This window comes from Thunnus maccoyii, chromosome 10 (genome assembly GCF_910596095.1).
Source record: "Thunnus maccoyii chromosome 10, fThuMac1.1, whole genome shotgun sequence".
NCBI lineage: Eukaryota > Metazoa > Chordata > Actinopteri > Scombriformes > Scombridae > Thunnus > Thunnus maccoyii.
Window position 1 is genome coordinate 16,416,792 of NC_056542.1, and position 285,783 is coordinate 16,702,574.

General features: G+C 39.2%; 22 protein-coding genes across 34 annotated transcripts in view; 11 read left to right on the forward strand and 11 right to left on the reverse strand.

Moving 5' to 3' along the window:
- Positions 1 to 1,163: 1,163 nt before the first annotated feature.
- On the reverse strand, positions 1,164 to 22,700 carry rorc (RAR-related orphan receptor C). The gene is made up of 13 exons (XM_042424246.1): positions 22,433 to 22,700; positions 22,180 to 22,280; positions 16,653 to 16,682; positions 8,054 to 8,139; positions 7,099 to 7,240; positions 6,632 to 6,994; positions 6,417 to 6,518; positions 6,212 to 6,333; positions 5,704 to 5,836; positions 5,484 to 5,591; positions 5,279 to 5,389; positions 3,039 to 3,148; positions 1,164 to 2,883 (listed from the first exon to the last, which is right to left on the reverse strand). The coding sequence occupies exons 2-13, from the start codon at positions 22,229 to 22,231 to the stop codon at positions 2,719 to 2,721; spliced, it is 1,524 nt and encodes a 507-aa protein (XP_042280180.1). The 5' UTR covers positions 22,232 to 22,280; positions 22,433 to 22,700; the 3' UTR covers positions 1,164 to 2,718.
- A 4,134-nt stretch (positions 22,701 to 26,834) lies between these two features.
- them4 (thioesterase superfamily member 4) lies at positions 26,835 to 31,634 on the reverse strand. Its single transcript, XM_042424331.1, has 6 exons — positions 31,210 to 31,634; positions 30,060 to 30,249; positions 28,577 to 28,739; positions 28,215 to 28,325; positions 27,458 to 27,582; positions 26,835 to 27,333 (listed from the first exon to the last, which is right to left on the reverse strand). The coding sequence occupies exons 1-6, from the start codon at positions 31,336 to 31,338 to the stop codon at positions 27,290 to 27,292; spliced, it is 762 nt and encodes a 253-aa protein (XP_042280265.1). The 5' UTR covers positions 31,339 to 31,634; the 3' UTR covers positions 26,835 to 27,289.
- Positions 31,635 to 33,034: 1,400 nt separating this feature from the next.
- On the reverse strand, positions 33,035 to 35,455 carry si:dkey-87o1.2 (uncharacterized protein LOC796684 homolog). The gene is made up of 4 exons (XM_042425187.1): positions 34,981 to 35,455; positions 34,591 to 34,645; positions 33,974 to 34,091; positions 33,035 to 33,784 (listed from the first exon to the last, which is right to left on the reverse strand). The coding sequence occupies exons 1-4, from the start codon at positions 35,275 to 35,277 to the stop codon at positions 33,751 to 33,753; spliced, it is 504 nt and encodes a 167-aa protein (XP_042281121.1). The 5' UTR covers positions 35,278 to 35,455; the 3' UTR covers positions 33,035 to 33,750.
- A 951-nt stretch (positions 35,456 to 36,406) lies between these two features.
- Positions 36,407 to 39,660, forward strand: zgc:174935 (uncharacterized protein LOC796019 homolog). Of its 3 annotated transcripts, none has more exons than XM_042425184.1 (5): positions 36,407 to 36,656; positions 36,743 to 37,102; positions 38,411 to 38,465; positions 38,670 to 38,784; positions 38,889 to 39,660. In XM_042425184.1, the coding sequence occupies exons 2-5, from the start codon at positions 36,809 to 36,811 to the stop codon at positions 39,262 to 39,264; spliced, it is 840 nt and encodes a 279-aa protein (XP_042281118.1). In that variant the 5' UTR covers positions 36,407 to 36,656; positions 36,743 to 36,808; the 3' UTR covers positions 39,265 to 39,660. The 3 variants fall into 3 exon arrangements, with proteins under 3 accessions (XP_042281118.1, XP_042281119.1, XP_042281117.1); XM_042425185.1 differs by having other exon boundaries at positions 36,407 to 36,588; XM_042425183.1 differs by having other exon boundaries at positions 36,407 to 37,102.
- Positions 39,661 to 48,195: 8,535 nt separating this feature from the next.
- msmp2 (microseminoprotein, prostate associated 2) lies at positions 48,196 to 49,102 on the forward strand. The gene is made up of 3 exons (XM_042422716.1): positions 48,196 to 48,304; positions 48,735 to 48,843; positions 48,928 to 49,102. The coding sequence occupies exons 1-3, from the start codon at positions 48,196 to 48,198 to the stop codon at positions 49,100 to 49,102; spliced, it is 393 nt and encodes a 130-aa protein (XP_042278650.1).
- A 1,402-nt stretch (positions 49,103 to 50,504) lies between these two features.
- Positions 50,505 to 64,515, forward strand: nbn (nibrin). The gene is made up of 17 exons (XM_042423846.1): positions 50,505 to 51,068; positions 53,439 to 53,560; positions 55,469 to 55,596; positions 55,789 to 55,948; positions 56,037 to 56,140; positions 56,255 to 56,372; positions 57,424 to 57,614; positions 57,736 to 57,836; positions 57,946 to 58,078; positions 58,184 to 58,392; positions 58,867 to 59,029; positions 59,453 to 60,104; positions 60,259 to 60,348; positions 61,910 to 62,050; positions 62,321 to 62,434; positions 62,512 to 62,561; positions 64,177 to 64,515. The coding sequence occupies exons 1-17, from the start codon at positions 51,038 to 51,040 to the stop codon at positions 64,208 to 64,210; spliced, it is 2,541 nt and encodes an 846-aa protein (XP_042279780.1). The 5' UTR covers positions 50,505 to 51,037; the 3' UTR covers positions 64,211 to 64,515.
- Positions 64,516 to 64,604: 89 nt separating this feature from the next.
- Positions 64,605 to 76,698, reverse strand: osgin2 (oxidative stress induced growth inhibitor family member 2). 6 transcript variants are annotated; one of them, XM_042423850.1, is made up of 7 exons: positions 76,624 to 76,650; positions 73,271 to 73,348; positions 69,907 to 69,999; positions 69,648 to 69,784; positions 69,365 to 69,556; positions 69,163 to 69,254; positions 64,605 to 69,064 (listed from the first exon to the last, which is right to left on the reverse strand). In XM_042423850.1, exons 3-7 carry the CDS (start codon positions 69,971 to 69,973, stop codon positions 67,906 to 67,908), a joined length of 1,647 nt encoding a protein of 548 aa, XP_042279784.1. In that variant the 5' UTR covers positions 69,974 to 69,999; positions 73,271 to 73,348; positions 76,624 to 76,650; the 3' UTR covers positions 64,605 to 67,905. The 6 variants fall into 6 exon arrangements, with proteins under 6 accessions (XP_042279784.1, XP_042279783.1, XP_042279786.1 ...); XM_042423849.1 differs by lacking the exon at positions 76,624 to 76,650 and adding an exon at positions 75,272 to 75,606; XM_042423852.1 differs by lacking the exon at positions 73,271 to 73,348 and having other exon boundaries at positions 76,624 to 76,698.
- gtpbp10 (GTP-binding protein 10 (putative)) lies at positions 75,795 to 80,105 on the forward strand. Its single transcript, XM_042423854.1, has 10 exons — positions 75,795 to 75,904; positions 76,698 to 76,891; positions 77,005 to 77,096; positions 77,453 to 77,597; positions 77,692 to 77,765; positions 77,882 to 77,934; positions 78,040 to 78,147; positions 78,279 to 78,356; positions 78,530 to 78,653; positions 79,273 to 80,105. The coding sequence occupies exons 1-10, from the start codon at positions 75,872 to 75,874 to the stop codon at positions 79,482 to 79,484; spliced, it is 1,113 nt and encodes a 370-aa protein (XP_042279788.1). The 5' UTR covers positions 75,795 to 75,871; the 3' UTR covers positions 79,485 to 80,105.
- Positions 80,106 to 80,278: 173 nt separating this feature from the next.
- adam22 (ADAM metallopeptidase domain 22) lies at positions 80,279 to 149,838 on the reverse strand. 2 transcript variants are annotated; one of them, XM_042423942.1, is made up of 31 exons: positions 149,527 to 149,838; positions 149,108 to 149,268; positions 145,029 to 145,105; positions 127,900 to 127,966; positions 122,346 to 122,428; positions 118,286 to 118,349; positions 105,152 to 105,218; positions 104,932 to 105,008; positions 104,247 to 104,321; positions 103,030 to 103,101; positions 101,051 to 101,217; positions 100,878 to 100,962; positions 100,049 to 100,139; positions 99,896 to 99,947; positions 96,658 to 96,757; positions 96,490 to 96,561; positions 95,435 to 95,527; positions 94,875 to 94,955; positions 94,706 to 94,756; positions 94,549 to 94,612; positions 94,291 to 94,396; positions 94,083 to 94,202; positions 93,367 to 93,535; positions 92,238 to 92,349; positions 91,365 to 91,455; positions 91,214 to 91,267; positions 89,921 to 90,028; positions 89,277 to 89,377; positions 89,098 to 89,164; positions 84,263 to 84,386; positions 80,279 to 83,215 (listed from the first exon to the last, which is right to left on the reverse strand). In XM_042423942.1, the coding sequence occupies exons 1-31, from the start codon at positions 149,621 to 149,623 to the stop codon at positions 83,195 to 83,197; spliced, it is 2,769 nt and encodes a 922-aa protein (XP_042279876.1). In that variant the 5' UTR covers positions 149,624 to 149,838; the 3' UTR covers positions 80,279 to 83,194. The 2 variants fall into 2 exon arrangements, with proteins under 2 accessions (XP_042279876.1, XP_042279875.1); XM_042423941.1 differs by having other exon boundaries at positions 89,828 to 90,028.
- Positions 106,509 to 111,965, forward strand: cldn12 (claudin 12). Its single transcript, XM_042423944.1, has 3 exons — positions 106,509 to 106,596; positions 109,465 to 109,725; positions 109,832 to 111,965. Exons 2-3 carry the CDS (start codon positions 109,507 to 109,509, stop codon positions 110,624 to 110,626), a joined length of 1,014 nt encoding a protein of 337 aa, XP_042279878.1. The 5' UTR covers positions 106,509 to 106,596; positions 109,465 to 109,506; the 3' UTR covers positions 110,627 to 111,965.
- Positions 149,839 to 151,211: 1,373 nt separating the features above from the next.
- On the reverse strand, positions 151,212 to 159,228 carry dbf4 (DBF4 zinc finger). Its single transcript, XM_042424018.1, has 13 exons — positions 158,767 to 159,228; positions 158,455 to 158,583; positions 157,778 to 157,947; positions 156,463 to 156,666; positions 156,220 to 156,270; positions 156,042 to 156,111; positions 155,839 to 155,915; positions 155,659 to 155,704; positions 155,305 to 155,350; positions 155,082 to 155,207; positions 154,362 to 154,476; positions 153,606 to 153,721; positions 151,212 to 153,414 (listed from the first exon to the last, which is right to left on the reverse strand). Exons 2-13 carry the CDS (start codon positions 158,513 to 158,515, stop codon positions 152,577 to 152,579), a joined length of 1,920 nt encoding a protein of 639 aa, XP_042279952.1. The 5' UTR covers positions 158,516 to 158,583; positions 158,767 to 159,228; the 3' UTR covers positions 151,212 to 152,576.
- A 220-nt stretch (positions 159,229 to 159,448) lies between these two features.
- slc25a40 (solute carrier family 25 member 40) lies at positions 159,449 to 166,458 on the forward strand. 2 transcript variants are annotated; one of them, XM_042424777.1, is made up of 10 exons: positions 159,449 to 159,655; positions 159,813 to 159,917; positions 162,490 to 162,549; positions 162,635 to 162,741; positions 162,903 to 162,970; positions 163,331 to 163,455; positions 164,058 to 164,341; positions 165,188 to 165,269; positions 165,389 to 165,469; positions 165,577 to 166,458. In XM_042424777.1, exons 2-10 carry the CDS (start codon positions 159,818 to 159,820, stop codon positions 165,708 to 165,710), a joined length of 1,041 nt encoding a protein of 346 aa, XP_042280711.1. In that variant the 5' UTR covers positions 159,449 to 159,655; positions 159,813 to 159,817; the 3' UTR covers positions 165,711 to 166,458. The 2 variants fall into 2 exon arrangements, with proteins under 2 accessions (XP_042280711.1, XP_042280710.1); XM_042424776.1 differs by having other exon boundaries at positions 159,450 to 159,651.
- On the reverse strand, positions 166,391 to 181,984 carry rundc3b (RUN domain containing 3b). The gene is made up of 11 exons (XM_042424778.1): positions 181,741 to 181,984; positions 173,728 to 173,843; positions 172,971 to 173,104; positions 172,166 to 172,251; positions 171,846 to 171,935; positions 170,661 to 170,741; positions 170,385 to 170,559; positions 169,853 to 170,010; positions 168,231 to 168,377; positions 167,756 to 167,877; positions 166,391 to 167,684 (listed from the first exon to the last, which is right to left on the reverse strand). Exons 1-11 carry the CDS (start codon positions 181,833 to 181,835, stop codon positions 167,539 to 167,541), a joined length of 1,350 nt encoding a protein of 449 aa, XP_042280712.1. The 5' UTR covers positions 181,836 to 181,984; the 3' UTR covers positions 166,391 to 167,538.
- An 8,611-nt stretch (positions 181,985 to 190,595) lies between these two features.
- abcb4 (ATP-binding cassette, sub-family B (MDR/TAP), member 4) lies at positions 190,596 to 208,827 on the forward strand. Its single transcript, XM_042423096.1, has 28 exons — positions 190,596 to 190,997; positions 191,140 to 191,213; positions 191,366 to 191,453; positions 192,755 to 192,926; positions 193,027 to 193,075; positions 193,600 to 193,791; positions 194,162 to 194,333; positions 194,438 to 194,562; positions 195,487 to 195,658; positions 195,755 to 195,868; positions 197,742 to 197,852; positions 197,944 to 198,069; positions 198,269 to 198,472; positions 198,563 to 198,733; positions 200,090 to 200,251; positions 200,369 to 200,563; positions 200,770 to 200,916; positions 201,082 to 201,186; positions 201,399 to 201,476; positions 203,245 to 203,328; positions 203,471 to 203,674; positions 203,819 to 203,919; positions 204,068 to 204,208; positions 205,349 to 205,505; positions 205,603 to 205,800; positions 206,206 to 206,412; positions 206,986 to 207,132; positions 207,711 to 208,827. The coding sequence occupies exons 2-28, from the start codon at positions 191,149 to 191,151 to the stop codon at positions 207,915 to 207,917; spliced, it is 3,894 nt and encodes a 1,297-aa protein (XP_042279030.1). The 5' UTR covers positions 190,596 to 190,997; positions 191,140 to 191,148; the 3' UTR covers positions 207,918 to 208,827.
- A 1,031-nt stretch (positions 208,828 to 209,858) lies between these two features.
- Positions 209,859 to 220,057, reverse strand: crot (carnitine O-octanoyltransferase). Its single transcript, XM_042423097.1, has 17 exons — positions 219,683 to 220,057; positions 217,934 to 218,057; positions 217,119 to 217,243; positions 216,856 to 217,037; positions 216,609 to 216,733; positions 216,387 to 216,495; positions 216,141 to 216,234; positions 215,871 to 215,996; positions 215,666 to 215,767; positions 215,377 to 215,460; positions 215,159 to 215,266; positions 214,920 to 215,050; positions 214,709 to 214,832; positions 214,517 to 214,595; positions 213,355 to 213,448; positions 211,052 to 211,171; positions 209,859 to 210,795 (listed from the first exon to the last, which is right to left on the reverse strand). The coding sequence occupies exons 2-17, from the start codon at positions 218,046 to 218,048 to the stop codon at positions 210,675 to 210,677; spliced, it is 1,839 nt and encodes a 612-aa protein (XP_042279031.1). The 5' UTR covers positions 218,049 to 218,057; positions 219,683 to 220,057; the 3' UTR covers positions 209,859 to 210,674.
- A 1,365-nt stretch (positions 220,058 to 221,422) lies between these two features.
- Positions 221,423 to 223,871, reverse strand: acbd7 (acyl-CoA binding domain containing 7). The gene is made up of 4 exons (XM_042423099.1): positions 223,757 to 223,871; positions 222,271 to 222,388; positions 222,110 to 222,172; positions 221,423 to 221,935 (listed from the first exon to the last, which is right to left on the reverse strand). The coding sequence occupies exons 1-4, from the start codon at positions 223,766 to 223,768 to the stop codon at positions 221,862 to 221,864; spliced, it is 267 nt and encodes an 88-aa protein (XP_042279033.1). The 5' UTR covers positions 223,769 to 223,871; the 3' UTR covers positions 221,423 to 221,861.
- Positions 223,872 to 224,349: 478 nt separating this feature from the next.
- Positions 224,350 to 227,086, forward strand: rpp38 (ribonuclease P/MRP 38 subunit). The gene is made up of 2 exons (XM_042423098.1): positions 224,350 to 224,472; positions 225,962 to 227,086. The coding sequence occupies exon 2, from the start codon at positions 225,969 to 225,971 to the stop codon at positions 226,788 to 226,790; it is 822 nt and encodes a 273-aa protein (XP_042279032.1). The 5' UTR covers positions 224,350 to 224,472; positions 225,962 to 225,968; the 3' UTR covers positions 226,791 to 227,086.
- A 998-nt stretch (positions 227,087 to 228,084) lies between these two features.
- nmt2 (N-myristoyltransferase 2) lies at positions 228,085 to 237,702 on the reverse strand. 2 transcript variants are annotated; one of them, XM_042424732.1, is made up of 12 exons: positions 237,429 to 237,702; positions 236,835 to 236,952; positions 235,513 to 235,654; positions 234,773 to 234,891; positions 234,590 to 234,681; positions 234,380 to 234,496; positions 234,096 to 234,266; positions 233,810 to 233,918; positions 233,537 to 233,707; positions 233,281 to 233,448; positions 232,529 to 232,666; positions 228,085 to 231,033 (listed from the first exon to the last, which is right to left on the reverse strand). In XM_042424732.1, the coding sequence occupies exons 1-12, from the start codon at positions 237,539 to 237,541 to the stop codon at positions 231,013 to 231,015; spliced, it is 1,479 nt and encodes a 492-aa protein (XP_042280666.1). In that variant the 5' UTR covers positions 237,542 to 237,702; the 3' UTR covers positions 228,085 to 231,012. The 2 variants fall into 2 exon arrangements, with proteins under 2 accessions (XP_042280666.1, XP_042280667.1); XM_042424733.1 differs by lacking the exon at positions 237,429 to 237,702 and adding an exon at positions 237,073 to 237,364.
- Positions 237,703 to 239,473: 1,771 nt separating this feature from the next.
- fam171a1 (family with sequence similarity 171 member A1) lies at positions 239,474 to 264,327 on the reverse strand. The gene is made up of 9 exons (XM_042423245.1): positions 263,896 to 264,327; positions 254,815 to 255,042; positions 254,081 to 254,173; positions 250,151 to 250,309; positions 249,326 to 249,502; positions 245,282 to 245,398; positions 244,947 to 245,061; positions 243,770 to 243,887; positions 239,474 to 243,438 (listed from the first exon to the last, which is right to left on the reverse strand). The coding sequence occupies exons 1-9, from the start codon at positions 264,002 to 264,004 to the stop codon at positions 241,882 to 241,884; spliced, it is 2,673 nt and encodes an 890-aa protein (XP_042279179.1). The 5' UTR covers positions 264,005 to 264,327; the 3' UTR covers positions 239,474 to 241,881.
- A 3,793-nt stretch (positions 264,328 to 268,120) lies between these two features.
- LOC121905434 (RLA class II histocompatibility antigen, DP alpha-1 chain-like) lies at positions 268,121 to 270,410 on the forward strand. Its single transcript, XM_042423657.1, has 4 exons — positions 268,121 to 269,223; positions 269,467 to 269,730; positions 269,840 to 270,013; positions 270,080 to 270,410. The coding sequence occupies exons 1-4, from the start codon at positions 269,145 to 269,147 to the stop codon at positions 270,160 to 270,162; spliced, it is 600 nt and encodes a 199-aa protein (XP_042279591.1). The 5' UTR covers positions 268,121 to 269,144; the 3' UTR covers positions 270,163 to 270,410.
- A 5,326-nt stretch (positions 270,411 to 275,736) lies between these two features.
- The window catches only part of LOC121905196 (H-2 class II histocompatibility antigen, A-U alpha chain-like), an 11,943-nt gene continuing 1,896 nt past the window's right edge, over positions 275,737 to 285,783 (forward strand). Inside the window, exons 1-4 of the mRNA XM_042423258.1 lie at positions 275,737 to 277,125; positions 277,355 to 277,618; positions 277,717 to 277,998; positions 278,109 to 278,256. Of these exons, the coding sequence (XP_042279192.1) occupies positions 277,062 to 277,125; positions 277,355 to 277,618; positions 277,717 to 277,998; positions 278,109 to 278,230 (732 nt within the window). The 5' untranslated portion in view covers positions 275,737 to 277,061 and the 3' untranslated portion in view covers positions 278,231 to 278,256. The remainder of the gene's footprint in view (positions 277,126 to 277,354; positions 277,619 to 277,716; positions 277,999 to 278,108; positions 278,257 to 285,783) is intronic.
- Positions 278,993 to 285,783, forward strand: part of LOC121905195 (H-2 class II histocompatibility antigen, E-S beta chain-like) — a 6,862-nt gene continuing 71 nt past the window's right edge. Inside the window, exons 1-6 of one of the 3 annotated variants that reach the window (XM_042423255.1) lie at positions 278,993 to 279,952; positions 280,160 to 280,426; positions 280,529 to 280,810; positions 281,091 to 281,204; positions 281,733 to 283,988; positions 284,531 to 284,676. In XM_042423255.1, the coding sequence (XP_042279189.1) occupies positions 279,844 to 279,952; positions 280,160 to 280,426; positions 280,529 to 280,810; positions 281,091 to 281,204; positions 281,733 to 281,758 (798 nt within the window). In that variant the 5' untranslated portion in view covers positions 278,993 to 279,843 and the 3' untranslated portion in view covers positions 281,759 to 283,988; positions 284,531 to 284,676. The other 2 variants (XM_042423256.1, XM_042423257.1) reach the window with 2 other exon arrangements.

Consider the following 285,783-nt stretch of genomic DNA (forward strand, 5'->3'; position numbering starts at 1 on the left):
CCTCACAGATTCCATTCCGGCAGACTGACTGTGACTATTACACATCCTCTCCCTCCATACTCTCATGAAATCAGACCAGAGAAGAACTCCCTGTGCAGCTGTATATGGTAGATCCCTATAGGCCATAGCGTAAACTGAAAGAATTATCCTACTTTCGCTATGACCTATCACTCTTTCCCATCATTTACAGCATATATCTGGATCAAACATTTCTGTGGTGGCGGTGAGTGATGGGGGTCCGGAAACTGTACAAAAGTGTTTGTCCCGAGTGGAAATTCCCTGGAGAGAAAGACCAAAGAAAAGCAAACAAACTCAAGCGGGGCTGCAATGCAATCCCTCTCATGCTCTGGATAAAGAGCTCTGCAGTTTGTCATGAAAGTACTGAGACAATCAACTGTAACAGGTTTTTTCTTGCTATAAGGCTATAAAACAGCTGAAAACTGATTTTATGGTCAAAATATGCGCATGATATTTGATTGTTGGGTTTACAACATTGTGGTTGCTTTTTTCAATTTCAGTGGAAGAATCAAGTCAAGTCAAGTTTATTTGTATTGCCCAATATCACATTCAATATCTCAATGGACTTTAGAGGTTTTGAACAGCAAAAGTAACCTAGACAAAAACCTAAGAAAAAAAGACGACACCACAGAAGAGGAAATTCGAAAAAAATATCACACCTCTCCGGTTGTAAAAGTTGCCACCCAAAATGGCAAGTAAAGGTGTCCTGTTTACGTATTTACGTATGACAGTTAAGAAAGTTACTTTCCCTTCCCTCTATTAGCCAACACCCACACATAACCAGTTGACTCAGAGCCTTTTATTTTGCTTGCTCAAGTTAGCAACAGGTTTTGTGTATGACAACCCAATAAAAATATTCCACAGGCCTGTGTATGATGCAGGATCACCCTCAATGACTAATATTTCCCTTTTGTTGAGTGACGCAGCTATGATTTTTCAGTGTATCTGGATGCTCTTCAATGTTCTTCTGAAAACATAAATCATGCCTATCATCTCAGAGTTATGAGTGTTATGTATACAAAGTGGTTTTGGTGAGTTTCTAAGCATTTTTCTCATCCATGAGAGGATCTTTTTTTTTCTCTTTCACAACTGTTTATATTAAGCTGCTTTTTCACAAACACAGAAAAAAAGTGAAAGAAGTCTGCTTGGTGTCACAGCCTCAGCAGTTTATTTGAAGATTTACATGGAATCATCTTCATTATAATCTCATCTGCTCCAGGAACAGAGAGGGCTACATCTGGACATACAGTACTTTAATGCTGAAACCTCTCAACGTTTCCTCTTTACTCGTGGCTTTATTCAAAAGTATGTAGAGAAAACAAAACATATGCATTGTTAATCTGAAAAAAAGGAACAATTTGCACACAGAGGAAGAGACGTCTAGTTCTTTTATATCTCCAAATATATCTTTTTTTTTCTACATTTAATGCAACACATCTTTTCAAAGCTCAAAAGATATAAAAGCCTGTAAGGATTTCTTTTTAAACACAAAGGATTACATTTTAGAGGTACTGCTGCTCTGTAGAATTCATTAGTCAATCTGTGACAACATCAACCTGAGGAGAAACATTTCTCTATAGACATACAGATACAAAAGAGGCAGGTTGTCTTTTGCTTTTTGGGAGTGTTTCAGCTCTACTTGGGCAATCGTTTTCTGAGATTGCCACACTGTGGGAAACAGAGGGGGGCGATCATAAAGTTAACTGGCATTTGACAAATTTATTTTTTATCCTTAGCAGGAAATTCTTGTTTCGCAGGATAATTACCTTGAAATACCCAACATTACTGGAACAATATCACATAACAATCATGCTGAGCTGCAAGATTAACTGCGTCAATGCATCACTTGTTGTGGGCGCACACTATTTTGAATGCTCCTTAAAGACTGGGGAAGTACCAAAAGATTGTTTGGGAACAACTGAGATCAAACTCCCCATGTGCTCTCTCAAGAGTTTCCACCTACAGCCAAAATCTATCTTTTGGGGATCAAACACAGGATGAGGTGTATAAGGACTTAACAAGCAGCCGTATTTACAAGAATATTGATGTCTGCAACATACTGGGCCTGCAACACCTCCATCCTCTGGTACACGAATGGACAGAGGAGAAAGTTATGCTGCTTGAGTGGTTTTAAAGTTTCTATGGATGATTTGATACTTTTTTTTTTCCACGGTGAAACTGAGTCATCACTGAAGTAACTATTGTGAATCCAAGCTGCTGGCAAATACCTTTTTAAAGCCACCTTCCAATTCAGTAGGCGGTGATACTCGCGGTTTAGTTTTTAGGTGGGCTTTAAAGTGGACTTCAAGTTTCAAAAGACAATGATTGGTGTCCTGCCTGTTTGAATCTATATGTCTGAACACACTGTAACACAGAATCACAACAGCACAACCTGAGAGAAAATGAAACCTGTACCCCACTGACAATGTACTCAGACATAGTATCATCAAGGAACAACAAAATACATGTTTCCCTGGAATAATCAAAAATAGTCTTAAACTATCAAAATACTGAAATTTATGTTTGACATAATCTACCTCAAAAAGCTCTGTAGACGTGATGTAATAGTGAACACCCTATGACTATTGTGCTTGTCTTATTCATTTCCCATTTTTAGAAAAATAGTTTCTGTCGAGAAGATGAGACTTAAAATTATGTGTATGTATGTACAAATGTGTCTTTCCATATTCTCATGAATTATCATTGAGTGGTCCCCGGCAGCAGCTCTGCCTCAGAGGCGAACAGCTCCTTGTAGAGTGGAGGGAACATAGAGTGAGCGGTGAGCGGGTAACGCTGACTGAACCAGCGCAGCTTCTCCATGTGCAGACTGCACAGCGAACGCAACACCTCCATCCTCTGGTGCAGCTGCAGAGAGGACACACACACACACACATTTAGACTTTCTAGTTATGTGTTTTAATGTGTGCACCTTCATGCAGATCAAAGAATGAATATGCTCACTTTTAAAACCCAATCAGAGGCCTAAACAGCATTTATCTGCTCTTTACTAAGACACATACCTTATGCATTAGACTTTGTTGGTGGTCTCGGTGTAGAATGTGTGTGAGGCCTAACTCCACACTTCTTTGCACTCGTTGAACCCTGCCTCTATCCTCCAGACATGGCCGATCTGCACAGAAAGACAGCCACAAAAGCAAATAAGATTTTTAACAAAGTTACATTAGCACAAAATACTCTTGTCAGTATGATTAGCCTGAGTTCACTGTGTGGCCTGTAAATAAATCCATGTCTACTGACAGCCACTAGGGGGCAGAGAAACTCACTGTGTATGAATGAATGGAAACTACAAGCAAAATGTCATTGAAACAATGACAAAAAAGAAAACTTATATCAGTCAAGAAAGCATTGAAGTTTTGGCAGAAACTCATTTAAAAAGCCATTTGTTCAATTTGTTAAAACACTGATTTTTTGAGGAATTATGAGACTGGATACTTTTACAAAAACTGTCCTGGTTTGACAGTTTCACTAAGTGCAAAAAAACTGGGCTAAAATATACTAGATTTGACTAAAACGGATAAACTAAACTTAAGCCAATAAAATATGATCAATTAACTGTTGGTGCTGTGTGCAAATTTATGAAATGAATGAACACACACACACACACACACACACACACACACACACACACACACACACACACACACACACACACACACACACACACACAGATCTGCAGCTGCTTTTTAGATGGCGCCTACATGCAGCATATCTCAGCCCTGCAGCTGTATGAAGTACTGTGTATCTATGAGGTGCTTAAAATCCAAAAATGTAGATCAGTTTACCACTTGAGAACTTAAGGGGAAGAATATGTTCCTCCAAATGCCAAAAGTAAACAAAATAATAGATTAGAAGCCACTTCAGTGCAGGACACTCCCTGATAGAGTGCAAAAATATAAATATGCTGCCTATCCTGTCACCTTGCCTTCCCACTTTTTTATTTTGTAAAACTGAAAAGTTAAATGCACCATGAGTGAAAGACAGGTGTGATGACAGTTAAAAAAACAGAGCTCGTGCTCTTTGTCCCTGCCCTCTGCTGACAAAGTGCTGCGGACGAAAAGGTCATGGAGGATTATAGGGCTGTTAGTGTAGGTGTTTTTGTGTCGCTTGAATGTACATATTTGTAGATAACAAATATGCTATGTTCTTCCATGGAACGCTGTGGGGTGGGCGGGCCGCGGTTCAGCCTATGCGGCACCCATTCACCCCTCCCACCTGTGGTGCTGGTTCAGTGGACCTGTCTTGACCCAGTTAGGACCTCAATACACTGATGTCGACTCCATTAGCTTTTTTCTTTTATGTATATAATTATATTTATTATTACAATTATTTATATTATCATTTATCTATTTAATTTTCTTTTGTTTGTTTGTTTTGGCCCATTCACCTACCTCTGTACATAATTACACATTTAATTCAACAAAATTTGTGTATGCACGTGTGTGTGTGTGTGTGTGTGTGTGTGTGTGTGTGTGTGTGTGTGTGTACATGAGTGTGTTTATTATTATGTATTACATTCAGTGTTGGGTAGTAGTTAACTACATGTAGTTCAATTACTAGTTTAACTACATTCAAATCTCAGTAGCTTTTTCACTAGTACTACTTTGGGTCACATAGTTTAGGTAATTAATTACAAACTACATATTCACAGTATTCTCATGATGTTTTTTGCCATACAGCTCATTGGCCACAGTTGTCATTTAATGATGGTCACCTGATGTTTTATTAAAGTCACCTGTGGTTTGTGACAAAGATGTCTGCGATTGAATACTATCACAGACAGTATTCAGGCCAGAAATGTGTACATTTTCCTGATTCCACCTCAACAATTGCTGCCTGCCCCAATCCCTAAATCAAACACACCTACACTTTACTCAGTGTCAGTTCAGTTGTACCTCCGTGTAAAATTACAAGATTCCAGATGTAGTTTAACTATTTTTCATTGAGAAGTTGCTGGTAGCTTGGTAAACTACAGTTTTAAAGTAGTTTCCCCAACACTGATGACATTATTGATGTGGATGTATGTGGGTGTGTGTATGTTTTGTATACATGTATGTGTTATGGTATTTCTCTGGGGGAATTAGATTGGTCCTATAGTCTCATGATGTGTTTAGACTGGCGGCCCGGAGGTGGTTTTGGCCATATTACATGTGACCCCCCAGATACATGTGTGTAAATGTACTGTATGTATGTATAATTTATGTTGTATATATTATTTGTCTCAATAAAAAAAAGATCTCACCTGCATTGATCAGCACCAGAGCACTGAAGAGAGCAATCTGCTGCTCAGTGAGCTTTAAAGCACACATGCCATGAGCAAAGTCAAACACTGCTGCGATTAAATCGCCACATGCTGCAAGAGAAGACACCACAGAGCGTTGATAAGTCACTATATTTATGTACACGGATGGTTTGAGTAGCGCTTCTGTGTAGAGCCACATCCTCACCCAAAGACTTGAAGACTTCAGTTCCAGCAAATTTCCCATCAAAGAAGACAGTGTTGTTCTCTGTGTTGAAGAACCGACTCATCCTCACCAGAACCACCTCCATAGAACCTGAGCGAAAAAGAAAAAGAAGAAAACATGTATCAGTAAAAAGAAGGAAAGAGAAATTCAAGGTTGTGAGTGAAGTTGATGTTCTCCTCTTGTCAGTGACAGATAAACTCACCAGTCTTAAGAAGAGCAATCTGGTCGTTCTGACTCAACATACGGAAACCTGGGATGTGTTTTGCAAACTCCACCACATACTGCACGGCATCAGTCAGTCGAATGGCACAGTGCTGCCACATCTCATCCACTGACTGGGAGGGAGAAAATAGAAAGGAGGAAGACACAAGAATGAGTTTGCAATATGACAATCAAATCATCCAAAAAGGGCTTAAATGTTATAGAAAATTATATATCATAACAGATGCCCTGCTGAAAAAGTTTTTGCAGGGTAAAAAAAAAGTAAAAATTTGAATCAAGCATAAGCTTCCTGTGTGATCTGAGGGAGAAGAGGAGGAGGGGAAAATGATGAAGTTTTCTCAGTTTTCTGTTTGATTCATCAAACATAAAAGTAGCCTCAGCTTCAAGCCCTCCAAACTGCAACTTGTTTTGAGACTGTCTGAATAAGTTCACACAAATGCAAGAAGAGACCTGAGAATAACCAGCATATGAGACAGAAATCAGGTTACTTTGCTCTGGTAGGCTTGGATCTCCTCCCTGCTGAACAGTTTCCATCTGAGAGCTTGCAGCTCCTCCACTCTGTACTGGCAGGTCTCTCTGTGGGAACGCACAATGCTGGCACACAGCTCATCTGAAAAAAGTAGAAGCACTCATAAATATTACAACACACTTATAGTTAAAAGTACATGTTGGCAAACTGTGCCATTTGCTCACCTATATTACGCAGAGAGTGAGGATAGAGGCTGTAAGGATCCTCCAGTGGGTTGTAAGGATGAATCGCCATCAGATCATGAGGTGGCTGTCTGGAGTCAAATACTGACATGAGGAATAGAAGTGAGAGACAAATAAGAAATAAGAAGATGAGGACAAAGGGAGTTGCACAAAATGAAGTGCATACACACACACACACACACACACTAATGCCTCACCTCTTACGTCAGAGTTTCCGCTGTTGTCCCCCCTCCCCTGGGATCTAGATGAGGGAGAGACACCGGAGCTTCGATAGATCATGTCTGACACCTGCGAGTCGTTCGGGGAGCACATCAGGTAAGGGTGAACTTCAGTAGTGTAGGACAGAAGTCCAGCCTCCCCAGTGAAGGTGTAGGCTGAAGCCATGGGCTGAAGGAGCTGCGGGGAGCGGTCTTGACGGGCCTTGTTGGGGTAGGACAAAACAGACTGAGCGTCTGCCTGAAGCTGCTGCTGTTGCTGCTGCTGCTGTTGCTGTCGGTGCCTCTCCACTTCAGCAATCAGAGAGTCCCGCTGGCGCTTAGACATCCGTCCAAACTTCACCGCTGAAGGGGGACAAATATAAAACCCATGAAAATAAGCAAATGAATGTGAATGAAGAATATGGTGGGTCTGTGTGTCTGTCAGCGTGGCTGTGCTCGTGCCTCACCATCTCTGCTCATGCCCTGCGCTAAGCACTTCTGCAGACGGCAGTGTTGGCAGCGGTTGCGGCTGGCCCGGTCGATCTGACAGTTACTCTGCCTGGAGCAGGAGTAGGATACGGTGGGCAGCTGGCTACGCCGGAAAAATCCCTGAGGCATGGGTACCACATGATTAACAGAGTTTGAAAAATACAGGATTTTTAAGGCAGATACCAATATTGATACTTGAGACTTGCAAAAATCTGATAACAGCATATTGGCTAGTAAATAAATGCATTTTTTAAAGATGTGACCAAGTTATGTAGTGAGCAAGACATTTTACAGTTGAAAAATAAATTGTCAGTGCTCTCTAGTGAACAAATTATGTGATAGAAAGAGTTTCTAGACTACATCAAAAAAATCTTTGACATTTCAATGCTGACATTTCTTGTAACTTAAAAAAATTATGGCGAAATATCTGCAATAAGTTAATATCAGCCAATAGATCGGTCTAGCGATCTAATGGTTAAATGAATAGTTTGACATTTGGGGAAATACCCTGCTTTCTTACAGAGCGTTAGATTGATAACACTCATATCTGTCTGTTCAATGGGAGCTAGCAGCCGTTTAACTTAATTTACTGTCTCAGGAGGAAACGGCTAGCCTGGCTCCAGCAACTATGTGGCGTTTTTTACACTTCGGTTTTTGTACAAGACATCAAACAAGATATTACAAGTTAATTTGTGAGTTTTAGAGGTGCTGGTAGTTGAATTTTGTTATGATAAATTAACCACCTGCTGACTTGTAGCTTCATATTGAACAGACAGACATGAAAGTGGTAGCAATCTTGTCATGTAAATCTCTGCAAGAAAGTGAATCTTATTTCCCAACATGTCAAAATGCTCCTTTAATATTGAGAAGTCATGATAAGTAATATGTCTGTACATGTACAAGATATGTGTGTGTCTGATGCTGTCATCTCACCTTGCAGCCCTCACAGGTGATAACTCCATAATGCACTCCAGAGGACTTGTCACCGCAGATCTTGCATGGGATAACTTCAATTTGGGCTGAACAAACACAGAAGTAAAAGCTGTTATGTTAACATTTTCAAATGCAGCCCTCTTCTGCATTTTCACTCAGACAATAGACCAAGAGGGACAAAACAAAACTGATCCAAGAATGAGCAGCGATGAGCTACACAAGCAAGCAAACAAGAAGTAAAATTCAAAGCTAATGAACCTTCAGTATCGTAACTATTCTTCATGCAGCAGCTGAACATGCTGTGAAAAGCTAAAATGTCAAAATGACACAATCCAGGGCAACTGACCAAATAATAATGTGTACTGAAAAAAAAACAGGTAAAAAAGCCTAATCGTTGTATGATATCATAATGTAGATTAATCTACATCAAGTTACTTTAATATGAACTCATGAACTCAAATTCTTATCTTCACACAAACACTGAACGCACACGGCAGCACGGAATAATTTCAATAAAATTATATGTTTGAATAATATTAAAGAATTTCTGTTTTCTCATTTGTAAATCATTTTAAGACCCAATAAAACATCAATCTTACACTCTATAGTTACATTTGCCAACTACCATCATTGTGACATGGCATATTTTCACCCAAAGAAGTAAACTGGAAAGTTATTCCCACCGTGAGAACTTGTCTTATGCTGTACTTTCCCTCAAACATCTATCAACTGTTGTGTGACCAGAGTAAACCAAAGGTTTTTTCCTCTCAAGCACCTCTTGCCTTAATAATAATGTACAAAATAACATCAAATACAACAAAAGTCTTCTGAGGACATGGAATATGGAGAAAGGCAGAGAATGTGAAGGTGTCAACCTCAGAGTCCTTTCAAGTGGTTGACTGGCTTCTCTTTCGCTGTGACTGTCCCTCTTTCATGTCATTTCTTTCTTTGTGAATCCTTCTCTGTCTCGCTCATAAAGGACACAGCTGCCAGTAATGCACTCACTCTCCTTCATCACTGCCAGTAATGGCCATCCCCTTCTCACCTCCCCCCATGCCCCTGATCTCTGTAAGCTCTCAAACCCATCAGTCTTTTGCTTAGTGGTGATTTTTTTTTCTTCCCAGAATCAGAGCTCATCTGATTTATTAAAGCACCATAAATACAGAACCTTGTTCACACGTGGGAACAGTTGTACATATCTTGAAACAAATCTCAGATAAAAAGATAAGGAACCGTGCATCATGTATTGACCGTGACACTGAATGATGATGAAGCACATTCAGAAAGCAGAGCAAGCAGTATTGTCTTTCCTTTTCAAACACTAAATAACCTCCCTTTTATCTATTCTCATTATCTTCTCTCTTCCTTCCACAAATGCAATGACGAGCTCTTACGTCTCTTTGTTGATGCTTTTTTAGTATTTGCGTTTCCGTGCATAACTGTGTCAGATTTTTTCTCAAGTGTGTGTTAGTGTGTCAGTGTGTGCCCTCTTTATCTGGTGCCACAGGGATCACCTGAAGGTTCCCGAGGAGGACAAATGCACTTTTTAACTACAGACATATGTGCAGTAGAAGCATGCATCTACAATAAGATAATGCAGAAACACACACTAAAAAACTGGTAAGAATGTAGCTGTAACTAATACAGGCGATTCATCTCGAGATTCACCATGATAAGGATCATTAGAGTAATTCATGGATTAGACAAGATGCTGGCACTGTAAACAACACGTGGATGATTTGGTGAAATAAACCACTCATCAGAATTATTTATTTGCGAGCTTTATATCGTCATTTATTTCATAAATTAATGTTCCTGAGCTGCGACTGCGATTGCATGTCTATCGGCAGTGCAGGATAGGCGAAGAGAACATCAGTGGTCTCGTCGCTATTTCAGTTCTGATTGTCAACCTCAAACAACAGGAAATCCACCGTGACCCACAACCTTTCACTGTTCATACACACACACACACACACACACAAATACTGCTCCTCCAACAACTTTCCATACAATCGCAGCTCTGACGACTGAATCTACAGTATAACACACTAGAGTGGCACCTGGTGAAATTAAATGCTAAACTAAAGTGCCTACCCGCCACCTGTCAAAGATCTGCCTTTGATAACCTGAGAGTATTAAGACAACAGTAGCTGTAAGAGGAAATTAACTTCACAGGATAAACATTGAGGAATCCTTTACAATCACCGGCTTATGTGAGCTTTTTTTGTCTCACCTTGTTATCTCCAGCCACAGGCCTAGACCAATCAAACCCAGCATCTCCTGCTGTGTGTGATGGAGAGATAAAAATACTGAACAAACCGCCTTTATTTTTTCCATTAGTATATTCTTCTGTGACAGAAGGGATTATTATACCTTGTGAACAGAGCTTGTTTTACAAGTAAATGTACAATGAATCTAAAATAGCACTTTTTACTGGCAAATACCTTAATATTAAAGCTTATTTTGCTTCATGTAGCAGGCCTACTCAACCGCTCAGAGCAACACAATTAATAAGGTTACTGAGTGGAAAGATATTTTTACTGCTTATGTGCATGATATTCAGTAATAATCAGTAAAAAGGGGATTAACTGTACATTTTATATTTTTTCTGTGTCCAAGTAAGTATGAAACCAGCATACACACACACACACAAATATTAACATATCTATAATGAAGTGAAATAAATTAACCAATCCAGCTCCTAAACAAATGTATTATGTGCAACATGATGTTAACAAGAGGTTTGAGTGTAGTAGATGTGCAGTGACGGAAATATTCTGGTTTGTCAGTCAAAATAAAAGAGTGCCACCTCCCACGCTTCCGCATACAAAGTATACAAAGACACTGCTACACAGAGATCTGATTTCCTTCTTTCAATCAGTATTCAGAGTTATCAATGAGTAACACGTTACCAGCAAAAAAGCACATTTGTCAGTGTCGTCCTACAAATGTCGGAAACAACACTCTACGACAGCAAAAAAGAATCATGAACCAATAGTTGCAAGTGTCTCACTGAGTCTTCTGACTTCCTATTGAACTGTCTAAGCTTTCTAATACAAACTTAACACACCTGAACGGGTGAAAACGAGTCATGAATTTGTATCACCTTAAATATAGGGGGTGTAAGGGAAACGTAAAATTGAAATATACTTAGAAACATCTGGAGGGAAAAAGGAAATATTGCAAAATGCCAAATATTGAAGAAATTTAAAAAAAAAAGGAAGGAATGAGTTGATCTTAGGATTTAAACCTAAAAAGAGTTTATTTCAGTGCTCTTGCAACTTCTGCGTGACACCCAGGGGAGTATGTGTGTGTGTTTGTGTGTGTGTATGTATGTGGGGCGTCTGTGGGGGGGTGGACGGTACAGATTACCACTCTCAGCTCATCAGTCTCTGCCCAAAGTCACCTTGTCAGCGGTCTGTTCTTTGCACTGTAAACGGACAGAAAACCTCAACTTTCCTCTGACGGGAAGCTTACCTTTGGTACATACGCAAGCAAGAGTGCTAACAAAGTTTGTATACACACCTCATACCCACACACACACAGACATACACATACACATACACACACACACACACACACACACATAAACGCAAACACACAGACATCGCTAACCAATCAGTCCCAAAACAGGAAGATTACACATAATTTTGATCATTTTATTTATGTACAACAGCACTGCAAATTAAATGTTCTCATCACTTAAGATTTTAAATGACACAAACTGTAATTATTATTACAGTGAATAATAAATAAAAGCTATTTTTGTTAATGTACAACGTGAACTTTGTCGAAATGTACTGTAGACTTATATCAGTTATATTGTAAAGATTTTAATTTAGTATCTTGCTGCGGCAAGAAGTTTAAAATATTTTTTTTATATTTTGAAAGATCATACTTCACTTGGGTAATGAAAAAAATTATGAAATGATAACCACCCAATATTTGCTATTGTATCAAAAGGTATGTGGGCAAAAATATGGTGAAGTATATTGCCATACCTTATACGATACCTTGTTAACATGAAATATTAAATGTAATAATAATATTACATGGAATACATGGTACTCTTGTGCATTTGCATTTAAAAATACAATAAATAAAATACATATTTACTATAAATATTATTCTATTATGTACTTTTACTATTTTATTAATATTTTACTATATATTATATCACATCCAACTTCAGATTCACTGGTTCTGCCGTGCGAACAGGATTTTAAAAAAACTTTTTAAAATTTGTCTGTCTGAATAAGAGGAGCGATGATTTAGGGCTACGTTCAAAACACAAATACAAATCTATATTTAAAGATCTTTAAAACCAAGAGCAGAAATAAAAAAGAAACAAGCAGAAAGAAAATAGTATTCATCATCCGATAATATAAAAATAATTGCCAGTAATGACAAACTGGTATATTTTAATAAGAAGTATTTCACACCACTTTTGTGTATGAAATATTTGGTTAATAAACATTTCTTGTTAAATATATTTCAAAGCTGAAGTCTACACGTGTTAATATCTTTATGTTTGAGAATCAAACTGTGGTGTTTATTAGATAACTGTGAGAACTCCTTCACTACTGAGTTTCTACTTCATTCATTATTTGACAACAACAAAGCAGGAAAAAATTACCTACAAAACCTTATCTGAGGAAAAGAGAAACGATCAAAGCTGATCTGAATGGCAATTAGCATCAGATTTACCATATTTTACTTTGATGTGAAGTCTGAATTTGGAGGTTTTTGAAGGAGGTAATGTTTTGACAGTCACAAAGGGTATGAATCAGCTCAACTGTTGTATTGCATTTACCATATTTTTGGGGGGAATGTGTCACCTGCGATTTTGTGTGCTTTGATCTAAAGCCAACCGCTTTGCTGCTTTGGAAGTGCTGCGCAGGCTTCTGCACACAGAGGAACAAGGAAATCCTTTCTGATAAAGAAACTGAGTAAGAATCTACACAGGAATCCCCCGAACACAACAAAACCATATGAAATATGTGTGTGTGTGTGTAAATTTTGACTGTGAGTGTGTATTATCAGAGCTCTAGTGAAGACACAATTATTAAGTAACCCTCTTCTCACAGTATCCACATACAGCTGCAGGGCTGAGATATGCTGCATCTAGGCGCCATCTAAAAAGCAGCTGCAGATGTCTGTGTGTGTGTGTGTGTGTGTGTGTGTGTGCGCACGCATCTCTCCTTGTGTGTGTGTGTGTGTGTGAGTGTGCATTTTGCAAAAGAGGGAGTGGGTAAGCAACTTTGCAACATTGATTATTTCTCATAAGTTGTGTTTTTGCTTCTTCTTCTCGCCATGTGTCTGAGGTACTTTTTGTATTTTGTGCAATTAATCACATATATGATCATTTTCATGATCACAATAGTATCAGCATTTCCTCTGCATCCTGTCTGTGTGTGGAGTCGGTCCATTCGAACTGATGCACTGCGGTTGTGAAGCATCCTGTTTTCCTGTCTCTTTCGTTTTTACGTTGGTTTGTATTTGGTTTTGTTTTATGGAAGTTTTTGCAAAAGGGTGTTGAACATCTCAAATGTTTCAGATTTCATATCTAATGATTGCTTTCATGATTGCTGACTAAGGAAACATGATGACTTTAAACAATATGTATTCTGCAGATGAACTAAACACATACACAACTTTTTAAAAAAAGAGTAGAAAAATTACACTTACAACTAACTGTACTCTAATTCTCGCCCCCTAAAACCAGCTCTGCTACTTTCCCGAGATGCACTGTATATGTGGGAGTGTGAGAGTGGGCAGAAATATTTGAGACATGATTCAAATCTCAAATTCATCAAAGGGATCTCATGATTGAGTCATATTACCAAACCATAAAACTGAAACACATACATCTATGTGAACGTACCCAACAGTCATCCAATCAAGCACACTGCAGACACCCAGTAACATTTCAAAACAAATAAGAATGTCTGCCTTCGTAGCGGGTACTTTAAACTAGCCGTAGCCACGTCTCACGTGTGACTGGTGGAAATACGTTTGTGTGAGATCTGTTACACAGCTGCCACAAATATATTCAGCTCATTAAAGCTCAAACTTTAAGTAAAATGTTAAAATCGCAAAATAAGCTAGACAGAAGTGTAATATTGTGAATGCAGAGTCTGTTTGAGCTAATGTTGCGTCAAATGTTAAAAGTGGTAATCTTTACAAAAACACAGCCAGATCAAGTTCAACAAAGTTGATGTGAGTTTACATGAATATTAAGTTATGTCAAGGATTTGATAAAAGCTCAAGAAATACAGCTAATTAAAAGCTAAACGCGATATTAGACTTCTTGACAACAATATCGTACACAATCAGAAGCATCAGGTCGCAGCCATGACATAACTTTTACAACCGTAGATCATAATGTCAGAGCGGCATGAAGAGTAACAATGACCAAAAAAGATTAAATTGATCTTATTGATAAAACATCTGATTGTACTGCCCACACACACTCACTTTCTCACACACACACACACATGCTCACACCTCAGCCACCAAAGAACTTCATCCCTACCTCGCATCATCCTCACTCCTCCACTCGTCTCAGACGTTTGTCCCACTTTCGCAAACTCACTTTTCGTCTCACTCTTGTCTATTTTCCTGACACACACTTTTCTTTCGCACCACCTATTCTTTCAACCTTCTGTTTTTTTGATCGTCCTTTAGCAAGCCGGGTCGGGTGCTCACTGCAGCTTCAGCACACATATTGAGACTTTTGAGTGTCAGTCACTGCCTCACCTTCCTTGTTAGTGTGTGTGTGTGTGTGTGTGTGTGTGTGTGTGTGTGTGTGTGTGTGTTTGTGTATAGGTGTGTGCGTGTGAGACAGGGAGAGAGAGTGAGAGTGAGAGAGAGAGAGAGAGACAAAGAAAGGGGGGGGCAGTCCCCTGGCCTGGCTTTTTTTTCTCAAGGTACTTTTTCCTTATACCTTTGTTGTTATCTGTCACCCCCTCACTCTGTACCACACGTCTAAAAAAAAAAGCTTTATAGTGTCTCGCACCTTTAAGACTCCCTGAGAATTTTACTAAAACCACTGTCAGCGGGAATAAATGGGGAGGCAGAAAAAACACATGTAAGTTTCAAAAGATTTTCAGTAGAGTAAGATTTGATTTCTTCACTGTCCTCAAACTCACACTTCAGGTTTGATTTTTAAAAGGTGTCCTATTGATGCTTTTGTTTCACACAGGTGTTTCTTTGCACTGACAGTAAAAAAAAAAAAAAAAAAAAAATACATATATCAATTAAAGAATCATTTTTTTCTTTTTCCAACATCTTTCCTTCTTTCTATGATTGAGTCTTTTTTTACGGTTTAGTTTGCAGATCTTCCGTCAAGTTCTGGCAAGAAGTATTGAGATCTTTTACTTGAGTAAAAGTAGCGATACCAAACTATTCAAATACTCTCTTAAGTCCTGTATTCATAATCTAGAGGCAGATATGTGAAAGTATATTAGGAGCAAAATGTACGTACGGCAAAAGTAAAAGAATGGCACCTGTTAGTGTTTAGTGTTTTAGTATATTACTGGATTATTATTACTGATGAATTTAGGTGTATTCAGCATTTTAATAATAAAGCTGGTTGATGTTGAGCTCTATATACTGCTGGGTAGTTTAGTCTGTAACAATCCATATTTTATGAACTGGTCTTAATTTATGTATTTAAAATCTTCCTCTCCAAAGTAACTAGTAACTGTATCTGTTAGATACATGTAACGGTGTAAAAAGTACAATATTTGCCTCTGAAATGCAGAAAATGTAAATACTTAAGTGCAGTAAAGGTACCCCAAAATTGTGCGGTACAGTACTGGAGTAAATTTACTTAGTTACAATCGACCCTTGTGTTCCTCAGTACTCTCATCTATCATCCCTCCATCTATAGCACCTGACTGATGCACAAAACGACACAAGACCCCCATTGCTCTGTATCCTGTCCCGCTTCCTTTCTGCTAAACTCCAAAGCAAAATTCTGAATGATTTCTCTGTTGTGCAGCTGTACAGGACGCCGAATTTACTGTACATACACGTGCGCTCACTCACAAGCAAAGACCAGTAAAACCCTTATTGCTAATGCTCAATTTGCTTATCATCACACCACCTAACATGGAGGTTACGCACAGCATCTTAACACTTGATAACACACCCAGGTGTTTTAAAGTTGTGGCAGAAAGTGTTAAACCAGAGAAGTTAAAAAAAGATGAGATGTTATCACTGTCATCTGCATTCAGATGCCAAAGTGCCAAAGCCATAGTAGTTGGTATTTTCATCACTGTGTGTATGTGGTATATATGTGTTTTTGTGTGTGTGTGTGTGTGTGTGTGTGTGAGGGGGGCAGCACAGGTGCAACACACAGCACACACTGTGTTGCTAATGGCCCAACTCCACACCACATCGTGTGTGTGTGTGTGTGTGTGTGTGTTGCTGTACAGGTGCAATGTTGTATGTTCACTAACTACGAAGTTCACCGCAATGCATGCACAAATATCTAGCACAAACACAAGCAATGTCATCACCACATACAAACACACATGCATACACACACACACACGCCAACACGAACAGATACAGTATTTCATGAAGCACTTACTCAAATGAGTCTTCTTGGACACGGCTCCGTCTGTGGGAGAAAAGATGAAGTTAGTGAATCAAAACTGAACAAACATTTACTGTACGTTCTCCTACAAGTTAAGATGAGCATCCAGGTGAACAAACACAGCCTGTAATGTACTCATGAGCTTAGCACATTAGACTTAAACTCAGGTTAAACCAAAACCACACACTGAACCCCTAAACACTGTATGGTTAGCGCTGCTTTTAACGTTTCAACCTGGTTTTTAAAACCTGCCAGTGTTGGAAAATAACTACAGTACATTTAATAATAAGTACATTTACTCAAGTACTGTATTTAAGTATAATTTGTACTTCTGAAACATGATTCAGATTCATCAAAGGGAGCTCAGAATTGAGTCATGTCACCAAACCATAAAACTGAAACACACATATATATGTATGTGAACATACTCAACAGTCATCCAATCAAGTAGAGACGTAATTAAATGTCAAAACAAATAAGAACATCAGCCTTTGTAGTGTGTACTTCAAACTGTACACACACCTCAGATGTGTCTGGTGGAAACACGCTTATGTGAGATCTGTTACAGAGCTACCAAAACTAGTTTCGGCTCATTGAAGCTCAAACATTGAATCAGTCTTTAATACTGTAAAATAAGCTTTGGCGTAAGTGTAAAATCGCAACTTCAGACTTTCAACTTTTTCTGATTGATCCAATTTTGCATCACATATTAAAAGTGGAAACCTGAACGAAAGGTTTTGTACATTACTTGAGTATTTCCATTTTCTACAACTTTGTACTTCTACTCTACTATATTAATCTGACAGCTGGAGTTACAGTATAAAGCAGAATAAAAAAAGTGGCTCCGTAAGTACTACTTACAGTACATGAAATGATCCAATAATTTAATAATATGACACTAACCGGGGGAAGTTCCGCTTTAGGAGTATGTTTACTTTGGAGACTTTGAAAAGTAAGTAAAGTTTTTTGCCAATACTTTTACTTTACTTTTACTTAAATACAATTTTGAATGCAGGACTTTTACTTGTAATGGTGTATTTGTTTCTTATTTAGCTTATTTAGCAGTGAAATCATGATGCTTAATGCGGTTCACTGTGAGAATCAAATGTATGATATAACTTCAGATGCAAATGAGGATGTTACACCGCAGTTATCTAACATATGTGAGATCCCGAAAATGAATTAGCATGAAGTGTGTCAGAAACAGGCTTAAAGTTAAACTGGAGCTAAAACACTCAACAGTGAAAAACTCCTCATGGTGGCAGTTTGGTACAGGGTTTTTTAAAACGCAGTACTTATTTTTTCCAATGTACAAAAGGACTGTGGACAGATAAGAAGCCTAGTGTTAATAGGATTCTTATTTACACCGCTGTGTGTATGTTATGTTGGTGTGACTCTTTGGTGCATGTACATACACACTCACACCACACACACACATACACACACACACACACAGAAGATAAAGGTAAAGGAAGGTGGGTGTCTGTGAAGCAACAGGTCTTCTTTTTTGTCTGCCTGTTCGACCACAATTGTGAGAAAGTCTGAATCGCAATGAGTGTGAGTAAATGTGTGGAGGGTCGGTTCTGAACCAAGGTGTTTATTTCTGGAGTTGTATCTGTGTGCGTGTGTGTGAGAGAGAGACAGAGAGGTCTGAAGGCAGGGGAGATAAGTATCAATGGAAGACGTAGCGCTAGCCGGTCTTTGTCTGGCGCCTGATCAGGCCCTCTGTGGTTTCCACTGTTTTCCTCCCCTCATCAAATCAGTTTTGCTTCATAAGCAGAAAGCATGGAATGAAAGCAGAGCAGTGCACACACACGCGGAAAATTTAGAAATTTCAACACTAACTGAACAAGAGTTTTAAGGTGATTTCTAAATAAAACAGAAAAGATTTATGATCAATTAAATTATATCATAGTTAAAAAGGAACTTTTCAGAACTAACTTTTGCCTTTTTAAATTCTTTGATGGGTTTTAAATGTTTCAGTGGGCTTGAGGATTATACAGCAATATTAATATGTTAAATAATTACATAAGCATTACATTACACGAGATTCAGCCAGGAGAGTTAAGACTGATTGTCCTTCTCTTAGTTTTAGAAATGTACAACAGTTTCTTTACAAAATATATTAAAATAATTTGTAATATATTCTTTATCTGTTGAATTCCTGGTTTGGTTGATTGGTAAATTACACACTTTTATCAACAGAAATAAGCCCGTTATTTAGAGTCACCTGAAACACACTTTGAATTTTAGGGCCGTCACTGCTATTTATGAAATACAATGAACAATTTAATTTTGAATTATTAAAAGTGATCCTTACACAGAATAATAAACAGATGTTGTTAGTGCATGTGACAGGAAAAAGGTATATAGCGCAATCAACAACAATATCGGCTTCTGTCCAAACAAGTGATACAGCAATGTAGATATTTAGCAACACACACCTGTCAGCAAATTCGTAAACTGACCACCATACAAACACACATTCACTGTACGTGACCATCAAGCACTACGGGTGATTGCAGAGACACAAACATCAACACAACTCATCAGTCCTACTTGCACTTTCATCTCTACACTCTGACATCTAAGCTGACTGCTGAAGTGACAGTTGCTGCATTACATAACAGCACCGAAGACCACTGAACACAAGAGAGTAGGCCAAGAACTTTGCCTGAATATAAAGCACAGCACCAGATACAAAATAACAGAAATATATTAAAGTCAGACAAGCTACTTCATTAACATCACCGTACTCTTCAACTCGTGTGCCAGTGTAAACACAGAGTATGTAAAATGAAGGCAGATGGTGTTTTTTTTAATACGTTTATGTTGGCTGGGATAAATAGTAAACATAAGTAAGTAAATTAAAAAGCAAATGTATGCAATGTATGTAATTTACAAAATAACTAAAAATACAATAATAAAATATGAAAACAAACACTGAATACTTGTGATACTGAATGTGATACTGAATACTGAATATAAAGTGTATAAATTCATTTAAAAGCAACACTGATGAAGAATATTTTACACGTTAGTTGGATTACAGTAAGTTGTTGACCAACATGTGCAATTACACTAAATATTTTGTGCTAAAAGAGCTTCCTGAGGATCTTGGGTTCATAAATCAGCAGCACTGACTCATAAAAAAACTAAACTAAACAACAACAACAAAAAAACACCATAAATTTGTGAGGTGAGGTGACGCTTAAATGCGGATAAAAAAGGACTCAGAATAGTCGAGGTGTGACAAAATCAAAGCCTGGTCAACAGTTTCACTATGGTTAAAAATGTATTTTTCTTGTTGTAGACATACATAACAATACAAACTATCTAGAAAATCCCTATCTAGCAGTTCCAGAAAGTGTGGGGTCAGATTATGGAGGCGCTTGATCTATAGCCCAGATGTAATCAGGGGAGGGGGGTTTCTATGTGGGACTTGTTAATGTTCTTACTAGTTAAGTTTCTCCGTTTGTTTGTATGTCTTTGTTTTTTTGTTTGTTTTTTTTGTTTGTGCATGCGCAGTGTTGCAGAAGATGTTTGTGTTGATTTATTCCCCCCCCCCCCCCTCAAAAAAACCCCAATACATAACTGTCTAAACATGTTGGCCTTTTACTGACAGCGTGAATGATTTGAAAATGACTTAAGAATTTCAAAATACATTAGTAGAAAAACCAAGGTGTTTTGGGTCTAATAATGATACATTTAAATTAAAAATCTTAGTTTACAGAAAGATATTGCTGAGTGTCAATACTGCAACAATAGAGGCCAATATTATGTTTGCAAATTATAGTTATATGACTGAAAATACAGTACAAATGGAAAAGAGGAACGGGCCAACAATAGATCCCTGAGGGACACCACAGACATTTTCTATCAAATGATGAACAGGAGCTAAATTTTTCCCCGCAGAAAGGAGAAAAAGCAATGCATAGCAGTACCAGAAAGTAAAACCCAGTACTCGAGAAAAATGACAAAACACCCACAACAGCCACTAAAACCAAGACACTCATCGCCTTAAGTGGAGCCTTCTCAGCAGTATGAAAAACTATACAACCACACTCAAACTTTAACCAGACTAAAAAAACATCATCACAGCAGTTCCATTACCTGATTAGTTAGCTGATGTTGCTTTTTACTTTTAAGATGAACTGTGGTACAAAACTGGTCTATATTTGTCTACAGTGTATATAATTGAGGATGTCTTGGCTTGTTAATAGCACAATATGATGCAGGAAACAGCTGTGATTGTGTTTGAGATTAACTCCACTGTACCTAAAAATTAAAATTTACTTTACTTTTAATCTTACAGCACCTTTCTTTCTGCATCAAAACTCTACCAATTAATACCACATTTGTGTACACATAACTAACAGATACACTTATGATAAGTACTTAACATTGTCTGCTTTTGTTCTTGTCCTTTCTGTTAATATCTCTTTATATACCGTATATATAATACCACTAAATTTACTTCTGCTGCTGGCAGTTTTCACCCTTTTATGTCATTGATGAAAATTAGTTCCCGATTGAAACTGTTGACAATTAGGTCTGTAGGTTATCTACAGTACCCAGGAAATCATTTCCGGAGAGAGACATGACTGTTGACTTTTGCTGAAGTCATTTTTCAGCGCTCAAAAGCGTCAAATAAAACCGAAACTATCTGCATGGTTTAGTGCAGTAGGATAAGTGGATGTTTTTTGTGAACATGAAATTTAAGTGCAGTTAAAATGCAGGACTTTCACTAGTAATGGGGGTATTATTCTACCATGAACCACATAATAAACTCTTCACTCTGCACATCACATCCGTTGAACAGAGCCATGAGTGATAATGTTGATTGAATAGTCAACACTGATTCAGCCAGACACTTAAAACTTTAGCAAACTGTGATGTCATGCTAGGACAATTGTAGACAAGGTGCACAGTGGGTTTCTGTGGCAGAGGGACAAGGTGTCTTATCTCAAATGACTGCCAACGGTTTGATTTTAGCTGGGGAGAGGCTTTGAATAGAAAAGCATTGACCAAAAACAGAAGCAAAATAAGAGCTAATCCCCAGGATTACTCCGGCTTACTGCCATTCTTACCCGCTCACACAACACCTTAACCACGTCGCAGTTAAAGGGGATGAGGTGGGTTAATGGAGTAAAGATGGATGAGAGTGGAGGGAAAGAAGATACTATTGAACACTGGCTGAGAGAAACACAGTGAAGGTCTGGTGCACAAAAGGTGAGCAGAATGAGATAAAGAGTGAGCTAGGAAAGGATAGATGTGGGTGGGAGTGGGCAGAGAATGGCATGCTGGGAGATAAGAGCATGGCTTACTTTATCTAAAAGGGAGAGGAAGATAAAGACACAAAATAACATTTTAAATAGAAACCTAAAAATAAATCAGCCAAAACTATTACATAGTCCTGCAAAAGCCCTCTGCTTGCAGAGACATTACAGTTCAAGTGGCCCACACATGCTACAGCAAAATGTAATGTGCAGAGTAAAACCTCACTGATGGATCCTCTTACCTCTTTTGATGGGGGTGTCAGCTGGGGGCACGTCGGGCTCCTCATATTCCATAACTCTCCTGTCCAAACACTGTGTGGCCCTACAAACACACTACCTCTCACTCAAACACAAACACACACACACACACACACACACACACACACGCACGCGCACACACACACACAAAACCACAGACGCCTGCTAAATTAGTCGGTTTTGAACTCTACCTGCCGCCATTTGACTCAGTAGGTAATTTGACAAAACCCATACTACCTGTTGTTCTAGCGCCCGGGCCGGCGCAGGCATTTGAAGACATGCACTGCCATCTCGCCTCCTTTCTGTCCTTACAGCGGGTCCCAAAAGTCGACCATCATCTTCTTACCCTCTCAATCAGGCTCCCTCGTTCAACAGTACACCTCCTCTTGCCGTGGTTGTTTTGAAATAATTCAGTCCCCCCCCCCGAGGCAGCTGAGAGGAGAGAGTGCAGCTGGACCGGCCGGCCGTTCACAAGCCGTGCGCTCCGGTCCCCCAACCCCCCTCCCCCTCCCGTCCCCGCGCTCTCTGTGCGCCCTGACCGTCCCAGGCTGGAGAGAGTTATGTCACCGGCTGTTACGTAATAGCAGCGGATCGGGTTTTGCTTTGTAGTGCTCAGTTGAGAAATATAATCCCATGTTGCTGCCACAAATTTCCGCCACACTAATCGAGAAAATACAATGCATAGAGGAGAGACTGAATTCCAGTTTTATCCCGTGACATTTAGGAAAGGAAGCATGTTTTAGAAAAATCTCTTTCTATTGACTGGAGTGATTTTATTGGTTTGTTAAAACCACCTGCAAAGTTCTGTGTACTCAATATAAGCAGAGGTATACCTCTGATAATAGTGGGCTATGCAAAGCCTCATTTTAATTGATGTAGGTTTAAAAACAGACACAAAGAAAACGATGAATAATCGATATGTCTTCTCGGTTTACATCAGTGTGGTAAAGGCGCTTTAAGACGCCGGGTCCAGCCACACATGATGATGTGTGCACTTATGCCGGTGGTGGACTGTAAATTAAGATTTAAGAGAATCAACTGGCAGAAATGGAATGTAATATTCACAAGTATGTTTTAATTAGTGTTTAATCACCTGAAAATAAGAATTGTTTTGTTTTTGTTACCTTAGAATGAGCCCTTTATATCTACATAGGGAGTGAGTTGCATATTTTTTCCCAGGATAGCGTAGTCATGGCCCGGCCTACTCTGCCTCTGATTGGCTTATCCTGATATTCTTACCCTAACCAATCTCACTCCTCATGCCTAAACCTAAACAACCCAACCAATGAAGGCAACGAGTACTAGCCAATCAGAGTCAGAGTAGGGTAAGTGACGTCGCCATTCTGAGGAAAAAAATTAGGTGAGCAGGTCCTCTTCCACGGAGGCTGCCATGTTGAACCGCCATGTTTTTACAGTAGCCCCAAACAGACAAAGCAAACACTGGCTCTAGAGAGGGCCTTTCTCATTTTTCGCAGTTGGAAGGGGACGGGAGGGGGAGGAGTATTCAGTTGGTTGCAATCTGCAACCTCACCACTAGATGCCACTAAATCCTGCACACTGGTCCTTTAAGTACATTTTGCTAATGTTCTTTTTTGAGGCACTTGTACTTTACTTGAGTATTTCCCTGTCACTTTATACTTCCATTCCACCACATTTCAGAAGCAAAATATTGTGCTTTTTACATTTTCTGACTGCTGGAGTTACTGGTGACTTTTTCAGATTATAATATAATAATGTTATGATCTACAATAATATTATCTGTAATAACATAGCTTTGACAGAAGGTTCTGCTATAAAATGGGTACTTTTACCTCTGATACTTTAAGTACATTTGCTGATAATATAGTACTTTTACTTAAAGAACATTTTGAATACATGAATTTCAACAGTAATTGAGTATTTTCACCATGTGGTGTTGCTACTTCTACATGAGAGTTTGAATACCCCTAACACTACTGCAATATGTCAGGCTATATTTAAAGTGAAAATATAGGTTACACAATTGTCCCAACGCAGGGTCAGCATCTGTGTTATTGTGAAAAGTGTTGATGATCATAGGGGCCCACAGGTGTCTGGTGGAGGGTCCAGTACAATAGGCAGTGCAATTGTAATAATTTTGGCCCCAATTTTTGTTTTCAATTAATATTACAATTTACAAAAGGTAAAAAAGAATGACAACATGTGCACTTTTGGTTTCCAGAGCCAAAAGACATGTCTCTAAACTGCTCATTTTGTATGACCAACAGCCAAAAAACAGATATGATGTTGAAGGTCAAAGCTGAAAAAGAAATGTCTACTATTTTTACTTGATGGATTTTCATATTTGTCTTTAAATTACTAATCAATAACCATTTCAGTGCTGAATTATTTTGTGACAGAAAGCAACTTACAGTAATATTCTTTCAGGATCTCCATTCCTATCCTCCTATCAAGGATTATTTATGTTTAAAGATGATAGATAGTAAATGTGAAATATGCTATTTAGATTTCAAAGAGAGAATTGCAGTTTTCTATACTAACATAATAACATATAACATCCTACTATACTAAAATTTTAAGTTTGGAAATCTGTTCTGGTAGTGCATCATTGCATAGCTTGTTGCAGGTGGCTTTAACTGAAAGTTAAAAAAACTGCCCACACCTCTACTCCCCAACCCCCCTTCCTCAAACCCAACTTGACCACATGACTCTTCTGGGGAAAAGAAAAAATTAACTGCTGGTGTTCATTTGTCCTGCATCCCCCACCCAACACACAAACACACGCACACACACCAAAAAAGGTTTTTCGACACTGAGGTAGCATTTCCATCTGCACTTTACTGAGGTTAAAGATGTGAGGGGCCCTCAGAAGACCACCAGGCATATGCTATGATGAGCCCATACACTCAGAAACCACACATCAGACCAAACTGTGTGAGAGTTGAAGTTAAATGCAGCTATATGTAGGCAGGGTGTGTATACTTGTAACCAATAATTTACTGCAAAACCCAAAACTCACTCAGCAGCACCTGCTAATAAGTAAAACGTTGTATTTAAAAAGGATGCAACAAGAATTTACTTTGTAACTGTCACATTCATTTCAACGATTATTCAGACGTCACAGGCCGTTTACGTGATGATAAGAAAAGCTATGGTATTGCTAAAGAGTATTATAAGCAATAATTCACCAATATAACAAGCACTCACTGAAAAAAAGTAAATATTAATGGAATAACAGGTGAATTTTAAGCTCCTTTTAGGCTTGAATCCAGCGAAAATGAATTACCATGTCTGATGAATGTCAGCATTAGATGCCACTTTGTTAGCAGTTGCTCAAATGTTTGCTTTCAAAATAAATATCTTGGCTCAGTTATCTGACAGTTAAGGTAGAAATAAGAGCAGGAAGGCTTCCCTCTGAGTTTTTAGTAACACATGAATGTCTTAACTTGGCTTCAGCTGACTGGGTGGGTAACATTTTGACAAAGCGACCATGCCCTCTTTAAAAAAAAAAACATTTTTAAAAATGCCACAAATTTCTGCTTTTATGTTTTCACAGTTGTCATGTGACAGTCTAAAATAGTGAGGTGTCTTTATTTCCTACACCCACCATGTTAACACAATGTAACGGCAACAGCAGGAGGTGTTTGCGGGGACATTAACGTTACATTAAGATGTGATCAAAGAATGCAACAGTGTCCTCAACCTATAGTCAGTACAGTAGGTGTATAATCAAAAATACTGCTCTATATGCTTTCAGGTTTCGGTCATAAGCACACATTTTTGACACCGTGGTCGGCAGTAGCTGCTAGAGCAGAACAGATCTCTGTGATGTGGACAGTGTTACTTATTATGGCTTATTGCGGCAGGCCTCAGCCATTTCTGACTGTTGAAACATGCTCAAAGAGTCAGAGTGAGTGAGAAAAACCAGCATTTTAAAAAGATAACATTCACCAAAATGATGGTTTAGGAGCCTCTTGTGTCTATATTTTAAGTCACTATGTATGGCAAATCTTCACTTCATATTAAAATATAACCACATCCACCACAAGGAGGGGCAACAGTTTACAGCCTACGCCTGTCCAAATTAAAGTGTAAACTAAAATGTTTAAGCACGAAGCATGAAACTCAGTCTTGTTAGCTGAAATGTTATAAAAACAAGATCTCCTGATTGCACCTGTTATTAAAGTGACAGCTAAAACTGAGGTATATATAAAATCCATACATCTTCCAAGTGCTTAAATTCAAAAAGCATCACAGGGCATTCTGCAGTGCTCTTTGGTAAATTACTTAAACACACAATTTTTGTACCAAATTCTGACTTTTATTAAATATTGCAATATGAGTATCTGTCAGTTAAACTTTATGTAATTTACCAAATATACTGTTTGTAGCATTAGCAGTTAAACTATCAAGTTTGATAAGTGGATTAATTAAAACGTGGTTTAGATATAGTTAAGGGTGCTATGGTGGTCTACGTACAATATTTTAAAAACTTACATTTTTATCATACTAAGAGAAAATCTTTTGAATGTAGGTGCATTTCCAGTATGATCCAGTCTTTTTAGGAAAGTCCAGAGGCAAAAATCTCAGTGTGTAAACAAAAAAAAGAAAGGAAAACAATACCATTTTATTCTCTGTTGACAAACAAATAAAGACATGGTTTGTTTAATTTAGAATACCCTTAGGTAAGGCTTTATTGTAGGAAACCAAATATTCATGTACAGTACATTTTGAGCAATAATCTCCATAAATATTGGCAAAGTTACAATAAATAACCCATAGTTTGATAAATAATGTTTAGATATGTACTGTTGATGAGTTACTAAGCAGAGGTAGTTAAGTAAAAGGTACTTCATGAAACTGTACAGTTTGTTAGTAATAACATTTTGGCCAGCTGATGCATAAATATTAAGGTTTAATAAAAAAAAACAAAAAAACCCCCCCAAAAAAACAGCTATGTTATATTTAGAGAAGTTAATCTCTTATGTACCCACACTAACAAAAAACTACTCCAAACCAATGACACACTCACACATACTCACACACACACATTGGTTATGGCCTCATTTTGCTGACACCCAGTGTCTGGGTAGGTGGTGTGCTGGTGTGTTATTGTTACACTCCCAGTAGGTGGCTGACATTGACTGACAGGAACAGTGCTGCAGGAGGAGCATGAAAGAAAACAGAATAATGACAATACAGAAGCCCGAAGAGCAGAAACTAACTATACGTTTTCACGCCGACATGTCCAATGAACACATTATGTGTATGAATGTACGTTACCTGTTGCTTCTGTGTGCAGTTTGGAGCCGTCGGTGCTGGTCACTTTACATGAAATAAATGTTTTTCTGCCTTCCTTCTTATCCAGGGAGGATTCGAGCAACACTGTACTTCCCAGTGGGATGGGGCTTGGGACAAGACAACTGTTTGTTAGGGCAAATTGACCATGAATTATAGTAGTCATCCAGGATGAAGATGTTTTGCGCTAATGTACTGCTTCCTGGCATTATTATTATCATTATTTTGATATCTGGGTTAAGGAGAGCACAGTCTTTGAAATTCAACCCAAAGCAAATGTCTAACGACTCTTGATTGAACACAATGAACAAACCAGAGTATTTGGACTGACTTTGTGAGGGTAACACTGTTATTGCAACTACTGGTGCAATTGTATGCAGGGACTCCGCACCACCTAAACAGCACACATCATATTCCCTTAAACCCCACATAAATGAGGCAACACAGACACACAGACCCTGACGGCTCATCCCATGCACCCATTACTGAGATGAGATGATAGCAGTAACATCAGGGTATTATTATTATATTGAATAGAGAGTGTTCAAAATTTACAGAAAACTACTGTCATTATACTAACCAATTAAAAACTTATTTAGCATTTCTACTAAGGCATTTCACATTTTGATGCATATTTAAACAGAGCTACAAACATGAATTCTGCTGAATTACATATGACAATAAACAAAATCTATTTATGCAACAAATTTACTGATGCATGTCAATATACATATATTCTTACCTGCGGTAATTGATGTTGAGGTTGGCAGTCATAACAGGTCCAGAGAGGTAAGTAGCATGAGTCCCAGTGACAGAGTCAAGCATAGTGGCTATCGCCCCCCCGTGGACATGTCTGGAAATACATACACTTCCTATTAGACATCAAATCTAAATGACTTTAAAGGTGTTGTTTGATGAAATTTGAAAAAATAAAACTAGCACATTTTATGAAGTCATTTTTTCAAATGGTAAAAAAGTGTATTCAAAGTAAGATTACTGCGTTGTTTTCAGTATGGATTACAGTTAAGTGGAAGCAGAATGTGAAAACACAACAAGCGCAGACATCTATACACAAATTTGTACAACATCCAAAAGTTATCTCACCCTGGTGGCCCTTCCAGTAGGTGTCCAGCCTGGAAAATGCACACAGACCTCTGCTCCACTTTGTTAACAAACATAACATACTCAAATGCTGCCCCTGCAGTTTTGATGTTCCGGGTAAAAAGACGGGCCTTTGACTGGATGATCTTACTGAGATATACTCCACCTGAGGGGAAAACACATGAGTGAAGAGTCAGCAGCTAACAGAGCAGCCCAGAGGGGAAAAAACAAATAGATGGAGGTGCAAGCAGAGGATGAAGGGTATCAAACATTTTTATTTTGAGATTTCATATTTCTTAATGATTAGTAAAAAATTAGTGTTACGGTCCAGATGGTAGATAGATGTTACAAATTACAATTTTATCTGATCCAGATGTCAAACCAGTGTGTATATATGGGATGAAAGATGGAACAATGAATATCAGGACATGTCAAGATTTAAAAAAAAGATTAATATCGTTTTATTCATATATATTATTTATTATTGCAATGTTCATATCAGCACATGCCTAGTTCCAACTTTATTGTGGTTTAAAAAATACAATATAATTTATAATAATATAAAATCTTATTATGCTTTGAAAAACATGGAAGTTTGATCATTTCACACCTTCCTCTGTACATGTTCATAGTACGTTTGTGTATTTGTGTGTCTTAAAGCTGCATAGCTCAAAATTAAATGTTAACTTAGAAATGGTGAAACTGAATATTTGCAGACTTAGCTGGTGATATGTTATACTGGCAGGCTGATACTATGGGATGTGTGAACCATTTTAAGTTTCATGATAGTCATACCTTCAGTTGCAGCATCACCATGAAGCAGTTTAGCTTAAAGTCTGACAACACTTTGCAAATAGAAGCCTTTAAAGGTTGTTCAAGTCAGCAAATTATTCAAAAAAGTTTGAGCCCACTATAGACATATATTCAGTTAGGTGATAAGTAATGTCCACTCAAACTAGTCATGACCAAACTGTGCCCTTCAACAACATGTAAAGATACCCTTGTGGAGTAGTCTTATTTATGAGTGTTTGTCTTACACATACATGCAGGAGCGTGCACACGGGTGACAAGGCCACAAGGCAGGAAAAGAAGACGATTGCAAAATTCATGTAAACAATGTAGGATTTTAAATATTTAGAAAAATCTGCTTTGCAAATGTTTCATGAAGGAGGGACACACACTCAAAACTCCTTGAGGACTAACAATGTGTTAGATACACACAATGCATTCTAGTGAGTTACACGCAATGAAAACATAAATTTTGTTTGTTTACAAGAAAACTCCACAGGGCACTTTTAAACAATAAATGGATATTTTGTTACAATACAACAGAAGAAAGTTTGACCCCTTGATTGTTGCCAAAAACTCAAATTCCATCTCTGTTCTCACTGTTCAGTACTTCATGAACAACAACAAACTGGAAGTCACACAAGCATATCACAGACATTTGCTTAAGCAAACTAGAAACCACACCCTGTACTTTTACCTGTAGCATACTTAAGGGATCGATTGTAGCTTGGCAGTCTCCTCCATGGCCCTCTCTGTTTCTCTCCACCTTCTGTTTCCACCTCACACTGGCTGTTGTAGTGCTCATACAACTGCATCATTTCTGAGCTCCATGAAGAGTTAGGCAGGCTGTAATCCCGGGGCGTGGAGGAAAAGGGCCATGGCAGCGCCTGCCAAACAGGGAAATACATCACAACCTTAGTCTAGTCTACTAACTTATGTGGGTCTAAAAAGGCTGTGGGTAAAGTTAGTGGTGGGACAATGTGTTGATACAGGACGTGTCACTGGGAGTGGTGGAAAGTAACTAAGTACATTTTTTCAAGTACTGTACTTAAGTACAATTTTGAGGTACCTGTACTTTGAGTTTTTCCATTTTATCTACTTTATACTTCCACTCCGCTACATCTCAGAGGGAAATATTGTGCTTACTACTCCACTACATTTATTTGACAGCTTTTTTCAGATAAAGATTTGACACAATGGATAATATAGCAAGCTTTTAAAATACAACACATTGTTAAAGATGAAACCAGTGGTTTCCGGCTACTGTTGTAGCTGTTGAGGCGGAGCTAGTTTGAACTACTGGGTACTACAACCTAGGGGTGACCAGATAAATCTGAGGGGTCATGAGATGATTAATGGGAGAAGAAAGAAGAAAAAACAAAGTTCTGATACACAAATCTGTTTTCAGTTTGTTGACTTATTCTCTAATCTTTGATTTTTGGTGAAATATTGGATCATTTGAACATTTATTGAAATGAAACCATGTGAGAAGTTTAGAGGGAAAAATCACTATTTGGTGGAGCTCTTAACAACTCATAGACATCTGAAAGTACAGTACTTGAGTAAATGTACTTTGTTATTTTCCACCATTGACTGTATGTAGTACTACTGCTTTACACTGTATCACAGGCTAAGTAAGCCCATCAGTTTGATCATGAAGCGAGCAAGATTATATTTTGATCTATTTGATTTTATTGCTGTCCGCTGTGGAGAAGTACAGTCACATCATTACAGCTGAGAAACACCTAGGAGGAGAGAAAAAGCTGAGAATGAAGCCACAGATATCACATGGCACACAGATATAAACTGATAAAGACACTGTCATCAAAACAGCTTTATCTACCTACCGCCATGGTCCGTATGAAACTGGTCCTGAATGACACGCAGGTAACCGGATGGGCGAATTGAGACTTAATGGCTGGGAGTGAGCCAAGGCTCTGACAGACCCTGAATATCCTTACGAGGCTCCTTGCCATTTTATACACAGTTTAAAATAACGAGGATGATGTAAAAGCTTGTACAGCTGCCTGTATTTTGAGGCAGCGTTCGATAAGCTAAACGTTTGAAGTTAACGGTTATAAGACAAACCTGCCGTTAGCTTTGGCACCGTAACAAACTACTACCGCTGTAATGGATACTGAGCTGCTTTATAAGTTACAGTAAGCATGTTTTTAAACACACGTTTGTGTTCAGCTATGTCGGAAAATGAAATATACGCCCAGCTGCTACACACTGCGGTTACGTTATGTAGTTGCCGGTGACTTTCATGCAACTTCCGGCACGAGGGTAATTTATATCACGTGGTTTACAACTTGCATTGTAATTGGCTGTGGAGGAGAGTCGTTTCCTGTAATATCTGTGTTCCCATAGCAACCTACATTGTTTTTTTCTTTTTGTTAAGTTGCAAAGCACAACCAAGATAGCAAAATTGCTGTGACCCAGATCCGGCCCACACCCGACACTTTCGGCACTTTCATCCGGCCCTCATACCGCGTAGAATGATGGTGCTTAGGCGGTTCACTCCTGTTTCCCAGATCTGGGCCACAAGCAACCCATATCAATGCCGTATGTCAACCAAGAACACACCAGATAAACCAGAACAGACCCAGCGAGAGCACCGCATCTTTACCAAAAAAGGCCCACATTTGATTTGGGATATTTGGGCCATATTTGCTATTTTATATGTGGGCCATTTCTGGCTCAGATGCATTTTGTCAGAAGAAGGCCCACTTCCATATGCCATATGCTATTAATTATTTCCTTAAAAAGAACATAATTATTTTTCATGTGAATAAAAGTTTACTGCATTTGAATGTTGGCTTTTAAAAATATTTAGTAAGAATGATTAAGACCTCCTATGTTTTTTTTTTAAGATACAATACACCAATACACATATTCATTTCCTAAAATGTTCATTAACAGTAATATTAATAACAACACAAAGGATTTACCAGACAGTTTCACAAATGAGCAACAAAATACATTAATAATAGGCTACCCTTAACTGAGCATCTACTACAAAAGTCCCTACAATAAATGTTTTCTTTTTTGTTTTGTTTTGTTTGTTTACTTAAATTCTTGCCAGCTGTCTTGTAACAGGTTCAACCCAGTCCTTATGAGACCTGATTGCTCAGTGCACTTGCAGTGACATCAACATTTTTGGGCAGCTTAAAAAGCAACAATTTCACTCAAATACTACTTAAATTGAAGGCACTGCACTGCCACACACTTTCTTTCCTAATTAACTTTAACTGACCAGAGACCAGTGCATTGGTCTTTTGAAGAGGTGTTAGATAAAATGATTGAGACAGATTGAAGGTTTATACTCAAAACAGATGGACTGGTTGCACCAAAACTCAGAAACTTTATAAATTGAGCTGAAGAGGTAGAACAAGGAAATGGAAATGCATACTAGACACATCTTGCATGTGATGATGACTTAATCCTTGGTTCTGCACTAGGGGGAGGTATAGGAACATGTCACTGAACTGACACACTGTATCATTGTTTGTTTTTTTGTCTCTCTACCTTATGAAAAAAGGGTCATAAATTTTTGCATATTAGATAACATGTTTTCCATGTCAGTTTCAAGTATGTTGGACATTGCTCTGCAGTATAAACAACCCATCATTTCCCTTTAATTCAGGAGAGAACACCAGGAAACTCATCATGTAATAACCAGATACCTTTAATAATTGCGATAATGTTTAGAAATATGTTACATTTATCTGCGCATCAGTGAAGATTTATTCTCAGTGAGTGATTTATTAAACTCTTTTCAAGTCACTGATGCCACCCTTCATTCCATCATGTAACATAACATATGATATTTTAATGAAGCATTAGTTTATTGTTCCAATGAAACTGGTTTATTTGGTTAACAGATGATTCCACACAAAAGACCTCAGAAATTAAACTGATGACCACGTCCTTTTCTGGTTTCTGCTAGTCATTCAGGTTTCATCAGGGGGCATGGAAACCAAAACATATGCCTCAGGCAGGCTGAGGAGGAGAGCTACTGTTGAGGTAACGACTCCACATGACAGCCAAGTTAATCTACTTGTGAAGTCCATCATCAGAACAATAAAAAATATGTGTCAAAGTATTTTACAGATACAAAAAGGCAGTCTTAAATTACCCAAGTGACACAATCACACAACAAAATTGTGTAAAACTGTGTGCAACATATTTACTCCACTCCCTACATCTGTGCTGTTTGAATGGATCTGCAAACAGCCGAGTTTTTTTTTTTTTTTAAATCAACAGTTTTTACTTTCTCATAAAGAACCAAGCAGAGCTGTTACCACATCAGTAATATTACAAAACGTATCCTTGGATGCACAGCATGCTTCATTTTTAAGTTCACAGTCAGTGTTTCTGAGTCGACTTCATTGTGGAGCGTCAGGAAGTCCACACAGCTTCCTACAAATTTAAAAAGAACAAAAAACAACCTTAATGAAGAGTGCAGACTCCTTTATGGTTTTAATATCACAGCTGTGGCTATTATGTGGTCGAGGCCTGGTGCTCTCCGAGGTTCTGCACTGTTCTGACTGACCACACAATCTTATTCTGAGGATGCGAGAAGGTGTTCGAATGTGTTTCAGATCTTACCGTGCTTCCGCCTTGGTTGTATCCGCATATGCACAAATGGCTTTGTCTCTATCCAAAATCTGTTGTTTCAAGTTCTTAATGTCCTCCTCGGCCTTCTTCTTGAGGTCTTCGTGATCAGCTGAGGAAATGACAAAATGAGTGATTTCAGATAGAAAACAAATACAAGCTGTGTCATTAATAAAGGCACCAAAATGTTAATGGCAGCTGCTACTTTTGCTAAGCTCAGATTTATATTAAACAGGATTTTAGCAATATGCTGATAAGTCACTGAAACCACATGCAATCTGTCTGCACCTCTGTAGCATGGGTTTGTCAAATCTTGTTCCACTAGTTTCTAATCATCAAAGTTTAATTTGAATAAAAGACAATTATCGCAGGAATGTTGGCGTCTGGGTTTTTCAGAGACCTGTATAGGCAGTGCAAGACTGACAGCAGCTTCAATCCATCCTCTGTCATTTTAAAAAGGTCGATAAAAAGCCTAATTAATGTGAGATATTATAGTTTGTCTCATTCTCTTATCTGGGTCGGTTTTGGATTTGCTGCTATTAGTATAAACAATCCCAGTTCAAACTATTTATCCTGAACCGAAAGGTGAAAAGGTGAAACAAAATGCTTACCTTTGAATTTAGCGATGGTTGCTGCCATATCTGCCTTCTTCTTCTCAAAATCAGCCTAATAAAGATACAAGTGAAGGTATTTGTCAACAGTAGAAGTTAGATTGAGCACGAGGAGAAAAAGAAAGTTTTAATAGAAACATGAATCAAATATTTGCATGTAACTGAATACCAGGTTGTAAGTTGAGCCTGACATACCCAGTGAATGCAGTAAATATTAAACACCAAATGCATCCTAAAAGGTGTTTTGCTGTATGTTATGATTGTAAATTGTGTAACAATGTATGCAAAGTAGGCATCAAATGTGAGTAAAACTGCAGGTGTGTGTGTGTGTGTGTGTGTGTGTGTGTGTGTGTGTGTGTGTGTGTGTGTGTGTGTGTGTGTGTCCCTTGCCTTTTCTGTGTTGCAGGTCTTTAGAGTCTTATCAAGGTCTTGTGTTGATTTTTCTGTGTCTGCTTTCTTCTTCCTCAGCTCTTCCATCTTGGCGTTGACGGACGACATCGCTGCCTTCAGATCCTTGATTTTGTTTTTCAGATGGACTATGGAGCCCTCTTTCCTGCTGACCTCTGCCGTGTTCTCCGCCGTGCGGGTTTTCATGGTACGCAGGTTAAACTCCTGGCGCACAGTCTGGAAAATCATTACACCCATCACAGCCACACTCAAGCCGAGTAAAACGACCAAGAGCTTCATTTTGGTTAAGACTGAGGAACGATTTAATCAACGAGGGGCCGACTGGTAGAGACTGCCGCTAATCACTTGACGATCATTCCGGGTGTCTCTCCAATCGTGCACGCGTGTATCCGTCAGCTCCTTCCTTCAGTGTGACTGTAGGTACCGAAACCTGCTCTACCTGCTCAACTAGCTGGGCGTGACAATCCACCTGTTCCTCTTCTCTCTTCTCTCTCTCTCTCTCTCTCTCTCTCTCTCTCTCTCTCTCTCTCTCTCTCTCTCTCTCTCTCTCTCTCTCTCTGGTTTGCACGCACAAACACCAAACACCTGCATCACGATCATGTAGCTTCCTTTGAATATCTATTATGTACTGTTTGGTGTCAGTTATGATGAAAACAAGCAACAATACATGAATTCAGTTATTTTGAATTTTATATCGGCGATTAACTACTATACCCAAATTTAAATATACAAACTCCAAACTTTTGCTCTTGTTACTCATAAATGAAATTGGCACAAGTCGGCTATTAGGAGATTTGATACGTACTTTTTTTTAATGTTTTAATGTAGATACATCCCCATGGTCTATGTTACTGTTAATGGATTGATTCTCTTGTATTTTACCTGAGTATCTTAGTCTTCTGTTACTTGATATACTTCTACGTCACATTTCAGAGGGCAATATTGTACTTTTTACTCCAGATTTACGCATTAAGATTTTACGCATAAACAACAAAGATCTTTGTAAAAAAAATAAATGAAAAAAAGATGCATTTTTATAGATTGAACTACCTAACAGTATAAACCACTCTAACAACAGCACTACCATATTAATGCATCAATAATAGTAATCAAATAATACACAATATACAATGATAAAACATTTTCAAGGGGCCATTCTGGATAGCAAGTTTTTTTTTTTGATACTTTAAGTACATTTTAATGCTAGAATACTTTGACTTCAATAAAGATTTTGAATGCAGGACTTTTACTCAGAGTATTTTTTACTGTGGGGTACTGTTACTTTTACTTGAAATCTGAATACCTACATTGCTTCTAAATAAAGTTGAGATAAAAAAAAAAATAGGCTTTAAATTTAATCTTCTTATAAGTCAAATAATTTTAATCTTAATTTTGAAATTAGATCATCATAACACATGATTCATTTGCATGTTTATCGACCGTCCCATTTGACTAGATTGATCAAGGTGAGCAGGTGTCACAGTTGTCAGCAGGGCCAACCTGTCCACCTTTAGCAGCCAGGAAGAGGGCGTGTTTCTAATGGCAGATTCGCGGAACGCTGCGCAGCTCAGACCCAATCCAGAGGCGCAGGTGAGTCATCTCCTTGGTTGATTGATTTCACTTCTCCAGACGCAGAAAGGTGTATCCAGGGCGACCCGGTGAGTAGCTGCGAGTTAAAGGCTACGAACTTGCTGACTGTGAATCCCACATGGAAGTTAAAGAAGCTGTGCTGTGACACCTGTAGGAAGAATTACACCTATCATCAAGAACAAATACCTCACACAAAGAAAACGCGCGGCTCCAGTGAAGCATGAAGTTGCAACTGTGTCTACCTGTGAGTATAATGGTCTCTGTCGCTTTGGTGGGAGTCATGAAGATACGGAAAAAGGAGCACGACAGAGTAGACAGACATAGCAGGTTTGAGGCTATCAAGCTGCGGGTGACCCACGATGTGCTTGGAGAGTATCAGAGCGAGAAGGCAGTGACGCAGGACCTGCTCGATAAAGCCGAGACGAATGTGAAAGCGCTGGCAGAAGAAGTGAACACGCTCCAGATGAAAGACACGAAGAAGAAGGGGGAAGTGGATACCTGTCAGGCAGGCCAGGTAATGAAAGAGTTAAGCGCTGAGTGTTGGAAGTGATTCCCATGTGAAAGTTATGTTGAATTTACTTTACTCATGACACATAGGCTGTGAAAATGTTGCTTGGGCATGAATATGAAACCAAAACGTAATATTAAATGACTTCTATAACCCCTTAAATGGCATCAGCTGGATCTTCATGGCCACTGAAATATTCTCTGATTTGACCTGGTCTGTCACGTCAAATCTATGCATGAGACAAAGAGCACACAAAACCTGTTTCACCTGCTGATGAAATAAATTCATACCTGGCAGAAAATCAGGCTTGTCTTGCACTGGCTACATTTCCCAACAGTGTCAGAGCAGCGACTGACAATAGGCCTGTATAGGCACCGCTAAACTGAAGCAAGCCTGTTCCGAAATGTTCCCACATTACTGTATGATTTCTAAACCATTTACAGTTTAAATTATGTAAACTAACATACTGTCCCTGCTTGTATACATGGCAGGCTTTAACCTGTATGACATCATAGGGCAGTTTCCTCATTTTACCTCACAAACAATTCCCCAATTTTCAAAAAACATGAGATACCACGGTGGGTGTTGCTTCACAAAAAGATTTGATTTATCAAGAAGTATGATCTGTCCCCACGTGTCTCTGCTTCCTAACCTGATTCACTCTTAACTGCTGCTGCACTAACATGCAGTGTTTTTTCTCATATTTTCCCACATTAAATGGCTTAAAGGCACAATACAGGTATAAAAATTGGCATCACCAAAATACCCTGCTGTGGTGTCGAGTAGCTAGTGAGCTGCCAAGCCTCTGTGTGGTTTGTAGAGGTATTCGTATTTACATATCTATCACTTTCACCCATTTATGATGCTGTGGCTTCACAGTGGATTAAGGTGATTCCTCAATGTTCCTCAGGGCATTGCAGGAAAACATCATCCTAAAGAGAATCATTTAGGTGTAATGTGAAAGAGATCAACCAGTTAAGTATTGGAAAAAAAAGTGTTAGAAATGTTGACAAATTATGATGTGTATGCTTGATTTACCTGTACTTGATGGTGTACTGCTGATGGTTTATACCAACACTGTGTTGTGGCCAATCCAATATTATTTCATGACAAAAGTGTTTAAATATTTGTTGTGGAAGAAAGTAGGAAATTGCTGCATCAAAGCTAAAGATAACTACAATACCAGTAAAAAGTCTTGACACACTGTCTCCAAACTTCAAACTTTTGACTGGTACTGTAGATACAGGATGTTGGTCTGTGTAGAGAAGGTTTCTCCAATATACTCAGGTCTGAAATCCTCTTTTCCATTGACAGAAAACTGCAAGAGATGAGCTGGCATCAGCAGAGACAGAATTAAATAATCTCCAAGGTACGTGTTGTTGTTTTAAGGGTCTTAATGCCAAAAATGGTCTTACATCTATTAATTGAGAGAAGAGACAAGGCAACTTTTCTCTGTCTCAACAAGCACATACTGGTTTTGCAAATGCATTCTCATTTTTTAAAATTTCTTATCTAGTTGAAGAATATACTCTTCAAGTTATAGCCTTAACCTTGCTTTTTATTGTACTTACAGCTGAATCCAGTAAGGAGAAGGCTGGCTGGAGCACAGAACTGGCAACACTGAAACAGCAACTAGAAACACGGAGCCCAGTGTGTGACTTTTTGAAACCAGGACAAGATAGTGATAAGTATGTTACTACTTTACTGCATGTGTTTTTATTCCTGCAGGGTGCCCTCCCTTATAATATCTATGCATTCACAATATTTTCTATTGTTTAACTTTCTCTTAAAGAAAGTTGTGTGTTGAGGTGATTGCTGAGGCCCCTAAACCAGAGGAACCAAAGGCAGAGGCCCCTAAACCAGAGGAGCCAAAGGCAGAGGCCCCTAAACCAGAGGAGCCAAAGGCAGAAGCCCCTAAACCAGAGGAGCCACAGGCAGAGGCCCCTAAACCAGAGGAGCCAAAGGCAGAAGCCCCTAAACCAGAGGAACCAAAGGCAGAAGCCCCTAAACCAGAGGAGTCTAAAGCAGAGGCCCCTAAACCAGAGGAGGCTAAAGCAGAAGCCCCAAAACCAGAGGAGGCTAAAGCAGAGGCCCCTAAACCAGAGGAGCCTAAAGCAGAGGCCCCTAAACCAGAGGAGCCTAAAGCAGAGGCCCCTAAGAAGAGATGAGGTATTACAACTTGTGTTTTCCACTCTGCAACACTTCATGTGTTAAAGAATCAGTTTTTGTAACCGGATGCCATCGTGTTGCTTTACTGGGCCGATGTCCCATTTGGTACAGAGGAGCCTGAAGTCGGCTGCTTAGAGTTTGCAGTTGCCAAATAGGATGTTGTGTAATATTCCTTTTCAATTTATTATTTATGTTTGAGCAACAAAATAACATTTGACACTCAGCATCATTCAATGTTGTTTATCTTAAAGATACATTTTGGTGCGGGGCATATGCTTTTGTTTTGTTTGATGTTTTTTGTGTGTGTATCTTGGTGTAAAATGCTTTGTATTAAACTGATCGTGTCACTGTATGTGAATATTTTGTGCTCGTTGGATTAAAGAGTTTAAATCACATTTGCGGTGACTGAAAGGCCATGTGAGAGGTGTAAGTAATCATTTACTACACATTGTGAAAGGTGAGTCAGTGAAGTGGGTTGAGTTGAAGGTTCCCGCCATAAATTCACACGAAGGAGTTTAGTGTCATCCGCTTGGTCACACACTATCTGCAGTTTGAATTTATGGCAAGAGGACAGTAAATGCACAGAGTAGCTGTGAACTGACTTTGTTTTAAAAAGAGTGGTTGTATGTATACAGTATGTTGTCAGTAATGTACCACCTTGAGTTTAACTTAAAATAAAATTTTAAAAAAATTGTATTAATAACAACTCAGCATATTCATGCGTCTCTCTTACATTTGATCAACTTTGTTTGGTGCTCTAAAAAAGGAGAAAGGGATCAATTTTGAGAATATTTCTGCAATGTAAGTGAAAAGTTCTCTACAGCGGTGTTTTCTTTCTGTTCATACCAACAGTGGTGGAATAAGTATTCAAATCCTACTAATGAAAAACACTCCATTACAATTAAAAGGTCCCCAATTAAAGTACAGAGTTATTATCAGCAAGTAAAAGTTGTCATTATGCCAAACCAAGACGTAGAATATAAATAAAAATCTAAACAAAGGAATAAAAACAAGAATGAAAACTAATTAAAAGCCAGTTTATAAAAATGAGTCTTTAAAGGAGTTTTTACAGAGGATTAGTAATGAAAGGCTATTCAAGAGCTGAGGAGCCCTTACAACAAAAATCTCCAGCTTTGCCCTATCGATTTGCTTTTATACATGCCTCAATGTGTAAACAGCACTTTAATGTTGTTGTGATTGGTCAATTGGAGATAAATGTACTGTTTTATATACTGTATTTATGTATACTGTATATTATATTTTTAAGCTGCTCATATTTTGTTTGCACAATCTTAAATTACAAAGTAACTAAAGCAGTTATAGTAGAGTGTAAGTACAATATTTACCTCTGAAATGTAGTGGAATAGAAGTATTAGGTAGTATAAAAGTATGGTACAATTAGTAAAGTATAAAATAGCTTATAATTGTAAAGTACTGTACTTGAGTAAATGTACTTAGTTACATCCCACTATGCAAAGTGATACATCAAACACAATTATACACAATTATACTTTATAATTGTGGTGCAATATCCATCTTGTGCCCTCAGTATAGTAATAGTATTAGTATTATGGGACAAATTGCCTCCACTGTAGTGGACAATAATACTGTAGTATTATTGCACTACCATTTAATCCTTATATATACATGTTTTTTTAACAGCCTCAAATGAGAATGATAAGTAACACTGTCAACATGTCAGAATGCTCAACACATACCACACAGTACACAATAGTCAGGGCGTGGGGCTTAACACACATCAGGTTGTGAAATACTTAACCACTAAACTTCCTGGTTGTATAGTTGTATAGGTAATGATTAATGCATGTTAGCTGTGTGTGTATGTGACACAGTGAAAAGAGAAAAGCTAAACATGTCACATAGTGCAGTTAAGTGTCTTTATCACTTCAATGCAGGCTGTCACACTTCCTCTTCACAGCTCCATCAACCCCTTTTTGTTTTCATGATGTGATGCAATTTATTTGACTTCATGTAAATAGGCAATGCAAACAGCATTTGCAAACAGCTTTGACACAGGAAGAAGGACCAAAATGTAACATGCAAGACACAAAATTCCTCAACTGTCATTTTTTAAATTTCCTGTTCAACATGGCACACATGGTTTTCTGCAGAACATCACGCTTTTTGGCCTTCAGTTTTCATCAAGTTTTTCCCCTGTTAGATAACGCCTCTACCTCTAACACTGAAAACACAGAGATAGGTATTGAATAATCGTTGTTAACCTTGTCTGCCTCTCTGTCTTAGTGACCCTGCCTCAGGGTGTGTGTGTGTGTGTGTGTGTGCATGTGTGGGACAGAGAGAGAGAGAGAGACCAAAGCACTGACCAATCAGAGAACACAAAGCCTTTGTCTGTCACTCCTGGTAAACCTCATTCTGTATCCTGGTGAAACTCGGGTTGTACAGTGTGTGTGTTCTGGCTGATCCCAAAGCTTCGTCTGTTTTCCTGTTGGAGAGTGAGTTTGCAATAAAATATTGTGTCTTAGTTGTTTTTTTTATGTGTGGCATTTTATTTTAACCACTGAGAGAAACTTGAAATGCACTTTTGTTTGGGTTTGCATTTTTATTTTAAAGAATGATGCTAGAAAAGTTGCTTTATAAAGTTTTGCTGGCAGCTATTTTAGCATGTTTTTAATCCTTTTGGAACATTCTCAACAAAAAATAAACAATACAGTGTTCACAAAGTTAGTATTTGTTGCAGGACTACTAATAAAAACATAATTATATGTGTTGTGTTGCATTGCATTAGGTTTAACAGGCTTTTATTATTTTCTCCATTCCCTTTCAAGTTCATTACATTAGTTTTATATAAGCAATTGCAAAAACATCATTATGGACTAGACTGGATTATGATCTAATGATTGGAGTGCATGATCTTATTTATATAATAATCAGTTAAAATATTTTTTATATTTTTTGATTATGGGTCTGTTTATATTTATCATTTTGTTATATCATGTAATGTTAACTTTCAGATGATTGCATATATTGTATTGAATATATATGATTCATATATCAGTCTGTTTTTATCAAGAGAGAAAACTTTTTTTCTTTTCTGTGACCAGTGTTTTCATCTTAAAAAGCAATGTAGTTCTCTGGTTTTACCAGTTTTTAAACTAGATGATTCGGCTGTACACAGCTGAATACAGACTCTTTTCAAAGAACTGGATGAATCTAAAGTCCAGCTCCGATAACATTATCTGTTCAACAAAATTGAAACTAACTTTGACTTTGACTTGTCCAAAGAAACGTATCTTTGAACCTTTAATACACGAGTGGAAAAGCAAAATAACTTTGAAGCTCTGATCGTACCAGAGGTGAATGAGTTTCTCTTTGTTTTTTTGGAGGAGGTGAGTAGAACTATAAACAGATTAAATAGTGGAGCTTTAGACTGAATATAAATAATACTTGGTCATGCAAATTTTAATCTTTATACGGTTCTTTTTTAAATCATTTTGCTTTAGTCTGTCATCTCTCACTTGGCCCCACACTGCCCTCCATCTGTTGGACTCTCCAGATTAAAATATTCCCCCCAGGCTCACAATTAGGCAATCAGAGGGCTATCATTCCGCCCCAATAGGCTCACAAGGTCAGCACAACGGCAGCAGAGGATACAGAGACGGCAGAGGGAGGACAGTCATAAATGGGGGCTGTTGCTCATGAAACATGCTGTTTAATTTGATGTGTGTATAGAGATGTAAAACAATTATGTACCTTTGTGTTAAAAATAGTACAAGGCAGTCTGTCACTTATGATGTTGTTTGATGTTTGTACATAAAAAAAAGATCACATGAAACAGGGCAGGATGTCTCTATGAATCATATTCCAGATACAGAATAATTTCTCATCCTCGCAATGTTACTTCTCATCAGCTACACTTGATTAAAAACAAAAGCAAATAAAAAAAATCCTGACTCACCCACAGGTGAAAGTGGTGTATCCATCATGTCTGACCTATGATGTGAAGCCAACACGTGTTAGAGTCCCACACTACCCCCTGAACACAGAGATGGAGAGCGATAATGCCATCACCAGTCACCTTGACAACCAGAGGTCATGCCGACAGCCAGAGGTCACTTTGACTGTATAGTTGATCTGATGATTGTCCAATCTTACCACTGCTGAGTGACATATCTATAATAATTTATATATAGAGATTGTCTCCACATGGGATTACAATTTGAATTTATCCCATCAAAACTCTTTGGACAACCTTTCAAGGATGTTTCATGTTACGTGTTACATCCTGGGGTACTAAGTATTACAAATTATGTCTAGTCAGGGATAGAGGACAAACAAAATTTTTCGTCTTTACCAACATAACAAATCACATAAAAAACAGCAGGTATGAAACTACTACTCATAAACACCAAAAACTAGTGGCTGTTTCTTCTTTTATTTAGGCAAAAAGTATACTTCAAGGTAAAAATACTCCACAACAAAGAAAAATGCTACTTATGTAGAAGCACAGCAGTGTAGCAGAAGAAAAATGTACTTAAAGTAAGAAAAGTGAAAATACTCATTAGGCAGAAGAAGGGCTCCTGTCAGTGACATATTATGATAATATTGGATTATTATTGATGCATTACCATTTAAGCAGCATTTTATGTTGTAGCTGTCAAAGTAAAGATAATCTTTACTACTTTATGTACTTTAGCTGTCAAATAAGTGTAGTGGAGTAAAATGTTTGCCTTTGAAATGTAGTACAGTACTTAGAAACAGTGACTTGCTTCCACTTACATGTCATACTAATCCTTGTATTCCTGTTTATCTGATGTCCCAAATACAGTAGATGTGACATTTAAGAAGTGTATCTCTGTCAGGGTCTATTAGTACAGTTACTTTTCACAACTGCCACAAACATATAAATAAGTCCCTTGATGCTATTTTGTAGAGTGTAGATTAATTTCTACAACGGTAGCCTAATATCCTAAGTTAATATTCATAAAACCTCCTTATACCAGTCTTCTACTTTGGAAATCCAACATTTAAGGATACTTAAATACTCTTTGTGATCATTAGGATATTGTGAAAGAAAATGATTGACACAGACTAGTATTCATGGTTACACATTTAATGTATATGTTTTTATGTGTTATGCTATATTTTTCTTTTCTTTTTCTTTTTTTGATGCATATGCATATAAGTATACATGCATAAATCCCTTTATGAAGGTAATCATTTGAGATATTTGTCATTTGATATATTTGAATTTTTAAAGGAAATATAAGTATCAGAGTATGTCTAGTAACTTAGTGAAGTGACCGTCATATGTTCACGTTTGTCCTCCCTACAGGCAATAACTGAAAGTTATTTGACTCTACATCTGCGGTCATATGTGTGTCTATATGTGTATGTGAGTGTGTGAGCGAGCTCACAGTAGGATGAACATCACATCTATTGATCAGGCTAATGTGGGGAGGAAAGGCTGCAGGCCACAGCAGTTGATCAATACGCCTCTAATTACATGGGGCACTGAGTGTGTGTGAATGTGTGTGTTACTGAAAAATTGAGTGTAGGTGGTCCCCCCCAAACTCACAGGGCTGCATACTGTATATAAATGCTGTCCCACTGAGGAATTGCTCATACACACAGAGATCATAGCTCACACACACATTTAACAGTTACCACTGGTAATTAATCTCTTTTTACCCTTTTTTTCAACTGCAGAGACACTGAAAGTAGTCACATTTTTACTTGAACTACTTGTTTTACTGACAGGACACTGGGATGTTGAGAATGGATAAAGGGAATGTGGTAAGTATCTTCATTTATTTGTATTTGCATGTAATGTTGGAGGGATTTTTGCTGAGACTGTGGGGTGTTTGTTGCCTCTCCTTTTGTTTGCTTTTGCCATCTACTGTTTCCCATCAGCCCTATGTTTCCTGCAGCAAATAAAACCATTGGTAGCTGATCTTAAATGCCAACAGTATCACTGACGCACTCCTCCTTTACGGCTTCTCCCTGCTGTTGTATCCCTCTTGTGTTGGACAGGTTGTTCAGGTCTTTCCCTATCATAAATACTCCATGCAGTGTAGGCTATTGTCTGTGGCCTACTTTCAGCCGGAAACAAACCGACTGTGTAATGTTTTCAGGATTTATCTCTGTTACTCCCTTGTTTATTCTCACTGCATCGTCTCTCTTATCTGCCACAGGCTGGAGGCTCTGACTGGCTTGAGGCTGTATGATATGTTTGATATTCGGTTGTTCTTGTGCTTGACCATGTCAACTAAATATCAGACATATTCCTACAGAGTCTGGCATTGACTTCTGATCCTTTCCTTTTGTCACTGAAAGAAAGACCCATGAAGTAAGAAGTTCAGGTAAAATGGTTTTGGATGGTAAACTTTGATGTTAGCCTGTCATTATTTATCAGTAGATATTGTAGAATATCATCATAGTTTCACTTGTTTTAATTGCAATAACCTCTGTGGTCATACAGTACATTATTAGTATGGTAGTACTTTATTGTCAGAAAATGAATGCAGAAATACATAAAACATTAACAATTATGTATTGATTATTACATTTCTCTTTATGTCCTGTATTAAAACAAATAAAAATGAACCTGAATATCATGTTTCAGTTTTTACATGCTCTTTTGTTCTCTCTCTCTGTCAAACACACACACACACACCCACACACAAGACTGACAACTGACTGTTGGTTTTTCTTTTTTTACAATGGCATCTAAGCATGCAATTATATCCTGCTTCATGAGCAAACAGGCGTTGACAAAGCCAAACCTGATAACAACTCCTGACTAGAGAGCAAATAAAATTCCGAAATCTCTCCCTGTTTTGTTTGTTTGTAGAGAAATGTTATATATTATTGATAGCTGTCATTTTCACTCTCCAGCAGCTCTTTGCCTCAGCCTTTATTTTTAGTCAGAATGTATCATCTGTGATTTTGTCCATGCAGGCCACGAATAAAGCCTGATGGCCTATTAATATCTTCTGTCATGATTCATTATTACCTCAACGTCCCCGATTCATGTCGTATTGCATCAGAAACGGCGAGCTACATGCTTCAGTTATTATTTTTGTACTTTAATTAACTGATTTTATGTAGCAGGAACATGCTTTTGGATGTTTGGATAATGAAACTTCCTCCCTCCTGGTCAACGTTCAAGGCCATTTTATTATGTAACAGTCCATTTTCTAAGGAAGCGTAATAAATTATATCTTTATGTGAACAGGCTTGTAGGGGCACTGGCTGGAAAATCCTGGCACAGATGTGAGAAATAATGTGCTTTCTGATCAAATTAGCTCCTGTATCAGAGAACACAATATGAAAATGCAGCTTACAACCTGCTGTCACAAAAAAAACTACATTCTCTTGAAGGCAATATGAGGTTGTAACATCTCATGTTTTAAAATAGTACACATACCATTCTATCAATCCCAGAGCCACTGATAAACAGGTTGGAACTGGATAAACAGGTTTGGGTGCACAGACGCTATGTGAGGCAATCTGTTCATCTGAGCAGAAGCATAGAGGAAAACAACACTAGAGGGCGTCTGGGTTGAGTTTATGACCCTGTGTGTATTTTTCTATTTAGCTGGTCTGATCTGTAGTTACACTTTGAGAACCACTTTCAGGTTTGATTTTGACTCTTTTGATCCTGTTGGGGATGGTTGTCTCAGTGTGAGTTAAGTTAATAGGTAGATAGATAGGAAAGGTAGGTTAAGGTCAGATTAGCCTCTTAGCAACAAGTGTAAGTCAATGAAATCTCAAAAGTGACAAACAACTCTGTGTGTGCGTGTGCATATGAGCGCATGTTATCAGAGCACTCAGGTTGTTCATTCAAACAAATCCAAGCACAAAGAAAGAAAACACTTAAACCCATCCTCCAACATGAAAAAAATCTTCCTCAAAAACCTCCTCCTGCCCCCCTCTCTGCTCCTCGCTCCTCAAAAAAAAAAAAAAAACAGCTCACAATGACGCAAAAACATATGTCAAAAAGACTTTAAATATGGAAATTAAACTTAAAAGTTCACTGAATCGTGTAAGAGCATTATCAGAATCCTTTAATTTGCATCGTGACTCATTAAGAATCTGATATGAAATTGAATTAAGCAACTGATGTGCATCCATATTATAGATTATCAGTCGTTTGTAAGGGAAAGACAATCAAATCACATGCTTGGCATCTCTATTTGAAGACAATAATACAAACTTAACCTTTTTCAAATGTGATTTTAAAGATTTTTTTGCATTAAAAGATCTATACATGCATCTAGATGATGAGCGGGGGTCAAAGGTTCATGTGTAAACACACATTCAGCTCCTTTGTAGCACAAAAGGCCACTGGTTGGCTGGTGTCACCAGTGTGATCTACAGATAGGGTCAAATGGCAGCCACTGAGACAAATGTTATCTGAAAGAGTGCACACTGTATACTCTGGGGCAATTTCTGCAAAGCAGTACAAGAGGGAATGACGAACATTGTAATAATAACAGCTGTGTCTCTGTGTGTGTGCATGCTGTATGTGTGCGTGCAGATATAGAATGACAATTAATGAGAAGCGGGGAGGAGGGGGTGGGGGGGGGGGGGTGTGGACAAATAGAGAGAAGAAAGTGGAAATCAGTACAGGGATAAAGACATGCTGGTGAGGTATAAATATCTGAGACCACAGCAGGGACATCAGAGTGCATCAGTTCAAGAGTGGCACTGAAGAGGAGACACGAAGAGCCAGAAGGGAAGAAGGAGAAATTGAAAAACAACAAGAGCGTGAATGAAAGCAGAAAGAGAAGGACTGAAAGAAAATACAGCAAGGGAGCGTTTTTATATAACATAGTGGAAACTTCACAATAGGTAAGACTAACAATCTGACGTCTCTCTCATCTTAATACAATATTTTTGGTGGGTTTTTTTTTTTTTTTTTACCTGTGCACTGCTTCTTTTCAGAAATGGCAAACACAACAGGAGGAGTGCTCTTGGCTTTATTGTTCGTCCTCAGTGCCAGTGTGCCATGCCTTTCTGTGTATAACAGTGGGGAGTGCTTCTTCAACACCAAAGGTACAGTACAGTGTGAATGATTGTGCACAGTACAATTTTGAGCCACTTGTACTATACTTTTATGCTATATTTTATACTTCTACTCTACTATCCTGAGGGCAATATCACACTTTTTGCTCCACTACACTTATTTGGCCGCTATAGTTACAGATTACTCAGCAAATTTTAGGTTTTACGTCCATAAACATGATAAGTTTGTAGAATATGATGCATAGATGTAGCATAAACTACCAGAATATAGATGCATAGATAACACATTAATGCGTCAGTAATAATAAATCTAATATGTATAATCATTTAAAAGTATGACAGGGACCATTATGCATAATGAGCGCTTTCACTTTTAATACTTAAAGTATATTTTGCTGGAGGACTTTTTGTAATGGAATATATTTTATGCATCACAATAACTGATATTTTACATTTCCAGGGAGCTGTGAACACATGGGACAGGTATACGGCATAGGAGAGAGCTGGATAACCAGTGACTGTTACCAGTGTGTCTGCATGGAGCCTTTTGGAGTAGGATGCTGTGACCAGTGAGTTTGTTTTCATTTAACCCCAAAAAGTACTTATTTGGATGTAACATATACACTCTAATATGACTCTGATCTTCCCTGCAGTGGATCCAAACCTGTGGACTATCCAGACTGGTGTGAGATCGTCCGTAAACCGGACTCTTGTACCAGCGTAGCAGTGATGAGAGCCAATCATAAGCTACCCTGCCTCTGGGGACGAGGCCGTCTGAGACAAGCTGCAGGACAGCCGTGGAAATCTGACAATGATCCTTTATTTTAGGTTCAGCAAATCATGCAAAGGAAAGCAATAGATTATGTTTATTTTGCATTTAATAGATAAAAGCCAACAAGTTTTATTTCATCTTGTTGTTTGTGAGAGCCTGAACTTGAATTTTACAACAAAATCTGCAAATAACTACCACAGGACATATCTGTTTATTATATTTATATTTACTACTTCACATTTTGTTTATGAGTCTAAATGTCTGGTTTGTTTCTGGTTCATGTTTTAAGATTGAATAAAAACCTGTATGTCTAATATTTTAATTGTCATTTACTTAATTATGGTATTTATTTGTATTTGTTCTAACTACCTGCTTTCTCTATAATTAAGTAATGACATATTAAATAGGGAATCCACCCTAAAAGAGAATTTGTATTGTGCTATTCCACAAACATTTAGAAGACTGCATGTCACTCTAGCTGGAATTCAGAGCAAGACCTGAAGAGAGGATTGTTATCAGATGACAATTTTTGGTTGGTCCATTGACACAGAATCAAGGGGCTCTGTGAATGTTGTTTTCAGGATCAGAATGAGTTTTGTTAGCCAATTATGCAAGCATACAAAGAATGTGTTTTGGCATCTGCTCCCACAAATGCAACATAGAAGAATAAGGAATAAAACTATAACAAAAGTAAGGAAATAATAAATAATGAAATAAACAAAATAATATTAAAATGTAATTTACAAGTTAAAATCTATTTACAGAATGGAATGACAGTAGTTGTGAAATGGGATATAAAATATATGTGATTAACATTAAATCTCAGTCTTAGCAACTCATTGGATGAATAAATATTAATAATTTTGTAATGGACTTTTTTTTTTGTCTTGGGGCTTACAGGATGAGTAATATAGTTAGTTCTCCATTTCTTAATGTCTGACTCTGAAAACAGTTGGATGATGGAGTTTGTATTTAAGTGTATTAGGTGGAAACAGATTTTTATTCGTAACCAGAGAGAGGAGGTGATCATTACACGATTAAGGTTCGGGCATGCAGGTTTTCACTCTACGTTATATTTAAGGGAAATATAACGTGGGGAAAAGTCAATCAAATCTGTGTCAGTGGTGTAACACTCTGGAAGATGTAGAACACATTATCATGCATTATAGTAAATATAATTCAGAGAGGGGGTTATTAAGAAATATAGTGCATGAGACAGGACAGGAATGGAGTTTAAAATCACTACTGAGCACAGGACAGTAGTTATTTGTTTGTTTGTTTGTTTATCTATAGACTGATCAGTATTCAGATGATCTAATGCCATGAATCCACACACTCCGATACAGTAGGTGGCGGTATGAACCTTCAGGGCGTGTGTCCGCATGGATTTTGTTTCCATGACAACGATATATTGACAACATACTACCACTCTAAGCGCAGGTGTATTACAGACTAGCACCACCTCTTTGCTTTTTATTGGCTATTTGTTATTCTTAGGCTATTATCTATTTGTTTGATATTGTTTTTTCACCATGAGCACCATGTATAATTGGCTGCCTGAAAGGCAGCGACAGTGACGACACCAGCGCCTTTCTGAAAAGTTCACGTTTTCAACTCGAAGAAGAAGCGCTCAGTGCAACTGCAAAAAAAAAAAATGTTGGAGCGCTCTGAAAAAGAAGCTAGTGCAGCGTTTTTTTTTCTCTAGGTGGCCGCATACTAATGCATCCGCTCTCTCCTCATTGGTAACAATTGAAAAGAGGGACTGGCGCTCAGTAAAAAAACGCTTAAGGACACTCAGTTGGTCTGCGATCTGCCAATAAATAAAGAAGAAGAAGAAGAAGCGGCGCAGCATTTTGTCGTCACACGATGGCGCGCCGTGGACGTACACTTTGTTGATAGTGGTTGTGAATGGACTGGTTATTCTTAAATGTTACATTACTTGTTACTCACTGGTGATTTTGATTGATGAAAAACCAACATAAAGCAGTAAAATGTGGATACTGACACCCTTGCAGTCTGGAGGTAACTCTTTCTATCGTTGTTGAAGTTATTACACAGCTAACGGTAGCGGGCTGAAGTTAACGTCCAGAGTTAGCTTTCATTATCAAGAGTTCAGACAGTGTGATTAAAAAAAACTCACCAGTTAGAAAATTAACTGTCCGTGTCAGTAAACTTATATTGTTAATATGACTAAAGGTTTGATGAGATGTTTTGGGTGGAGACTCACTGCGTGAATTGATGAACTTTGGGCAGTAGTCATTAATTAATTAATTAATCATCATTAAGTAGGCCTAACTTTTAGTTTGAAGAGAAGAACACGTGTTTTTGTGGCAGAGCTCGTGTTTAATTTCTCTCTGTTTAAATTCATATTAAAGAGGTTGCCTAAATATGCCAGTGAATCATGTGGTGTACAAAATTTACATTTATTTGTAATCCCTTTGCAGGAAATAAAAATAAATGCATATATACAATATCATCATTACCAAGCACAGACAGAATTGTAGATTATATAATGGTCTTTCGACTAGCAGAAGAGAAACATAAAAAAAATCCAATTTAGACCTTTAGTTTGCTTGATAGCTGTTCCACATGAGTCTGGTATCCAGAGTCCCAAGTATTTATAACATTCAGTTTCAGTTTCAATTTCAGAACCCTGAAGGGTTTGGATAAGAGCAGTAGGCTGGATACTCTTAAGTGACCTAGAGAATACCATACATTTAGTTTTAATTTAAAACAAGCTTATGCTTGATGAGAGAGAGCTGACATGTATCAAAAGCAGACTGTAGAGTTGCAATGGCCAGATTAAGAGAAGAGCCAGTGACATATAAAATAGTGTCATCTCCATAAAAATGTACATTACAATTTGGGGTTGCAGAGATGATATTGTTAATATATATGGTGAATAAAAGAGGACCAAGAATGGACCCTTGTGGTACATCTATACTAACGTTAAGGGGACTTGACGTGGAACCATTGGAAACTACTGCCTCAGTTCTGTCTGAGAGATAGCATAAAACCATTTAATGGATTGTTCATCTACTTCAATCAAGCATAGTTTTTCCAATAAAATACCATGATCGACTGAGGGAAATGCTTTAGATTCATCCATGAAAAGTGCAGCACAGTACTGATGATTGTCCAAGGTTTCAAAAATATTGTTTAGTACACATAATGCAGCTGTTGTTGTGCTATGACTTGATCTAAATCCTGATTGTTCATATACTAACATATATACTAACATGAAATAATCCAGTATGGATAAATTAGACACTAGACGTTGATGCACGTAGCTTATATATTTATTACAAATTAAATCAGGCGCAGTTTACAAATTAGCGATTGGATGTTTGTTTAGCTTTTTATCTCATAGTAAAGCATTTTAGATGCTCATACAACATGTTGAGATTGAACTTTAACTGTGATATTTAGATTTTATCTTGTGTAATAAATCTGAAAGGACAAGTAGTTCATTGAGCTTTTTTTGTTTCCCCAAAGATGATGTGCAAATTTGACACATTTTTGTCCCAACGTCAGTCCTCTTAGTAGCGTCATAAGGTTAAACCTTCACTGCTATGATGGTGTAAAAATGGAGTGTAATGTGTTGTCTTTCCCTGGTTGTAAAGGTTGCATGACACTATAATGACAGCATTTTGGAAATGGTAAATGTACTGCACTAATATAGAGCTGACATGCAAAGCACTGGCCATCAGTATCAATAATATGGGGCCAGTGTTTTATTGAAGAACCTGGGTTTGAAGCACCAACCCTACAATTATCAGCTATCCAACTCAACCACCTGAGCTACAGCTGAATCTAACCTGCTGGATTCCTGTCAGGGCCAATACTGACTTAGTAAGCAGATCAGACATTGACCAAATGTGACTGATCCCTGCTACATCAGATTTACCTTCAGAGCAAATCCTGTCCTCATGTTACCTTACATAAAAATGATCCCAATGAATTCCATCAAGTGTGGTATACAGATTATACATTTGGGAATTAGTATCAACACTCTGCAGAAACCCCGAGTATCAGAATTGGTAACAGTAGAGAAAAATTCGGGAGAAAAAAATCACATTATTGATTTTTATTTTTCCTCAGTGACCATATCTCCCACAGTTTAGTTTAATGATTGTGTGAAGCCTTCAAATGTCATTAATATGTAGTCATATCAATGATACCAAGGTACTAAGTCAAATATATTGTGATATTTGATTTTGTCTATATTCATCAGCTCCACGGCATAGTGAAATTATTTTGTGGAAGGTGAATGGGAACACATTTTAAAAGTCACATGTAGTAAGATATTTTTTCAACTTGCTATGTTACTATATGACTAATGTTTGTAATCATATATTAGAAGGTCAATAACTGGCTTTGTGTCACTCCCAGGTGAGATCCACTATCTCCTCTCCAGTAAAGAGTATGTGGTGGGGCGCAAGAACTGTGACATCCTCTTGCCCAGTGACCAGTCCATCAGCCGGGCTCACGCTCACCTCACTGCTACTGACCAGGTGAGAAAAAGAAGGCAAATGAGAGGGTGATATGGCAAGAGAATTTCCATATATAGGTAATTATTTTTATGGACTGAATATGTGCAACAGAGTATGCTGTGCTGTCAATTCCTTATCAATAGAATTTGTATTGTGCTGTTCCAAAGATATAGACAGATAAATCAATACCTACGAACATATACTACTTAAAACAATGCGGCCGAGGGGTTTAGTTGATCTGTTAATGTCTTTGCTTTCCTTTGTAGTTCTCATTTTTTGACAGTTTTTCCTAGAATCTATCTAGAGACAAAGACTCAGATGACAGATGTTAAAATGATCCTCCATCCAAACTTGTTTACCTCCCTCAGTGGATGTTACTGTATGATCTCGTAGTCATCATGTAATCAACAGAGGATGGGTCCACTTGGGTACAGTGGATTCCAAAGGTGTCAACTTTTCATGGCAGAAAAAAACTAAATTAAAACGTTCATAGAAATTGCTCAAAGCTATACAGCATCGTAATTCACTTCTCTATTGTTTATCCATATGCTCAATGTCTTCCAAACAAACATCAAACACACAGACAGACAGATTTAGGCGTAGTTTACCCAGCAGCAGCAGCAGCAGCAGCAGCAGCAGCAGCAGCAGCAGCAGCAGGACTGTAATGCACTCACTGCTCACTCACTTACTGCCATGACATCAAGCCAGCTGCTCATTATTCTGTAGAAAAACAAACTGTCACCCAACACCACAAACAGTAATTTGAGCTTAGGAGTCATTTGACACTGTCACTTCTTGTCTGTGAATAGGATCACATTCTGATTTTGCATTATAATTTTATGTGGTGTAAAGTAGTGACAAATGTATACCAAGTAAAATCTCTGACAAAGTGACATCCGACACAAATTACAATTAGAAAATACTGTCAATACTCTATACCAGGTGTTTGATTATAAAAGTGTTCCAGTTAGAGTGCGCACAGTTTGTATAGTAGATAGTTTTATATTAGTGTGAATTTTTTGCAGGAGTATCAAGATGTGAAACCTTTTTAATAATATGCAATACAGATGAGTAACTTGATTTAATTTGGAAAATATTTGCCATTTGTGTTTTGTGACACTTTAAGACAGCAGATGGTGCTATTGCACTGGTCCTTCATAACTAAAACTAGTAAAATGTGGTCACTCACAAGTGTAATACTGTTCAGCTGTTTATGATGGACTGCTAAGAGATTTGATATCTCCTGTGTCAAGTCAAATACTTATTGTGGAGAGAGTTTAAAAGCTTGCATCTTTACTAAACACTGTCAAAAAATAATCTACATAGGTTTAAGGCCAGTTATGTTTTTGATTGTTTGATGGCTTGTGTCTGAAGAAATGGTCTGTAAGCTTACAGCTTCCATCTGTCTAATGGAAATGGAAATTATTTTTATTATTAGTTCACTGCATATTTAAATCATCACCAACCCTTCTAGCATAGATCTTTCCTTTTGTTTATGTTCATCTGAACCCACTGGATATATTTTTCTGCTGAAAATCCTATTTGACTGCAGAACTTGCCATTTAGTTTTACAAATTAAACCATATATTATACATATATATATATATATATATATATATATATATATATATATATATATATAATATCAACAATGAGGTTGACTTAAATAATGCTCCACTAAAAGGTTTATACTCAAAAAAAGTAATGTATTTGACCACAGTCTTATATGTCACCTGTTAAGCACTTAGTCAAGGCTGCAGTCCTGTCTATTAGTTCTTAAGTTGGTCTTTAAGGTTCAATTGATTTTCTGAGCTTGCGATACATTTCTATCTTAGGTTTAGTTTCTTGTTGAGATGTGGATAATTGAACAAGAAGGTGCTTTGCCTGATGGACAATGTCATGAGTTTCTTTCATGTATTTTACTCATAGACTCTGACTGTTAAGGACACCTCCAAGTATGGTACCTTTGTGAACAGCAAGCGCCTGGCAGAGAACACACCAGTGAACCTGAAGTCAGGGGACAGTATTACATTTGGGGTTTTTCATAGCAAATTCAGGTATGTGACTGAAACAAGGTTAGTTATATTTTACATCACAGAACCATGATTTTGTCTTTTGAAATCACTAACTAGCACTGCCATGTCTTTCATTTCCCCAAACTTAGAAAACGCAGAGTATAACATACAGTTAATACAAATTTCATTCATTCTGCATTATGAATGTCCCTTACTGTCTCTTTTTCACCTCAGTGTGGAACATCAGAAGCCAGTGGTGTGTTCTTCATGTTTGGACAATGATGGCAAGGCGTCACTCTCTCAGGCCCTGCTGCCTTTGGGTGGAAAGCTGGTCAACTCGTGGACTCAGGACTGCACCCACCTGGCCATGCCTACTGTTAAAGTGACCATCAAGGTCAGGACCAGACTTTGTATTCTCATTAGCACATGTGATGTGTTCCTCCCTGCCAAAGTGTTGATGTGCCTTCTGTTTTCCTAATTAGACTATTGCTGCTCTGCTGTGCTGCCGTCCCATAGTGAAGCCGGAGTTCTTCTCAGAGCTCAGCAAAGCTGTTCAGCAAAAATTATCCCCTCCTAAAGCTGAGAGGTACAACTCAACCCATCCCACGTATACACATTTGCACTGAGGCTGAATTTTTTGAACATCAGAGGCTACACTGAACCGAACATTATCTCATCTATGCTGCTTATTGTTTTCAAGTTTCACCCCTGAGATCGATGAGCCCAGCCTGAATAAAGAGGATGTGAACCTTGAAGCTATTCCAGCACGCAAACAGCTTTTCACCGGATTGATCTTCATTTTTCTCAGTGCCAAACAGGTTTGTCTCCTTCTTTCATGTGATTACCTAATATTGTAGTCATGCTCATCAAACCACAAGGTAAACACTAGAGTTGTGTTTGCAGCAGGAGGTAAGAGAACAACAACTACAGTGCGGTCATTTATAATTGTTCTGTAGTGATCCTCCCCATTAAAGGATAACAAAACTCCTGAGGGTTATAGAGATGAGCACTTATTATGGGCTATGTAATCGACCATCACCATGCTTGTTTTTCAGTCATTAGCTTCAAAAATTATGGAAAGTCACGTGATCTTGTGAGCTTCATGTTTATCAGCTGAGTATGAGTTGCCAGGCAGTCGGCAGCACTGGGAGCCTCTGGGAGACTCACTGCTCCACTGGAGAGCCTCGTATTCACAATAACTGCAACTAATAATTATTTACACTTTTCATGGATCTATCGATTATTTTATAGATCACTTTATGAATTATCTCATCTATAACATGTCAAAAATAATGACAAACACCCATCATGAGCCAGAATTATAATTTAATACTTTTTTACATAGTTTCATCAGGAAGCAAAGACAGGAAGTATTTGTATAATAACAATATGTAGGAAAGTATTTTTAATTTACTGTTATGCAGTATTTCTATGGATTCTACTTTCTGCAGTGATATCTCATATTTGGTCAAGCAGCACCTGTTTTTGTTGGGATGTAGATTGTTTTTCTCCTATTTTAAACTGTAACCAACAAATCCGCAGTTTTTTTATTTGATTTGACTAAAATTGACAGAAATATTTCATGATGAGGTTGTATATTACCATGCCGAAATCCAGAAAAAGGTAACAGAAGCAGCTGAAATCAAGCAGCTGTCATTATAATAAAGCACCATGCTTTTATTATAACTAAATTATTGACGAGTCACTGAAAGGCTTGAGCCTTCAATTAGAACAATAGTGAAATAGAGAGCCTTAAGCTACAACTAGGATACATCAAATAGTGGAAATGATCTTAAGCATTTTATTGTCAGTAGGAAAACAGATTAACTGTGCGGTTGTGTAACTGCTGCTCCTCTATGTTGTTTGCAGCTTAAGCGTCTGAGTGCAGCAGTGAATTTTGGAGGTGGTAGGAGCCAGTTGCTGGAGGAGGGCTTCCTGCCCCGGGACTTGCTGGAGTCTCCACAAAGCTGTGTGGTCGACGTTACAACTGGCAGCTCCCAAACTCTGCTTCCTCCCTCGGCCACAGAGTGGGCAAACTCTGTGAAGAACATTGTTCAAAGGTTTGCACAAACTCCTCGGCAGCAACACACATAAGAGTGTGTTTTGGCAATTTACTTGTCTAGATGATGATTTGTGAGGACTTTATAACCTGACCTCTGTCTTCTTTTTCCCCTGACACAGAAAAGGCCTTCGTCTCATCACAGAGTCTGAAATTGGATTGGCTGCCATCTATGCTTCCCGTGACAAGTACTGCAATCCATCCAGTGTGATACCAGATTCAGGTGGGGGAACAGACAGATTACAAACTACCGAAGGTTGTTGTGAGGTTCTGCTTTTCATTTTTGTGGAAAAGCACCATTTTCTTTATATAAATCTTTGTTTATGTTTTAGGGTCAGTACCAAAGGTGACGCCCAGAATTCCAAGTGCCTCTCTGTCACAGAACGTGGCGGTGGACGAGACTGTGTTACCTGCAGCGTCTCAGAACATCACAGCATATGCAGTTAACACAGAGACATCACAACGGTACAAACACACTTTTACAAACAATCGGTTAAAGTTGACCAGATTTTTCATTCTTCTGTCCGCTGCAGAAAGTCTGTCTGATGTATTATTTTACTTATTTAACAGGACGACGCTATGTGAGGTGACCAGGGTGACATCGGTAGGAGAGACTCCAGAGAAGAGGCCAAACCGCAACACCAGCCAGCTTGGCCGATCCACACCCACAGCTCAGAAGACGGCCACTCAGTGCATCGTGGCTGACACTACGAGCTCATCATTCAACGCTGTGGAGAACACAGAATCACCGAGGAAGAAGCCTGAGTCCAGACTGACAGGTAGCTGCATGAATGTATTAGTGATGTGCTGATTTTCTCTCCCAATACCGATTCCAATACGACTGCTCTTTTTTCTTTTTCACATTAAACTCTTTGTGGAACTGATGAGATTACTCTGTGTAACACAACATGGGGCTATGCTGTAACTACACATAATTCCTCTTAATTGTAAATGTTCATAAGTGAGACACTTTGTAATGATGAACAACACTCCTTCGTTTTTATTATTTAGCTTTTGTAAATTTTAAATATATATATTTTTAAGGGTTTATAAAGTTGTGCTGTTACAATTGTATAATGACAGTGATTAGGAAAAGTATTTAATGTGCTCCACTTGTCACATGCGTTTCAAATGTGTTTTGGGGTGGCCTAGTGGTTACTGCAGAAAGACACAAGTTTTACATTTTGAATCATTCATGATTGCTGTAATTATGTAAGAAATATTCTTTAAAATAAATCTTTTTGCACTTTCAGGTGGAGGCAGTAATGGCATGAGGTCCCAGCCATCCTTTCCTAAGACAAATGGTGGTGTGAAGACATTCCTACAGAGGCAGTCACCCCAGAAAACCTCTGCACAAGCTTCCCCACAGAAACAGTCGACTCTTACCAACTTCTTTCAGCCAGTCAACAAGAAAAGGTAAACATCTGCACCTTGGATCATTCCAGTTATGGTCCAAGGTAATGTAGGGCAGACTTTACAAATCAATATGCACTTACTGTATAACAGCTTTACACAATTACAATAAACCTTTGACTGACTGCAATAAAAGCAGACATAATGCTTACGGCCTGCACCTCTAAACAGGATAAACATTTTAGAAAATAGATGGATGGATGATGTTTGGTCATAATCACAAATTGATTTTCATTTCTTAGTGGAATGAAGAGAAAGCAATCACACTACAGTATGCTTTAGAATATAGTCATTGTAGGCCTGTACTTATTTTGATAATTACTGAATAAGATGAAAATGTTGATATAGTGTGAAATACTTAATTCAAAACATGTTGTAGGGATAACAAGGCCTAAAAGTCTTTCTTCCTTTCATCCGGTCATCAAGGGCTCTGGAGGACGAGTTCTCTGCTGTTATGTCAGAGCCAAAGCGGCCTGCCCTGGAATCATTCTTCAGCATCAAGACTCCAGACACGTCAGTCACGTCTAAAGAAATGCCCTCACGTTCAGACAGAGTCCGTGCAGCCACGTCCCAGACTCCGCTGGGGTCAGCAGCTGATCTGTTCATGGGACAGTCAGATGCTCCGTCAGAAAGAGTCTCCCACGCTGCCAAGGGGGAACCACTGAGCAGAAAGAGGAAGGAGATGGAAGAAGTGATACAGATGGATGAACTTGAGTCTATAATGTCTGAGGATATGGACTGGTTTGATGAGAAACCACAAGCAAGAATGCACAGTTCAACTGAACAGAAACAAGCTACTGTGGAGGCTTCATCTTCAAGCAAGAGGCAACGAATCCAACGAGAAGAAAGTGGAATAACCAGCCAAAGGCTACAGGTGGGCCTGGAAAAAGAATCAGGTACAAATAAGAACCAGAGCGTAAAAACTGAACAGCATATCGTCTCCATCAAGACCGAGCAGCTCGATCCATCAGAATACAGGACAATAAATCATGAGTCCAGCAAACCTCCAAAGATGTCATCTGCCAGTAAAAATCAGAACTCAGAACCTTTTGATGAAGATGACGCGTCTTTCATTGAGGTGAGGAAAGAGAGTTTAATGTTAGTTTGTTCATCCATTAATGCACAGGATGGAAATTTAAACTGTCTCAGCTCACAAGATTGAATCACTTCTCTTTTATATTCAATTATGTTTCAGTATTACATTACATTTTTCTCCCACTTTATTCTTAAAGGATTTAGAACTACTCAAAGCAGATATTTGTCAGCCTGAAGTAAAGACTGAGGCCCATCTGAAACCTGTTACAATCAAACAGGAGGCCCAAGTAAGTTGTCTTGTCTCTCTTTCTCCTGTTGAATAAGCACAGTTTTCAGGCTTTACCTTGATGCTGTATTTCCTAGCTTTAATATTTGTCAAAATAAGCCTGTCAGTAAACTAACCTACTATTTCCTGTGGCTGCAAGCCAACAGTGTTTTGATGCGGCTCACAGCTTCACCTCTGTTCAATCTCAGAGCATCATCTCAAATTTCAGTGTTAACTGGCATCTAAGAACTATAAGAGTGGCTAGCCAATGAATTTGTTGTCTGTGTTGACACTTAAAATCTTCCAGATGCAGGGTAAACAAGTCGTTTGTGTTTGTGATGTACTCAGTCTCTCCAAGGCTTAAGAGCAATCAATGAGGAATAGTTACGGCCTGAGCCCCAAAGGGGCAAAGACCCTCTTGTATCTGTTCTGTTTCTTTCTTTCTTTCTTCTTTGTTCATTAATCTGCCACTTCAACCCTAAATTTGACCCCCTAAACATGCTCAAAAACTCACCAAATTTGGCAAGCACATCAGGTCTGGTGAAAAATTTGATAAAATGTAAAAAATTATCCCCAAAGTACTTTGTGCGTTGAGTTTTGATGTTTCACCATGACAGAGGAAGTTGCTATAACTTTAGTGCAAATGCTCCAGTCTGCACCAAACTTTGCATGTTTGATAAAAGTCCCGGCCTGAACACGTCCTCATGACAATATTCAGTCTGAATAGCGCCCCTACGAAATTGCAGCAAAGCAGCCCCAGCAGCGGGCAAAATAGTGGACAAAGGAGTGATGTTTATCTCCTTCTTGCACTGTCTGAAAACAGCCCAGGTTTGAAGACATCTACATGCCTGTGACAGAAGCCCTTCGACTGCGCCGCAGCCCAACGTGCGCAAAGGCACGAAGGCCCGTTCAACGCTGCTTGCAGCTTTAATTTAATCTGAACTACTGTGAGAAAAATGTCAACACAGCATTGTAAACCATTCAGGATTCACAAATGATACAAACTGCCTGAATACTGTGTCACTATCGTCTAAATCTCTGCACTTTTGTTATCTTTTATACTCTGCAGACACATCTATTCTAGTGTCATTGCACAGCTAGAACTAGAGAAATAATTCGTTTTTTACATCTAGGGGAACTAATTAACACTGAGCCTTGCGGCTATACCAGCTACTAACAGGCCTCAACATACACTGAGTTACATTTGTTGCTGACACCAAACAAAGGTACCTGAACCCCAGTGAGTCCTTGTTTCCTGCTGGGTTGCTGGAAGCCGGGCCCAGCATCCTCTGGTGCCTCACTAACTGGCACTGATAGCTCACAGCTTGGTGTTGGTTTCAGTTAATTTAGATTAAAATATAAACACAGACAGAAACGAAACCAAAATACAAAGATGATGCAAACTTTTGTGCTTTGATGTTTCCCTCCTCCTTCCGCTTGGTGTCTGCCTCTGAAAGGTTTGCATTAGATACAGCGTTCGGCAGATAATCAGTAGGACTACGACAACCATGTGACTGTGACACTAGAAAGAATACCAACTCTCCATCAGACAAAAGCTGTTTTCTTAATGTGCTCTTTTGCAGGAATCAAAGATTGATGAAGACCTTCCTAAAAAGCTGGTTGTGGTGGAGTTTCGATCTCTCACTATAAATGCACCTCGCAAAACCAAACCACAACAGATGCAGGGCAACGGCTACGCAAAGAACTTCAAATGCTTCCGCAAGGTCAGACTCAGATTCATCTTGCACAACTGAAACACACTATAAAGCCTCTTTTGATGTTCAGAAACAGTATAAATATTTAGTTACTCTCTTATTATATAACTCACCTTTTTTTGGGGGGGGTGACTACAGTCAAAATCAAAATAATATAGTTTAATATGTTCAAAATCAACTTTCCAACCCCACTGCAAATAAAAAATATCCTACAAAGTTTGCCTGACGTACAGAATAATTTCCTTTTTTCATATTAATGTTCTTGTGTGCATGTCACAGATGCGAGTGCCAGGTACAGAGGGCTCACCGCACATCATTGGAGGGTCTGGTCTGCTGGTTCACAACAGGGGCAAGAACACTGACCTGGATGAATGGCTGAAAGATGCAGCTGAGGTACTGTTGTCACTCTTAGTTCCTCCATCTGTCTGTAAAAGTTTTCCATTCATGATTTGAGTCTGTGTTTGTTTCAGGAGGAACGTCGCAGCAGACAGGAGGAGTCTGTAGGAGATGACCTCTTCAGGTGAGAAACTGGATCTCATTTTGTGTTAGAAGACAATGTGTAGTAACCTTATATATCCCCCTCTCAGCCTCCTGAAAAGACCCGTCACATGTCCGTTAGGTTCATAGATTGAGTTGTGCTTCTCCAAACCATTTTGTTTTACCTCTGTTTTGTCATTAGGTGATGATCACAGTAGACACTGACATTTACTTTAGTTACTCTCTTGTATGTTACCTGAGTCTGGATGTTTCATTCCTCCAGCAAAAGGGAGAGTCTAGTCATGACTTACATATATACTATAGGTGGGATAATTGCTCCGAATGAGTCATATATTAAGGTTTGTTATTCAATATGAATTCTGCTTTTAAATAATACAGACAAAAATAATATTGGGGATTAACCTCCTCCGTCCCACCCCTATTGTGGAGCCTAAAATGACTGTAGCTCCTGAACCACGGTGACCATATGCACAAATATGGTCTTGCCAGAAAGGAAACCTCCCAAAGTTTCTTGTGAAAGTATCAGAAACATTCTAGGTGATACAGAAACAGCCCAGATGTTCTTTGAAGTTGGTAAGAATGGAAAAACTTAAAATAAAAAAGCTCGTTTCAGCCTGAATAACTGCCTGTGGTTTTGTCTGTAAAGGTCAGGGGAAGTATGGTGCTGTAAACAAAATACCTGCCTCAAATTTGAAGAAGATAGCTCGCAGTATGACAATTGTACAGTGTTTCCTGATTTCCAAAAAGGACATTTGCAGACTCCATATTTTCATAAACACAAGGTCTTCTTGATTAAGATAAAACCATAAGGGATGTGACGTAGCGAGGCAAGGAAGGGAGAGAGGGCCAACTGGACGCTGGTGTCCTAGTGGAGTTCATAAGATTAAACTGAGAAACTACTGTTAATGTTAATGGTGTCCCTTTCGCCTTAATATAATGTAATGTGTGTCCTCTTTTTAATGTTCATTGTCTGGCCAGATAGGTATGAATGTTATCAGCTTCCTCCCTGATATAGACCTCAGTTTATAGAAGGCTTGTACCTGACTTGCTTTGTCCATCGCTTTAAGTATAAATGATACCTGACACCTCCTCTTGTCTGTCGTTATGATCATGTGCAGACAACAGCTGAGAAATATGGATATGGGGCCACTGTAGCTTTGGTTTAACCAATCAGAACTTAGTAATTCTTTTGTCACAGCGGTTGCCAGGGTAACAGAGGTGATGTAAGCTGGCGCTGCTGCTGCTGCCGTTGCTGGCGTGTTTTCTTTGACTAAGCAGAAAAGAGACAGTCTGAGATTGATTTAGTGTGTGTGTGTGTCAAGGCTGAGCTGTTTGATCACTGAGTCATGCTCAGTCAGTCATGCGTAGCCGGGGAACAGACTCTGCTGCTAAGAAAACAATCCGCTATTTTTTTGGTAGGTCTAAACGAAGTGTCCAGACGTGGTTTATAGGAAGCTTGTTTGCTTTAAGCTGTTCAAACACTGTCCATGTTTTACAGCGCTTAATTTGGGCTGTTTTTATTGTTTGTTCAAAATGCCTCTAAGGACATTGAGGAATGATCCATGAGGAATGTTAAAAGCCCATCCTGACATGGAGATAAAACTCGTGTGTGTGTGTGTGTGTGTGTGTGTCTTCAGGTACAACCCCACCAAACTAACCAAGAGAAGATGAAATGCCTTCATCTTGAGGTCCTCCAGAGGGAAAACATTTCAAAGGCACAGGAAGCATGTCAAGGACTGAAGAAATCATTTGTCAGATAACTGTTACTGTAACTGTTATCTGTATTTCAACTATAAAGTTGATAGATAAAATGTAGTTAACTCTTGATAACTGCTCAGATTATAAGAAATGTTTAACAATGTTATATTTTGGTTTTTTTCCTGTTCTGTCTTAACCAGTCGTTTGAAATGTCTTTATACCCTCCCCTAATTAAGCCATTGACAGCAAGTAATGTAACATAAAGTCTCATGATCAGAGCTTTTTCTCAAAGTCTTTATTTGTCAATAATAAAAAATACGGCATACAAAACATTAAAAACTCTTCAGTTGTACAAGAGAGCATTAAAACTCTACATGCTGAAAGCAGCTTTTCCTTTGCTTTGAAGTTAAGACCAAATGTGTTCCCTGGTTTAGCTGAGCTAGAAACTTGTCGAGTGGGTAAGAGGAGAAGGATTCAAGTGTTATCATTTCTCAAATGTTCTCCGACAAGCCACCCCTTTAGGCACTTTTACATATCTGAAACTATTCAGATAGGTAGTCATCATGCCAAAACATATCTTGGCCTTTGCTGTGCAGACAGTTGAACTGTTCCTTCATATTCACAGCAAGTGCCCTGTACAAGCTGAGAGTTAACTCAGCTTGAATTGTGCAAGTCTGATCCTTTCATGGGCAGCAGGGTGGCAAAAGGAAGTAGGAGACTGCCTTTAAACACTTTTTCTCTAAATTGCAATGTGATTATATTGCCTATTACTTTGTGATTAAAGCAAATTTTTCACTAAATACTTAGAAGTTGCTTTCTAGCATCCATACAAATCTGTTTTAAAAATGTAAATTCTATGAATGGACACAAAATAAACCCGTTAAGCAAGCAGACAGCTCTTGGGAGTTGACAGTGGGGGACAGGTGTGTCTGACCTGGATGTAACAGGTTCAAATTTTTATCTTTCCTTGAAGTAAATTCAAAACTATAATGAGAGTTATCTCCACTGCTGAAACAGCCAGTCTCCTCCGCAGTCCTTCAATGTACTGGCTTAACTCTTCCCACGTCTGTCCTTACAGCACTTTTCTGTCTTCTGCTCACAGCGGCTGCTGCTAGGCAATAGTTCATGCCTGCATGCATATATTTAATATTTATATCAAAACAATATTCAGAAGTCAGTGAAAGAAGAATCAAGGAATAATTCAGTTAAAATTCAATATTAAACACCAGTAACAACAATTTCACTAATTAACTGTTATATGATTACCAAAAATTAAACAGTAATGTGTTCTACTACTTTGTTAGTGTAAAAGTAATATGACTACAGTAACATTTTCCTAAGTAATGCATTACCCCCCCAACACTTACTCTGACTACCATATTGTATTGAAGGGGGCAAAAGAAGAATTTCCATACACAAGGATCAAAATGTCACATCACAATTAACAAACCTTGAGTTGTGTGTGAGCAGCACGAAAATTATGCATATGGCGACACACTCTTTGCAGACGGTGTTTAAATAACTGGAACAAAGGCAGAAATGGAAAATTGATTGCTACTGTCACTGCTCAGAACCTCTCTTAACTGCACTTAATGAAACAGTAGTTAGTGTTTACTGTGAAGCTGTATAAAGAAATGGCAGAAGAATTATGCAGCTATAGATACACACGTGTAGAGCTGGGCAACATGGGGGGGGAACAAAGTCTGACATTGATCGTATCATTTGGGAAACATTATTTGGGAAATCACCTGTTTATTTGTCTGGTTAATGTTCATCACTCGAATCATCATGATGGAGGGAAGTTGACCTGGAATAATCATTTTCATCTGACATTCCCAAACAGGCTAGAAAGAAATCTAAATTGGATGGTAAACAGATTTGTGTCTTGTGTTTCACAAATGTTAAGAAAAACCTATGATGACTACAGTGATAATAGTTGGTAATAGATATCGATACGTAAATTGCCCAATCATGCACAAAGACTTAAGTGGCTACTGTTAGCCTCTACAGGGATCGCCACAACATGTTATAAGTGGCATAATGTAGTTACGAAAATACAAAGTGGCTGCTAAAATTCAATTTGATATAAAAATACATTATTTGGATGATTTGATTGCAAAATTTTGCATTTGTGTTTTTTCTGTTGTGTTTTGTTTTTGGCTCTTTTATAAGCCCCTTCTCTCCATGTGTATCTATATGGGCTTTGATTCAGATAAGCTGGCACTGACTCTGCCCGAAATGACAAGAAAATTTGCACTAATTATTGTAATTGTGGCATCTAGATAACTGGATTATTATTAAAGAATTATGTGACTTTTCCACTATATTGTAACCCTGCTGTAATTGGCAATTATCTGAGGTTAAAGGACCATGCTGGTGTTTGTTGTTTTATTGTATTTTCTACAAATTGTATTTCACCACTAAAGAAGCCTCTCAGTGAACACCATGTCCATCTTTATTTTGTCTAAATTTATCATTGTGCGGTAACAGTTTAAAGCACGGACTGATGACTCTGCTGGTGTAGTGTTTTCATGAGTTGGTGAGAAGCTTCCTCTTGTCAGAATTTGGAGTTGGCAGCCAAATGGCAGGAGTGTTCACGGTTTTCTACCCAAAAAAGAAACAATAAGTAAACATTATTGTGAAAAGGATACTGTTTAATTAAATTTAGTGCTATGAAGATTGGTGTTTTTTCTGAGTATAAATGTAAACAAAAATAAAGATTTTCACCATTTTCACCATTCTCCTGAGTACCTATGTGAAGATAATATTAAAAAGAAGAAAAATGTAAAACACCAGAATGGTCCTTTATTGACCATATCTTATGCCATGTCACTTGAGTTCAAACTTATTGCTCACAGTAAAATTAGCAACGGGCATCCATGAATACATTCAGATCTGCACGTGAAATTATTTGCATAGAAAGCCTCTCAGTAGCGCTACAACTAAAGAAACAGGTCAGATTTATTAGACTCTCCTAACTTTTTTTTAGGTATATGGCTCCGACTACCTACAATAGCAGCTAAATGAAGAGTCATCAAAGACTCAAAAAAGCAAAGAATGGTAGGCTCAGAATAATCAGGAACATTAAGATTGCTTAGCCATGAACTTGTTGGGTCACACTCTATGAAATAATAAGTTTGTAAGTGGGACCACAGGTTGCTCTGTGTGAGTCTATCACTTTCAGAACTATTAGCTTTATGTTCCATGGAGATTTATAGTAGTGGTTTCTACTTTTGAGCACTCCCTCTCCTAAAGGGCTAAACTGAAATCAGCAGCAAATTAAGTGTTGTTAGTAGATGGGTTGAAAGACACAAGGTGAACAAATAAATAACCCTGATGAAAATAAGGTCCCATTCAGTTGTGAGGTTACAGATCGACTAGAAAACATTGGCACACGGTAGCTTGGACTTCTGGGGACTTCTTATGAAGTCAGACAAGACTCTTGAAAGCTGTTTTTTGTTTCTTTAGAAACTAATTAGTGTACATCCATTGTCTTTTTTGGTCTCAGAAAGTTGTAAAAATGCCTTAGCTTTGATGAAAAAACACTGCATTAATGATTAAAACATTAAAATTCTTGTTTTCCTCTTCCCCTTTTACATCAGTTGGTAAAAGCACTTGAAATCTGTGCCCTACGACCAACATGTACTACTCTCTTCTCCATCACTTTTTCAAATGAAGTTATTCCCCCCATTGCTGATGAGCTTCCCCTTCTTCTTGAGTCTCTTCAGCAGACACGAGGAAATGCCCAAAGCGCCACCCTTCAAAAAGCGAACAAAGTTGTCTCCCACCAGCGGGCCCATGGCAAACAGACCTGGCTCCTTGGTACACTCAAAAGTGTAGGGGTGGATGTCAATGGGGTTCTGCTTGCAAGAGATGGGTTTTGTTGGATCCTGACCCAGGTACTGGCCCTGCCCCTTCAAGAAAAACAAGTTTGGGTTGGTCCCAATCAGCACCAGGGCCATGGAGATCTTGAATGCCTTCAGGGAGTTGTTCCCCTGCAGCAAACACTTCATGTCAGACTGGAGGGACACCACACAGTGTTCGGGGAAACTGGTGTAATCAGGAAACAGGCTGACACCAGTATTACCAGCCATGTTACCTGCGGTAAGTTGGGGCTTTGGGCACATCTTGGCACAAACGGAAGAAGCAATACTCACTGGCTGGGATCTGTTTGAAGCAGAGGAAGGAGCCACGTTTGTGTAGGTCTGAGAGCACATCATGTTGTAGACTTTTTGGTATTCTGGGTACAGGGTCTTGGGCAGCTGTTTGAAGATGAGGTCTGAGTCGTCTACGCTCTTACGAAAGACATGTAGCACTCTGATGTTGCTGTTGCAAGCACACAGAACTGCATCTGCAGCACTTAAACCAGCACCTACGATTAAAACCGGATCGGAGTTCATGTCCAGTTTTCTCTGGCTCACAGCCAGGCCAAGGTCTGAGATGTTGTGGAATACAAATGGTAGGTCCTCCCCCTCTACGTTTAATCGAACTGGTGAATCAGATGCACCGGTGGCCAGAACTACATTCTCAGCAAACAGAGAGAAGGGGACATGAGTGTCGTTCTGCACCTGCTGGTATCCCCTCACTTCCCAGAGAGCCCCCCCTCCATTTCCTTCAAAGCCCTCATTCCCACCATCTCCCACCCCTCCATCTCCTTCATCATTGTGCCCATTTTCAAGACCTTCCCCCTCATGCCCCCGGCAGAGTTTCTGGACGGAGGTCACATAGGTGTTGTCAGCAAAATTCTTTTGGAGGCCCTTTAGCTTCACATAGTTACGGTAATAGGATGAGATCTCTTCTGGGGTAGCTCTGTCACTGGTTACATCCCTAAAGAGAAGAGGGCAGACGATGAGCAAAGAAGTAGCACAGACTTAAACTGTGGCTTAAGTGATGTCTTTGCTGTCAACCTTGTCCTCTCACAGTACCTTCGTTTTCCGTTGGTCAAGTCTCTGTAGTTGACCCCGGGAAGCTCCATCCAGATGCCAAGACTAATAGTTAGCATGGAGCCTTCCATTGCCTGAGGAGAACAGAGAGGGAGAGAAGAAAATGAATGACGCCATTTCATAGGACAAAAGCACGTTTGGCAGTGGATAGTTTCAAGGAAGAAGATTATTTGGAGTTGCTTACATGCCAGGCACCTCCAGGTGTTGCCCTCCCCAAGACAAGATGTGGGATGTGTTGTTGTTTGTCCCTCCTCCACTGAAGGACTGGGGGGAACTCATAGCCAAAGTCAGCATTGGGGTGCAGGAGTGTGTCAAACAGCACAGCCACGGGGTTCCTTGACCTCCCCTCAAGACCTTCACTCAAATATTCCAGGTCCTGCAGAAAGAAAGACCAAATCATGACACCTCTGTGATTGTGTGGTCAAATGGACTGTGCATATTTGTGCATGTGCAGTAGGTGTTTTCACCTGTTCAGTGATGGGTAGATGCTTGGTCTCCTGCAGTTTTCTGTATAGTATCGGGTTCGGGTGGACCGTTGCTGTGTCTAGGTAAGGCTTGTATCCACTCAGCAGGTATGACAGACAAATACCTGATGGCCCATTGCCTGAACACAGACCCGGGTTTGTGATGGATTAGCATCACGGCAATGCACACAAACATTAGGTTATACAAAAAGTATGTGTGGAATTCGGGCCACAGTGTGAAGGTTAAGGGCGAAATATTTACCTATGATGACCACAGGAACAGTGGGTGGGTGCTCTTGTGGCAGAGTGGTCTCTTCCAGAAGAGGCATGGCTGTAGCCTGGGCCAGAGCCGGCACTGTGGAGAAATAGAGGGATAGAAATGTGAGGAAAGTTCTAGACATTTCTGCAACTGACCATTTGATATTCAACTATAGAGCCTTGTTTGCCCTTTGTACCCAACACTGCTTCCATTTTTCTGAGTCAGATTATTTGAACAGGTTCAAACCGGCTAGCTGTCTTTGTGTCTGCATGCCAGTGTTGTTGTTGTCTCATGTTAGCTTAGATCCTGTCTCCATCCACCATCATCAGCTGACTCAGAAACACACAAATCGAGGGGGGGAAAAAAACCTTTATTCATCCTGTTATTGTGCTTCCACACACAGCCATGACCCTCCCCCGTCTGTCTGGGGCTTCACACACACGTGGAAACAGGCCGCCACAACACAACGTGCCCCCAGTCTTTCTCTTTGCCGTCCCGCCAACGTCCACACACCCCCTGTCCTATCAAACATGGCCCGCGGCGAGACTAGCCTCTGTTAACCCCGGTGCCGCTTCTCAAACAAAAGGGAGTTCTAATCAGATTTATGTAGGCTTGGGTCTGTTGTGCAACGTTGCCGTTGAGAATGTGTGGTGTGTGTTTGAGTGTTACACGACAGTGCCATTGTGTGCCCGCCGGGCAGCAAATCCCCCCTGATCACTCCTCCGAGTGGGCCCTAATCCCACTGGGCCTGTTTATGTCTTTACCGCCCCTTTCAACAGCAGCAGGATGAGAATGTGGTCCTGGCATGCTGACAGACCAGACCATCAGAGCTCCTCCTCTCATACCCACTGCCGCCACCACACACACACTCACAGGCGGTCCCGCCAAAACATTACCCGCCGGCTACAGCATAACACTGCCCACTTGCCCCAGTTTCATACTAACCAAAACACTGTCCACGCTGCTTTTGTCTTACATCCCAAAACTCACATGCCTCCCTGCTGCCAACAGAGTCCACCTCATTTCATGTGCACCCTGCTCTCCCTCCCTCCCCCGTCTGACCTGTGTCTGTAAGCCAACTGGTTGTCTTTGGTGGTCGGCTTGTTTACCCTTTTCAGTGAAAGCACTGGGATTCCTCACATTGCCTGCCCTGTTTGGAGAATGTCTTGCCCCTAGTTGGCAGGTTGTTACGGGTATTTCCGTGTCACTGCTCAGTTTCATGAATTAAACAGAATGTGAACTAAAAAAACTACAACTTGTGTTGTAGTTTTTTTTATAAATATCATAATGATGATGGTACAAAATGATGTGAAATGCATAGATTTTAGTCAAATAACATCACATTTTCTTGGATTCATGAATTAAAGTGTTTAGTTTACAATCATTATTTTCACTTTTACATCAGAGGTTATGGAAATAGATACCCTTTAGAAGTTAATTCACAAGAATATATTAGAACTTGTATTGTTTTTTTGTTTTTCAACTTTTCCACCAAAAGAATATAGACCAGGTCAAAGTAAGTTTCAAATCTGGCTTACAAAACAGCACTATATTGTTGAGCCAGGGTGTCCATTCTTGTCCTAGGTAACAGTATGTGTGACAAAATAACTTCAACTAAAATGTCCAAAGGCTTGTTTAGTCACACAGCAGTATGTTGTGTGTATTTGGGATGGCTGGGATTGTTGTCCAGCCTCCTGAACATGCAAACTTAGCCCTCTAGCTCTCACTCTGAGTAGGATTACTACAGTACATCCATTACTGTGACATCAGGTATGTAAATATGCAACAACAGGGCTGCATTGTTGCATCATGTTGTCTTTACACCTGTTTTACAATACAATTTTACATTTCAGTGCCAAAGAGTAAATAATGTTTTTATTGTCCTGTTGCTCTCATTGGATCAACCCATTTAGAGAAAGATTGAATGAATAAATGAATGAAAAGTCTGTGTGCTTTAAATACTCTATCTTTGACATTTAATTAAACTCTATTCAATACCAAAGTAAAAACAGATTCAGTGCAGACCATCTAATTTGTTTTACCTAAAATAGGGAGTCATGAATATGTTTTTACTTTTTGGAAACAAACAAAATAAAACAATATACCAACAGTGAAAATGTGATAGTAACAGAAATACCCAAACCGAAGATTTTAGTTGACTTTATTTTTGGTTTGTTGTACCCTCTGTCTGCCCTTTGATGCGCCTGCATGTGCGCGTTTTGCAGCATCTGTGTAGAGGACGGACCATACTTTTCTAGAACATGGTGCACTGAGTATAGCAGGTTATCTATAGCCGTGGTTCTCAAACTTTTTCTCGTCACGGACCCCTAAACTCACACAAATTAGACCACAGACCCCCATCTGATAAGATTTTTGCTTTTAGATGTTTTATTACAAAAAGTGTATGAAACCCATGACCAAAATAGTCATACGGTCTGTCATTCTGTTACTTATGGATGGAATTATAGTCAAAATAAATTATTCCCCTTTTTGCTGTGGACCCCCTGGAACCCCCTCAAGGACCCCTGGGGGTCCCCGGACCCCATTTTGAGAACCACTGATCTATAGAAAACAAATGAAACATAGCAACATGTTTGGCTTTTAAGGTTCAGCGTGGTCAATAGACACATATTGTACAGATTTAAATCAATCAGAATTGATGTAAATCATTTGGAAACACTGCTTGAAAATATTACTTCAGTTCCGATCAGGATTTGTCATTTTCAGACTGAGTGAGTACACGCTCTGTGTAAAATTACGTTGGGTTTACGCAGGCCTACAAATACCGCCTCGTCTTTGCAACTTGTGCCAATTTGCACTGAGCAGCCTGCAGGTCAGTTTCTAAATTAGGCTGACTTGAACTCAGCGAGTCAGTTTCTAAATTAGGCTGACTTGAACCCAGCATTAGGGCTGGTTATATGCGTGGATGTTGCTGCAGTACAGGCTACTCAATGATGTAGCAGTCTGTGTTACTCCAACATACACATCCTCCTCATGGACCCACAGCCTCAAACCTCCCACTCCTGACTCTAGCAGCGATCCTTGCAGCCTGCGACCAATAAGGCACAAGGAGCACATGCGACAGCGTTTATGTCACCATCATTGCATAATTTAGGTCAAACACACACTCACGAGCATCCGAAACACTCGACCAAGGACATGATTTCTTACCGCACTGTGACTTATCTCTCAATCTCCCAGCCGCGTCCTGTTATCACGACCCACGGCGGCGTTTCTAACCGTATAAGTAGGCAGTTATCGGTGGGAGGACCTACGATATGCAACTGTCCGGGGTCTTGCATGAGATAAAAAGCCAACCTCTCTCTCGTCATCACACACACACATACACATACGCACACACACTTACCTCCGTGCAGTTGAATCCGAGCAGACCTGGTATGTTCAGGTCTGATCAGGCTGTAATTACCGTCTGAGGGGTAGATCTCTATGTGGCAGAGAGAGAGAGTGTGTGTGTGAGAGAGAGAGAGGGAGATAGAGAAACCGGGTCCTGCGTTTGGTTTTGTCGTCACATGCGCATCTCTCTCTCTACACCGGCAGGCGTGAGCGCGTCCACAGAGATGAGAGAGCCGGAAGATCAGAGCATCTCTCAGCATCCGCACAGCGCCGCCGACACTGTGCTGCTCATTGTTTGGGGCTGATGTGGAGACAAATGCGCTGCCCAAATGTAAAAAAAAAATGCTCAGGTCCAACACAATACCCATATAGAAACAAATAAAGCCCTGCTATATGGGCCCCTATAAACTGTGATAGGGTTTTCTTTACATCCAGTATGAAAGAGTTGGATTGAACAAACATAATGGGGATTATGTTGTACTGAGAACCTTCTGGTAGTGAGGCTAAAGCTGAAAAATGAAATGTAGGTGGCGCTTGAGAAAAGGCTATTCAGGTTGAAAAGGATTCATCCTCTGGGGAGCTTAAATGTGCTCACTAAACTTTTAATAATCTGACCTATAGACTTGGGAGATTTCACCTGGTGGTGCAAGTGAAAAGGCAAGGGGTTAAACCTAATTTCTTCTGATTCATCCTCAAGGGACCATGAATTTCACCTAAATTTGACCATTGCCGTTAGGGAGATGCATCTTTTCATGGTACACGTTTTGGATATGGTGGCACTTGATGACAGGCCGGGGGGGGACCAGAATCATTAGGAATCATCCTCTTGGGACCATAAATATCCGCATCAAATGTTGGAATGAAAGACCGACCAATATACACATGTTGCCAACCAGTTCCGACATCAGAAATGTGTTGGAGAAGAGGATTTCTGATGGCCCTTTTGATGGTGTATACTGGTGCCTTAATTAGGCTCTGATGTTTTGGGGCAATAACTATATGAATTATATGCTGTATGATGTAAAGTGTAGTTTTTATGCTTTGTAAATGAACATACAATGTTCTATGAAGTAATACTTTCAAACATTGCTACTACCAACTTAATTAATTACTTAATTTATAATTGACATATGGGGGGACAAAATGACTCAAACACCTAACAATGTAATGCAATTCAGTATACTACTGTCAGTTTGTGGCTTTGTACGTCAGATTATAAATCTTCACAGCTATGATCATACAGTACATTATTTGATGACAGCCACCTCATCATAGCCACATCATGGGTTTGCCGACATAAAGCACAGGACATTTCCCAGATTTGTGTCCCACACACAGCTGCTGTATCCACCAAGTAATAATGAGGCAAAAAAACTGACTGAAGGGAAAATGTTATCTACCAATGCTTGAATTTAGAAGAGAAGAGGGTGTATGAAAATGTGTAAAAACATCTCAAAATATTGATTAAAATGGATACTCAGCATGAATTACTTTGTCTGCACTACATTCGTACCATGTAGGCCTTCATAATCTCTGTGGTCTCATAGTAATGTAGCTAATGGCTTTATAATTTGAATCGATTGAAATGTTTGCTTTCAACCAAAGTGTTTTCAGCTTGTGTAGCTCAAGTGGAAAACTGAATGTCTTACTAGTTAAATCTGGATTTTTTTAAAACTGTATTTATATCTTTTAGTAGTCATGCTGTTTGTCAATGTCTGTCCTCGTTAATTTCCTTGTTTTGTTTTCAGTGATGTGTGGTTAAGACAACTTACCAAATTGTGCACAGTGCAGTTTCTAACTAAATGTCTTACATCCATATTCCCATGAATACATTTGAACTGCAGATGGAGGAAGCACCATGGAAGTAATTTTAAAATATGTTTTCCACTTCACAACATTTTTTAGCACATTTGGTTGTCCATTTTGATGATTTCTGATTTCTCAACTGACAAAATTAGGACTTAAATTTGCTATGTGGCTCATATTGATAGAGCAGCTCATATACAATACTTACCGCTATAGCTTTAATAAACCGCTTGGAAAGCTACATCTGCTAAAGATATGTAAAGTGCAAATTACCTCTGAGGATTCAATATCAAAGATATTCATTAACTGCTGTATTTGCACGGCTACAACCTCAGGAATTGGTATTTTTGTATGTTTATCTGCTTTTATAAAGTTTATCTGCACCGGCATCATTTGTGAATCCATGTGTTGTCCTGGTGTGATGCTGCGTTCAAGGCAGATGGGATGAATGGGCTTATATGTTGTGTGATAGCATAGAGCTGTGTGAGGATTAAATATTGAAAACATATATCACTACAACCATTAAATGCGGGTTCAATTACATGAAACAACTGCCTCTGGTTGATGGAAGGCAATTGAATTGAACTGACAATATCGGAGCTTTCAGAAATATCCTAATACTATTTACAAATCGGAAGCTCGTAATTACGATACTTCCGAAATGACTTGAATGCCACAGTCCCGCCCCTTTGGCTCATGATCCAATTAGCTGCGAGAAACTACCACTTCCGGTCCTTCATACGAACACATGTTAATTAGCCGCCAGCTAAACAACTCGTACGAAAAGTGGCGATAAACGCTGCTGAAGATGGTCCAGCTCAGTAGAATTTGCTTCCGTAAGGTAGGCAGCGTAACAGACCACATTTTAATCTCGCCAAAAGAGTTTAATCACAAACTACGACTTATAATAGTGACGTTGGCCGGCTTGCTAGCTAGTAAGTTGAATGGCTGTCAAAACATCAACTTTGACTGACATGGTCTGTGTGACCTCTGCAGCCATGAAAGCCACAAATGTAACGTTCGTTTATTACGATGCTAGGTAGCTATTATGTTTCTGAACAGTGGAAACTGAACTAATGTTGGATAACTGCAAATAACAGTGTTGTTTACACTTCATAGCCTTATGTGCTTTTATTAAATGCGTAAAAATACAATGACAGCAAGAACATAATGTAGAGCTGCAACATTAGTCGATTAATTGATCAACAGAAAATTCATCGCCAACTATTCTGATAATGGATTAATCGTTTTAAGACGAAATGCCAAAACTCTCTGATTCCAGCTTCTTAAATGTGAAAATATGGTTTACGTACGTGCGTATGTACGGCTTTTCCAAAATCCAAAACTACTCTGACTAACATGATTCGAGAGAACTGTGAACCAAAATACTTCTTTTGCTTTCCTCTTGGATGAATGGATGGATAGAAAAATAGACCTTCATCAAACGTTGTTGTATCTTCTTGTCCTGGTTAACATATCAAGAAATGTTGTTAGTAAAAGTTCAGACATTTGATCAGTTTAGGTGCCCAGTTTGAGTCAGTAAAGCAGCTCCAGACTCACCTGTTTATTATGATTAGTCGTTTTTTTCTATTAAACCTCATTTCTGTCTGATGTCTCCTTTTGCCTCCTTGTAGTATGGAAACTTTGTGGACAACCTCCGTCTGTACGTCCATGGAGGCAGCGGCGGCATGGGTTTACCTCGTCTTGGGGGACAGGGAGGCAACGGGGGAGATGTTTGGGTGGTGGCTGCAAAGAACATGACCTTGAAGAGGATCAAGGACAAGCACCCCAAGAAACGTTTTGCAGGCGGAGCGGGAGCCAACAGCAGGTTAGTTTCTCCGAACAGAGCCTTGATTCTCTCAGAAGTTCAGTTAGCATCATGGAGATGAGTCAGTCAGAGCTGTTTTGTGTTTTATCTTGAGTGATTTTATTTATCAACAGTGTCCGTTCACTGAAAGGAGAGAGAGGGAAGGACCAGGAGATCCTAGCTCCTGTTGGTGTCACAGTCACCACTGATGATGGCAAAATACTTGGTAAGTCAGAAGCTCCCCCATTTTGTACTGTGCATAGTCAGTAATGCAACATGTTTCATTTTAATAAAGGCATAATTGTCTATGAAACAACCCCGCATGTCACTTTTTATTATACTTCATAAAGATGTTGGTGAACTACATAATAAGTCTTAATTCTCACTACCTAAAATGACACAGCACAAGCTTTTGGTCAAACATTTGTACTCCTTTGGATTAGGGATGTTTCACTTGAAATATAAAGTAATGATGGCTCTGAGGTTGTATGATTAGAGAGTGGACATATAGCAGCAATATCCAAATAGGTGGAATAAAATTAGTTTATTTTTGTGTATTTTTACGCCCATTCTCCCTCCAAGGTGACCTGAATGCTGAGGGCGATCGTGTGTTGGTGGCGAAAGGAGGACATGGAGGCTCCCTCTACTCCACGTTCAAACCCAGTAAAGGCCAGTTCCAGCACATTCGGCTGGACCTCAAACTCATCGCTGACCTGGGCCTGGTGGGGTGAGAGCTGTGACACGTGAACATATCATTTAATTTCAGCTGAAACTTAAACTGGTAAGTTTCTTTAGATTTTGTTGTGTTGAATCTCCATCAGGTTCCCAAATGCAGGAAAGTCGTCTCTCCTGACAGCCATGTCTAACGCAACGCCTCAGATTGCCAACTACGCTTGTAAGTACATAATACTGAACACACACATTCAAACTGTGTTTTTGTGTTCTTGTTTGTGCATTTCTGATTCATAGACCTGGTAAAATACTCTGGTACAATTCTAAAATCTTTCGCAGTCACAACTTTGAAGCCGGAGATTGGAAAACTTATGTACAAGGATCACAAGCAGGTACGGAAATGCATTTCACAGCTTGGTGTTTAAACATTAATATTCCATATTTCTGTGGTTTTCCCTCATTTACTGGTGTTCTTTTTGTTCTTTTTCGTATTGTAGATCTCTGTTGCGGATCTTCCAGGTCTGATTGAGGGGGCTCACATAAACAAAGGCATGGGCCACAAGTTCCTAAAACACGTGGAGAGGACCAAGCAGCTGCTGTTTGTGGTGTGTATTAGTAGAGAGTAGACTATATAATCTGTCACCCACGTGTATGTTTGAATTTGAATGTGGTTGCAGTAATGAGTCAAAAACATAGCAGCCAGTGATGATGATGATTATGGTTTGTCTGGCTGTAGGTAGATGTTTGCGGTTTTCAGCTGGCAAGTAAAACACCGTTCAGGTCGGCATTTGGAGCCGTGCAGCTTCTCACCAAGGTGAGACTGATTCTATGTTCCTGTTCAGTCATGATAAATGTCTAAAGAGTCATGTTATGTTAATCCTACTTCTCACCTTTCCGCTCTCTGACTTAAATTCTGCCCCGTGCACATCATTCATTTCTCTCCTCCATCATCATCCTCTCTTTCTTCTCTCTCACCACTGACTGAAGGAGTTGGAGTTGTACAACGAGGAGCTCGTGTCCAAGCCTGCGTTACTGGTGGTGAATAAGATGGACCTGCCTGATGCTGAAGACAAACTAGCACAGCTACAAGAGCAACTACAAAACCCAGATGGTAAATAATAAAAAAAATATACTTGTATATTATATTATAAATAATAATTTAAGTTGAGTGTATGATGGAAATGAAAGTCTCATTTGAATTGTAGCACCTCCAGAACCACAGAAATTCACTTCAACTTGAAGTTAACATCTTGACACACAGCAGTCCCTTAACATAATGTAAAAGAGCTGTAGTTAATATGTCAAAGGATGAGATGGTAATGTTCTGCTTCATCAGTTATAACAGTACAGAACATCAGCTTAAACTCTCATATAGACAGCACAACTTTCTGGGCACCTCATTTGTTACAGACTTGATTGTGTGAGAGCGTTTCATTGAATTTGGCTCACAGCACCCCAGTGTTAGCCCGGTTCCAGACCTCTGAAAGGCTGCCCGCATCTTCGATTTGTTCACTGATGTCATGAAACGAAATGGCAATAGTTTGATTATCAGATGCCCCCAATGGGGAAACCAGGAAGTCATGCTGTCCAAAACCACCCCCACTTCCACAGCTGCTTTCAAACACAGCTATAGCACATATTGTACATGTAGGCTTACTGCTGCAATAATACACACTGGGTTGTTGTGTGTTGACGGTCACATTGTCCTGTTTTTGTTTTTTCTCTTGCAGAGTTTTCTGATCTGTTGCCTGACAACATGATACCAAAGAACTACTTGACCTTCAGACACGTGGTCCCGGTCTCCGCCTCCACCGGGTTTGGTATCGAACACCTGAAAAGCTGCATCCGCAAGTCGCTTGATGAAGAAGACGCCTCTGCAACTAAAGCCATCCATCAAGACAAGCTGCAGGCGCTTAGGTACCATTCACAGGAGCATTTGTGATAAACATGGACAATATCTCACTGTGACAAGTGTCGAGGACTGACAGAGCTCCATCCTGTCCGGCAAAAAAAGTTGGAACACCAATGATAACAGAAAGTGTGCAGTTATAGTGCACAGTCTCTGTGAATGTGATGGATTTCTTATAGACTGTCTTACTGTAAAAACATCCAGTGTTACGAGGCTCTACGAGTTAAACTCTGCTGGAAATAGTTGCTCCCTTAGTTAGAGGCTGTCATCAAAACCTAAGATACTGTTAACATTGTCCTTCTTTATTCAGATTATACTGTACATCGTAAAAATACTGATGAAAAATTGTTCTAATGCCAGATGTATTAGATGTTTAAGCAATACCAGTTCTAGTGTCAGGTAACTGATACAGGATGAATGCTGCGTCTAACAAGTGAGTGAAGGTGCAAATGCATTTTTTGGGCATTTTTGCCTTTATTAGATGACCGACAGCAGAGAGCTGACAGGAGAGAAGTGGAAGTCATGCAACATACAACAAAAGTCCTTACGTCTTAAATTCTGTGGCCCCCAACCAATACTTTTCTGTTTCATTAAAGTGTTTGCTAAGATTGTATTTATTTTTGTTGGTGTGTTTTGCACATTTACCATCTTGTAAAAAAAAAAAAAAAAAAAAAAAAATCAGTCAACCAATATCTTGAGTAGTGTCTTCTTTTCTTCTACAAATTTGAGTATTTTTATGTCAGAAATATCAGCGTAGACAGATGTGTTGATGAAAGTTTTATTTTATATTAAATATATTACAATACTGAATGATTAGGAGGAAAAATAAAAGGGGGGGGGGTTGGTTTTTGCATCATCAGTCTGTACAGCATACAGGCAAAAATTAAAAAATAAAAATAAAAAAAGACAGCAACTGCAGTATTTAGATTGAACTAGTATACGAGGGAGGGGAGGGGGGGGGGGTATAAGGTTCCTGGAGCAGAGTGCCGTGTCTCTGTCAGGAGAGAGAGCTGGCAGGATGGGACCATATGGTTGAGACTGGGTGGATGGTGTGCTCCAGTACACAAATACATTCAAGTCTCTGGCCAGACAGAGACGGACATCTCTCTTGTGTGGACGTTTGCCAGAGTTGTCCTGTTGGGATCAGTCAGTCGTAGCCATGTGCGCAGGCAGATACAGCAGATATGTTGAACACAAAGATTGACAGCTGTACAATCACAGAAAAAACACTGCGTGGTCCCCATCCTTAGCGGAGAACTGCAACATCCTCAGAATTTTGTGTAGTGCAACGTCCACGACACCAAGACAAAAATGTCAGTCTTGCTGTAGCGCAGTATTATGATGTTAAAAATATTACTCAAGAGTTCTGAGATGACGCTCTCCGCAGCCTCTGGTAACCCAGAAAGATGACTGAGCAATACTTTTAAGAAGATCAGAACAAAGAACAGAGCTCTGGTAGAAGGCAAATCATGAGCCCGTTCAGATCTCATTTACAACAAAACTATTGGCACATGCCAGAGGAATGACGGCTTCTGCAGGCCCCTCGGGAACAAACGTGTTTCAAAAAACTCAACATGTCTCCATTCAAACTCATCAACACACATAATTACAATAATGCACTTAATTACTGTTTGAATAGTGGCTGTACATAATGCTGAGAAAAAGGTGAACATTACAAAGGTACTTAATAAAAAAGATACTAGTAGCAATATTAATCCGATATTGTGAAGATCATATTATCTATACAGTCCTAATGCATACATGAAATTACAAATGAACACACCGGAACAAAAACTAAACAACAGTAAAATGGCAAACAGGAAGGCCTTAAGACAACAGTTTCTACAAGGTAGAGCAATGAATTGTAACTGTACAAAGAACTTGCTTTTGGGGAGTAATACTGTATGGGATTTGTTTTCAAAACCTTAAATAGCTACACTGGCATGACATCAGTCAAAGCACAAAAACTCCCACCCTCATTTGTTTTTAAATCCTGTGACTTCCTGCCATGAATTGGCTCGACTTTGCTGATAAACAGTGTTGTCTGTGTCACACAAACCCATTAAGATAACAGCGAGAGGCGATGAGGGGAAAAAGTCTTTCAGTGACATGCTCGTTTCCCATTATGATCTCACAAATAGCCTACCAGAGAGAAATAATTTAATAGAAACTGTCATGCTGTTTGTCTTCACAAGCTCAAACAGCAAGCACTGTACAGCATAGTTAATCATTCACAAGGCTAAAATATCGCAATCGTCACAGCTAAATCCAAAATGCACGTTTCAATCACAATTTTCCAGATTCTCACCGAGTTAGTTCATCAACCACGTTCACATCGTTGACCTCTTGTTCTCACTTTCGAGCGATGAGTGACTTTATGTACTCTCACTGTGGAAATGGGAGCATGTTGCTCTCAAACTTTAGAGGAAACTAAATACATCTTAACATTATAAACGGGGAAATTTGAGTGAAAAGTGGCACATCTATAACTACACCAAACACATCTCAGTGCTTCCGTTTCACTCAGCGATGGCACATAAAACTATTTAAATTTTGCTAAATTAATACTCATGGGTAACATTCTTGAAGTGCCGCATTCAGTGTTTTTATCAATACTTCCTCAGTCATCACTGGATGTCTGCGTATTTCCTCCAGAGATGGATCAAACCAGTGCTAAGATAATATATAAAAAAAACATTTGTACATTCTGCTGTGGATGGAGAAAGCTATAGAGGTCACAGTCACACAGGAAAACCCCAGAGGGAGAAAAAAAGAACAGGACAAAAAAATAGAAACACAGACAGAAGAACGAGCGTGGAAACCTACAGAGATCTTTCTACAACACAATACAGCAGGAAGAAGAGAGGAGGAATATCTCTTTTAAAGTAAAAATTAAAGCAACAATGTACTCTGTGTGTACTGTACATATTTACACACGCACAAACAACCAAGGGGAGGAGGTGCAGGGCGGGATGGGGGTTGGGTCCGTGTCATGGGGTTGTGGGTTATAACTGGTGATATAATATGGGTTATCTATAGTGGAGAGGAAGCGTCTAAGCCTACAGAAGGTATAAAAAAAATCACTGCCCCCTCGCATGCTTTTCCATCTAGATCAGACCGCCGTTCTTCTCGTCTTTTGACCAGTAGGAGGAGGTTGCTGTTAAACAAGGTTGTCTCATGCATACAGTGTAGGAGTTACTACAGTGATTCACGTGCGTCAAAATGATCCAACAAATCCAGCGATGCAGTGTGATGCGATGCTCTCGGCTCCACTGCCCCTTTTTTCCGAGAGGAGCTCCAAACAACTTTGGGGGGGGGAGAGGGAGGACGGCGGCGTTGAAGTGAAAGTGGCGAGAGCCGAAGCTAAGGAGGGTGTGTCAAGGTTTAGGTTTTAGGGTTAAAGGGGGGTCGGAGCGGTGGGGTTTCCAGTCCCGTAGGGAGTGAGGCCAGAGCAGACAGGAACAGCTCAGTCTGAGCTCCAGCTGGTCTGGAGTGGATGTGGAGCTGGTTTCTCCGCCGGCACTCCAGTGAATGACGCCGTCTGGCAAGACAGCTACGGAGACGCTTGTACACACTAACTCACACACACCCCTGCCTATTTCCACTCCAGTGGGGGGGCTCTCTCTCTTTCTCCTTTGTTGTTTAGAGTCAATTTTGTTTCGTTTTTGTGTTTTTCATTCATAGAAAAGGAGAGTCAAGTGTAGTTCCTTAAGGTCTTTTTGCAGAGTGGGTAAGACGGCTGTTTATATTGAAGTCTCCCACAGCTGGAGAGAGAAGAAGCACAGAAAAGAGACAGGAATGAGAAAATTAACAAAAAGACATATGAAAATGTTCTGTCCTTGTACTTAAAGGAATAGGCTGGTCTTATTTTATCTTTTTATGGTGATAACAAAAAGATAAATTAACTCATCCTTGAAATCATGATCCTCATTGGCAAATATATTAATGACCTTCAGTCCTCATAGTTTTGTCTTTGTAAAGCAATGTAACACACTACACAACTTTAAGTATGAAGACTAGACATCACATATGAAACTAATCTGACTCAAGGCAAATTCAGATTACATGGTATCACCCCGATAAAGGCCCGACCTGACAGATGTGGGGCATTTAGGTGTGACAATGGGTGTCGGGCGTGACAGTGACATGTTTGTTCCATGTATCGGCCATAGTGGAAGACAACCAACATGTTCGACTGCTATGTAGGTTCTTTACCCTGGCTCTAATGATTTATGGGCATTTTTATTTCATTTGAATCAATTATTTTTTGTATTCATATTCTTATTTCATTTATATCATTTTTATTTCTCATCTCAAATTGCTTTAATGTTTACATTTGTGCTTATTAGCAGCATCAGTCATCTGTGAAGAACTAACTTGTATGAAAGATGCTTTACAAATAAAGCCAATAAATTTTGGCTGAATCACTGCAACAACTTATTACTCTATGATCATCTAATCTAATTTTCCTTCAAGATTTTAGATTTGATTAAAATAAAAATTATCTGATTGTTTTTCTGACTCTTGTAACTGTTTTTATTGATTCTTTGTTGATTGCAGTTCTGCTTGTTTGATAATAGATGTTTCTTGTTTTCAGGTCTCCCTTGACAAAGAGATCTCAATCTCAATGAGACTACCTGACTATATAAAGATGTGATTCCTACTTCGTACATTAAGACACTGAGTTCAGTGTCAGTAATAATCTGCCCTGTTTTGTGTAAAACAGTGCAGAATCTCCAATGTATTGAAAATCAGTTGTCAAGTCCAAAACAGTCTTTAAATGATGTAATATGTTCCTGATTGATACTTGCCCTGGCGCTCTGCCTGTTGGCTTTCCTCTGGTCATCAGGGAGAGGGGGCATAGGGTAAGGGTATCTCCTGCTGGATGCAATAGATCCTGTAGAGGAAGTGGGAGACTTGGCAGGGGATAGCGTCCTGGAGAAAAAAAAAAGAAGTAGTGACATTATTAAACTATTGCTTCTTATGTTCTGGTTGGTGTAGGATTAAGTTGGCCAAAGACACAGATAGTTAAATGAGGTTAGATTCAGGAAGTTGAGCTAATGTTAGATCTGTGACTTTGGGCAACATCCTCCTCTGAGCTGCTCTAATTATTCACGTTTTATTTTCCTACAGAGAGAAGTTGCTCCTAAAAGCTCCTATTGCTGTTCCCCAAAAGAAGAAACAGGTCATGTAATCTGTTAAAAAAACATAAACAAGTGTGGCCATAGCTCAGCTTTTAGGGGCAACCTCTGTACACAGCAGTACACAGTTCCCAGCAGCGGTGTAGTTTCCTGCAACTCACATGCTTCACTGTGCCGCAGCATTACTTTTTCAGCATCAAGCACCGACACATCAACGGCCCAGAATTAGCAGAAATTCACCTTTAGCCACAGTGAAGAGCATGCTACTAAATGTAACTTCTGCTGTCTGCTGAGTCAGATCAGAGTGTGTGATTTAATGAGGAATGCTGGGAGCAGTAAGTATGATGAGGTGACTTGGACAGCAGACCAGACCGGAGCTGGGAAAGAACAACAGACTGAAAGAATCAGAGGGAGACGTCCTGTCCAGTGGAACAGACACAAAAGGCCCGCCCCGTGTGCAGTGGCTTGTTTACACCACTGCTATGTGCTGACCTGAAACACCTGGATTGGTCAAAACAGTGAACAGAGTGGAGTTGTGGGTCAAATCACTGGTTCCAGAAGTATTCGTAAAAACTTTAATATTACTTAAAAAAAATTAAGCCTGCCCAGTAAATGTACTGGGCAGGCTTAATCAAAAGTTTATTTATGTTAGGTTATGTAAAAAAATGATACTGTCTGATATATTATATATTAACTGTTGTCACCTGGTAAGTGCTTGAGTGTGAGAGGCAGCAAGGAATGCGACAGCACTTTGTGACATATCACCTAACCTTGACGACACCAAAACATTTTATGTATGATTCTAGGTTTGGGACGTTTAATTTACATTTTTTACTTTCTTCATGGCCAAGGCACTTAAGATTCAAGATTCAATACTTTATTGTCATATCATGATTGATTGGACTTTATTTTAGTGAGCTCACTTAAAAACAGAAAAAGACAAAAATAGTAAAACCTCTCACTCATAAAGCACATAATACATTAAAGTATAAAACAGAAAGGTAATATCCAACCCATTTAATGATTATGTGCATGATAGTCAAGTAAGGGACCGACTGCCTGATTTGAACGTCTTGCAGGCTCTTGCCTTACAGAGCAGACAAGAGGTGATTGTCAAATAATCAATTTACTTGTTTTTGTCAAAACAGCATCATTAAGCAAAAATTAAAAGAAATGGTTGATGAAGAAACTGCTGTGTAATACAACCTCTGCTTGCATTCCTCTGATTTCATGTGTTTTTATGTACCATCTTAAATCCTTTTTAATGTAGTGTTTCTTTGTACATTCAGGCATACCAGCGCACCCATGTGCCAGTTTGTTTACCTTTTTTTTAGTGCCCCCAGGCTTCCCCTGTTAACCCCGTATTTAACGCTGATTGAACGTCACAATGCTAGGAACTATGGGTAATTTCCTCAGGCAAAGTCTGCAGAGATGCGGAATTACCGAAAGTGTGCACAAAGGGCTCAAAACGTCTGCGAGTGAGCCCTCATGCACTTGACGATTTGAGCCCTCACGGACTTAGTAGGAACGTGCCTCAAAGTCCGTGAGTGTGGACATTGGGATTGAGCCATCAAGTCAAATTAGTTTAATTTATGAAGCCCAAATTTACAGCTCACAAATTTGCCACAAGAGGGCCACAAAGAGAAATATTTAATAGGGAAAAGGAGAAACCTTTTTTTAATTTAACCTCATTCACCATGAAATGTAAATTATAGCATTTTAAAATTACCTAATAGTTGCAATCAGGAACAAAACACTGGCCCATGGTTGCTGAATTAATCCCAAAATGATTGGGAAGCCAATTACATTTAATTCATTTGGCAAATCCTTTCATCCAAACCAATAACAATAAGTGTATTTAAACTGAATGAGAATAAGGGCTAAAAAAGAAGTGTAACCCCCCGAATAAACAAGATAAAAACTGCTGTTCAATCAGAGTTCAATCACTATCGTCACATGTGACATTAGCAACTGAGTTTTAAGCTCTGTGATTGGCTGTTTTCTTAATGTGATGCTCTTTGCAACATGTGAAACTGTGCCTCTGATTTTTATATGCAGATGTTTGTACAGATGATTCCACCAGTGGGGTTTCATTAGATTTTTTTATGTGAAAATGAGAGTTAAATTTTTACTTCAGGAACCAGGACTCCACATCTCTCCACTGAACTGTTTCTATCCTTCAGTAGATGTTTTAACAAGGGGAGAGGCAGGAATGTGCTCCTGGACACAGAGAAGGTCTATAGATTACAGTTTTGATTTAATGTGTGTGCTACAGAACCAGTGTCCCATGTGCTTCCTCGTTGTTGTCGAGGAAACCTGGTCGCTCGTGTTTGTGTGCATGTAATTATCTATAGACCTTGGACGAGATCAGAGTGGTAGTTTACAGTTTGTCACAGCAGCACAGTGATGATGTCAGAGCAACGAGCAAAATGTTTGGCTCGGCAATGACACCACACTGACGCAAAGGCACGTGAGGTCACTGGGAGCGAGGCAGGGCTGACGGACAGACACGTACCGACAGAACAACACTCAACATGCAGAGGTAACAAGAGACTGTGAGGGAGAAGCAAAGAAGGGAATAAGGAGAAATTAGGAATAAAATAAATATTAATATAGTAGCACAGGCAGTAAGAGCCATTTTTTTTGCATCAATCCAATACAACAGAACGATTTGCTGAAAATAAAAATCTGCAAAGTAAAAATGCAGCTGTAAAATGAAAAATTAACGTTTTCACTGAAACTAAAAGGAAGCTATATAAAAATGTCCTTTTTTGATGCTCAGCAGCAACCCCATACAGAAACTCCAAATAACATGCCAGCTGTTGATATTACTCTCTTATTATTTACTTTTAAAACTTATGCGGATAAAGGCCAGATGTTTTTTTCTTAACTTTCCTTGACCAAACCACAAATCAAACCAAAAGTGAGGGGGTTTCTAGACAAGCATGTGGGGTACAGGACATGGGCTGAGATAATACCTAAGATATGGTCCTTGAGTGTTTCTATTCACATCTTCTACCCATTTAGTTACATCATAAAACTCTGTTTTGAAGCGAGGGGTTAAATACCTGTGGGAGGGGGAGGAGGAGGAGGAGGGGACGGGTGGGGGGTGATGGACACAACACAAGGAGGGGGAGAAGAGAGAAAAGGAAAGAAGGAAAGGAAATGAAAAGGACAGAAAATCTCCAGAAATAAGCGAGTGTTGGAGGGGGTGGGGGGGGTTGGGGTAGGGAGGAGGGAGAGAGGAAGAGGAAATATTTTAGGAAAGCAGAGCAGAGCAAAGATATCCTGAACAAACACCAAGATGCAATTGAGAAAATGGTGAGAAGATGGCAGACAGACCTGTGTGCGGTTTCAGATGAAAACAGCAACCATGAAAATCACAAACAACTGTGTCGTGTGTTACAGGCTCAGTTGCATATTGGTTACATGTCACATCATTCCAAGCAGTTCGGTTCTTGCCACTCAGTCAGTCTCATGCTTGCAATGAGAACAGGTGCACTGCAGATTACTTCATATGCCAAGACCTTCAAACCCACAAACAAACAAACAAACCGACACGGCAGGCTGGGAGGCAGCCGATGCACACTGTTCATTCACAGTCAGCAGGCAATATATATGCAAATAACTTTATTTGTTCACAAGCTCTGAGAAAAGTCAAAGAGATATTTCCTGATTTGGAGGTGCAGCAAAGCCTCACAAGCCAAACAGATTCACACTGCAGGAGACAATGTGACCGCTGTATCTTCTGAGGCTCAGTGCAACATACTCTTTACCTCTGATACTAAATCTAAAGAAAGCATTTCTTCCAGAGTTGTGTGAGTTTTTTTATGCTACACTTTTAAAGGATAAGGCTGGTAATGTCCTGTGTTTTTATTATTGGCAAAAAAAAATGTCATGAAAACATCAAAACAATAAATTCATCGTACTAACAAGTTACCTGTGTGGTCAAAGCCTGATATTACTTATTCCTCTGTATCATAGACATCAATTAATCCAAAGACTATTTTTTTAAAACTATGAACACAAGAACTTTGGTTTATTTTGAGTCAATTCCTGTCTGTAAATACTCACTAGCACACCAAATGTGTATTAATCCACGGCTGAAAATAGTCCCAAACAAATACACTATTTACTCCTGTTTGAGCAACATTTGCTAGAAACTACAGAGCCTAGCTGTTTTAGATAATTACTGAGCCTTTTTAAAAGATTAAACTACATATTTGTGACCCGTCTTTAAAGATTTATGTCTTCAGTAGGAACAAGTGGGCTTGTTGCTGAGTGCAACAGACAAGGTAGAGGAGTCAGTAAGTATTGAAAGACAGACTAACACATTGTTGGTCTTTTAATAGAATTTGTAGACAACAGTAAAAATATAGAATAACACCAGCCTTATCCTTAAGAATAAGAAAGTTTATCTCCCACTAGAGCTTGTCCTTATTGGTTGTCCCATGTTCAATGTTCATTGATCTCACAACATCACCTGCTTGCCACGAGGAACTTACTCTGTGGAGTTAGAGCGAGCACGGAACTTCTTTCCTTTCAGTTTCTTACGATTACCACTCAGATTTCCTGGTGAGAAACAGATCAAAAACATAAAGATTACATGAAGTTTATTTACCAGGGAACTCATTTTTCATACTGTAGAGAACATACAGAGTTTGAGTGGGGATTTGTGTGTTACCTTGCCATGAGTTGCTCCTCGGTCGCCCATTTTCACAGATGTCAGAGATGTGTTTGGCATCTGGGATTCTCTCACTCCATGAGTGGGACAGGCCATTAGATCTACACACACATGCACACACAGAGATACATATGCAACGGACAAAATATTGTCAGTACAACATTATCCTTCTAAACTGCTATAAATTATTTAAATGTTCTGCATCTGCTGTAAACGTGGAGACAAGGGGAAGGCTGAGATAAATGCAGTAGATGAAGACGCCATCGCAGCAGATGGCAACATTACGAGCCGTGAAACAACATCTTGACAGCTGAATGTCACATGACATGAAAAATGGAGTACTGAGTGATACATACTGCTCAATTTCTGCATCATTCTGACCATTTGCAAATTGTTCTCAGAAAGAGACATTAAGCATGATATTATACACATGAACACATATTGAGCCTGTCTACACATGTGACTCAGAGAACACCTCACAGGTACTACTCACACACACACACAATTGCCAGTGAATGAATGAATGAATGAATGATGATGAGATGGCAGACCTGAAGCCAAACAGTGAGATGTTCTGAGAAATGGATGGGATGGAGGGAGTGAAGGACAGGGTGCAAATCTGCAGGTGCGACAGGCAGGCTGACCTCTTCTTGGAGCTGCAGCCAGAGTTTGTGCTGACGCCAGGCGGCATGTCACTGTAAAATGAGTCTGCATCCCCAGGCTTTGTTACATAGTCACCTGGAGGCATTTGCCTGGAAATACAGAAGAAGGCTTTTAGGTAAATACTCACCTTCACATTATCATCATCATCAATTTATGACATTCAGTGAAATACATTTAGTTTTATTTTGTGATTATGCAATTTACTTTTTTCGCTGGAACATTTTGTTTTCAACCTGCCTTGTTGTGAATGTCGACCTCAGTGATCGACTCACCAAAAACAAATGTGAGCTTCCTGTCAGTAAGAAGAAACTTGAACTTGTGTCACTTTTTAATGATGTCTTTTTCAATGTTCATTTATTCAACTACTGTAAAAAATACTTGTACTTTGCTGGGGTATTTCCATTTTATTCAACTTTGTACTTCACTACATCTCAAATGGAATTACTGGACTTTTTACTCCACTACAATTATTTGACAGCTTTACTACTGTTGTTAATTTGCAGATTAAGATTTTTTATACAAACACATATGATCAGCCTTTAAAATATGATGATTTGTTATAGACTTAAGTACTCTGCAGTATATAAAGTAGTACAAATTGTACTATCCTCTGGTGTTTATGATCTCAGTGTCTGTTTTTTTTGCTGTTTGTTATTTTATTTTATTTTTTTTCTGTAAAGCACTTTCTACCTTTGTTAATAAAGCTATATAAATAAAGTATTTTATATATATGGCCAACTACAACAGTTAGATGCTGCTTACACGTTCATATATCTGTAATAATAATCCAATTATGTAATATATAAAATAGTATAACACTCTGAATGAGGCCATTTTTTTTAGCTCCAGCATCTCATCTGAGTCTGGTACCGGGTGAGTGGTGTATTTTTCTTTATTAATGATATTACTTATGAAATTTTCCTTATGTAAAATGTTCTAATTCTTGTTACAGAGTAAATTTGCAGGATCTGAGTCCTTCTTCCAACACTGGTCTTTTTGCAGGGCAAAGAGGATATTTTCTCCCTTGATATATTACCACAGCTGATTTGCAATGCAAATGCAAATGCAAAATGTGAAAGAGATCCGTTGCAATCAAAGCCTAACGATTATTAACCACATTCTTTGTTTTATGCAAAAATAAAAACCTTTGTGTATAAAAAATAAAGAGAAAAACATTGTTGAGAGAACAAAAACACGCTAAAACACATCATAGCTCTGTCGTGTAAATCAACAAAAAAATGCAACACATGAAAATAGCCTTAAAGTGAGCAAACCGGCAGAATCTTCGATGAACCTCTGACTCGACGTAGCATCTCTGCTTGTAGCTCCTGTGAAGAGGAGTAAGAGTATCGTCATGAGGGTCCATCAGTGATATAACTTTTGTCAACATGAACCATCACACATGCAGGCTACTGGGACACTCACTTGTAGCACCAGGCTGTAACAGCCAGTATGAGGGCGAGGAAGAGGATGGAGCCTACGATGGCCCCGACGATGATGTTGGTACTGGTGATACCTGAGACACAGGGATAGGGAAGAGGAGAGGAGAAGGAGGAGGGAGGCCAAGCGTGTGTTAATTGCAAGTGTTTCTTTAGTTTCCTGAATAACGTGGACACATGGGGACACACAAACCACAAATCACTGCAGCTGAACACAAAAACACAGTACACTTAGCAAGGAAAGTGTAAAAGGAGAACAAAGGGGAATCAACTGAACTGCTGTCACCCTTCAGCACTACTCTGAGGGGAACTTACACGTGTATTGGGTTCCCATTCAGGTTAACATTAAAAACATCTCATCTTTTAACTCAGTAATGGTCAGAATTAACCGACCGAGGTGAGCTGAAGTTCGGGTGAGAGAGGAAAAGGACCAGGAAATGACATCAAAGACAGGGCAAATACAATGAAAAGGAACTCAAATCTGACCTCAAGTCACTCCGTCAAAGACATCGGCCTGTCGACAAAGAATGAGTGTGAAAATAATGACAAACAAAAAGAATGACATGCATGGTTCAGTGAGTACAAATGCAGCTGGTTATAATGAGCAGACATGAACTCAACACAGAAGCTGAAATAAAGAGAAATGCAATGAACAATTTAACAAAAAGAAAAATAAACCCAAACAAAAGCATGAAATATTTAACATATTAACATTTGTGAATGGATCGGTGGAGTGAAAGAAATACAGTGGGATGGAAAGAGTAGAGAAGAAGAATAAATGGACAGAAATGAGAGGAAATGGGACATAGAGAGAGGTATAGACAGAGGCAGTGAGTAGTGAGAGCGTTAACAGCTCTACCTGAGACTGCGGCAGTGGGTCCCACCACCAGATAACTGAGAGGAGATGTGGAGTTACAATCTTCTCCTGCCCAGCCCAGGTAACACACACACTTCAGCTCATTACTGCACACCTGCAGCAAGAAAATAAAAAAAGAAGAGTTAAAAACATTTGGTTTTGGTTCTGGCCCATAAGTGTAAAGTCTCAGATTTAAGAGGGAGACCACCAACTGCATGTAAAATATATAGATGTCCAACATTTTATGCTGATAATCAGTGTCTTTAAATCGGAAAATTAGGCCACTGTAGAAAAAATGAACAAAAATAGAAATACTTTGCTTGTAAAAGATGATTAAAATGGAAAATCCATTTGGAGTTGTCTTCATAGTCTGGAAAAAAACACTACAAATGTGGCCCAGAACACACTCACATGACGAACTGTCTGACCCTTCATAGTATCCCATCATAATTAGTCTCTGAACCACAAATCTATTTTTCATTCATAAATACCTCATTGGTCATTAATAAATGGATGATTTATTTTTAATGAAGCTTTCAGAAAGCAGAGTATATTCTTTAGGTTTTACGGCTATTGTTTATGGAGAAAATACACTCATCATCACACTATATGATGGTCCCATGTTACCAACATAACAGTCATTATGATTAAAATGAAATTTATTGAATGTGAAGAATTCAGCAACATTTCTGAATGGTGATTTCTGAGTGAATAAGGGTCAAATTTTGCTCTACAGTATGTACAAAAATGTGTATCAGCTGGAAAAAAATAAAAAAGTTGAAATATTTCCATTTTTGCATATTCACTTTAGTAAAAGTGATAAAAAATTTCAGGCAAAAATAACGGTGTTTAAGGTGTTTGTACTGCTGTCAAATGTGAAAATGGGTCAAATTTGATCTAAACAATATGTAAGGATTAAAATTTAATTTTGTCCAAAGATAATCAACCTTTTGTTCATTTGTTCATCTAATTATCCAACTTGCATAGAAATATGTGACAGAATAGCCCCTATAAATCTTGACAAGCCAATATATTAAAAAATAAAAATAACAACAATGTTCAAGCTTCAGCTAAATGCCTATAATGTGTGTGTGTGTCTGTGTTTGTGTGTGGATGCGCTCTATCTTTGTACCCCGTGTCCGGAGCAGATGGTCTTGTCTGTGGTCCCGGGGCAGGTGCTGAAGTTGAACTGATGGACGGGGAGACATTTGTGATTGAAACAGATTCGGTCTGTCCCGCAGGCCGTCCCGTCCTCAACGTAACCCAGGTCAGTGTCTCCATCGATCAGCACATGTGCACCGCTGCCACACAAACAAGACTGAGTCACTCACACAGCTTTTAATAATGGTTAAAATAATGCTGAACAGTACATATGAGCACATATTATCTTGTCATAGTATATCTACAAAGCTGTGACACTATATGAAAAGAAAAACAAGTTGCAACATTTATTCATTCATGTATCATCAATTGACTTTGTTGGGATGTAATTTATTTTAGCTACTGTCCATGTATGTATTTGTCTATAAATGATTACTTATATACTCCAGAGTCATGTTGCATTATGAGTCACTGAGACTACTATGAATGGTGAGTTTGGCCTGTTCCCCCTTGATCTTGAGGGAATGAAACTAAAACTTGATGATGTTTTAGACAACAGACAAAAATAATATCCTTTCAAACCTTATTATAGTTGATGTGTGCTGATGTTAAATCATACTTTGTGGCTAGTTGTGTAGATTCAAGGTACATCACTTTCTCTTTTTCGTCTTATTTTAGGCTGTTGGTTGGGCTTTCTGAGTGTTTGTTTTTCTCAACAATGTGGGTCAGCAATGAGCGAGTGTGTACCTGCAGTCTAGAGAAGCACTGTGCCGGGCTACAGAGAAAGAGGTCAGCCCTCCCTGCAGTTCTCCCAGTCGTGGGGCAGGTGAGATGTTGGAGCACAGCAGGTACCCACAATGAACATCCCTGAAACACAAAGGTGCAACTAAAGACCACAGTCGAGGAGAATAACTCAGAACTGCACAGCTTCCAGTCACAGAGAGGATTTTCTTACTGTTTGTTACACTGGATCCACGTGTCCTTGTCCCTCCCACAGTTGCCCTTCTCTGTGCCCTCAATGTTGAGCTTCTCGTAACAGAATTTGTCAGCTGCTGTTGCCTCTGAAAGAAATACGACCAAAAGTTATAGACTGCAATAGACGTCTTATGTACCAATTATGCTATTTCTGGAAGATCTGCTTAGTTTGTAGAGATGGATGTGAACTGACAAAAACTATTTCCAGCTTTGTTAATACAAAATTTATTTAACTTACTCTCTCCCCATATGTACTTGCACTGTCTGTCTTTGGTTTTGCACCTTCCATTAAAGCAGCGACCCTGAAGAGAGAAATAAAATGTCTCTTACAAAAAGTGTCAAAAATGTCACCTGTGAAGAAATGAAAATACTGCAAGATCTAATAAAACTGTCACCTGGTCCTTTTCACACGTGTAGCCATCCATCTTATGCACGTTTGGTGGACACTGCAACAAAACAAAACACAGAAAACAAGATTCAAAACTACTGTCGTATGATTCTTAATATTCATATATGTCTTTAGCTCTGGTTGCAGGAAAACTGTGTGAGGGAAGCTCATGTTACCTGGCTGGAGTTTCCTGTGCAGTTTTCTGGGATGTCACAGTCATTCACTGCGTCTCGGCACACGACTCCCATGAACTCCATCTGCAGGAACATAAAATAAACATCAAGCAGGCTGTGAGTGTTTGTGATTAGATGTTGTGTCAGAGGATCAGGGCCACAATCAGGAGTTCACCCCTTCTCTTGACACCCCACACCTTCATCTATAATAAACATTTTTATCTTCACATACACGACTAAAACACACCAACATTCATTTATCCATTAATTATGAAGCATAGTACAGCCATTATGTAGGATTTAATAATGTTAAAAGACTGTTTCAACCAAACTTAACCAAACCAAATGACAATTTAGATGTATTTTACACAGCAGCATCTCTATCACAATGTACAAGTTTTCTTTGTTTGTGATTTCATGCAAAGACTGACATTAAAGGACATCCAAGTGAAAATGACAACTGAAAGACTACAAAACACTTCAGGTGCCAATCCCTCTGTTTGACTATTTTACCCGATATGGCACCCCGGCAGCAGACGGAAGGAGTAGCGGTGAATGTTTACCTGGCAGTTATTGCAGCAGAGGCCGTTGCTGCACTTGGATCCTTGGGTCAGGGTGCATTTTTTACAGCAGTTGTCTCCCTCTCTGGTGCACTCCTACAGGACAGACAGACAGAAACTGCTCTTAGTTGTTTTCTTCATCTGTGCAACTGGTTGTTTGCTGACTGATTTAAAGGATAGGGTCACAAGTCTGTCCTAAAACAACAGTCAGGTGCCCAAATGACAAATTACATGTTTTTCTTACTATGATCATTCCTCCTGTTCATACTGGCCATTAAGAGATCTCTTCATAATACACTTTCAACGTAAGTAATGGGGGACAAAATCAACAGCCCTCCTTCTATACAACCATAAATTTAAATTTTGAAGCTAATATGATGCTTCAGCCGTCCAAATTAGTCAAATCAAGTCAATATCTTTCAAAGTTACTGTCATTTTAGTGCCAAATTCCCTCTTTTTGTTACCATCCTTCCACTGCAACTGAAAAGGAAAACACAGTCCATCGAGAGACAAAGAGGGAGATTTTTACTAAAAAGACTATAAATGTGGAAGATGCCTGAAGCCTCATATTTCTTCAGATAAACTTTTAAATACATTTTTGCACAGAAGGAGGCTTGTGGATTTTGTCCCCCATCACTTACATTTTAACAGCATTTGGAGGGGATCTTCTAATGGCCAGTATGAGAAGGTGGAATGATTGCAACAAGAAAAACCTGTTTCAATGATCATTTGGAGACCTGACTGTTGTTTTAAGACAGACTTGAAAATTTGTGACCCTGTCCTTTAAAGTAAGTTATTTTTATACAATCTATTTGAACAGAAGTCTCTCTAGACAAACTCTATAATCATACAATAACTGTTAAAACTGCACACTGCTGCAGCTCTTTGATTTCTCTGATGATTTCTTCATTAGTTCAAATCACCTCTTATTAGACAAAGTCTGACATAGCAAGTGGTTTTGTTGCTGGGTAATTAGCACATTACTTTGACCTTGGATGATTATCAAATTAACCCCTTAGAGTACATCACCCTATTAGCATCCATCGACAGTAACTCACCGCTGGGCTGCCACAGTCACACTCCTCTCCTGGCTCCACAAAGCCGTTACCACATACTGGGGGGTCCAACAGCTGAGGGTAAAAAAAAAGGCAAAATTAACATTCAAACTACAGAGGAGATATGTGTGTTTATCTATCTGTGTGTGTATGTGTGTGTGTTTTGCATACTTTCAAAGGCTTATTGAACAGACAGGCTCCTCCACCACTGTTCAGGAAGTTATGGTACTCCTCCACGTTGCAGTCGGAGAACCTCTTGGGCAGGTAGAAGCTGTTCAACACAACCGCAGCATATTATGTAGCCGTTACCGTGGCTACAGTACAGACAGCATCCTCAGACAACACTGGGTGAGAGGGGGTTTGCTCCCGAAACACATTATAGGACAAAACATTTAGCAACTGGTGTGAAAGAAAAAATAATTTAAGCCACACCAATTGACTTTTTCATATGCTCGTACAGAATTACACACTCATTTATACCTGAAATTGTTACAGTCAGTAGTAAAAACAAGTAAATGGCAGGTTTGTCATATATTATGAAGTTTGCATTTCTTACCAAAGACCTCATACCATAAATATGTGAAGTTTTGTCACAGGGTTACTATACTCACAGTTCAGAGGAGATCCTTAGTATAACACGTGGGTCGATATACAGTATAGCTAAGATTGTGAAATGTGTACAAAGATACAGGATGTAAATGGATTCCAAGATGCATTTATGAATATAGTGTTCCTGGAAATGAACCTGATTATTGTGGATGATTCTCATTTGAACAGTTATTGCATTATCATTTGGTATTGTTTCCCTGAAATGATCACATTTATTTTTAACAAGTTTTCATTGATGTTCAGAGCAGAAATCAAGCTCTTTATCTTCTGCTGCACTATCAGGATTATCCTGCTAGAGTGGCTCTGATAGTGTGGCTCATCAGTAGACAATGCAATAACAGACAGACGGACTCACTGAGAGCTCAGCCAGAGGGAGTCAGAGGATGTGAGAGGTTGTCGCTATTTGATATGTCATGTGACTAAATGAAGCCACCTATGGAGATGATGGTAGTATAAGGAATGAGTCTTAAATGATGGATGAAGTACACTACAATATTTCAAAAAGATTTCCTGTACTTATCTAGTTTGCATTTAAAACCCAGTTTTTAAAATTTGTGCCAAGGCTGCATCTTGTCAAAATCTTGTAGTGTTCATCCCCCTTTAAACAGTAATAAGGGGTGGAACAAAGATCAAATGTGCTTAAATGATTCATTGGTCACCAGAAGAACAATAGTTTTAACAGTGTGACTAACATTATTATTCAGCTGTGAAAAAGTACAAGAGAGGGGTCAAAATATGTATTCCAAAAGATTAAAACACAAATACTACTGTATTTATTTACCTGCTGTAAAATAAGATTTATTATCTATGTATTTATAAAGTATATGAGGGGCCTCATGAATCCAGAAATTATTCACTCATTCATTCACAGTCAGCTATCACCACCTAGTGGTACTAAGCGGACATTGCAGTGTCTACAAAATCACAATTATTCACTTGTTTCTGCAACAATGCTGAACTGTGCAGGATGTTTCATGTCTTTGTGTCTTTGTTACATTTCACATGATTCAAATTCATTAGATTATATTTGTTTCACCCTTTAAAATACATATTTTGTTGGTTTGTTCATGGCAACATCCATCCTTTCATAAGAGGAAAACAGAAAGGAAAGAAAAGTAACAATTGCAAAATCCTAACTCGACCTTAACGCATGTTAATTGTGCATCTCTTTTCTGTAAGAACTGTGCCATCTGTTAAGTTCATGTTAGGTATAGTTAGGATTTAAGATGTCCATAAGAAGCAACCGCACACCATGCACACACATGTACTGTGTAGAAATAGGCGCATGTACACAAACAGCAGATCCTCACACATACACACACAGACTAACACACACAGTAGATAAATCCTGTGAAAATAATGCGAGAAGTTTAGTCAGGTTAGGTTGATCAGACATGCAGGTGCTGGGGGGATAAAAAAGAAACTTCCGTCAATGGTAATGACTGAGGTCGCTCATTGAATACAAGTGTCTGAAATACCATTGACTTGATTTTTAGAGAGAACAGATCGGGGCCGGGTCCATTAACAGAAGACAGGGTCATAAGACTGCAGCGTCACCTGTCCTCTGTCATATGACCTCGTGACATTATAGCGGGTTTATTGTGGTAACCCAATAGAGCAGGATCTGGACGTGTTGGGACTGGAGTGTTAGGGGAGTGTGCTGCAGTTACAAGGAAATGAGGTAGACAAATATTGGCCTAAAATGAGAATGACATTGCAGACTGTATCAATCGGTTAAACATGAACAAAAAGAAGTGATGAAAAGTCCCGACTTTCAAAGGGCAGGAGTGAGAAGGAGCCTATTGTCAATAATCAAATCAATAAAGGTTCAAGTTGATCAGCCGGTGACTTCGGCCAGAAAGTAAACAATATACATAAAGTATGTGTGAAATCGTACAAAATGATGATGAAAAATACAGCCAGTGTGTAACAAAGGGACATCAAACTGTATTTGTTCATATCATTTGCGTAAAAAGAGAAGCTGGGGCCACAGCGGCTGTAGTGCTGTCGGATGAAATGGGAAAGGTTGTGATGACTGACAACCCTTCTTCCAAGGCAGCCAGCTGGTTCAAAACCGCACAGGCAACGTTCTAGCCAAGCTTCTGCTCACCTGCTGTCCCATTCGGGATAGAGGGGAAACGCAAGAAGTATTTAAGAAGAGGGGTACACACACAAACACACATCACAGAGCCTCTCACACGACACTCACAGTCACATCTGCACGCTCGCAGTGACACACTGCCAAGCAAGCTTCCACGGTATATATAATACACTGCAGACATGTAAACAGACATATTCTAAGACAAACACGGTCATGACTATGAGTACTGTATGAATCTGACAACACAAAACATACACAGACTGATTTATCACGTCATATCTAATCTTAGCAGATTACATAACACAGTGCTGCTGAAAGAATCTGGTCTGACTCCTAGTGGTGAATTATCAAACTACAATAACACATCATTGGATGGGAATTGTAAATATTGTCACAATATTTACACTAATAAATGTATATAATCTAGTGCAACAAACATTTAGTTTATTCAGTTTATAGAGATTATATGTGCTTCAAAATACTTTGGAAAATATGCTCTGGTTAAATTTATTAGTTTGATTATGTGCAACAATTTAAAACGTAAATAACCACTTGAGGGATTATGAGGATTATTATGGGATTATTCATAGTTCAAGATGTTGTGGTTATAATTTGCTGGGAAAACTGTTGTGTCACCTGCATCTGTTAGTGATGATTGTTGTGGCTTTAAGGAGGAAATGTAAATCAAATGTAACTTACCCAACATCATCCATGATACAGCCGGACCAACGATCGTCACATTTACACTCGCCTGGAAAAAAAAAAACACATTGAAATGTTTCCGTCACACAGAAAGGAGGCTTGTGTTAGAAAAGTGATGAATAAAGAACTCATGAAGTTTTAACTGTGTACCATTGAGGATCCTCTTCTTGTCAGAGAAGATGCCGATGTTCTGTCCAAGAGACTGAGCCAGAGTTATGGCCATCTCATCTGTTTTCCCGTACTGATGGAGAGACAGACAGACAGACAGCAAGGAGGTAAACAGAAGGAGACAGAGTAAACAGAATATTGGATTAGTCTGGAGAGAAAAGAAATGATGGCATTTCACCTGAAAGTACAAACACCCAGAAAGACACTAAATGGCAACAAAACCAAAGCTACAGTTTTTAAGAAAAATGAATCTACAGTATAGAAGTAGGATTAGAAAATGAAAATATGCCTCATACAGTGTGGTAGGTGCATCTGAGCAGTGGTGCTTCATGTACTGTAGGTTTGAAATTACTGAGAGATAAAGATTAAAGGACCACATAGATGTAATTAGAGCTAAAGCTACTAATTGATTAATCAATTAGTCATTGCAGATAATTAGTCGGCAACTATTGATACATTCAATTAATTGATCTTTTCACTTTTTGCTAGCAAAAATGCCAAAATTCATTGTTTGCAGCATCTTAGCTGTTGAGATTTGCTGCTTTTCTTTGTCGTATGTGATCATAAACTGTATATGTTTGATTTTAGACTGTTGGTCGGACAAATAAAGCAATTTGAAGACATCACCTTAGGCATTAGGAAGTATGACAAACGATTAATACAAAAAATAATTGAAAGTTTGATCAATGCTGAAAATAATCGTTAGTTACATCCACAGATGTAATTCATGTGTGAAGGACAACGTTTGGTGAGTGTTCAGTTTTGAAGTTTTGTAAAATCTGTAATCATCCATTGGTGGTTCAAGTCTTACCTCATTGACTCCCCCTCCTTTAGTGAGGGAGCAAACTCCTCCCATATAGGAAGCTCCTCCCCAGCTGCTATGAAAACGATTCCCTCTGATAAAAAGAGAAAACGATGTGTTTAATAAAAGCTGTTGAGCACCAGGTACGCATGAAAATCACTTTTTTAAATATGCAGACTCACGAGAAGAGGTGAACAGAATCGCATTTCTCCTTGATGAAGTCTTTCCGATATTTCATGAACTCCTTTAGGGTCACCATGGGGTCGTCGTCGATGTTGAACTTGTTGTCGGCTGACCAGGTTTCCATGGCGACCAGCACAATGCGAGTATTAAGCTGCTCCTTGAAAATCTGGGGGAATCAAAGTAAGTTATCTTTTAAAACTTCAAGTTCAAAGTCTTTGTGTGACTGAAAGTGCCAAAATGCCAGATGACACTGACCGATATTAAAACTGACTGGCATGTTTTATATTCATCAACATCTCCAGCTGTTTATTATGACAGCAGCAGTCAAGCAGTCAGTGTGGTAAGAATGATCAGTATAATCCTGCCGTCAGACAGCAGCACATTACAGGCGGCTAGACAGAGTCAACAAGGGTAACAGTCTGAAGGACACAGTGGGAGCATCCTGGATAGCAAATAATAATGTTTGCTCTTATAAAATGTAAATCTATCAGGGCTCCGGACCAGACAAACACTGGCAAAGAGAGGAAGAGAAAAGCCTCTTTGTTTAAGCTGAATACCAACAGACTCAAGACAAAGCTGACAGAGCAGACAGGGAGAGTCAGTACAGTATGTGCACAGCTCAATCCCAGTTTGATTTGCTTCTACCTCCTAACTGGAAGTGCAGGTGTCAGATAATAGAGGAAACATCATATTCATTTTCAGTCAGGGACTAATAGTTTGACAAAAAGCCTTAAGTCATTAGAAGACAACTGAGAAAATTCCATCCATGAGATGCTGTTGAAAACCCACTGAAATGCTAGTAAGTGGGCCTTTAAAACTTTTTTTTTGCATATATCTGATTTGTCTTATAACCATATATGCACACATCAATCAATCAAAAGGGACTGTACCATCCACTTTACAGTACAGGCTGGTGGTTAAGTGGATGTCATCCCACAGGACTCTCCTGACAGAGACTTGGCTCTCTTTGGATGCTCAGAGGACTCTTTAACTCTCCCTCATACATACAAATATCTCTGCTGATGGGCATTGTACGAGCTTCTGTTATCCACATGAAGAAAGTGTGTTTTTATCTTATTTGTGATGGGTTGCAAGTAACAATCACATGTAGATGATATGTACTGTTATGATGCTTTGTGTCCTTGATACATGGTTAAGATGAACTACTTTCAGTTACTGTTATCTCTCTCCTCTGGTGTGTTTGTGTGTGTGTGTGAGCGCATGTGTGTGTATGTTTAGGTTGGGTTTCGGGTATTGATTTTTGTGTGGCTTATATGTCGATATGAAAAATCTGTCAATACAAATAATATTTTAAAAAGTGCACAATACACAGTAACCTAACAGCTGAATGAGTATATATGAGTATATATGAGTATATATCAGTATCAGTATCAATGCTCATGGCACTGATATAATATATGTTATACTTTTGTCTATATAACTTATATACTGTAACTTATAGGTAATTTATGTAATATTTACCACACAAGTTGCCACTGTGTATGTGGCTTCAGTGCCGAGGCAGCACGACACACTCTGGGAAAAAAAGGCAACTCTACTCGTACATGGAAATCGATGAGTGCTTCCTAAAGAGACTCTGCTTCATATGATCGCTTTCAAGGGCATGACAGAAAGTATGACCTTTCTCTAGCTTCAACCAGCCTATCAGCTTACAGACATGACCCTGTAGCAGGTCAGATTTCGGTAACACAGCGCACAGATGTGGCCACAAATAATCAAACATTGAAATATCTGCCTCAGTGCTGTTAGGATGCCACTGCTGCTTCAGTCCTCCGAAACCTGAAAACTCATGACTGGCTGGTTAATGGCTGCTGGTGGCAGATTATGAGCCAGCAGAGGTTTTAAATGGAGAGAGTGAGGTTGGTTAAATGAGAAATCAGTGCAGTGTGCGCTCAGCTGCAATACCTGGGAGTGCTTGTGGCAAGCTTTCCAAGAAGAGGATCAATACAATTCTTACCATGTCAGCCATATTGACCACTGACTTAGCATAGTTATTCGTGTGCCCAACGGAAAGCCGATGCTTCTTGTACTGGAGAGAGAGAGACAGAGACACACAAGGGATGGAGAGGAAATGAATAAAAATGTAATCCATTATCTGGAACAAATTAATTTTAAGCTAGCTAAATGTATAAAAGGACTGAATGCCTGCACCTTAGATTTATTCCAAATATCATCTTTATTGTGTATAAAAAGTGGATCTTAGTCAGGCGTTTGGATCAAAACCGTCTGTGTTATGCACAATAAAGGCAGTATCTGGAATGCCTCAAGAGTGCATGTATAGTGTTGACTCTCGGCTTGCACTAAGCTCTCAGCAATTTAAAGGATAAGTCTGGTGATATTATATAGTTTTCTTTTTTTAATCAACAAATCCTGTGAAAAGACCCAAACCAGCAATGAACTGATCCTACAAGCAAGTCTGTGCAGGATATAGCTTATCCCTCTGTGACATAAACCTCTTCTGTTGTACAAAAACTATTAAAAAAACAAAAACACATGAATGAGCCACACCACTGGACTAAGAGACAAGTTCTTTGATTACAAAAATCATGGACTCTGTAGTTTATTTTGAGTCTGTCCTGTACTACACACCGTCCTGCTGCCATAAGTAACTCAGCAGTGTACCAAATCCACTGCTGAAAATAGATCCAACACATGCTCTATTTACTCCAGTTTGACTAGCGTTTACTAAAAACTATAATGCCTTGCTGTTTTCAGAAATTGTTTAGACTTTTAAAAAAAGGAAAGTTTATATTTGTGATGTATTTTTGCAAATTTATATCTTAAGTCGGAACAAACATGCTTGTAAAATATTGAGAGACGGACCAACTCATTGTTGGTTTTGGTACTTCATGGGATTTGTTGACAATAGGGAAAATATTTAATAATGCCAGCCTTATCCTTTCAATATACTGTATATGTTTGTAATATAAAATCATCAAGTACAGTGAATCCTATCATAATGATGGAATACAGGAGATCTTTTTGGGAAAATGTGCAGCTGTAGCCATACATTTAAGTTAGGATTGAAAGATTTGAGGACAGAAGGCTGGTATTTGAAGGCGCAGGCAACATAAACATAAACACATTTCTAGCTTCAGAATAATGTTAATATAAGACAGCTATGATTTTATAGTGTACAGTCTATCATAACTGTACATCTAATTAAAAGCTTACCATCAAATGGTCATTGATCACCATCAACTCAATGTATTTGGTCTCATCTTCTACACTTCGTGACACATGTGGAGCCTGAGAAAAACACAACAGTTTGCCAGTTCAATCACATAAACAGTTTTCCTAAACCAAGACTTTTCAACATCAACAGGAATTTCAAAACAACACACAGAGTAAGCACAAGGATCAACTCATGTCTCATAAGACACCAAGAAAAGAAACGACAAATCAATAAGGATGAACTTTGCAAAGCTGAACGAGATTTGACTGTTCTCCAAATTCCAAATAAAGATGAGAGCAGCTCTCAGGGCTGAGAGACCGACAGCTGCAGACATCTGACTGTGTCTGAGAAAAGATGATGCTGGAAGCAGCCTCTACTCATAACATAAATATTTCATGAAAAAGAAGGAGAGGAGAGGAAGAGGAGAGAAAAAAGGTGGAGAGCTGTTGTGTGGGAGGAGAGTGAGGAAACAGTGCTCTGTCTTTAGCTTTGTGAATTAACATAATACATATGGGTGGGAAACAGCATAATCAGGTTTAGACAAACAGCATCCAGAACATAATTATCTTGCACTCACACAAACACTCATATGCATTATACAAGTGAAGTCAACAATGAGTGCATCAGCATTCCTCTGCTAACAATGATGATTTTGCAACAAATATACCTGCAGAGGGGTCATACCTGTCTCTTTTTTCTTCTGTGAACAACTTTCGACCCAGGAAATGGAGGGCTGGGAAAAGGCGGCTCTGGAAGATCACCTAGGAATTTAATGCTATCAGTATTCAAGCACAGTGTCAACCCAGAACAGTCAGACACATTTTTCTATGAGTATCACGAACACATGTATGACTTTCACTTCCTCTATTAATAATTCTACTCATGTTTTTAGCCATAATCTTACCATTGAGGAGATCATGAAGTCCCTCTTGCCCTCCAGATTTGTAAATCATGTGAATGTTCACATCTCCCTGAAAGACAAAAAAAAAGAGAAGGAAACAGTGTCATTACATAACTTAGAAATTGAATTAAATGAACCAGTGCAGCCAACACAGCTAAATGTCTGATATGAGGACCTTTTCTTTACTTTCTCTATGTTGAACATAAAGGCACATCGCCCTTGCAACATCTTAGAACGAAGGTAAATGAGTTCAAGCTCCCACGGAGAACGGTACGGTACTGACAATTTTATTAATATTTCACACACATACACACCCTTCAAAGCCGTATTTATATCTGTCAAACTCACTGCAATGAAGCTGACAAAGAGCACCTGAAAGAATCATTAGGTGAGTCACTGGACAGAAGCACATAATGTCAAAAGAAAAGTACATGCCTGCACTAAAATTGCTCATATGGTTGCTATGAAAGAAAGCAAGTGGGTTAAAGAGGGTTTGGACAGAATATAAGTTGACCCCAGTAGCCTAATAAAACACTTTGCTGCTTATAAATCTGCATGCTGTGTGACAACAGCCAACCAACAACTTTACATGTTTTTGCAATTTAAGTGTGTTTTAGGGGTCTATTTTAAGTCCCCATCCACTCATGTGTTCTGCTTTTGTTTCTTCAGTTGGATGTTTGAGCTTCACTGTGCAGAATGATGTAAGTGCAGAGTTTGACACTAGAAGGCTGTTTTCACATTCAACTAGTTTTTGAAGCCAATCCTGGTCCAATATTCAACTCACACAAGCGTGATGTGGAAACTTGAAGCCTCCAGTGCACATACACTGAGAATAGACTTTACAGTAAAGCACCCGACATCTTGTGTCCAGCAGAAAAACTTCTGAGATTAAATATATTTACATATTCATAGATTCTGGATTTTTTTTTTTTTTTTTAATGATGGAGGAGTAGATGCCATGTTAAGGCTTTTAACATAGTTATTATACTTTTTTTCTGGAAAAACCATACCAGACACACATTATTGTTTCAAGCAGATTATTTTTTATGAGTCTTAATACATGTGTAGAGGAGGAACTTTAATATTTTCATCTAATTTGGGAGAATTTGATATTTTTATTACTTTTTGCTTGCTTTTTTTAACATTTTTTTTCTGCTTTTGATTCTCTCATTGTCTAATTGTATCATCTCTGTAACTTAAATGCGCTGTATCTGTCACTGTGAATAAGGAATTATTTTAGGAAACATACTATTTGTGAACACGACACACCTGTGAGGCAGCGCTGAGGGCACAAACAGCCTGTAGCACCACATCCTGCTTACTCTTCAGTCTGCTGTACCTCATCGCCTCGGCTTTTGGTTTCTGTTGAGCTCAAATGTGTAAAAGAGCACCAGGCTGTAATGCCACCACCTCCGCTATAAACACAACAGGACTGCTGGAAATATAAGGTACTGTCGTCTATATTTTTGTAGCTCAGTTACCGTGTTTGGGTTTCACATCTAGGAAACAACAGGTTGCAGTCATGCTAACGTATTAGCCGTCAGCTAACAGTTAGCTAGCTAACGGAAAGGACATAAAAAAGCGTTTAATTCAGGTTAGTTAGTCCATTCCTACCACACATTTCCTGCTCATTTTTCATATGGAAGCATTCACTTTAAGCTATAAATTGTGTAATATTTACATATGTTTAGAGTTAGCCTACTGTAGCTAGTAAAACTATACGGATAATGCTAACTGTTAGCTCAGCTGTTTGATGTGTTGAAAGTAATAACTGGTTAAAAACCTGTTATTACATAGTAAAGGTGTGTTTTCATGCCCACGAAATTGGATGTGAATGTACAGTGTGTGTGGTGTTAGTATAGTTGTAGAATCACCTATTGTAAGTTTAATTAGGATGATGCAGTCATCAATAACTTCTGATGGATTAGTCACTTTTTATGATATCTGATAACTGGGCAAAAGGGGAAAAAAAATCAAGTTGTAGTTGGTATTTATGGGTTGATAACGACGAATTTAGTCAAACTCAAGACTACAATTAAATATAATAACGCAATTTAAAGTGTAAAATGAAATATACGACAATAGAAGAAGATAAAAACGTGGAAACAAACAAATTAAACTGTCAAACACAAACTTAGAGCCAGTATTTAATAAGAGGCGTTTATTAAAAAAGGTTGTGACTATTGGCTTTAAAGATGTTAACAAGTGTGCAGAGCTTCTGGTTCAAAACCTTTACTTTTGAACCAGGATATATAATGTTACAGCTTTTCTTAGGCTGCACTTTGGTTTGTATAGGACCTTCAACTCATTAATAGAGCTGGGAACCAGCCCATGAAGATCAAGTTTGCATGCAGGGCCACGGTCAGTCACTGTCGCTTGCTGTCACATACAAAAGACTGAACATCTAATTCAATTGCTTATTGTTTTGCTGTTCAGTCTATGTAATGCACTGCAGTATAGACACTCTTGCCAAGCAACCTCAACCACCGAGTCATCCCCACTGTGTTTGCTAATGAAATGAGAGCATTGTTTCTCAGGGACAGCAGATATTGGGTCAACTAGACTGTGGTGAATAGAAATACAGTTGGGGGGGGGGGGGGGGGTTGCCCAAAGCTAGGTCAGTCCGTGGCATAGTTAGCTTACTTCAATAGTACAGTAATATGCAGAAGTTTGGGCACACCTTCAAAAATAACATATTTCAGTGATTTTTTTTTTTTAGTTGAAAAGATGTAAACACTGCCTCTCTAGGATATTTACACACTATTTTCAGCAAACATTAATGCATAGTTACTTTTTATGTCATAAATTGAACAGAAATAAAAACATAAAAACACTCTTTGGGCACCCTACATAGTCAGTACTTAGTAAAACCCCCTCTGGCAGATATCACAGCTTGCAAACACTTTTTGTAGTCAGCTAAAAGTCTTTCAATTCTTGTATTTGGGATTTTCTCCCATTCTTTCTCACAAAAGGCTTCTACTTTGTAATATTCTTGGGCCGTCTTGCATGCACAGCTCTTTTAAAATCTACCCACAGATTTTTAATTATGTTTAAGTCGGGACCGTTCCAAAACCTTCAGCTTGCATCTCTTTAGGTGGATTGGTGGATTTAGAGGTATGTTTAGGATCACTATTCTGTTGTAGAAGCCATCCTCTCTCTTTTGAGCTTCAGCTTTTTTACAGACAGTGTGATGTTTGCTTTCAGACTTTACTGGTATTTAGTGGAATCGATTCTTCCCTCCACCCATGCAGTGTTTTCTGAGCCTCTGGCTGCAACACAACCCCAAAGCATGATAGATCCACAGTGTTCTTTTCATGAAATGCTGCTCCTTTTATTCTCCGAAATGCTGATTGTGGCCAAAGACTTCTATTTTAACCTAATCAGTACACAGCACTTATTTCCAAAACTCATCAGGCCTCTGTAGATGTTCTGTTGCATACTTCTGATGTTGGATTTTCTGATGAGGAAGCATGTAAGGTTTTCTTCCACTAACTCTTCCATGAAGGTCTTTGTGCAAACATAGCTGTACAGTGGAACGGTGCACCACTACTCCTAAGTCTGCTAAATCTTCCTGCAGGTTATTTTGCAGTCAAATGGGGGTTTTGATTTGCCTTTCTAACAAGTATACAAGCAGCATCTTGACCTCCACAGTTCTCCTAAACTGCAGTCTCTTAATTACATTTCACACTGTGGAAACTGCAAGCTGACAACACTTTATCTTCTTGTTGCCTTCCCTGTATTATGGACATCAGTAACTTACATTTTCAGAGTCTTACACAGCTGCTTAGAGGAACCCCTGGTTGCCAAGTGTTCGCACAAGGTTTGAAGAATTTGCAAAGCTTTGAAATTGGCACCAACTAACATTTCTTAATGGCAATTGTTGACATGCCTCAAGCCTAACGAGCTGATTACGGTCTGAGACCTTGTAAAAGGAGTCCGGGCTCTTAAGGTGCCCAAACTTTTGTACACACCGCAGTGATGTTTTGGTTTTTTTTAAATTTTGAGCAGTTTATGACGTAGAAAGTAACTATGCATTAATGTTTGCTCAAAATATTGTGTTTTTATGTTCCATGTCCTATCGAGACTGTGTTTACATCTTTTCAATTAAAAAATATCCAAAATAAGTTATTTGTCAAGGGTGCCCAAATGTTTGCATACAACTGTAATTGGGCCTTTTGGAGTAACTTGTATGACCTTTTTCCCAAGATCAGGAGTTCTGTATACAATAAAATGATGCTATTATGGATTCATTGCGTTCCACTGCACTAACCAGCCACTTTTTTGTCTGGCTTCCTCTCTTCATCTGTTCAAACAAGGAACTTTCCCAGTGGCCTCAGTTCCTGTCAGCACCAACTACCATGACGTGCCGGGACATCCACGCCACCAATGCTTTTTCCTTCATCATTGCCTTTGTGTCTGTGGGAGGGATTGCTGTGGCAGCGTTTATCCCACAGTGGCGTGTAACGAGACTGGTCACCTTCAATCGCAATGCTAAGAATGTCAGCGTGTATGATGGGCTGTGGGCTAAATGTGTGAAACAGGATGGCTACTCAGGATGTTACTACTATGATTCAGAGGTATTACAAAGAAATGTTTCTGTCCCTCAGCTCAGAAATCATTTGTAAATGTTCTTTTATGTCCTTAAGTGTCCCTAACAGAAATCATCTCTTCTCACGTTTCCAGTGGTACTCTAAGGTGGATCAACTGGACCTGCGGCTCCTGCAGTTCTGCCTGCCTGCAGGCATGCTGTTTGGCTCTCTAGCCTTGCTGCTGTGCATGGCTGGGATGTGTAAAACCTGCTGCTGTTCAGACAAACCCGAACCAGACATTAAAACCATCCGATTCCTGGTGAACAGTGCAGGCTGTCACCTGGTGGCCGGGATGTTCTTGTTCCTGGGCGGAGCTATCGCCATCGCACCCTCAGTGTGGTTCCTTTTCCGTACCAAGGAGATGAACATCAAATATGACAACATTTTCTCTGACGGCTTTGCTGTGTATGTATCCATAGGCTGCTCTGGAGGACTGATGCTGGCCTCCCTGCTGATGTTCATGTGGTACTGTATGTGTAAGAAGTTGCCTTCACCCTTCTGGTTGCCCCTGCCTTCCATGTCGACCTCTCTGTCCGCTCAGCCTCTCACTGCCAACGGATATCCCCCATCCCCAGTTTATGGTCCTCAGCCCTTCCCGCCACAGACCTATGCTCCCACAGTGATCGATTCCCAGCCTTACATAGCCGCTCAGGCCTACGCACAAAGTGTGGCCGCCCCTGCACCACCACAGGTGTACATGTCTCAGATTTCTGCTCCAGATGGGTACGGGTCAGAGGTGGGAGGGACCCAGGCTTACAGCTACGCTCCCTCACAGAGCTATGCTCCTTCTCAGGGCTACGCATCCAGCTACGCCGGCCACCGCTACTCATCCCGCTCACGGATGTCTGCCATAGAGATCGACATTCCCGTGCTGACACAGGGACAGTAAGAGAAGGGAGGCTGATAACGTCAGCATACTGAAGGCTTCTGTTTATGTACCTCAATGACTTTCGCCACTGATAAAACTAATAGAGTATGATAGATGAACATTAATAAGAGCCATTTACAGCCTGAGTGATAGCTTCAAGAATCCAGTTAGTCAGCCCAGGTCTGTAAATTGCTGATTATGGAAGATGAGAGCCTGTCAAAAGAACCTGGAGGTGCTATATGAAGGATGAGGATTTTCTGTACAACAAATATCACTACAGCACTGGTGCAAATAACACTATATTTAGCTTAGTATTGTAGAGCATTTTAAACATTTACTTTCATTTACAGCCAGAAATACTGAAAGACACCTCAACCAACCGGCCTGTTTCACAGTTTCACCAGCTGAGTGTGAAAGTGTTAGCTGAGCGCTAACGCTAATTGGCTGCTCCTTGCCTGCTAGGAAACAGTAACTAGTATTTGGTATATGGCTGAATATAAATTCATGCCCTACTTTAAATTAAATGAAGCGGTTACACTGGCTGCCAAAATAACAGCAAGTTATGAAAATTATGTTTTTCTGTTACTTTTGTATGTTGTATGAATCACAAATGATTTGTCACTTTTCTGTGCACAGCTAACTTTATGGATCTGTTCTGTCATGACTACTAAAATATTGTTTTTTGACTGGATAACTACTAAAAGACCCACTTGTTTGTATACTTCTGTGTCTGTTATGTAACAGGATTTGTTAATGTGACAGTGCCCTGTGAAGAGCAGCTGTTATAGTTTATAATGCACTAATTATGTGAATACTGTGCCAGTTTACATTGCCATTAACTGTTTTTGTTTATCGTATTTTTTTTAATGTATGGCCTCTAACATGATACTTAATCACTTAATTGTAACAAGCTTCCACATCGGTGTTTATGGCACAAAAGATGACACTAAGAAATTTGTTAGCTTTGTTAAATTGAATGTACAGACGCAGATTTTATTGTTGTGTAGAACTACATTTTTATTATGAAGCGCAGCAGAAAAGACAGGATTAAGAACGCTGTTCACATCTGCTCAACTTGTCTTTTGAATGATCAGCTGATAAATAAAAAGCAGTTGGTATTTAACTTTTGCCAACCTAGCTAGAAGTGTAATTTTGTGGTGGTAGTACTTGTTATTAAGCCAAAATTAACTTATAGTTTAATTTTTGCCTTTTCTATATTTTGCATAATGAGCACTGATCAACATTTCTTCAAAGTCTAATATGTTCGTCATTTTCATCTACAATGTTGAGGTCAATGAAAGAAACATGTTTTTCTACACTGTCATCTTATTTGTTTGTATTAAATATAAACTACAATATATATGTGCTTGTTCTTGTTTGTGTGCTGGTCCAAAGACAACAAAACCAATTTACTAAGTGCTACAAAGTTCTTAATATGCATAATGGAAACAAAAATAGACACACAATCAATCTTGTCCGTCCAAGCTCACACACCTACATAAAGTTAAGAGCTGAAACTGAGCAACATTTCAGCCAGACTGAATTACAAACTGAGAAAGAGAGTCAGCTCTTATCTGCTCCAGTGATGGTTTTAACTGGTTATGTCTCCACATTTCCAATTTAATTGATAAATTGTTTGAGAAATCAATGACCTGCGAGGTTCCGGCTTCCCAGAAATGTATCATCATAAAATCATTCCCTCTCTTATCCCTCTTCCAACGTTTGATTCATTGAGAGATGTTTCCATAATGGCAGCTTAATGCCGGCAGCTTTGTCCTTACTTGATATTAAATCATATACTTGTAAAATCAATTTCTGTGTAGGTTTTTGATATGAGATACATTAGTTCTGCTGCAAGCCTTGACGAGACGCCCGAGTAGCAAAGCTGCAGACCTCTTCAGAATCTGTAATGTGTTAAGTGGACTTGTAAGAGTTTGAAGTAATATATCCTCCCACGTTAGATAGTTATTGCATTGAGAAAGTCTCTGGCACATCAAACACCCATCATATCTCCATCTCAAGTACACGCAGTCATCTGAAATCAAATTTTCACACTAAAGACTAAGCTTCTGAACTTAATGTGCAGATCCAACACAAAAGTGAGGATGTAATGTATGAGGGCTGCAGCTAACGATTATGTGAATCAGTTAATTGTTAAATTATACAGTATTATATATATATATATGTCACCCAGAGCCCAAGGTGATGTCTTCAATTGCTTGTTTTGTCCAATCAATGTTCCAAAACTCAAATATATTCAATTTAAAATAATATAAAACACAGAAAAGAAGCAAATCCCCGCATTTGAGGAGCCGGAAGCAGCGAAAGTTTGGCATTTTTGCTTGATAAATGAATTAAATAATAAATCAATAATCAAAATTGTTTGAGATTACATTTCTGCTGATTGACTAAACAATTTATCGACTATCGTTTATACACTGTAATATATAATGCAATAATAAAATCGCTTCGCCTTTGTTTGGCCTGTGAGCAAGACATTTTTAGCCTTCATGGTTGAATTGTGCTGCAACACTCGACTCACGGTCATAACTCCATTGACAAGCCAGACCAACTGCAGCAGTCATAACTGGAGCCAACTCTTTTGATGTGATGCTTTAATGTCATCTGAGAGGTCAGTGGCTGATGATTAATAAGACCTTAATTAAAGAAGTATATAACATGACTGCTTTTGTATTATTTGTAGCACACACACACACACACACACACAGCACAGTCCCTCATTATCAGAGCAGTTACCGCTGAATTAACTGTTGTAATATTGTGTTGTCTTGACCGGTGTTGTCTTTGTTCCCCGGATCATCACTCTCAGCCAATCATCTCTTTACAAACACACTTAAAACATACACACACAGCATAGAGGCTCGGCAGGGTGTATGTAGTGGTGGAGATTAAGGGTCTAAACACAGATGGCTTTCATATGTTGTGCTACAAAGAGACGAAGGCGGAGCCTGTGTTGCCAAGGGAGATGGTACCTCAGACACAGACTGCTGGCTCATGAATACAAAGCAAGGAGGGGTAACATGCTTTTCATTCTCTCTCTCTCTCTCTGCATGTGTGAATGAACTGGTCCAGGTTTAGTAACACGAAGTTGGCTTGAGGCCACAGGGAGACCCCCCTTTCTTATTCCACCAGCTCCATCCCACAGTGTGCTCCACGCCCAGCTTGTGCTTGTATAAAAAAAAATCCTCTTGGCACCTCATGCGAACACCCCCACTCCACAACCTGCCACGACCCCCATCAACACACATCCCCCCTTCTCTCTGTTTTTAAATTCCCCAAGCCCTCTTCCTCAGATATCCTCCCAGCATCTCCTCGTCACCCCTGTATGTCAGATCCCTACACAGGGTCTACAGCCTGCAGTAATAAAAATGCAGACCAGTTATGGACATAACAAGCTGGGACATGTGGGAATGTTTTACATATACATGCAGAAATGCAAACAGTCTAGACATATTACAATTTAAATAATTTAAAACAGAGAAAAGCTGCAAATCCTCACATTTGAGAAGCTAGAATCAGAAAATGCCATTTTTTGTCTCTAGGGATTGCAATGTCGGTCATTTGGTCAGTTCATCACTTGGATGGATGGATTGCCATAAAATTTTGAACAGATATTCATGGTTCTCAGAGGATGAATCCTAATGACCTTCTTGTAGCGCCACCATGAGATTAAAGATCTCCTCTAGATGTGTATTATGACATAAAATACTCTTACGCTTAGAGCAATAATGTTTATCTGATATGGTTTTTCTACAAAAAAGTATAATTACCATGTTAAAATCCTAAAAATTACATCTACTCCTTCTTCCTTATTAAAAATTCTGGAGTCTATTAATATGTAAATATATTTCATCTCAGACGTTTCACTGCTGGACACAAGACATCTCCTACTTCACTGTGAAGTTAATTCTCAGTGTTTGTGCACTGGAGGCTTCAGGTTTTCATGTCACACTTGTCTAAGTTGAATATTGGACCAGGATTGCCTCCAAACTAGATGTGATGTCACAAATCATGCTTGTAGGTCCACCCCTTAAAATCAGATTTTTAATGAGCACAGAGAAACTTTCCACTTTCAGCAGATGAAAGTGAAAACAGCCTTCTAGTGTCAAACTCTGCACATACATCATTCTGCACAGTGAAGCTCAAACATCCAACTGAAGGAGCAAGAAGAAAAACATATTTGTGAGAGGAGGGGGACTTGAACCTTTGTGGTTTTGAGTGAAATATCTCAACAACTATTGGAAAACGTCACTTTGTCCACTATACTTACAAAACTAATGGCATTCCCATCAACCTCAGCTGTACTTTAGTGCTAATCAGCAAATGTTAGCATGCACATGCTAAACTAAAATGGTGAACATGGTCAACATTACATCTGATAAACTTCACATTATCATTATGAGCATGTTAGTATGCTAATGCTCGAATGTAGCTCAAAGTACATCCTGAGAACTGCTAGCATGGCTGTAGACACTTAAGTCTTGTTGCTTGATAAAGGACTTACAATTAATTGATTACTAATATTGGAAACACATTTTCTGTCAATTCTATATATACTGGTCATATAACAATGCAAAATGTAATAAAAAATACTGCTCTGTCTGTTTTTTAGCCTTCATATTTCAAATGTGCTGCAACACTGAAGTCATGGTCATTGTACCATCAACAAAACAGAGCGCTCTGCTTTGTCTCTGTCCTCACAGAAAGCAAACAGAAGTAGCTGCTGGCAAGTAGCTATTAGCCACAGGGACCCTGAGGTGCAGGTGGGGTTGGAGAGTTGTCCAAAAAAAACCAAGAGGGCTTAACATATGGTGTTTTCTGCATATGCAAGCCAGCATCTCACACATCCTCCCTCAAAGTGCACACGGTCACGCACTCAGAATCCTACACACTGAAGAAGTGCAAGATTTATCGGCCATGTAGCACTCCGGGAACATCACGTTCTTAGCTGGTGAATTTTAATTTGGTGCTGCGTATTGCTCACTACTGTGATTTACTTGTACATAAGCCTGTTTACATAACACGAGAAGACACTTCAGATCAATTTAGCTGCGTAAGGTGACAAGAGGAGCTTGTTCAGGACTCACTTTGCTAATGTCCTGCATAACTTTTCTGCCTTGGCGGAAGAAGGGCAGATGGATTTACCATATGGCCGACAGGAGCCATGCTGGCTCTCTATCTCGACACGCCCCCCTCCTGCCATGATTTTTTTTTCTTTTTTTATCACTTTAAACTAGATCATAACAGCCAGCGTTAGTGGTGCATCACAGGACACACGGCCTCTGCATTCAATGCTGTTGCTAATTGATAGAAAGTGATATGTTGCTGTTAGTATAACAGAACATGATTGAGCAACAACCTTTTAAAATAAGAGCCCTCTAGAATTAAGTGAAAAGTCACTATTTTCTGTGTGTGTGTCTGTGTATTAGCTGTTACACAGTGCATGAGAGCATTCAGGTTTATGCAGCAGACATCTGTTTGTCTGACAAAAATCTGAGAATGCCTTTGCAAGACAATGCAGACTGTTAAAGAGAGAAAGAGATACACCGAGAGGAACCCAGCGATACAGAGAAGGACAGACAGTCACGGTGGACCATCGCCTGCAGGGAGCAGACATCCAGAGCTCAGTGCTGACAGACTGACAGCCATCGCTGGGCTCGAGGGCAGCGCTGTCCCTGGCATTGTCATACAGACAAAATTTCCCCACCTAACAAGCCAACAAAGCCATCACTGCTAACAAGCCACATGCCAAATGTTCGCCAAAACCGCTTCCATGCTTGGACTAAATTACAGAGAATTATGGTTTGATATGTACCTCCAGTAAGAAGTTAGATCTTTATGTGTGTGCCCAGTTGAAATCTGACATCTAATAAATTGATTGTCTTTACTTTACAATAAGTGTTAGAGCCTCACAGAGCCGCTAGTATTACTGGAGACTCTTGTTTAAACATGGATGATACACAAAGACTGAGTTGACTATTCACATATGAAAGTTGGCTATATTTTTTTTAAATTTGAGCCTGATAAAGGGCTAAAATTTGGCTTGTAGCATAAAAGGTTAGTTTTCTATTTACAATAGAAACAATTTATTTCAAATTTTGTACATTAACATCTGTTTAAATGATATACAGTGTGTAAATGTGTATTTATATAATCTCTATAATCTCTCTCGGCTTTGTTTATGTGTTACCAAATAGATGCCATTGCTGTACTTTTCATGTTTACACAGCGATGTTTTGTAATCCCATGTATGACGGGTCAAAAGTTTGGCATCCACATGAATAAAAACTAAACCATCTATACTAATAGATCTAATAGAGATAATCTCCTCAGATTTTTACATCTATTTTACATCACTGTGTCTGCGTGAATGAGAGCGAGTGACCAAGAAAAAGTGACCAAGAGACTGTATCTCTGAAGAGGAGTGCTGCAGCAATGTTCTCAGTTCTGTCTCTCTCTCTCTCTCTTCGCTTGAATAATTCAGTCTGTCCAGAAAACATTGGAGAGGAATGACGGAGGCAGAGGAGAGACGAAGAGGCCAGAAAAGGAGGCAGCAGAGAAAGAACTGTGACAGATGTGAAATAAAGCCAGTGGGGTGAGGCATTGTTTTTGTTCTTTCTTTCTCTGTCTGTCAGAATAGTCTGTTGCATTCGAATATCTGCTCCTTTATCACTATTGCATGACTGTGATATAGAAGCTATCATTACAAAACTAATTAGTTATTCTCATTTTGCAGTTTCTCTGCAGAAGATACAATGACAAACAAACTAATTGCACTTCTTTCACCAGCAATGTTGCGGTTTTTCTTTTTTGCTCTATAGCTGAGCGTCACCTCCCTCTACCTGCTTCATTCTCACCCTTTTTTTCAGTTAACATTCTTCTTCTTAGCCTTTCATTTGCACTTTTAATCTGTCCTTTCTCTATTTTCTCCTTTGCCCGCTCCTTCAGCACCACTGGCACTAAAACTGTCATATGGGAATAAATCTTAAGTAGCTCTGTGTGCCAGGCCGTCCTACCAACACCCAGGAGTGCACAAACACATTTCCACACAAGTACGCACACATTAACACACACATATGGAGACATACACGAACCCCTGACCTCTCTTATCTTGTCTCCTTTCGTCCTTTTCTGATTAACGCTAGACACACACTTCTCCTGGACGTTTTAATTAGAGCAGAAAGGAAGTCACACACACAGTATCTCTCACTCTCATGCTCAAGTCGTCTTCGGACAATCTCAGATCCGTCCTATCGTTTCGACCATAACGCCTGTAATTGTTATTATCTAATTGGCCGTAGGCTTTCTCCGCTGTCTGCAGGCTTTGTAACCCAGCAAAGCTCTCTGTGCCTGAGGCCGCACTCATAGATTCATTAGGAAGAGTGGCGACGATCTGTAGTGGTGTGTGATCTGTAACTGATGCTGGCTTTGTCTCTTGGTCCTCTCACGACAATAACTGACCCCTTGTGTGAATCCTGTAACACCAGGAAAACTGTTCTCACTCACTACCTGCTGCGCACACAATCTGACCACCGCTGACAATCCGATGTGACTGAGAGGCAGCTGGATGTGAAAAGACGGAGGAACAAATTGATAACCCCTCTCCCTGAGAAGAACCATTTCCAGCTTTTTGAGTGTGTAGATCTGCAGAGTACTTACATTGCTGCTGACCTCTCCTCCAGGTTCAATCATGTAGGTGTGATTGCCGTCGAAAAACATTCCACTGAAAGCAAAAGAGGCGGGGAGAGGAGAGGAGAAGGAGAAAGCACATATTAACACCAGTTGCTGTTGTTTTATTCATCACTAAATGGAATAATGCATCTGAATTCCACTCCTCCTCAGCTATCAGCGTGATTGATTAACCATTTGCAGTACTTGCCCAGAGGGGTTATTGTATTATTGGAGCATTTCTCAGAATAATAACTGTAATGTACTCTGACGAGGTGCAGTTTTGGACAGGATACTCTACTGTCCTTGCTCCTGTATTTGGCATATGTAGGGCTTAGGAGGGGTGGAGGATAATGTGAAACAAAAGGTCATCCAATCATCTCAGGGAATCCACCCACACAGCATAACTTAAAGGTCACCTAAGGATGTTATCTCTGGAACAATAACAGAGTAAGGACTACTTGACCACTGTAGGCTCGCTGAGTTGCAATGACTCAGACTTCTTTAAAAAGAGTGCATTATGCAGAAATGGCCATCCTCTTTAACAATTATTGAAAAATGTAATGACCTCAAACAAAAACTCTAAATGCATTCATCACATAAAAGTATGAGAGAAAGAGGCCACGACACACAAATACATGCACAAGCTCTAAACAAGCAATCATTTTAAAAAGACGGAGATCAATTTCTCATTAAGCAGCTGGATGAAGGTCTTCTTGTCTTTGCCCGCCTGTGTATGCACATGTGCACATGAGCGGACAGGACATCATCTGTTAATTAACTTTATCTGAAGCTTTTAGGAGATTGGTTAGGTCAAACTGTGAAGTCGGGAGGCTAAACACTGCATGTACCCGCAATCTGTCTTTCTCTTCCAACTCTTTTTTTTCTGCCTCTTTCTTCAACATACAGAATTCACCTTCAGGACACGCTCTCTGTCCTGGTCCAACATTGCACTTACAGCAGATTACACACACACAGAGAGAGACAGTGTCTATTATTATATCAGTATGGAGCAGAATATTATATTTAACACTTACTGCAGTGAAGTAGCTGTATTTTTTTAACAAAACTGTTAAAATTGAGAATCTGATTGATTTTATAGATGTCGTGACAACACAAACCAAACACTGGTCATTCTACAATGAGACAACAAGGGAAGAGTCCCAGTAGTTCCACTGTTTAAACCTATTTTCTGAGTTAATTGTTCTGAGTTTTTGTTTTTTCTGTGCTCTTCTCACTGGCTTGAAGCATGGATGTATTAAGGGAGATGGATTTGGCTGCTCAGCCCTGCTGGCAATTTTTTCCAATTGCCACTCGTGGTAAAAAGCATTTGCCCCATAAACTACCACTATAACAGAGACATCTATACAACTGCTGACAGGAGACCTCGAACTTCAAATAAGGTAAATTATTACTCTTTGTATTACGAATATTCAAACCATGAAGGTTTAATATTTTAAAATAAACTTTCCCGGAGCTTAGAAAAGCGATTTTAAAGTGTGTGACATCATCCCAATGTAGGGACCGAGCAGGGGCCACGCGGGCGGGGCCAGCAGGAAAAACACTACCGCGCATATTCAGTGGGCTGAAAATACAGGAGCAAACCCAGAAGCTATAAAACGTTTGTGTCAGGCGGTATCCAGTTCCTATAATGCATTCATGGGGTGAAGTCAGTGTGACTCAGTTGGAAAAACGCGATGATACTGATCAAACCACACCCACACAGTCCTGATTTAGCAGATTAGCTGAGTTTTGTATGTTAAACTTTTTGTAAGGGTGTTTAAGGGTGTTTTACTGACTCTAACTTTGATTGTTGCTTATGTAGTCATTAATATTTAATGTTATAGAGAAATGCTTCAGATTTAACACATTTTAAGAGGTCTTAATGTAATTTTACACTAGTGGCAACATCTAAAGTGTCCCAGATTAAGCTTATTGTTGTACTGTCTAATTTTCAGCTCAACATTATATGCATTTCTGTTCAAGCTAATCATTTTTAATCAGTATGAGCATTTTCATTTCAGTCAAATGTGAAGAACCTGATGTTTCAAACAGGAACCTGAACCGTCTTCATCTCATATGATGGATGTAGCTGAGAGCACTATCCCTCTGTATGCAGTTAAAAGCCTATTGCGTTGCAGTGTAAAGTTTCTGTGTGTGAGAGAAAGTGTGTGTGTGTGTGTTTGTGTGTGTATAAGAGAGAGAGAACGAGAGTTAAGACAGACAGAGAGACACAGGAGAGAGCAGGATATATCTATTATGGTAAATACCTGACTCAGCATAACTGAAATACTCTCCCTTTAATGTCTAACCCTCAACAGCACTATACACTCCTTTAACTCCCTCCATCTCTCAGTTTCTCTATCCTATGTACACACACACACACACACACACACACACACACAAACACACACACACACACACACACACACACATACACACACAGTGCAGGGCATTCTGGGTGTGTCTCTGCCTCCTTTATAATGTCAGTTTGTGTATTTCTTTCCACATTAAGAAGATCAGCAATGAAAACCTCCAAACTTTGAGATTTCAATAACCAATACTATACACTATCGTAAATAAGTAACTAAGATTACGGTTTAGTTATTATGTTCTATACATGAGGTGGTACTGCATGTGCAACACATTTACCTTGTTTGGATCTGATTAATTTATGCCCTACTTTTCATTATTTTGTGCGTGCTGTTACATAATTCACTGTGCTGACACATTTCCCAACATTGCCACAATCCCATGAAATATGCAAACGTTATTAAAAGCCTAACTTTAATTTAGCTCATTCAGCAAGTATCAATCTGATTCCACCCACTAACCATAGTTAGTTGAATTTACTTTGATGTACTGATTATTTGGTTTATTTAGCCTGACGTTATGCTGAATGAAGATATATCAAGTTGAAACAAGCTTTAAATAAAGCACAATGGACCAAGACTGATCAATAATGTATTCAGAAACAACTGAGGGGATAATTAGAGGAAATAGTGTACTGTCAACAATACACAGATGTGAAAGATATTTTAGACTCTTTACATTTATAGCAACAGACTTCATAAAGTTTAGACCTCTTTATCATCACATGCACACACGTCATAACACAGAAAACCTTGAATGTGAAACCAAAAGAAAGCGTCTATTACTAACTTATTCACCTGTATCAATATGATTGTTTTCATTGAAAAACCTACTACACGACTCTCTGTTTTCATAGAGGAATCACTGTTCAATATGAAAATGTCCAGTCATGACAACAAAACATTAATTAACACGCAGTCCTTGAGATGCAGACTCACACAAGCATAATCACACCATGAATATAAGGATTAATGAATGAATAAAGCAGTCAGCAGTGCTTTATCATACAGTATATACTGTGTTAAAAAGTCTAAGGTTTGGCCAAGGCTGTTTTCCTTTCAGGAAATATGTGTAAGCAACTGGCAAAACGGTAATACATGTGAATGTTTTATATCTTATTATTCATAGGTGTCTTTTTATGCAAATGGTGCATTGTCTGCTCACAATAACATTTCATTACCACATAATGCATGTCTGCATCTTGCATCTCCTCTCTGCATATATGTACACACATATATACACACACAATCACACATAAACAAACACATAACACACGTATACAGTGTACATGCATTCCTTCCAGCAGGCCTTGTTTCTGACCCGTCTCTCTGACAGAGCGCTGCTTTAGAGCACAAACTCTAAAAATAACAACGAGAGAGAAGAGAAGAGAAGAGAAGAGAAGAGAAGAGAAGAGAAGAGAAGAGAAGAGAAGAGAAGAGAAGAGAAGAGAAGAGAAGAGAAGAGAAGAGAAGATGTCTGAGCAGCAGCTGTCTGCGTGAATGATAACCTCTGTGACAAAAAATGCAGGGACAGAGACAGGTCGGCTAAAACTAATTACATTGTCCCATAATGGCTAAATGGGAGCAAGGCCCAGGACCTGGACACACAGGGACAGCAATGTTGACTGAAAAACAACGACACACCTGCACACAAACACAGAAATATTATTTGTACTTACTGCAATCCGTGACAGGTTGAGAGAGCCACAAAGGAGCGAGGGATGTCTCTGACCTTGCCCTGATAGTAGCAGTGCTCTCCGCCCTGTGAGCAAATACACAAACACACACACAGATTAAGATCATACACGTGGTTGCCTCCTAAAATGTCTCATACGCTCAGACAGAGAATGACATTTTCCACTTGATGCACATACCATCAGGAAATGAGTCAATCACCTACATTTAAAGTGGTGCAAATATGTGCACATACTGTATCTGTGTGTTTGCGTGGTCTTTTGCACTTTGAGCTTAACCCATTCACTTCCTACTTTCTATATGTTAACTGTGCCTTCACTCTTCTCCATCCCAGCTTCTCAGTGGTAGGAAGCCACAACTTTGGTCACTTTTTTTCCCATCTCTGTCACTCCTCACCATCAACCATATATTCCCTCTCTTCACTCCCTATCTATACATATATATGGTGTGCTTCTCTTCCTCTCACTGCAACCGTAAACACACATTCATTTTCTATAGACGTGTATGATGTCTAAGTGTCTAAGTGCTCTGCAGGCCATCTCTTCCTCGTCCATTTCTTGCTGCCTAACAGCCATTAAGCAGGAAGCCGGTCTCCCTGAGGAAACACAGCTTTTATCGGAGGATCAATTTCTGCTCTACAGTCTGATGCTGTGCACAGCAACGCACCGCTACGTCCACTTCAATCTCCAGCTCTCTCTGCGGGTTCCTTCACAATCCATCCCCGCCTTATTGATTTGAGTGAGGGTGCACGTGGTTGTTGTTAAAAGTATGTGGACAGTTACCTGAACATTACACCCATATGTTGAACATCTCATTCCAAAGCTGGAGGGATTTGCTCCCATTAAGCCACAAGAGCAATAGTGATGTTGGGCGATAAGGCCTTGACTCAAATGGGCTGTTTGAAGGCCAGTTTTACACTCTAAACTCAGGAAAGCATTTCTTTATTAGCCTTGTTTTGTACACAGGAGCATTGTCATGTTAAAACAGGAAAGAGCCCTCCCCAAGCTGTAGTATTAAGATTTCCCTTAGAGGAGTAGTCTGAAATTTGGGGAAATACAGTACCGTATTTCCTGCCGAGATTTAGATCAACACCACTATCATGTCTTTGTGTCAACTAAGAAGGCTCACTAATTAACATGTTATATCTCATTGTTTTAATTTGTAAACAACCAGTAATGTGAAAATGAGAAGTTTTAGTTTAATGAGGATGAACATACTGGAACTATTTCTTAGCAAACACCAGCTGGATGCAGTGACTTCCTGGAATCTCCACTGGTTGCCTAGCAACTACACAGCGATGACTAGACTGCATTCCCAACTTGAGACATTATGTGGACATGTGTGGGGCGCCCAGGTAGCCTAATGGTTAAGATGCACACTACATCTTGTGGTGTGTTCTTGTTTCTTGTCTCTCTGCACTTTCAGCTGTTAAATAAAAAAAGGTAAAAATGCCCCTGAAAGAAAAAGATATTGTGGATATTTGTCCACATACTTTTGGCCATATGTTTCACAATTATAGTAATATGAGAAAATTCCATTTTGTTGGTGCAAACTTCCTTTAAAATCTATTTTAAGTTTACAGGAATCACAGTTTGATATATTTTACAGTTGAAGTTGAGAGTATCAAAAAACAGGTCCTCACAAGTATGTAGTAATACAAACGTGTGTGTGTATGTGTGTGTGTGTGTGTGCGTGTGAGCAACTCCTCTCCATAAATTGTTATCATTGAATTATGGAAGTGAAATTGCATCAGTCATGCTGAGTTTGATTTGTTTTCTTCTTTGTTCTCGAGTGTTGCGGTTCTCAGCTCTCTCTCTGTCTCCCAATTATGTCACTCTTAGCTATCATTTCTGAATCTGATTCTTAGAGGACGAAGGAAACAAGCTCTTGCGCTGGGCTTGTCATACTAACCCTGCCTCTGTCTGTCTCTCTCTTTATACACTGTCTCATCCAAGGTGACCAGAATTGGAAAATAAAACTAAACAGAAGTGCAATATTGGTAAGAGAGGAACAGGAAAAATGCTAAAATGGGGTGAAAGAGAAGAGGCTGAAGTTGATAAACCCGACTGCAGCTACAGATGAAAATAGAGAGGTTGGGTAGAGAGAGGTAGAGTGAGTGAAGAAACTGAGAGGTTGAGGGAGAGAGAGAAGCTATTTATAAGTGGCGCTGTGCTCTACTATCCCAGCGTCTCTGCTCCGCCTGTCGCCCTGAACCTTCTGCTCCACTTCTCATCAAAGCAAGAAACACCCAAAACCCAGCGCTGTGGGTACATCCTCAGCGTCTGTGTGTGTGTGTGTGTGTGTGTGTTGCTAAATTGGTCTTATCTGTGATCTCCTAAGACCCATATAGGAGTAATTAATCATCTAATCTGGACAACACAATGCACAATGAAAAGGTCAGGGTCAGACACTTGGTAAACAAGTAGGACACTCTGCCCTCTGAATGTCTGTGAAAGTTTGAGCGAGTTAATGAGATACGAAAACAGACATGGAAATTACACACACGTACACCATACTTTACTATTCATGAGACAGAAAGTGATGCAGCACTTGATAAGTCTGTCCCTTCTTACAAGTCATTGGGCAACCCAATATTTTGCCATACTGTTTATACCAGTATCTGTTCTTTTAACATTGAGGGTAGTGTTGCAAATTAATGAGCAGGATTGCTTTTTGACATGTGATTTTATACAATTTTTGCATCACTGTGATGAAATACCTTGAATTTTTAGGTATTGAAGTGCTTGCTCATGGGGGAATTGTTCGGTCTCTCTAAATTAAAGAGCACGATCTTGACCTGCTCCATGTGAAAAGCACCCTGAGATAACTTTTGTTATGATTTGGCGCTATATAAATAAAATTGAATTGAATTGAATTGGATTAGCAGCTTCCTGTCAATTTGTCAACTTACTTTCTAGGAAATGTACAATGTAACAATCTATATCAACGTGGCAGTTCTGTGATAGAGGAATTATCCACATCGCCAACTCCTTGCACAATAGGTAAGAGCCAAAACCTTTATCTTTACTGGACATAAAGCTCCAGCTTTCCCTCTACAGTTCAGTGCAATTGACACAATCTTTGTTCAGCACAAAAAAGCACTCTATATTTGAGCCAAAATAGTCCTATAGCAGTCTCAAGAAGTAAAGTAAAGGCGTTTTCAGAATTTTTACTGCTGAATTGGGTGCAATCTTTCCTTATTCCTCATTTCTCTACTCTGGCTTATTTTAGCAATAAAAAATGCTGTCAATTTTTACAATAAGGACTTGAAAACATGAATATAGACTGCTGTTGCATCACATTAACGTTGGCTAAACTTTGGAGGCTTTTCTGTGCTGAACAAGGACTTCAGATTTGAACTTTAACTGTGAATGGAAAGCTCTAACTGCTACTTCATCTTACAGTTTGTACTACTGGTACTATCTGTGTACTACATAAGCAAACATGGACTTGTCGCAGGAACAGCTGCCATTAATGAAGAGTCTCTTATTCTCTCCACTATTCAAAAAGGAAACTATGATGACAGAAAACTGCAGACATTCTGGATGTTCATCCACAAGGTGAGTTAATTCACAGACAGATTACTTTATAATAAGTACTATAATTACAAGTGACCACATCATATAATATGCGGTGTGATAATTTGGATCATTCTCTGTAAAGTATTTAATATCTCACTAATCTGCTGCTTAGCTGAGTAAATCCTGACCATTATGATCCCCCCACTTATGTGATGTAACACGACGCCTCAGTGGGTGTCCTGTAATGGAAGTCCAGATTCTAGAGGATTATCACTGCAATATTAATCTCACATTAGTTGAAGTTTTAGGCCACAGCCACAGCTCCACTGAAATCAAAACTGAACAAAGACTGGATGGCTGGATGGTGTGTGATGTCTCTTTGTGCAAATGAACACATTGATTAACATATAAAAGGCTCAGAACCTGCAGGGTCGACAGGAAATTACAGCTGTACTAATACACAGCACGGCAAATCTTCAGTGGAGCTGATTCAGCCCCTTTGCTTTTTGGAATCAGATATTTTACAAGACATTAAACATCTGTTACTGGGGTGAAGTGGTGGTATAGTATGTGATCTGTATCTGGGTAAAGACATCTGATCGGCCTTTGCATTCATATTTGACATTAAGAGGGGTTCTCATTATCTAAAGTCTGCCCACATCTCAATCTCAATAAAATTAGGAAACATGAGCTGGTGGTCAACAAATGGTGCATCCAAGGTAAAAGTGATGCTGCTGTAGGGGCTCTACTTATTTTTCCTTTGCCTGGCAGCTTGAAACAGCAGGAAGAGGCAGAATTACAGCAAGTGACTTTCCACTTGTTGGGCAGTTGTTTTTCTTATACCTGCATTGATTGACTTTTCTGCGACTTGGGGGCAGCATAACAATCTGTACACACAAGACTGACATATTGTAAAATAATAAAGCTGTTATGCCGAACGTGTTAGCACTGTGTTCCCATAGCCTCGTTCAGGACTGTCCCATCCGCAGTGTGGGAGACAGCCCCGAACTCTCCCATAGAAAAGCTCCAGTAAGCGACTGTGTGAACGGGGGCGAGGTGGTTAAACAAGTTAACTTAATACGTTTTAAACAGTTAACCCCCATCTTTAAAGTCATCTCTTTTGTAAAACTGAAAAGTAAGTTGTAGAGTGCAGTGTCTTCTTCGCCTTATTCTGGTGCACCAAACCATAATGGGCTCATTATACTTGATGTAGTTGACGTCCATGGTCATAGTGGGCGTTCTTCCCCCCAACAGCCACAAGAGGCAAAAATGAGCCAATTCCGCACTCGAAAACAAACTTAGATAAGTGACACAAAGGTGCGATTTATGCATTATCTAAATGTTTTCAAAGTGTACTTTTAAGTTTTACAAGAGCAAAGACCTGAAGGATGAAGATTAACAGGTTGGTTCCGCAAAATGTACATCTGGTTAACCGCTCCATCTCCGTTAAAGAGCAGCACACAGTCACTTCCTGGAGCTTTTCTACGGGGTAGGTTGGGACTGTATCCCACATAATCGATGAGACAGTTCCAAACAGGGCCAGAGTTCCCATTGCACTTAGCTTTTAGAGTTTCCCTAAAAGACAGTATAACAAAAGTGAAAGTCAGCCTCACACAAGTAAACAAATCATTAGATCAACCAGCAAGTTGACCTTTCATGCAGCTATTTTCTGTTTACTTTCAGTCGGACTCAGAGACAAGTATTTGAAATGATTCATATAAACATCATGTATTTTTGGAGAGCTGTAGGAGGCTCCTGTAGCTTGATCTCATATAGGTGTTTTGCACGAGTCCTCATTTCGCTGAATCTCTACAACGGAGGTGGAAAGTCTGAAGTTAGCATGACCCGTTGAGTCACAATGGCCACATCTACGGAAAATACGTCAGGTTGAAATAAACCAGAATTTTCCTTTAATTTCAAGACCTGGGCAATATAATAACAATGTGGTTTCCATTCTAAGTGCACAGGGTCTAATAGTGTGAGTGAGCATCAGGAGGGATGATTTGCAGAATCTTACATTGGTGACGACAGTCTTGCCTTTCTCTGACAAATGCCTCTCCACGTACCCCGACGACAGCAGATCACTGGGAACAGAGAAGACAAAAAGAGAAGAAAAGTTTGAAAATTTGTGATTTTCATTCAAGTGTCACTCAGTTTACAAGCATGCTTGTATTTTATAGAATGACTATATTTCGTCTTGGCAGCACAGAGCTTCAGAGAATCAGCTTGGCTAATTATGACCATCGTACAGGGACGAGGCTATTTCCAGCACGCAAACTCACACAAACACAATTATACAAATCCAGCCTTCTAGCAAATGTCTGGAGTGTGTGTGTCTATCAGTGGAGTGAAGGACAAGTGAAGGTCAGTGAGGAGTAAAAGAAGCAGCTCAGGCAGAAGAGGAAAGAGGCAGGAAATAAATTGAGAGAGTAGGGAAGAGAAAGAGTGGCATAAGTAAGAGGAAATCAGTCTGCGTGTGCTCTCTCAGCCAAGCTGGACCCAAGAATCCCAATGGAGATACACACTGCAGGCCCAATCTGAGACAGAGATGTATGAGGTGTAGTGTGCACACACACATACACACACACATACACACACACACACACACACACACACACACACACACACACACACACACACACACACACACAAAGGAATGCGGCATATGAATGGGGATTTGTCTTCTCTTCAGCTTATTTCAAAATATAATACAGTTATTGTTGTTGTTGTATGTCTTATCTCACAAATAGGTGCCCTGAACACACACACACACACACACACACACACACACATTCATGCATACATAACATAGGGAAGCGTAGGAGTGTGCTTTTATTTCTTTAGAGTCAACAGTAACCTGAGGCTCTGATACACACAAACACTCGCACACACTATGCAAATGCTGAGAACAAATGCAGCCAACTTTGCACCTGGAGACACAAGTGGACCAGGAGAGATAAGCGTTTATCAGTCAGGACTCGACACAAAAATGTATAACTGAAACAGTGTGCGCTATCTGAACAGACCACTTGCCACACTAAACCAGAGAGCCGTCAATCAACTCCTGTCAACTTCCTGTAGATGGGACGGATTTTCACCACACAAACAAGTCACATTAAGTGTTTGAAGACACAGTGAAGGATGGAAAATGTAGGTGAAATGTGAAGAAAATTATGTTTTACCAAACAATGCAAATGTGTAAATTACACATTCAATATAACAATAAAGATCATATCACTGAATTAATTAAGATTATATAAAAAATGCCCGCCCTCAAGAGATGATTATCATCAAAAAAGTGTAATGAAAAGTCCAAAGCCAACAATAAATTAGTCCGTCTTTCACTTTCTGAGTGTCCTATTCTGTTTGTCCCATGCCCACTGGTCGCCACTGAAGATGTAAATCTTTAAAAACGCATCACAAATTTTTAGTTTTATTTTTTAAACTAGTGGGGCACTGTAGTTTTTTACTCAAACTGGAATCCATCCATGCATCCATTTTCTGCCACTGATCTGGGACCGGGTTGCAGTGGCATCAGACTGAGTAAGGAAACCCAGACATCCTTCACCCAGGCAACACCTTCCATCTCCTCCCGGGGGATCCCAAGGCATTCCCAGGCCAGAGGAGATATGTAGTCCCTCCGGTGTGTTGTGGGTTTGTCCCGGGGTCTCTTACCAGTACTCCTACCATGCCTGAAACACCTCCAGCAAGAGGTGTCCAGGAGGCATCCTATTCAGGTGCCAAAACCACCTCAGCTGGCTCCTTTCAATGCGAAGGAGCAGCGGCTCCTCACCCTTTCTCTCAGGCTGAGCCCAGCCACCCTCCGGAGGAAACTCACAGCCACTTGTATCCACGATGTCATTCTGCAATGGTGCATTTGTTTGGGACTATCTGCCATTGTGGATTAATATACATTGGGTGCTCTAGTGAGTATTTATGGAGAAAAATATTAGGGGAAAAATGCAATAATAGGAAAAAACAAATAAATCCAACAATAAATAATTTATAAGGAAAGAAGACAGTGTTCAGTGTTTTGATATTATAGTGCTGGTTATTTTTAATAATCCTTCTCTTTTTAGCAAAATGCTTAAAGATCACATCTTAATTTTATTTTAATTTTAATTTTAATTTTTAGTTGGTGTGGCTAGGATCCACACAAGAAAAGAGAAAAGTAACAGAAATTTTAGAACACATTAAACTGAAAACTTGGTTCTCGGTGACTGATTAGTTACCTATACAAGAGTACATAGAGTTGATAAAAAAAATATAACATGGAGAGATGTGCTATACAAAGCATCCATCCTTTCAGGATATAGTAGTTTTTATACCCTAAATGTTTGTTACATTACATTACAGCTAAGTTTGATAGTTTAGTTTAACTTTTGACATGAGACGAGCTCCAAACAGCTCTATGTAGAACTATGTAAATATATATAAAATTAGTCAAGGTGGCTCTATTAGGTTGCATGTTTACTGGCATGCAAACTAATATTCATCTTTTTAGCTTTGAAACAGATACTTCAAGTTATTTTTCATCAAGTGTTTATGTATTTTTGTCAACCTCTTGCAGGTAACATCTTGATACTGCTGCATATCAGGGTGTTTAAATAGTTTCAAGGTGTTAATAGTTTCATTTCTATATCCGCCAATTTAAAAATGGGGATATCCTGACAAAAGGACCAACTGCAGTGTAGAAAGTAAAGAAAAATCAGTTACTTATGGTGAGAATGGTGATAAATTTTGTTTTTTCAAATAACTGCTTTCTTTCAGGAGGCTAAAGTTTTTCAAAAATGATACACAGTATATCAATCGAATGAAACCCCTGACATCAGCACACACAGGCACGCACAGGAAGGAGGCTCTTTTCTAAGACTAATGGGCAGTTTGCTATGGCAATAAAAAACATGCAGGGAAAGAGGAGAGAGAGCGAGATAAAATGGAAAGGGGGAGGGAATGACCGCCAAGGGGGGAATAACGAGAGAGAAAGGAAGAGAGGCTGCAAACGTTAAAGGGGGGGGGGGGACAAGGTGTGAATACAGAGCTCTAACAGATATCCCATCATACACTCCTTCCTGAGAAAACCCTGGAACATCTATCGTATACTTAAAAAACAGGCAATCCCCATTCTACACACTTCACACCCTCCAACCTCAGACTGACAACTAACCTCCGTCATACAAATTAAACACACGTGGCTCTCGAGAAACATTTTATCAACATTTTGCATCAAAAAGAACCGCTGTCAAAATATTCATACGCTCCTGTGATGAAGATGTTCGGTGTGTGTGTGCGTGTGTGTGTGTGTGAGTCCCTGGGTCACAGTCGCGCTGTTAGCCTTTGTTCTGCTGGGTTGTGTGTTTAAGATTCAGAGCTTGTGATCTTTATCCGGCCCCACGCTGAGCTCAGACGGGGGGAGCAAGCGAGAAGCATACTGAAGCAGCAAGGCAGACACACGGGCCTCTAATGGAGGACGCCGATAACAGATTTCAGCTTTAATTGTTATGGGATTTAAATAATTTATTTGACAGACAAAGACGCAAACTCAGCCTCTTGCTCACGCTGTTCGGCGCGACCCCATCCCCCTTACTGACGCACACACTGATGTAGACACACATACAGTACCCCCCTCTTCCCGTTAACATGGGTACAATATAGATATAAATGCACGGCTGTGAGAGACGTCTTTGTAGTTTCACTTTGATATATAAACAAACAGAAATACACACACAGGCTAATGCTCATGCTGCTGTTTGCATGTGATCCATCTCCCTGCAGACGAAAACGCTGCAAACTTTCAACATAAATGATGATCAGAGGGAGGTGGTTTATACAACGAAGCTGAGGATTTCATTAACAAGAAAAAACACAAAGAAGGAAAATGGAAACAGAGGCAATTGTACACACAAAATGTAATGACTTATCACGTCATCATCACAATATTCAAGACTTTAAAGTAACAGATTTATGATCTCATGTCACGCATATTTGTGTAGCATCTGGCACTTAAGGGAACCAGATGTGTGGATGAAACGGAGATGAAGCGAAAAGTACCCACATCTCTTTTCATCTAATTTTCTGTTTGGTGTCTGTTACTCTCATTCTCAGTTCATTGCTTTTTATAAATACTCTGAGAGTTTTCTTGGTTCCCCCGCCACGGCAACATCTGTCTGGCGAGATGGCGTCCAGCTGTCAATCAGGCCTAGAGGAGATTTCAGAGGTGGATCCACAGACACCCTCCACTTCAGCTTACAACACTTCATAGCCAACTTAAAACATAGTAATCACATCCCTATCTCACTTTCTCTCCCCTTTAATGTCGGCCAGCCCAGACACACACACACACACACACACACACACACACACACACACACACATACACTAAACCAGCTGGGAAAATGTTGCACTGAAAAGACTTATTCAATTTTATTAAGTGGGTCTTCAGGAGGTGAAAACCGACTGAGTGCACCGAGTCCGTCTGGCTGTCAGTCATATCAAACTTTATCCTCCCTTTTAAGCATTTTGTTGCAAGTTGCTCTGGGCAATGACATCTGCTGTGGCAACCCAGTTCGATCTCCTGAGGTGAATCGTACACACACACACACACACACACACACAAACACACACACACACACATAAACTAAAGTTTTCCGTGTGGTCTAAAATTCCTCTCACGGTCTGTGTCGCCAGGCACCGCCATGGCACTGGGATGAAAAAGGAGCACAAAAAGGCTAGATTGGCAGGACCAATGTTTATGTGTGTGTGCACGAATTGGCACAAGTGTTGAGGTACCAGGCTTTTCACTGCTTTCACACGAGCCAATCTAGCTGCTTTCAAAGACTCTTCTTAATACACTCAACATCCCGAAGCACACAAACATAAGCACATGCACAAATATATATATATATATATATATATATATATATATATATATGAAGGTTCAAAATTAATCAAACGCATCCATACATCCATACACATCTGCACATGGGCACTGCAGTCATCAAATGGACTTCTGCTCCATATATGGATTTGCCATTTAACCTGGTAATAAAAGGGCACCGCTACACAAAGGACTGAACATGTGCTGTGTCAGGCGTCTGTAATGAGGATGGGGGAGTGCTGAGGGAAAGAGAGAGCCAGACAGGAGAAAGGATAAGTGCAGCGGAGAAAGCATGGGGGGTAGGGGGAGGGATGCAGCAACATGGAAAGGTGGATAAGAGAAATAAAGATGTGAAAAGGAGTGAAGGAGAGAAGAGAAAGCGGGGGAGGAGGTTTCTCTTTAGGGAAAGCTGCAGCTGCTCTCACCTGCCCACCACCACCGCCCCCCACCACCCGAATCCGTGCCTCACCCTCCCTCCCACTGAGGCCTCATTAAAGGTCTCCAGGCTATAATTCATTCACTCTCCAATCACTTATCAGACATGCAATTCCACCAGCGTGCTCACAGGGATCCGTCCTCTTATTGCACAGGGAATACTGATGCTCACAAACAAGAAATATTGATGCTAACAGAATATAAAAGACAAGCTAAGAGCGAGAAAGTAAGCTCATATTCCTGTTCAGTCTTGTTTAGAAGCAGCTTTCTGCAGTTTTCAGTCCATTATGCAGCAGGTTCTATAGCACGCAACATACAGGCCAAATAGAGTTGACTCCTGAATTATGCAGTGGCAAGGGATGTTGTGGGCTCTAAGGAGAACATGCAGATCTGTATCTGTGACAACATGTGGACTGTTAGTGAACTCCATGCTGTGTAAACAGGGTTAATAGAGACAGAGAGACAGACATTTGGAGCCCTGTACACTTGGGACCAAGTAATCATGCCTTGTTTTCTTTTCATGTTCAGCTGTTAAGTTCATTTCTTTTTGGTAACTTTACTTTATGCCCTTACGTGCATCAATATGTGTCCTCTCAATCTATCTAATATCTCCATCAGATTTTGTACAGTTGTACATTTTGTTAAATGGCTAATCTCTTGACAGTAAACCATACTTTTGATTGATTTTTATTCAGCGTGACGGAGGGAAAAGGAGTAATCTATGAGAGACAATGGGCTTTAAAGAGGCATTAGTATCTTTTCCTGCTGAGAGAACAACAGTCTTCCTCCTGTCACTGTCTTCAGCGAGAGCCGGCTCCTGGATCTCTCTTTGTCTCCACTAATCCTCCATACCAAGTGAGACAGCTCGACAGAAGAAAGGGGAAATAGACGAATAGTGGAGACAGGAAGTGAAATAAAGGAATATAACAAGATTGGAAGAAAGAGAAAGAATGATGGGGCAAAAAAGGGGGAACTGGTGATTCGATGTTTGACATCCGGCAAAGTCCACCGACACAAATCCTGCCTTTAAAGGATAGATTAACATTTTTGACCATGCTACCATCATGGCTCTATGTCTGTCGATTGGGTGCTCTACGACTTCAGTCCATACTGAAATAACTCAACTATTGGATGGATTCCCATGAAATTCTGTACAAACATTCATGGTGCTCAGATGATGAATCCCAATGACTTTGGTGATCCTCTGACTTTTCCTGTAGCACCACTATGACATTTGGACATTCATATGCCCGTCAGGATGACTTATAATAAATTTGATGATTCCTCTACTTTTTATCTAGTGACATCATCAGATCAAAATCTTAATTTGTCCAATACTTTGATTTATGATCAAATATTAGCTGTACTTTGTGTTTATTACTAATTAGCAACTGTTAGAACGTAAACGTGCTAAACTAAGATGTTGAACATAGTAAATATTATACCTCCTGAACATCAGCATGATTAGCACGGTCATTGTGAGCATGTTAACATGTTGATGTTAGCATTTAGCTCAAAGCAGACCCGCCTCACGTAGCTGTTAACATGGCTGCAGACTCTCCTTAAAACAATACTCGCATACACACAGTAAAACAGTTTTTGGTCTTTCTAATTGTTTTTCCTGTCCATCCTGGCCTTGAAGAAATCCCCTCTGAACACAATCCCAACGCAAGAGATAGGGAGAAAAATCCACAGTCATTCTAATTCATTCTTAAGTTCAGCTGAAGTTATTATGAGCCTTCTGAGTTAGACAAACCAAATGGGTATTTTTCAAAATTATGGTAAAAAATTATGGCACAAAGAGGATATTTTTTGCTAAAACAGACTGCAACTTTGAGGAAGACACTCGCTTGATCTGGCTAACTCTGCTAACTGTGTCAAGTTAGCATTTTTGCAAAGAGGGACTGTGGATTTTGTCCTTCAACTCTAACACTGGAAATGCACTATAAAGGGATCTCTTCATGGGCAGTATAGAGAGGAAAAATTCCTGTAGCAACCAAAAACTGCTTCAATGTACATAAGGGCATGTGGGTATTACTTTAAGAGAGAATTGAAAAAAATGTGAACCTATCCTTTAAATCTTAATCTAATGCTGTTTCCGCTCTCAGAAATTCCTGTAGAAGCCCTGCAAGGCCTCTGAAGTCTGACACATCTCTTACACACACACCCCTAAAAGAGATAAACACACATTTACACACTGTCACTGCTAACATCCCTGCTAGTATTTGTTCTTCTAAATTAACCCTGCTCACCTCTATAAAATCACTCTGTATCCACCTTCCTCACACACACGAGAAACTCTACAACACACTCAGCTACACACAAACATGCACTCACTCCCTTACAGCTGTATATACTATATATATGTATATATATATATATATATATATAGCTGTAACGCAGAGCCACTTGGCAAACATGCTCAGTAATATACTGTTTGTGAGCATTAGCTCAAAACACACATACAAACTCACAAACACAATTCCCAATGTGATCGCTATGTAAAGCTACAAGCTTAAGTGTGTGCATATGTGTGTGACCAGACGACACGACACACTGATCAGAGCGAGGAGCCCTGCTTGAGGCAATAGAGGAAGAAGAAGAAGAAGAAAGTAGGAGGAGAGGAGAGGAGACTCTTTTCTTTTTCTTTCAAGTGCCTACCTCCCCCAAGCATGCACATACTCTAACACTATCTCTCCCTATCTCCTACACTTACTCAACCCACCCACCAAGACTCAAGGGTGCATGAAGGACATTCACACATCTCCCTCCATCTCTCCTCTTCAGTTTATCTTTCTCTCCATCCTTAACTATTTCTCTCTCAACCTCTCTTTCTTTTCCTCTCTCCCTCTCTCTCTCTCTCACACACACACACTTCCCTCTCTGTGTTTTCTCATTAAGTTCGCAGTAAATCAGATCACACCTCTCTGCAATAAATTACAGACCTGAGAACAGAGAAGAAGAGACAGAGATGGAGGTGGAAAAGGCGGAGAAGAGCAGAGTTGGGATGCAAGCAATGTCAGGAAGCAGGGAGGGAGACACGGGTGGATGATAAATGACTGTAGAATGGGACACGAGAGAGAGTTTAATCATATATGTGTGGATGTGTAAGGCTGCATGCACATGTAGGTACAAGCAGCATACACACACGCACGGTGCCAGGACACACACCAATAACAGCAAAGCATCAGCACCTTTCACGGTCCATGGCAGCCGGACACCTACACACATTTTAGAGATCAGATGCCCAAAGTCACAAACTCCACTCAAAGTCAGACATCCGCAAAGTTGAGAGGTAAACATGAAAAGGCCATCAGCTGAATGGCTTTCTGATGCACTTATCTGTCCTGCAAGTGAACAAGAGATTATTGTTAAATTGTCCAGGAGACTTGGTTTCTGTGTTGGAGATTATTGAGTAGTAAAACTTCCAAATTGATATTCACAGCGGGGAAAAAAACTATGCTGCTTAATAAATTTGTGAAGTGGGAGGAGATATTTTGGATACCCAGGTTTCCAGAAGTAAAACCCGTTATTTTTCTGCATAGACAATATTAGGTGACGGGCAGTTAGAGCACTTGTGCTGCAATGCTTGGATTGACATGTAACTCAGACTGTGTTAGAAAATACCAGGTTCTTTCAAAAAAAAATCAAAGGTACAAGGCTATATACATAAAAACATTGAAGAGAAGTCAACTATGAAGAAACCTCAAATCATAGAGCTTAAAATTCTGCTCCTCGCAAAACTAATAGGTCAGTTTCTAGGACTGCGGCACTGCGTTTGAAACAACAAAGCACCTTTTTGCTGCAGCTCTCATTCTCGCCTCTAACTGGAAGTAGCTATAGATGAGGCTCATGGGTCTTGTAGTATTTAGAGCCACCTGCCATACCAATCTGATGGGGAAAAAAAGATTTCTCGGAAGAGAAGTTAACATTATAGTGTTGTTAAATTATTCAGGAACTCTTGTGCGTCTTTGTAATGAGGAACATTGATCATATCATTATAATAAAACTTAGAAATTGCACTAAACAGTGCAAATGTTTCCAAAACCAGCCTCCCTGTTTGCTGTCCTATACAAGGGCATTAAACCTACAAAAAAACATTGAGTTCATCAAATTTCCACCTACAGTAGGATGTCTTACTGACATATAGGTTTGCAAGTTTTAACACAGAAGTTGATTCTTTTTGTCAGCTCAAATCAGATGCTAATCATTTTTATTGACAGATAATCACAGTGTCTGTCTGACACATCCAGCACTGACTACAGTTTACATGTGTGGTCATTGAGTATCTACCCACAGTTATTAAGCAGCTGCTTGGTGTACAGAAAATGAAAATACGAAGAATTAAGGCAAAATTATGCAAATTATCGTGCTTTTAAAGGTGACCTCAAAACCTCAAACTCAATTTAAATTCACCAACATGAATTAAAACAAAGAAACAGATAAGTAATTTGGCTTTCTTCGTTTGTCCTATATTTTCCTTATATTCCTCCTCTTTAGTATTGATCCTCCCTTTTTTTGTTGGAGCCTCATTTCTTTCAATCCATTCTTGTTATGTCTAATTAAGACAACACTTCACGTGTTTCTTCTGCACCTGAGCCCCAACAAGACGTTACACACAAAGACTCAGCAGCAGGAGCTTTTTCAGGGTTCACGGCTTATTGATGACTGCAATGCTATTTCTCTCTCTCTCACACACACACACATACATACACATGCCTGGCCATGCACAGACGCGCCAACACATATGCACACATTCATCAAACCACCGAGCCATGGGATGTTTGGTTAGCTTCTTGCCTAAAATCGGCAGTTGGAGGGACCCCTTGGTTATATCAGCACTCTATCCCCTCCACCCCCACCACACTAACGCTGCCGTCCTGATTGCACACATGCACCCTCCCTTCACAAAGATGAATAATGCATTTAGCGGTGCCTGTAATTGACCCTCTGCATTAGCATAAAGAACGTGTCTGCATGCAGGGAAGCTGACACGACACAGTAGTAGAAATAATAATACACCGAATGTCTGTCAGTGTCAACATCGCACACGAGGAGAGGGAGAAGCTCTCTTCTCTTTATGCTGCTGCAGCGACTCATTTCATAACACTGGAGAGGTTATGAAACTTCTCTAGTCCCAAGTGGACCTGACCACCTGTTCTCCTCTCCGTCTGTACTTATACACTGTCATACATACATACCTAAACACTGTATGAATACAAAATTACACAGATCATATACTTACATGTCCATTATTTCTCTCACATACACAGAAGCACAAACATAACAGCTCCGCCTGGCTGCCATCTTACCGCCTGTTATTATATGTCGTCAACAGCTATGTAGAGTTCTGAAACTTTCTCCATTACTTCACTGCCGATCATATTCAATACATAATCAAATGGCTCAGTCCCACTCAGTCAGGCAAAAACTTTGGAATTAAATTGAAATCTCAGATTTGCTATTCATTACTCCAACTCAAAAACCATCCCCGCCTCATGGAGCCAAACCAAACACACCTCTGACTGCATGAAACTTCACAAAATCACAAACTCCATTCTCTCACCCTCTATAGGTCGTCCCTCATGTGTAAAAATCCTGATTTTCTTCTTAGTAAAAATACATTCAACTAGAGCTGCAATGATTAGTCGACAGAAAATTAATAGGCAACTATAATTATTACTATTATTTTGATAATCAAATAATTGTTTGTCTTTTTTAAAAGAAAAGTACCAAATATTTGCTGGTTGCAGCTTCTCAAATGTGAGAATATGATGCTTTTATTTATCATACTTGATACTGAGCTGAATATCTTTGGGCTGTTGGTTGGACAAAAAGAGACATTTGAAGAAGTTATTATTTTTCAATATTTACTGACATTTTCCAGACGAAACAATTAATCGAGAAAGTAATCATCCAATTAATCGATAATGACGATAATTGTTGCAGCCCTACATTCAACTTCCACTTATGAATCATGCATTTAAGTCATATCTTCCACAATAACACGTTTTTTTTTTTGCCAATTTCGTCCAGAAGTACGGTATTGGGGAAGAACATTTTCTTGAATAAATTCAGCTCAAATCTTCTGTATGAACAACAGTCAAAAACAAAATCAATCTTGATCATCCTCCACAAATATCTGTTTTAGTCAACATCAGGTCTGCAACAAAACTTATTTTTCTAAGATGTACCGAATAATATCAAAACACGACTAATCAATCTCATTACCAATGATAACATGGGAACATGTCTATCACTAACAGCACTGACTTCTGGACTGAAATAAGCAAGAATATTTTCCTCACAGAGTAAAAAAAACATGCAAAAATGCAACTTATCACAAATATAAAGTCATTCACAGAGTTCATCTCAATGGGTGTAAGGTTTTAAAAATTGGATTCACTAAATCTGAAATCTGGTTACAATACCCTCAGGACACCTGTGACAACTACATCCATGACACCTGGAGCTGCACACAGATGAAACTGTTTCGGCAAGCAGTCACTCATAATCAATCACCCTAGATGAATCAACAAAGTGTGTACTCCTCCTTGTTCTAACTATTGCCAAGAAAACAATCCCAATTAACTGAAAATCAAGAAACTCTATACATATTTGACAAATTTCCTTGCAGATTATATCTCAATGGAAAAAACCGACTGTCTCCATAAAACAGACAGATAAATTTGATTTAACTTGATCACCACTTATCAACTTCCTGCCATCATATGTCCAACTACTGTCTTCTTAGTCTAACAACCAACACCACACATCGACACTAACACACACAAACCATACACACATTCTGCACACATCACTTACATACATGAATATCTACACTCTGAAACACAAACTCTCCCACCCCTTCTTTTGCTCCCTTTCATGTTTTCTCATCCACTCTGAAGGTCAGTATCGGAGGGATAGAGGAGGCACATTATGATTTTCTTTATATTATTTTATTATTATTATTGGTTATGTTATTATTCGTCCTTGACATGTGGCTATCCCAACCCTGTTACAACTATATGATCTCTGTTGACTAATTTCAACCTTGTTGTAATATTAACATTATTACCTGTATATGTGTGTATATCTTTCTTTTGTTGTTGTTTTTATTGACTTGTAAAGTGTACAGAGACTCTCTGGGTGATTTGCACTTTAAATAAACTGAAGTTGAAGTATTATTATTATCAAAACCATTGATATAAAGTTATTAATTATCCATCAATACTTCCATCTTTTTTGTTCCTTTTCTCCTACTTCCTCTTTTCGTTCATTCATTAATTTTATCTTCTTTACTTATATCCCCCCAATTCCACATCTTTGACCAGAGTACCATCTAGTTTTGCATATTAATGTCCAGTCTGTGTTTGCATTAAAAAAAAAAAACTATGTAAAGTTGTTGAATATATACATTTCTTATGAAGTGGAATACTAGCTTTTCTAATTAATGTGATGAAAAAATAATGAATATAGTCGCTGAGAGAATCATGCTGAGTCAACATTTAGGACTGAGATTTCATTCAAATTTATTCTCCAATAATTGTTAGTGGAATCGTACTGTGATGATGTCATCATAGTGCATAATTTTTTATAAATTGTCATCACAAACTACTTATTGATTTTTGTTTCACATATAGGTCTATAAAGCATTTTGTCTGATGGAACATGTTTTATTGTATTGAACATCCATTTTAGGGCTGCGACCAACCAATCTGACGATTTTGTTTTTTTGACAGAAAATAAAGAGAAATGTTGATTATATCTTCCCGACCCTAGTGTGACGTCTTCAAATTGCTTCAAACGTTAAAACCAACAGTCAAGACGCGGAAGCCATTACACACATTCACGCGAGTGTGCACACTCCTCTTGAATCTTACAGCACCAACTATTATTCAGTGAGAGCAGGTGGGAGGGGCGGGGTAAGGGGGTAGTAGGGGCAGGGCTGAATGGAGAGTGGGCGTGTAGGGGTTTGGGGGGCAATGAGAGGGGGGGATATGTGTGTGAGAGAGAGTGAGTGTGTGTTGAGGATGATTAAAAAAAAGAGGCAACCCCCCAACCCTGAGCACATTTTCAGCTCACTCCAGTCCCATGAATGGTAATTTGCCAGCCGCTGAGATGGAGAGGAAGACAAAGACCCCATGACCCACCAACCCCCTCCTGACTTCCTCTCTAAAGACACACTTCAGATAGGTGGCTCGTGTCGATACGATGACAGAGCTGACAACGAAAGCACACTTTAACATACTTGATTATTGTCAGTGTACAACACGCTAATTTTGGTGAATTTCATAATACCAGTAATTGTCTAAACAAAATATCTCTGTTCATATTCTGTCTTAGAATAGAAACCTCTCAGGGGTTTACCCTGCCTATCACGCAGAGCATGCTGGGATAGGCAGCCCCCATGACCCTGAACAGGATAATCAGGTATAGTGAATGAATGAATGAATGAATGAATGAATGAATAGTCTAGGAACATATAAAAATGAAGATTTTCTTATACATAACAATAAAACAAACCCTGTCATATGTAATGGCAGGTGAAAATATAAAAAAAAATGTAAAGATAATAACAACCAAGTAAATATTTCACATCTGAAAGTAACAGCACTAAACTATAAATCTACATATAACAACCAACATGTGTCCAAAAAGCACATGTGCTTCCAATTCAAAAGATATATGACTTTAAAACAAAACCCCTACTCACCCATTATTCACATCGTACGGCTCAAACACTGACTTGAGGCAAAGATATCAAAGGGCTGCGCAAAAAGGACGATGATGATGATGATGATGATGATGAAGTACTGTAGCATAAGAGACACGACCGACAACTTAACCTGAAAAACACACTGCTCTTGTTTGCTCATGGCCACAATTAAACACACAGTGGCAGAGTCGCTCATTGATCAAACTGTGAGAACTAGGTTTTGTTACTGGGAGCCAAAAAACACTGCTTGCCCATTCAGCTAAAACACATCCCACTCCTGCACCCACACACACATCAGTCGGGTTTATTCTGTCTGGAATGAAAGCTATCTGTAAACAAAATGGGTATGACTGTCAAGCGAGGAGGGGATCGGTTCACAGAGGGTGCGTTAGTGGAGGACAGAGAGGAGAGAGAGAAGGGCAGCGAGAGGAGGAATCTGGGGTGTGCTCGATCAGACACAGAGGGGGGAAACTAGAGACCTGCTGCCATGAGGAACGGAAAACTGGGACTGGGACAGAGACAGGAATACAGTCACATGCAGAGTCACAACCTGTGAGACAAAACAAAACATCCCCACAACTACATCAGTCACTACATTGTTATTGTCATTATTATTCATTATTTTTTCAATAAACCACTCAGTCTATTAGATGTCAGAACATAATGAAAAATGTCCATCACAGTTTCCTGCAGCTTTTTTCTCACAGTTTTTTTTTTCTAACCAATGATCCAAAATTCAAAATAATTCAATTCACAATGATACAACACCAAGAAAATCAGCAAATCTTCACATTTCACATTAATTATCACAAAGATGGCAATTAAATTTCTGCCAATTGACTAATCAATTCAGCATTAAACAGTTTAGCTTATAAAATGTTTGAGAATAGTAAAAAGCACCCATTTCATAAAGCTCAAGGTGATGTCATCAACAGTAAATAACCTAAAAATATTCAGTTTACTATCAAATAACATAAATATAAGCAGCAATTCATCACAATTGAGAAGCTGGAACTGGGGAATATTTTAAATTTGTGTTTGTGACACAAAATACTTTGAACTAATGAACGATTAATTGAAATTGGCGCTAACTACTTTTCTCTTTCTACTGGCTTATCACTTAATCGACTAATAGTTTCTGCTCTACACATAGTACAAGGATTTTTAGAGAAAACAGATAAACGTCACACAGCAGAATGCTCTACTGCACAGGTCTGAGTCTCTCATTCTTATTCAGAGCCACACATGTCAAACTGTTGCCCAGAGCTGCCTGGTTGGAGCCTCATTCACTCTCGGTTGAGCTTAAAACGGGATTTCACTTAAGTGTTTCCCCTCAGCCGATATTGTGATGGATTTTCTCCACCACATCCAGTTAAGAAATGATGTAGAAGGACGCTGTAAGAACACTATGTCACACAGATGAATAATGACTCTGCATCAAATCAAGCGCTGATGAATGTGTGTGTGTGTCTGTGTCTGTGTTTTATGCATGTGTCTATGTGCGTATGACACATTTATATCGATGACTGGCCCATGCATCATGCGGTGACCTACAGGCGTTACAGAAAAATATCCTCTAAACTTGGGAATTCCTGTGATGTAATGTTTTACTCAGTAGGGGAGGGATTTCTGCTGTGATGAGCAGGCAGCATCATTGTGTGTGTGTGTATGTGTGTGTGTGTATGTGTGTGACAAGTTTGCAGGCTTTCTGTTTTTGCAGTAAATGATAAAAACAAGCCATGGTCTCAAAGAGTGACAGAGCGAAACAGAAATGAAACAAGATTACAGGAAAAGGTTTAGAGAAGAAGAAATATAAATGGTAGATTTTTAAACGAGGTAGAGGCAGAAAGAGAGGAACAAAGTAGGAGGGAGAGAGGAAAATAAGCAGAGAGGGTAGCTTGCTTTCCATCAGCAGTGCTGTGATCAATATCAGTGTCTGACAGGGCAATGCTCCAGCCTTTACCGTAAATCACTTCCTATTATGATGGAACCTCTAAATCACACACACATACACAATAACTGACCTGCTGCAATACACACACGGATACATATACATTCATTCATACAATGGCCCACTTCAGCACACACCAACATGAGATATTTATGTCCATTCCCAAAAACAGGCAATAAACAGCACAGGAGAGGGCAGGAAAATATGTCCAGCAGTAAAATGATGACCAACTTCAGTTAAAACACTGGAGTCAACATTAGTTTAACGAGCAATATGTGCCTATAGATTGACTTTTAACTACTTTCACATAATTTCTACTAAAGTGCTGTTGAGGCCAGAGAGAATGACTTGTGACTCCTGCTGAGATCATTTCAACAAGCACCGTTAATATTAAAGTAATGCATGAAAATTTAGAAATAACTCACACATTCATTTACACAAAACACTAGTGTGGTTGACAGGTACCATAGCAAGATTAAAGGAAAAGGATGGCGATCATCTATATTTTTCTTAATGTCAACAAATCTCATGTGCAGAGTCAAACTAACAATGAACTGATCCTAATTACAAGTATTATAAAATGTGAAGAATGTGAAAACTATTAAAAACATGTCAATGAGCCACTGGGTGACATGTTCCTTCACCATGAAAGCAATGGCTGCGGTAGTTTGTTTAGAAATGGCTCCAAAGAGTAATAACAGCAATAAGATTGTAACTATCGGGAGAGCAGTTTCTTGTATGGCAGACGCCACTGAGCATGGGCGAGAAACACGGTTCTGTTAACAGAGCTTTGCTAGCTTGTTGTGCTACATATCACAACCTCTTGATTTTGTGCTACACTGTAAAGTTCTCAAAGGACTTCAGTACAAGAACCGTGTTCCTGCCCATGCCATACAAAGAACTTCTCTCTTGAGAGTGAAAATGTGATCACCATTATCAGTCTTTGGAGCCATTTCTAAACAAACTACGGTAGCTATTGTCTTCAGGGTGAAGAAACATGTCACCCAGTGCAACGGTGTGGCTCACTGACGTGTATTTAATTTTGGACAACAATGGAGGTCTACGGCACAGCCAGCCTTATCCTTTAATAAGAAAGTTTAGAAATATGGCTACACATCAACCTACAGACAGAGAGATAAATAGCATTAACATGTGAATACTCACTGATTCAATTCCACATCCAAGACGAATGTTCGACCAAAAGCGTCAACTTGAAAGCTTGCTTGAGCCACATGGTTCACCTGAAAAAGAAGAAGACAGGCTATTAAGTTAAAATAAAGAAAGCCATTAACATATTCATGGATCAATGAATTATCATATGCAGGCATCAATTCTCATCTGCATTGATGGATGGCCTCATTGTCTTTTTCAGCATCAATCAGTAGTAAGAATCAGGCAGTTTTCATTAAGCTGTCATGATGTCTTCTTCATGTGAATTTGAATTTCGGCGATGCTTTTGATAAAAATCAACAATATAGTTCATCGTCGTCCACACATGACGTGAACAAGCATGTGAATATTATATTGCATTTATTTTGTGAAAACCTAGCATCTCTGAAATTCCAATTTTGCAATAAATAAGACAAAAATGGATTGTTTTTACATTAATTAAACAAAACAAAAGAGTCATTAAATTTTCTCAACCCATACCGGAGTTACCATGTTTTTGCCTCCCAGAAATTATACATATGTTCACAAATACACACATCTTCTTCTCTGACTTGTACTGTGTGTGATTGATTTGGCTGGAGGAGGGTCTGATTCATTCCCAGCGCTGGACACATATGGTACATGCTTCATTACAAACCCTCGGGTCAATGAGAACTCCCTACAATCATTCCTGTGCAGATCCAGGGGAGTCCCAGAGCCGGAGCTCACCTTCCCCCAGGCTCGGCCCAGGGGCTTCATTACAGACCGGACACTGCATGACAATAAGGGGAGGAGGGGTGTGTGTGTGTGTCTGTTTTTTTTATTTCTGTTTGAGGAGGTGGCCCTGTGCTCACCCAAGGACGACCTTAGCCCATGAGGTCCCTCGTGACCAGAGACTCTATTGTTTGTAGGAGTGAGCCTGTTCAATGCATATATGAGTGGGCATGAGGGTGTGTGGGTGTGTGCGCACATATAAAGGGCAATCCCTTTCCATGGCACACTTCTCTTGATATCTAATCAGGTGGATTGGATGCGTGATGGGAGGAGGTACCAGTAATTGTGTTTAATGAAAGCACATCCCAGCTTGACTGAGACCACCGCCGACTCTTCTTACATTGATTTCTGATTTACAGCAGGCCTGATTTTCCACTCATGACTGTCCAAGTATGACTGTCAAAGCACTGCACACACACACAAACACACAGGCAGCACACAAACATACAAACCAACACACACACAGACTGATTCCACTTGAAGCGTTTGTTTTTCCACCACAACAACATGACTACTTTGCTGAACTCCCAACTGCTCATTCAGCGGTGTAGCTGTTTGTGTCTGAGACTGAAATAGGCGATGCAACAGAAGCCTATAAATAACTTCCTGTGTGTCACACATTTTCAGAACTATTTGACAGGTTTGTTTTTAGGCTGTTGATCTAAAAACAGCCAATAACTGATCAAACTTCGTTCGAGTGACATCACGGACGATTGCAGAGCAGTTTCAACTCTCCGGAGAATAAGAAGAGACTCAGAACGCAAATCAAATCAAGGATGCTATCGCCTGTCTCCTCCTCCTATCCTGGATCTACTGCTCACTTGCGACGCATGTTTTATCACTTGAGACCGTTGCTGAATCCTTGTATGCCAAGTATTTCAATAACCATCAGTGGACACAATTATCCTGCGTTTATCAGACTGAGTTAATGCATCTCCTTGAGTGTAAACACGAGAGGTGCATGCTCATCCTAACTGGCTCCAGTGAAGGGAAATGAATCATGGAAAAAATCGATCCTTTAGGCATCATCGTCGGAGCAAATCAAGATTATATCTATAAAGCAAAAACAACTGTAACATTCACCATCACTGCAGAAAATCCAGTTAACGGAAAGTGTGTCATGTGACAAACCTGTGATGGAGATTAGTATCAGCTTCAAAAGGAAAATATTAAAATCGTATCTGATGGCAGATGGCTCCTATTAGCTTGTTTACCCATCGGGCTGCAGCTCTGAGGTGTGAGAGAGACAAAGGGTTAACACCTCCCTGCCTGCTACCATCTGTAGCCCTCTCCAGTCTCTGGGCCCTGAATAGGCTAGCCTACACAAGCCTAAGCCGCACAAATTAAAAACGCATGACAGGTTTGCACAATGCTAATTGACTCATCCCTTGAAATGAACCCAGCAGACATGCTGCTTCACTGAACTGAGTCAGGGAACACAGTTACAGTGATTATGATTATTGTGGAACTGTATCAGTTATCACAGACGCTACAGCCAAATGGCTCTTGTAGGCTTTCTTGCCAAACTATATTGTTGTGCCCATGTGTTTCTGATAACTACCAACAGCTTTCTGTATAAGTCTGTTAGATGACAGATGTGGATGATCAAGTCCAAGCATACTGTGAAACAAGTTTAAACCATATAAATCCTACTTTACCTACTACACTATTACTCTAGTCTACAAAATAATATGTATTAACTGTAAAGTCATCCATGCATTTATTATAATTTATACATTTATTTATTGTTTTTGGGGTCTCTCCAGGACACATTTCCTGCAGATTATTGGAGCAAATCTGCAGCTAATAGAGCCTGAATGATGCTGTGATTTTGAGGCCAATATTTTGATATTGGAAAGTTAACAGAATACAATTATGATATATTAGCTGAGCTGAGTTTTTTTTTTGACATAAACATAAAATAAACCAACATTTTTAATGAGGATTCCTGAAATTTGGTTGTTTAAGAATTGCGACCATATGTGTTGAGCTAGAAGAAACAAACATAAACTTGTCAGTGCTCTCTGGTGGACAACTGTGTAACAGTGATATATAACCTCATGCTTTTTGAAGTGAATGTACATAAAAATGTTCCCTAAAAGTCGAAAGCCAGGGCTTCAGCCTGCTCAGAATGCTTCATTTGCAAAGTAATGTCTACTTCCCCATCGAAATGACGTCAGATCGATTGCACATGCCCACAAACAGCCATCCGTTTCGTAGCCTTTGTTGCTAATGCTAATGTTCACGTTGTCCACTCGCATATTCTGGATTAGATTCGGGCTCGAATATGTACAGATGTATTTGAGAAGCTGACATTTTGAGCAAAGAACAAGAAAAAGAAGTGAAATCCTCCTACTACTGTTTGTTGACGTAGCCTCCAGAGCCATCGCTGTGGAGGGGCTGCGTCCAGGGGCTAACCAATCAGAACAGAGTGGGTTCATTGGCAGAGGGGGGTCATAAAGATATAGGAGCTAAAACTGCCTGTTTCAGGCAGAGGCTGAACTGAGGGGCTGTATAAAGAGCCAAGATAAATAAGGAGTTTTTTTGAACTGTAAATCATGCAAAGATATTCCAGCAGAGTCCCAGAATAAAAATATAGACATGTAAATGTGCATGATACGTCCTATTTAAAAACACCTTTGGCATTTCTATTTTGCAATTTACTTATCATAGATACCGATATGTTTGTGATACGCTGTAATCTGCGGTTCATATCGTCCATTCCAATGCATCAGTCAGTTAGCCTCTGACCACTTTCATTCATGAAGAAAGTGAGCAATTTTTCTTAATGGGATCTGATATAAGCTTGTAGGTGAGACAGCTGCTGGGACAGAAACCCAGCTCGACAGACAAGATGTTTCTTGGAGGAATGAAGTTATCACTTAATTATTAATTATCCTGATCCACATTAGCCAGATGACTAGATAATGATTTTAAATGTACAGTGTAATCAAGAGCAACAGAGGTTATTTCACTAAGCTGAATATTTCAGTTTAAAGGCAGAGTAGTCTCTTCTTGCATGTGAAGGCAGTGATGACCCATATAGCACCTGCAGACAGTCTAATTAGTTAGTGCGGCCTGCTCCAGCCTAAATGGTTCAAGCTTTTTCTGTTTTGCTGGTAATTAACTAATTATTCATTTCCCCTCTGAGGACAAGAGCAGAGGAGGAGATGAATCAACGCAAACATAAACAAGGTGGAAACATACAGTAGAGATGTCTCCTGAAGGCATCTATCAGCCTCTGTGTAGGCTATACAGTAGTCCCTCCTCCACCCATCCATCCGTCCATCCGTCCTGACAACACTGAAAACACCGTGTACCTGTGTGGATCCGGAGTTGGCTTTAACTCTGGTGCTGAGCTCATCCTCTGTGGTCTGGCTGTGGTTGTGTCTGCTGTAGAGCAGGCGGACAGGCACCGTGTCCTCCTTCCCGACGAACCTTCCCGCATCACGAAGAGCCTTCAAGCTCGACAAGGCGTCTCCTGCACAGAGAGGAAAACACCGATTTCATTACCCGCCGGTCCCTCCGTTCATCACAAAACACCGCCATCTGAGACGTCGATCGGTCCTTTTTCCTTTGATGACATGAAACAGCTATAGGCTGCATGCATATTTTAGAGATAAATCATGAAGTAGCCGAGGGTATGATACACAAATATAAACACAGGCCTATTTATTATGATTTAACTCTTTATTTGCGCGATAATAATAAATGTAATATCTAAAATAGCATCAGTTACCATTCCGGAAATTAGGACTGCTCGGGTGACCGACGTGCATCAATCCATAGACGCACAAAAGGGAAATCCACCATCGCGGGCGCATCATCAGCATCATCACCTTTCTCTCTCTCTCTCTCTCTCTCTGTCGATGGAAATTATAAAACAATGCGGTATTCCGGGAGCAGGATCGCAGGGTCCTGCCTTCGCTAGGGGAGCTTGGAGCCGGGGATGGTCGTCTGGTTAACGCAGTCCCTCTGGTTGGGGGCCATCGGGGTCCTTATGAGTCTGAACGCCAAGCGCGTCTGAGCGCACAGAGACCCCGCGGATCAGCAGCACGGAGGAGGCAGGGAGGAGAGAGAGAGAGAGAGAGAGAGAGAGAGAGAGAGAGAGAGAGAGAGAGAGAGAGAGAGAGAGAGAGAGAGAGAGAGAGAGAGGAGGGAGGGATGGATGGATGGAGGGGAGGAGAGGAGTGGGGACACCTCCTTAAAACACATCAATAACCAGCGGCTCACTGCAGAAACGCCTAATGCATAAATATGAGCAGCAGTAGAGACGGGATGGAGAAAAGCTGCGGGCCCGGCCTTCTGCCGACTGGACCGACATCAAAGCCCGCCTTCTGCACGTCCCTCCATGTTAAATTACTGCAGGGGCGCCATCCCTGCCCAATTCTGCCTGTTATTATCGTCATGACTCACTCAGTCATTTCTCAGGTCTCCAAAAAAGCCAGGTTTGCCCCTTAAGGATGATGGGAAATGTGAGAATTATGTGTGTGTTAGTGTTATTTCTATAAACAACAATTGTTTATTCCCTTATTTGTACTGCAACAATACAAGATTTATCTCTGAAGTGCACCATGTGAACTGTTTATTGTGCTGTTTCTCATCAACATGAGGTCTCTTTTTCATATCTTTGGCTTTCATGTGCAATTTGTTCCTTTGTCCATAAAACCCCATAAACTGTTGATGGCATCAACAAGATCTGTGTTATTTAACCACATGCCAGTGTTTATGCAAGTCATCAACTCATTAAATCTTCCAGTTTTAATGAGTTGATGAGAATTTTTTTTTTTTTTTTTACCAGACATAATGATTGTTTACTCAAGGAGCTGATATGGCTCAGGGGCGAGAGTTCAACACAATCTGGCACAATGTTACATAAAGTCTGAATATTTTAGAGCCAGTTAATGTCATAACAGGCGCGCTGTCTTTTTGTTTGTTTTTTCATTTGTTTGTTCAAAACATCTTACTGTAAAAAGGAGAAATGAACTCACATTTTTGTGTTTTTAAGAAGTTGGTGTGTAGACAAATATGAGTAAGAGTCACTAACATTTATAACAGTGAGCATTTCTATGTGGAGTTTTGATTTTCTCCTTGTGTCTGTATGGGTTTCCTTCTGGTGTGCATGTGAGTGTGAATGGTTGTCTGTCCTTATGTATTAGCCCTGTGACAGACTGGAGACCTGTCCAGAGGGTGTGACACCTCTCACACCCTGTGATCCAATGCAAGATAATCAGGTATTGATCAGTAGGTGGATGGACAAACCAGTCTTTAAGTTAGAATATATCTTTAGTGTGTTCATGGTTGGCAGGTGTAGTATGTAAGAGGTATTTTCTCAGTTTGTGCAGTATAATCATAAAGCCCAGTGGCTGCAGGTTCTAATCAGTATGAGAGGGGCAAGAACAACGATTATGTTTGCACTCAGTATTGGTTTTAGCCTTTTTATTTGCAGCATTGCTGTTCTTGTACCGTTGAACACATGGTTGCTTGTGTCTTTTTCTTAATGCCAGTGGCACAGCCTCCCATTTGACCCAGTACATCCATTTGCGAGCAGTGCAGAAGAACAAGGGTACTATGCTAATGCACTAAATGCAGGGAAACGGGAGAGGCTGAACTAATGCATCAGAAAAAGCACATGAGGGCAGGTCCTGAAAAGTGCAGCACTTAGGAAGAATCCTAAAATGTCACAAATAATGTCAAGTACCACACATCCAACCTGCAGGTCAAATGAAAATAAATCTGCGACCTAAAGATGTATTTTATAGTACAAATACAATCAGTTTACGAAGTCTGGGAAGATACAAGTCTACCTTCCTTAGATTAACGTGTATGTTGTCACTGCTGCAGCTTTAAATGAAAAAAGTCCAGTTTTGTGAAAAGACGGCGTGCTGAGACTGTGAACAACAATGTAAACAAAACAGTTTTAGTGGCAATAAAATGTGTTCAACCCTGTGACATTTTACTCATTTGTTTAAAAATATATTTTGTTGGTATTGTCAGATTGAAGATCCAATAGATCAATACAGCAGTATCATCTATGGGCAGGATTTTATCCCAGTTCACAGAGTCTCAAAGAACGTTTTCCCTTGAACCAATGTGCATTAACTGTTGCATGTTCAAATTTTAAAGGCTGAACTTACTGTGCATTTTTACATTAATTTCTGCTGTAAATTACATCAGTTAAGACAAAAAAGTGTTCACAATTTCTTCTGTCTAACACGTCAGAATAAATTCTATGTTGATTTCAGCCTTGAGACAATCTAAAGTAAGTAAATAGTGGACATTTCTATTTAAACTGAATGTACATGTTATGGAAACAAATGTTATCACAAAGAAAATAGGTAAAGAGAGGATGAGTTAAAGAGGGATTTTAAAGCTTCGAGACAGCCGAGATTGTACAAGACTCCAAATTTTGTACATTAATTTTACAGTATCATTGATATTATAGTTTTGAATAAATTTTCACTCCATTTTGATGGTTCTTTGTGTTGAGTTCATACTTAAAAAGGCCAAATAAAATTGTTAAATTTTCTACTAAATTTTACAACGTGGAAAAAGTGCAAAATGTCATAAAGTGTACATTTTATAGCCACTGTAATGATAATTATAATGTTGACATATATTTTATCCCTTTCAAGTTTTACATCTTGTTCTGTTATAAACAAAAAGCTACAGCACATAAACAGAACAGCTGCCTTACATCTCAAATAAGCCAATGTGGTTCATTCTGTCTCCGCTTGGTTAAAGTGTTGGAAAGACAATAATGATCCAGTTTATCCCTTCAGTTCCTTCCTAGTCCTCAAACCCCAGAAACTCCATGTCCATGTCATCACTTGACTGGAAAAGCTCCCAAAGCTTCAGCATGGAGTCATCACGAATGTCATTTGGTTTTTCACTATCTTGACACATAACATGTGTGTCCAATTTCCGTCTTTTGCGTTTATAGACTCTCACCCTCCTCTGTATTTTCCGGACTGGAGAGCAGCTTTGCGTGGGAAGGCTTCTTCCTTCGCTCTCTGAGAGGTTGTTTCCGGTCATTTTCTCAGAGAATATGTTTCCCTTCTGGAAAGCCTCAAACAGTAAAGAATCCTTGTTCTTATCAGACTGTTCTTGTTGATTTGTCGTATCATTAAGGCATCCTAAGGGTAATTCGTTCTGTCCGTTAATATTATGAGCGTGTGAGGTTGGGCTGTTCATGTCTGTTTGAGATATTTGGCTCTCTGGGTCAATCTGAGTGACTCTGGAGGGAAAAGAGGCAAAACATTCACCTCTAGAGGGAGCCGTTTCCATCTTTTCCTGAGGAATGTCAGACTGCTCAGCTTTTTGAGTGCAAGAAGTCAAAGAATTCTGTCTGCTCAGTTGTTTACGTGCAAGAGATTTGTGCTTGGATCTGTCTGGCGAAGTGAAAACGTTGCTCCTGTCGTTCTCTCTCTGAATCAGAGGAGCAGAACCAGGAAGTGAACTGATTTTTAAAGCGTGTCCTGAATAAGATTCCCCATGTCGTCCGTCGACAGTTTGGTGTTGCTCCTCTTTAATAGTCTCTGTGGTATCGAGATCTCCCCTGTGCCTTAGCTCAGTTTTCCCACATGGTCCAGGAGCAATCAGAACAGAGGAAACACTGCACTTTGGTCTAATGGGAACAAAGAAAAATATGTGATGAGTTGAGTGGAGTAGAAAGCTGGAAAAAAGTGATAACAGATCAAGATACATTAAAACAACTTTGGTGAAGAAACATTAGATTTATATGTATTTATTTTATTGTGAAGATGTACTTATATCAGAGGTTTCAAAGGAATAAGAACAAGAACTTTGTAAAATTACCTTTTATCTTTACTTTTGATGTGGATGAAGTTGCAGTGCATGGTTGAAACCAGTCTGTCCACCACAAAGTACTCCTTACTCTTGGAGAACGCCTTGTGACGATCACTCTTTAGATGCTGAATAAAAAATAAATAAAAATAAAACAAAAACAGTTAAATTATTGACAATAACAGCTGTCCAGTGGAGGCCAGAGACCACACCATTTTCTCCACCACACAAGCTGCTATAGAAAAATATTCTCCCTTATGTAACCTTCTGCCACATGTTAAACTGTTCACAGCAAATAAATAAAATCAGACAACATTCACTATGAGCAACATTTTCATGATTAAATTTAAACACTGAGTTTATCAGGCATCATGTTCAGCTTGTGTCAAACTCAAGAGACAGATGCTGAGAGACACGCTTGGTGCTTTTCTAGTTTTTTTGATTTGTATGACTCAGTTTACCTTTCACACATTTAAAACATTAGTTTAATATCAGAACATCAGTTCTTTGTTAACTTGTTCTAATTTTTAATTGTGCTGAGATCAAAATTACTATTATGGTAAATTGAAAAGCCTCCTGTGTAGTCTTTCAAAATAAATGAAGACACCTATAAAAAGACTAATTATTTAATATGTTAGAAAGCTCTGTAGTTTTCTTGTTTAAATAGACATAATCTGAATCACATATAGGTGCTTTTGCCATAGATTATTGTATTATTGGCAAAGTATTGTATTAACAGTTTTCACACCTACAAATATGAAGACTTACTGTTGTCAGGTTTTCATATTTGATCATGCAGCACTCGCAGTAGCCGCCTCGTTTCTTGTCTTTGTTCTTCTTTCGGCCGTGTGCTCTCTCTTCACTGGCTGAGGCTTTCGCGCCTCTGTTATCGGAGGAACCCAGGAGGTGGAACAAATAAAATCAAAACCGAGATGAAAACAGTTTGCATTTCAAATTTTCATTCAAGCTCGATGAACCATGGACCCCTCAGCGGAAATACCAGCTCAAATTGTGTAGACAAGCGCTTTTCGAACCCACAGAACTTTAAATTCTACTCAAGAACCCGACATTTCATGAGATACCAAATATGTCAGACTGAATTAGAGATTAATGTGTATAAAATCAAACAAAGCACAGTCATTTACGAAGAATACATTGTTTTTGAACAGTGTGGAAAAAATGTGTTAGTAAGTTAGTTATCTCACCACAAGATGTGAATTAAAAACAAGACAACACCATTAATTGAGAACAGATATCATGAAAAGAATAACAGATGCAGTTTTTTTTTAATAATTAAAAAATTTGGAGAGTTTAGTTAGTTGAACTAGTTTTGAAGCTCCTTAAGAGGAAGGTTAGGTGGGATATTCCAGGGGGTTAAAATGTGACATTTTTGAGGTAGAAGAAGAGTTGTTTTTTGTTTTAAGCAGCCCTTGTATAAGTGTGACATAATGTATTATCCACAAGGCAAAGCAGAGAGAGCCACCATACCTGTATCCCCGCTGTCTGTTCCCTGGATGATCTTTATCCTCAAAACAGAAGGGACTGCAAGGAGGAACCGTCTTCAGGTTTAACTCAGGCATGTTTGACATGTTGAGGTAGATTGGACGGTAGTGTCTGAGGAGAGGGAAAGAAACATCCATATTATAGTCTATGGATATAAATAATTTAAAGACAGTAAGTGGACGTCAGCCTCTTTTATACTGTCTCTTACCTGCTTGAATCTTCAACCTTGACAAATGGTTTACTGATGCGGCCTCCTGCAAAAAAAAACAAAACAAAACATTATAATCAAATTCATTTATTTTTGGCATTTTTGCCTTCATTGGATAGTGGGCCGTGGAGTAGCATACATGAAACAAGGGGAGAGAGATGGTATGATATGGTATGGTACGACAAAGGTCCCTGACTGGAGTCGAACCAGGGACATTACAGTTATATGTCATGCACAGTAACCATTCGACTACTAGGGCACGTAGACAAAGCATCAAGAACAGTAGACAACATTTATGCCTGGAAATAAAAAACTGACTGTGTAGTTATTGCAGCTCCTATACAAGATCGTTACCTTTGCATTTCTGAAAGCTTTGCTTTGTTGCTGGCTCAGTTTTGACCTGTAAAGAAGAGCAAAATAAGTATTAAAAAACACAATATAATAATGTTAAATCAATAATGGTTAAGATAATAATCCCCAAAATCTAACATTTTTAAACAAAAGATGTTAAAGATTTTGGACTCGTAAACTTACATTTGATTTGACAGCAGTGGTGACAGGACACTCGCCGCTAATGGTCTTTTTTTTCTTCTGAACATATGCCATGACATCTGAAAGCACCATATAGTTTTTTTTTTAAAAACTAGGTCAAAACAAAATTAGCACCATCTCGTACACAGAACAAAGTCACACAGTGCAAATAATAGCTGATGTATTTTAGCAAAATGGAAACATACCATCTATGTAGAGAATTTTCACACCCCACTCCAAAGCATTTGACAGGATCTTGTTCATTTGTACCCTCTCCTAAAAACAAACAAGTGTCTATTAGCACAGAAAAGCAAAGGGGTCTTTAAAGAATACCATTTAAATGTGGAGTGCCTTAGTAAACTCATTAGTGTTGACTTAACAAACCTGCTCTTTCACCACTCTCTCCACCAAAGACTTCCCCCGGCTTGTGACAAACTGTAAAGTAAAACAATCAAAAATATAAAAGGACATTCTCTCAAAAAACAGCTGGCAAAGAAGAAAGACAATAATTTCATGAACATTTATGATATGGATCACTAATAAAATGATCTAGAAAGGAAAGAGCATTGGCAAGACCTAAAAAGATCATCTGCAACATGGTTAATGAAACAATGAAAGTGAACTCACTGTGTCTGTCTGGCCCTGAGACCGGCTTTTGATGTTGTCCCCATGGCTCCCAGGCCGGTGAGGGTTTGAGCGAGGGTGAGGTGAACTCTGTCCGGATTCCGGACTGGGGACCGGCGAGTCCTGCCTGAGGCACTGCACATATCTAGCTTCCCTCTTGTTGGATACCAGATACTTTATTTCCTTGCTGAAGAACTTCTCAACAGTCTGGATGGCAGAAAAAAGAAAAATTAGATGAGGTTTATGGGAAAGTCACAGAGACCTTTATGGTAGTATGATAGTATAAAGTATGTTAACAGTCTGGATATCCAACCTAAATCCATTTTTGATACTAAACAAAATGTGTCCATAGTAGAGCTGCAACAATTAGTCGATTAATCAATTAGTCGCCAACTATTAAATTAAACACCAACTATTTTGATATCTATTAATCATTTTTTAGGAAAAACAACGTCCAAATTCTCTTGTTCCGGCTTCTCAAATGTGAATATTTTCTGGTTTCTTAAGTCCTCTAAGATAATAAACTGAATATCTTTGGATTGTGGACTGTTGGTTGGGAAAAAACAACAATTTTGAGGATGTATGCTTGGCCTCTGGGAAACAGCGGTCAACAGTTTATGGACCAAACAACTAATTGATTAATCGAGAAAAGATCATTAATAATAAAAATAATCGTTAGTATCAGCCCTAGTCCATAGCATAGAGAATAACTGTCATGTACAAAAAGCTGGCATTGAATGTCTATTAAGATGTATAATCTTCACTTATTCTTTAATCAGATAGTTTCAGATTTGTGTCGAAATTTTAGACTATTTTATGCAGGCAAAGTTCTTGTAGGGCTGCTTGTGTTTTGTGCCAACATTTAACGCTTGTTTTGTCAAATGGAAAATTACATTTTATTTGATAAAATAAGGTACCAAAACTAAGGTATCAGTATTAAAACTCAGATATCGTATTGGCACCAATATTGTAAAATTTCAAACAATACCCAGCCGTTTTATTCTACATCATAATGAAGATAGAGAATCAGCATAGTTCAAGAGCTTGTTTGTGGCAGCCTCTACATAACATAACACAATGCTAGGAAACAAAAGAGTCAGATATCAAATGCAAATAAGAAAGCAATGGGGGAGGTTAAGCCTGATGAAATCTGCAGGGCTGAGCAAAAATTAGTGAGCAAAAATTATGACAACATTGTGTGTTATGAATAACTGTCTCCAAACTAAATGTCTTAATCATAGATGTGTTTTGTCACATGAGAAATGACAATGATTTTAAGCTTTCTGCCAGACAAAAAATGAGCCAGTTTTTGTCTCACCCCTCCGAGCTCTTTGATGTCGCTCTCCAGTTTCTCTACTATCCTGTTTGATGGCAGGTCAAGGTAAAATACTTTCCCAGCAAAAGGTTTGACTTGGGACTGATGGTGGACACGCACTGCTGCCGTCGCCTGGGTCAGTGTTGTCTTGTCGCCACTAGTGCCACCTTTTCCTGAAAGACAATCAATAAAGTCACAGAATGAGAATGAGAGATGATCAATTCCAAGGGTTAATCTACTTGCTCATCAACAGCACATTAATCCATTCATTTTACTATCTGATTAATTAGTCGTTTATCAAGTCAAATGCACAACTTTCAATAGATAAGGCTTCTGCAATGCAAATAGTTGACTGCTTTTCATCAATTGCTTATGTTTTTTTCAGCTGCTGGTTAAAATAAGAAACGTTAAACTCTTTATAAATGATTCACTTTTACACAGAAACTGTTAAACCTATTACATTTAAAATTACACATAAAGTACCCTACTCTGTTGGCTTAATATTGTATTAGACCTACAATGATTAGTCGATTAATTTGTTAGTTAGTAGTAATTTTGAGCGGCTGTAACAAGTGAATTTGTAAGGATCAATAAAGCTTCCTTTATTCATTAGTGTAGCCTGTAGCTGAGGATTGATAATAACAAATACCCTGTTGGTATATAATAAACAATAACATTACCTTGCCAGCTGGGTCCGGTATGCCTCTGGATGCGTTTTGGCTTCATTTTATTCTCTTTCATTGAGAAAATAGTTTTTTCTTGCCTTCTTGTCTTGAGTCAACATACCCCAGTCAGTCCATGTCTGTCCGCTGTGTGTAAATAAAGAAAAAGTATTTACAAAATAGCTGTTAAGAAAACAAAGACTGAAACAAAAATAACAGTATCGATAGTATTGGACGGAGAGTGTGACGTTAGTTAGCTAATATTGGGTGTTTACTGTTCCGCAGATATTTAAACGGTTAACTGACAGTAACATTTAAATGGTGACTTACCGTTCAGTCTCATTTCCTTAGCGGACGTTAGAGCTTTGTCGGTTAACTTAGCTGCTTTGCTAAAGTTTTGTTCCTTTGTATTTAACTTAGATGGCTCCACAACTATATTCGCATGTTTGTTAACTGGCTGCCAGCTGGTAAGCGGCTTTTACAACAGTTTAGTCCGATGTAATAAACTTTTAACTTCGGTATTTCGTAGGACCTCCCGTTCCCGCTTCAAATACAATGGTGAAGAAAGTCTAGGTTGCCATGTTTGACACTTTCAGGACATGTAACCACTAAACGTTTCAAAAGGTTCCCGACTTTCGCTTACAGCAGTTTTATCATCACATTCGTACATTCAGTCTTTTAGTCTTTAACATACTCTGGTATTCAATGACTAGCCCTATTATTGTCCTCTTCGTGCTTCCGAGAAACTGAACAGTAGTGAGGCTTTACTGAAACAAAACCTGGCAACACCGGAAATAGGTAAACGCCCCTTTGTGTTTGAATGTGATGTTTCTACGTTGCTATAAAATAAATAAAATAAGTTAAATGTTATTTAATGTATGACATTCTTTTATTAAGAGAAATATTCCATGACTATATGAGTACATTTAATTCTAGCATTTATCGCATTCAAGTGTAACCTGAAATTCAAATATCCAAGAAAGTGCTGAACTGAAATTAATATTACGTATAAGATACGTAATAAACGCAATCAGGTTGTTCTCTGTATACATCCATGAGGTAGTCTCTTTGTCAACTGAAAGGCTAATGAGCGAACACGTTTCAAGTTAAGTTTTGCTTTCATTTCAGAGGCTGTAAGGCAGCAGTGTCTACTACATCAAACTAACAAAGCCGAAAGGGATGTTTCATTTCATTGCCGTAAAGGAGCTTTAACAGGTAGGTAAGTTATATAACACAGCTTCAGTTAGCTCCATTCATAAGGCACCTAGACAGACAGATATTGACAGTTAATAATTTAACCATATATGTGAAAAGCAGCTTCTTGTATAGGCCTACGTGATAACTGACATAGCTGCTATCTTTTGTGATTTATAAAGACAGTATGAGTGGTCAAAGCCGTGCTCCTCCAGTCAGTGATGACATTACTCCCCTCCAGCGGATGGCGGCATCGTGCACCGGAGCCATCTTCACATCACTGTTGGGTAAGATACAAACTAACATCTGTCATGTGTAGTCTTTCCTTATTTTTAAAGCATAAACCAGTGGGTGTTTTTCTCCTGTTTTTTTGCTCATGCTAGATAGAATCACAATCAGCATTATTGGCCAGATATGGCCTAGTAGGTTTTCTAGTGGCTTTCAATGTGTTTACACACAACTATCTTCAGAAAGAAACACAAGAACAATTCAATATATAGTATGTCACTATTATGTACAAGCTAGTGGGTGAACAAAATAGATAGAAAGAACAACTGGACAACAACATATACGTATAACGTTATATATATCTATATACAGGTGAAACCGATTCTGTAAACTAAACAGGATACAGTGTGAAAGAGTGTTGAAATAAATGGGTAAAAAAAGTGGCGTAGCCTTATATACATACAGTAGGTGGTTATGTACAGTATATACAGCCTGCTTAAAAATATATATTAACAGTAATTGATGATATGTGTACGTATCATTGTACATTTTGTATTTACTAAATTAAATATATATAATTTGGAGGTAGAATGGATGTGTTAGTGTTACAGTGACTGAGTTACTGTTCATCGGAGTGATGGTGTGTAGGAACAAACTAAAACAAACTTCCTGTGTATGTTTGCACACCGCAGTACAGGGTTTCCCCTGCGTATCTATAGGTGTACCGTTTGTATTGCTGACCGCATCCTTTGTTCAATATTCCGACATGTTGACGGAACGAAAAAAGCGGAACTAACTGCGAGGGCAGTGCAGCACCCGGAGGGTCTTTGGCGCGCACACGCTGGAGTTATCTTGTAGTTCATCTTAAGAACAGGCAGCGGTTGCGAGCATGTTTTGATTTAATGACTAAATAACTACCTTTGCGTGACGGACGTGAAGTATATTGTGAATTTAGTACGCCGTCAATCAGACTAATGTTAGCGGAGCGGAGCAGCGATCAGCAGTAACAAATGAGACCGGCTGACCAACACACACTGCAGCATTAAACAACTTTAACCAACTCTGAGGTGAAGAAAACAACTCGGTGCTCAGTCTGTTTCACCCCCAAAACCCTTCGCCCCCTCAACATGTTGGACAGCGATGTCTTTCCTCAAAGCTAACGGTGCAGCAGTGAGGCTGCTCTCCACTACTGGAGACATGGTGTCAATAACACAGCGGAGCACTCCTCCCCCTCAGTTTGTTATTCTCATACAGGCAGGAGACTGCAAGATGTTTTCAGATTAATTGATTAATTAATAAATGCAGGTAACTTTTTAAAATAAAAAGGCTGTGGACCATTTATCTTATCTGCCAGTTATGTTCCATATTGTATTTCAGTGGAATGAGGACACATTATGCTTTGGCACACAGTATACTGGAGCAAGAGACTGAAAGTAGAGCCCCCTTTTCTGTTCATTCAATCAAGAATTGGTTTTGAATTGAGAATCAATTTTGAATCAAATAGGCTAGTATCGTGATAGTGACCGTCCCAGGCCTACAAAATAAACACCGTCATTTGTGACAACCTTTGTTTTCACCTTTTTGTTCCATTTGGTATAAAATTTAAATCTCTATGGACACTTTTGTCTATCAAATCATGATTTTTTTCACTTGAGTGCCCAACACTCTAAATGTGTGCGCACAAACTGTGTGTCCCGCACCACACGTTTTTCAGCCTTTGACACCTTTGTCTCAAAAAAAATCCAGGGAAAACCCTGCCGCAGTATAACCAACATAGTTTGTTTGGTTAGTTTTACTTTCCAGGTGTTTGTATTGGTTTCTTCTCTATTCAGCTCATTCTTAAAATAAATTTAAAGTTACTTAAAATCTACGTTTGAATAGAAAGTCTACTAGTGTATGGCTGAAACTGGTGATTATTTTTAGTATCAGTTAATCAGTTAAATATTTTTAATAAGTCAGTGAATTATTAGTAATAGTGAAAAATGCCAGTCAAGTTACAAAAGCCCAAAATGCCTTTAAATAGCTTGTTTGGTCCAACCAACAGTACAAAACTGAAAGATATTCAATTTATAATGATATCAAAAGAGAGAAAAGAAGCAAATCCTCACATTCGAGAAACTTGAACCGGCAAATATTTGGTATTTTACTAGAGTTGCAATGATTTGTCAAATAATCAATTAGTTGCCAAATATTAAATCTGCAACTATTTTGATAATTGATTAATTGTCTTCAGTCTCTTTTTTTAAAGAAAATAATGTATATTTTCTGGCTTCTTTAGTCCTCTATGAGAGTAAACTGAACATCTTTGGGCTGTGGACTATGGGTCAGGACAAAATGGCTGCCTGGAAAGCAAGAAAACACCTTAAAAATCTGATTTGCTTTGAAAAATGGTTGATAATAATATGAAGTTTATGTGATTTGTTGCAAAAGGGTAAAACCCTTTTAATGCAAAGCTCATTTACCATTTCAAGTGACCTGGTGTAGTGCAGGAACAGTCTATACACATGTAAAAGAATCAGTGTATTATACACACAATAAAGTTTTGAATAGACAAACATTAGATTTGACAAATAGTAGAACCACAGTTGAACCGTCATACTTCAGTCTCATGGATTTTTTTGCATTTTTCAGTCACACCGTTGGATGTTGTGAAGATCAGACTGCAAGCACAGAAAAATCCCTTCCCCAAAGGTATAATGATTACAAATATAACAGGTCTAGTAGTTTGTTTCCTTTGTCCTATTTACATGATATGTTGTTTTTTTTCAATGTTTAGGGAAGTGCTTTGTCTACTGCAACGGACTTATGGACCATATATGTGTGTGTGAAAACGGCAACTCCAAGGCATGGTACAAAGCCCCCGGTCACTTCAGTGGCACACTGGTAAACATTTCACATTTTCAGTGGCCAACAATTATTAGATATAAAGTGTAAAGAGTTCGTAATTAGTCCCAGTCATGAGCTGTACTGCCAACTGTGAGATAGAAAACCTGTGACTACCAAACATCAAACATTCTTACACTGGTCCCTCTGCGTCTCTGCAGGATGCCTTCATTAAGATAGTACGCAATGAAGGAATCAAGGCATTGTGGAGCGGTCTGCCTCCAACACTGTGAGTGTGAAGTCTTCTGTGTCTCTTTTATTCCCTCGTCATGATTTATTTTGCCTACTCTTCTCTTAAAGCCGAGTTATTTAGTATGTTTGGTTGGCCGAAAGTCATCCGGCAGTCATTTAGCCTGTAGCTGATGCACTCATTACGGGTGTTTTCCTTTGAAGTTGTACCAATTAGTGGCCAGCCACCTCAGGTTTCCTTAAAGGCTGATCCCCAAAGACTGATTTATGTTAAGTCTTAGCGTCATATAAATCTACTTTATTAATAATGTTGTTGGTGATTATTATGATGTTGTTTTTGTGGTTGGTTTTTGCTGTCATGGAGTAATTTATGGTTATTTTCCGTATGTGTTATCTCCAGTGTGATGGCAGTCCCAGCTACAGTCATCTACTTCACATGTTACGACCAGCTGTGTGCAGCAGTGAGGGTCAAGATGGGCGACCACGCACAGATGGCTCCTCTTCTGGCCGGAGCAGTCGCTAGAGGTGAGCCAACTGTTGTCCTATCACTGAACCAGGACAGACTGTTAATTAGTACTGTATGTGTATTACTGTATAGTCCTTTAAAAAAATAGATAATGTCTGTTTAACAATAATTTACAAGGCAAAAATACATCTTTTGAGTCAGTTGTATCACAGTTAAAGTAAATTTTAGGATGGTTAACTTATAGCAATATTTTAATGATGCTGGTGGTATAATTTCCAGATTAATTTGAAAATGTAATCACCTTTTACTTTTTGCCCTGGGTATCTGTAATTTAATTCCTCACTAGATTTAATTTGAAAACACAGTCTGAGACATTGTGACCCTCACTTCCTTTGACTTTCTTTTTAATAACTGCCTGTTAGCAGTTATTAAAAGAGAGTTTTAAAAAAAATAATGACTACAGGTTGTTATAATGAATTCAGAAAGACATGCAGTACATTTTCAAACTGAAAAAACGCAATGACAATGATGCTTTTTCACTGTCAGTGTTGCTACTACTTGGTGTTTTTTCATGTGTTTTTTTTCTGTCCAGCACAGAGCGTAAGATGTTTATGTGTTTTAACTTTTTTCTCTCTGTTTTTATTTGTTCTGTGTGTGTCAGTGGGAGCAGCGACAGTCATCAGTCCTCTAGAGCTGATGCGCACAAAGCTGCAGTCTCAGAAACTGTCGTACAGGGAGCTGACTAACTGTGTCCGTTTGGCAGTGGAGACAGAAGGCTGGCGGTCTCTGTGGCGGGCTTTAGGGCCCACACTCCTTAGAGATGTGCCCTTCTCAGCCATGTACTGGTACAACTACGAGAGGAGCAAGAGCTGGCTGTGTGAACGTTATAACACCAGAGAGCCCACGTTGGCCATCTCCTTCATATCCGGAGCGGCGTCTGGCACTGTGAGTGTCGCATTTCTCAACCGAGAGATGAGGATATTGATTCCTCTGTACACAGACAGTATGAGGACAGAAATATCACAAATGATTATTTCTTGGTATATAAATTTTACATTTTTATCATAAATTTAAATGCAATATGATGTAAATTCTCATGTGTGAGACTGCACCAGTAAAACTAGAATCATACCATTATTTTACTGTGTTAAACTACTTAAAGATCACCTCCAGATATTTTTAAGACATAAAAATACTCTGCTTGCAGTAATAATTTGTGTCTGATATTGTTTTTCCACAAAAAAACCTTAAAACTACTGCTCCCTCAATGAAAAGTCTGATTCTATGACTGTGCAAATATTGTTAAAGTTAAACTGTAGGACACAAGATGTCTCCTATTTCACATTCTCAGTGTTTGCGCACTGCAAGCATCACGTTTCCACATCACACTTGTATAAGTTACATATTTGACTGTAATTGGCTAATAAACCAGTGATGTCACACAATATTGTCATAGGTACATGCCTTAAACTGAGATTTAAGGTGACCACAGAGAAACGTTGCCACTTCATCAGATGAATGTGAAAACAGCCTTTTAGTGTCAAACTCTGAACAGTGAAGTTCAAACATCCAAGTGATATAACAATAAGCAAAACACATTTTTTTGAGTGGAAGAAGACTTTAATAACACTGCATTTTACTGTCTTTTGGACCTGAACACCTGTTTCATCGCACTGAAGGAAAACAGTTTAATTCTCCTGTATATAAGTACTATATAGGGAGAGAATGATTATACATGTTAACTTAAACAAATCATATGTTAACTGTAATTCATATTCCCATTTCTTTCAGATTGCGTCCATCGTAACATTACCTTTTGATGTTGTCAAAACAAGAAGGCAGGTGGAGCTTGGAGAGCTACAAGCGATGAATTGTAATTATGGGATTAATTGTTTTTCGTCATTTCAATTAGTAAACATTTCCAACGATTGAAGTTGTTGAAAGTGGAGTAAATTGGTCACTTTATGTTGACTGGTGTCCGTGTCTTGTCAGTGTCGTCTAAGGCCTCCTCTTCCACCATCAGTGTGATGAGGAAGATTGTTGCACAGCACGGCTTTGGTGGATTGTTTGCAGGTAAATGCTTCATAGTGTCACCTATAACGCTTTTTATTTCAATCATTTAAATTTGAACTACTTCAATGACATGTAACGTCTCCTCTGATCTGTCGTGTCTCTGCCAGGTTTCCTTCCTCGGGTTGTCAAAGTGGCCCCGGCCTGTGCCATCATGATAAGCTCTTATGAGCTTGGGAAGGCCTTTTTCCGCAAACACAACCAGGAGAGGACTCACAGGGCTCCGCAGACCAGTAACACCTGATAGATAGAGCAGAAATGAAAGTGGGGGGAAAAAAGCTGTTTGACCCAATTCAGCATTACAAAATACTGACATGACTCAAATTTATATGAAATGATTTTTATTACAGTATTTATATTTTAATATTCCTTGCCTTTATTTCACCGCCACAGATCCAATGCACACAACTGAAAAGAAATATTTATTCACTTAAGAAGTGTTGGAATCTCATGATTTTAGATGCAGCCAGCAGATGGCAGCCACAGTTTTGTTAATAATATGTGATTTTCCAGGTCCCAGATGTGGTTGTCCCACTGGAATCATGTGCACTGTGCCTGAAGTTCTTATATTAGAGATGTAAGATTAGAGTTTATTCCTCTGTGTATGACTCAGAGTCAGCATATCATGTTACTGTACAGGGGATCTCCATGTTTTGCACTTTCACTCCAAACCTGTGAATATGTGTGTGACATAAACACAAACATATATGATAGAAGATGCCAGAACAGTGTGAGTGTGAAGCAACTAACTATAACTTGCTTTGGGAGAGCACTGTGACAACTGTTAGCTTTATGAAAATATGAAAATGTGAAAATGTTAAATATATATACTTGCTTTTCTTTGGAAATTCTTTTCATTGATCTATTTTTTCATGACCTTTTATCACACGTGTTCATAGTGGACAAGAAACAAAAATGTCAAACTTTCGTTTTTGCAAGTGGAGTTTATTCAAAATGAAGGATAAAAAGGCAAATAAATCCAGTAAAACATCTGTTACATCTCTGTGCAAATGACTGCTGGAACAAGCTAAAAGGCAAATAGTAAAGTTCTCATGAGTTCAGTGTTGAGGTACGCGGCTAGTCACCAATAACACAAATCACACTATACTGACAGTCTGCAAATGTCTCATTTCACATTCTCCACATATCCGTTCACCTGAACACGATGCCAACTGCAGGATGTTCGTTACTGAAGCCTTACACAGATTATTCTGAGTTTCTGGAATGATCTATTTGTGGTAACTAGCAACGAATGTGAAATACAGCATTTGGATAATTAAAGGGAATAAGAACAATAGTCTGTGTCTGATAAAGCTAAAATGAAGGGTGAATATTAATCATAGAGGCCGTTACCTGAGAACAGAATAACATAATACTGCATTATGCACAATGCTGGCAACATAACACTGATGACATAATTATCTGACAAGAGTGCAACCTCAAATCAAAGAAATGAATCAATGGAGAACACAATTATAAGAAAGGGCGGCAGCATAGAAGATATTAAAGGAATAATTTAACTGTAGGAAACAATTATCAGTGACATTCAAGAGACCAAACACTGACTGAGACTTTCAGTATTTTGTGATTCTCCTAAACTGTCTAATCTGAGCTAGTCAGTGATTTTCTGCATGCTATATTCTCCTGTAAAAACATCATCACTGTCTTCTCAATAGTGTAAAGTGACACAGTAATTCCTACATCAACTTTCTATTTCTTTTAATGCATTTCCAAGAAAGAAAAAAGAAGATGCTTCAGAGATAAAACACCAACAAACAAAACAAATCAAACACATAATGTATCTATGAAGTTACAACTTTTACAAGGGAGTGTTTCAACTGAACGGTACATTGTTAAGACATGACATGGTCTGTTGGAGCTGATCTGAGTTTTAACACAATTCATGCTACTCCAGATTCTCAGCTTGTAAACCTGACGTCCATCTGTTAAAAGCTCTGGGCTCCAAATACAGAATATAAACTTCTACAAACAGCAAGTTAATATCACCTATACTGGGAAGGTTCCTGGATTGTCTGGCCCTGGAGGTGACGTGTCATCCAGCTCTCCGTTCCCTATGAAGGGGTGATGCCTGGACTGCTGATCTCTGTGGCGGGACTGGCCAAACACTCACTGGACTTCAGGCTGGCCAGAGATTTGTAGCTGGCGACTGAGGTCAGGGAGCCACATAGACCTCTGAGAGATGGAGTTTCCTCTTTACCTGAAACACACAATACACAGGGGTCAATACTTGCGTCAGAGGTGGACAGCAGTGCGTAGGAGGAGACGTACCTTGGCGGGGCCAGTGTGTGCCAGCTGGTCTGGCCTCCAGACTCAGTGTGTTTGACCGCTCTAGGGAAGTCTGTGAGAGGCTCATGTCTGCAGACAGCTGCTCCAGACTCTGGAAACTCTTTCTGCAAAGAGAGATCACACATGCTGAAACAATTAGTCAGTTTACAGAAAACTAACTATTTTTATCATCAATCGTTCAAGTAATTTATCAAGAAAAAATGCCAAACATTAGCTGGTTCCAGCTTCTCAGAACAGATTATTATCTGGTTTTCTCTGTTTTAGATCACTGTAAATGTAATCTTTTGGGTTTAGACTGTTTTAGACTGGGTATGGAAAATGGGAAGAAGCATTTTCCCCATTTCTGGCATTTTATACACTCAACAATTATTCCATTCATTAAAAATGTATAACTAAAAATAGATTAATCAATAATAAAAAAAATAACCAAACTGAATCTGGAATATCATCTACGTACTCCTCCCACTGTCCGGTGTTCTTCCTGTACAGCAGCGTGTCCAAGGCGACAGCGTTGGCATCCAAAGCATCAGGAGATGGCCACTGATTGGTCAGATGGGCTGTCAACTCCTGTCTGGACCGCAAATCATTGTTCTTCAGAACTGTTCTGGAGATACAAGCGGCCAAAGTTAGAACCTAATAAACTCGAGAGTCAGTCAATGCATCAAGAGAATGTAATATCTTCAATATCAGCACAAATGCAGTCACTGAAGGGACAAATAAGATAAAAAAAGGACTGAAACAAGTAGTCAAATCCATTTTTTTTTGTATAAACCAATATTACAAATCAAAAGTTTGCCTGAGGGGGCTTTACAATCTGTACAGCAATACAACATCCTCTATCTTTACACCCTCGATTCAGATAAGGAAAAACTCCCCCAAAAAAGCCTTTTTAACAGGGGAAAAAATAAAGGAAATCTCAGGAGGAGCCACAGAGGAGGACTGCTTCTTCCAGGACAGACAGACATGCAATAGATGTTATGTGTATAGAATAGACCAGACCGCCAAATTACAGAAATACAGCATGATAAAACCTCCTTCACAGGTAGACAAATATTTATAAGATCCTGCAAAAAGTATACATACAATCAAAAGGTGAAAGGTAAAAATAGACCATAAAACATAAGATATCATTGGCCAATATTAGATTATTACAGATATAATTGTGTCTGCACATACAGTTATCCAATAAGTAACAAAAACAGTCTCTTAGTTTGTCCTTCAGAGAGTATCAAAAGGTTTATTTTTCAAAAATAAAATGTCCCGCTCAGTACAGTACATATTCTGGTCACAATTATGTAACAACCAAATCTAAGAGATTCTTATTAAAAAATGTTTATGTGTTTCTGTAAAAGTAAAATATCAGCCGATATCAGATTTTTTAACTTCCAAATATCCTGTATCAGAATCATAAAGCTGCTTTATAAGCCCATATGTGGTCAAACACAGTCGATCTCCCACATCTGTTATTGATTATTTAAAAAAAACAAAAAAAAAAACTAATTCAACACTTTAATGGTGCTTTTTTTTTTACTATCATCACTGTTTGACCTATATGTTTTCCTCTCTAAATATTCCCGGCTCACGCTGTCATTCTTGCTGTTTTCCTGATTATATTCACAGTCACAGCATCTCACTCTGCTTGTCTCAGCGCCTCACGTTGCATGTCACAGTGATTTTCCCTCTATTTGCATTTGAAAACATCCAAACCACTGACTCATCCCGCTGGCTTCAGACTGCAGCTTCATTTCCAGAGATCGTGACACAAATCCACTTGAGAGATTTTTGCAGCCCACAATGAAATAGTGATCAAACAGAGAAATGGCTTTCTCACTGATTAGAACTTTACTGGAAAGATGCAACGCTGACGCAGCTTTTCCTCGTAGCTAAAAGCGGCGCTGACTGGGATCGATTCAAGAACACACAACTAAACCACCTGCGACCTCGAAGGCCTCTCGCTGTGTCCTGAATGTCAAATTCACAGCTGGATCCGCTGCACAGCGCGCTCCACCCTAATCATCAGCGACCTCACATGCACTAACCGACAAACACAGGAACGCACAGAAAGCAGAGTGAACTCACAGCTGGTCCTGAAGCTCCAGGATGATGTACTCAAGCTGCTCTTTCTCCAGTGTGTGGGAGAGGTGTGTGTCTGCCAGGCTCTGCTGAAGAGCTTTGTTATGAGATACGGCCTCTGACAGCTGGGCTTCACGTAGACGGACCAGCTCTTCCAGGTAACCCTGAGACAAACACACACACACACAGAGGCAAACACACTCTGTTTTTCATTTGTTTGATACTGTGAAGGCACTGCTTTATGAAAACACATCTGATTTCCTTTGTTTTCGCTTCAAGTAAATGAAATAACCAGAGAGCAGGGAGCGTGGCAGCTTTGTCATCCCGAAGCCACAGAGGAAAGCAACATTAGGGAGGTTTGAATGCAATAAATAACATCTAGCTGTTTGTCAAAAAAATGATGCCTCACAGGACTTTTTTCCTCCTGGCATTTCAGAATTCAAGCCTAATTAGCACACAGGCATCAAGGAAGATGTCACACTAGCATTACCCCTCATTTATTTATCCAAAAGTCACATTACACACAAAAAGGTGCTACCTTCTGCTCCAGCGCCATGCGATACTTCTGCTCAAAGCGTTTACACTTGCTGACCAAGTTGCTCTGCTCGGTAAAGATGGAAGCGGCGGTGGCCGTTTTGTCAGGGGTGCTGCTCTCACTGCCGCTGCTCCCCAGAGTCCTCATCTCCTCCTCGTCACTGCTGATGCTGTCTGCGCTGCACAGGGAACGACAACGTGCCTCATGTAAGTACAAGTCCTACACAGTACGCTGATGACTATTTGCAGTGTGTGATGGGAATTATTTGACCTCATTTACCTCTGAGTGAACTTCAGGTAAGGCGTGTAGTCGATCACGGAGGGGCTGCTGCCGTCCAGACCTTCTCCTTTCAGACAGAAGCTACAGAGACGACAGGATGGAAAGTCAAAGCAATCACATGACTGTAGGAGATACAAGAAATGACTTTTAACAGCATGTTTGAGTTCAGTGTGGTCAGATAATGGTGTACTTCTCTGGAGCACTACTAATTTTATCAAAGAATGTCTAATTTAATATAAAAGGTCTGAATTTGTGATGTTAACCAAACTTCCACAACTCATTTCCTGTCCTCTATGTGAGAAAACTAAAACTTTTCAGGTTTTGTGGAGGCTGTCAGATGTGTTGATTCATTTTTTCAGACTTTAGTTTGCAACATTTAACAAAGTTCAGTGTTGAGTGTTTGGGTCACCACTGAGTCACCACTACCTTGCCCCATCACAAAATTCTGTAATGTTTGCAACTGTTGCACCTGCAGTTTGCACAGCAGCAGCAACCCTCTGGCCTCTTTTGTCTCTCCTGTAATTATCGTATACTGCTGTAAAAACTGGTGATCAACGGGCCGCTAAGCTGTAATTAACTTAAGTTAAATGCATCTGTCATAAAACACTGCAAAATTACACTCACTGAGCACTTTAATCCATCATATCATTTATATTATATTGAAAATTGCTCCTAATATTTTGTCCACCCTATGAATATACATGAGGGAGATAATGCAGGAAAACTGAATTGGCCAAAAGGGACAATGAACCAGCAACCCCATCAAAACTGACTGAAACACACTTATATGCTTAACACCGTGACTAAACTAATGCTGTTTATCTAAATTAAATGCCTCAAAAAGTGGCAACAGCTACTCTGAAAATATCAAGAAAAACTGAACATTATGAACTTCAAAAAAGCGATATTTACTGAAATACTGTTTTATTGTATTGTATTTCTGGTCCATTTCCTATTTATTATATAGTATTTAAACTATAATGTATTTCTATTTCAGTCAAATGCAGCTAACTGCATTCTCCTTTGCAATCTATTTGGATGAAACACTTTTGCTAACCCTCAAAGTTGGTCAAAGGCGATTGTTGCTTTTCTTTTTATCCAAACATGTATCTCACACAGAGAAAGCTACACACCGACAGAGCAACAAGGACAGAAAGCAGGACGGAGGAAGAACAGGATTAGTACCTGAAGTCGATGGTGTTGAGTCCGATGAGCGTGTCCGCCAACAGCCCCGCCTCCTCTCCCAGCATGATCGCTGCATCCTCATAAAACCTCCTACGGTCAACACATGTACACACATTATTGGCATTTATTTAACTCCCACTCCTCTGGCCAACTGACTGGAAGTGAAAGGAAAAAGCAGAGCAGCTCCGAGATGTGACGATCTAAGTTAACATGCAGCACTCTCACTCTGGAGAGGGATATTTTTACATTTGCTTTCATAAAACATATATATAACTGTGCTGAGGGGGGAAACTGTGTGTATATGAGCATCCTATTAAGACCTGGTGGTTTTGAAGTCCCTCAGTGCAGATGAGATATATTCTGACAGTCTTTTCTCCATCAAAACCACTCGGATCCATGCCCTGCCCTGCAGAGAGAGAGAAAGAGAGAGAAACAAAACAATGACTGTTAGTAGCAGCTTATATTGTCTAGACAACCAGTGACACTACATACAGGATAATAATGAGCTGCAGAGGGGAAATAAAGTACACGAAGGCTTTGATCAAATGGCTGTTAATGACATGTCATGCAGAAATCACGTAAATCCCGTCCTGGTATTTTTATCGCTTTATTAAAAGTTCACAAAGTCATTTGTATGCTTGGCAGGCAGGTCTCATGACTGGAAATCATAGAAAATGTGTTGAATAGCCAACAGGATCATTTAGAGTGTGTGTGTGTGTCCTGTTCTCGCCTACAACCTGAATGCAAAACAATGTTAGCTCCAGTTTTTTGCTCTTTGATCCACAGAGTAAAACCGAGTCACGTTTTTTAAGAACGCGTGTGTGTGTGTGTTATTAACATTTTTTTGACTGAGTCCCCTTTGTTCTTTTCTGAGTGGATGTTGCAAAGTAGGCTAAAATTACAAATGCATGATTCAGCATTATGTGTGTGCTGTAAATCTGAATATTTTCAGACTCAAAACTGTTCATATAAAACTGATATTGCTTCATATTATTTTTGTCCAAATTAAATATATATAAATATTTTTTTTATCAAATCCACAGTTTGAAGTTTCATGTCCCCCCTGCTGCCCAAGATAATTCAATCTGACACGCTTTCAAGCCAAGAAGATGCTTTCATCCTCACCTTAGCTCTCGACGATCGCACGTTCTCCATGCTCTCGATGCTTCGGATACAATTATGAGGGACTTTACTGCAGGCTACTTTTATGTAATCCCAGAAACTCCGAGGACTCTCATAGCCAAACCAAGTTGTCTGACCTAAGAGACAACGAGACAGAAACAGATTTGTACGAGCATGAGTCTGCATTTATATTGCTCTGAATTTTAAACATGCACAAAGCAGCTTTGCACTTGTTATACAAAATGTCAGTGAAGACAGGTGATTTCTTGTTGGGAAGGACTTAGAAATGATATTGAAGAGACATAAATTGGACTTGAATTACTTTTTGTAGCTGTAAAGGGTTCAATTAGTTTTACACAAGAGTAAAATGACAACATCAATAAAGAGAAATGAGATGCTCCTTGCAACCCATACTTATGTTTCAGACTGACAAGTCTGTACATTTTCACATAAAAATCTTGCATATTGAGGCCTCCTGATGGGCCAGAAGTGAAGGACATATGTAACACGATGTCCCCTGCTCATTTCCGGCTGAGGATCTTTATCACATATCATCCATCTCTTTCTCTCTCCCTCTACGTTTCCTGTCACTCTCTACTATCAGCTATTAAATTAAAGTAAAAAATGCCTGAAGAGACTCTTGCATTTTGCAGATTTAAACCTGCATATATTGTTTTGTTATAATCACCTGTGTGTTTGAGGTGAATTTGGGCTTCATGTGTCTGCATGTATATGCATGTGGATGAGAGTGTGTTTTTACCTTTAAGTCGATGACTGAGGATGTGCTCCAGGATGGAGACGAAGTTAATGAACTCTGGAGATGAGTCATCTATTGTGTCAAAACAGGAGCGGTCCAGCAGAGTCTTCACTGAAAACCTGAATACAAAAAAAGACAAAAAAAAAGATTTTAACAGATTGGTACTAAAATCAGTTATTGGACGGGTGGCTTATACATGAGCAATCAATGCTGATTTGCTACACATCAAAGTATTTCTCTGTCTGATCCCAGACTGAATGATGTTGCAATCAGTCTGTCAGGGAAACACAAAAAACTTGCCTGGGATTGTAAATGTGCACACAAACAAACAAACAGAGTAGAAGAATCATCTTAATTTATGTAAGATAATGGTGTAACACTAATTTCCTTACTGGGAATTTCTCATTTCTGTCATCTGTTAATCGGCAAGGAAAATAAACACATCTGGCCTCCAACATTGTAATGAAGCTTTGATTAATCGTCTGGGATGAAACAAGTCATAATGCGCTTCCCACTATGACAGTCATTGTGCACCGGCCGACTCTGTCTAATCTGGTTTCAACTAATTAGGCAGGAAGGAGAGTTAATGGACAAGGCTGCTGCAGATTCTGCCAAACTGTGTGTAGACCTTTACGTCAACTAAATAATCTGACTTCATCTCTCTCTCTCTCGTTGCTTAGCAGCCGTGTGCGCTTCCTGTGAAAACAGGCAAAAACTCAAAAGATTTCTGCTCATTTCCATGAGTAAAAGCAGGGTTTTTACTCACATATCACATACATTAACTTTCAGACACTTCAGCCCTGTTCTTACACAGACAGTTAGAAAGGGCCAATTTCCTCTCTGTAGAGTACATTGCACTTATCCTCTCAGTTATTTCCTCTTTCCAACATTCACACAGTAGAAATCTACGCACACGAGAAAACCTGAAATCCTGAAATAAACACATCTTCAGTATTCTGCTGTTGATAATGAGTAATGACTGCCAGCTCAAAGTTTAAGAACACCTGCAGCAGACAATGCGCTACATATTGTATTTGTCTTAGAAATCATATCATTGTACAGTGTGGAGACTCTTTTTGACGTTCTTTGACAAACCGTCCACAGAAGTACAGGAATAAATACTCAAAATGATCATGTTTCAGCCCTTGACACACACTTGGATATGGTTTTTGACATCTCAGGCCTGGATGAATCATCCTCTGCCTCCAAAGCCTGATAAAAACACAGCACGTCCAGCTGTCTGTGTACAAAATACAGCATGCTCTAACTGATATCTGCTGGGTCCAGACTACAAGGCTGACAGCACTCATGACTCTCCCCAGGAAAAGCCGGGGCCCAGTGTGCCGATAGGTAATAGATAAACAACGGTGAATCTGCTAAGAAGCAGGAAGCACTCGACCAGTTCTGCAAACTTAGCATCCATTCCTCGTCAGCCAGAGCCCGTCACAAAAAATTAATCAGATAATACTTTTAACTAAATCTAGCTTCATTTAACATCAGGTCTTTGGCAGGAAAAACATTCTTAATCAATGATTTTATTATCAAGCACAATCTTGATTTTATGTTTTTAACTGAAACTTGGTTAGACCAAGATAACAGTGCAGCTGTTCTTATCGAGCCAACTCCTCCCAACTTCAGTTAAGAGTGCAAAAGAAAGGAAGTGAAGTTGCTTCACGATTTTGTTTCACAATTCCCTCCAATGAAAGCAGATGTCTTATGGAAAATTTGATTCTTTTAAATATGTGGCTCCAGCTTAATTCCTCCTCTCAAGCTATGTTCCTAAATATCTACAGGCCACCTAAATACTGTGCAACCTTTTTGATGACTTTGCTGAACTGCCGTCTATAATCTGTATTGACTTTGACTGTGTAGTTATTGTTGGTGATTTTAACACCCATGTTGACGACCTCAAGGACAGAACTGTGTTGTGTTCTTGATAAATATGGACTGACTCATCATGTGATGGAGCCCACACACAACGAGGGACACTCTGGACTTAATCATCTCTAAGGGTCTGAACATTTCCAAGGTTGTGGTGACTGTTGTTGCTCTCTCTTATCATCCCTGTGTTTTCTCTGAGAGTGCTATCGTGCACACAAATGTTCAAACAGAGGTGATCACAAAACGGTATATCACTGAAAACACCAGTGAAATATTTATTCAGGCTTTCTCTTCCACAGCCACCCTCTCTTGGGTCTCAGTCAATGAGCTTGTAGAATCATTTCAATCCTACAATTACAAATGTTATTGATGCCATTGCACCCACTAAGGTGAAGGTGGTCTCCAGAAAGAAAAGATCTCCATGGAGAAATACCACGCTGGTCAGAATAGAAAAAAGAGAGTCAAAAAGCTGAACGCAAGTGTTGAAAAACAAATCTCCAGGTTCATTATGACATCTATAAAGAGAGATTTCGCATTTATAATTTGAAAAATGAAAGGCGGTCCTTCTTCTCTCACATCATCACCAAAAACAATAATAATTCACATGCCTTGTTTGCTGCTGTCAACAGGATAACAAAACCCCTCTATGTCAGTAGCCTCTGAACTTCTATCCACCAGGGCCTGCAGTGAATGTGCCTCCATGTCAGGTACAGGATATGTGTTGTCCCTGTGTCCCCTAAAATCAATTCAAGTAGCATGACACAATTTTATCCAATCAACCATAAAAACCTGGAGGACATTATACAACATCTGAAATACTCCTCCTGCTTCCTTGATATTCTGCCTTCCAGCTTTTTCAAAAATGTTTTTAAATTGCACGGCCTCAGATCTCCTACAAATTATAAACACGTCTCTCTTCTCTCAGGTTTCTTCCCACAGGGTCTGAAAACTGCCGTCATCAAGCCGCTCTTAAAAAACAACAGTCTAGACACTTCACTTAGAAACAATTATAGGCCAATATCAAATCTCCCATTTTAAGTAAAATCATTTAAAAAAAAAGCTGTTTTTCAACAGCTGACCAACTTCTTGGCAGTAAACAACTGTTTTGATGTCTTCCAGTCAGGATTTTAAACACACCACAGCACTGAGAACTGCTCTTGTTAAGGTTAACGACATCCATTTAAACACAGACAGTGGCAGAATTTCAGTCTTAGTATTACTGGATCTCAGTGCTGTGCAAAGTCAGCCTACTATCACCTGAAGAATATATCAAGGATTAAAGAACTTATGTCTAAACAGGATTTGGAAAAACTTTATCTGCATTTATCTTCAGTAGACTCGACTACTGTAACAGTGTCTCAAGTCCTCACTAAGACCAAGAGAGTGGATCATATGACTCCAGTTCTCAGATCTTTACAGCAGCTTCCTGTCTGTCAAAGAACTGATTTCAAATACTGTGGGTTTATAAAGCACTGGATGGTTTAGGGCCAAAATACATTCATGATCTTCTGCATATCATGTTGCACATCCTTCTATAAGGAGAGCGAGTATAACATTAACCAAGTGATAGTAAAGGGGTAGGAATAGTGTTCTTTATAATAAATAATAAAAAGAACTATGAAAGACAGAAATAATTGTGAAGATGCTTTTAACTTATATAAGTAAAACAGTTTGATCTTTCTACTGTATCAGCTGAATAAAGCGCTTAGTCCTGTGAGGATCCGAGATCCTGCTCTTCAACAGGACACATCAACAGTAGCGTCCACCCACACAGGTGTTCTCACTGTATTCAAATGAAACTCCTGAGATTGTGTTTCCAACAATGAGAGTACACGATATCGGCGTTCAAGTGGCTTTAAGTCGTGAGAACCTTGTTGCTAGGCGACTGACAACAATAATCAACATCAGCTTGGTTCATTTTTTACAGAAGTGGAGAACGCTTTGTTTTCTGCATTCCAACATCAAAAAATACTAACTTTCACAGACTCATGATGTGACAACTTATTTTAAACTATTAGTTTTAACTATTTAAAACACCACAACAAATAGCTATCACTACAAACACAGTGAGATGTCACAGTAGGAAAAACACAGGTGTTAATATAAAATCAGGGGTCTGGTATTGTGTCATGCTGGCTGACAATCACACTGTCATGGCTGAGAACTGAGCCATCGTTAACGTCATTAGTAATGTAACATATGCCTCTTATATGTTACCTTAAATACATAATTTAAGCTTTAAATGGTTACTACGTCTAATGTAAAATCTTGTAATACAGAATATAATTTTGGCAGTAATTTTACCTTTGTTTGACAGTTGTAAGGTGAACATATTGCTGTTATTTTCATATTTTTATGCTGTTATATTTTATATTTATTACTAGACACAGTATCCAAGGTAACGATGCAGCTATAAATCAGCTTATATCCCCCAGGTGAGTGTGTGAACTGTAAATATTAATGTTTAGCCTACCTGAGAGAAACTTTATTACTAACTATAACTATACGGACATCTAGATTGATTATCTATGTGTACTGATCCATTTGTATCAATAGTGTCTTTGTGTAATTTGTCATATCGTAAGTCATCGATCCTGGTCAAGGTTACACTGCTCGCCCTATAATTTGTCATTTAAAGGTTATTGAGCTTGGCTACAGAAATCATTCATTGTAAGTTTCCTTTGATTATAATTTTATTTTATACTGAACAGTTTTACTAAGACCAGGCTTGTATCCCCCCAAATCCCAAAGTGCTTGTAAGCAATAAACAACTCATCACTGAATCGACATCGGAGCTGTCTGTGTCATCTACCAACTGTCAGCTGTTACTCCACCACCATCATCAAAACACAACGCAGAGACTGTAGGCTGTCACTACTATCAATGATATAAAAGAGACTTAACGGGGGCGTTATAAACTGTAACATACAGATAGTCAGAGAAAATAGACCCCCATTACAGTGACACCTGTGCTTTTCCTGCTATGATGTCTGCTGTGAAAAAAAGGCCTATTGTGTAGATGTGTGCAGACTGTGCACACTTGGTATTTCCCTGAAATGTCCATCAACTCATTCAGAAAACTGTGTCCTTGGATAGATAACATTACACAGCCTCTTAGAAAGCGTTGCTTCTTCGTACAATGACATCACATGTAGACCTTCCATTGAGTTTGATGATCTCAGCAGAATCGCCAGCACAGCTCTGCCCTGAGTCAACGTGAGAGGAGATTTAATCTGACAGAATAGGTGACAACACCTGCGTGGGTGTGCAGGGTATTTAAGTGCAAAGAGTGAGGTCTTCAATTGAACACTCAGCAGTCCAAACTTTGGAGGCAAATGTCAGCAGTCAGTATTTTTGAGTGCTGTGACTCAAACTATTAAAATATTAATTGAAAAAGGTGCATCAACATAATCATTTGGAGGGTTCACAGTGTCTCCAGCTTGCATAACAGAAGGTCAACTGAACCAGACATGGAGGAAAAGCTGAGTGAGTCGACATAAAAAGTGTCAGCAGAGGAGAAGAGGGGGTGATGTGTTACGAAGCTTACTTTGACCTAAAAAAACAAGACCTGGACCTTCTACAGAAGAAGTATTGTTTTCAGTGCTTGAGGCCATTTCCAACTAGGTAATTCACAAAGAAATGGTCAAACATTCCCCAGTTAACTGCTTATTCCACCTTACTTATATATTTTGAATTTAAGTACTTACAACCAGAATGATGCTGTTGATTTTTCTATTATTCAGACTTTTGAGTGAGTGTACACAACACACAGTCCTGCTTATAGCAAACATGGAGTCCAAACACTGAAACCAGCAGGCTGATGATGAAGTGTGACGCTGTTTTAATTCGTGTCAGCACAGCTGCTGCAGTGTTTACTGTGGACAGTGAAATTACTTTTCTTAATTTATTTTTTGCCTCTGCAGCATCTCATCTAATGCAGCGAGAAATACACAAAAATAAGACAAAATTCACACCGCAGTGCTCCATGCTATCTATAACTGCAACCAAAACAGAAAAGAGCAGCAAGAGAATGAATAAAAAACAAACTGACATAGTGGGAGAATCGATGGGTGAATTGTAGTTGAGTTGAAGACTACTGCAGATATAATAGCTCGACCTCCCTCTGACACTTCCAGCAGCGATCTGATCGTCACTTAAAAAAGGCAGCAGCCTGCCAGTGGATCCACGCTGTGCAGACTCAAATTGTTAAAGCCGACTGAACTTTAACGTCTAGTGTAGATCCTCAACTTCCCAAAGATACCAAATACTTGACTGAATTTGAGGGAAACATGTATAAAATCAAGCACAAGACACCGAGAATACTTCAGCCATAAATAAAAAACACATCTTCCAATGAGAAGCTGGAATAACCTGATACATAACATATATGATAATGGGGCCCAAACTTAAGATTATTAGCATTATTGACAACTTTTTTTCTTGTGTTACCATTTTGTCTATAAAACTGAGCCCAACGTGAGGTATTAAATATAAACGTATTAAATAGCTCGTTTTGTCCAACCAACAGTCAAAAACATTAAGTTTACTATCATACATCGTAAACAAAAGCTTCAAATCTTCACATTTTATGAAGCTGGAACCAGTGAATGTATGAAATAATTAGCTGATTATCCAAATAGTTGGAATAAAATGATTTTGACGACCTTTAAGCCTCAAATTGGAAACAAAGGGGAAACTTTATGTAAGGGGTTAAAACTCTTCCTGTGTTTTGTTCAGTCTTTCCTTCACTCCTTTTACTCACAGTAATATTTCATCTTCTCTCCGTTCATTTTGTCAGTTTGCCTTTGCCATCACTCTTCTTCTCACTCTTTTCCCTCCTCCGCTTGTGCCAGTCAGTGAGTTGGTGGCTGGTGCGGAGGCGGAAAGGACCAGCGAGGCCAGCGAGGAGCACCTGTGCCTAATTACACATATTTGTCCCTTTTACATGTATTTGTTTCATAAGTCAGCACAGTCACACCTGAACATCCCGAAGCCTGAAAAATCTACTTGTTTGTTTTTTTTCCTTTCTAACCCGCCAGATTTGTCCCTGAAGAGGCTGAGCAGAACAACAACAGGAGCAGGCGGTGCATTATTAATTTGCTTTCTGAACTGTAGACATTGTTTTGGTGCCAAAATGAGACTACACACCTCTGTATGTTTCTTTTTCTCTCTGACCCCTTCAACTCTTCTTCTCGTCTTAAACGCACCACAGGGACCAACGGTCAGTAAGTGACATCTGCCAGCAGCACTGAGAGGACCACAAATCAATACTCACAGCAGAGTGCTTTTCACTTCAACTGATCCAGCACCCATCCATCCATCCATCCATCCATCCATCCATCCATCAGTCCTCCCTTATCAATCATGGATGCATTGAACAATTGAATTGAGCACACTAAGGTTATATCCTTGGTATTGTTTTCTACATGTTTACTATATATTCTACAAAAACACCCGGATTATTGTGTTTTCTAAACTCAGCATCTTCACATTTGAGTTTGAGGAAAAAACAAAAAAGCACAAAGTCTCCATTTTAGAGGCTAAACAGTCTTTAGATCATCAATAAGGAAGATAAAATTTACAGAAAGTATAATCATACAGTTACATGAATATAAAAATAAGACAAAATCAGACAAATTGGTTTTTTGGGGAACATTTCTTAGGCGGTGGGGTTGTGGTGGAGGAATTTGGACTCGTGGTTCTTGCTATTTCTAAAATCCTGTTCATAATCCTACACTGAACTGAAGGTCATTAAAACTGAGATGTGACTACATGAATGTTTAATGGGGGTTGTGGAGGCTGGTAGTGATGGACACCAATGTGTGTGTGAGTTTAAGAGAGAGAGAGAGATGGTGAGGATGTACAAAATACACATGATAGAGACATTTGCCTGCAGTAAATAATGCAACTCATCCAACAAACAGACTTTCTTGCTTTGGATTGTGTGCATATAAAGTTAATTATTATCAATTAAGGAGGGAGGCAGGGGTTGCAGCCCTGCTCCCATTAAAACCAACCTCAAACAAATCCGCCTCTGAAATTATGAATAAACACATCTGCCATCAGAAATTCAGCTGAAGACGCCGTTTCATCCTCCCTGTCACATAAACACAGAACAGACTGAGGAATTCCCACCTGCACACCGTCAGCAGGTTCCTCCTCTCCACCGCTGCGCTCCTGCTCGCTGCCCGCCTGCGGATGAGATGCAGCCCCGCACCGAGCGACGCCATCCCCGGCTTGTGTCCGAGCCTGGGGCCGGAGGAGGTGCGCAGTCCTCGCTCCGCCGCTCCTCCCTCTGCACCAGGGCAGGACCGGCTGGCTCCGTCACCTCGGAGCAGCTCAGGCTGCTCAGCTGAAGGAGGGGTCGGACAGAAAGTGTGTCGAGTCAGCCTCAATGAACCTCCGGTCATCACGTTCAAAATAAAAGCAGCAGCTTCTGCTTCTCTCAGACTGCAAAGCATCAAAATATTGTTATTGATCACTTATAGACGATCATTAAAGCTATCTCCATTGTGTTTTATTCACATGTAGAAGCCCAATATAATAATTAGTTTTCAGCCAGAAGAGAATCTTTGTTGTTTTTATGAAATAAATGTTTATTACTTAAACATTGCAGCCTCATTAAAACTGAAATCACCTGCTCAATTAAAGCATACAATTAAAATTAAACTCCAGTTGTCACCTGTTCAAACATAGAAACATATTATTTCCCTTTAATGTTTGAGATTATTATAAGATGACATGAAAATGTGATGATTCAAACACTACATTTGGCTAAAAAAACACTTTCAGATAGATGTTGCTCAAGTTGTTTGCTTTAAAATAAGCCTAATGTGTGTCAGCACACACTGCTGGTATATGTCCTCAATATCATTTAAACAGGGTTAATAGCCTATAGCTCATATTGAGGACAGTGAGATTTTTTGGAGTTTTAGGGATTCAGAGTTTGTTTATTTATTTGTTTGTTTAATATAAATATGTGTACTCATTGTTTTTTTCATGTAAATGTACATAAAATAAAATAAAGTACATTATCTACTTTCCTACCACAATTTCTTGCAGTGTGGAGACACTTTACTACAACATTTACACTCTCATATAGGAAAATAACATTTAATATGTATAAAACAGTTAATTAAAGAAGTAATATATGATTTTTTAAAAGTCTGTCATTTTCATGTGTGGTTATACTTTTCTGTAGTGTTGCCTTCACTTTACTTTACACTTCTGTAATAAAAATAAATAAATAAAATTCTGGATTCCTGCTTATAAATAGTAAAAAATTTTGGCTTAACATATATATGTCCAAATCTCGCTTTCCTCACGTTGTGTCATGTGTTATTCCATCCAATTTTTCCACTAAATACTGATTTTAAATGTCCTAATGTGAGCTGAAATCGAGCCACTACTCTTATGTTGGAGGTGAACTCGTCCAGCCGGTAGTGTGATGCTGTGAATGAGGGGAGTTTGTTGTTGACAGAGGATCCTGAAAGAAAAGCAAAGAAGATGTTTTTTTGGCCCGTCATTGGTATGAGGGTTTAAATAAAGGTGTGAGTGGCTGCTCATCATTCATACACTTGAAGACATGAAGAGGATCTGCTGTGTGGATGTTTTGTCTGTTAGTTCAGAGACAAAAGGAAGATTCACCTCAAAATTAATAATAAAAAAAAAAGATTCAGAATCTATTTTCCTTTTTGAAATTCATGTAACAACAAATATAAGCAGACATTTTAAAGGCCCAATCATTGTTTACCATATGAATTGCCGGTATTTTCACATATATTATTGAGGGGTTTCAGTTATAGATGGGAAATAGCACTAATTTACAAAATATTATGGATGTAAATTAACCTTTAACAACATCAGATTTAAATGTTGACTCACATTTTGTCATTTTCTACTGTTTTTCTAAGCATAAAAAGAGCTGTAAATAATTTACAGTGTGAGAATGTTAACGTGTTACAGTCCTGTGTTTTGTTTTTGGTGCTTTTTATTCTCTTGTTTACATACGGATCACTGATTGTCCCTTTAAATCAGCTGTTTAATTGGCCTCTGAAGACAACGAAGTCATGATGAAGGAGGAGAGCGACATCCAGTGGCCTCAAAGAGATCAGCAGTCTGGGTTTCCAATATCATATTTATGCGTCCATGCTTCCTCCACTTGTATCTCCTCCTCACTTCTTCCACCAATGAGGAAGGAGTTGTGATGAAGGAGGAAGCGTGTCATCGTCTGTCTGAGCTGATGGCATTTAGTCTTTGCAGTTACATAAATTTGGAGCCATCTTGAACTACTGATGATTTAAGAGCCTCACTATTTAGTAAAACATCATTAATCTCTGATGAGTTTTTTTCTCTGGATGAATGATGAATGTGTTTCAGAAAGGGAACCTTTGTAAAGCATGTAAGAAGTTTTGTTCTTGTCAATGTTTCACCACTGCAACTGTATTTTTGTGCTTTGTAAGTTTATGTGGGCTGACGGAAAAAATACAAACAACAATACACTGTGGAGTATATCCTACCTGTAATAATACTTAGTTGTGAAACAACAATTATTGTTGTTGTCACTGCATTGTGCATTAATTACCAATCAAGAAAACCAGGCAAATGTCTCAGGGCCCCCAGAGACCCTTAAAGCCCCAGAGGTCAATGTGTGTCTATTGTTTTTTTGGTAATTTGAATAACAGCACCAATAAAATATAATATCAGCTATGGCAGCTCCTGCTTTATTAGTTAATTTTGTCTTGAAAATGGAGCCTGTGTCAAAATTTAGCTGGATAGGTTGTCAGTAGGGGCCCAACAGCCTACATGGGGTCCCCAAACAGGTGAACCCGAGCATGTTTTTGAGGCTGTTCCTTGATCCACCTGATTGATATGAGCGATTAGGTGTTTGTAATATTTCTGCTCCTCCACATAGGCTATGTAAATGAGGTACATACTGCATGACAGCGGCGTTAATTAAACCTAGTTGTAATTTGTTGTAATTAAATAAATTGCCAGCTGTTGTTTGGATCATTTGAATAAATACTAATTTGCTAGAAAATCTGCCCTGTTTTGAAAATGTACCGTATGTCAAAATCTAGATGTCTCATGGGGTCCCAAACAGGTTAATCAGAGCATGTTTTTGAGGCTGTATTGTTATGTTTAAACTCTGTTACATTAGTTATAATATGTTTCTAATATTTCTGCTTCTCCATACAGGCAATGTAAATGAAGTGGAGATAATATTCACTATAATGTAGCTTCAAAACACAAACTGAACATTTTTAATGGGGTAATTTATTACAGGGCTTTTATATTGCACTTTTTCTGTCTTTTGGTATAAAGATTAATTGTGTTCTGAGGTGAAAATTGACCAAACTGTGAGATTTGAAAGCACAAAGTTTTTAGAAAAACTCTTAAGAAAGACTTTTATTTGCATGTTTTATTTTGTTTTTGTCTTTCTTTCTTTTTGGGTCACATCTGTCTCTTTGGAAAAAGTGATATTTTACAAATGAAAAGCAGAACACCTGTGAACCTAAAACAATAACACCTGTCATCTATCTTTTTCAGAACAGCAGCACTTTGTCGTCCTGTGTTCTGATAAATCTATTGAGCTTGTGCACTCTGGTCTCATAAAATGAGACACATATGAAACCACTAATAAACCACAGGAGCGACATTTCCCATGATGTAGATGATAACATAAACCACACTCACGAAAGGAAACACATGACAGTTGAAAATACGATGACCTTTACAAAGTTCACTCACTTATGACTGTATTATTGTTGAAGATAAGATGTGTGATTCTCTTCTTGTTTTGGTTGAACCTGGTATAGGAACAAATGTGAGGGAGTTTAAAAGCAGTATTTAAACAGGTGTTTTAGGTTTTTAGACTGTTAATTTCAATGGAAAATTACACAAAAGAATGACAGAAGGAGCAAAAGATGACAGAAAAAATAGCTTTGCTCTTAGTAAAGTGCTTTCTACGTAGGATATGAGGACACAGGGTGAAATATCTGTCTTTATCAGTGAGTCACATGACATCAGAGCCCAACAAGAGATGAAATCATGGAAATATTGTGATTGTAAAACCAATAAACTCCAAGTCAAGACCTTTTGAGGTTAACAAAATGAGTATCTTCATCACTCATTCACTAGATGTCTGTGTCTCCTGTGTGGTTGAAGTTGCAGCGTAGATTGATGAGATGCCTGCAGCTAACGAGTCCTACCTTTAGCCCAGAATGAGGAAACATTACGACCTTATGTAATAAAATTATTTGATGATTCGACACCACACGCACACACACACACACACACACACACACACACACACACACACACACACACACACACACACGCAGTCCAGCAGTAAATGTCAATAGTTAAACACTGTGTGCTCTTCTACTTGACACTTTTTCCACTGTCCCTTTCTCCTTTCACATAGATATTTTTCAACATGTCTTATTATTTTGGTCTTTATTGTTTATTAATACACAGATTCCTTAACAAAACAAGCAACTGACACCAAATAAAAACACACAAATAACAGATGCACCATGTTTGATTAAATCATGGACATGGAGATAATTTACAAATCTGCTTTTTTATAATAATTTGTTCCTAAAATAACCATAACAATCTCAACCATTATCATTATCATCGTTATGACTGATTGGAATCAAATCGTTTAATTATTGCCATCGATTTCAAAAGTAATAGAAAGAGAGATTAAAATTTAAAAGAAAAAGCAAAGAAAGCAAGAAAACACACGAACTATCAGACAAACTGGGACTTTCCCGTCACTGTGTCTGTAGTCTTGATCAGTGGTGGAAGGAGTACTGGGGTGAGCTGGACCTTGTTTTAACCACATTACATACAGTTAGGAATTTTAGGGAACTAAAGGTCACAAGGGGTCATGAGATGATTAATGGAAGAGGAAGTTCTGCTACACAAAGTATTAATTTTTGTGATTATTCCCTAATCTTTGGTTAGTATTTAGTGAAATATTGGGTCATTTTACACCTCTTTGGGCCTTAGACAATTATTTCATGAAAACATCTAAGAACTTTAAAGGGGACATCACTCTTTGGTGGAGCTGCTACCAACTCATAGGAGTCAGAAGCCAAAAAGGTTGGGAACCACTGGTTTAATCTTTAACAGTGCATTTTTTTAATCTAATTCTTATCTAATTCTTATCTGATCTGAAAACTAACTGACCACAGCGGCCATTTTAATCTGGTGTAGGGTAGAAAGTACAATATTTCCCTCTGAAATGTAGCCAAGTAGAAGTAGCATGAACTGGAAATTGTCAAGTACCAATACACTTGTTTTAAACTTAACTTTCCACCACCTCACCTGAGCCATACATGCTATATGTCTCTCTACATTAATGCTGCATCATCTTTTCATTTTGCACCATTCAACACCTTCACTGCACATGACTCACACCTCCATTCATTGCTCTCATTAGTAATTTCCACATCCTATTGTTTGTTTTGGAGGAGTTTGCTTCAAATATGTAGTTGTACGTTTGATTCTTGCTGTCTCATTCCTTGAACCAATTAGTGACAATATGTGCAGATGAAAAATAAAGTAAATATATTACTAATAATATCCCTCGGCCCAAACTGGCAGTTGGCTTACTTTGTTGTTTTCATATCTGGTTGCAATCTTAATTTGCCTCAAGAGATGAACCAGTAGAAATGGGTCACACCTGTTGTTGACTACACCAGAAGAAATATTTACTCTATCAACAAGATAGAGAAAGTCTGTATAAGGGTCCCAAAGTTTGTCAAACATCCTGAGTTTTTTAAAGTTTGAATTTTTGAGGGAAAAGGTGGCTTATTTCTGCAAAAGTCTCAGATGTAAAAATGACGATTACATGAAAAACTCCATCCAAGATATATCTTGCTCACTGGGGGTCCTGGGCCAACATTAGTCCAGAGAAATAGTAACAGTAATAGCAGATTTACATGTACTATTTTATATATACTTTATACAACATATATACTTTCGTAACAGAATATGTCAGCCATTCAATCCAAGAAGCTAAACAACATTTTTTGATTATTAAAATTTGTTTTCTTAGTGATACAAGTTTGGTTTAAGAACTGTTATGTTGCATGTGGGCTGGGCTTTAAAGAGTAATTCATCACCAGGCTGAGAGTCAGTGATTTGCCGCCCTCATCCAGCACCACTGTGTTTGGGTGTGGTCAGAAATGTAAAATATGCTCTGATGCACCTGTAACCACACCCAGCAGTGATGTCATGGGGTCATTGTGTACATCTGTACACCACTGGAGCAAGGTGAGAAGTAACATGAGGTGAGCAAACACAGGATTTTCAGGGGCTGTTAACTCTATAAAGACTTTATGTAGCTTGCACAACTATAACTAGTGGAAAAGGGTTTTCACCTGCTGCTACTATGGAACTGCTGATCCTCATCTTTAAACATTAAAATGAACTTTACATAAATATGAAAGCTTGATTTTATAAACTCTTGATTGTCATGGTTTCAGAGGCAGGTTAGGGTTTGTGTGTTCTGCATTAATTTAAGCAATAGTTGATATTTTGGGGAATACATTTATTTGCTTACTTGCTGAGAGTTAGATGAGAAAATTGATACAACTTTTATCTTCTGTCCATTTAATATGAAGGTGGAGCCTGGATGCAGTTTGCTTATTCATTCCTCCCTATTACCATCCATCAGTTAATCATCATCAAACATCATGTACCTGGAACTGTAATCCTTTATTTCAAATCATTTTTAGTCATTTATTCCTTTTTTTTTTTTACAAAGTTGCATCTAACGCAGTGCATCTAAATGTTTTTACTTATCGTTTTTGTGACGTATGATGTGATAGCTGATGTTGATTGTCATGCAAGCTGAAGACAAATTTCTATTTTTGTGCAACAAAGGTGGACAATAAAGTTGTTTAGATTTGATTTGAGATTAGCTTAGCTTAGCATAATGATGGGAAACACGGAGAAACAGCTAACCTGGTTCTAACAGGGCTGAACAAAATCTGCCAGCGATTACCTCTAAAGCTCACTAATTAACAAATGATATCTTGTTTGTTTAATTGGTAAAACTAATTGGTAACTAATTCAGGCTAACGTGCTGATATCAGGCTAAAATAATCCTGTTAATTCTCATCCAGCTAATTTGGTTCTTTGAACGCAGTTTGAGAATTGATTTGTTAATTCTGGATGAAGTTATCTTGAATTACAAAGGCAAAATGAGTAAAGAGTTGAAGATGATCACAATCATGTGATCATTGCTGTCATGAGTTAGGTGTGCTTGAAACCTGGAACAATAGATTAATGGACATAAGTTTGATTTTATGTGTGTTCCTGCTGTTATTTTGTTCTACATTGTGCTCTGCAGTCTTTCCACACGTTCATCACTGTTAAACAATTAGACGTTATCATCATGTAAAGCAGCTTTATTTGTCAAAATAAGTTCAAATGACAAAATCTCATTGAAATCATTTATATGTTTTGGCTCCACCGGTCTTTCAACAGTCAGAATCTTTTAGATGAGTTTTTGTCTTTTGCTCAGCGTATACTGTTATTTTGTTTTTATTTTATTATGTATAAACATGAGTAACTCTTCATTATGAAAACTGTGATAATTACACCAACAGATTATAATGATTTATTAATAAGTTACATGTTCTCATCTAACAATCATAATTATGTAAACATTCTTCAATCTGAGAACAAGAGACATTTGTATCTGAAAATGACTAAGACTGCAGTTTAGCAGGTTTGGGCTGAACGACTTGTGGCTATGACAACATTTTCAGGTGGATTTTAAGCAAGCTTCAAAGAACCAGAAAATCCAGATCTAGATAACCCAGTTATCCATGTATGAAGAACGGGGCCCAGGTGGCCATTGCCCAGCTAAAGCTAGTCAGGCTTATTATCCTTTGTGACCAATATTTATGTTAAAGGACGGGGTCACAGTTTTTCAAGTCTGTCTTAAAACAACAGTCAGGTGCCCAAATGAATATTGAAACAGGTTTTTCTTGCTATAATCCTTCTGTTCATACTGACCATTAGAAGATCCCTTCATAATGTATTTACAATGTAAGTGACGGGGGTCAAAATCCACAGTGTGTCCACACAGTGTCCACAAGCCTCCGCCTGTGCAAAAATGTATTTAAAAGATTAGCTGAAGCTAATATTAAGCTTCAGACATCCAAATTAGTCAAATCAAGTAGATATCTTTCAACATTAGTCTTTTTTAGGGCTGCAACTAATGATTATTTTCATTATTGATTAATCTGTCGATTATTTTCTTGATTAATAGATTAGTCGTTTGGTCCATAAAATGTCAGAAACTGGTGAAAAATGGTGATCACTGTTTCCAAAAGCCCAAGATTCAACTTAAAATATCTTTCATTATCCCGACCAACAGTCCACAGTCAAAGATATTCAGTTTACTGACGTTGAATATTTAAAAAAACAGAAAATATTCACATTTAAGAAGCTGGAATCAGAGAATATGAATATTTTCTCATAAACAAATTACTCAAAATGGTTAATTTGATAGTTGTCAACTAATCGATAAATTGACTAATTGTTGCAGCTCTAGTCTTTTTACTGCCAAAGTCCCTCTTTTTGTGACCATACCTCCACTGCAGCTCAACAGGGAAACACAAAGAGGGAATTTGATGCTAAAAAGACTGTAAATGTGGCAGATATCCACTTGATGTAACTAACTCAGACCGCTGAAGTCTCATATAAGCTTCATATAAACTTTTAAATGTATTTTTGCACAAAATGACTACGTGGACACACTGTGGATTTTGTCCTCCATCACTTACATTTAAAGCACATTTGAAGGGGATCTTTTAACAGCCAGTATGAACAGGAGGAATGATTACAGCGAGGAAAACCTCTTTCAGTGTTCATATGGGCACCTGACTGTTGACTGTTGTTGTCTTCTCAACTAAAATATATTTGTCAACTATTCATTTAATTAACATGCTTTGACTAAACACCTGTAAGTAAATGTCAGCCACGCCCCTGCCAGCTGTTGACAGACAGTGAGCTAGTCAATGATTTCCTATGAGACCAGAATAAACAGCAGATTATCGAACTGACAGCCTGGATCAAAAACAACAGAATAACCCACCAACAAGTCAAATCTGCAGTTGATTTCTGTGCGGACGGAGGAGGGAGAGAGTCGTCACTCTCATTTCCCATCGAGGCTCGTCCTGCGAGTCCTGCAGCAGCATAAAGCCACGTGAGGAGGAAGGAGGGAGGAGGGAGGAGAGGAGGGAGGGAGGACCGGGACAGCCCAGGTTCCAGGCGTGTGTGTGTGTGATCACCACCTCTGTCAACGATAGACCGGAGGACTGAGACAGGTCTGGAGGGACAACAGCACAGAAACCTCTACTCAGGTTTTATTTATTTTTATTCCGTCAGATTGTTGCGCGACGTCGCTATAAATTATCATTTTTTCTATCCACAGCTGTGATTCTCTGGCAGCTGTATCATGATTTGATTAGGTTTATATTTCATTTCTTCTTCTTACTCTGACAGGATCCAGCCATGGAGGGAAAGGAAGAGATGGAAATGTTGGCAAATGCCAAACCCCATAAAAATGGGGGTTTACGGTAAACAGACCTTAAATTCTGACTTTCTCTAATCGAGTTAAGTAGATTTGAGAGATTATTTCAAAACTTCTCTCATTTTCTTGACTTTATATTAAACGCCATCTTCTTCTTCTTCTTCTTTTTTTTTTTTTTTAAATATCTGACTCCTTCAGTGAGGTCAAAGATGAGGATGACAAAAAGACTGGAGAGAAGAAGAAAGAAAAAGGGGCAAAGTTACCCATGGTTGGCCCCCTTGCTCTGGTAAGTTCATTCATCACACTGTGAACTGTCTCTCTCAGTTTATGTAATTATTGTGCTTTTGAAGCAGTTAAAGGACACGTTCACAATTTTTCAAGTCTCTCAGGTGCCTACATAAAGAGGTTTTCCTCGCTGTAATCATTCCTCCTGTTCATACTGGCTGTTAAAAGATCACCTTCAAATGTGCTTTCAATGAAAGTGATGAGGGCCAAAATTCACAGTGTGTCCACATAGTCATTTTGTGCAAAAATATATTTAAAAGTTTATCTGAAGCTTAACTGTGTCTTCAGCAGTCTGAGTCAGTCATATCATGTGGATATCCGACACATTTACAGTCTTTTTAGCATCAAATTCTCTCTTCGTGTTTCCCTGTTGAGCTGCAGTGGAAGTCTAGTAACAAAAAGAGGAACTTTGGCACTAAAAAGACTTAAACATTGAAAGATATTGACTTGATTTGACTTATTTGGAAGTCTGAAGCTTCATATTAGCTTTAAATAAACTTTTAAATACATTTATGCACAAAATAACTGTGTGGACACACTGTGGATTTTGGCCCCCATCACTTACATTGTAAGTACATTATGAAGAGGTCTTCTAACGGCCAGTATGACCAGGAGGAATGATTACGGCAAGAAAAACCTGTTTTAATGGTCATTTGGGCACCTGACTGTTGTTTTAAGACAGACATGGAAAACTGTGAACCCGTCCTTTAATGTTTATTGTTTCAATTTGTTCAGTCTAATTCTTTGTAATTCTGTGTTTGCATTGCTACAAAATGCAATACAAATGTTATCCTGCTCAGATGACCATAGCCATAGTGTGTCTGGAGACTTTTTTTGTTTGTGTGTGTGTGTGTGTGTGTGTGTGTGTGTGTGTGTGTGTGTGTGTGTGTGTAACAAGAATGGAAAACAGGAAAAGTGGTATTGATTTTTTAAGTGTTTTTGAAATTAGACAGAGATAGAGGTTAATTGAGACTGATATTGATGGTGATGTAAGACTGTGAGTGGTGTGATCTGACATGTATAGCTGCCAGGTGTGAGTGTGTCTAAGGTTTGTGTGTAAAGTGAGAGGGGAAGCACAGAGGGGAGGATGGGAGTGCAGCACATCCTCCTGTTGTTTGAGTGTACTCCGGTAGTCCCCCTGCTGTGAGAATATAATAGCTGCTTCGTACAGTTTGAAGTTTTTCCCCGTCCTGAAGAAATTTATATAACCAGCAAGTTATCAAGAGCATCCACAAGATATACTAGATACTGATTTCTGCTTTCTATCTTCTCTCCACACTCTCACTTTTTACGTGAGTGTAGTTCAGGTTTGCGGATGGCAAGGACATTGTGTTGATCTTTATGGGGACAGTGATGTCCGTGGCCCACGGGGCGGTGCTTCCTCTCATGTGTATAGTGTTTGGTGACATGACAGACAGCTTTATAAAGGACTCCATGACGTCTCACATCAACATCACCAACATCACCAACCCCAGTGAGTTTTCAGTTACAGGCACGAGCACACATACCTGACATAAATAATTAAGAACAATATAACACCTTGTGACAATGTTTTGTTACTTTACATTCTTCAGATTTCACCTTCACATATCCAAACAGCACCTTACAAGAGGACATGCAAAGGTAAGACTTAATATTATTAGTGTAAGAGGAGAAAGCTATTGTTGCGTTCAGGAACTAAGAAACACAACTTTAATATAATGTAATTTTCTTCAAGCATAACCAATTAGTTTTAGTTTTAGTTTTCAAAAGTTTTATAAAGAGCAACTTGCAGGTTGCATTTTTTTTATTGGATTTACAGTTAATGAACATTATCCTAGGAAAGGTTAATGTATGATTTTATTAGTTTAACGAGACATAAAAGCAGAAATTAAGACTGAAAAGTTATAGCATTTTGAGCAGCTTTTTTTCAACAACGTGTCATGTTACGTCACTTCTGGTTTGGCCTTTTTTAGATGCAAAAGTAAAATTCTCTCACAAAAACGATTCCAGAAGTCACTGTAGTGGACATATATATAAGTGCATATTTATGAAAATCTAGTTCCTACATCACTTTCCTACACATTGATTCACTTGAGTCTCCAACCTGCAAGTTGCTCTTTAAAGCCATAAGTGTCACAGTACTTCTCTTCTCTTCTCCATTCCAGCTTTGCCATCTATTACTCCATCATGGGGTTCGTCGTATTGGTGGCAGCCTATATGCAGGTTTCCTTCTGGGCTCTGGCAGCTGGGCGGCAGGTCAGACGCATCCGCAAGCTGTTCTTCCACCGGATCATGCAGCAGGACATCGGCTGGTTCGATGTCAATGAGACAGGAGAGCTGAACACACGTCTCACAGAGTGGGTAACATATAAATCAGACACTCAGTTCAGTGTAATACTGACGTATAGATGATGCTATGTAATGATCATACCACTAGTATCAACCCTTATTTTTTCATAAACTGCTGATTATTTTCTTGATTTATCGATTAATAATTTATTGGTCTATAAAATGCTAACAAATAATGAAAAATGCCTATCAAAAATTCCAAGCTGACATATTTAAATGGCTTTTTTTGTTTGAACAAAAGTCAGAAACTGAAAGATGTTTATTATCATAGAAAAATGAGAAAAACAGCACATTTTTGGCCTTTTTTTTGCTTTAAGATTTCTTAAAGTATTAATCTCCAACATAATTCATGTATGTGTTTTATATTTGCACGAGCAGTGACGTCTATAAGATCCAAGAGGGTATTGGAGACAAGGTGGGGATGCTGATCCAGGCCTTCTCCACCTTCATCACATCCTTCATCATTGGCTTTGTCAAAGGCTGGAAACTCACTCTTGTCATCCTGGCCGTCAGTCCCGCGCTGGGCATTTCAGCCGCGATTTTCGGCAAAGTAAGCTTCTCTTTTTAAGTTCTGCCTTTATCTTGCTATCTATATGTTTTGATGTTTATCACCTGCAGGGAGTCTTACTAACATTATTCTCCTTTTCTCAATAGGTGCTGACCAACTTCACTGCCAAAGAGCAGACTGCTTACGCCAAAGCTGGTGCTGTGGCAGAAGAGGTGCTCTCTGCCATCAGGACAGTGTTCGCCTTCAGTGGTCAGGACAGAGAGATTAAAAGGTGTGTACAGTATGTTATATAGTATGTGTTTCCTTCTGTGCTATCACATATTTTCGTATTAAACTTGATTGGGTAGTTCGCTGCTGATAGTCAAAATACTGTCGAGTGGATATAATTGCATAGATTCCCTCAGTTGTTTGGAAAATATTCCAGTATAATAATCAATGTTTGAGTTATAGTCATTAATAGATCTGTGGTTAAAATGTGTATGTATATTTTACTATATTTATGCATAGTACATAATCAATGTTATTATTATGATTATTTAATTAATTAGATAATAAGATAACTTTTTAAAGTACATTTCATGCAAGAAGATTGAATACAATGTGCTTCACAAAAGGTAAACAAACATACAACACATAAAAAGTTGGCAGATTAAAAACAATGTAACAGTAAATATATGTGAATAAATACTGTTGGTGAGATAAAATATGGTTAAAGTTTCTAAGCAAAAGCAAATTTGAAAAACTGTTTCAGTTTTATGTTTTCTATTAATGTGAGAAACAGGTTTTGGGTTGATATGGAGCTACCAGAGTCTGAACACACACAGCTAAAACTATTCTTTGCTGAACTCTTCATCACCTACCTGATAACTGATTATCACTATTGGAAGGTGATGCAATAAAATTATCTCTAAATTAGGACATTGTGCCAAACATTTGTGCAGGGTAAATGATTATCGTGCTATAAAATGATCAAAGTCTTAGGGAACAGTCCCTGGAAATGCTGTAACTGGATAAAACCCATTAGATAATTTCATTAGTGTCCTCTAAAATACATTTATTTATGCCAAAGGGCCCTGTTGTCAGTGCAATCTAATTCCAGTTAAGATCTATTTACCCATTTAGCCTCTGGATTCTTTGCTTTCCATTGAACCAGTGCTCATTCTCACATCTGTTGTGTATTTGTGCTGCACCACAGATATCATAAGAACTTAGAGGATGCGAAGAACATGGGAATAAAGAAGGCGATTTCTGCTAACATCGCCATGGGCTTCACCTTCCTCATGATCTACCTGTCCTATGCTCTTGCCTTCTGGTACGGCAGTATACTCATCATGAGTAAGGAGTACACCATTGGAACTGTACTCACCGTGAGTAGAGACATTATGGCTGAAATTCTTAACATTAGGGAGATCCTTAAATAGAAGTTTGATGCAGCTAACAGTGATGTATGTGTGTGTCTTAAGGTGTTCTTCGTTGTGCTTATTGGAGCGTTCACAATGGGACAGACCTCTCCCAACATCCAGTCCTTTGCCAGCGCCCGAGGAGCTGCACATAAAGTGTATAGCATCATTGATAATGTAAGGAATGCAACACTTTCTCCCCAGAGCACACATGTCAAAAGAAAACACTGCAGATTTTCTTTGCTGCCGGACAGTTGTCAGTTTCAATCACTGAACACGCACTGCTGTACTCTGGCACTCCGGGAAGCCGCTTTGATGCAGTCGACAACCTGGAGTCAGTAATGAGATGTTGGAATTTGCTCTAATTGGAGCACCTGCTGTTTGAATGAAGAAATTGCAGGTCATCTGGTTGATATGGCACAGCTGTGGTTCTCCCTTTCCTGAACGTTTTGTGAATTTAAGAAATTTACCAAAAACTTATTAAACTCTACAGCTGTGAGATTATGCGTACTGCACCACAAACTGCACACACTCCTGTCACATATACAGAGACTTCAGTGGAATTTAAGATGGTCCATATATCCTCAGAAACATGCAGCATAACTGGTTTGTCCTAGTAAACCACATAAGGTTGATTCAAAGTGTTGTCTATGGCTATTCTGGTACGGGGGGCCTGTGTTTGGTTTATAAGACGCCTGTTAGCCTTCACTATGACACACATTCAAATGAGTTGATTGAGCACAGATACAGGATACTCCATTCTAAAAACTACGGGCTGAATAGCACATTTATTTGCATATGAAAACAAATTAGCATACACATGACCTCAAGCAAAACTGAAAAAGTGTGAAATCTCCTGTCAGGAGTTGTGCCTTACTCCAGGCTTTAAATGAAAACAGACTGTTCATTCACAGTCATGACTCTGTAACTTTGGAGCTCTCTTCCACTGGACTTAAGATCTGTTGACACCTTAAAAAGCAGCTAAAGACCCACTAGTTCAGATTAGCTTTTACAGTTACTTTTACTATTTATTTGTATTTCTATTTTGTTTCAGATTTTTATATTGAATCTCTATTTTATGTCTTTTTTTGCACATAAAAAAACAAAAAAACTATGATTTGATTTGTATACAAGGACCCTCACATATTATAAAAACACAATTTTACCAACATGTACTTAGCATTACCTGAATTCAAAGTGAACAAACACTTGTGCAGTGGGGCTACGAAGCTAAATCTTTTATAAAGACCTAAAAACTCAAGACAAGACAAACACAATTACAATAAAGAAGAATAAGAAGGAGTGGAAAGGCTACAACAAAATAAATAAATACATATAAATATACAAACAAATAAATATTTTTTCATTCCAGTTGTCAAACAGTCAACACTGAACTAGATAATATTTTTTGGTCTTTTGCCTTTATTTGAGAGTCAGAGTTGACAGAGAGGAAACAGACAGGCAGGGGAGAGAAGTGTATGACATGCAACAAAGGTCCCCCAGCTGGGAATCAAACTGGGGACGTTGCAGTCGGTATGCATCTTAACCATTAGGTCCTTTCTTTGTCTGTTACTTTGAAGTTCTTTGTGACGTCTGAGCTAGAAAGGTGCCGTACAAGTAAACTTTACTCTCTAGTCTTAAATACTAAAGGGTGAGGCCTCACAGAGGGACATAAAACAGTCTTGATCCTCCAACAACACACTGCTACCTTTGTCAGCAGCAAAGCAAGAGCTAGAATAAAGAGAGTGAAAGTGTGTTTGTGTGTGTGTGTGTGTGTGTGTGTGTGTGTGTGTGTGTATGTGTGTGTGTTTGTGTGTGTGTGAATGCACATAGAGAGAAGCAGTGGAAACAAAGACCTGTACAAATAAATATTAGCCTTGTCATTGTAAATACACTCACCCTAACCTGCAGGGCTAACAGTCTTCCTCCCATTGTCTGTTTGAGGTTATGATAAGAATCAGGGTTTTTATCCCACTGTAGCCAAACGACAAACCAAAATTGAGCTAAGTTTTTAGAGGTCAGTGAAATATTGTTAACTTTGTCTCAACAGCAACCGTGCATCGACAGCTATTCAGATGACGGCTTCAAGCCTGACTCAATCAAGGGAAACATTGAGTTCAGGAACATCCACTTCAACTATCCCTCGAGGCCAGACGTCAAAGTATGTTCCCCACTGACACCGTTTACTGTACTCTGTCAATCTTGTTTTACTTTGAACAGTAACTTTTAACTGACATTGTTATCATTTGTAGATTTTAAATAACATGTCTCTGAGTGTGAAGAGTGGACAGACCATTGCCTTAGTGGGCAGCAGCGGCTGTGGTAAAAGCACCACGATCCAGCTGCTGCAGAGGTTCTACGATCCTCAGGAAGGATCAGTAAGTCACTTCTAGTCTCTTGAGTTTGTCAGTATATTTGCTCCTCTATAGTTGTTTGGTATAATGGTTTTGTCAATTGGTGAGATGCTTTACAGTAAATGGACACAATAGACACTCTCACAACTATTCCTTTAACAACAAGAAAAGAGATGTTGTTTTAAATATGCATGGCTGTGTCTGTTTGGCTCCCTCTTCGTAGGTATCAATTGACACTCATGACATCCGTTCTCTTAACGTCCGCTACCTGAGAGAGATGATCGGAGTGGTTAGTCAAGAGCCCATCCTCTTTGCCACCACCATTGCCGAGAACATCAAATACGGCCGACCTGATGTGACGCAGCAGGAGATTGAGCAAGCTGCCAAGGAGGCCAACGCTTACGACTTCATCATGAACCTTCCTGATGTATGACTGCATTCATGACTCCCTGTTCTCTTTGCTTATAAAGAACTCTGTCCACCACTTGCTAATAACAAGACTCTTTTCGTTGAGCAGAAGTTTGAGACACTGGTCGGAGACCGAGGAACTCAGATGAGCGGTGGACAGAAGCAGAGGATTGCGATTGCTCGAGCTCTGGTCCGCAACCCCAAAATCCTCCTGTTGGATGAAGCAACATCTGCTCTTGATGCTGAGAGCGAGACCATTGTGCAAGCTGCACTCGACAAGGTACAAACACACAGACACGCTCTGCTTCATTCAGAACACAGCTTTGGGGGCTAAACTTTTCACTTTGACACTTATTCAGAAATTGTGCTGCCACTTAAAGGAAATGCAATCTTTAGATAAATTAGATTAGTTTCGTTTACTACTCTTTGTAGGGATGGCAGTGTTGGTCTGTCTGTCGGTCGCCCACCATTTTACTCCAGACTGAAATATCTCAGCAAATATTGGACGGATTGTCATGAAACTGGGAGCAGATATTCATGGTACCCAGAAGATGTATCCTAATAACTTTGGTGATCCTCTATCTTTCCTATAGTGCCACCAGCAGGTTGACATTTTTATTTTTTAGAAAAATGTTTCAACCATGAAAGCATTAATAAAAACTGGATACAGTACTATGTTCCAAGATGGTGTCCCTTTCATTCCTATGAAAGTTGTTCACTGGGCACAAACGCCTCATGCCAGGTTTTTGGGCCCATATAGCTTGCGTGCTAAAGTCCTTCTCCAGCAGATCCAGTTGAGAGCATCTGTGTCAAAAACATCCTCTTGGCCGAGCTGACTGACGCCCTGTTGGCTCCCCGCATACATGAATGGGATACAATAATGTAATCATGTGCCTCCTTCAAATTTTCCAAATTCTACTGGACCTAATGGACCAAATTCTGATTATACAAAAGATTATTTTGTTGTGTTTGTGGTGCAAAAATTTACTGTTTTGCAGCCAGTCCCTTTCTAATGATAATATATGGAAAAAATCATTTTTGGGTCAGTTTGCATCACGTGGTGCTGCAATACCAAGTGTGGCCACTATGGCAAAATTGCCCCAGCGGACAGAGCTGTTCCATGAGGCTTGAGCTCAACAAATATTGGCTGGATACCCATGAAATTTGGCACAAACATCCATGCTGCCCTGAGGATAAATCCTAATACCTTTGGTTATCCCCGGACTTTTCCACTAGCAGCATCAGCAAATCAAAATTTGACTTTGTCCTGTACACTGGTTCATGTCTAAATATTAGCAAAACTAATCACATTCCCATCAGCTTCAATTGTACTTTTTGTTTCATACTAATTAGCAAACATTAGCATGCTAACACACTAAACGTTAGCAGGCTAACACACTAACTTACAATAAGATGGTGAGCATTGTAAGCATTATACCTGCTAAACATCACCATGTTAGCATTCTGACATTAGCATTTAGCTATGCCTAAGTACAGCCTCTTAAAGCTGCTAGCGCACTGTTGCATACTTGACATTAACATTGCAAATATTGTATGTACATACATACACATTTATCTCCCTCTTGTAAATGTAGGCATAGACACAAAAACTCATAACACATATCTTTGTGTGCAGGTCCGACTGGGTCGTACCACCATAGTTGTGGCCCACCGCCTCTCAACTATCAGAAATGCTGACGTCATTGCTGGCTTCCACAAAGGTGATGTTATAGAGCTGGGGACTCACAGCCAACTGATGGAAAAACAAGGCGTCTACTATACACTGGTCACCATGCAGGTAACATACCCATAAACACTTCCACACACCATTTGGTTAGACTAACAGAAAACTTTCAGAATGGTCTTTGATATTGTTTGGGTCTGTGGTTTTCCATCTTGTCTCTCTATACTACAGACCTTTCAACAAGTCGAGGATGGGGAAGAGTCTGAATACGAGCAGGCTGAGGATGAAAAGAGCCCATCAGTCAAGTCCTTCTCTCAGTCGTCTCTTTACAGGAGGAAGTCCACAAGAGGCTCCTCCTTTGCTGGCTCAGAGGGAGAAAGAGAGGAGAAAGAAAAGTTGAGGGATGTAACGGACAGGGCAGAGGAGGTGAGCTGTGGTGTGACATCTTTTGGGGGTTTATACAGTTGGCGTCAACATTTGTATCTGAAGTAGCCTCAGAAATCCTCTTCAATAACAGAATTTCTTGCTTGACCAGTTGATCAGTTCAGAAGGAATTTTTTCGCAAAGAAAAAAGGGAGAGAGGTAAAGCGAGAAAGTAGATGTGACTCAGCTCTTTCTCCTTCTTTCTGCAGGATGAAAATGTTCCCCCAGTGTCTTTCCTCAAAGTGATGCGTCTCAACCTCTCTGAGTGGCCGTATATGGCGTTGGGGACCTTTTGTGCCATCATCAATGGAATGATGCAGCCTCTGTTTGCGGTCATCTTCTCCAAAATCATCGCTGTAGGTTTCTTCTAGTGTCGAAGTACCACAAAGAGTCCTAAAAATGGCCATGAGAACTTATTTTGTTGTGAATGAATTTGAACTATGACCATTGCAAGAGAGTTTTCGTCAGATGTGTGAGAGTGAATATAAAGAGCTAATTAGCTTTTTCTTCCATCCTCTCAGGTGTTTGCAGAGCCAAATCAAGAGATTGTCCGGCAAAAGTCTGAATTCTTTTCCCTCATGTTTGCTGCAATTGGAGGTGTAACTTTTGTCACCATGTTTCTACAGGTATGCATACACATGCATGTTGGTATTACTATATTTGTAAAGACATTGCGTTGATTTACATTAATTTCGCCGGTGAGTACATTGTCTTGAAACAAATGTTTTGTCATTTTGGGAAATATTTCTTGCTGAGTATTATATGAGAAGATTGATACCCCTCTCGTTTGTGGGTTTGATGTCAATCTTCTCATAACTCTGTCTGTAACTTTTTACAGGGTTTCTGTTTTGGTAAATCTGGAGAGCTTCTGACCCTGAAACTGAGACTCGGGGCCTTTAAGTCCATGATGAGACAGGTAAGTGCAACTAACTGAAATGAGAGATCAAGACAGGGCTCTAAATGGGAAACGGTTCTAAATCAGTAAAGACAAAGAGGATTTTAAAGGTCGGTTCTTCTATCAATTCTTGAAGAAAACCAGGGTTTGACATTAGCAGAGTGGAAAATATAGTTTTGTTGTAGCTGATGGTTGCGTGTCCAGTCTTGCCTCTCTTCTCTTATCTCTCCTCTGCCCTCTCCTCTGTGTTTGCCTGAAGGCCGGGCTGAGCCCCTCTACCAAACACAAATACACACAGAGCAGGAAGAAAAGCAGAAGCCAAAGTGAAGAGAGTCAAACTGTGTGTGTGTGTGTGTGTGTGTGTGTGTGTGTGTGTGTGTGTGTGTGTGTGTGTGTGTGTGTGTGTGTGTGTGTGTGTGTGTGGAGACGTTTACACAAGCTGACAACCTTGTCTGTTGCTGTAAGGGCAACAAAACCTTTGCAAAGGCAATATGAGTAATTTATCAAAACACTTGCTGAACGGAGACTGTTACTTCTGCAGTCCCACAGTCTCCCAAACACATGCTCATTGGGCTAAAGTGAAGTGTTATAAATAAGCTAAAGTGAAAGCTACCTATCTAATATTTTAACCCATTAAGCCTCAGATTTCACATTTTGTTGAATACTAGTGACCAAGCTGCCCCTCCAAGCTAAACAGTTTTGATACAACAGAAGTCAGAACACTGTTGCACTCAAATCAAATTGCATTTTGTCTGCTGCAGCATACATATCTGCTCTGTAAAAAACATGTCCTATGTTCTCCTTTGAGGAAAGAAATCAGAAACTAAAAGGAAAAATTTTAAAAATATTTTTAGTTTCATGATGGCACCATAATTTTCACTGCCACAAGGAATGACCAAATTAATCTGACTTGGACTTGCAGTTGTTCCCTTCTGGCAGTTTGATCAGTATCTGGAGTTTCCGTTGGTTATTTAACAAGTACTTAAAGCCAAGAAATAGTTCACCACATAACCTCACCGTAAAATGCCAAATTGTTGTTTTTTCACTTTGGTTTTGTACAAATTAAGCAAACAAGCTATACTGTGTTAATTAGTGATTTTGAGAGGTGCTGGTGGACGGATTTTACCTTTTGACAGAGCCTGGCTAACTGTTTCCCCCAATTTCTTCTTCATGTGAAGTTAAAAGATAGGTTCACAATTTTTCTGTCTGTCTTAAAACCATAGTCAGGTGACCATATGAACACTGAAATAGGTTATTCTTGCCATAATCATTCCTCCTGTTTATACAGACCATTAGAAGATTCCTTCATAATGCACTTACAGTGTAAGTGATTGGGGCCAAAACCCACAAGCCTCCTTCTGTGCTTTTTAGTGCCAAAGTCTTTCTTTTTGTTATTTTACTTCATCACAGCTCAACAGAGAAACACTGTCCGAGGAAACAAAAGAGGGAATTTGATGCTGAAAGTAAAACTGTAAATGTGGCAGCTATCCACTCAATATGAGTAACTCAAACTGCTGAAGCGTCATATAAGCTTCAGATAAACTTTGCAATGCATTTTTGCACAAAATGACTGTGTGGACAAACTGGATTTTGTCCCCCATCACTTACACTGAAAGCACATTTAAAGGTGATCTTTTAATAGCCAGTATGAACAGGAGTGATGATTATAGCGAGGAAAACCTCTTTCAGTGTTTATATGGACACCTGACTGTGTTTTTAAGACAGACTTGAGTGGATCTTTTCATCTAACTCTTGAAAGAAACAAACAAAAACGTTTCCTTTCTTGTAGGACCTTGGCTGGTTTGATAACCCCAAAAATAGCGTCGGAGCACTCACTACAAGACTGGCTACAGACGCTGCACAAGTACAAGGGGTAAGTCTCAACAGCAGTCACACACATCACATCACATCACACGCACATACACATCACACAAAGCAATTTGCCATAACAAAAGCTCTAAACAAATGGGAGATCTTTTTGTCTGCCATCTTCACATCTTTCACCTCTGCTACAGGCTACAGGAGTACGCATGGCCACACTGGCCCAGAATATAGCCAACCTGGGCACCAGTATTATCATCTCTTTTGTGTATGGATGGGAACTGACCCTGCTCATCCTTTCTGTGGTGCCCATCATGGCGGTGGCCGGATCTGTGCAAATGCAGTTGCTCGCCGGACACGCTGCCGAAGACAAGAAGGAGCTGGAGAAGGCTGGAAAGGTAAGGACTTACTTACATGTACTTTGTCTTTAGCATGTTCATTTTTATGATTCTATAAGTCTGAGCAGCTTTTGTTGATACATTGAACCACGTGATGTATAGTAGATGTATAGATGGTACAGTTTGTATGGTGTGTTTCCGCAGATTGCTACAGAGGCCATCGAGAATATCCGCACTGTTGCCTCTCTCACCAGAGAACCCAAGTTTGAGTCTTTGTATCAGGAAAACCTCCATGTGCCATACAAGTATGTGAAGTTACATTATTTAAACCACAGATCCCTCATCTCCATGTGATATATGAACAAAATTGATTGCATATGTTATTTAATTTAATTTGGGGAATGCTCTTTCTGATGCCATCTTTTCTCTCTCTCTCTCTCTCTCTCTCTACAGGAACTCTCAGAAAAAGGCCCATGTGTATGGTTTTACCTTCTCCTTCTCCCAGGCCATGATCTACTTTGCCTATGCGGGCTGTTTCCGCTTTGGAGCTTGGCTCATTAAGGAAGGAAGGATGGATGCTGAGGGGGTATACCTGTGAGTAAAGTGACAGCATAACTTCATCTTCTCTCTTCATACAGGAGATCAAGTGTGGAGATGGAGAAGGTGTCCAAACGTTTGTGTGTACTCAAAGACTATAGCAGAAAACATCAGAAGGAATTCCTGCTGGGAGGAGAGGCTTTTTACAGTCTATGGCCTGTAATCATTACCCAGGTCTGAGGCATGTTAAAGGCCACCAAGACCCAGAGCACATGGCCACTCAAGAAACCTGCACCTGTAGTGATCCAGCAGACACACACACACACGTGCTTTAGGATGCTTACGTATTTCATAGTGTCGTTGTTGGGAGGAGCCACTGCCTTCATTTATATTCTACCTGTTATACAAAGAAGAAGTCCAAAGTTCATCCCACCTTGAGCTTTTGAAGGACCATAAAAATATAAAACACTGAAATATTAACTCCTTTCCACCTGTGTGTGTGTGTGTGTGTGTGTGTGTGTGTGTGTGTGTGTGTATGTGTGTGTGTGTGTGTGTGTGTGGACCACAGATAACAAGTATGTCAGGGTGAATCAAAGGAAATGCAATTAAAGTGATTCACAAGACATATAGACATGTTTAGACATGTTTATGTAATGGTGCAATTTAAAAAAAAAATTGAATGTATGTATTTCACTCACTAACTTTGACACTAGTTTAGGGAAAATTAAAGGGAGGTATTGAGAATGTAATGTCGCTATTTTATCTATGCATTTCCACTTAATTAGAAATATTTGTACAAAATTAATAAACAGAAGAAATACATCTATGAGACAGATTTGACACATGACATTGTGATGATGTGCTGTGCACCTTTGACATGAGAGCTGAACAGAACACACTTGTTCGTTTATTGCATTTAAAGGTGTAAACACATCAACTCATCATTTCACTTCACACTGAACTGACTTATATAAGTGTTTAAGTCAGGGATGATAGCTTAATGGTGGTCTGTTGACACACATGAACATCCACAGATACCTGCTGTACACACACAAATGTTAAGATGTCATTGGTTCATGTAACCTCAGCCTTATGTAACCCCGTGTAACACTTAATTGACTCTTAAATGTGAAACTAATGTGCAGGAGGCAAAGAAAAGAGAGCCCATTTAATTTTTCATGTGACTTCTTCTTTCAGAGTGATTTCAGCTGTTCTGTTCGGTGCCATGGCCGTCGGCGAGGCCAACTCCTTCACTCCCAACTACGCTAAGGCCAAAATGTCAGCTTCCCACCTCATGATGCTGATGAACAGAGAGCCCGCCATTGATAATCTCTCAGAGGAGGGACAGTCACCGGTACATAACACAAGAATGCACACAATACTTAAAATACAGCTTCTTACATGCATGGTAACAACAAATTATTTTTCTGTCTCCTCTCTTAAAACTCCAGGACAAATTTGATGGTAACGTGCGTTTTGATGGTGTTAAATTTAACTACCCTTCACGCCCTGAAGTACCCATCCTCCGAGGGCTCAACCTGAAGGTGAGCAAGGGAGAGACTCTGGCCTTGGTGGGGAGCAGCGGCTGTGGAAAAAGCACAACCATCCAGCTTCTGGAGAGGTTCTACGACCCCATGCACGGGAAAGTGGTGAGAAGTCAAACACACACCCACGCTCAATGTCACTGGCTTCATAACACTTGTGCCTCTTCACCTACTGTTATTTAGCTAATGGTTAGCTGGCCTGTGTGTTTATAGCTGCTTTACAGCACTGTACTGATGAGACAGAGACCTTGAGACATTATGAGGATTATGTAACGTGTGTGTTTCCATCTAGATTACTGCTCATTTTATCTTGATGGGATTGCTGTTGTTGCTGACATAAAATAAATAATATTTATTGCTATCTCCTGGTCTCACATATTATCACAACTATTTCAAAGCCCTTCTTCTGCAAGTCTTTTGTTATAACAAGACATTCATTTTTATCTAAATCCCCACCGACTGGGCATCATCTCCTCCTAATATAATTTCTGCTACCATTTTCTCCTTCAGGAGCTGGACGGCATAAGTGCAAAACAGCTGAACATCCACTGGCTGAGATCCCAGATAGGCATTGTATCTCAGGAGCCCGTGCTGTTTGACTGCACCTTAGCTGAAAACATCGCCTACGGAGACAATAGCCGCACTGTAACTCTGGAGGAGATACAGGCGGCTGCTAAAGCGGCCAACATTCACAGCTTCATAGAAAACCTGCCACAGGTATATCGTGATGTTTCAGTCATGCTCAGTTCATTCAGTTGTTTTTTATGTCTCCATTTCTTTTTTTTTTAATATCAAGCAATTATTATCTTTACAGCATCTCAAGGCTCTCTTAGTCACACAAATAAATTGCTCCAAGTGGGATGTGGTGTCTGTCAGAGTGCCAGTGATTATATAACTTCAGTTTCTGACTCTCCAGAGTTAATGAGAGAATCATTCACTAAAATTACAAAAAACATTTGTCCCCACATGCCTCTATTGGTTTCTAGTCATGCAGACAATCTTGGCTTTATCTGGCCAGGTTTATAGAAATCTGTCTTCGAGATTTCTGCCTCCACCTCTGTACAATGAGGGTGAATATCATTTTGTTTGTGAGGCTCACAGCATTGAAAAATCTCTCTTTTCAGGAGCAGGGTCCCACTTATTATGGATAATCCACAAAACATGCTGCCAACTGTTACTTCAGTAAAAAAAAATGTTGACTGTGTGTGGATTACAGTTTGCTTCTGTCATTATTTTGGTAACATAACAATATTTTGTGCCCCCTCTTTCTCTCTCTGTTTGTATGAGCAGGGGTATGACACTCAGGCAGGTGATAAGGGGACCCAGTTGTCAGGTGGTCAGAAGCAGCGTATAGCCATAGCCCGAGCCATCCTCCGCAACCCCAAACTGTTGCTGCTGGATGAGGCCACCTCTGCACTCGACACTGAGAGTGAGAAGGTGAGTGTGTGTCTCTTTTTTAGAAGGTTAGATTGCTAACATTTACCAATTAGCAGCACTAAACACAAAGTGCAGCTGAGGCTCATGGGAATGCCATTAGTGTTGCAGGTATTTTGATCATACGCAAAAGTATTAAACAAAGTAAAATTTTGATCTCATGGTTGTGCTAAAGAAAAAATTAAGTGATCACCAAAGGTGGGTGGGTTAAGCTTCCAGTCATCAACCCGTTTTTCAACTAAAAGGACCATTGAGGATTTTTGTGTATTTGTTTAATCCTTTATTTAAACAGGTAGTCTCATTGAGATCTGGATCTCTTTTTAAAGAGAGACATGTGCACAAGAATAAACATATACAGTTTATTCACAGACACAAATTCTCATTTGTAATAATTATAAGACACCATTTAAGTATTTTACAAGTGAACATAGTTTTAAACTAAGTTAACATGTTACTTTCTATGCTGTAAAAATCTCACAAAGAAAAATGAATCAGGTTCCTCTTTTGAATGGCGGTTGACTGTGAAAAGCACCAGATTTGACTAGTTTTCATGTTCTCCCCCACCCCTCCACTCTCTCTAGGTGGTGCAGGAGGCGCTGGATCAAGCCAGCCGGGGCAGGACGTGTATCGTTGTGGCTCACCGTCTGTCCACCATCCAAAACGCAGACCGCATCGCTGTCTTCCAGGCAGGAATTGTGGTAGAACAGGGGACACATCAACAGCTGCTGGCTAAGAAAGGCATCTACTCCATGCTGGTCAACACACAGATGGGTCACGAGAGGGATTGAGAGGACACGGGGAGCAATACTACACTGATTGTTTTTTCAACTTTATGTTTCCAAACGGCTGGACTAAACCCTTTTTATCATCAACTCCCTGCCTCATATTCAAAGTTGTACATAATCAGACTGAGCAGCTTCAGAGGAGCAGTTGGTTATTTATTGAATGTACCGACTATGACTTCAGAGATTTGACTCAGTGATTTTTTAGCCGCATCAGTTATATCTGTGAGTTACAAATGTTTTCACAGAAGGCAGTTTGACATGTGACAGGAGGAAAAGCACAGGAGTAAATAATAATTAATAATAGCTCAATTCAATGTTGCTGCTTTGGCTTCAGGGTTGATTGTTGATGTAACACCTGTGCTTTTTCCTACTACAAGTCAAAATATCCACTGTGAAAAATGCATATTGTACCCTCTCACATTTTTTTTTCTTCTTTTATTATTCATTCAAGTGTGCACCTCATAAAGCTTTATGGCCAGTCCTTTGTTCTCTTAAGGTGGAGCCGCTTGATGGAAACAAACCTTAGCTGTTGTTGATTTCTGGTGCCACCTTCTATTAAGTGCCAGATACTTATGACAAGTGGACATTAATTAAAATTAAAAATACACTGGATTACCTCTGGACACTGGGATCATCACGAATATGTTTTGTTCTACAATAGTTTGGATTTAGGTAAAGTGTTTATTGATTGTGATGATACAGTTCAACTTTTTTTCTACAGTCTGAGTTAATAATCAAGCAGAAGTGCCTGAACAGTTTCACCCAGGAAAATATTGTGTACACAAGGCTGAGCAGCACTTTGGCTGCAATCACTAAGAATCCTATTTTGTTTCAAAGAAATGAACAGAATTACTAACCTATTTGCAGTATATGCTTATATGTAACTATTAAAGTTTTATATTCAATTATTGAACCATCGCCTCGTTTCAAAATCATTTCACTCATTTAACTGAACAAAGCTAAAATCAAAAGGATGGAAATCTGCCAATTTTATTTGTCAGAATATTCATACTACATATTTTTTTTTAAATCACATACAGTTAATGTTGTTTTTGAAGGAAGTACAATATTATTGACATTCTGCCATTTACAAAAGTGTCAATCATAAATCAACAATCACAGATTAGTTTAAGGCTTCAAATGCAGCAGAAATGTGGAAATGATCCACTGTCTAGGAGACGTTTTACAGCAGTTGTCCTAATTTAAAGCCATGTGAACATTCAGTCATCTTTAACTTCGACATATTATAATGAGAACAAAAGTAAAGGAAAGCTGCATAGAGTGAAGGTCCAAGAAGGAGCAGCAACAAAGTTAGTAAGGTTTTGGCTCAAAGAAGGATGCAACAAGTCGGCAAACTAACAGTTTCCCTGAAATACTGAACAATATGCAGCAGAGCGGAAGGCCACTATTTGTTCACAAGATGCTTAAACGATGTGGCTGGTGATTTTCTATAGTTCCCTTATTGTCAACAAATCTCATGTGCAGAGCCAAAAGAACAATGAACTCATCCTACTCACAAGTATTGTCAATAAGAATGTAAACTACAGCCTCCACCAACCAGTCAAGTTGTTTTTTTGGCGAAATGGAAGTTATCACTATATTGACACGTATGATTCCAGTGAATAATTTCCAGTGAGAAACATGCTGTGTTCACTTAGGAACTATTTTTACAGAGGAGTACAGAGGACTGATAGAGAGTTTCGTCACATGGTGCAACGATAATCACCTGAAGCTCAATATCAGCAAAACCAATGAGCTTGTGGTGGACTACCAGAGGAACAGGAGGCCTCCTGTCCTGGTTGTCACCCAGGAGGGTGGACTCATACAAATACCTTGGGGTCTAAATCAATGTCATTACATCATCATTTTATCCTATTAGACATTTATGTGAAACTTTGTCATAATTGGCCAATGAATTCTTGAGTTATTGCCAAAGACGTGTTTTGTGAGGTCACAGTGACCTTGGCCTTTGACCTTTGACCAACAAAATCTAATCAGTTCATCCTTGAGTCCAAGTGGCCATGTGTGTCAATATCCTCAAGGCATCCTGAGATATTGTGTTCATGATAGTACGGGACGAACGGACGGACAACCTGAAAACATAATGCCATAAAAATATAGAAAATCGCCAGTCAAATCCTTTAATTCTTGAGTACTGCTGTTGCATATTTCTGTAGATTTTCAAAGGGAAACCTAACCTAAAACAATTTTATTTAGCTATCAAAGTCACCTTTTACAGGTTTACTTGGAATAACCTTTAATATCACAGCACAATCTAAGGCCAAGTCAGAACCAGAAGTTATCTTCTACAGTGCTCCACCTTAGAACGGTCTCAGCTTCTGGCAAACATTACAAAAAAAGTCATGTGCCTTAACATTAGCTCAGTTTAAATGCAGATTAATACTGTCAGGATTAAAAAAATTGAAAAAATAAAATTAAACAAACTCATTAGAAACATGAAAATCTGAGAATCAGGGAAAATATATACATCCAAAAAACCAATTTACACCCATAAAAATAACTGAAAAGTTTAGTGATTTTTTTTTGAAATGCCAAAACCAGTGGATATCACCCCTGGTGGTGATTCTGTACACTTGCATTGATCTGTGCTGAGAGAAAACATGATTATTGCTAGCTGTCGGCTATTAACTGCTGGTTTGTCAGCTGCGTGTGCATTAATGTTCCAACCAGGGCTGACAGGTTAAAGCTAAATGTGCACATTAGCCTGTTGTCAGCTCCTCTGCGTCCTGCTGTGAGTATTTAAAGCTGAGATGTGGTGGCCAGGTGAAACATCTCATGCAGGGTGTTAGAGAAGTTGTTGAATAATGTTGCTGCGTCTGTCTGACGGTAAGATTTCCAAGCGGAGAGGGAGATCACAATCCTGGAGGGAGGAAAGACAGCGTGGATTTCAGGGAAGGTATACAGAATTCCAAACGTTTAACCGCTTGATCAATAATTAGATGATTTTCTTATGATGGTGAAAACGGACACGTGTTTTTAACTGGTTTAATCTGTCCAAAGGTAGAACTTTGCAGTAACGATTCAATTTAAGTGTTAACACCCCACACAGAAATCAGGACAGTTGGAGCAAAAGGTTTTCAGAGGGAAACAGTGATATGTTTTTGTTTTTTCCCCACCTGTCATCTCTGATGCGGTAGAAGAAGCCATAACCATGGTGCACCATGGGAGCTACAGCCCCGAGGACTGTAGTGTAGCCCACCAGACTGGACGACAGCACAAAGTTCCCGCCACCGCCGCTGCAGACACAAACACAGTTCAGACAGGCAGAGAGACCTCGCTAGTACTTTTCAACTTTAATGCGATGTCTGAAGTCTGTTTGATAATATCTGTGTTACGGTTTAGTTTTATCAGAATGTTTGTTATGCTGCAGTATTCATTTTTCTATTCATCCCTTAAAGTCTCAGATCTTATCAAATTAACGTGTTGTTCAAAGTTACAGTGAAACTGCATAGATGTACTGTAAAACCTCGACCAATATGGGATCTTTGATCTGTCAAACACATGAGAGATAAACTCTTAACAAATTATATGTATTTCTGGCAGTGAATTTTGGATTAAAGAGTTGTGACAAAGGAGCAAGATATTTTACATTTGAACACCTTCACTATCAAAGAAGACAGTAAAGGGAAAATTAAAACATAAATAATAATAAAATAAAAAACATAAAGACAACTAAAATATCTGAAAGCTGAATTAAGAAAAGTAAGGGTTAGAATAAATAAAAATATAGTGTATAAAAATGTTTTATGCTGTGCTTTTTTGTGCTTTTTCCATTTAGACCAACAAACAAGCCTCTGTGGATATGATGTAGCTGTGATTAGCCAACATCAGTTGACATTATGGGTCTGCTGATATAAATGTTGCTTCCACAGACCTTTTTGACAGCAGACACTTTGACATAGCAGAGGTGTAATTAATAACACTAATTGATGGCTGTATTCTATGAGGTGAGCAGGGTCCAGGTCTGTGTAGCCTCACATGAGAATATCACCATTCTCAAATTTGCTGATGACACAACGGTTTCATCAATAACAATGATGAGTCAGTCTATCGCAGGGAGGAGGAAAACCTGGTGCTACTGTGTCAAAACAACTTGACACTCTGTCAGTGAGACAAACGAGGTGATATTGGACCTGAGGAAGGAGAGGAGTCGTCACCACCTCCCACCAGTGAACATTGGTGAGTCTGAGGCGGAAAAGGTTTAACACCTTCAAGTTCCTCATGTTGTCATCAACACAACTCTTCAACTTCTACTGGTGCACCATTGAGACCATTCTCACCAGCAGCATCACAGTACAACAACAGTATACAAGCAGGCTGTAAACACCTGCAGAGAGTAATCAAGTCAGCCCAGCACATCACAGGAACGGCCCTCCCATTGCTGCAGGATATCTACCAGCAGAGAGTCCTAAGAGCCCACAACACCATCAAAAACCCCACCCATCCCAAGCACCACCTCTTCACACTCCTGCCATCTGGCAGATGATACAGGAGCCTGACATGCAGAACCTCGAGGCTCAAAGATAGTTTCTAACCCCAGGGCATGAAGCTGATTAACATCTGCTTAGTCACTGTGCCCTCCTACTCACCCATATAACCAAACAAAGGACTTAATGCAACTTTGCACACGTCTGAACAATGTGCAGATGTGTGCAATTGTCATTCCGTACATACTTTTATACTGTTCTTAGCACTGTTATCTGTTATCACCTTGTCTACCTCAGTATGTATGGATGTATGTGAGTGGTGGGTGGTATAAAAAAATACTTTTTTTTAATTAAACTTAGTTTCTAGTATATTTTAAACAGAGTAATTGACAGCATCAGGTAGAGACACAGCAAACTAAGAATTTCATTGCAATAAAGTCTTTGAATCCTTTAATTTCTTAATTTTCCATGTACACCTAGAGGTAAATGATGATATAACGAGTAAAGCGGGGTCATCAAATAGGTTTAACCATGGGACAGTTTCTTTCAGCATTGTTCACTGGGTGGCGGTTACATTCTAAAGCACAAAGAAACACGCCCACACCTCCATACAACCCTGTGGGAATGTGCCGCATTGCCAGATTTGGTGTGAATGCAGCCTTACATGTAAACTAGGTGTATGAATGGTACTAAAACAAAGTTTACTTTGCTTCACCATCATCATATTACAATTATTACAATCATCTTACATAGCCAAAAACAAATACCTCATTGCTATGCATCCTGCAAACAGCTGTGTTTCAAAAAGAAAAATAGTACTAAAAATAAGTAGCTCTGCACTACCATGAAAGTTCCTTGTAGTAACTTTAAATGAGTCTTTTACTTATATTATCTATAGTTCTATTAAACAAAGTTTTGATGTATGAAAGTGAAAACTTTTCAGACACACTTTTTAAAAAATAGCAAAAATAAATTTGCTTTACAAACTATACCTCTTTGTGTAGAGGGGATCCATGAAGAGATCAGGAGTGGGAAGTCCCTCCTCCTTGGCGAGAAGATAAAGCCCAAAAAGATGCCTGTCAAAACCTGGTAATAAAAAATAAATAAAACATATAAAAGATCACATGGACTGATATCACAGTCATAAACATACTGTAAGAGCACCCACATTAACATTTAAACAACATGTAAGCCAAACAAACATTCACAGAGAAAAAAGAAAAAGTCTTCTGCCACCAGCAGTTGGTTTTAGTTGAACATCCTGTTGCTAGTAGCAACCACTAAAGGACATTGCTACTTCGACTTATTTCTCATATCTGTGACCAAGCAAATGTTGGCAGGCATCTTTTATCCACTCCCCAAATGCCCCTGCCCCTATTTAACTGTTTTGTGATTGTTGTTTTAATCTGAGATGTTAATTTAGTTTACTGCTAACCAAGCTAACCATTACACTAGCCACCAGAGGCTAGTTGCTAATACAACATACTAGCAAGCGACTGATGAATTACTGCTGGGCATTGTATTTCTTTTTACTTTTAGTCTTTTGGAGTCTATGTATATATATATATATATACATATATATATATATATATACATAGACCCAGCGGATATATATATATATATATATATATATATATATATATATGCTCACTTAATTACTGTGTTGTACTTACTATTGGGACTTAAAGGACAGGTTCGCCAAATTTTACTTTCTTAAAACAATAGCCAGCTGCCCATATGAACATTGAAACAGGTTTTGTTTACTGTAATCATTCCTGCTGTTTATGCTGGTGACATTTTTCTGGCTTCTTTCTGGTATGAGGAACAATGTACGCTAACTAATCTGACAGCTAGTTTGCCCTCTTGTGAATCCATCTCTGGCTGTTCCTGTACAATTTGATGGATTTTTGACTGAACTTATGATGACTTGTAATCACTATCATTAAAATTGTTTTCCAATACAGTTTTACAACTGTTCCCAGCAAACTTAAAATCCTCCTGTTTTTAACCATTATTGGAAGCGTGTTAAACTAGGTTAGCTTACAAACAGTTTCCATTACTGGAATAATGAGAGCTGCTAAGAAAGGGTGGTCTAACTATTTAACAATGACATGAAAACATTCAACCAATAACACACATGTAAAATACACCAACCTTTTCCTTCCTGGGCTTCAGCCATCAGCTTGTTGTGTTTATTGAAGGCCAGCAGCATGGCTTTCCTCTTGACATCAATCTAACAGAAGAATGTTAAAGTGACATGTGAAATAAACAAAGACTGCTTCTGTCTCTTTTCTCTCTGTGATTTTGCCACAGTGCATGTTCTCACATATATACACACACACTCACATTGCATTTAGGGTCCGTCATGGCTTTACACCAGTTCACGGCCTCTTGGGTGCAGGATCGCATCGTCTCTGTCCTGCCATGGTAGAACTTGCGAGTCATCGCTGTCTCATAACAGCTTCCTGGCCTGAGAGAGGGAAGAAGAGGTATTCAAAGTCATTTACCTAGTAGATTTCAAATATCAGGAAAGGCACTTCTTTAGCAAATACCAAACCTTTTGTGTATTTTGTAGTAGGCTAACTGCATCGCCAGTTGAATAAAGGTATCAGGATGCAGTTTCTTCTGTTTGATGGCTGCTTTTCCAAACCCAGTGAAGGCGTAACACACAACCTGGAGATCCTTTGTCTGTAAAACCAGTCACATAGTGAGGAAAGTCACACAGCTGTAACTATGGATATGTCATATTATGTTAAGTTTATTTTTGCAGTGGCATTACATTTAATATTGGCTCACCGTCTCCAGGTACTGCTGTTTGGCGTGGCTGATGTCACTTCGGACTTTTTGGTCCAGAGTAAAAACCAGTTCCTCGGGAAGGGGCATGGGTCTGACTGTGCCTGGACCCTAAAAAGCAAAGACATTAATGAAAAGTGTGAAAAGTGGAGGAAGACATAGAATTATCCTTAGCAATAACAGCTATCTCAGTTTAATTACAAAATAAAGAAAGAGTTTACCTTCCATTTCCCTTCTGTAGCTTTGACTTGCTGGTCTATATACCAACACATGGACACCAGAACCATGGCATCATATGGTGCATGCTGCAAAACAATTTTAATACATTACTTTTTACCCTTTAAGAATAATGACATTTTTAAACTTTTAATTATTTGCTTTTGGACAACATCTGTCCAAGAGGATGAGCAGCATGAATACCTTGAATTTCAAAACTTGTCACAAAGGCTTTTTACAAACGTTCACAGTCTCTAAACTCCTGTAGCACAACGCACACTCATACAAACTCACATCACAAGTGGATCCAAAAGTGCCATCTGAAAAAACGATGGAATTGTACGATTTGTCTCCCCAGCGGATGGTGGGGTTGCCTATAAGGGATTCCAGGGTCACCTAGATTCAGAATCGCAAAGTCACATAATCGCACACAACTCAAAGCAGGCAGCGAACAGCGAGTCATGAAATCAGAAATATTAAAAATTTGTGCAGCACATACATTCGTGTAGTTCTCTGGACTGGAGTAGGGTTTCGTTTCATCCAGAGATATGACGAACAGGCTGCTCTGGATAGTTTCTAGGATCGTCTTATTGTGTGGATCAATGCTTATTAGATACTCTCTGGCCTGCAGAGGAAGCAAACAAAGAAGTGCTGATCCTCCGGTAAGCTTTTGTTAAACAAGAACTTTTTCACAAGTGTGATCCATAATCTGTTTGAGATCTTATTTGCCAAGATGTATGCAGAGTTCTCCAAACCTGAGCACCCTCACCTTCGCCCAACGAGTCCTTTCATCTGAGGTGAGAGCAGACACACCGTCTCCCTCTGGCTCCCCCTCACAACAATCTTTCACATAGCTCAGCTGCCTACAGAGGTTAAAACACACACACGTAAAATAAAACAAGGCGACATTCAACTCTGAGTGCTTCCTCCTCTCCTAGTTCATTCTCTTGGAGACTAACTTTCATATTTGGGTATTATTCTTGAGTGGTATTGTGTATTTGTGAGTAACCAATACCTGAGTAGTTCTGGGGGTGTGAGGATTTGTCCGTCACACATCGCGTCAAATACAAATAGCCTTCCGCGACACATCACTACTATATGAGACGGACAGGGACCCTCACGCTCTGTGACACAGCACAAAGTGCACATTATGAGTGATATGCAAGCTGAGACAGTGGGATAAAGTTGCTATGCAGACGTGTTTGAGAATTAGAAATAAAAGCTGAGTCTGTTATACCTGTCTTGAAGTAGTTGTGAATGGTGTCCTTCGTAACTCCGGGGACTCTGCAGGTGCAGAACATCATTCTGAACTGGTCCATATCTAATGCTGTTTTGCCAGATTTCTGAGGAGCCAGCCTCTCCCTAAAACACGCAGAGGAAGAAAAAGAAAACAAAGCATGATATACTTACAGTAGGTGACTTCATGTGAGAGGTTTACAAACAGAAAAAAACAGCTTGTAAAAGTGTGTGTGAACATGACTTACGTGCGGATCAGGTTCCAGTACTGCAGAGTGTGCCATGTGCTAATACTGGCCCTCTGCAGATGAGTTCCCTCTGCAGGGGGCCAGTAGTGCTCAAGGTAGGGAGCAGGACCACCAAAGTTCACATTCAGCTGAGAGGGGATGCGCAACTCCAGATAAGCACTGTCTAACCACCATTCTTCCAGCTGGGGAATAAAAAACAAACAAGAGAGTTACAGAGGGGATCTCTAAGACAGAAACAAGACATTTACAGCTCAGTTACATACCCAGTTCTTCTTTGTCTTTGCTCTCTGCAGTAGTTTCTGATGCAGCTCTTTGCCAACACCCTCTTGAAATTTCTTCACAGTGTCCACTGTAGCCTTAAACTCCTTCTCAGAGGCAAACGGACGCACTGATGGAAAACATAGCGATGCAAAATTAGTCAGTCAGTCTGTCAAGAAGGAGCACCAGCTGCCTGTCGTTGTGTTGTGCAACTTGAGAATCTGTAAATTTAATTCAAACTTTGCAGCTCATGTAAATGTACAAAATGCCTACATATTCAGTTAATATGAAATACACAAACATACTAAAACACTTACACGATATTGACACATTTGCAAATGTCCTGTTATAATATTCACAATTCATGGTTTTCATATTTCACAATAAATGCTTGACAGAAACTTTAACGCCTCCGAGCAACGTTTTCCAGGGAGAAGAACTGTTGCACCTTTAACACATAGAGATCTGAGGACCTGATGTATATTGATGAATTGAATCGCTTTATTTAATGTTAGTTTTGATGCTCTATTTTAATCTAAAACAATAACCTTTCCATTCTCTAAAACTTTTTTAGGCCTTATTTTATTCTAATTTACACATTTTCAGGCATATTCAAAGTCACTGGGAACTTGTTTTCTCATCTTAACTACTGGCCACACCATTAGTTTTAATATTTCTTGAAAGGAGAGTTGATATTCGCCTTAAAAACAAATAGCAGTAATTGAAGCGAGCAGTAAAAGCCATGTGGGATTTCCTTAATTAATTACTTCAAACAGAACATCTCTGTGAAACAGCAGGTTGTACACAGTTTCCGTCCTACCTGCATCCAGGTACTTGGAAAGGCTGCCCTCTAGTGATGGTACAGGAAGAGGAGGCAGGCTGCTTTGGTACTGGAAGGTCCGCTCTGGCAGGGACTCTGACAAATTATTAGCCATTTCTTCTGCCTGTAGTACAAATAAATGTCAGACTGACACAAAGCTGAGTTGTTGTGATTGATATCACTGATATGATAAAGTGTGACTCATTTACAGCCCACAGTATCAGAAGTTGCTCCTGAGGAATTCTTCCTGATGACTGATACAAAACTAAACATTTGTAATAATCTTGTCCTTAGTCAAATGATTCAGATTGTCTCAAAAATATGGAGAAAATTCAAAATGTAAGGACCAAAAAACACATGTGTCAGCCACTAAAGTTTATATGTAACTGTTTAGTCTGAACAACCAAATATCCCTTTGAAAAAAATCTATTACTGAATTAGCAGAACACTATAGAAAGATTTGCTTTGGACATGATCATACAATGTTTTTACAATGCACACAATGTGTTTTTTGTCTTACATGATTATGGCCATTTTCATACAGATTTCACATATCATCACTACGTTTAGTATGTTTCAAAAGTATGTTTCCAGAGTATCTGCTGATCCAAGCCTTTTCTGTGTACTTCGTGTCATTTAATGCCTGTATTCATGCACATATTGAGCATACTAAATTCTCTCACTTTTTTGCATTTCACAGCTCCCTTTCTGTTTTTTTAGTAAATCTACATACTTTACATAATATGTTTTGTATATGACACACCTGGCAAAATAACACACTGTATGATGGTGGCCATAATCACAGGCTATTTATTTCAGATTGACAGTCATTTTTTCCCTTTAACAATCTTAACTAGTTTTGAAACATTTAGTTATTTAATCAATAAGCCAAATGACAAAAAGTTAGCAAATTTTGATCATCAAATTTTAGCAAGTTCTCTACCAAGCAAAAATACAAAACATTTACTGTTTTCAGCCTCTCAAATGTAAGGACTTGCTACTTTCCTCTGTTTTACATCATTGTAAATTGTAAACAAAACAAGCCACTTCAAGATTTGACTCAGGCTTTTGGAGGCAATTGTTCACTATTTTTTCATATTTGATAGATCCATCAATGAACCAAAATATGGTTTAACAATCGTTTGAAATATGACTGTTGACAATAAAACAACATAAAACAACTATTATTTTCAACCATAAATTTAATCAGATATGAAGTGCATACAGTCGTAACCATTAAAACATCAGCAATAATACTCGTATATGGAGCTTCGTGTATGACACCTGTGCAGGTGTAATAACTTTGAGTTTCACTGTGGCCACAGTCTACTTAACATTTCATGAAATACTCTAACGGATCTACTCTTTTGTGCCATTTTCCCACACCCACAGCTCTACTATAGCATATTAAGTAGCTTTAAAAGGCTGTGATGCCATTTTAATCCATTAACTCCTTTTTAGAACTACAAGACTCCACAGATGCTGTCAAACTAGAGTAACGTTAACTTGGCTAAAAGCGCCCAATTTCACGGAAATAGAAACTACAACTAAAACTACAACTCTGTTTGTTGAAAGCAGACAGATAAATGAGAGTTTTTACTCGTTTAGTATTCACTCAATAGGACCAAACTGTTTCCAGTTAGCTGGAAATATAAAGTTGCTCTGGCTTCATCAACAACAGCTTTTCTCTTGTATACGCTACGTTAAAGTTGCTTTAAAAACATAATTCATCGCTTTCAATCAGCTCACCTTCAGGATATGTTGACTTTACATAAACACAACCCAACACAGCAGAAGTGGTGTAGATATACGCTCTCTGTAGTCTTTAGTGGGCTCTGAGTGTGATGTTGTGCTCAGCAGCAGCTCCTCTCTTCACCTTTACCCTACTGAACTACTGTCCCACTGCCAGCACGGAAGACCCGACTGCGCATGCGTGGACGACTGCGCCAGTGTCATGGTAACCCTAGATTTAAGAAAAGCCACTTCAAAATTTTCTTGTCTCGCTGTTTTATGACGTGACAACGATGTGGTTAAAGTCTGGTTAGATTTGAGCACAAACCCCACTTGGTTAGAGTTAGTGAAAGATGGGTTAAAATGATCGCTTGAAACGTGGTGTGGGTTAGTTACTATTTCCTTACAAATGTCGCGAGAGTTCCACAAATTTCGCAACTCTAGGGTTACCATCTCGACGACCCAGCACTTGACCCACATTTCATTTTTATCAGGGAAATAATGAACCGTTCAAAGTCTGCTGAGTTTGTGGACTGCACAGAGGTGAGACTGGGACTAGTTTAGGGGCTGTGGCAGCAAACAGCACAGAGATAATGAGACATATATACATATTTATTTAGTTCAAAATACAAAATGTGCAATACATTTCACTCATTGCTCATTGCTGTATATTTGAACAAGCTGTATATACTATACACCTACCACCTATGTATGCAAGGTCCAACGTCCTTTTTTTTGTTACCATTTAATATTTATCTCAACACTCCTTGCACTCTTCACTTATTTGCACTGTTTGAATCCTGTTTATAGTTCACAGAAACGGGTTCACCTGTATATAGTCGTTCATTGTCGTTGTGTAAGATTGTTGTGTTGTTATTTTGTGTAAGTACATTGAGAGCCACTAAACCGTAGTGAAATTCTTTATATGCGTAAACATACTTGGCCAATAAAGATGATTCAGATTCTGAGATGTGAAACAAATACACACAGCACTTAATCCATACACACAGGGATTAATGGAAAAAAAAAAAAAAAACAGTAAACATTGAAGCAGGAAAACAGATCAATGACAACTATCTCCACAGTTTGTGCAAGTACTTTTGTTCTGGTCCTGTTTTTCTATTTGGACTAGTTACCAATCAAGAGAAACTGAAACGCTACAGCATATAATGATATTATTTTAGAGCCTCCAAATTCAACATGACAAAACCTCTGCCAATGTGCCCACAGCCCAGGTCTATAAAGAAATGTTTTACTGAGTTTGGTGCAGATGAACTTGACTGACCTGCACAGAGCACTGACTTCAACCCTTATCAAAACTCTGGGAATGAACAGGATCGCCGACTGTGAGCCAGAACCTTATCACTCATCATCAGTGGCTGACCTCACTAAAGCTCTTGTAGCTGAACGGGAGCAAATCCCTGCAGCCAGGTTTCACAATCTTGTATTAAGTTTTCCCAGAAGAGTGGAGGCTGTTACAGCAGCAGATCAATGTTCAACAGTCACATACACTCTTCGTTTGACACTATTTGGACAGAACTCAGAAAGTATAAAGATTTGATACTAAAAATAGAATATTCTCTCACTGTGCTCCCACACTTAAAATTAGTAGGAGCTGGTACAGGCAGTGAGTGTGAGTGTGTGTGTGTGTGTGTGTGTGTGTGTGTGTTAACATGAAAAGCACAAAATTAGGTTTCACATATAATATGCACTTCTACTAAATTCTCAGTAGAAAAGAAGTACAAATAACAGAAACAATACAGTGCAGAAAGAGATTTTATTTTCTAAATATGAGCATCGATTATATTCACATTTGACAGCATTTAGTTTTTAGCTACATATCAAAGTGCACAAGTATATAGAATAGTGCTACTGCTGTGCACATTTGGATTAAAATAAGAAGACTTCATACATTAGATAAAACAGGAATTGGCAAATTTTATATTTCTGACCTTGAAAGGTGCATAGAACATAGAGTTGTATAAATTAATGGGAAAAATCTATGTAAAAAAAGAAGATATAAAGCAGAAAGACACACAATAAAGGTGAAATTACATTTAATCCTGCATAATTATGGCCTCTGGAAGCAGAAGGCTACTTGTTATTGTTAAAGACAGCAGCAACTGTTGCAGTAATTTAGTTGGTAGTATGTTGTCATTTTATCTATTAACTGTGTCATTTCCATTTATTTCAAATCTTACATCCCATATTTGCCGATGATTTCCTTCCCAAGTGTAACGTAGGCTGACATGGCATCATCCTTGGACGTTCCTGAAAGAGTGTGTAAATAAAAAAAAACCAACTTATATTAAAGTCATAAAGACTCATTTTGTTGCTGTTCTCTTAAACTCTGACTGATACACATATGAAATGCTGACATATGAGTGATGCAGCTGAAAACTAGTAACAAGTATTTCCATTTAACGAGCATTTTCAACTTGTTACCTTTCCTGGAGTTCCAGGCGTCCCACTTGGCTTTTCCTTTTACATCCATCATTCCTGGTCTATCTAGAAATGTGGGAGTACACAGAGGGGAAATGTTCATAACATAATATATCAGGGAACACTGCATGGATGTGATTCTGTTCATTTCCTGCTCGTCATACCAGTGTTAATGTCTCCAACGACTGCCTGTTTATAAAGGCCGTACAGTTCCAGCAGCTCCTGGTCCGTCGGCCTCGTCTTCACCTTCTTCACATCATCTGCTATCTTCTCAAACTCTGCCTGCAGATGGAAGAGCACGTAATGGATTGTCAGGAAACAGACAGTCAATATCGCTCCATATTTCTAATTAATTATTCAACAGTTAATGTTTTCATGAGGAAAGCTTTTTTTCTGCTCTTTGCCAAGTCTGACAGATAGATAGTTGGTGCAGTTTATAATCGCAGAATATGAGAAGGTGCATATTAATTAGTTACAAACAATAGTGAATAAGAAATCTGAGCATAGTATTCGAGCCATAGTGCAGAGCCCGGGAAACCTATTGTGGCACTAGTTGAGAGATAAACAATAGGCTTTTATTCAAGACTCCAGTGCTTTTGTGCCCACTTGAATAATCTACTTTACAAAGGATCTGGGGCATTTCAGAACAGATAATTACAATTACATCAGGGGAAAACCCTTTCAGACTAAAACCCGAAAACACCTAAATTCTCAGTATATAAATTCATACGTTCTTTGAAACTATGTTCAAGTGCTGCATAAACTTACCTCTACAACTTGTTTATTAGTCAAAATGGATTTTACATGGACATGTTTTTTTCCTCCTTTGTTAGCAGTGCTGGAAGAAGTACTGAGATCTTTTACTTACTGTAAGCATGTAAGTAAAAGCAACACCACAGAAAAACAAGTAGAGGTCCTGCATTGAAATATCACTTAAGAAAATGTATAAAAGTATTAGCTGGAAGATTTACTTAAAATATTAAAAATGGAAGTACTCGTTATAAATGTATATATTTTATTATATATACGGTATACAGATATACAGTGCCTGGAAAAAGCTATTCACCACTTTAGGAATTTGTCATGTTTTGTTGTTTTTTTTCATTTGATCAAAGAGGATTTAATGTGGATTTTTTTTTCACAGATTAACAGAAAAAGATCACTCAATATCAGGATGAAAACAGATCTCTACAAAGTGATCTACATTAATTACAAATATAAAAAAATATAAGATACACCATCTGTTTTACATGTAGTATATTGATCTGAAAGTATAGCTGTGAATTAAATGCAGTGGCGCGGAAGTATAAAGTAGCATAAAATGGAAATACTCGAGTAAAAGTACCTTAAAACTGTACAGTACTTAGTAACATTCCACCACTGCTTCTCAGCCACTTCCCTGCATATTTTCTTGTTAGTCTGCTTGCATTACTGCAGCTTCAGCATCAGAAGGACCACACAGTCAGAGGTTAAACATAAATTTACACTCGGTTTTGGTACATCCACCCATCCCATACTGTCAAAGATGGATGACACCTTGCACAGTAGATGGCGTATACACCCTCCTCTACACCCGTTAACCGCTATTCACAGCGACATATCAGCCTACTGATGAATCAAATGATAACAAAAGCAGCAATATTTTTTTACCTGTAAAGACATTTTAGCAGCTGCAGCTCCGTGGCTAAGATGAATTTATTCACTCTGTCGTGCTGGACGGCTTTAGGCAGCTGTAATTGTAGCACAGCTGATCAATGCAATATTATCAGCCAATGAGAGGCCTGCAGAGGAGGGCGCAGAGAGCTGCGGAGGAGCTGATTGGCTGTCTGTCAACCTCACTCACTGCGACACACACACACACACACACACACACACACACACACACACACATACATTTTTCAAGTGTATTGTTTTTAATTTAAATTGATTCTGCTTTATTTATTTAATATATTTATTTTTTAAATTGATTTAATCTATTTTTCTTTCTATATCTTCTTCTGTCTTGATTGTGGCTGGACCTCGTGCACTCAATAAAGAGAGAAAAATATATTGTGGTGAATTTAAAATGCTATTTAGTAGATAACACTTTTTTTTTTTTTTTTTTTTTAAAAAGTGTCAGCCACTGGTGTGAAGAAATGTAAATTTAAAGAAGTAACAGCAAGAAATAGATTTTGGGAGGTTTTCACACACGGAGCCGTGAACGTCGCGCTGCCTCTTTAACGCCGGTGACATTTTTAAATAAAGTTATTTCATTTTAAACAACATGGCGGCGCCCTGTGGCACAACCGTGCTGTTGTTGGATTAAAGAAGCGAAGACTGCACAGCTTTTAAAAGAAGAAAATAATATTTGATGCGTGAAAACTCAGGTAAAGTTAAGACGAAATGTTTTTGTGCTTTCTTGTTTGTCAGGTTTGCTGTTGACGTCATAATGTTTACAGTTGATGTTTAAACTTAATTTAGGTAAAAACTAGAGTGAAATTGTGCCAGTTTGACCACAATATTACACCATTACTATCTACCTTTAGCTTAATATTGCATGGTAATAGCCAAAACGATGTCACATTAATTATAAAGGTGCTACATTTTAAATATTTCCTTAAAATATGTATTTATTCAGTAAATTTACTCAACAACTGTGCTTAAGTACACTTTTAAGGTACTTGTACTTTACTCGAGTATTTTCATTTGATTCTACAAACCGTTATACTTTCACTCCACTACATTTCAGAGGGAAATCTTGTACTTTCTGCTCCACTACATTTATTTGGCAGCTTTAGTGACTTTCCAGATGACACATTTGACACAATGGATAATATACCAAGCTTTTAAAAGCTTGGTATATAAACAAAAACACATTGTTAAAGATGAAACCAGTGGTTTCCAAACTTTTTGGCTTTTGACGTCTTACAAAAGGCAGTGTGTAGTCGGAGTCACATTTCAGATGTCTGAGTTAACAGCTCCACCAAATAGTAATTTTTCCCTCTAAACTTCTAACATGGTTTCATTTCAATAAATGTTCAAATGATCCAAAATTTCACCAAAAATCAAAGATTAGAGAAAAAGTCCAAAACACTGAAAACAGATTTGTGTATCAGAACTTTGTTTTTCCTTCTTTTTTCTCCCATTAATCATCTCACGACCCCTCAGATTTATCTGGTGACCCTTTAGAGGGGCCCGACCCCTAGGTTGGGAATCACTGGACTAAACTAGCTAACTGTATATAAAGTAGTTCAAACTAGCTCCACCTCCAGCAGCTAAAACAGTAACATGCTGCTTATACACTGATGCTTCAGTATTAATAATCTAATGATGTCATATATAATAATATATCAGCCAGAAGGAGTAAACCACTACTTTTACTGCATTTTACTGCTAATACTTATGTACTTTTACTGAAGTAGGATTTTTCATGCAGGACTTTTACTTGTAATGGAGTATTTTTACATTGCTGTGTTGGTACTTTTACTTAAGGAAAGGATCTAAATACTTTTCCACCACTGTTTTTATTTGTATTTCAAAGGTCTAATCTTTTTATTAGAGCCTGACTGTAATGGATTTTTTGAGGCTGATTCCAACAATAATTATGTTTTAAAAAATTAGGTATGTTTAAAAAAAAAACCCAACTATATATATTTTTTAACAATCAAACATTTTTGTAGGGTATTAAATTACTATTTTTAATCTAAATTTAATCTAATTACCTCAAACATATCTAGGTGACATTTCTGACGGCAATTATCAGCCAGAATATATTAATATGAAGATACATCTCTGAAAAGATAAAATCAGCAGACATATCAATAAGGCTCTACTTGTATTTCTTGTTTACTGCAAGTTTGTGTGTCTTGATTTCAGAGGAGACATGGCCACTCCAGGAAAGCCAAGTAAAAAGGACATGAAAAGGCCGATTCAAGCCAAGACCTCCTTCACCTCACCCTTCATCCCGCAGTGGAGCCCACTTCCTCAAGAAGACATGCACTTCATCCTGAAAACTTTAAAGGAGAAACTGATCTCCACAGGCCTCGAGAAGAAAGAGGTGAAAGTGTTTCGCCCGTGGAGGAAGAAGAAAGACCAAACACCCTCGAATGCCACATCAGAACCAGTTCCCGAGGTGAGCCAGGATAAACAGGTACACAAATCTTCTCTGAAACACGGCTGGACAGATGTGGCAGCCAGAAAACAGCTGGCCATTGGCATCAATGAGGTCACCAAAGCTCTGGAGAGGAACGAACTCAAACTGGTACTCGTGTGCAAGTCTGTGAAGCCGAAACACATGACGAGCCACCTGGTAGCGCTGAGTGCAACAAGAGGAGTGCCGGCCTGCCAGGTGCCCCGGCTGAGCCAGAGCGTGTCGGAGCCACTGGGGCTGAAAAGCGTGCTGGCCCTGGGGTTCAGGCAGTGCGCCTCCAAAGACGACGAGCTCTTCACCGACACTGTGGATGCCATTACACCCCGAGTGCCTTCGCTGTGTGTTGCATGGCTACAAGTTGCAGCCGCCGGTGTGACGCCTGAGCTTCCTGTTGACTTGGAGGAGGAAGATGAAGAGATGAGGGGCAAGAAAAGGAAACTGGAGAGTGAATCTGAGGTCACAGAATCCGCCTCCTCCTGCACTTTGCAACCTCTCAAAGTGAAAAAAATTGTTGCTAACCCTGCAAAGAAAAGAAAAACAAAGCCAGTCAAATGAAAGACTCTACCTACATATTTTAAGGACCATTCCTGTGGGTTTTTTTGCCTGTTTTAGCTCAGTGGTTCCCAACCCATTCTGCCTTTGTGACCCCTTAAAATTAGTGATTGTTTTCCTCCTCAGATTGTTTGATTTTTAGGGATTTTTAGAGGCTTGAAGAGGTGGAAATGTTGTATATTTCATAAGAAAAAAGAGGCAGCTAGAGCTGTAATGATTAGTCTATTGACAGAAAATGAATCAGCAACTATTTTTTATTATAACTATAATTCTCCTCTAGCTTCTTAAATGTGAGCATTTTCCAGTTTCTTTAGTCCTCTAAGACAGCAAATGGAATATCTTTGGGTTGTGGACTGTTGGTGGTGACAAAAGAAGACATTTTAGGTTGCATCTTAGGCAGCAGATTAATCAATAATGTAAATAATCATTAGTTGCTGCCCTCGTCCAGACCTCCGGGTTGGGAACCAGTGTCATATTCATACACACGTACATTTGCAAAGACTTGACACGTTGATGGATGGTAATCAGTTACAGCGAAGACAATAAACTTTTATTTTTGTCAGTTATGTTACTTGTTATTTTTTGCCGGGTCAAGACAATTTACAGCACTGACTGACCTACAGAGTCATACATCAACATAATTTCATTCAATCAAAAGTAGAATGGACATTGTTCATTGAGAAAGTTTTGTTTCTAAAGCAAATACAATTCACAATATACTGAAATGACTTGAAACAAGTGGCTGCATGGAAGGTAGAAAGAAATGAACTCTGATATACAGTGTGTTGTGGTTTGGAGAGTGATTAATGGTTTGAATTATCTGTAATAACTGAACTACAAAGTGCAAAGATGCTGATTTGACTTTAAAATGAGAAACAGGCACAGCTCAGAGCGTTTAAACTGATGTTTTGTGTTTGATTTAAACCTACTGATAGTTGTGTGTGAGATGAGATTTGGGGAAATATTTGTCAGTTTTAGACCCCAAACGAGTTACAAATGTCATCTTGACTCAATTTGATTGTTAAAACTTTTAACATACCATAAATGTGTTATGAGATGACATAATAAAGGACAAATGCTCAACAAGCCTTTTTCACAGAAGACATTTTAACGTGTCACAGTAGGAAAAAGCACAGGTGAAAATTATTAATGATCACAGCTTACTGGGACACTTAAATAAATCTTCGTCATCGTTAATGATATTAGTAACACCTGTGCTTTTCTTATGAGTCTAAATGTCTGCTGTGAAGAAGGCTTACCTGTATTTCCAAAAAAGAAAAGAAGTGAATCGCTCATGTTCCTTTTTAAAGTGAGTTTATTCAATCAAATATCCATGCTGGTATAGCTGACGTGTGTTGAAACAGATTGTTATTTGCATGGGGTCATGTCTAAATGATGCTGGTACAAGTTCTTCAGCTTTTTCACAGCTTACAATGGATTTGAATAAAAATATTGTTCTTCAGTTAGAGAAAGCTGTATGTCATTTCAAAAGTACATCCCCCCCACCCCAAAACCCAATAAAAAAAATAAAAAAAAAAGCAAAACAAAACATTTCTTCTTTTTTTTTTTTTAAATAAGGCAGGTACTTCGGGTTGAGTTCTCACTAAAGGGTGTGGCTAGTAACATCAATGCTAAAAAATCATCACGGCAGCAAAACAGACATGCTCAAAATTCATTCAAACAGCTGCAGGCAACACATCTGTGACACAACCAACATCCATGAGGCACACCGCTGAGTCACAAACCCATTTTCAGTGTTAAATTAATGCCGTCCGTCTTTGTGAATGTAGCCCATTCAACCAATCAATGATAAGAAAAAAAATCTCTCCGAACCACTGACTGAAGTATTTCTTTGCTAATCTATAAAGGGATGAGAAGAAAATTACATCACATACAGAAGAAATTGACAAAAATGACAGCAGCCTTTACCTCTTAAGTTATGCAGAGCCACATAAACAGGAACATCAAACAAAGTCAGATCAAAAAGACGATTTAAAAAAGATTTTCTAACCTTCTGCGTACACCAGCAGCTCCACCATTAAACAAGTTTTTCATCAATGATGGCCAAATATTCCAAACCCTTAGATATTATATTTAAAGTTCCCTATTTAATTGGAATTTTGTGTGTGAGGGGGGGGGTAGGGGGGATACTGGAAAGAAACAAGACTTTTGTCTTAAGACATATTGAAAAGTACAGTAATAAATATCAGAACCGTTTCACGCATTTAGCTGCAAAACACACTAAAAAAAATGACCTACAGTATATTTTTCAGACACACAAATACAGTACCATTAGGAACAAAATCCAGAGAAGTCAATAAAATTGACCTGAAACAAAAAGAAAAAGCTCACATTTCAAATTGATGCAGTTACTGATACAGGTTTTTGTTTATTCAGCCGCTGTATCCCGAATACATGCTGTGATATAATCCCCCAGACCCTTCGAATGTTGTTCTCAGTTCTCTTTGCACGATTTTATTTAACTGAGACACATTTCACATCCTACTGCAGAGGAGATGATAGAGGGTTACCTATGGATTTGTAAAAAGAAATGCTTTCGACCAGTGTTGTACTTCTGCAGCTTTACTGGGGCAGCTTATTCTCAACTTTGCAAAAGGCTACTGAAAGTAGTAACTGATAGCTTTCCTGCAGGTGAGTCTGAGTGACGATGACTAAATTAACAAAAGAAAACTGACCTTGGCTGCTGTAATAATGGGGAAGCAACTGAGACCGTGTCGTCTTTCAAAGCAAGCAAGCCGTTTTTACGCTATAAAACTATCTCTAGACAAAAAACACAGACCAGTTGGAAAACCTTTTAGTACAAAACTGAAATCAAATCCAGCCTGGCTACTGTTTAATTCATATTTTTTGTGTTTTGTGTATTGTTTGTGAACAGAGCACGTCATTCTTACTTTATTTAGCCACTTTTTTGCCTCTAATTTAACAGCCTTGCTAACTAGACAGGACACCATTAACATGCAAGTAACCATTGACTGTATATTATAAAGCTGCACATGAGAACAACAGTTACTACAACCAAACATGTGGTTTGAATGTTATGTTAAAAATATCCGCTCCAGAAACAGGTTTATAACGTGACAACAGCTCACTTTCTTTATAAAATCCAAGGTTATACTGTACGTACCGCAACCCATCTGATTTGAAATCTGGGCTTCAAACTGACCTATAAAGGAAACGTTTCGCTTGTTTAGGAACTCAAAAAAAATTGTGCTTCATTGATGCAAATACATTCTTCATCAAAAACCACTTGAACCAACATTGTCTGTACGAACTCGGTGAAATCTACACTACTTATGAGGAAAATACTTTGGATCAGCCCTCCCAAAACCCCAAACTCACACTACTGGAATAAATATGATCTGGCTTTTAAATGTACAGGTAACTATATACTTTTAACAAAAACATGTATATCAATGCACCAGTTGGATGAGTCCTTCCATGAAGATATCCTTTTTGTGTGTAATGTTATTTGACAGCGTTTGTATGTGTGTGTACGTGTTTATAGTTTGACTTTTAAAAGATATTTTTCTCCAGAATGCTTGAGGAAAAAAATGTTTCTTTCTTTATATCCAAGAAACATCCTCTTAACATTTCTAATTTCACTGAGACCGAATATCAAAGCAGAGAAACTTCTGATCACAGAAATGATATGAGAAGGGATATAAATAATTATTCTTCAACTGCCTCTGCAGTGGGGATACAATAATAATCATTTGGACAGGAAATCTGAAAAGTTGCCAATTGTATCCGGTCATATTTACTTATTGATTATCATACATAGATCCATGTCAGTGAAATGAAATGACATGCCAGTCCCTTGTAACGAGGAAGAAGAACTAAACAAAACTCACAATGTCAAGGCATCCTCTTGTATGTCAAACTGGTGTGTTTTAAATGTGAGTGAGCATGTCAGGAGCGTTGTACTGTAGGAGTATCTCAGGCATAGCATGACTTCACATTCAGGATGTTGATGATTTTTTTTTTTAAAGAGTTTTCACCTCCAGGTGAACTGAGAATGTTCTTGATGACACAAGTGCCGGGGGGAGCCGCTTCGAGTGAGGCGAGCTTCCCGGTCACCAGGTTGGTTTAACTGTGGTAGTTCTCATTGTCTAGCTTGGGCTACCTGTGTGTCCAGGTAAGGAACAGCGAGAGGTCGCTGACGACCTCTTGATCAGTGTGTGTGTAGCAGCCGTGAAGAGACTCGCTACTGAAGGACGAGGCCAACCTGAAACACAGAGGTTTACCTGCTGTTAGATGTGTTTTTACAGAAAGAATAATTATAAATGTGGAGATTCATTCTTAAAATCGGGGACACATCTCTGTGATAAAATATTCTGAATTTCAAGTTCACTTGCTCACTTTTTCTGGACCTTTTTTTGGACCATATTCCACTGTTTTCTTTGGCAAATTAAACTTGCTTTTTGCTTAAAGGATAGGTTCACAATTGTAGAAGTCTGTCTTAAACAGTCAGGTGTCCATATAGGCACTGAAACAGGTTTTCCTCACTGTAATCTTTCCTCCTGTTCATACTGGCTGTTCAAAGATCCCCTTCAAATGTGCTTTCAATGTAAGTGATGGGGGGCAAAATCCACAGTGTGTCCACACAGTCATTTCGTGTATAAATGTGTTTAAAAGTTGATCTAAAGCTTATATGAGGCTTCAGCAATCTGAATTAGTCATATTAAGTGGATATCTGCCACATTTACAGTCTTTTTAGCATCAAATTCCCTCTTTGTGTTTCCCTGTTGAGCTGCGGTTAAAGTATAGTCACAAAAAAATTGACTAATTTGGACTGAAGCTTCATATTGGCTTCAGATAAACTTTTAAATATATTTTTGTGGATTTTGGCTCCCATCACTTACATTGTAAGTACAATTTGAAGGGATCTTCTAATGGTCAGTATGGACAGGAGGAATGATTATACAAGAAAAAACTATTTCAGTTTTCATTTTGGCAGCTGACATATCTTATATGTTTTAAGGAAGTTTTGAAAAATTGTCAACTCATCCTTTAAGAGGGCTGCAGGGGAACAGTCAAAAGCCAGTATGTGAACCTTGAATTTATAGTATTTTAAAACACAAAAATAATTATATTTTGCAATGAAATGAATGAGCACAAACATAAATTAAATGTGCATTACTGCTGATATCAATACCTTTAAAACTACGACGTCAAAGCATGATTTCTCACAATTGAGCCTTTGTGGGCTGGGCAGCGAATGTGCCCCCCTTTATGATGACTACTAATCCTGTTGCCTACAGTAAATTAGTCCACTTAATTTGATTGTGCAACTTGCAGAGGCTTTGGCATAACAAGCAGCACAAAGCTTTTTTAAAGATTTTGAAGGTACAGGAAACTCAAAATCATGAATTTGTAGCTAAATAGGTTTCTTGTTGAGTTGAACTCAGTGAGGCTGCTCTGCTCTGTTGCCATAGCAACCTACAGCACTAGCCTTGTTGTTTCCACAGTTCTCTTGATTTCATTTGCATCTAATTGTAACGCCTATACTGTCCTGACGTCTGGACGTATGTGGTGATTATAAGTTGTTATTTGATGTTTTCTGTAACATCTAATTTTTTGCATAGTACATCACATGTATACCAACGTTCAGATATGGAAGACATTTGATTCTAAATCAGGTTTCCTGTAACTTTAAAATAATAGACAACTTCCACTGCTGTGTGACAACATTTGTTTCTCAGACAAATCCTGCTTCTGACCTTATCAGGGTCCATAGGGGGACATCTCCAGTTGTAGAGGTAATACTGCAGATTTCCATCTCCTATGCCAAACTTGAGCTTCTCCAGAAACACCTTATTCTCCATTAGATCCAATGCGTTGAACACATCAAAACCTTTCTGTTAAATCACACACAGAACAAGAAATCACAAACTAAATGTCATGATGAATTACGTGGTAGCAAGAAAATCATAAAAAGCTAAAGGTGCTTTCAGACAATAGTGGTAACTGCTATGTCTGACACACAGCAACATCAATGTTCAGTTGACACAAGTCTCCTGCTGCAGCTGCCAGCTACCTCCAGTCCTACTAATGACCTGTATTGCACGCTACAGGATGATGCTATCCACCAACAGTATACTGCAATCATATCACAGAGCCAAAAAGAGGAAATGTTTATCAATAAGACATGATTAATATAGCATGTTTTGAATGTAGTTTCTGAAATTAGTTCCTGCATTGTTTCCTTCAGTATAGTTTCTGTTGTCACTGTGGTCACACCGTGAGCCATAAATATGTTAGACTATTGTCAACTCTGATGGCAGCATCAATTAACTGTATGCCTTCATGTGAGCAGCAGCTGCCCTCTCTCTCCTTACTGCTGTGTTTACATTGAAAACAACAGAGGCGGCAGCAGTAACCACTTCCTGTCTGAAAGTACCTTAACAGCTAACACATTAGAAAGGTTTCTCAGTAGCAGCATGTGCATCACAACAATAGAGCGTAACATTACCAGTTTGGCCAGGATCAGTGCATCATTCATTAAATCCAGTAGTGGGGTTTGTGTATGAACGTTGTAAAAAGAGTACGCAGCCTTCAGGCTCCTATGGAGAGGGTGATGCATCACAGTAGAGGGCAGAGTGTAGAAACTAGTGAAATCTGTCAGAACGCCACCAGCACCCTGAAAAAGAAAGAAGCTGTTTAAATGGACAGAAGAGTCAACAAACAGGCGATGAGATAGTTTGAGGCATTAAACTGATTCCAGATACCTCGACTACATATGTGTCAATTATGTTTTCCTGTGGCAGGAACCAGTGAGCCACCTCCTCTTCTCCCATAGACGGTGCGAGCTGGAAACGTCTCAGGTATTTCTGTAGCAGCTCAGTGACCTGGCGGATGTCGCGCCTCTCCATCGGCCGCAGACCTGGGGTCTTGATGCTCTGCACGGGGCGGAGAAAGGGAGAGACAAAGTTGCTACAAGTTCCTGCAATGAAATACGTGTTGTAAAGAAAGATCTTGGACTGATTGGTGAGAGTGTTTACATCTGGTAGTCTGTAGAGTTTCATGGTTCTTTGCAGGGTCATGTTTCTGCTCAGGTGGGAGAATTTAACTTCCACAAGCTTTCTGGGGTTCAGAGAACGATGCCAATACCTGAACAGAGAGAGAGAGAAAATAGAAACAGAGAAAAACAATTAAGGTCCCTCTCCATGAAAGGATGGTCAGAATCTTATAAGTATTTGTACATTACATCATTTTTATTGGTTTTAAATCTGACACAATGTCCTGTGTTCTCCTGTTTCATGGCTTAAAAAAAATCTCATAGTTTACCTGCATGTGGACACAGGTTTAGGCAGTACAACTCCTGCTGTGTACACTGCCTGAAATATTCCTTCTAAGTTCACTCGCCGTGTGATCTCTCTGATTAGCACTGGAGCAACACGCTTTGAACGCAGCTTCTTATGGACACACAGGAAGTTGATTTCAACCATCCTCTTCAGCCTGAAGCAGCAGACAGAATTAAGAGTACATAAAGCATTAGAGTATGAGGGTTTCCATGAACTCCTGTCACTGCCCTGCTTCAAATGTATATATGATCAGTTGTGAACGCTCACGTGTCATAAATGCGTATATCTGCAGGGATGGCACTGATGAAGCCAACAAGCTTCTTATTTGAGGACACTCTCACTCCGCAATGCCACTGAGGTAACCAGCCAGGTGGACGTAGAGCCCTGAGAGGAGAGAGCAGACAGTTCCATACTTTGGCAGCTGATTCAACATCATCAAAGCGATACACAAACACAATGTCAGAACTGAAAGCTTACCATTTGAGAAAGCTTGGCGAATAATCAAATCTGAACATGTTATCGTCGTCCTCCACATAGTTCTCATTTAATAATGTGTACAGCTCCTTCAGCTGGAAAACACACAGCCAGTTAGTTATTTTGTGTTTCGTTTCTACAAGATGTAACTATTGTTTTCGTGTTTGAGATGATCACTGTACTCACTACATCTGCATTGCTGAGATCCAGAGTGTCCCACATGAAGCCTTGAGGTAAGGAATATGGCTCCTGTCTGATATTCTCTTTGTCAGCTTCAATTGGCCCGTGACTCGTCACCACCTCATCTGCACAAACAGCACAGTCATTGTCAGACTATTTAAAACTGTTTTCCAGTCATCTCATTTTGCTCCGGTAGCACTTTCAAGTTGATTAAACCCCAAAACTGCTGACAGCATCACTCAGACACTTATAAAAATCTGCTTCTGTCAGTCCGGTGTTGACCAAGCAAGTCTGTGGCACCTTCCCGTCGTGCACAGACCTGACACTTCGGCCAATAGTTGTCATGGAAACCTGCTGAACCTAATGCCATGAAGCATGCCTAGTGAGTATGCCCGGACCCCCACTGGACTTCACAGCTGACATGTTTTCGGGATGCTGGCTTCTAGCAGCACAGACGGTGTCAAGATAAAACCAGTAGATGGCACTGGTGCACAGAAACAGCAAGATAATATGCAACCTTCTGCTGAGGATAATTCAGTTTGAATTGGGGATGCAAATTTTAAGTAAATGCTGTATTCATCCATTAAGAGCTTATGAAGTACCCAACGTATGCATTTCCTCAATGAAAGCTTTATTCAAACATGACATGGACTATTTTTGCAGCACAATTAAAATCTGTTCTTAATCTCTCTGCCTGTCATTAGTCAACAAATGTCCAAAGATTTATGTGCACAGTAAGTACTTACTTAACTTGGGCACTGGCTGTGTGTCCCAGAACTGGTACTTGTGCTTGGCTGCCTCGTCAATGCTCTTTGCTGGACCCTGGCAGGACAGCAGCTCCATGGCTCTTTGGATGTCCTGAAGTTTCTGAATGGGCAAGCCAGGATTCTGCATATAGAGAGGGGACACATACACAAAGAAGAGCAAAGACAGTGAGTGGTCTTTAAATTTGAAGACAACACAAATGAACCTCTCTCTAGGTGTGTGACATGACATATAGCAGCATTTAAGAATTTGGCCAAAGACAGAATATCCTACATAATCCAAACGTGGCCAAAAGAGGACATGTGTGAGATTTATACCTCTTTCACACACATGCATGTTTAACACTTAACACTTAACACTTAACTTAGTATGAGTTTGTTTGCATGCACACTAGTATCCCTGTTTTGAGTTTTACTCTGGCTATGATCATTTTCGGAATATGAAATTTAAATGTAATATGAGAAACCTGGTTACTGATTTCCCTGTAAACATTATTTTAACAGTATATAAGTTTCTAGTGTTCTGTGTTTGTAGTGTTCCCCATAAGTTGTAGTTTATATGTTTCTGTTGATTTTGTTTCTCATGGCCATAATTGGCAGCATCTGTAGGCTACGAATGAAACTTGAAATCTATGGAACTTCTGTGGTTTTTTCTAGATCCAGGTCTGCCTGACTGGGTTACCTCCGCAGTTGAGGAGGAACCCAGTTCAGTTCTGCTAGAGTTGCCTTTTTTAACAGCAAAGTTTAGATCATCACTACATTATTTATCATTATATTTTCTATGTTTTAGTCTGTTAACCTTACAAGCTGAGGAAGCACCTGCCCAACTGGCAAGACAGTGATCATAAATTTGGATAAGGTGTTTACAAGCCACAGTATCCCCTTTTCCATCAGAGTACTCCAGGTAGCATAATCATATCCAGGTTTCTCAAACCGGGTTAACATCCTCCAAAACCATAAGCATGACTGGGATACTAATGTCCATACTCTGTTCTTCAGGGTTTTTTTTAGCTTGAAGCCACAACCATGATCTATTGGGGTTATGAGCAGGGTAGAAGCCACGGCTGATAACTCCCATAATTGACCCATTGACACTGAAGTCAAACAGGTTTGTCCTGAATTATTGCTCAAGTCCAAAAGGAGTTTTATCTTTCTTTTCCTCTATCCTCCTCCTCCCAGTCTCTTGTCTACAATAAGCCTGAGCAGTGACTCAGTTGGTTAGTGGGTTAAGGTGTATAAATATATATATCTGAGCCACTGAACTGGTTGTATTATGGTTGTATTTAGATGGGTTTTCATCGCACCTTGATCTCCTGAGAATCAGAGGCAGAGTCAGACTTGGCTCCCCCCGAGCTTGGCTTTTCTTTCTTCCTCTTCTGCTTCTTCTTCTTCCTCTTGGCCCCTAAATCTCCCCCCGGACTCCTACAAACGTAAAAACAAACGTATGGCACATCATTGATGAACAGGGAGGGTGGGTGGCTGACTTTGTTTGACTCCTTAATACACAGACACCAGAAGCAGCAGAGAGCTAACGTTAGCTACCATAGCAACGACTGACAGTTGAGCTAAGCCAACGGTAGCTAACGGTTCGTCTGAACGGCTGGCTGTCATGATGCCATTCAGCCGGGATACATGTCAACGTGAAGGCACACACGGTTAAAACGGCAGAAAAAAATGACAGCGCCATTAACGTTTCATATAAACACTTCTCTTATGGTTGCTGGCTTGAAATGACGGCCTTGTAGCAGACTGCTTGGCTGTGTTTGTATCGGCTAACTAGCCAGCTAACAGCGCTAGCCATCCCCGACCGAGCACACGCATAAACAGGCAGCGCACAAACAGGCTGCCTGAAATAACGTTACTGCGTTTCCCAGCCGGACTGGACAGGCCATCCTCACCCTTGCATGTGCTCATTCTCCTCCTCGTTGTCTCCGTCTATCCCGCAGGTATCCTGGTCGTCTAGCTCCAGGCTCTGCTGACTGGCCGCGGATTCACTGTCCTCCGCCATCATAAAAATGTGTGTTTTTAAATAAAAAAATAAAAAAAATAGTCAGCCACCGTCTGATAGAGATCACGGGCAACGGGCGAGAGATGGAAAAACAAAGAAAATGCGAATGGAAACAACACCGCCTAGAGGCCAATAGAGGGAAAACAGATAAACTCCCACCCTGAATTATAGTTCACTCAAATTCCACTGTTATCTAGTTCCCTTTTAAGATAAACAGACCTCTATTAACTTTATAATCTGTAAATCAGTGTCCTTTACATGTGTGGTATCAATACCGAAGTTGTCAGGAAAAAAAAATGTAAAAAATTTCTCCAAATTCTAATTAAAGAACTGGTTCACAATTTTTTTCAAGTCTGTCTTAAAACAACAGTCAGGTGTCCATATGAACAGTGAAAGAGGTTTTCTTTGCTGTAATAATTCCTCCTGTTCATACTGGCTAATAAAAGATCCCCTTCAAATGTGCTTTCAGTGCAAGTGATGAGGGGCCAAAATCCACAATCATTTAGTGCAAAAATGCATTTAAAAGTTTATCTGAAGCTCATGTGAGGCTTCAGCAGTCTGAGTCATTCATATCAAGTGGATATCTGCCACATTTACAGTCTTTTTAAGCATTAAATTCCCTCTTTGTGTTTCCCTGTTGAGCTGCAGGTGGAAGTATAGAAAAAAAAAAAGAGGGACTTTGGCACTAAGAAGACTGTAAAGTTGAAAGATATCTACTTGATTTGACTAATTTGCCTCATATAAGCTTCAGCTTCCTGCATGTTTTAGATATTTCCCTCTTCAAACACACCTGATTCAAATGATCAGCTCATCATCAAGCTCTGTAGAAGCCTGATAACGACTCATTCATTTGAATCAGGTGTGTTGGAGCCAGGAAACAACATGCAGGACCAGGACTGAAAAACACAATGGTCAGTATGAATAAGAGGAATGATTATAGCAAAAATATTTTTTAAACTTTCATTTTGGTGCCTAACTATTGTTTTAAGACTTGAAAAATAGTGAACTTGTCTTTTAAGTACAGTACCCATGGCAGTTTTAAACCAACCAGTGCTCCTGTGCTGAAATAATACCTGGCCCCAGATTTACTGTGAATCAATTTGTGGTAATTTGATTAAACGCAACTTTATTTAGCAGTATGAACCATGAGAGCACAACATAAACTAAAACATATCGGTCTTAAAACTAGATTTTGACAAAGGACCACTCTATAAGACAGTTTCATAACATTAGATAATTCAAAAACTATCTTTGCTGATATTGTACTTTAGTGGTGTAGATTCACATACAGATGTGCAATTAATCAAATTACCAGAAACCAATTAACATGTTTTGGGGAGGGCTTTATGTTCTAGGGTATTTATTTGCTATCATATTTTACTTACACAAAGAGACTAAGTGAAAATACTCTAATTCTTTTTGGTTATCAAAATATTACCACTGAACATTTTTCAAAACTCAAGCCCATGGATACACAATATAAAGTACAAACAACATACAACAATGACAAAACAACGGCACTCAGCTGGAGTGATGTGAAACATAAATGACTTAAACAGAGGTTGAAAAAACTGTAAAAAGGCACCTAATTCAGATATATCTTTTGTCTCATCCCAGTGTAACAACAAAAATAGTACTTTAACAAGTACTTTTCCTTAATATAATGTTAATTCATAACACATTTTCCTTTTAATATTCCCAAAGTATTGTCACATTAAGGTATTTCATTACACATATTGAGATGTTTGATATCGCAGGCATTCAATCCTGACAATCTGTCATGCGGAGGTTCCTAAAGAAAACACAATCATAATAAATGTGAAGCATCAATGACCAGACATGAAAAATTGTGTTAACTCTCAGGCTGTAAAGGATCCCTTTTCATATTTGTTCAGTTATGCAAACACAAACACACATACACACACACACAAATCATTCCAGTTTGGCTGTTTATTCAGAATAATAGGCTTCAAATATAATGCAAGCAACCAATTTTACACACTCAGGATGCTGTATTGCAACTCCACCCTAGAATTGGAAGGTTGCACTGGGATACTATGAGAGAAGAGGCCATTCACAACACCGACTCACACGTCATTTTAACCAAGTAGAGGAAAAAGAAAGGACTATACACACTCTGTAATATGATTGCTATAACTATATGAACCTCGAGTGGATGTATGTTGATTATTTCTCAGCACTCTCACGTGGACAAACTCAGGCTCGGCAGCATCGCAGATGGACGCTACCACCACTCAGGTGCACATAAAACACATTCGAGACAAACATTCACCCTCCAAAACACACACAAAAAAAAAAAAACAAGTAAATGCACTGAAACAACCTGCAGTTTAGCTTCACATACAATCGCACTTTTGCTTTATCTATCCCCGAGCTACACTGAAAACTTCTGTAAATCCTTGACTGCTTACTCCAAGAGATTGCTGATTATTGTGGAGAATTTTACGATTGCAGCAGCTGGTAGACATTTTATAAGATGTCTTGCAGTGTAGCTTGTAATAATGCTAGTGCCGAGGAAAGTTTACTGCATGCTTTCTTTCACGAGTGGGTGAGAAAGGGAGGGCTGAGGTAGAGGAGAAAAGCTGAAGGCAAAAGAAGGTGAGAAATAAATAAAAAAGGTATATATAAATAAGGTCATCTGTTCCACAAATCTGTTGTAGAGTCAGCTTGTTCAAAGGCACTTGGAACATGAGGAAATGGTAAAAAAAAAAATTAAGGTGAAATGAAGCAAGCAAAAATCGTTTGGTTTCAGGTGAAAGGTATGCATCATGTGTGTTTTTGTAACTAACAATAAGGCGAGTGAAGAAGAAAAGCCCTTAACATATTTGAAGAAAAATAAAATAGCCTATTTTCGGGTAAAATACTTCATGTTGGCAATTAAAATCAATAGTGATTAAAATTACAAAAAAAAGGCATCTCAAGCAGCCGTATAAAAGTGATGCATAGCCTTCAGAGCAAAATATGCCAGTCAGTGGTTCAACGGATACAAAACCCTTCATATTATTACATCTCACAATTATTTTGGGAAGAACTACAGTATAGTAGTGGTATTATATCCTTACCCATCAGCATAGTGGTGTGTCACATTATCTGATTACACTGCAGTGCAGATAGTGGTTTAATTTCTTCAGTCCAAAAACGCACCCCCCCCATCCCCTCCGTGTAGTTCATGTATAAACAACTTTCTGATTACAGCTAGATTAAATTCTAGCAATATACTCAAAAAAACAAAAAAACATTCAAAGTACAGGATTTACACGTTTATGTCTGGAGTGATTGTTGCCGTACTGATCTCACTAAACTCAGGAACATGTTAGAAGACTTAAAGGAAGTTGGCGAGTTTCTATATTTTTCTAATCATCAACAAATCTCATGTGAAGAGCCAAACCAACTATGAACTCATCTTACTTAAAAGTATTGTATGTGTATCCAGAGCCTGATATATTGGATTCCTCTGTGCCGTAGACCTCCGTCAAAACATGTCAATGAGCCACACTGGGTGACACGCTCCTTCATTACAACTCCACTCATAAAAGCGATTAGTTTTGAGCCTTTTATTAGTCTCTGGAGCCATTTCTAAATAACAAACTAATGTGACCATAATCTCATAATCTTTGGGGTGAGGGCACATGTCACCCAGTGCAACGGAGGTCTACAGCACAGAGGAATAAGATATATCAGACTTTGGATACAAACACAATACCTGTAAGTAGGATGACTTCATTGTTGGTTTGGCTCTGCATGAGATTTGTTAACTGTGAACTGTGAAAAGATTAGAATCACCTGCTGTTTTTTGCAGATACTCTGCAATCTTAAAAATCAGTCAACGTGGCCTAATTGTGGTTATAATCTCACTTTAAATGAGTTTAGTGTTCTCCCAGCTTTTATGGTCAGTGGACTGAGGCCAATATGGCTCAAGAAAAAAAGGTTCCTGCAGTCTTTCATATGTGAGAACCACCCATCAAACTGTTTCTACTACAGTTCCTTTATGCTTACAAGGCTATTTATAAAAAAAAAAAGGCATATATTTGTTGTGCATAAAATATTCTTGCCTCTAACGTCTCCCTCAGGCAATGTGTACATCATGCCTAAAAAGTGAATTGTTTATGTAGTGTGTCATGGAGTACGACAGTGGTTATTTCATAAAAGAGGATGTGGAAGATTGTGAAGGATCTGAATTCATTTCTGGACTACAAGGGATCCCAGTGCTGAAGTATTTTCTCAGTGCTATATCAAGAACAAAGGGCTTCAGTTTAAATGGATATATCCTTCACGTTACGGGCTGGGCAGAGGGGAATCGTGATTAAGTGGTCGTCCGTGGATCATTTAAGGTTGAAGGCCAGCAGGGGTCGCTCCTCTCTCCTCTGCCAGGGGCTCTTCTTCTCCTCCTCTCCGTCCTCGTGTGCTGCGTCGTCATCGGGAGAGACTGACAGCGGCGTGTGATCAGTCCTAAAAGTCACACCTTCTGGTGTCGGCAGGGGAGGAGGAGAAGCAGGGGATGAAGAAGAAAGTGAGGGGGGTTCCTCTTGTATTCGTACGCCCTCTGCGTCTCCCTTACCCTGATCCCCTCTCTGACCCTCTGCCTTGTCTGACAAGACGGGCCCTAATTTGCTGTCCTGGGGGCTGCACTTGGGCGTCTCCTCCTCGCTGCCTCCGCCCTCCAGATCATCCACATACACCAGTTGGGTGTAAGCCACGGCTGGTGTTGTGCCCTTCGAGCTGTCTTTCTCGATCTCTCTCTCCTCACGCTCTGCGTCTCTCCCCCTGCGGCCCGCTCTTGGCTCGTTCAGGTCCACACCGGAGTCCAGACTGGCGTCGGTGCCGTTGCCCCGCCTCCCGCCACTGCCACTACCCTGCTGAACTCCTGCACCTGGCGTGTTGCTGTGGCACCCCGCCCGCTGAAGGTCGATATAAGAGTGGCGAATGTGAGCGTTGGAGCGTCCATCCAGTGAGACAAACCAGGCTCGTGGGTGAGGGAGAGGCTTCCCTCCTCGCAGCTCCATTAAAGTCTTTTCAGCCAGCAGGGTGTCCTCGCTGTTTATTTCCACAAGACCTGTTTCCCCGAGAGCTGTTGGAATCGACAGAGACTCCGACAGGCCGAGCTTCTCTCCTTCACCCTGCTTGGCGGGACCTGGGGTGTGGTCAGTGGGGGTCTGCCCCAGGGGCTGCTGGGAGTGCGAGGCATTGAGCTCAGCCTGGATGGTCTCCAAGTCACTCTGCTGGTCAGTCTGCAACAGGAGGGCCTGACCAGATAGAGGGTGCTCCCCAGGGAGGCGCATGTAGTGTGCTGGGATCACCAGCGTAGGACGCACCCTCGGGTAGCCTTCCCCACCACTCAGCAGGTCCACAGATCCACAGCAGAGCAGCTGGCCCGGCTGGGAGAGCAACGGGGGACTAGGGCGCTCTAGGTGGTCCACAGACCGGGACAGAAGGTAGTCGGGAGCCCTGCACTCACCTCCCTCCCCTCTACTGGGGGAGTGAGGAGGAGAGCAAGGGGAGATGCAGTCAACAACCCCAACATTGCTTAGGTGATTAGCCGACACCTGTCCGTGATTGGCTAACAACAGTCCATCTGAAATATGGTTGCTGGATGAGCAGACGGAGGTGTATGATTGACGGTAGCCCCGGTCTGTTCCGCATGAGACAGCGGCCTTTAATTGGAATGTCTCCACAGACTGCCGGTAGTCTCTGCTGCGAGGCGTCAGGTTGCCAAGAGATGAGCCGTGATGGCTGTTGTTGCCCAGCGAAGAGCGGCTGTGTTTGCTGTGGTGGATTAGGCTGTGTTGACGTTGATTGTCTTGTTGCTCGTATGAGGAAGGCTTCAGCATCGGTGTGGTCATGTCGGGCTCGGTTGCTGTGGAAACAAGTTCCAGCTGCACCTAAAGAAAAAATATTTAAGTTTAAGAAATTTTGGATAGAGAACTTGAGATATAACAGACACAGAAAGGAAAGCATCACATTTAAGTCATTTTATCACAGACAAAAACAGAGAGCATTTTTCTGACGGTATTGATTTGAGAAATTCATCTTTGCCTTTTCTGCCTATCACAAGAACGCTAAGACACAACTTACGGTAAATACATTTCTTGCTTGGGGACACCGGCTTCTACCAAACTGTCCTGGTTTTTAAAGGGAAGTGCTCCCTCTGTTAAATATTCTCTAAGGCAGAACAGTCTGGTGATTGAATAATTCTCTGAAAGTCCGACGTACCTCATTGCTGATGAGGTTCAGGTGGGACATGGAGGTGGCTTGGTCCCTCTTACTGTTGTCTAGACCGGAGGACAGAGTGAGCTTGCGGTGAGATGCTCGAGGCTTCAAACAGCGACGTCTGCAGAACACAGAGACACAGCAGAAGTTGTGGTTCACTCAGAATAATCAATACTTTGATAAACAAATATTGCTGGTGGCGACAATGAACAAAAACACACTTTGTCTAACATTTTGTTCCAACCACGATCTGGATTAGATGACCGCTTTCCTTGGTTGCTTATAATTGCAGCACATGTACTGGTGCAGTGCCAGTCAGCTTTGTTTACATTTAATTAAAAGGTGCTATATGTAAGAATCGTGAAACAATTGACATGTATTAATCACTTTCTATTGCCAATGAGTGAACGGATTGTAATGTAACTTAAAAAAAAAAAGAGACCTTCCCCCGACTTTCTTGATTGCTATAATATTAACCTGTGGACTCATTCCTATGTGAAGGACTCAGCCCATTTTTTCCGTGAAAATCCAAAAGATGTGACATTTATGCTGGCTCCCGAGTGGCTTGGTAGCTTAGAAATGGAGTCCACTAACATCAACAAATGACCGGCACCAACCACAACACAGAGGTAAGCTAACATTACTGCCAATCATGTGAAATTTATTGATATTGTGGTTTTAGCTGGCTAACGTTAGCGCAGCTGCTTGCTCGTGTTGATGGAGCACAAGTGTGAGCAACAGGATGCCGACTGCAGCTCACTTAACAGCCAAAGGTGTCATTAATGAGAAGGAATTTCTGATTCTTACATATTGCACCTTTAACCCTAACATGGATCCCAACATTTCCACTCGCTACACATCTTGTGCTGCAACCAGGACAGCTTATCCAATGTGACCTGCTGCTTTTATTTCCTTGTATTTTGATTTATTTGGTACTGATGTGACAAATGAAAAACTAATAAATGAGAGTGAGCGAACAGCTGTAAGGTATTGTATATTTACATGTAACCAGCCATAGGCACCGCCTCACATCACTGTATATTTCTGACACTGTCAAAATAGTTCACTTGTTTCTTCTTTCTTGTGACAAATCTGGCAACTTCTGACTGTCTTTAATATGTGACACATCACTGTGAAAATTGGAGAGAGTGATCAGGCCATATCAAAGTGTCACACACACCTGCAGTAGTACAAAAGGATGCAGAGCAGACAGAGCAAGATGAGAGCCATTCCTCCCAGTATAGCCAACAGAAACACTGTGTGGTATGTGCTGATGTCCTTCGCAACCACTGGACCTGTTGGAAGAAGAAGAAGTGGAGAAGAAATCAGTACAAGATGAGCTTAGAAAGAAACTAATTTTCAGGTTCATTCTCAGTTTCACTCAAGAATATGACTGTATACTCTAAAACTTTCTGCAACTTTGTGTACTTATGTGAAATCATTAGCAATTATATGATATGCAAAAGGTGTTAGAATGTGTATATTGTAAAATAAATAGTAGACTGTGATTCTCACCTGAGTGTAGCGGCGACATTGCAGCCACCCAATACCCCAGCTGAGGAGCAATGTAGGTCAGACTAAGCTGGTTGCCCTCCCTCTGCACATGACCCCAACTGCTCTTTATCCAGGCGCCTGCAAACACACACAATCACAGCTTGAAATCGAATTTATCAACAATTATTCTGTATTAGAGCTACCTTTACAGAGTGCGGAAGCAACAAAGTGAAAACTGGTATGCTCCCACTTGACTCTGATTAACTCAGTATAGACAGAACAGCACTCCACTTAGCTACCTTTCAACGGTAAATTATTTATATTTAAGGCCAAACTATTTGTTAATGTGAGAGAAGTAAACTCTCCATTAATAGGTGGTAAACCGCCTGTTCAAACTCTTGAGCTTGAGAGAGGAGAGAAAAGTGCTTTGGCAGTACTTAACTCATCCACAGGGAGGCAGCATGCAGTCAAATGGAAGAGAGTCTATGAAAAGGGACAACACTGAGCACAATAGCAGCTCCAGCAGTGCCAGTAACAAAACCACAACAAAGCCAAAAGGCACTGATTGATTGGCTCACAGTAAATGTGCTCCAAGAGGAAACATTCAGATGTGCCTTTACACTTCCCCTCCTCTGGGGTCTAAGGGCTAGCATGGTGAGAGCGACTCTTGTTCCTATGTTTTATAGGCAGTTATACAACATCAAGCAACATGAAGGAGTCAGGAATCAGCACCGATCTTCAGGAGGGGGGAAACAAAAAGGGAAGGAGAGGATATACAAGGAGGGAAGACAAATATACAAGAGATGGTAAAAGGGAAAAAAACATCACACAGAGAGGAAATAAGTGCGGATGAAGAGGAGGAGTGGAAGGAGAGATAAGGGAAAGACAGGCAGAGAGACATGAGAGAGGCGGTGTGACTCAGCACCTCTCTGTTTCTGCCCAGCCCTGCCTGGATTCAACCTGGTACTGTCTGAATCGTTTCCACAAAGGAGTCCTCTCTGTGTGACTGACCTGTTTAATAGTGACATTTAATGACTCTGTTCCCACGCCTTCATACAAAACACAACAGAGAGTCTGGCAACCGCTTCGCCACAACACAAACATTCATATTGTCAATATGGCTCATTTATTACTGCTGCTTCTCGCCCATGCAAAGTCAACACAGCTAACAGCAGGTCTTTCTTTTTTTGGATTGTAGTCTGTTCATGTGAGGAAGCTGTCCTTCTTTGCATCATCAGACTGCTCTTAGGATGAAGGTGTGTCTGCTCATGAATGACTGACAGACAGACAGACAGACAGACAGACACACACACACACACACACATACATACACACACACACACACACACACACACACACACACACACACACACACACACACACACCAGGTGAATATGATCTATTCATATATGACATCATTTCACCCCGTGCTCGCTTAACATCTAACAAAACATGAGAGGTTGTCAGCTATACAAGATAAACAGGTTTTTGTGTGTGTGTGTGTGTGTGTGTGTGTGTATCGTCCATGTGCGCACTTTGTAAACAAAACTGGCTTTTTTGTGAAGAACCTTTCTATCAGCCTGAAGTATTTCTCCAACAGGCATCAGACAGATTTCAAAGTTCTTTCTGTCTGCGTCTGTTTTTTTATCCTTGGTTTAACACATACATAACCACCCACACACACACATTTCACACACTTAACTGCTCAGAGAAGAAATTCAATCAGGAGCTGGGCCACTCTGTTGTGTTACTTATTTGGTGGGTTGCTAAGGAACACAAGATGTAGCCCGGAGAGGGGTCCGGGGATGGCTTCTGTTGTGGAAATACTCTCTGCTACAGGCTGTGCGTAGGCTACGACTGTGTGTGTGTGTGTGTGTGTGTGTGTGTGTGTGTGTGTGTGTGTGTGTGTGTGTGTGTTCTTTCAGCTTTTATCAAAGCCCCTTTTTATAAGCTCTGGATGTTGATACTTTGGGCACTTTAAAATGAGCCTTGACGTCCTTAAAACTATCACAAGAGCAAAGACGGACTAGATTTATAGCATCAATTGGCCTAATAAAATGTTCCTTGCTTAGCAGAAATATTTTATACATAGTCTAAGAGAAATGTTACTCTCATCACACATGCAGTTCAGAGCTACAAATGTTCAATGTAGATGACATTAATGCCCCTCACAAGTAGTCTTTTATTCCCGTTAATGTTCATGTAGTCTGACTCAACACATGTGGTTTCCAGGGGAAGCTTCTGTCCATTTAGCTACTACTGTTGTCTGCTTTTTCCAGTTCTCCTCTCTAGTTGACATGGAAATGCGTCATCTAAAAAGGGATTTCCTTGTATTTGTGTCAACTGTATATGTCAAAATTACATTTTCTACCTGCATAATTTTGCATCTACCAATTATTTGCATTATGAATTCAAGTGCAGATTATTTTCTTTATTAATAGATGAGTCATTTGGTCTATAAAAAGTCAGAAAATAATGAACACACAATTTCTCAGAGCCAAACATCACATATTCAAATTGTGTGTCTTGTCTAACCAACAGTCCTAAAGTCAAATGCATTCAGTTTACTATCATAAAGACATAAAAAAAAAAAAAAACTAGTGAAGTTTTAGCATTAGTGACAAACCCACGGATATCATCATCCGACTCACCAGTTACCCTCAGCTCTACGGTGCATTTTACAGTTTTGATTTGGTCTTACCACTCTCACCAGTGCAATTTTCAGCTGCAGCAGGCATTTATGCAAGCCGCAACTACCGCAACTACCACGGCTTGAGGCTGAAGGCCATGCAGAAGTATCTTTAAGTGCAACACCACCGAGGGCCGCTAGATATTGGCTCCAACTGACTCTCATTCAAAAAGCGTGAACGCTCTTGAAATACTAAGTCAATAATTTTTCCCCTACAAGTCATTATGGCCTCAATCTCTAAAGTCAGGCCCTCTTAAAAGCATGCTGGTTTTCATTTTGAAAGATTTGAAGACTTAGCTTTGGTGTCTGCCATGTGGGTGTTGATTGAACGCTGTGATTGACAGTTCGCTCACCTGCTGCTCTCCCCGGGACTCTCTGAGTTGGACGGCTGTTGCAATATTTCTGTAAGTTACTTGGTTAAGATACCTGCCGTGTGACGTCATACCTCGCTACATCAATTTTTATTCACAGTCTGAGCTGCTGTCAGTGTTGTGATCTCACATTGTTTTTCTTCTGCCCCCAAATGGCCAAAAAAAAAAAAAAATCAGTTATTGCAGGTTTAAAGATGACTCAAACGATTTTTCTGTTGAACTACTTAGTGATTAATTGACTACTTGTTTCAGCTCTAGATAAACAACCCAGTACATTTACTTCACCAGAAGAATTATAATGGGTCCTAACCTTGTTCCTGCACTGGCACAGCACAAAAGTACTATGGAGATACAGTAGTTCTGGAAATGTGAGACTAATGTACATGGAGAAGGATGTTTTGTAGTGCGGACACGTCTGACTCAACTGATGATCTAATCACTGTCTTTCAGCTCCAACTGGAACTGGGTGGGTCACAATGCGGGATGTCTGACAACATTTTAAATTGGTGAAATAAATCTGTGAGTCCAGAGAAGCTTGAAGGGTCTTGGTTGTCCAAGCCAGCACCATTGTTCAGTTAATTTCAGGATTTGACTGAGCTCAAGAAGATTATGTATCCGCGGTCCAATCTTGTGATTTGTGGCAGTATTTGTGTTTTGATTTGCAGATTAATGTGGTACCGTATGTTGGTCATTTTTTTTCATGACCTTATGAATAAATTCATTCATTCCTCTGCCACACAGCTACAAACTGTGACCTGGCAGCAGCGTGCAAATGTGCATGTGATTCGGGTTAATGCTCCTTTTCCAATAATTTCACAAATCATTTAACCCATGAAAGTAGGTCTCATATACATAGAGGTAACTCTGCTACTGCACTGCACTTTCAAAAAGTTATTTTTCAAAGATCTTTGTGGAACAAACAAACAGAGATATCTAAATGAGATATCTGGAGTCGTGTTTACAAAGTCAGGAAAGCTTTGTGTGTGTGTTTCTGTCAGTACATACCCAGGCGCGGGTCAAATCTCCAAGCAGGGATGTGATCATTTTCCTTCAGGCCGCTGTCAGCCGGGAGAGGGACGGAGACCGTGATTGGCTCAGTCACCTGCAGCTCCACTGCGTCGCTGGCCAATAAGTGAACAGAAACGGCTGCTACAGGAGTCAACTCAAACCTCTTCTCTGTCCCTGTGAGAGAAGCAGGAGCGGGTAAGAGAGAAAAATGCAGCAAAAAGGAAAGGAGTGGGAGTAAGGTGCGCAGGAAGGGGGGGGAGCAGAGAAAGGAGCAGACGGCGGGGGGTGGAGTAACATAAAACACCGTAGATAAAGGAGAGTTGTCAGGGGAAAGACAGACAGGAAAGAAAACAAGGGAAAGACAGGAAAGAAGGAAACAGCATGGAGAGTGAAAAAAAATGAGAGAATGTGAGGTTGGAAAGTGTCACAAAGCACAAGTATGCTTGTGTTGTCCGGAGGGAGAAGGTACTTGCTGTGGGGAGGGGGATCTTTTGAGGGGTATTCAAGCTGAAGGAGAAAGAAGTGCACACAAATTCATACAACACACACACACACACACCAAGATGTGGAAGGGACTGCAGGCACGGGGCTTGTGTTAGAACAGAGCGCACACACAGGGGTTATTGTGTTTCAGGAGGTCAGATAGAGAGGCCTCTCCAGGGTAGTGTCTCTCTGATGTACCACTGCCTCTGGTCTTCACTCCCCACCCCCCCCCACACTCAGCAGCCTTCTCCCCTGTCATCTGTGCCCGTCTCTCCTTGGCCCTATTTCTATGATGGAGCATTTAACTCCTCTGTGCGGTCACCATCCTCAAGGCCTCACCTGTGCCGTTGCCAGCGAGGACCTGCAGGTAGGGGAAGTGCTGGATGTGCGAAGGGGAGCTGGCCACGGTGAGCAGAGCGGTCAGGTTGGCGTAGGATGTGTTGGAGGGAAGACTCAGGGCTCTGCGCTGGAAATGAACTCTGGGCTGGCCCCTGAAACCTTGTGGAGTGACAGACATACAGATGTCAGAATACTACATACATATCCAGTGTTGCTAGAGTGTCGGGATTTAGCCAATTATTATTAATTTTTTTTATTATATTTATTATATTTTACCTTCATTGTGATAGTTGACACTAGGGAGAAGGGGATGACAAATAAAAAATGTCTGATCGGAAGTCAAACCAGCCAAGAAAAGAGGACTAGTTTGTTTAATTTTTCAGATGTTAACAAAAATGTACATCATATTGTTCTGTGTGTTATAAACAACGCTAACATTATAGTACTTTAAATTGTTAGGTGTGCAAAATACACCAAAATTAAATCTTCAGTTGTGATTATAGAGCTATTATCCCTCTTGCATGCTATTGTGAAACTTATTGTTGCTACAAATTCCACAAGAGACCAAAACCAACAATGAATTCAATAAACTTGGTAGCCAAAGTCTGATATAGCTTATTCTTCTGTGCCATAAACCTCCATTGTTGTCCAGAAACTATGAAAAACACATCAGTGAGCCACACTGTTGCACTGGAAAACATTACAAAGAACATGGGCACTGTAGTCTATTTTGAGTCAATTCCCCATACTGTACGCCGTCCTGGTACCGTAAATACTCACTAGACTAGTGAACCAAATGAGTCTTAATCCGCTGCTAAAAATAGTCCCCAACAAATGCACTACTTACTCCTGTTTGAGTAACATTCGTAAAAACGTGCCCCGCTGATTAAGGAAACATACTGAGCCTTTTTAGAAATAAAACTATACATTTATGACAAGTTTTTAAAGATTTAGGAGCAAATGGGCTTCGGGTTGAATGCTACAGACAAGGCAGGGAAGTTGAATAGTATTCGAGACAGACAAACGCATTGTTGGTTTTGGTCTTTTCATGTGATTTGTTGACAGAAGGGATTATATGCAAAGCTGCCAGACTTATCCTGTTATGGTTGCTATTTGGATTTTAAGAATAAGTACTGTAAGCTATATGTGCTGTTACCTCATTAATGGCATTTGAGACCAATATGTTCAAGAAAATACAGATCTATATATAGTTCTCCATCTCTACATAAAACAGAGGATGTCAAAGTGAGTTTTTCTTGTTCAGTTTTGCTGAGAAATCCAACAAAACTTCAAATTTAAGCTACGATGTTTTCACCTGACAGCCCACTGATGTTGTTTCAGGATGTTTTACGAGGCAATTTTCTACCCTTCTTCTCCACCTAAATCTTTTTTATAAATTCAGCCATCAAATTAGGCTTAATGGAGGTAAATCCGGATCGATAAAGTGATGCCTTGCTCGACTTTTTCTCTCTGCCAGTGTGATGCTTCTTTCAGATACTGTGCAGTGCAATTAATTGTTGCCTTTTCATTTCTCCCCATGGCTGCTTCCCATCCAGTAGGCTCTGTCTGCTATTAATAAATTCTACATAAAGTGAAATAAACAGTAAAAACTGCATATAGAAAGGTCCAGCAGAGACTTTTTTTTCTGAGAAAAATGAACTCTTAACATTTCCTCTGAGATGATGACTCTTTTATAGAAGTTTCATTGCATCTGTTTCAACCTTTTGTATTACTGATTGGTTTGAAAACCTAAATCCGTCCAATAAGAATAGACTTGGAAGTTTTGTTAAAATGGCCAGTAAGATTTCAGGGAGGAGTCAGGCCAAGCTCTTGGTCAACAGGAGAGGAGAGCCTTAGGGGAGCTAATGCTATATTATATGCCAGGACCATCCACTCCACATGGAGTTTAAGCCGTCATCAGGCCGTCGTTTCAGGGCACCCATTTGGAGGACTAAAAGATTCCATGTCTTCTTCATCCCAAGTGCTATTGATACGCTTAATGGCAAATAGCACTCTGGCTGCATTCCTTGCACTACCCTGGCACATTTACACACTTGTACATCTGCACACTTGCACATTTGTTCCTGGTATGAATTTCCTTTTCCCTGTACTAGTTCTGTGATTTATTGTGTTGATGTGTCGTTGATGTCGTCCTTTTGTATTCTGTCTGTCTTCATGTGAACTCTGGCTACAAATCAAATTTCCCCTAGTGGGACAATAAAGATAACCTAACCAAAACCTAACCTAGCTGGACTCAGCAAGGTGATGTCATTGTGGTCCGACTGTGCCGAGCGCACATTCCTGAGCAGTGAGACACAGATCCAGCTGTATACGAGTGTTCGCTGTGTTTGGGTTTCTAGTTCTACATGAATTTAGGTGATCATTTTGACTCTGCAGCGTGTGCATCTTTTGAATTTCATGTTTCAGTGTAAAGCTTGTTCTTGAAATTCAGGTGCGAATGTAATTTCCTGTTTCTGTTCTTTGTGTGTTCCCTTCCTCAACTCTTCTTGTCTTTTTTCCCTCCACTTTTCTCTCACCTCATCTGTTCCTCCTTCTGTTGGACACTGCTCTGCCCATCCCCCTTTCCCCCTTTTCTCCCCTATTCTCTCCGACTGCTCCACCCACATCCCCACTTTCCAGCACATACTGTATCATCCTCCTCCTCCTCCTCCTCTTCCTCTACCCCCCCCACCCCCTTCTCTTTTTTCATTCTCTTTCCTCGTGCCACACGCCAAGGTTTATCACTCCCTTGGGCGCTCAAGTTCACAACATCGTGACAAACACAGTGTGTCGGACAGAGGGCAGAAATTACACTCTGCTCAGGCACGTGCTGTGGGCGGTGTGTACTCAAGAGGTTTACATGTTAATGGTGTCTGTATACTTTTGTGTGCGTCTGGGAAGTTGTTTTTAGTCAGACAACAGCTGACACTTTTAATTACTCCCTTGTCAGTCACAGACACACAAAAGACCCAGTGGACAAAGACACTAAATTGATTCTGCCTGAATGAGAAAACCTTATCTAATGTAATTACACACACCTCAACAAAGAAACTGACTAACAAAGACAGACTCATAATTTATATTTCTGTGTATGTGTGTGTGTAGAGCAGAGTGTGCCGTTTTCATGATCTAATCCATGAAATCTCACTTGACAATAGGTTCGTTAGGGCTAATTATTTTAAGTTTTTTTTAAAATAAATATGTGAATTTATTCTTGTTTATTTTAGTTTAGATCTTCAACGATTAGTCAGTCGATAAAAAATTAATCTGCAACTACTTTGATAATGGTCATTATTTTTCAAGCAAAAAAGACAAATATTCTCTGGTTTTGGCTTTTCAAATGTGATGATTTGCTGCTTTTCTTTGACATATGTGACCGTAAATTAAAAATCTTAAAGTCTGGACTAAAATGTGCAATTTTTTCACAATTTTTTAAACATTTTTTAGACTAAATGATTAATCAAAAAATGTACAAATTAAATCAACAATGAAAATAATAGTTAGTTGCAGCCCTATTCACACTGATAGGAGAAAATGGGGGTGAATTTGATTAAAAATATGTAAATCGGGTGAAATTTTTATTTCAAACATACTTTTTACAGCACAAATATTCTGTAGTTCAACTGTTTATTTTTTTCTTACAGTGACAGACTGGTAAAAACTGCATATTCAGCTGCTCATTTACATGTTCTTCCTATTTTTCACTTCACTTTCTTTTACCTAAAGTACATTCTGAGTTGTCCTCTTTGCATGCAGGGAACTACAGTGATCAAGGTCGTCTTCAAACTGGAAACAGAACAACTTTAAGATGCATAATGGGAACATAAAATCAGTTATTTGGGGCGGAAACTGTTAAAAATCAAAAACAGTGAGCTGTATTCATAGCTAAATATAAAAGGCATAAAATTGATCTGCACACACTGTATTTACCTTGGAAGTCTGAAACAATCTCCACAACATCATCGTACACCATCAGAGAAGCAGCTCTCTCTGGTAGCAGGTCCAAGCTGATGGAGGAAAATACTGGAACACAAACAAAACCACATAGTGTGCACTGTCAGTGCATTAACTGCCAGATTAATTGTACAATCTAAAATCAAGATAGGAAACAAGCTGCAATCTACCTGCCTACTTACTGATGACTATCAGACATAATAATTCATCAAACCAACTTTATACATTTTTAATAGTCCTGCTTTTATCCTGTCAGTGGTGCAGGACAGAATTCTGACCCAGCAAACTGCACTTCTTTCCCTCTTCCTTCCTTCCTTTCACTCCTCTATTGTTCAGAGCTGGTAAGCGTGATAATCCAATTGGCCGCCATTCCGTTGGCTCATAATAACCTCACAGTCCACCTCCCCGCCGCCACACACTCATACTAACACACACACACTGTACTGCAGCCTCTTGGGAGGTATTCTGAGTGTGTGTGTGTTTGTGAAAGGGAAGCTTAAGCAGCACCCTTGCTGGGTTTTGGCATCTACTGTAATAAATTAGTAATGGAGCACTCCACTCATCATTAGCTCACACACCTGGCACAAACTCACACACACACACATTAAACTGGCAGCACACATTGAAATCAATAACTTTCAAACACTCCAACAATCCCCATTTAAAAATATCTTTTTTTTTGCTTACACATACACAGTAAACACACCTACCAGGTAATCTGGAGGGTGTCCAGGGCACAGAGTTTGGCACATATCCCTGTTTGGTTGCGGTGACAACCAGCAGTGTCCCAAGGCGGTAAGGAAAGCGCAGGTAGGAGTTGCCATCAGCCAGTGAGGTTTCCGTGGTTACAGAAGTGTGGTTGGCGAAGAGCTGTATGGTGGCTCCTCCCAGGGGCTGGTGAGTGCTGGCATCACTCAGGTGAACCCTCAGAGTCACCTCTGTGAACAAACAGACTGTTTACTTAACTGTGCACATTTTTGTGTCGGTGTGAAGAGACAAAAAAACTGCAGATACATTCCAGACAACCATGACAGGAAGTGATATACAGACATAAAACACAATGGTATTATAATCACAGTTGTGTTAACTTCCTAAACCCCACAAGGACACGAACATTACTGTAATTCAGAGGCTGTAGCGGTCAGTTTAAAGCTGTGAAGAGTGAAGATACTGGTATCATAAAACTAGACGACCTAAGGCATCCATTGGTACCAACCATGTCATGCTAGCGTCTAGGGAAGGGGGCTAAATAACGCTCCAATGTTAAGCTAAATTTTGGTAAGGGAAAAATTGGCATGACCATTTTCAAAGGGGTCCCTTGACCTTTCACCTCAAGATATCTGAATGAAAATGGGATCTATGGGTACCCATGAGTCAGCCCTTTACAGACACATCCACTTCATGCTAGTCCCATTGAGTTTTAGGCAAAAACTATGCAGTTTTTTGCATGCAGTACAAATGTGTTATTTTTGCCTATTCTAAAAATGGTGTATTTGAATATTTCTGTCTTGAAATTGCATAAATTTGGCATGACTGGAAAGCTCTTGTGGACTCAATGAGCCCAATTGTATTCATGTGTGATGATGTTAGTCCCCATAGTAGTCATTTCATTGTAGTGAGACCATTTTTTGAAACTGGACCTCACTGTATAAAATGATCTATAGTGACCTCTAGGAATCACAACCTCATGAAACTTTACAACCACAAACTAGAGACCGGGGGCATTCGGAGGATGTTTGGTTTTCCCAGCTATATTGACAATAAGGAGGTTTGTGAGCAATTTCTAAAACAGAAATGCTCGACATCCATCGCCCAAAAGTGCAATTCTTACAGAAATCTCTAAATGTCAAAAGTTTTTGATATAAAATCATGAATTTTTCTATGGTGTTCCTCAAGTTGTTGGTGTCTTAATGAGGTATTTTGGAAGGATAATTTTTATCAATTCTTGAGTGGTCAAAAATGGTTAAATTCTGCACCAAAACTGTTTAACAAATCAACCCAAAAATTGCTGCAACAACTTATGAGACATAATTGATCATGGGGACAGCCATCATAATGTTCTAAGCCCTTATACACTCTAAACTTTCAAAATTTGAATAGGCACCTATCCAAAACACAATGTTTATTACAGATTTATGACTAGAAACACTTGACACACAGTGCTGAGCTGCATCTCAAATTAATCTCCAGGTTCCCAGCTTTCGGATGACGTATACCACTTCAATCATATACTGTTGACTTGGAATCTCCCCCTAAAGATCCCCTGTCCCCCCTCTAAAAAAGACAAAAATGGGTCTACAGTAGGGAGGGGTGGGAGCAGAGGAGGTTAAATAAAGTCATCTCTTTAACTGGGCTTTGTTTCAGTGCCAAGCCCTTTGCCTCCAATCCACGGAGACAGCATTCCACGTCCCGGACAATCACAAAGGCACGGCCGTCTGACCATTTCCTGGATTCTTGCCAATGGCACTTCCCCTCCAAAACAATGGACCATTTCCCTCTCTCAAAGAAGCCTTGGACCAGTGAGGAAAAACAACTGGATATATAAACACCTTCTCTAATGGAGATGAGGGATACAAAAATTGCCTGTTGATTGAAAAACACTCACGCTAAAGAGGTCTACAGACTACGCAATAACAACAATCTTACAAGTTCACTGCATGTCACACAGAGATGGATCAAATAAAATCTCCTGCCTCATTCAGACTCTACGATATCAGTTTTGAGGCACATCAGATTGTGACGAATGTCTGGTGAATCGTAGCGCTGTGATGTAAGTAGGAAAATAAATAATGAAAATCCAATCCAAAATGCCATCCATCTGCACCGCTCTCATGTTTTGAAAATGAAGCAAAATGATAAACAAGCTTTGGCCATAATGCTGACACTTTCATGCATCAATAAAGACTCAAAAGGAGAGGGTGTGTGTGTAACCCAGGAGAGGAGGGCAACACGCAACGTAGATTTTGCAGAGTTTGAGGTAAATATAGTCAAAGCTGCAATGATTAGGCGATCAACAGAAAGTTTAGCACCAATTATTTTAATAATCATTTGTTTTTAGTCATTTTTAAGTGAAAAAAGTCTAAATCATCCGGTTCCAGTCTCGCAAATGAATACGATATCATATGAATTTATATTTTCTGGTTTGTTTGGTTTTGGTCTTCTATGATAGTAAACTGATGATCTTTGGATTGTTGGTTGGTCACCTTGGCCTTTGGAAAACAGTGATGGCCATTTTTCACCATTTTCTGACATTTTATCTACCAAATTGAGAAAATAATCGACAGATTAATCAATAGTAAAAATAATTGTTAGCTGCAGCCATATGTAAATATGTGTTAACAGCAGAGTTACTCTAGTTTGCCAGTGTATTCTGCATCATTTCATGTCATATTCTCATTAGATGGTTTGTAAACGTAGGTCACATTGTGGGATTTTGGTCTGAAAGCCTGTCTTTGGGTGCCGAAGCGCTAAAGTGGTTGTCAGTGGACGAGTCTCACAGTGAGATCTAGGCTCACGGTTTTTAATCGACAACTAAAGATACATTTCCCTCACTATTATCAACTTTTTAATCACAAAATTGCACAGTATAAAGGGGCCTAAATAGACATTTAAGAAACTTCCATACAACCATTTAGGTATACGACCAGATAACAAAATACCACATTCAAAACAAAGAGGTGCACACACATATTAACTACTGTGCAGAGCTTAATATAGTTTATAGTTTGTAATGAAACAAGCAGCTCAAACATAGTTAAGTCCTACATGTCACAAGCCGTACAACAAACAAAAGGTCAAATTCAACATCCTATCCCAAAAAGCACTGTAATTTCATAACCACACAAGCCCACGCTGTCTTTCTGTATTTGGAAAGTCTTTGCACACATGACAATGTGGGCCTTGTTTGATCACTGTTTGCTGGTTGACCTGTGATGACCTTTCAATTAAAGCTGAAAGGGTTTCCCTCTCCTTCTCCCTTGACCTGAACATGCCCACCTCCCCCAAACTCGATGCAACTGAATTTTGTTGCAACTCTTTCTTGTAACCCCACCCTCCGTGACACACACGCTAACATATACATACCCCTGGCTAGACAAATCCCCCTCCCCCCACTCAGGGATCATGCGGTCAACAAGAAACCACTGACAATCTGGTAAGAGTTCAGCGTAAGTGCAGACTCCACCTAAAAACAGAGCTGCGCAATCCCAAATAACACCTTTGCAGAGATGTGAGTTACATGGTGCTTCTGTGTGCGGCGAGGTTTGGCAGAGCAACGTGTCAATCTCAAACCAAACACATCATTACTCCGCGTGTGTGAAGATCTGCTCTGCTGCCACTTCCTGACCCTTCACTCCATTCCTCCCTTTATTACATTTGCACTGTCACAGCAAAGGATTGCAAAACAAAAAAAGATGGCTGGATTTCCCCTTGACAGAAACTCCACACAGCCTCTAAGATTTGCTGTGTGTGTGTGTGTGTGTGTGTGTGTGTGTGTGTGTGTGCGCGTTGGAGGGATCATGACCTCACTTCCTGTCCCACTCCCAGTGATGTGTTGTTAGGGGTACCAGCTGTGCTCGCTTTAAAAGAACTCCCCCGGGAGAGCCCAGACTGACATGCAAGCACACACAAATGCAACAGTCCCCTCCCAATCTTCATCCAATAAATCAGCCGTGCGGTGACATCATTGTTAAACAAGCTAGGAGTCTCCTAGAGGATGAAGAATGACCATAAACCGGTGCCTCCATATCTGCTTCTCGCTGTGTTGACTCCTTATCTGCGTGTATTTTAGTACCAGATGGAGAATAAGGACATCAAAGAGAATTTCGCCTGACCAACGCTGCGATCTCAGACCAATTATCCCAGGCAACAGCAGCCAAAGCAGCAGGGTGGTTGTGTGTGTTTGATTGTGACCAGAAAGAGATGGACCTAAGAGGAGAAAACAGGGAAAACAGAACGAGTGTGTGCATGTTTTTATGGCCCACTACTGCTTAAATAAGGTGTTGTTGTTGTGTATTAATCAGGAGTTTCAGGGAGGGAAGCATTTCTGCACTGTGGAAGTGAGGTGTTATAAACTGGAAATGCATGGTATGGTTGGCCTCCACTGGGCGTGTGAGGGGTTTGGTGTTCTTCCAAACGGAGGAGGGGGGGAGCAGATGCTTTCTGTGGAAAGCTTGCAACCAGTTTTGTAGATGCAGCCACGCTAGCGCTCACTGCTCATTCAGAGTCAATGGCTCATCATACGTTATTGGAGTGACGTCAGTGATGTTAATATAATTTATAATAATATTAAAGAGACAAACGTAGACAAGTTTTCACATTTGTGAAGCTGCAACAGAGAAGCTTTTGGTATTTTTAAAAAAATGTCAGTTAATTAGGTGTGTGCTCTGTCATATCGTATCATTTTCAATGTAAAAAAATAATAAATATCATGATATTAACAATATTGGGACAGTTTATGAAAATAATAGTTGCAGGCCTGAACTGAAAGCATTAGCAGCACTGCTACTGGCTATGCTGTCGGGGAGTTTGTTTCAAAAACGGAGTGACTTCACTTTGGTAGTGTGGAGCTGGTTTGGTTATAAAAAGTTCAGATTTTCAACAAATCATGGTAACATTGTAAGAAGACAGACACAGCAAAGCAAACATATTTCACTGGAACAGTTATTAAAAGCCAAAACATCGGTAATTTGTCTTAATAATAAAGTAAATTGATGATACAATTCATGTTCAAAGTATTTTTGTATTGACATCGTGTTTAATATAATAGCAATACCCCTCTGTCGAATAACAGGTTGAACATATCACATGATAACTACAAGAAACAAAGAAATGCAGTTTAGGATTCAAGTCTGGGAGAATAACACCATGCAAGTCATTTTAACTTCAAGCCCCAACAGACTGTTGTTTGTGTTTCTGGATGTAATAACTTGTTCAACCACAGCAAAAGAAAACACTGTTGTTGAAGCTATTTGTGTATTGTACAGATAAATAACAAACATCTGATTTTCAGTGTTGTGAGCAGAAAAATAGACCTTTTAAAATGCTGTGGGATACTAAACAAAATGAGGATTACATGAGAAACAGTATGAATCACCAACAAGGACAAGGGACTCGAAAAAAAAAGGCAAAGAAAAACTCCTCAACATGTCCCAGCATGAAACACGCAGGTGCAGAGGCAAATGAAAGGCATAGTTTAGAAAAATAAACAGCTACAGCTCTGACATTGTAAGCAGGAAAGGACTATCAATAGGCGTTCAGCCTGCTATGTTCTCTCATCTGGATTAAAAGTAAGATTAGACAGCAACGGTCAATCCCATTATCTCAGCAGGAGACACAGTTACATCACCAGGTCTCCTCTCTTAAACTGGAGAATAAATAAGTTCTCTTCATCTTACTTCAATTAATATTTCACTGCAAATATGACGCAGATATTACAGATTGTGACTCTTGAGTAAGGAGCTACTTGAGTCCCTTCGTAAATGCAATGCTTTCTCAGGACCTGATGTATCCTCTTCAAAGTGGGCCTCTGTTAGCGCTCACACCAGCATCTCATGATTATAATCAAGCTTGGCTAGCTGGTGACAATATGATTTGACTCGTCTACTTCCTGGCAGCCCCTGTCCAGCTCCAGCGAATGTTTGTCTGTTGGAGATGCAATGCCATGCCTATTATGGGCAGCAGTAATGTGAGTGAGATCTATATCTGCGGGCAGATTGTCTGGCTCCACTCATCCATGTTGTCTGCTGGACAGACCAGGAGAAATCCTCAGTATCGACCTGAACACACCCCCGGAGGGACAAGTGAAGGTCAATCTGAGGCAAAGTGAACAACTCGGAAAGAGAGAGAGAGAGAGAGAAACAGAAAACAGAGAGGAGATGGAGGCCAAAACAGACTTCAAAGCATCACGATCTTCCGAGTTATCAAGGCAGTTATATCTCGATCTTTAACTTAAACAGAGCTTGTTGTGTTGTTTTCATGAGGCAGAAAAACACCTGATGACGAACCTTAAAGCAGAACTACTTCAAAAACTCCCTGGGTGGACTGAACTGATCATAAAATTACAAAACATCAGGAACTGATTGAGTGAGAGAAAAGTCGGCGTTGCAGTGCATTTTTCAAACTCCTGACTTGATTTACAGCGAGAGTTACCGTACGTTTACATTCGTACTTCTACTGTAAACACAGTTGCAGCGAGAGGACCTAATGTAGGCCAGCCAAAACTGCACGCGAGCACAGGCGACTGAGACACGAGTGCACGCAAGTGAGAGATAACAGAAACGGATCAAACAAATGGAAGTTACAATGACAGGGCAGCTTTGAAGTGAGTGACTGAATTAAATGTCATCAGATTATTGTGACTCATGCTTCCTTTAAACTTTGCAAGATTATGATGCTGTGGCGCGTGGGATTCCCTGTGACAAAGCTCTACAGGTCGGGATCTGGCAAAGTTCGGTGTATGGATTTGACTGAGGGGAAAATTAATGTAGTCACTCACCACATCCGTCTCATAGTAGCTGCTAATTCTGCTCTCTGCAGACAAAATACTCTTCACCCTCAAGTGCAACTTTTGTATATAATTTTTCATTGCAACTGTCTTTTCCCCTCAAATTATTGCTGACTATTTTTGTCTCTACACAGTTTGTAGTACCAGAGAAAGCTTGACATTTTTTGTCATTTTTTGCTTTTAAAAAACTACTTAAACAATTAATCAATTATCAAAATAGCGTAGTACACAAAAGTATTTAGTACCTTTTTGTTTTTTCATGCTTCATTTTGTGTTTAGTAGATCCTCAGTCTATAAAGTATTCTAGTATTTTTAAGTTATCTATACTGTGCATCTGTTTTTGTACTTTCCCTGCATGGTATCAATAAAGTTTATCTTATCTTACCTTACAAGTACTTCAGGGTTTAGCAGAAACAATCACTGGATCAATCAATCAACGGAAAATGTATTGGAAAATAATTCAGTTCCCTTGTTTGAAATGACCAAAATTAACTGATTTCTGCTTTACAAATGTGAATATTTGCTGGTTTTCTTTGACAAAAGTAAACAGACTACCTTACGGTTAACTGTTAAATGGACAAAACAAGGGCTGCTACTAACAATTATTTTAATTATCAATTAATCTGTCGATTACTTTCTTGATTCATCGATTAGTTGTCGAAAATGTCAGAAAATGTTGATCACTATTTCCCAAAGCCCAAGGTGAAAAGCTGAGAGCAGAGGATGTTGACATTTTTTTCTTAAAAAAATGACTTGAATTCGATTGTCAAAATAGTTGGCAACTCATCAATTATTCCTTTCAACTGAAAAAGACTGACTGTCATCTGCTTGAAACAGGACTTTTTGGTTAAAACAACACACAGACACACAGCTCTCTCCATACAAAATGTCAAGTTAAAATGTTCAAATAGAGCAACTTCTGCACACTATTAAAGGTTTAGGTGTAGATTTGACTCCCACTTCTCAAACACATACAAAGAGAGAAAAAGAGCTTTTCTTTGCTTTTCTTCTTTTGCTATGATCTGACAGGGCAAGTTAAATTTAACACATTTTAACAACATCCAATACCCTTTTCACTGTAAAAGTATGAAAGTACAAAGTACAAAGTTTATTAATAAAATCAACAAGGCCTGGGATTATTTGCCAATTAAATGTTACTTAAATTTATTTCACATTTTATGTCAGTATATAACAATCATCCCCAATAATATAATTAATACCTCATTAATCATGACCTGGTCGTGGATAAGCAGCAGATAAAGAATGGATGAATGGATGGATAGTACGGCTAGGCCATATGGACAAGAACATATATTACGATATTTTTGACTAAATACCTCAATATAGATACTGTGACAATATTGCAGGAGTGACTATTAGTGCTTTCACAAAATATTAACACAATGAGATTTCTGATAAATAATCATCAGTAATGTGGATATAATGACTAAGGGGATAAAAACAAAATATAGAACAGCTGGAACAATCTGGTAAATTCATACAAATACATCACTTTACTGTAATGCAGCCTTTACAACCAGAAAAAGACAAAACTTATAACATATTATGATATCCAAAACCTAAAACTTTATCTAGTCTCATATCAGGATATTGATATAATATTGATATGTTGCCCAGCCCTACAGGCAGATTAAATTAAGGTCAGAGGTTTGGAACAACACAATTGGGGATTTTCCAGCCATGTTTTGCTTAAATTAAATAAAAAAAGACATTTAATAACTAACATTTTTCCTTTTGCAGGCTAGAAAAAACATTCAAGATCTTCATGAATTAAATTTAAGACTTTTAAACACCATCTAAGGCCTTTTTTAAAAAAAAAAATAGGAGACCTAAATCAATGCTTTTTAAGACTTTTCAACACCTGCAGATACCCCAGTCTGACAAATCCCAGCAGCTGGACCACTGACTGTAATGAGCTGGACTCACTCCTCGGCTAAATTACTGTGCACAATAAGGACATGTTTTCAGTTACTAAGTTACCACTAACAGCATATTTTCCACAGATATTTTTTTTAAAAAGCTACAGCAGTTTGAAGTGGGTGGGGGGATGCTTGTTTAAGTGAAGAAAATGTAAACCAGGCTTAGGGGTTTACAAACATTTCAGAGACGTTGAAGTTAACCTGCTAACGGTCAGCTAGCTTAAGTTTAGGTCACATCAGCATCCGAGCAGGCTAACTTAGCGGCACCGTTAGCCACCAAAACAGCCCTCCGCTAGTCGTCCTCCAGGACCGGGCAAAAGCTGGCTAAAACCTGTAATGTACTCTACCTTCGGTGGCTGTGTCCTCCGGTAGTGTTTTGGTGTCAGCTATGGAGGAAAGGTATCCGAGGAGAAGGAAGAGTAATACAATCCTGCTCCGGTCCACAGCCCGCATCATTGCAGATGTGTGTTATCAACGCAAACGGTTTAAAAAAAAAATCAAAGTAGCAGCCAAATCTTTCGCCGTTATAAACTCACTGAGCGGCCACATCAGCGTACACTCGGTTTATTCCGCAAAGGAGGCGACACTGCATGTTTAGCAGCATCAGCATTCCTGTTTTTTTGCCCGTAAAGCTGTGTTTCCTCTGTCCCGTTGTGCATCCCCAGCCCTTTTTGCCGCTCGGTCGGTTTTTTTTTTTTTTCATCGACGGGCCGGGGTCAGGGAGGAAGACGGCCCCATTCCTCTGAGCCGCATGCCCCAGAAGAACAGCACCAACAGGCGGCTTCTTCCACATGCAGCACCGCTGATATCTGCGGAGCTCCAGCGCCACCTGCCGGCCCGATGTAGATATTTCATAAGTTAAAGGACGAGTTCATAATTTTTCAAGTTTTGTCTTAAAACAGTCAGGTGCCCCAAATGAACATTGACACAGGTTTTCTTGCCATAATCATTCATACTGTTATTATTGTTATTAGAAGATCATTTCATGATGCACTTACACTGTAAGTGATGGGGCACAAGATCCACAGTCCTCCTTCTGTGCAAAAATGTTCTTAAAAGTTTATCTGAAGCTAATATGATTTTTTGTGTGTGTGTGCTGTTTCTAGGCCATGGAGGGGTCCATGCTAACTCTAAGTCTGGCTAACTGGATGGAGCTTCCCGGACTCACACTTAAGGACTGGATGTGAGACAAACGCAGGTCTGTCACACATACTGTACCTACTGTTAATGTGTGTTAAATACACAACAGGTTTATAATAAAACATGACACACATGAAGGACTTTGAGTCTTTATTAATAACCTGCTTTCCTTTTTTCAGAGAGGATCATTCACAGTTAAGAACTTGAACATAAAAATGTTACCTAGTTAATAACTTAAAAGTTAAGTTATTAACTAGCTAACAATAGCTAGTTAATAATTTAAAAGTTAATAACTAGCTGACAACCTGAACTTAAAAGTTGTTAATTAGCTAAAAACCTGTTTTGTAGTTTTAGTTTTATCTACTATACCTGTAGTTAATCAAGACTTTACTCACACCATCAAAGCAGATTTAGCTGAGCAGATACTGCTGTTAGTTGCAAACAGTAGGATATTATCTACACTCAAGTCATTAAATGATCAGTTCCCAGTTGAGACTGACAGTCATTCAAGGCTGCTGTTGCCGAGGCCTGCTAGACCCTCCAGTATGCCACCAGAGGGTGAAATACGTCCTCTGAAAGGGTTTTGTTAGCATCACTTTACAGCCATAGAAATTTTTTTTTGATTATTTTGATTTCCCTAAGTAGCCTAAAGTTCTCTCTCATTACACCAGGTTAACTCTCTTTGTTTTGTTTTTCAAATGACTTCAGCCCAGCTGAGGCCCACTTGATTTACATAAAATGACAATTTGTCGCCATAACAACTGATTTGAAGGGCTTTTTGTATAAAATGACTGTGTGAACACACTGTGGATTTTGGCCAGCCATCATTTACATTGAAAGCATATTTGAAGGGGATCTTTTAACAGCCAGTATGAACAGGAGGAATAATTACAGCGTGGAAAATCTCTTTCATTGTTCATATGGGCATCTGACTGTTGTTTTAAGGAAGACTTGAAAACTTTAACTTCATTGTTCAGATACATTTCAGTCTACTATGTACTGTAAATGTAAATTAGTTAAAACTCACTTTATTTTATTTATCAATGTATTTTCCATTAGCTGTTTTGTTATTAAGTTATATTTTTGATTTGTATGTTAACCTTTTACTACATTTTGTCTTTGTTAGGGCTCCATACAAAATATCACATAACATAAAAAAATCACAACACTGATATTATTCATCATATGATTGTAATCATTATCGCATTTCAAACAATTCTGCAATGGTCCTTCCCTCAAAGATTACACAAATAGCAACAAGAAAATATGCAACTTCAACTGTGTATAGAGTTAAATTACCTTCCAAACTACAGAATTGTAAATAAAGATGAGGTTGTCTGACTTTACATTGAATAAATCCTTCATTCATACAAGCCAAAATGATGATGTGACTGTATTTCATTGTGGCGCTCACACCTTTAAAATCAAGTTTAAAACGATCTAATGCAATGTTATGGCTAGGCTAATGAACCCAAATGCTGAACACTGAGGCTGGAGGCAGAGATTAAATTTGAAAGATAGTTTATTGCTGGGTTGGTAGCTGGGGGACTGGGACTGAGGCTTGGGCATAAAGCTGGGCCGAGCAGGGCAGAGGAAATGCTGAGGGGAGCCAGGCGGAGTGGTATCCAGAGAGCAGGGAACTATACTGAGCCGATGAGGAAGAAAGACGAGACAGGAGGTCTGGAGGCGGGGACCGGAGTCAGACGGAGGCACGCTGCGGGCACAGGCAAACAGGTGTTAGATAAATGCAGATACTGTTAGAACAGTAACTAGACTCAAAGGCTAGAGGAGTGACTAACTGTATGAACAGAGTCTACAATCTGGCGACAAGGTGGAGCCTGAACCACGTATTCATGCAGGACTAATCATGATGAATGGCAGCTGGTTGCCTGCACACCTGTCTCCACTCCTGTAATTAAACACAGTAACACAAGGAGGGGGAGAGGGAGAGAGTGGCTGCAGGCTTGGTGGAGGAGGAGGCAGCAGTGGAGGGCATGATGTAATGTTTATTGCAAAATGCAACACAGCGTTTAGACACATTTTACAGTATAAAGCCTACTTGAAACTGAAGTTGTCTGTATATGATTTGACTCCAGTGTTATTAGTAACACCTGTGCTTCTCCTACAAAGCAAGTCAAAACATCTACCATGAAAAAGATCTATTAAACAGACACTGCTCTCCTTGGTCTGGACAGATTAAGACCCCCATAGACCCCTGAGTGTTACGTTTCAAAGGGCCCCTCCCTGTGACATTACAGTTTGTTTCATGTATTTATTTATCTGCCAAACAACCTGGATGTTTTCACTCTGTCTGTCATTACAAGTTTTTTTCTTCACAACATATAAAACATCCATTTGCTTTTTTTTTGTTGTTAAATATCTTTATTGGTCTTTAATTTTTGATGGACAAACACTACATATGTAGTACTATGCAAAGGTTTTAGGCACTTGAGATGTTTAGATTCTTATCCATTGTGTAAAACCATCAGGAGGGCGTCTGATATTCTGCAGCATGACAATAACCCCAAACATACAACCAGAATCAAGAACAAATACCCTATTTCTGCTGAAACTCGTTCTTAATGCAGATAAGACCAAACTTATGTTGTTTACCAACTCTAGAAACAGGCCACAAAATATCCCTTTGGTGGTCACTCTTGAGGGAAGTGAAAGAGAGTTTGTTAACTCTTATAAATATCTGGTATTTTGATCGATGACTCTCTCACTTTTAAGCCACATCTACAGTATCTGGTGAAAAAAACTGAGGCTAAAACTGGTATTTTATTTTTAAATAAGTTATTGCTGCCACTTTTTTTACCTGTGTTGGACTATGGTGATCTTTTATACACAGTATGCATACCTCTGCTTAATGTCTTCATATGGCTGACGTGTAGGCTTTTACATTGGCACACCTTTATATACAATATAAGGCAAAAATGTGTTTTTATCACCCAGAAAAGTGCCGGACAATACTCTTTGCATTCTCAGGACTTCTTTATGCTTTCTGTCCCAAATGCCCATATGGAAATTGTAAAAAGGGCATATGTGTATTATGCACCGTCAGCATGGAATACGTTGCAGAATGACTTGAAACTAAACGAATTAATCTAATTAAACGCATTTAAATCCAAAATGAAAGAATTAGAGGCACATTGCCTAGGATGTAAATGTTTTAAATTTACCTGGTGATGCAACTGATTCCAAGAAATTTCTCTTTTGAAATGTGAATTTCCTTATGCTTGTTTTTATTTTCTTTTTAAATTTGTCTCATTTTGTGTTTTCTGTCTGTTACTATGTGTTTTTATTTGTGCTGCTGCTGCTCGTCTTGGTCAGGTCTCCCTTGAAAAAGCGATTCTTAATCTCAATGGGAATCTCCTGGTTAAATAAAGGTTAAATAAATAAAAAATAAAAAACAAGGAGCCCTGCAACAGATGGTATGTATGGCCCCCACAGAGCCCTGATCTCAACATCATCGAGTCAGTCTATGATTACATGAAGAGACAGAAGTAACCGAGATGTCTGAATCATCAGAGGAGCTGTGGCAAGTCTTCAAAGATGAACAACTTACCTGCCATAGAGGCCTCTCTGCAAAGTTTGCACACCCTCTATTTTACTGTTACATGCTAGTTGATGTAAAATAACCATAATAGCTATTTGCTCTTCATATGGGACACATCAACAAAACAATCACAGCTCCCATTTTTAAACATTGAAAGAAAATATTCATGAAATGGGTGTTCTGTGCTGCTTCATCACCATTTTTGCCCACAGTGATGTTTATTTCTCTTTATACATGGGCCCTTAACCCATTTACCTGCTGGGACACTGCATCAAGATATTGATCCAACTTTTCTATCCTGTTAATCATCTCACGACCCTATGACCCTGTACATCAAGCACCGCAATGGAAATGAAGTCTTGGTCTTCCGTGGTCAAAGTTGACATTTTATAGTTGTGTGTGACTGAATTTTCTCCTTCTAAATGTGTCGACTAAACTAAACAATGTTGGAAAGTCATGACGGAAAATGCACCAAACCATTCAAAAACACAGCTAACAGGGTAAAAAAATGTATTGTGATAAACATCATTGTTTTTTCCCGCAATCTCAGTTTCCTTATACTGAACAATTGTTGGCAGGTCCAAAAGATAATTATCTGCAAAACAGGTTAGGCTGCTGTCCACATTATAATAATAATGAGGAAGCTGTGATAGACTGTGATCAAGTTCTACAAAGCTACAAAATTATTTATTTGGTTTTATATCAATCTAAATCTTTTGCTAATTCAAAAGCCTATACAGGTGCAGTTTTACAGATTATTCACCAGGGACCCAAAAAAAAGTTTCTGCACACAATTCAGTCATGTGATTGAGTGAGTGTGAACTTCCTCATTGGCAATGGGGATAAAGAAAAATAAAACACGCTCAGTCAGTCCTATCAGACTGAGAGTCTCCAAAGATGAAGATCTGCAGCTCAGACATGAAGTGCTCTGCTGTCATAATCCTGATGCTCAGCACCTTCTGTGCCTTTTCACAAAGTAAGAATGAGCTTTATATTTACTGCTCTTGTGTCCTATTTGAGATTAATTGTAAAAATTCATAGTAAAATATAGTTTAGCCTTGAATGTTTTCGGTTTCTGTACATGGAGAATACAAATGCCTGAAGGAAAAAAAACACATTATTAGGCAGTCAGACAGAACCTGTAACTTTTTTTCAATGAAAGCATCATATATTTGGACATATTTATAAATGTCTTTACTTCCATCGTATTGTTTTTCAGTTCCGCATGAACTTCTGTATGTTGTGGGCTGCTTCGTGAACGGCACTGTAGAGATGCAGTTTGAGTTTGACGCTGAGGAGATGTTATATGTGGATTTCCAAACCAATGAGATTGTTTATACTGTGCCAACATCTCTTGTTCCTGATCCGAGTCAAGTTTTGGTGGGTTTGTGTGAACTTAGAGATCCTCTGACAAACAAAAACCTGTGTTTATCACTTATAAAACTTGCTGCAGCAGAGGAGAAAAATCCACCAGAAGACAAAGGTGAAGGATATATACTTGTATGCTGTTTTAACCTCAACATTCATCTCTGTAGTGACGTGATTGATGAAATGTTGCTGAAGCTTTTTATTCGTCTTTTGACCCACCAAAGACCCACCTGAGAGCATCCTGTACCCCTCTGAAGACGTTGAGCTGGGTGTTGAAAACATTCTCGTCTGCTTTGTGAATCATTTCTACCCACCTTACACCAAAATCAGCTGGACCAAAAATGGCCGTCCGGTGTCAAAGAAGGTGTCACTGAGTCGATATTATCCCAATAACGATCAAACCTTTTAATTCAATTACTTCTTGTGTCTGTAATGATGCATATGTTCTTAAACTTCCTCTACAGAACCTGAGGTGAGTCATCCCAGTCTTGGACCAGATGTTTTCTGTGGAGTGGGCTTGACTCTGGGCTTTTTTGTTGCAATGTGAAGATACATTGCTTCTTTTTCTTAAATATAAAGGATCTGGGTACTTCTTACACCACCACAATTTTATGCAAAGAGAGAGGAAGCTGAGGAATGGAAAGGAGGTGACATCTGATGTGACGTCCACTGAGGAGCTGTCCAATGGGAATTGGCTATACCAGACCCACTCCTATCTGGAATATACACCCATAAATGGAGAGAAGATCACCTGCATGGTGGAACATGCCAGCCTCATGGAGCCAAAGCTTTATGACCTGGGTAAGAGAGTGCGCATATGGACACGTGGAGTGAAGTAGGGTTGTAAATTTAAAAACAACATAGAGTGATATGTACTTTTATATGTATGTACAAAGAAAATGACATTGTTTATACAGACATCTTCTCATGAAACAGCATAGAATAAAACTTGTAAACGTGTAGTACTTAGCAACTTCTAACTCTTTAGTATCTCTCATGCAATAACATTGGATACAAGATTGAACTTTTGTCATATTAATGAATGGAAATATGATACAGAGTTTGTGATTAACCTATTTCTTTTTCAGAGTCCACGTCTGACTCAGGGATGAATAAGATTGCTGTCGGGATTGCGGGGCTGCTGCTGGGGCTGCTATTTTCAGCTGCTGGGCTGATTTATTACAAGACGTCTGCTGGTGAGAGATGAAATCAAATTAAGATAAGATGTGGTTGATATTCATTCTCCCCTCTAATGATAGTAACTTAGACGCATTGTAAAAAAAAAAAAAATAAACAGACTCTTTTGAAAGCATTTTACTGTAACGTGTCTATATTTTGTTTTTTTCTCATTGTAGCTCGGGTGTTGGTGCCAACAGCTGGGGTAGGCCTTTACATATACATTACAAATATCTTTCTATCAGTTTGTCTGAAATGTGAAGTCATTTATCTGCCTAAATAATCAATCTTTCCTCCAGGTTTTTTATCCGGAGCAAACACCTTAAGCCAGTGAAGCAAGCGTGGATTAACTGAGAATACTGTCCTGTTTTAAACCCTTTAGAAAAGTCTGTTTTATAACTTTGTCTTCATACATGCTCTAAATGAAGTTTATAGATTTGTAAACAAGGTTCGGGAACAGAGAGCACGCCGAGTACACATCCCACTTCCGCACAACAAAGTATTTAGGCATAGCTCATCCGTTCGTCTCCCCTCGTCTCAGTTGCAGGTGACCCGTGACAGGGTCGCAGCAATACCATCCACGACTCGATCCGGCAGTACCAACAAGATACCTCCTTCACCACCACATTCACGCAGAGGCCGTTTACACCGCTGCTCCTCGGAGGAAAAGCTACTCCCTCAGACACCGCACTGCTGATCAGCTGGGACCCATACACACCCACGTTATAGCCGATTCCGACACGGCTCGTTTTCCTTCAATCGACATCTTCAACCGGACGCTCACTCACCTACAGAGTGCTCTCAGACAGACGGACATACCGTTCCAGCGAAACAATAGCGTTGCCAAACTTTTCAAACTCTAAGTAAACTTTTTCTTCACCTCTCCGGCCAGCAGCTTAAATCGTCCCGCTCTTCCGGGTTCATCGCCTAACGCCAACCCGACGCACGCCGCACACCGATGTCGTCACCACGCTGCCCGCTACAACGGAGCCCTGACTCTCCAGCCCCGGCCAGGGCACACTCCACTATCTTTTCTTCCCCCTTTTTTAAATTTTATTTTCCGAATTAACCCTTCATCCCATTTTCCTGCTTATTTATTAAGTGCTCATGTAACTCTATGGTTCATACTAACTCACTTTTCTGTTATTATGTTTCTTCGTTAACGCTTCTACTCCTCTTCAGGAACTCTCATCCTCTTCCCTCCAAACAACGGACCATCGATCATCCCCAGCGTATCATACATGCATTCTACCCGACTCAGACAACACCTCCTCGTCTCAAAAGCTGTGCTGTTCCCGCTCCACACAGCCTCCAGCTCATCACCGATGTATCCAGCTGCTCACCTCCGGGTTCCCTGCCCAACGTCTCTTATACGGGGCACACCCACGGCCCACCACAGCGGAGCAGCAGACGGCTCCCACATTTGCCAAAGGCCAGGTCAAGCGACCTCATGCCCGCAGCCATACATGCATCCCCTCATCCTTCATCCCTTGACCCTTCATCCTTCAACCCCCACCACTATCATCTTTCTCCCCTTTCCCTTCCTTTCCTCCCTTTCTCTCTCTTCTTTTCCTCCCTTTCTCTCTCAACCTGTATGCTAAATGTTTCCTTCTTCCCCCATCCCTTCATCCCTCAACCCTCATCCCCTCATCCCGCATCCTACGACCTCGACCCTCACCCCCTCATCCTCATACCCCCCGACCCTCTCCCTTCCCCCTCCATCCCTTCCGCCTCCCCTCATCCCTCTAAGTCTATCCTTCCTCCTTTTCCACCCTACTTTTTCTTCCTTACCTCCTTATTCACCCCCCCCCCCCCCTTTTTTTTTTTTTTTTTTTTTCTAACCCAACCGGTCAAAGCAGATGGCCGCCCACCTAGGTTTGAGGTTTCTTCCCGTTAAAGGGGAGTTTTTCCTCACCGCCATCGCTAAGTGCTTGCTGATGGGGGAATTGTTGTTGTTGTTGTTGGTCTAGACCTGCTTTACGTTAAAGTGCCATGTGACGACCTCGTCGTCATTCGGGGCTATATTATAGAATTGAATTGAATTCCCCACCCTTCATCCCTCAAACCCTCACCCCTTCATCCCCCGTGCCTCCCTCCAGACTTTCTATCTTTTCCTCCTATATCACCTCGGCTTTCATCCTCCCATATTTTCCATAAAACAGCATCTTTTTGTTCTTCGCTTTCTAGCCACAGCCGATATGGCTCACTCAAATCCGTCTGTTTCCTTTTCATCCATTCTACCCTCATCTGAATCTCAAGGCATCATGGAGGGTGTGCCCTCACTCTTTCATTGCCGTCAACCGACTATATAAAATGCTTCAACACAATGAATCATCTTCAATACAACCATTCATCATCATTTCAGTGCTCCAGTCAGCTTCTATTCCCTCACCACTAGTTCATGACATCAGCGGGCCACGGAGCTTCCTTCTTCCGACCCACTCCATTCGGTCAACTCCAAAGAGCCATCCAGACCATCAGTTTTCCCATAAATGGTCATCCCACAGTTCGCACTCAGCCCCCACACTATTTCTCCAGAACCATACTCCAGCCACGTTCTTGAACACATCTCCGCATGAAGTTCTTTTTGGGGGCTCTATCCAGGCGATGGACTGGAGAGACAGTTCCCCCACTCAGTCTCAACTTCTCCCCGTTCCCTCCTACCTCCCTACTGTCGGCAGTCGTCGTCCAGTCGACATGCCATACATCCATCATCGTCCCTCAACCCTCCATTCTATGTTCCTTAACTCTCACACCTCACCCCTTTCCTCCCCCCATCACGTCATCCCTCCGTCCCTAATCCTTCATCAGGTTCGCCAACTCATCCATCAACATATCAGCTCTCTTTCATTATCTCAATTAAACTATTGAAATCTAATGTTCTCGGTGTGGTCTCAGTTAGTGAAACTGTATATGTTCATCATATATGATTATGACATTGAGCCTGAAATCAATAAAACGTAAATGTCAGAACTAGAGACGACTGCAGTTTCCATCTGTACATTTCTACAATATGTAATATTTTGTGGCCTATAATCTTTGCATCCATTTCCCTTCAAACTCTATTGAGACTTTTAGCCTCTTTTAGCTTGTATTGGTTTTACAACCTGCAAACTGCTCTCTTCGACCTCATTTCCAGACACAGCAGGCAACTGCCCAGCAGAGTGCAACATACATATATGGAGCATTTAGCAGCTAAAGAGCCAGATATTTCTTTCAGGAGTTAGTGAAGACTGAAGCAGAGTGTTGATATTTTGTGATATTTAACAGTTACTATTCTTACAAATACCTTTATAATAGATGAGTGACAATCAATTTGGTTTATCAATCGAATAGGCATATTGCAAGCAATATAAGACTGGTCCTAGATTTATTTCATCACTACTATGAGGTAGAAATGCTTAAAAAGAAAATGTCCAATTTTGTTTTTAAATGCTCTTTCTCTTGTCTGATTCTACATCAGAACTGCTGAAAGTATCAATTTCTTTTTTCCTTTTCTTGTTTTTGAACAATAATTTCACTCCATACCTCCATAATTCCCTCATCACTTCCAAAAGTCATCTAGTAGGTCAGTACTCTTTGTCCCTCTGTGGCCTTGTTTTTGCCTTTTTTGTATCTGTTTTATTTGTCTTTCTACTTGTTTATTTGATCACACCATGAGGAACCTATGCACTGGTTTCCATTCCTTCATCAGTAAACCTACAGCCTTGACCCTTTGTCTTATGTAAATGTATGAATGTATGCAGTGTAGGAAATAAAAAAAAATTGGGGGGGGACTTTTGCCCCCACTGTCTAAAAAATTGGGGCATTTACTAAATTTTGGGGGCAAAAATAGTAATTAGTGCATAAAGTTGCTGTTTTTAACGTGAAATGAGCACAGATTAAAATAAATACAGTAATCATCACCTTGTGTAACCAAAACCTCCTCAGTAAACACCGTCTCATTTGTAATTATTGTCTACATGTTCTAACTACAATAATAAGCACATGAAAAGCAAATTAATGCATCAATTTCCTTTCAACAACTAAGGTTTTATTTAGGAAGAACCTTCAGTATAAACCACTAGATGACAGTATAACATAATGATCTTGAGATCATGACGATATTTAATTGGTTTGATCTAATTAAATTGACCAAAAGTTCTGGTTGGGGGGATAATGTCATATTCAGACCTCCTACAAGTCAAAGCCAGTCTACCGTTGTCATTGTGGGTCTGATGCGTTGTATGCCACAGTTTTACAATATTACAGTCTAGTAGCTACAAGTACTGTCAAAAGAGCCAAAATGAGTGCAATATTCCTTCTTTATTGATACAGTTCTGGAAATGCCTTCAGCTGAAATTTTTTTAGCATTCTTTATTTCATCTCCAAATTTATCCTTGCTGAGGTTTTGACCAGGATGACGTGATGAAAATAACATAATAGACTCAATTATCCAGCACTACCTCATTGGTTAGTAAAAAATATGTTCTAGATTTGGGAATAAAAGCTCATTTCACTCGATGCACTGAGCCCATTAATGTTAGAATATAACATTAATTATATAGAATATTTATATTGTAACTAGTCTGTACCTACAGAGTAAGACTGGGAGAACAGCACATATGTTGTGGTTTATGTGTAATTAAAGAATAAAATCATTTTTCATAACTTCCTGCGTACCTTATTATTGTGTAATTAAAGATATACTATGTATATTATTACATTACTGTATTGTTATTTTTTCATCCTCCGATGACAATACAAGCTTTTCATAGCTGTGCACTGGAGAGAGGTAAGTTTGCCTGTTATGAGCTGCTGCAATGCTGGACCAACATGGCTGCTAGGAGCCAAATTTCAAAAGTATAGACCCATTTCTCGACTTGTTCTATTGAAATTCATACAATGAAGTAGAAGACATAAGCATAATAAATCTCTTGAGTGTGGGTGAAGCTTGCCTGTCAAACACACATGCATAAAATAATGATTGTCATAACTGCCACGAGCAAAAACATTTGATTTTAGTACACATATACACATGTAACATACTGATTCATACAAGAAAATTACACCATTAAGTTCCAGGAAATTACACGGTAAATGTTGGGAAGTTACACTTTAAAACCCCAATTGTTACTCCCTTGTTTCTCGTTGTTTCATTTTCTTCCGCTGCACCTACATTTAAATACCAGTAAGAACCGGAAAGTATTTTATATGTACGGATTCATACGAGGAAGTTACACTGTAAGTTCTGGGAAATTACATGGTAAGTGATGGGAAGTTACACCGTAAAACACGGGCTGTATTATAAAGAGTTACCAAAAAATGGTCATGTAGTTGGTGTTCATAGCTCTAAGTTGCTATTTGTGCCCAAAGCATTTTGTGCAAGACTTCGCCAATTGTTTTGTCTTCTCTTTTGCCAGGCCTCTGGCTCCACACACAGGATGTACCGATAATGGCAACACTTGTTGGGCAATCTCTTGGCAACAAATGTTTATTTTGAATGTTTTGAGAGAACACACACAACCCTTAATACTGTTAGTTAGTGCTTTTCAACCTGGGAGTTGTGGCCTACCAAGAAGTCACAAGATAAATTGGCAGATATATTAGTTTTTTTTAAATGTTTTGGATGCTGGATAGTTTCACCTCTTTTGTCCTGTAAAACTATTCAGAGGAATCAATCACTCTTTGGATGAAACGCTCACAGCTTACATATAGTCTACATATGCACTTTTGTGATTAGGGTTCGCCAAATAGTGTGGGAACCTCTACTGTAGATTATTTTATTGGATCAAATAAAGATCTGAGCTGCTTCAAAAAATAATGCATGAAATATGCAGTGGTAAATAACCATTCAACAACACTGTTAGAAGGCCAAAAACTGTTTTTTTTCCAACTCTCTCAAATTTTCTCATATTTTACACTCCTCAGATAATGATGCAGATACAGTTTATTTACTGTATGCACGCTGTCATTTCTCGGCAGCTAATTTTGGTTTCTCCTGCAAAACCGGTTGGATTGCTGTTTTAACATCCACATTCATTGAGGCTACATAGCACAGACACTTTGGTCAAGCTCTTCTCTCTACAAAAGGATCTTGTTTTATAGTGGTGAACTTTTGGTAACTCAAGGATACTTGGATACAGGTCAGTGATTATTTACCAAGTACACAATTTATGACTTTGTTTTGCACACAGTCTGGTCATGTGATTGTTGTCGGAGTTCCTCACTGGCAACAGCGATAATGACAGATAAACCTTATTGCTCTGTGCAGATAGAGAGACTCCAACAATGAAAATGTTCAGCTCTGCTATTATAGTCCTGATGCTCAACACCCTCTGCGCCTTTTCACAAAGTAAGAATGAGTTTCAAATGTACTATAGTATAGTACAGCATAGTAAGATTAAGAGTAAATTTATGGAAACATGAAAATATGAGATAGACTTTTCACCTGAGAGTTTCTGTGGATAACTCAGATGTCTGAAAGAAAAACAGATTAAGATTAGACAGATTAGCTTTTTGTTGTTACAGGTTTTTACTGATACATTTATTAATTTCTTTTTTTCTATTGTATTGTGTTTCAGTTCCGCATGAAGTTGTCTATTTGGTGGGCTGCTTTGAGAATGGCACAACTGAGGAACAGTTTACATTTGACGCTGAGGAGATTTTATACGTGGATTTCATGAGACAAGCCATTGTATACACTGTGCCCAAATTTATGATTCTTGACCCTAGTGAAGTTTTTAAGACTCTTTATTTATATAAAAATGCTTTGAAAAACAAGAAGGCGTGTTCAGTATTGGTGAACTTCTTGGCAGCGGAAGAGAAAAACGTACCAGAAGAAAAAGGTAAGGAATCTATACTGTATGTTGTATTAACGTAAACATTCATTTCTGATGAATGAAACACAAATGAAGGTTTTTATTTGTCTTTTGACCCACCAAAGACCCTCCTGGGGTTGTCCTCTACCCCTCTGAAGATGTTGAGCTGGGTGCTGAAAACAGTCTTGTCTGCTTTGTGAATCATTTCTACCCGCCTAACATCAATGTCAGCTGGACCAAAAATGGCCGTCCAGTGTTGGAGGGGGTGTCACTGAGTCGATATTATCCCAATTATGATCAAACCTTCCACCAGTTCTCAACCCTGACATTCACACCAGAGGAGGGAGACATTTACAGCTGCACGGTGGAGCACTCAGCCCTGGAGAAACCTATAACAAGGATCTGGGGTGATTGTTTCATCTTGTAAAGACACTTAAACATGAAAATAATACAACAACTTGTTGTGAAACACTTTCTTGTGTCTGTAATAATAGATATTTTCTTACTTCTTCCACAGAACCTGACTTCAGTCATCCCAGTCTTGGACTAGATGTTTACTGTGGAGCGGGCCTGACTCTGGGTTTGTTGGGGATCGCAGCTGGAGTATTTTTAATTGTCAAGGGACGCTATGGAAATTAATTTTCCTTTCTAAGAGAGATATACACATAAATTTGATGATGATACACATAAATTATACATAAAACTTATGATAATACATATGATTTTGGAGTGCACCATTATCATCTTCTAAACTTTGCTGTCTTATTGCTCATTCATGAACCAAAGTGCAAGTCTGTAAAATGTAAAAGCACTGTTCAGGGACATTTCTTCACCACAAGGAAGAAAAACACAACAGAACAGTTCAGCAGCTATGATTCAACTAGTCATTTATGTGTGGATATACCTTAATAAACAGTACATATATCAGATTATATTCAATAGAAGAATAAGAGTGGAAATTAAATTGAATCATGCACCATAACATCATGAAATATGAGAGGTCTGAATCTGCAGCTTCTGGCATCACAATAGTGCAAAAGAGCCAAAATTATGGAAGCCCATTTCTGCCAGTAATAGGGATTTTTTTTTATTTTTTATAAAAGTTAGTCATGATAATTCTAAAAATTGCTCATGGTAAGTGAAGTCAAGTCAAAATTATTGCTAAAGTCATGAGAAATAAAGATAAAAATTCAAAATTTTGACTTCACATCTCATAATTGTGACTTTTTATCTCATGATTTTGAAGAGAAAAAGTCATGATAATAACATTTGAATTTTGACTATGACTACTATGTTGACTGTGTTAAATTGTCAACATTGTGAGATAAAAAGTCAAAATGATCACTTATTAATTTTTACTTTTTTATTTAATAATTTTGAATTAGTACCATGGACATTTTTCTTACCATTTACTGGCAGAAATGGGCTTCCATAGCTTCCATACAAAAGAGTTGGTCTGAAGAAACATTTAATTTAATTTCTTTTGATATATTTACTGTTGTTTTTTCTTTGCCCTCTAAGTTATTTCAATCTTGTTTATTCAAACACTGCCATGAATTACACTGATTCACTGTTATTCACCACTTTGATATTTGTTTGGAAAAATGATGTTTAAATTCTACATTCTTTTTTGGGGTATACTTTTTATTTTTGTTTAAAATGTATTATTGTAGTGTGGTATTGCTACTTTTACTTAAATAAACGATCTGAATAATTTAATAAAATCCACTTTATAAACTTGTGTAACTACTGTATGTAAAATGTGAATGTATAATTTGTGACACCTGCACTTTTTTCTTTACAGTGAGCACTAATGCTTAGAAATGAAATAAATCAGTGAAGGTCAATCACTGTGCCATGTGTGATTCATTATTCATTCAGTTTCTGCAACAAATCAACAAAGGTAACTTTAGGATTATGATGCTTTCCTTCAAGATTAATTAAAATACTTTACAAATTAATCAATTAATATTTGAATCAAATTCCAAATCACATGATTAATTTCAGTGAAATGGGACACTAGATTACTAGAACATCAACACTTTTGTCTGGCTTGTATAACCTTGGCAAAATCTGTAGATAGTAAAGATAAATTAAAATGCAATGACAGCAGTATCTGAGTTATAAAACAGCACAAACAGCAGAATGATTATGAAATCAAATCACCACATACAGGATGTCACACCTACTTTGGAGGACTAACTGGAAATGCCACTGCCGTGGTTGAGCAGTTCTGCTGTTTCACTTCCTGCATGCAGTGCAGTAACAACCTGCTTCGAGTTAAAATGTATTATCTCTTGTTTTACACCGTGCGTATTCTCAGCTTCTTTTCACCATTGTGTCTGTTATTTTCAAGAGTGGGTAAGTAACATTAAAATGGAAGAAGTCATTGTTTGTTTGTGTTGCTGTTCAAACTGGCACTAGAGCCAAAGTACAAAAAAGTTACTGCATATTATTACAGCTTTGAAATCCAAACAACTGTTTAACTTCAGATACTGTGGTGTGAGAATATGTGATAAACAGAAAATTACAATTGATACTAATATACTGGTTGACTTTATGTTACAGATGCTTTCTATGCTCATGGTTTGGTTCGTTGCCAGTTTGCTTCAAGCGATGGCCATGATGCTGTTTACCTGGTGCAGATCTACTTTAACAAGGTGTTTCTGGCCCAATACAACAGCACTTTGGGAAAATATGTCGGCTACACAGAGAAAGCAAAGGAAATTGCAGATGGCCTCAACAAAAACGAAGCTTTTTTGAAACAGGAAAGAAAGAACACAGAGTCCTGCAAAACAAGCATCCCACTATTATCTGATGCCTTATTGAGAGCAGGTGATTTTGGTGACTTTCAGCATTGACAGGTGCATAATAAGCAGATTTACTAAAGATGTGATATTTCATGACAAACTTTTATGTTTGGGTATTTTCCTCCAGTTGAGCCCACTGTCAAGCTGAGGTCAGTTAAGACAGCGAGCAGCAAACATCCAGGCATGCTCGTCTGCAGCGTGAACGACTTTTACCCCAAACTAATCAGAGTGACATGGCTGAGGAATGGAAAGGAGGTGACATCTGATGTGACGTCCACTGAGGAGCTGTCCAATGGGAATTGGCTCTACCAGACCCACTCCTATCTGGAATATACACCCATAAATGGAGAGACGATCACCTGCATGGTGGAACATGCCAGCCTCATGGAGCCAAAGTTTTATGACTGGGGTAAGAGAGTGCGCATGTGGACACATGAAGTGTGGCAGGAACTATAAGGTGTGACAGCATAGATTGATTTAACTTAAATGTTACTAGAGCAAAAATCATTCTTGGACCTCAAAATGTATCTGTGATACATTTTAAATGACATAATGACGTCTTCACATACAGTAAAGCCAGTTGAAATACAGTATGTGTCGTGTGTTGGTATGAAGGAGAGAAATTCTATATCAAGGACTTAAATCAATGTATAGTATGTTGATTTAATGTGGTCTTCATGTGATTTCAGACCCCATGCCTGACTCAAACAGGAATAAGATTGCTATCGGGACAGCCGGGCTGCTGGTGGGTCTTGTCTTTTTCATTGTTGGGCTGATTTGCTACTACAAAAGGAGAACTACTGGTAAGAGATGAAGTCAAATTAACATGAATGGTTTCTGTTTCTTTCTATTTTGTTTCCTAATTTGTAATTACTACTGATGTGAAAATGGACCAAATTAACCAAAAAAATAACAGAACAAGCTTCTTTAAGCCTCAAGTATTGGCAGCTGAGGTAAAGACTGTAGAAAAAATGTCACTGTATCTGCAATTTGTGTCATTGCATGTTTTAAGACTATGAAGACACAAACAGACACAAACTGCTTTTGATGCCATTCTACATTCAGTATTATAACCTGAAAAATGCTGTTACATAACATCACTCATGGACGTCCCTCCATGAATGCATTTCTGTCATTGATGTATTATTTCATTATCCTTTAAATCATAAAGCTTATGAGTCAACACAACCCGCAATTATTTCCACATCTTAATCAGAGCCTAGAAAATTAAACAGTCCAGTTGTTAACACTTCAACACCAAATTATTGTGATGTAAATCAGCTATTCATGACTCTGAAATGGCATTTCATTTTTCTTTCTTTTTCTTCTAGGGCGAGTGTTGGTGCCAACAAGTTGAGACAATAAAGTTGGGACAACCTGAAACTTGAAAATATTTATAATATAAGTTACACTAATTACATAATCCGGTATAAATGACTTCAAGTATATGAACATTTCTACTGGAATCAACTATCTTTGCAACACTCAAAGGTCCCATGAAATGAGAGAACCTACAAAATCTGTGGATCGATGGGACCCTGCACCAAACATGAGGAATCTGACCTAAGAGCCAAATAGGTTGCAAATAAACTGAAAAACAGACCCTATCTCTGAGGACTGCTCATCTCCATAGATTAGAATTAGGTGGAAAGTGACAGATTGTATATGCTTGAGGTCCACAGCACTATGGAGAAACCACCACTATCTTAATGTTCAAGATTATTTTAAAGTCAAGCTAGTTTGCACCAAAATCCACAGGTGTATCTCACTAGATGGAATCTGTGTATGGACCCCCGAGTCATCAAGAAAAACAGATGCTCCACGAGAGGAGAGATGGACGGGATCCTCAATATGAAACTCACTAAAAGGCACTGAATGATCTGTATTGTAGTTCTATACAAATGTTTTGTAGTCATCGGCCTAGATGGTTGTTTGTTATTTACCATAACAAATATGGCTGGTTTAATCAAAGGAAAAGGAAAATTTAACTAAAATTGGTCTTCTGGTTACACAGATGTTGTATGTTGTGTTTATGTAACAGCCCAGTTATCTATCATTTGGTCATTATTTTACCCACCAAAACCATTTATCGTCCTCTGAGCTTTATTTTTCATCTTTGTGCCAATATTAAATATCAGGAATGCAGTGGATCAATATATATATATATATGCATAACTTTTATTTATTGTCTGAACTCTTTTGTAAGCACATGTGTACATTTATGTTTAGTCTTTATGATCATTTATAAAACTTTAAGGCTGGAATAAAGATTGATCAATCTGTAATGTCTATATATAACAGAATTAATTGGCTTATTCATGAACTGGATGCAAACTGTAAGTGTGCTGCTATATCCTCAGATGACTCATTCTCCTCATCTTCACTCTACATAGACTCCTAAATTGTGTATATTCATATACATGACTTTACAACTTGATGGGCCTAAAAGTTCAAAGCTGTGATGACAAAAACTAAGATCTCAATAAAACCTCAGAGCTCTGTGGTTTCCTCTGTACTTACAATACATGTTGTGACCTACTTTTATCACTGCTCTCATCAACCTAACCATCAGGTATTTAAGCCCTCAGTGTAGTCTTACAGACAAGGGGCAACCTTGTAGCTTGGGACACTCAGGCCTGGTTTGATACTCATGAGCAATATGAGGAGGGGAAGAGTCAGGACATGATATAAGAAAGGTTAACTCTCACAGAAGACAAAAAAAGGCAACAAAACAAAGACTTGTTTGTTTTGGGGCACTGTGGGGCTTCACACATGCTGCATGGGTTGTCCTCTGCTAAACCCTACAACACTGGATAAAATAATTGTTGTCTTTTATAATGCAGATTTTAGTTTTCAGCAGGATCTGGCCATCGTTGGCTTGATATCATGTAGTGTGGAGGCTCTCATTAGGTTAGGTCAATGATTCATAGCGTAAGGGAACAAAACATAAATAATCAATGTTTATGACCCCTGAGCCACTATGAGGCCCACAAATGAGTAATTTAAATCCTTTCTTGAGTACAGAAAGTCCTGTTTTTATCATAATTTACAGTTTATTTATGCACACTGTCATTTCTCAGCAGCTGCCAAAACCAGTTGGACTGCTGTTTTAACATCAATATTTATTAAAGCTAAATAACACAGACATTCTGGTTAAGCTCTTCTTTCTATAAAAGGATTTTGTTTTATAACAGTGCACTTTTGGTAACTCAAGAATACTTGGATACACGTCAGTGATTATTGACCGAGGACACAATTTTATGACTTTGTTGTACACACAGTCTGGTCATGTGATTGGTGTCTGAGTTCCTTACTGGCAAAAGGTATGTAAATGATCCTTTATAATGACTGTCAAGTTGCAATGTTCACCTTTGATCTAGTGTTGGTTTTATTTTAGGTTTAATCATTTTCTATTTTTATATTCATTTTTTGACATCGATTTGGGCTTTTATTTTGAAGGGCAAGTTTTCCCCACCCTGCTTTGTAAAAGCGGATGTAAGGGAACTGGCAGACAAGAGCAAGTGTTTGGTTGTGAAAATGCTCTTCTTGTGATGAAAACTCTAAGACCTTGCTGGACAGCGAACAAGGTATGATTTTTGTATGCTGTAAGAAATGTTGTAATGGTTTTCACATGTAAAAACGTTTTGTGTATTTACTTTTTTGAGTGGGTGGTGAGGAAGTTATACACATACATTTCAGCCACTAGTTTAGCCTAGACTTTTGCCCAGGAGGCTGGTAACACTTTTATAAGCTTTTATAAGAATAAACTAATGAAAATAATTGAATGTACTTGTGAATAATTTGCATTTTGTGTGTAATTTGTAGCATGGTCTAACTATTTTTCTACGGTTGCGTGTTTTGTATTCATCGAGTAAATGTACAGATGGCAAGGTTAATTTAAATAGTATAGCTTCCCGTTGTGCACTTCCTGACTTTGGTTCAGTGGATAAGAACCTGGACTGGTCTCATCGTGTTTTAATGTATGAAGCAAATAGACTGCAGGACACTAACTTATGGACATTGTTCTATTTAAAGTCTTATTTTGTTTCAGTTCATTATAAATGTTTGTTTTTCTGTGTGATTATTGAAATCTGCAGTATTATCACAGCTTTTTTGTTTTCCTACTCAGCTCTTACAGTGTGTTCGTGAATACGGCACTGTGTATTGGCAATAAAGTCCTCATGAACCATCAGTTTGAGAGTTGGCCATCATTCTAGCTGAGGATGCTACAACGATAATGACAGATAAACCTTATTGCTCTGTGCAGATTGAGAGACTACAACAATGAAAATTTTCGGATCTGCTATTATAGTCCTGATGCTCAACACCCTCTGCGCCTTTTCACAAAGTAAGAATGAGTTTCAAATGTACTAGTCTGGTATAGTAAGATTAAGAGTAAATTTATGGAAGCATGAAAATATGAGATAGGCTTTTCACCTGAGAGTTTCTGTGGATAACTCAGATGTCTGAAAGAAAAACAGATTAAGATTAGACAGATTAGCTTTTTGTTGTTACAGGTTTTTACTGATACATTTATTAATTTCTTTTTTTCTATTGTATTGTGTTTCAGTCCCGCATGAAGTTGTCTATTTGGTGGGCTGCTTTGAGAATGGCACAACTGAGGCACAGTTTACATTTGATGCTGAGGAGATTTTATACGTGGATTTCATGAGACAAGCCATTGTATACACTGTGCCCAAATTTATGATTCTTGACCCTAGTGAAGTTTTTAAGACTCTTTATTTATATAAAAATGCTTTGAAAAACAAGAAGGCGTGTTCAGTATTGGTGAACTTCTTGGCAGCGGAAGAGAAAAATGTACCAGAAGAAAAAGGTAAGGAATCTATACTGTATGTTGTATTAACGTAAACATTCATTTCTGATGTATGAAACACAAATGAAGGTTTTTATTTGTCTTTTGACCCACCAAAGACCCTCCTGGAGTTGTCCTCTACCCCTCTGAAGATGTTGAGCTGGGTGTTGAAAACAGCTTCGTCTGCTTTGTGAATCATTTCTACCCGCCTAACATCAATGTCAGCTGGACCAAAAATGGCCGTCCAGTGTCGGAGGGGGTGTCACTGAGTCGATATTATCCCAATTATGAGCAAACCTTCCACCAGTTCTCAACCCTGACATTCACACCAGAGGAGGGAGACATTTACAGCTGCACAGTGGAGCACTCAGCCCTGGAGAAACCTATAACAAGGATCTGGGGTGATTGTTTCATCTTGTAAAGACACTTAAATATGAAAATAATATAATGACTTGTTGTGAAACACTTTCTTGTGTCTGTAATAATAGATATTTTCTTACTTCCTCCACAGAACTTGACTTCAGTCATCCCATTCTTGGACTAGATGTTTACTGTGGAGTGGGCCTGAC

Bases quoted from the DNA above. Each gene is read 5' to 3' on its own strand.
- rorc (XM_042424246.1), bottom strand. From the start codon at position 22,231: ATGGAATATGAGGAGCCCGACGTGCCCCCAGCTGACACCCCCATCAAA. The intron at 6,334-6,416 runs GTGAGCAAATGG...TACTTTTTTCAG, and splicing joins TCACTCTCTGCGTAATATAG to ATGAGCTGTGTGCCAGCATT. The intron at 3,149-5,278 runs GTGAGATCTTTT...CTTTCTGTGCAG, and splicing joins TCTGGTGCTGATCAATGCAG to ATCGGCCATGTCTGGAGGAT.
- them4 (XM_042424331.1), bottom strand. From the start codon at position 31,338: ATGGCAAGGAGCCTCGTAAGGATATTCAGGGTCTGTCAGAGCCTTGGC. The intron at 28,740-30,059 runs GTAAAAGTACAG...TTTTCCCCTCAG, and splicing joins ATCCCTTAAGTATGCTACAG to GTGGAGTATATCTCAGTAAG. The intron at 27,334-27,457 runs GTAACGTACATT...CTCCTCCTGCAG, and splicing joins ACTGCACACAGAAGCAACAG to CACTGTTCCTGTCAGTCAAT.
- si:dkey-87o1.2 (XM_042425187.1), bottom strand. From the start codon at position 35,277: ATGAAGCTCTTGGTCGTTTTACTCGGCTTGAGTGTGGCTGTGATGGGT. The intron at 34,092-34,590 runs GTAAGCATTTTG...TCATTTCCTCAG, and splicing joins AACCATCGCTAAATTCAAAG to CTGATCACGAAGACCTCAAG. The intron at 33,785-33,973 runs GTAAGATCTGAA...TTAAATTTGTAG, and splicing joins ACAACCAAGGCGGAAGCACG to GAAGCTGTGTGGACTTCCTG.
- zgc:174935 (XM_042425183.1), top strand. From the start codon at position 36,809: ATGAAGTTGCAACTGTGTCTACCTGTGAGTATAATGGTCTCTGTCGCT. The intron at 37,103-38,410 runs GTAATGAAAGAG...TTCCATTGACAG, and splicing joins ATACCTGTCAGGCAGGCCAG to AAAACTGCAAGAGATGAGCT. The intron at 38,785-38,888 runs GTATGTTACTAC...TTTCTCTTAAAG, and splicing joins CCAGGACAAGATAGTGATAA to AAAGTTGTGTGTTGAGGTGA.
- msmp2 (XM_042422716.1), top strand. From the start codon at position 48,196: ATGGCAAACACAACAGGAGGAGTGCTCTTGGCTTTATTGTTCGTCCTC. The intron at 48,305-48,734 runs GTACAGTACAGT...TTACATTTCCAG, and splicing joins GTGCTTCTTCAACACCAAAG to GGAGCTGTGAACACATGGGA. The intron at 48,844-48,927 runs GTGAGTTTGTTT...TCTTCCCTGCAG, and splicing joins GGAGTAGGATGCTGTGACCA to TGGATCCAAACCTGTGGACT.
- nbn (XM_042423846.1), top strand. From the start codon at position 51,038: ATGTGGATACTGACACCCTTGCAGTCTGGAG. The intron at 59,030-59,452 runs GTAAACATCTGC...CCGGTCATCAAG, and splicing joins CAGCCAGTCAACAAGAAAAG to GGCTCTGGAGGACGAGTTCT. The intron at 60,349-61,909 runs GTAAGTTGTCTT...GCTCTTTTGCAG, and splicing joins CAATCAAACAGGAGGCCCAA to GAATCAAAGATTGATGAAGA.
- osgin2 (XM_042423847.1), bottom strand. From the start codon at position 70,045: ATGTCTAGAACTTTCCTCACATTTCTATCCCTCTATTTCTCCACAGTG. The intron at 69,785-69,906 runs GTAAATATTTCG...GTCTGTGTTCAG, and splicing joins TGTTCCTGTGGTCATCATAG to GCAATGGGCCATCAGGTATT. The intron at 69,255-69,364 runs GTAAGCAACTCC...TGTTCTCCTCAG, and splicing joins CACCTGGAGGTGCCTGGCAT to GCAATGGAAGGCTCCATGCT.
- gtpbp10 (XM_042423854.1), top strand. From the start codon at position 75,872: ATGGTCCAGCTCAGTAGAATTTGCTTCCGTAAG. The intron at 75,905-76,697 runs GTAGGCAGCGTA...GCCTCCTTGTAG, and splicing joins GTAGAATTTGCTTCCGTAAG to TATGGAAACTTTGTGGACAA. The intron at 78,357-78,529 runs GTGAGACTGATT...CACTGACTGAAG, and splicing joins CCGTGCAGCTTCTCACCAAG to GAGTTGGAGTTGTACAACGA.
- cldn12 (XM_042423944.1), top strand. From the start codon at position 109,507: ATGACGTGCCGGGACATCCACGCCACCAATGCTTTTTCCTTCATCATT. The intron at 109,726-109,831 runs GTATTACAAAGA...TCACGTTTCCAG, and splicing joins GTTACTACTATGATTCAGAG to TGGTACTCTAAGGTGGATCA.
- adam22 (XM_042423941.1), bottom strand. From the start codon at position 149,623: ATGATGCTGATGATGCGCCCGCGATGGTGGATTTCCCTTTTGTGCGTC. The intron at 145,106-149,107 runs GTACACGGTGTT...CTTCTTTTTCAG, and splicing joins CCAACTCCGGATCCACACAG to GTGAACCATGTGGCTCAAGC. The intron at 96,758-99,895 runs GTAAGTTACATT...TGTGTTGAACAG, and splicing joins TGTATCATGGATGATGTTGG to CTTCTACCTGCCCAAGAGGT.
- dbf4 (XM_042424018.1), bottom strand. From the start codon at position 158,515: ATGAAAGAGAATAAAATGAAGCCAAAACGCATCCAGAGGCATACCGGA. The intron at 155,916-156,041 runs GTATGTTTCCAT...TGGTGCTTTCAG, and splicing joins GAAAATTCTCTACATAGATG to ATGTCATGGCATATGTTCAG. The intron at 155,208-155,304 runs GTAAGAGACAGT...CCCTCTCCTCAG, and splicing joins AAGGTTGAAGATTCAAGCAG to ACACTACCGTCCAATCTACC.
- slc25a40 (XM_042424777.1), top strand. From the start codon at position 159,818: ATGAGTGGTCAAAGCCGTGCTCCTCCAGTCAGTGATGACATTACTCCC. The intron at 162,742-162,902 runs GTAAACATTTCA...GCGTCTCTGCAG, and splicing joins GTCACTTCAGTGGCACACTG to GATGCCTTCATTAAGATAGT. The intron at 162,971-163,330 runs GTGAGTGTGAAG...TGTTATCTCCAG, and splicing joins AGCGGTCTGCCTCCAACACT to TGTGATGGCAGTCCCAGCTA.
- rundc3b (XM_042424778.1), bottom strand. From the start codon at position 181,835: ATGGCGTCGCTCGGTGCGGGGCTGCATCTCATCCGCAGGCGGGCAGCG. The intron at 171,936-172,165 runs GTCTTAATAGGA...TGTTGACCGTAG, and splicing joins AGGGACTTCAAAACCACCAG to GAGGTTTTATGAGGATGCAG. The intron at 170,011-170,384 runs GTAGCACCTTTT...TGTTTGTCTCAG, and splicing joins GCATGGCGCTGGAGCAGAAG to GGTTACCTGGAAGAGCTGGT.
- abcb4 (XM_042423096.1), top strand. From the start codon at position 191,149: ATGGAGGGAAAGGAAGAGATGGAAATGTTGGCAAATGCCAAACCCCAT. The intron at 205,506-205,602 runs GTACATAACACA...TTAAAACTCCAG, and splicing joins CAGAGGAGGGACAGTCACCG to GACAAATTTGATGGTAACGT. The intron at 207,133-207,710 runs GTGAGTGTGTGT...CACTCTCTCTAG, and splicing joins TCGACACTGAGAGTGAGAAG to GTGGTGCAGGAGGCGCTGGA.
- crot (XM_042423097.1), bottom strand. From the start codon at position 218,048: ATGGCTAATAATTTGTCAGAGTCCCTGCCAGAGCGGACCTTCCAGTAC. The intron at 216,734-216,855 runs GTAAGTCATGTT...TGCGTGTTTTAG, and splicing joins TACTGGAACCTGATCCGCAC to GGAGAGGCTGGCTCCTCAGA. The intron at 216,235-216,386 runs GTATTGGTTACT...TAACCTCTGTAG, and splicing joins ACACCCCCAGAACTACTCAG to GCAGCTGAGCTATGTGAAAG.
- acbd7 (XM_042423099.1), bottom strand. The intron at 222,173-222,270 runs GTATGACGAGCA...CCACATTTCTAG, and splicing joins CGTTGGAGACATTAACACTG to ATAGACCAGGAATGATGGAT. The intron at 221,936-222,109 runs GTAACAAGTTGA...ACACTCTTTCAG, and splicing joins CGCCTGGAACTCCAGGAAAG to GAACGTCCAAGGATGATGCC.
- rpp38 (XM_042423098.1), top strand. From the start codon at position 225,969: ATGGCCACTCCAGGAAAGCCAAGTAAAAAGGACATGAAAAGGCCGATT.
- nmt2 (XM_042424732.1), bottom strand. From the start codon at position 237,541: ATGATGGCGGAGGACAGTGAATCCGCGGCCAGTCAGCAGAGCCTGGAG. The intron at 234,497-234,589 runs GTAAGCTTTCAG...CTCTCCTCTCAG, and splicing joins TCGCCAAGCTTTCTCAAATG to GGCTCTACGTCCACCTGGCT. The intron at 234,267-234,379 runs GTGAGCGTTCAC...CTGCTGCTTCAG, and splicing joins GATATACGCATTTATGACAC to GCTGAAGAGGATGGTTGAAA.
- fam171a1 (XM_042423245.1), bottom strand. From the start codon at position 264,004: ATGATGCGGGCTGTGGACCGGAGCAGGATTGTATTACTCTTCCTTCTC. The intron at 255,043-263,895 runs GTAGAGTACATT...GTTTGTTCACAG, and splicing joins GGAGGACACAGCCACCGAAG to AGGTGACTCTGAGGGTTCAC. The intron at 250,310-254,080 runs GTAAATACAGTG...TCACTCCACAAG, and splicing joins GATTGTTTCAGACTTCCAAG to GTTTCAGGGGCCAGCCCAGA.
- LOC121905434 (XM_042423657.1), top strand. From the start codon at position 269,145: ATGAAGATCTGCAGCTCAGACATGAAGTGCTCTGCTGTCATAATCCTG. The intron at 269,731-269,839 runs GTGAAGGATATA...GACCCACCAAAG, and splicing joins AAATCCACCAGAAGACAAAG to ACCCACCTGAGAGCATCCTG. The intron at 270,014-270,079 runs AAACCTTTTAAT...CTTCCTCTACAG, and splicing joins ATATTATCCCAATAACGATC to AACCTGAGGTGAGTCATCCC.